The sequence below is a fragment of the Rhinatrema bivittatum genome, chromosome 1 (genome assembly GCF_901001135.1).
Source record: "Rhinatrema bivittatum chromosome 1, aRhiBiv1.1, whole genome shotgun sequence".
Taxonomy (NCBI): Eukaryota; Metazoa; Chordata; class Amphibia; order Gymnophiona; family Rhinatrematidae; genus Rhinatrema; species Rhinatrema bivittatum.
In genome coordinates this window covers 517,999,307-518,287,664 of record NC_042615.1, presented here as the reverse complement: position 1 = coordinate 518,287,664, position 288,358 = coordinate 517,999,307, and the positions used below count along the sequence as shown (strand labels likewise).

General features: G+C 45.4%; 1 protein-coding gene across 6 annotated transcripts; it reads right to left on the bottom strand.

The window, feature by feature from the left end:
* Positions 1 to 54,585: 54,585 nt before the first annotated feature.
* On the bottom strand, positions 54,586 to 272,240 carry CEMIP2 (cell migration inducing hyaluronidase 2). Of its 6 annotated transcripts, none has more exons than XM_029612545.1 (24): positions 272,221 to 272,240; positions 251,757 to 252,090; positions 221,511 to 221,651; positions 220,102 to 220,663; positions 213,752 to 213,921; positions 211,750 to 211,938; positions 185,443 to 185,612; positions 181,166 to 181,375; positions 163,363 to 163,568; positions 161,669 to 161,738; positions 159,694 to 159,822; positions 155,789 to 155,877; positions 149,425 to 149,556; positions 116,315 to 116,350; positions 112,657 to 112,812; positions 108,196 to 108,373; positions 97,539 to 97,754; positions 91,703 to 91,911; positions 88,705 to 88,887; positions 77,748 to 77,967; positions 74,013 to 74,114; positions 72,400 to 72,548; positions 69,319 to 69,425; positions 54,990 to 55,186 (listed from the first exon to the last, which is right to left on the bottom strand). In XM_029612545.1, exons 2-24 carry the CDS (start codon positions 252,085 to 252,087, stop codon positions 54,990 to 54,992), a joined length of 4,152 nt encoding a protein of 1,383 aa, XP_029468405.1. In that variant the 5' UTR covers positions 252,088 to 252,090; positions 272,221 to 272,240. The 6 variants fall into 6 exon arrangements, with proteins under 6 accessions (XP_029468414.1, XP_029468405.1, XP_029468397.1 ...); XM_029612537.1 differs by lacking the exon at positions 272,221 to 272,240 and adding an exon at positions 271,055 to 271,469; XM_029612554.1 differs by lacking the exon at positions 272,221 to 272,240 and having other exon boundaries at positions 54,586 to 55,186; positions 251,757 to 252,087.
* Positions 272,241 to 288,358: the final 16,118 nt, after the last annotated feature.

The following is a 288,358-nucleotide window of genomic DNA, read 5'->3' as shown; positions in this document are numbered from 1 at the left end:
TATACAACGCTTGCAATGAGGGCATAGCTTGGCACATCGGGGAGGTACAGTCAAAAATGTTCATGGAGAAGTGGGGGATTGCTTGGGAATCAGTATAGTGAGGGAAGCTGTCTTAGTGTGGGGGCAAAAGTCAGAGTGATAGTAATCATTGGATGTTATCAGAGAGTGGGTAAAGTTGAGTCAGTCAGGAATATGCTTGTTTGAAAAGCCAGGTTTTGAGGTTTTGTTTGAATTTCTTGGGGCATGGTTCCTGGCGTAGATTAGGTGGCATGTTGTTCCATAGGATTGTTCCTGCAATGATAAGCGAGCGTTCTCTGGTGGATACATGTTTAGTTAGTTTGGGTGATGGTGTCTGTAGTTTTGCCTGGTGTTGCGTTCTGGTTGATCTGTTTGGTTTACGGAAGATGAGTTGCTCAGAGAACCATTGCATATTTTGGTTGTGTATGGACTTGTGTATGAGTGTGAGGGATTTATATATTATCCTGGAGGCGACTGGTAGCCAGTTTAGGAAACGGAGGACAGGTATAATGTGATTGTGACGGTGTGTGTTGGTGAATATGCGGGCAGCAGTGTTTTGCAGCATCTGCAAGGGTTGTATTGATTTTTTTGGTAGGCCTAAGAGGATGGTGTTGCAGTAATCGAGCTTGGAAAGGATAGTGGCTTGTAGTACTGTGTGGAAGTCGTAGGGGTGTAGGAGGGGCTTGATTCTTTTTAGTGTGTGAAGTTTGAAGAAGCCATTTTTTATGGTGGAGTTGATGAATTTTTTTAGATTAAGGTGGTTATCAATCATTACACTGAGGCTGCGGACATGTTGAGATGTGGTGGAAGGATGGGATTGTGTGAGTGGTAATGATATGTGGGTGAGTTTGTTGTGGGGTGATATGATGAGGAGCTCAGTTTTGCTGGTGTTAAGAGCCAAGAAGTTGTCTGAGAGGAGCTTGTTTATGTCGGTGAGGACTGAGTTCCAAATTTTTAAGGCATTTGGAAGTGAATCAGTTATGGGAATGAGGATCTGCACATCATCCGCATAGATGAAGTGGGAGACCAAGTTTGGAGAGGAGTTGACAGAGTGGGAGGAGGTAAATGTTGAATAGTGTGGATGAAAGTGAGGAGCCTTGTGTTTCTCCTTGTGACAGTTTGATCGGTTTTGATTCGCTGTGTCCGATTTTTACACTGTAGTGCCTATCTTTAAGGTATGATTGGAACCAGAGTAGGGGGGGTACCAGAGATGCCAATTTCTTTAAGGCGCATTAGGAGTGTGTTGTGATTGACTGTGTCAAATGCGGATGAAATGTCTAGTAGAGCAAGTATATAGGATTGCCCTTTGTCCAGAGCTTTAAGTATGTATTCAGACAGGGAAATGAGAAGGGTTTCAGTGCTGTGATGTCTGCGAAATCCATATTGAGAGGGGAAGAGGATGTGATGTTCATCGGGGTATTCAGTAAGCTGCTGGTAGATGATTTTTTCTAGGATTTTGGAGAGGAAGGGGAGGTTCGAGACCGGGCAATAGTTGGCAGGCTCAGAGGGATCAAGGTCGGGTTTTTTGAGGGTGGGTTTTATGATGGCATGTTTAAGTTGCATTGGAACCAAGCCAAGGGAAATGGATTTGTTGAGAATGTTTGCTATGGCTTTTGCTATTAAAATGGGGATAGTGAGAAGTGTCTTAGTTGGAATAGTGTCTGAGGGATGCATTGCAGGTTTGATTTTTTTGAGTGTAGCTTCTATTTCTAATGTGGATGTATTCTCGAAGGTAGAAAGTGTGGCTGTGGTGTTTGCAGTTTGCAGTTTGGGCAGGTGTGAATTGTGTGTGGCATTAGCGTAGGGGGTGTTGTTGGGTGTGAGTTGGTTGGTGGTAACGGGTGGAAAAGTGAAGCGTGCCGTAAGGGTTTCGATTTTATTGTGGAAGAATAAGGCCAGTTTTTCACATTTGGATTCATCATCATTGTCGGGAATTGTGTTAGGGGGGGAATTGTGTTAGGGGGAGAGGTAATAAGATTGGAGACGTATTGAAATAGGGCTCATGTGTTGAATTGGAACTGGTGAATTCTTAAAGCATAAAAATCTTTTTTGGCTTTGTCAGTGGCTTTTCAGTAGTTGTGGAGTAAGGATTGGAACTTTGCTTGTATGGCAGGGAGTTGTTTTCTACGCCAACTTTTTTCAAGTTTTCGGAGCTCAGTTTTCATGGTTCTAAGTTCTGGAGTGTACCATGGTTTCTTTTTGATATTATCAGGATTAATTTCTTTAATTTGTGTGGTGCATATTTTGTCTGCCACAGTGCTGGTGAGTTGGAACCAGGATGATGTTGCAGTGTTGGCATCTGTAAGGTCTAATTTAGGGAGTTCTTCTGAGAGCACATCTATAAGGTCTTCAGTCTTGCATTGTTTTCGGAAATTCATGGTTTTCTTGGTGGGCGTGGTGTGAGGGGTGCTTTTTATTGTGCAGCTGGTATCAATGTGGAAGTGGTCGGACCAGGGGAAGGAAGTGCAGTGAGGTGGGTCGGGTTGGATGAGGGAGTTGGTGAAGATAAGGTCAAGCGTGTGCCCTGCCTTATGTGTGGGACTAGTGATAATCTGATTGAAGCCAAGAGCATTCAGGGAGGCCAGGATGGCTTCGCAGGAGGGGGAGGGGGGCTGCGGTTGATGTAGAGGTTCAAATCTCCAAGAATGATGGCTGGGGTGGAGATGTTTAGATGTTTGGAAAAGTATTCAGTAAGGGGGGAGGGGTTATTTTCCAGAATGCCTGGAGGTGCAAAAATTAAGCAGATTTAGAGGGAGGGTGATTTAAAGAGACTTATTTCCAGTTTATGGGGGGAAGTAATTGATTGTAGCGTAAGATTGAATTTCTTTTTGGCCACGAGGAGGATTCCGCCTCCTTTTTTTTTATGTCTTGGAGTAGAGAAAATGTTGTATGAGTCAGAGGGGAGTTGGTTAACTAATACTGTGTCTGTGTCCTTTAGCCATGACTCTGTAATGGCGCATATGTCAGGGCTTTCATCAGTGAGGATGTTGTATAGTAGAATGGCCTTTTTTAATATAGATTGTGCGTTTAGTAGGAAGATAGTAAAGGTCACAAGTCCAATAAGTTGTGTGAGGTGTTGCGGTCTCGGTCGCCACGCTGGCGCCCGAGGCCTTACCTTCCTCCCGAGTCCCGGGGAGCTGCCGCGTTCCGCGGCCTCAGGACCCCGGCCACTGCTTTCCGGGGAGCTGCCGCGTTCCGCGGGCCTGCAGGGCCTTCGGGCGCCATGCGCCGGCTCTCACGCTGCCGCTGGCGTGCCCTCACGGCCAGTCCCGCCCCCAGGCGCGCGCGACTGTCCTCCACTTTTGAAGGGACCAGCGCGGGAAAACCCGGCTCCTCCCTTCTATGACGTCAGACGCTGCAGGGCTATTTAAGCCCTGCAGTCCCTTCCCTTCTTTGCCTTGCAACGAGGTTCACTACTTCCTGTAGTTCTCAGTTGCGTTCCTGGATTGCCTGTTACCTGCCTGACTCCGCTTTGCCTGACTCCGCTTTGCCTGTTACCTGCCTTGACCTCGGATTGCCTGACTTCGCCTGCCTGCTGCCTGACTTGACTACGGTTTGCCTGACTCCGCTTGCCTGCTGCCTGCCTTGACCACGGATTGCCTGACTCCGCCTGCCTGCTACCTGCCTTGACTCCGGTTCGTTAGGTTCGACCTGCTTGTCTTCAGCCTGCCTTGACCTCGGTCCGTGTTCCCGTCCTCTGCTTGCTCGCTGCCTGCCCAGACTCCAGACCGGACTCCACTCCTGGGTTTCTTCGTTCTCACCTAAGTCCCAGCGGTCCGGGTCCCTACGGGCTTCTCCTGGGGGGACCTCGGACTTCCAGGGCGAAGTCTCCTAAGTCCTAGCAACCCGGGCTCCCACAGCTCCTCTGGAGGAGTCTCGGGTTTCCAGGTGAAGATCCTCTTGCCCAGTGGGAGTTCTGCCTACCGACTGTTCCCTCGGTCCGGTCGGCCCAAGGATCCACATCCGGGTTTTCGCCAGCACAACAGTTTGCAAGGCCATGGATCCGGCAGACCTCGCCGGGCTACAGGCCATTCCGGGTTTGGCCCAGCGGTTGGTGCAGCAACAACAAGTCCTGGATTCCCTGGCTGCTACAGTAGAGCGGCTAGCGTCTCGCATGGATACCGAGCCGCCCGCGCCCGTTCCAGTACCGGCACCTGTTCCTGCACCACTGGTAACCCTTCAGACCCCTACACAGCTCCCAGCGCCCTCTCGCTATGCCGGGGATGCCAAAGCGTGTCGAGGGTTTTTAAATCAATGTTATGTGCGCTTTGCACTACTGCCTAACCAGTTTCCTACTGATGGTACCAAGGTGGCGTACATTTTTTGCCCTTCTGGACGGACGGGCCCTGAATTGGGCTTCCCCCATGTGGGAGAATAATGATCCTGCACTGGGGGACTTGAATCGCTTTGTGGAAGAGTTCAAAGCGGCCTTCGATGAGCCAGCACGACAGGCTTCTGCTACCTCAGAGTTACTTCAGCTCCGGCAAGGGTCACGGACTTTGGCAGACTACGCATTGGAGTTTCGCACCCTTGCCCACGAGGTAGGCTGGCAGGATGAGGCTCTCCGGGGTGTGTTCCTGGAAGGCTTAGCCGGTCGTATTAAGGACGAACTAGCGGCTCGGGACCTGCCGGAGACCCTGAGTTCCCTGATTGACTTAGCGGGTCGTATTGATCGGCGTTTGCAGCAGAGGGCGAAAGAGGGGCGCCCTTTCCGACGTTCGACGTCCGTGATTCCCAGGTCCTCGAATTCGGGTTCGAGTTCGGGGTCACGAGGAACTACTTCTTCACCTGCAACTGCCGCCGACGAGCCCATGCAAGTGGGTCGTTCGTCTTTATCTCCCGAAGAAAGGCAGCGACGCCGGGACTTGAGACTGTGCCTGTACTGTGGAGGAAAGGGCCATTACCTTGCCCAGTGTAAAGAACGGGCGGAAAACTCCCGCGCCTAGGTGTAAAGGAGGAGTGTCCCCTAGGCTGCCTTAGTCCTGCTCCTCAATGTACTATGCCAGTAACCTTGGATTATCCAGGTGGTTCTTTCCTCACGCAAGCCCTTGTTGACTCAGGGGCTGGAGGCAACTTCATTACTAAAGACTTGGTGCAACAGTTGAATCTCCCTACGCGACCTAGGACTCCTGCCTTGCGGATAACCTCTATTCAGGGTACTCCTTTATCAGGGTGCATCTCCACTGAGACCGTCCCGTTAATTTTGCAGACGGGCTTGTTACACACAGAAGAGATTTCCTTGCTAGTGTTGGAGAGAGCAGTACATCCGGTGGTTCTCGGGTTACCCTGGCTTCAGAAACACTCTCCTGTGATTCGCTGGAAAGATTTTCAGATTACCCAGTGAAGTTCGGAGTGTTTCCAATCCTGCCTCCAAGTGAAAAGATTCCAACGGATTCCGCTGGCCCACACCGTACCGGTACTACCGGCTCCGTATGCTGACTTTCAGGATGTTTTTTCCAAGGAAAAAGCGGAATTGTTACCGCAACACCGACCTTTTGACTGTGCAATAGAGTTGCTTCCGGGTACTACTCCCCCACGGGGACGAGTTTATCCCTTGTCTCAGCCAGAGACCCGGGCCATGTCCGAATATATCACTGAGAATCTGGCTAAAGGCTTCATACGCCCTTCCAAGTCCCCCGCCGGAGCAGGTTTCTTTTTTGTTGCCAAAAAAAGACGGAGGCTTGCGGCCTTGCATTGATTACCGTGGGCTCAATGCTATCACCAAGAAGAACCGGTACCCCGCTTCCCCTCATTCCGGAGTTGTTGGACAGACTCCAAGGAGCACAAGTCTTCACGAAATTGGATCTCCGCGGCGCTTATAATCTGGTTCGAATCCGTCCCGGGGACGAATGGAAGACGGCGTTCAACACCCGGGACGGCCATTATGAATATCTAGTAATGCCGTTTGGACTGTGCAACGCTCCCGCTGTTTTTCAGCACTTAATGAATGAGATTCTGCGTGACTTATTGCATTCCTGCGTGATCGTCTATTTGGACGACGTTCTCATACACTCCCCGGATCTTGCCTCCCATCGGCAACATGTGAGACAAGTACTCCAGATCTTACGAGACCACCATTTGTATGCCAAGTTCGAAAAATGTCTCTTTGAACAAGAGTCGTTACCCTTCCTCGGGTTTATAGTGTCTTCTACAGGTTTCCGGATGGACCCCAGCAAGGTAACCGCCATCAGGAAGTGGCCCCGACCTGAGGGGTTTGAAAGCATTACAACGCTTTTTGGGGTTTGCTAACTTCTATAGACACTTTATTCCTCAGTACTCCCGCTTGGTGGCTCCTTTAAACCGCACTAACTCGGAAAGGGGCAAACACTCGCCTCTGGCCTGAGGGAGCTTGTGAGGCTTTCAAACTATTAAAGGAGGCGTTCCTCCAGGATACCTGTTTACGCCACCCAGATCCAACACGGCCCTTCTTTGTTGAGGTCGATGCCTCTAACATTGCTGTGGGAGCGGTCCTCTCACAGGTCTCTAACTCCGGACATCTCCTACCCTGCTCCTATTTTTCTAAGAAGTTCTCCTCTGCCGAGTGCAATTACGGCATTGGGGATAAGGAGTTGCTGGCGGTCAAACTTGCGCTGGAGGAATGGAGACAGTGGTTGGAAGGCTCCCTCCATCCGGTTACAATTTATACAGATCACAAGAACCTGGAGTTCCTTAACCAGGCCCAACGTCTTAATCCTCGACAAGCACGATGGTCCCTTTTCTTTAACCGTTTTAATTTCATTCTGAAGTACCGACCCGCGTTGAAGAATGTACGGGCTGACGCACTCTCCCGTTATGAGCTTCAGGAGGAGAAGGAAGACCTCCCACAACACATCATAGATCCCGCTAAAATCCAGTTAGCTAGCACCACAGTTTCCACTCTTGGACGAGTGGTGGTTTCCCACAAAGACCGCAGAAGGGTGTTAGCTTGGGCCCATGACTCGCTTTCAGGGGGTCACGTCGGCAGGGAGAGGACGCTCGACCTGCTTAGCCGCTATTATTGGTGGCCTCGAATGCGACAAGACGTCCGAGTATATGTTGACTCATGCCCAGTATGTGCCCGGCAAAAACCGCCCAGTGGTCGGCCCTGGGGCCTCCTGCAGCCGCTGCCTATTCCCGTGGAACCATGGTCCCACATAGCCACGGACTTTGTAGTGGATCTGCCCTCCTCGGAAGGCAATACGGTGATTTGGGTAACTGTAGACCGTTTTTCTAAGATGATTCGCCTGGTACCCTTGCCTAAGCTGCCCTCTGCACCTGAACTCGCACTCCTGTTCACTACCCACATCTTCCGGGCTCACGGTCTACCACAGAGTATCGGATCGGATCGAGGGCCACAATTCACGGCTCGTTTTTGGCGTGCCCTTTGCAGAAAATTTGGGGTCCAATTAAACTTATCCACGGCCTTTCACCCCCAGACTAATGGTCAGACAGAGCGCACGAACCGCACTCTTAAAGCCTTCCTTCGCAGTTTTATCTCCGAAAAAGGGAATAACTGGACTTCTCTCCTGCCTTGGGCAGAGTTCGCCTACAACAACCATACCCATGCTGCCACTGGACAAACCCCTTTCCAGATTGTGTATGGACGTCACCCAAGGCCTCCTTTGCCGCTTCCGATTTCCATTCCATCACCTGCTGCCTTAGCCACAGCACGGCAAGTACATCATCTCTGGAAGAGGATTCAACTCAAACTGACCACCGCAGCAAAAAGGTCCCAGCAGTATACCAACCGTCATCGACGACCAGCGCCAGTTTTTCTGCCAGGTACCAAGGTGTGGTTAAGCACTCGGAACCTCCAACTACCTAACCGCTCTTGTAAGTTGGTCCCTCGATACTGCGGGCCTTTTCAGGTTGCGGAGCGTATTGGTACCGTTTCCTACAGACTTCGCCTTCCGTCTTCACTTCGCATCCACAACGTGTTCCATGTATCCTTGCTGAAACCAGTAGTTCTGTCCCGGTACCATCATCCTTCCACAGATGCGCTATCCTCCTCTACATCTTCGGAGACTACGTATCAGGTACGAGAAGTCCTGGACGTTCGCTTCCATGCCCGTCGCTGGGAATACCTACTGGCATGGGAGGGGTGTGGCTCCGAGGAGGACTCTTGGGAGCCAGCTCGAAACATCCTGGACAAATCATTGCTCACTCAATTTCATTTGGACCATCCCGGGAAACCTGGTCCTCGGTGGAGGGGGCGTAAGAAGGGGGGTACTGTTGCGGTCTCGGTCGCCATGCTGGCGCCCGAGGCCTTACCTTCCTCCCGAGTCCCGGGGAGCTGCCGCGTTCCGCGGCCTCAGGACCCCGGCCGCTGCTTTCCGGGGAGCTGCCGCGTTCCGCGGGCCTGCAGGGCCTTCGGGCGCCATGCGCCGGCTCTCACGCTGCCGCTGGCGTGCCCTCACGGCCAGTCCCGCCCCCAGGCGCGCGCGACTGTCCTCCACTTTTGAAGGGACCAGCGCGGGAAAACCCGGCTCCTCCCTTCTATGACGTCAGACGCTGCAGGGCTATTTAAGCCCTGCAGTCCCTTCCCTTCTTTGCCTTGCAACGAGGTTCACTACTTCCTGTAGTTCTCAGTTGCGTTCCTGGATTGCCTGTTACCTGCCTGACTCCGCTTTGCCTGACTCCGCTTTGCCTGTTACCTGCCTTGACCTCGGATTGCCTGACTTCGCCTGCCTGCTGCCTGACTTGACTACGGTTTGCCTGACTCCGCTTGCCTGCTGCCTGCCTTGACCACGGATTGCCTGACTCCGCGTGCCTGCTACCTGCCTTGACTCCGGTTCGTTAGGTTCGACCTGCTTGTCTTCAGCCTGCCTTGACCTCGGTCCGTGTTCCCGTCCTCTGCTTGCTCGCTGCCTGCCCAGACTCCAGACCGGACTCCACTCCTGGGTTTTCTTCGTTCTCACCTAAGTCCCAGCGGTCCGGGTCCCTACGGGCTTCTCCTGGGGGGACCTCGGACTTCCAGGGCGAAGTCTCCTAAGTCCTAGCAACCCGGGCTCCCACAGCTCCTCTGGAGGAGTCTCGGGTTTCCAGGTGAAGATCCTCTTGCCCAGTGGGAGTTCTGCCTACCGACTGTTCCCTCGGTCCGGTCGGCCCAAGGATCCACATCCGGGTTTTCGCCAGCACAACATGAGGGGCGATGCCATGATGGGGATTAGTGATCTGTAGTGTTGGCTGTGTTGGAAATGTCGTGTTATTTTGTATGTGGTGTTGATATGTTTGAGGATGGGGATGGGGTGGGGGATCATACTGTAAATAACAGGTGCGATCCCTGTCTGTAAGCTTCGTGGATGTGGTGAGCGTGGGTCACTGATAGAAGTAGGATGTTCCTGCGGGATGTGTTTAGGGACAGTGGGATGAGGGGAGGAAAATGGTCAGTAGGTGCTCCAGTAGGACTTGCAGGTAACAGGAATAGGGAGGTCAGGGGGTAAATAATCTTTTGGAGTGTGAGGAGTGTGGTAGCAAATCTTTTGGATCCAAGGATTCTGCTGTGTGTAGTTGTCAGGATTTGATGGGCTTGGACGAGTTGCCGTGTGCAGATCTGTCTCAGGTCTGGGTGGGACTCCCGTGCCAATTGCAGTGAGTCAGGTGTGAGTTGTCAATGCGGAGTGGAGCAGAGTTGAGGTAGTTGATCCGTCTTAGTAGGATGCTGTTAGAGTTTTAAAGCTTGAGCCACTTGTAGTTCACATGTGCAAGTCGCAGTTGGGTCTATTTGGTGCTTGTTTTGCCCGTGATGCAAGGAAGGATCGCACGAAGGGGCGCACTAAGGGGCATGCCCCTTAGGTAGCGCTCCTTAGTATGCGCGATGCCCGGCGCACGGTGCTGCAGGTAAGCACCAAAACTGTCCCAGAATGATGCCGTCGGTCGGTGGCTGGGCTCCTATTGGTCGCGCTGGTTGTGGGGGTGCAGTCAGGGCTGGGCCACACGGCTTGGGGCCTAGCAGATGCTGATGTCACATACCAAGTTCGCAAAGTCTTGGATATCTGAAAGCATGGACGGAGATGGGAATACCTCCTGTCATGGAAGGGGTTTGGTCCTAAGGAGAACAGCTGGGAACCCATGGCTAACATCCTTGACGAGGGTCTTCCGGCAGTACCATGCCAACCATCCTCACAACCCCCCGGGGAGGGGTCTTAAGAGGGGGGTACTGTTATGCCTGTCGGTCGCAGATGGCTGCGACCGCAAGTACTCATAACTTGTTCTACTTTAATACCCTCCCCGGGTCTCCTCACTGCACGGGCCTCTTTCCATCGCCATGTTCCATGGGCCTCCTCGCAGAGGCATGGACGCCATTACTTCCGGCTCCGATGTCGGGTCCTCCTAGGTGCGCGCGCGTGCGTCACAAGTCCTGCCTTTGAAGCCACTTCGGCGGGAACCTCAGGGATGTCCCCTGTTGATGATGTAATCGGACTCTGGTATTTAAGCTCCTGCTTCACCCCCAGCAAGCCGACTTGGCAACAAGTTCCGTACGAGTCCTACGCCTGCCTTGTTCCTGAGACGCCGCTCCTGCCTGTATCGTGGACCCTGTTTGGCACCCGCTCCTCGGGGTTCAGTGTGCGCTCTACGGGGACCTGTTCCCTGGCCTACCCTGCCCCTCGGGCTGGCCCCGCGCCTCTTGGGTTCCATCTGGCTTCCTGCTCTACTCGGCTCTCCTTGGGAACTACTGCAGCGACTTGTGAGTTCTCAGCAAGCCTTTCCCGCTCCTCGGGGTTGCTCTGTATCCTTCAAAGACTGTTCTCGCCTTCCGGCTCCTCAGGCCGCGCTCACCTACTCCAAGACCACCCTGAGCTTCCCCGCTCCTCGGGGCTTACTCCTTGTGATTCTACAATTGACAGCTGTCACGCTCCATGGGCCTGTTTCTCCATTTCTCAGCCAGCTACCCTCCAATCTCCATGTACCATTCTACGTGAGCTACTGGACTTGGGCTCGGGCTCTCCACCCCAGGGGATTTGCGTACACTCTCCCTCTATGCCCACTGCGCTGTGGCTGCGCCCCTCGGGCTGTACCATTGGAGAATATCCTGCTTGGCTGTTCAGGCACCCATCATCCCGTGATCTGCCTAGTGCCCTCTCTCTTCAGTTTCTCCAAGTGTCATCTACAGATTGCTAACCTACGGGGGTCATCTCCTGGTTTCTGGGGTTCACCTCCTCGACTGTGTACAGAGCTTCCCTACACTCCAACACCTCGCCTCCTGACGGTGCAGACCTGTGGGGCTCCTCCCCACAGGCTGCATCAACTTGCACCTCGGGCCAATGGTCCCCAGGCCCATACACACTAATCATAACACTTCTTCAGCCCACTGGGATTGAGAACCCCAGCAGGTACGTTATCACAGCTGCACCGCCGTGATTTACTTCTTTAGCCTGCGTGGGTTGGGAACCCTGAGGGCTCGTCATTGAAGCTGTGCAGGGTTCTACTGACATTGGGCTTTAATACAGGATGAGAAGGCCACACAGGAGCGATTTTAGAGGGACATTGTTTGCAAACTCAAAATTTTGAAGCTTGAGGCAGCTGCCTCGGTCCTGTTCAATATCTTTGTGAGCGACATTGCGGACGGGATAGAAGGTAAGGTTTGTCTTTTTGCGGATGACACTAAGTTCTGCAACAGAGTGGACACGCCGGAAGGAGTGGAGAGAATGAGACGGGATCTAAGGAAACTGGAAGAGTGGTCGAAGATATGGCAGCTGAGATTCAATGCCAAGAAGTGCAAAGTCATGCATATGGGGAGTGGAAATCCGAATGAACTGTATTCGATGGGGGGGGGAAAGGCTGATGTGCACGGAGCAGGAGAGGGACCTTGGGGTGATAGTGTCTAATGATGTAAAGACAGCGAAACAATGCGACAAGGCGATAGCAAAAGCCAGAAGAATGCTGGGCTGCATAGAGAGAGGAATATTGAGTAAGAAAAGGGAAGTGATTATTCCCTTGTACAGGTCCTTGGTGAGGCCTCACCTGGAGTACTGTGTTCAGTTCTGGAGACCGTATCTACAAAAAGACAAAGACAAGATGGAAGCGGTACAGAGAAGGGCGACCAGGAAGGTGGAGGATTTTCATCGGTTGACGTATGAGGAGAGATTGAAGAATCTAAATATGTACACCCTGGAGGAAAGGAGGAGCAGAGGTGATATGATACAGACTTTCAGATACTTGAAAGGTTTTAATGATCCAAAAACAACGACAAACCTTTTCCGTAGGAAAAAAATCAGCAGAACCAGGGGTCACGATTTGAGGCTCCAGGGAGGAAGATTCAGAACCAATGTCAGGAAGTATTTCTTCACGGAGAGGGTGATGGATGCCTGGAATGCCCTTCCGGAGGAAGTGGTGAAGACCAGAACTGTGAAAGACTTCAAAGGGGCGTGGGATAAACACTGTGGATCCATAAAGTCAAGAGGCCGCCAATGAAGAGTGGGTGACTCGCCAGAATGATGGCTACTGCCTGGACACAATACCCTTATTCAATAAACATACACATGCTTACTGTGACTCCAACATCGCTCTAAGCTTCAACAGCAAGAGGAAATGGAAAAAAGGATTTGCACTCACAAAGAGGGGAGTAGCTGGCTTGTTACAGCGGTTACTACCCCAAACCAAATATGCCTGATACTTCACTTTCAATGCATATACAGCATAGCTCTCTGCTTCAACGACAGGGGAGAAGAATAACTGATACTTCACACATCCAGCAGAGCTCTCTGCTTCAACGGCAAGGGAGAAGAAAAAGGGTTCGCACTCACAAAGCGGGGAGTAGCTGGCTTGTTACGGCGGTTACTACCCCAAACCAAATGTGCCTGATACTTCACTTTCCATGCATATCCAGCATGGCTCTCTGCTTCAACGGCATGGGAGAAAGACTGATACATCACGCATTTCCAGCATAGCTCTCTGCTTCAACAGCAGGGGAAAAAAAAAAAACCAACTGATGCTTCACGCATATCATGCATAGCTTCAACGACAGGGGTGAAGAAAAAAAGGATTCGCAATCACAAAGCGAGGAGTAGCTGGCTTGTTACGGCGGTTACTACCCCAAACCAAATGTGCCTGATACTTCACTTTCAATGCATATCCAGCATGGCTCTCTGCTTCAACGGCAGGGGAGAAAAAAAACTGATACTTCACGCATATCCAGCATAGCTCCCTGCTTCTACGGCAGGGGAGAAGAAAAAACAACCAACAAGGGCTGTACAACATAGTCTAGGTAAAACAAATAAGCATGGGTGTAGCTTGCTTATCGCGGCGATTACTACCCCTACTACCCCTAACTAATCAAGCTAGATATTTCACTTGGATGCAGCTCCATCACTGCTCTCTACATTAATGGTGGGGGTGGAAGGGGAATAGAACAAAGAGCTAAGAGAAACAGATAAGTATGAGAGAAAAAATGTGTGAAACTTGCTGGGCAGACTGGATGGGCCATTCGGTCTTCTTCTGCCGTCATTTCTATGTTTCTATGTAAACCACCCCTGGCCATATCTCAGAAAGGACATAAAGAGATTAGAGACGTTCTAGAGAAAGGCAACCAAAATGGTGCTGGGCTCTGCACCAAAAAAGCCTTATGAGATGAAACTGAAGGATCTTGCTATGTGTATCCTGGAGGAGAGGAGAGGCAGGAGATCTGTGATACAGACATTTAAATACATGAAAGGTATTAATGATGCACAAGAAACAAAACCTCTTCAAGGGGAAGAACATAAGAACATAAGATATGCCATACTGGGTCAGACCAAGGGTCCATCAAGCCCAGTATCCTGTTTCCTACAGTGTCCAATCCAAATCACAAGTACCTGCCAAGTAACCAAACATTAGACAGATCACAAGCTACTATTGCTTATTAATTAATTAAAGGTTACATTGTTATGGTTTTACTTTATTTTATTCTTCATACATCGTTTTGTTTTAATGTTTTATTGTATCGCCCATCTGAGTTCTTTGTAAACCGGCATGATGTGCTGCACGAATGTCGGTAAATAAAAGTTAATAAATAAATAAATAAATAAATAAATAATTACTGTCATAGCAATTTATGGATTTATCCTCTAGGAACTTATCCAAACCTTTTTTAAACCCAGGTACAATAACTGCTGTAACCACATCCTCTGGCAATGAATTCCAGAGCTTAACTATGCCTGAGTGAAAAATAATTTTCTTTGATTTGTTTTAAATGAGCTACTTGCTAACTTCATGGAGTGCCCCCTAGTCCTTCTATTATATGAGAGAGTAAATAACTGATTTACATTAACTTGTTCAAGTCTTTTCCTGATTTTGTATACTGCTATCATATCCCACCTCAGTCATCTCTTCTCCAAACTGAACAGCCTTAACTTCTTTAGCCTTTTCTCCTAGGGCAGCCATCCATGCCCCTTATCATTTTGGTCATTTCTCTGCACTTTCTCCAGTGCAACTATATCTTTTTTTAGATGCAGCGACCAGAATTGCACACAGTATTCAAGGCGCGGGCTTACCATGGAGCAATACAGAGGCATTATGACATCCTCCATTTTATTTTCCAATCCCTTCTTAATAATTCCTAATATTGTTTGCTTTTTTGATCACCACATCACACTGGGGGGGGGGGGGGGGCGGGGAGTCATGCAATGTGAAGCTCCAAGGGAAAAAATTCTGAAACAATGTCAGGAAGTACTTTTTTAACCGAGAGGGAGGCGGATGCCTGGGATATTCTTCCAGAGGAGGTGGTGGAGACGAAAATGGTAACGGAATTCAAAAAACAGAGGGATAAACACAGAGGATCCCTGGAGACAGAGGAGGGTAATGAAGCACTGAGTATGAGCAACCTGCATATGGAGCAGCAGTTCAGTCCCTAACAGCAGTGGTGTGACTGCTTCGTGCCTCCAGGAATGTAGTGAGACCACCCACATGGAGCAGGGATTACAACCCTAAACACTGAGTACCCTGGATGGAACATTTTAGTCTTTATCTGCCAACATTTACTCTAGCAGGCAGTCTACCTGCTTGCAAATATTTTTCCCTATATAAAACTCTCATCTACTTAAACTAAAAGCACACATGAATGCCCAGGACTATCTGGATCTAAAAGAAATATATAGCAGTAATATAGAGGTTTATATTCAGACACAGTCTGGATAGCAAAGTTAAGAGCCTGATTCATCAAGGTATTTTCCCATAGACACAGAATGGGAGAAAAGTCTTAGTGAATCAGGCCCTTAGCCAGATAAAGTTACCTGGCTAACATTGGAGGCATATTCAACAGTGCAGCCATACTATTAAATATAGCCGGCTATCTTAATTAGTTGGCCAGCTAACTGTAGCTAGCTAACTTTAGGACAGCTCTTTGACTCAACCAGACTTAGCCGGCTAACTCAACTCCTCCCAGTTACACCCCTGGACCATCCCTAACTTATCCGGCTAAATTCTAGCCACCTAACTTATTAGCCAGCTAAAATTTAGCTGGATAAAGGCTGAATATAGCCCGGTAAGCCATTTAGTCGAATAACTATTACATTATCCGTCTAAATGGCTTTTGAATATAAACCTCATAGTATTTAAGTACATTAGCACGCAGGACACATCCATACTGAGTACTTATAGCACTAGATAGCACCATTACATGTTATCAGTCCTCTTTCACAAAAGTTAATGTACACATTTAACATATCTTTATCACACAATATCTCCTCTCATACTATATTACTCCTCTTGCAGGAGCAGCATGTTATGTGGGTGGCCGGACTCTCCAGTCCGCCACTAAATATCCCTAGTTCCATTTCCTTTTCCTAAACAACTTTAGAGCTATCCATCCCCCTCGGTCTCTTCCCATTGGGGAGAGCAGGGATTGGTTACTCATGCCCTGTATAGCCAGCCATTTTGTGGTTAATGGGTGGCTAGTTTCATTTTAGAGGAGAAACCAGAGAAGCAGGATGTAGAATTTTTTGCTTCCCTGCTGAGGCCTCCCGCCTTAACAGGCTTCTTTTTTTGCCTTATTAGCACTGATTTCTGTGTACAACCTGCCAGAGGATCCCTAATTATTTAGTTCAGTAAGATAGACATTTGTTGGATTTCCCTTTGGGGCAAAAAAGGGCTCTTAATCCAGAGGACTGAAGACCCATGAGCACCCCTCTACTCCCTAGGTGGGCAAGACCAGTGACAGATCTTTCTGAGTGAGATTTTTGATGACTGAAATGTGTCCTCTTTTTTCCAGAAGGAAAATACACTTTTTTTTTGTTGTGAAGATTTTTTAAGCCACCCCCCCTTCAGTGGAAGCTTGGTTGCATCAGCAGGTTCCCACCAAAAGACTTTTCAACCCGAGGAGTCACCCCTTTCAAATCCGCTTAATAGAGTCAAGGAAGAGCGAGGTAACCCCATCTGGATTCTCCACTAATTTGGGACCAGGACACAGGGCTGGGTGTTCAGGAAGATGCTGTGACCGAAAGGTAGGATTTTTGTTATGTTAGCAGGGGACCCCTGACCTAGGAATCCTGGATAAGCTGCCGGGAGAGCTTTGAGTGCACCATTTATACCACCATGGGAAGCTCAAACAGTGTGCTGAAAGGAAAGGACACCTGCCCCCAATGAAACACTCTATCTGTAAAGACATCATCTGTAATTGCACAAGTATTTAAAGATGGACTTTTATGTGAATTAAACCAATCAGTAAATTATTATTTAACACCCAGCACCTGGTCCTGTTATTTTATTTACAGCATCTCCCTCCAGAGAGGATGCCACAGCTACAAATACACACAAGGGAGACACTAAAGTTTCTTTCATTGTCTGGGCCATAGGCGAGAGTCTGCCCCCCGTAGAAAGAATCCCCCCCTTTTCAAGAGTGAAGCTGGGAAGAAGTCAGCTACCCAGAGCAGCCCTAATAAGATTATGTGCCCCTTGGGACTGAACACCCTGGGAAAGGGTACATGTTAATTCTATTTAGAGAATGTTGATGGACCTATTAGTCATTCCCGCGCGATTCAGTAAGTAAAATGTGCAGCCAAGCTGCACATTTTACTTTCAGAAATTAGCACCTACCCAAAGGTAGGCGTTAATTTCTGCCGGCACCGGGAAAATGCACAGAAAAGCACTAAAAACTGCTTTTCTGTGCAGCCTCTGACTTAATATCATGGCGATATTAAGTCGGAGGTCCCAAAAGTTAAAAATAATTAAAAATTAAAAAAATGTAAAATCGGCCTGTGGCTCGCGGGTTGAAACCCGGGTGCTCAATTTTGCCGGCGTCCGGTTTCCGAACCCGTGGCTGTCAGCGGGTTTGAGAACCGACGCCGGCAAAATTGAGCGTCGGCTGTCAAACTCGCTGACAGCCGCCGCTCCTGTCAAAAAAGAGGCGCTAGGGACGCGCTAGTGTCCCTAGCGCCTCTTTTTACCGGGGGCCCTCATTTGCATGCGGGCCGATACTAAATCGCGCGCACAGGAGAGTGGCCTGTGCGCGCGCCGGGAGAGCGGGCGCACAGGCCACATGTTTTCCTCTTTTCTCTCATGTGCGCACAGGCGCACATGAGAGAAAAGAGGAAAACATGTTTCTAAGTCTGAAATGGAAGCCTTATTAGCACTGATTTCTAGGAAGGTTATGGCCCAGGTCTACCTAGCAACAACTAGAAAATGCTCCACTTGCCATTCATTCATTTTGCCCACGGTTCCATGAGGAAACATTCTTATATGATAAGAAGTACATGTCACAAGACAGAGAAACAGATGATACAGTTCCTGTTCTGTAAAATCGGCAACCTCTTTAACATTCCAGTAAACATGCTAGAGGAGGCAGTGCTTGCAAATCTACCTCATGCATAAGCACTGTGGATATCCTGAAAACCTGGCCTGTTTGTGGCAATAAAGGACAGGAGTAGGGCCACCCCTGAAATATGCTCTCACAACTTCAGCAATAAAGTAAACAGATTATATGCGTGTTTACTAGAAAACTGATTTTTTTTTTTTCAGTGAAACACATACTGTCAGTGTCAGTTACCTCGGCTCACTATCTCTCTCCCCCCTTCTTTGGGGAATAAGTACAATAAATGCATAAAGTGTTCTCCTAGTTTTTGTAATTACACAAAGTGCAGCAACATTTCTGATTGCCAGCCACGCTGGCTTCTAAGGTGCGAGTAGGAATCTCAGGCACCGGAGGTTCAGTCTGCGATTGCCAGGGGCTTGCAGCGGGGATCCTGAGGAACTGAATTCTCTTGGGTCAGAGGAGGTCAGAGATCTGGAACGTCTTCTATTTAAGTGAGAATAATTTGTCATTCCCATCTCTCTTATGCTCCTCTTCTTTGTGTCCATAGCAACAGTATGTTAGCATTTCTTTTATGGCCAAGCCTAGCAAACGTCCACCGTTAATTCAGTTCAACCAACAAAGGTTATTCTAATTCCCCGTCATCTAGTTTTAATTTAGATGCTCGCCTTAGCTCAGTAATTAAAGCGACCTCTTCCATTACAACAGTTTCATCTTAATTAGTTAATGTTATGGGGTCTGCCTCTTTTTGTTTCCATGTTTCATCTTCGGAGGAGTTCCTGTAATAGACAGTAACTTGTGCTGACAGGGGATTTCAGCTAAAGCTTCAAAGTGTTCCTGAGATTGCAGCTTAGGCAGCTGGTAAACTGCCTTTTGTTGCGGCATCAGCCTCCATGCGGATCCCCGGCCTCTCCCAGACAGTTGTTAATTAAATGTGGCTGCCCCTGCCTCAGGACCTCCATTGTGCGTGTTCTGTATGGCTTCCAGAATACTTTGGTTGACCAGGATCTCTGTCAGGTCACTAAAATGCTACAGCTAATCTATACCACCTCAAAAGCTTCCTGCGCTGACACAAAGCGCATTTTAACATAAAAGTGGCTGGTAGCTATTTCTTCTAAAGCACCCAAATCAAATATCAGCAATTAGAAGCAATCACACAATCATATATAAAAGTAAGTAAATCAAATTCTTTGAGATCCAGACATGGAAGTAACTTTTAAGGAGAAACGAAGTGATAAGTAAGCAGCTTCAAGAATCAGTGACATTTGCAACTAGGGATGTAGATTCCTTTCCTATGTATGTGCCATCCAAATCAAATGAGGCACTTTGTTTTGTTTCATTAAATGCAAAATGAATTGACAATGCCTCCAAAAAACCTACACATTTTTTTATTTTTCATTTCGGCAGAAGCACACACTAATTACCTGAATTGGTTTGGTTTTTTTTTTTAAAAACAAAAGGATACACTTTAGTAAGTGTAATGTATGTATTATGTAACAGCCCTGTTACCTGAAAAGGGGGGAAAGTCTCAGGAGATGACATGCAGGGCAGCAGAAGCAGGCAGGACAGTAACAGCGGCAGAACACAGGTCAGGAGGAGCAGGCTGGGGCAGCAGAAGGAAGACCGGCACCTGGCAGCAACACAGCAAGGCACTAATGGCAAAACCTGTGAGCATTGGTTCGCTGTCGCTGTGTACTCTCCTCCTGCCACTCGCGTGGAAATTCAGGGAAACTCAGAAGAGGATATTTTAAGGAAGGCCAACGTTTCCCCCCCCCCCCCCCCCCCCCCGGCCACCTCTGATGCCAGCTGTGAATGATGTGTACTCACAATGTCCCCCTGCTATTGAGAATACCCAATCACTAGGCGTGAAGGACTTCAAAGGGGCGTGGGATAAACACTGTGGATCCATAAAGTCAAGAGGCCGCCAATGAAGAGTGGGTGACTCGCCAGAATGATGGCTAATGCCTGGAGACAATACCCTTATTCAATAAACGTACACATGCTTACTGTGACTCCAACATCATTCTAGCTTCAACAGCAAGAGGAAATGTGGAATAAAGGATCTGCACTCACAAAGGGGGGAGTAGCTGGCTTGTTACGGCGGTTACTACCCCAAACCAAATAAGCCTGTTACTTCAATTTCTATGCAAATACAGCATAGTTCTCTGCTTCAACGGCAGGGGAGAAGAAAAAACTGATACTACACACATCCAGCAGAGCTCTCTGCTTCAACGGCAGGGGAGAAGAAAAAAGGGTTCGCACTCACAAAGTGGGGAGTAGCTGGCTTGTTACGGCGGTTACTACCCCAAACCAAATGTGCCTGATACTTCACTTTCGATGCATATCCAGCATGGCTCTCTGCTTCAACAGCATGGGAGAAGAATAAACTGATACTTCAAGCATATCCAGCATAGCTCCCTGCTTCAACAGCAGGGGAGAAGAAAAACAACCAATAAGGGCTGTATAACATAGTCTGGGTAAAACAAATAAGCATGGGTGTAGCTTGCTTATTGCGGCGGTTACTACCCCTACTACCCCTAACTTATCAGCTAGATATTCACTTGGATGCAGCTCCATCACTGCTTTCTACATTAATGGTGGGGGTGGAAGGGAAATAGAACCAAGAGCTAAGAGAAACAGATAAGTATGAGAGAAAAAAGCGTGTGAAGCTTGCTGGGCAGACTGGATGGGCCATTTGGTCTTCTTCTGCCGTCATTTCTATGTTTCTATGTTTCTATGTACTGTTTGGTGAACAGGAAAGGAAATACTGGGCTACCCTTGGCCGAGTCTGGCCAAACTGCTGCCTTGTGTGCCCAGTATGACAACGGGTCTGTAGCCATGTCCTTGATGAGGCTCTGTCAGATAGCACATGACAGAAACTTGTACGGGGGGGGAAGTATTAGTCTCTGCTGCCAAACACTGTAGCTAGCTATAGCCTGTGTCAGGAAAGCTGTAAATCAGCACCTCAATCAAGTAGGGGAACATTATTATACTTAGAAACTTTGATTCAGCTTTCACCTAACCACAGGCCCTGACACACGCAGAAATATTAACAGAGTGCTTACTAACATGTGGACCAGGTTGGATGTTCTTATTTTGATGGTCAGAGGATGACCAGTTTACTTTGTAATGTATTAACATAGTGGATAATGAAAGGGAAAGGCGGAACAGCCCATCCAGTCTATCCAGTTACCCTGTCCACACACTACTAAGGATGCATCTCAGCTGCAAGCCACACAATGTGACTGCCTGCAAGACATCTCTTCTTATCCAAGACAGTCGTTTTTGACTTTTTTCTTTGTACTTCACCATTTTGAGTAGAAAAGCATACAAGATGCTCACTTAATTCCCCACCCACCCACTTTTCCCATGCTTAACTGCAAGACTCTGTAATAATTCAGATAACCAGCACTACTAGCATGGCCATTGCCTGAACATCCAGCCTTTTACTTCCTCTGTGTAGCCTGCCAGACAAACTCAGCTACATGAGTGCCTGTGTTTCCATTCGGTTTTCTGGTTTCTTTTGCAGATTTAACAATACTTGCCAGACAGACTCAGTTTCCAGTTTGATTCTATCATCCCAGCCTGATGTAAATAGTTACCAATACTAGTGAGCCCTCCGGGTCCCCTGCGTAGCCTATCTGAAAGATCTGGCTATGAGAGCACCTGCGTTTCCACTATGCTGTCCAGCTATTACAGTAATTACAGCCTTCCAGACATATCCAGCTGCTAGTCTATTCTACCACTGCAGCCTGCTAGACAGGCTTGGTTGCCTGTGTTTGCCCTAGATCTGCTAAACTTTCATATCAACCACTTTGCCACTCAATCTGACATCCCCAAGAAATTCATTGTTTAATCAGGTGAGTATGAACCCAAGCACATGCCTCTAGGTCACACTTTCTGTTCTCTCCCCTTTTAGCAACTAAGAATCCCCTGCGCTAATTCCATGCCCTCTTAACCTCTGTTCCTGTTTTAGCCTCCACCACCCATCCCGGGAAGGCGTTCCGTGCTTCCACCACCCTTTCCTTGAAAATAATATTTCCTGATATATAATCTAAGAGGACAATAAAGAAGACAGAAGCTTGAAATCAGTGACAGACAAAGGGGATGAAATATAAATAGCAAAACACTGACACTTCAGCTGACATCCCGCTGCAGGCTTCTCGCTTATTTCCATTAATTATCTTTATCTTTAACTTTATTTATATTTATAAACTGCCTAAAGCAGAAACTAGATGATGTACAAGTAATGCAATCATAAATTAATTTACACAAACACCTCGCAAAAAACACATATATGACACTGGGTCAGTTACAGCTAACACATACGAATTGCTCGGTTAAAATTCTCAGATCAGATCGTATGCTTGCCTAAATAGCCATGTTTTCAGCATGGATTTGAAGGTTTTTAGACTATCATCTAGACGTAAGGCCTCGGGCAATGAGTTCTATAAAATTGGAGCCACCACAGAGAATGCACTCTCTCTGGTGCAGCATAATCTTGCTTGGCGTTCTGAAGGCACATCCAAGAGGCCCTTCTGAGAGGAGCATAGTTGATGTGTGGGGCAGTACATATGTAAAAGTACATTGCCCCAGGGTGATATATTGGGAGAGATCAGCTTAAAGGTGATAGTAGCAATTTTATATTTAATCTGTTCCTCCATAGGAAGCCATTGGAGATTTGCTAGCACGGCGGAAATGTGGTCTTGTCTTATGTGCCTGGAAATGAGATGGGCGGCGGCATTTAGCAATAGCTGAAGATGTTTGATCATCATGGCTGATAGGCCAAGGAGAATAGAGTTACACTAGTCTACTCGTAATAGAATTGAAGCTTGAGCAACCATTTTGAGATCTGTCCTTTCCAAAAAATGTTTCAGACCGCACATCATCCAAAGCAGATTTTGACAGGCTTCTTATATGGGGCAAAAAGACAGACCGGGATCAAAGACAACTCCTAGACTCCGAATACAGGAATCTAGACAGAAGACAGTATCTTCAGTCACAATTGACATTTGTTGGATTTAAGTTGGAGAATGCTGAATCAGAATACATTGTGTTTTCTTGAGGTTCAAAGATAATTTATTAAAGAAGAGCCATTTCTTAATAGTGGCAACACATAGATTCTCAATGTCTACTGTCTCTGACCTGATGGACATACGCAGATAAAAAAAATTGGATGTCAGCATATAATTTATATCCCTAACAGAGGCCTGCCAAGACCTTACACAATTTAATAACATGGCAGTCAGGGCTGAGCCATGTGGTAGAAGGTCATGACAGGTGACCATTGTGAGGTCTTATTGTTGTATTCTATACGCTGAGACCGCTGTGACAAAAAGGATCTAAACCATTGATGGACAGAGCCAGAAAAGCCATATTCCTGTAACCGAAATAACAAGATGGAATGATCAATCATATCAAATGCTGTGGTGATGTCCAGAGAAATTAGCACAGTTTAGCTGTTTCCAGTGTCAAGGTCCCTTCTAAGTGTGTCTAGAAGTGACAATATTAATAGTTCAGCACTCATTGATTTTCTAAAACTATATTGATGTAGGTCGAGTATTTGCTTCTCCTCCATATAGTCAATAAGCTGTTTCAAGACAATACTTTCTATCAGCTTAGCTAAGAATGGTAAAGAGGAAATCGGTCTATAGTTGTTCAAATCTAATGAATCAAGATTTGATTTTTTTAGGAGGGTGTCTAACAAAGGCTTTTTTCAGCTGCTCAGGGAAGACACCTTCATTTAGTGAACGATTAACAATTACCTTCACCACTAGTGCTATTGCATCTTTAATTCCCTTCAGGATTTCTGGATCGCATGGGTTTAGAGCACATCGTGAAGGATTCATGCAAGAAATGAACTGTTTGATTTCAACAATGGATGTCTCTTTAAACTCATTCCAAGAACAGGTAAGCACATTGTCTAAAGGTAGCAACCACTTTGGAACCGAGGAGAAGGAAGAGACCAGTTTTTCGATCTTACCATTAAAATGGTCTAAAAAATCGTCACAATGCAGAAGACAAGGCAGATTATTTATGCGAGCCATGCTATCTGAGGGATGATTGTTAACTGCTTAGCTATCTTAAAAAGCACCTTGGGATTATAGCCAATCTCATAAACACATCTTGAGAAGTAAGCACGCTTGGCTTCATTAACCAAAGAACGATAGTCCTTTAAGATGGAAGGATAAAGCGTTAAAGCCTCATCGGTATGCAGCCTCTGCCATTTCCAATCATTTCTGCATAGTTGTCGTTTACAGTGTCTATTAGTGGGGGACATCCAGGGGAGATGTTTTGTTCTAGTTTTGTGCTTTGGCCGAAGATGGGCAACACTGTCAATAGAATCAGCGATGATAGAGTTTCAGCCATTGATTCCATCTTTGGTGTCATTAGGATAGAAAGAGCTGAGATTAGAAGTAACAAGATCAATTAATTTGTGGAGATCGATGTACACGCTCCGATAAATTATTTAATCATGACTATTCTTAAAATTTCTCAAAGCCGAAGGAGCAGGAACGTTGAAGCTAATGAAAAAATGGTCCAACCAGGGAACAGCTGTAATTGATATTGAGTTTATACATCAATTTTTTAAGGAGTTATTCACAAAGACAAGATCTAAAGTTAACCATTAGGCTACTCCTCCATTCCAGATTGGAGTTTTATTTCTGGACTTTCAGTTGAATCGCAGGCATGGGGCTAAATGATGGAATGAAGCTCAAACCTCCCCCACAAATTCTGCTTTAGAAGATAAGGGGGAAAAACCAACAGTATCGCTCATGTTATTATCTGGGTTTAGAGCTGTTATCTCTGCTATGCTAGGAAAGATATAACTGTGTGTTAAAGCCACATCATGTCTTGATCCTATTCCTTCTTATACTATAAAAGAGGCAGGTCAGGTGTTGCTATCTTACTGCTACTATCATTTTAGCTAACGGCCTAATAGCTCCATGTTTAAAGGAAGTAGTAATTAAGAAAATGTTGAAAAAAACGGATTTGGATGCTATGCTGGTTGAAAATTATTGCCCAGTTTCCAATCTGCCGTTTATGGCGAAATTGGTAGATAGGGTGGTCCTAAAGCAAATTTTGGAATTTTAGTGAAAACACAATTTGTATTTCAGCGCAGCTTCCACAAGGGCCACAGGACTGAGATTCTCTTTTTCTTTTTTTTTAATTTAAAAAAATTAATCACTTTAAAGATTTTAAAAGTGATATATAAACTTAAAAATCAAATGACAAGGTCTTGTTGGTCCTTGTGATGGCATATGGATATGCGCCGATAGTAGTCAAGATTCCCTCTTGATCTTTTTGGATTTATTGGAAGCAATTGATTCAAACAATCATATCTTACTCTTAGATCTTCAGATCATTGGTGTGAGAAGCTTAACTGGGAAATAGCTTTGCTCCTTTCAATCATATACGTAGAACCCAATTATTTCTATAAGGTAATTTCCTTTCTGGATTGTGGCATGCCATGGAGTTTTGTCCTCTCTCCTGTTCTTTTAAATATTTTACTTACAGCCTCTTGCAGATGGCATCGAGAGCTTTGGGGTTGGTTGTCACATTTTTGAAGATGATATTCAGCTGTGCATAACAGTAGGTGAGGACCAATCACTAGATTAAACCCAAGTCTAGTGGCAGTGGCTAGAATCCCATAAATTGAAATTGAATTCCTCAGAATCAGAGATATGGGTATCTAGGGTGGCTATACCATTAGTGATGAAACCTGCTTTAGAGATGGATTTACTAGTATATATTTTAGGAGTCCTGCCAGCCTCCTTGCTTCAGTACGTAGTTGTTATGGTTGTGGACCCTTAGGCCAGGACGGGGATTAGCACTATCACAGAGGGATGGCCCCCAGTGGTTCCTGTCGCTGGTAGGTGGTGAAGGTGAGGTCAACTCAGCTGGAGCTTCACCTATACCAGCCCTCGTTCCCCGCAGGTTGAGCCCTTGGGTAACAGGGCCGGCAGGTCTTAGGTGCGGGTTGCCTCGGTGAAGCAGGAGAGGCAAGACGAAGACGAGGTCAGGAATCCAGATCAGGGCTGGCAGCAAAGATGCAGAATGAGAGTCCAATCCAAGGGTCCAGGGCAGGCAGCAGGCAAGCAGAGACAAAGAAACCGGGCCAGGGGTCGAGACAGGCAGCAGTCAAGCGAAGACGAGGAGCAAGCCAAAGGTCAGAACCAGGAGATCAAGTCAAGGAAGAACACAGGAACTGGAGTACAAAGGAAGGAGCAAGGACAGGAGCTGGATCAAGATCAGGATCAGGCACAGGAACTTCAGGCAGGAACCAGGAGGCGACAGGATACAACAACTAGCACTCCGAGGAGACCTGTTGCTAAGGCAAGAAACTGAAGACTGAGGCTGGGTTTAAATAGCCCTCAGTCTTGATGTCATCAGAAAGGGCTGGACTGAAGTTTCCCACCATGGGCCCTTTAAGAGGAAGAGCCTCCCGTGCGCGCCTAGGGAGAGCTCCGCAGGAAGTAGGGCTGCGGCTTTTAGAGCCGCGTGGGAGGCCACGGTCGGCCGGCCCCAGTGCAGGGAATGCCGCGCCGGCCGGGAGAAGTGCCAGCTTGTAGTGGAAAAGGTAGGGGGGACCGGCCGTGGTCCATCACGGCCAGAAACCACAACAGTAGTTTGCTATTCATTTATGTGACTGCAGCAATTATGCCAACTGTGCCCATGTTTGGATAAAGTTGATTTGGAAATGATCATTCACTCTTCCATTGCAATGTGAATAGACTACTGTAACTCTCTGCATCTAGGTATACTCCTAAGGACAATCACATGGTTACAATTACCGCAGCTTACTGTGGCAAGACTATTAAAGCCAGTAATCACATCACTCCAATCCTAAAAGAGTTGCACTGGCTCTCTGCTTAAAACAGGATAAAGTTTAAAATTCTTACACTGTCTTTAAATGTTTAAACTCAACAAGGTCAGTTTATGTAAGTACTTTACTGCATCAGTATGAACCGACTAGGCTACTTAGGTCTTCCCTGCATGCATCACTTGCTATTCCTGCAGTTTCAGTAGTTAGGTTAGTTGCTACTCAATGAAGGGATTTTTCACCCCAAAACAATGGAATGTTATTCCTTTGGAGGCAGGGCTGGAACTAAATTAAGTCTCTTTTTGAAGAATGATTAAAGACTGGATATTTAAACTGTTGTTCCAGTAACAGGCTGCTAGAGGAGCCAGTCACGTTTACAGGTTTGGGGCGCAATAAAGCAATGCTGCTAAGTAAGCTTTTATTTTTATACTATTTGTGTTGTGTTACACTGTATTGTTAGTATAGTTATGATTGTTAATGTCATATTATTTGTAGGGAGATTTTTACATTACAGTAACCCATTTTGGGCTTATCTGTAAAAATGGGATATTAAGTCCCATGAACTAAATAGATAACAGCCACCTCTCCCACTCTAGCTGGGTTCTGTTCCCTCCCAAGTATTTGAAAAACACACATGCAGGTCATGGAGTCATAAAATGTGCTCTTTTAAGTTCTAGACTTCTTTTTTTTTTTTTTTTTTTTTTAATGGAAGTGTCCATCTTCAGTCCTCAAGGACCACAAACCAGTCTGATTTTTAGGATAATCAGATTATGCAAGTCAGCTTCTCTCTTAGACCTAATGCGTAATGCATGCAAATATATCTCCTGAATATTCATTGTAGACGTCCTGAAAACCAGTTTGCAGCCATTGAGGACCAGATTTGCTCACCCTTGCTTTAGAGAATTTTCGTTGCAGCATGAATATGTGATATGCCTGAAGAAAATCCCTTCCCTAGTGCTGTCATTTAGCTGTTTTTGTTCTCTAAGCTGAGATATTTTTTGAAAATTATGCACATATTAGAGCAAAAACATCTTATTTTTCTCTGAAGCAGAGGACTTTTGGTTTTAAAGTGCCCTAATGGTACCTCTGTGGTTCTGCCACAAATTATGCTGTGCCATGACAACGGAAGGAAATCAGTTTCGCTATAATTGTACTAGGACTCTCTGTAAATCTCCATCATGTTCTTATAAACTTCAACATTCAGCCCTTATTAAAAGTCAAGACTTTTCCTGTGCAATGAGCCAATTCCTGTCTCAAACATATCATTTAACTTGTTGGTATCTCAGAAAATTAAATAATGAAGAATCTTGCTTTATGCCATTGTACTCTGTGTACTGTTACAAATATTTACTTCCAAGATCACTATTTTTTTTTTATTTGTACAGTCCAATTAGTGAACACAGCATCAAAAAATGGTCATTGCATCTCTGCCTCACAAAGCTGACAACATAAGGGGCATATATACTAAAAACGTTCTTCCTATTTTTATTTCTTTATTTAAAATCATTTACATATCCCCTCTCCCCCCCCCCACACCGAAATTACTATTCACAGCAATGAACAAAAGTGCCTTCTAGCTTTCACCACAATATTGCCTAATAAAAACAAAGACACAGGTGAGGCCACAGAGTAAAATCTAAAGTAGCATCAAAATACTGTCTATATTACACCATTGCAATGCCCTAACCACTAGCCCAAGGACACAGACCCCCAACGTTACACGACAACTCCTAAATGGCTTGCTCATAGATCCCAGGGAGAAAACACATCAATTTTAAGACAGGCTTATTAAGAGACTATGGGCCTCATTTTCTAAAGTACCGCAGGCCTTCGGTACTTTAGAAAACTACGGTAATGAGGGGCGGGGGCCGAAACGGGAGGGCTGTCCTGCACTAGCCGGCAGCGATCGCACCTCCGCGATGCGATCGCTGCCAGCATCGCACCCAATAACTACACCATAGAAGGTGTAATTATTGGGCGCGAAATAGGCAGCGAAAAGGCCCTTACCTTTTCGCTGTCCGCGCCGTCCTCGCAGAGTCGGCCCCGGTGACGCCCCGACTCCTCCTCTTCCGGGGCCAACTCCGCCCCGATGTAGGTAGTGCAGGCATGCGCTACCTTCGCTAGCTAGCCTGCAATAGCCTTGGAAAATAAGGTCCTATGTTGGCTAATTAAAGCCCATTCTGCCTCTACCCATCAGAAGCTGAAAGCCACCACAGGGTTCACATTCCCTCCTTCAGATTTTTAAGACTCCAGAGAGACAAAAATGATCAAATAAATTCAGACCAGTGAGACTCCTGAAAGAAAATATCAACTAATTATAAAAGAGACAAAAGAAGACAGGACAAGAACAGGAGAGGAAGAGCAATATATTTCAACCATTGTTCCATCACCCTGAAAGCATCCAGATCTTTAACTTCTTCCTAAAGTAAGAAGGGTTACCTCCATCCTGATATGTAATTATTTTTAGCTCATGACTTTTCATTGGTTGCTCAAGGCTAGTTACATTGAAGTACTGTAGGTATTTATCTGTGGCCAGAGAACTTGCAAGCTAACTGGTCGATTTTAAAAGCCCTGTGCGCACCAAAGCCAGGAGATGTGCACATGACTCGGCATGGCGTGCGCTGCATGGATTTTAAAACCTGCACATATCTCCCGATACACACACAAACATAATTTTTCCAAAAAGTGGTAGGGTATGGTCTGGGTGGGCCTGGGCTGAGGCATGATTTCTGCACGTACCTATTTAAGCGCACAAGCGAGCAATGGGGTCCCCTACCGCGTATCTTTATTACTGCTATGGACGGCGTGTAAGTCAAACAAATAAAAAAAATAGCTTACTAAGCAAGGTTTAGGGGGTCGAGCCTAAAAGGTAAAAGGTAAGCAAAGTAATAGGGGGGGTTAGGAAGGCCGATTGGTTAACTAGGTGAACTGGGACTGAACCGGGAAAATGGGTTCTAGCGTTGGCGCATGTTACTTGTAAAATCCCCCCCACTTACACGAGCAAGGCGGCATTTGCACACTTGCCTGCAACAATATGAAATCAGGCGCACGTGTACGCGCAAATACCCAGTTTTAAAAGATGCGCAACATGTTTTAAAATCGACATGTCCATGTGCGCCCGCATACCTCTAAGTGTATTTTATTTATTTTTGATATTCCGCCTTTTACCAAAAATAGCTCAAGGTGGATTACAATTACTTTAAATCCTCAATTGCGACTGAAATTTACCAAGGTGATGGAGATCACAGCAGGGAAAATAACTTTCTTCAAGTCTTTGGTCATATCCATGAGAGTTAGATCAGGAGGAATGGGGACTCTGTAGGGAAGATCTGACTGAAAAGCCATGCCGGAACTTTTTTTCTGAATGTAAGGTAGCAAGATTCAAATCTTAGGCTTAGTAGTACCTTGTTCCAGATTTTTGGTGCATAACACAAAGTCGAGTGCAAGACAATCTGGCAGTGGTCAGAAGAGGAGACAAAAGAAATGCCTTTTGGGAGGACCAGAGATCTCTTGTGGATGTGTAGGAGGAGAGAAGTTGGGAGAGGAACTTGGGTGCCTGCTTGCTCACGCACTTGTAAGTAAAGCAGAGAGTTTTGAATATTAGCCTGCTTTCGACTAGGAGCCAGTGCCGTTGACGGAATATTGGTTTTATGTGGTCAATTGCTTTGGCATCAACCAAAATTCTAGCAGCAGTACTTTGAAGGAACTGGAGATGTTTTATATTGTATTGCATGATTGCATTAAAAAGTGTGTTGCAGTAGTCAGTTCAAATGGTGACTGCTGCATGGATTACAGTGGTGAGGTTATGTTTGTCTAGATAGTTGAGTAACTGACGAATCTGGTGCAGGTACATAAAGGAAGTCCTTATCACCTTTGTGATGTGTAATTCCATGGTGAGGTTTTGGTTGATCTGAACCCCCTAGGCCTCCAACTGACTCTTTGGGCTGTATCAGGGTACCCAACAGGGAAGGTAAAGAGATCAGGGGTTGACTCTGATGGCTGAGCCAGAGGGGTGCTAATTTAGAAGGGTTTAGCTTGAGTTTGTGGTCATTAAACATTGATCTACTGCTAGGACATCCCAGGATATGTTGTTTTAAATTGAATGAACATCCACTGAGAAAGCCTGGGCCTTCCAACCTGCCAAATGCATTTCCATGCTTGGGGGAACTTTCCAGTTTTGGTCACCCTAAGATTGTTGTTGATTAGCAGGTGTGGTGGGGGAGGCACGGGGAGGAATGCTTATCAGATTTCTCTCTTCCATTCCTCCCCACCCCTACTAATCTACTTCTAATATTACTTTTCACTTCTATAGCGCTATTCAACATATGCAGCACTGGACAAAAACATATGAGACAGTCCCTGCTTAGTAGCTGTTGTGCTTCCCGGCCGTGCTGGTGCCACGACCGGGCCTGCTCACATGGCGCAACCGTCTACCAGCTCCTCTCTCAATCCCGGCTCTGCTCGACCACAACATCCACGAGAGTCCCCAGGCCCATCGGGGCCTTCCACCTTGCAACGCTCCTTGCACCGGGGCTCGGCGGCGTCCTCAACGTTGGCCCTGCCCCCTAGCGCATGCATGCGGAACTCTGGCGAACTTAAAGGGCCAAGCGCGGGAAACCCTCGGGCAGCGCCCAACTCTGACGTCATCTGAGCCCTGTATAAATGCAGGGCTCAGACACTAGCTCATTGCCTTGGCAATCAAGTTGTACACTGCGGTATTCTCTAGTTTGCCTGTTCCAGCCTCTCCTGTTCCAGCGTCTCCTGTGTCTCCTGTTCCAGCGTCTCCTGTTCCTTCATCTCTCCATTCCTGGTAGTACTCTTCAGACTGATCTCACGGTACTGACCTTTGCTTGCTCCTGACCTCATCTGACTGCTGCCTGGAACCGACCTCTGCTTGTCCACTGACCTCATCTGACCGCCACCTGGAACTGACCTCTGCCTGTCTCCTGACCTCGTCTGCCCACTGCCTGGAACTTGACCTTTGCCTGACCTGACTACTCCCGGATTGACTACAGGTACTGACCCCTGCTTTGGCTGACCATTCTGGACTGATACCCTGACCCTGATCCTCGCTATCCTCTCGGACACTCTTCTGGCCTCCTGCGACCTCTGGATATTCTTGCTTGGACATTGACTGCACACTCTTGTTCGTGGTGGGCACTCCCCTGTGCTTCCTCTCTAGGAGACCCTGTGAAGCCCACCTAAGACCAGACACCCCGGTTAACCAAGGGCTTAACCTGAGGGAACCCCGGGTTGCGATTGGCGAAGCTCCAGCTAGCCTCTGTCTCCTCCTGTGCTCCGCCTCCTAGTGGCAGGCGCTCTCTGGGTCTGACCAGAGGGCCACACCAATCCTGCACCAGGCCAAGGGTCCACCTCCAGTGGCCAAGCGTCCCCACCACCGTTACCTCTCTCACCAAGTCCTGTGCTCCACTGAGAATTAGATCTAAAATTGCTCCCTCTCTCGTCGGTTCCTGAACCAATTGCTCCATAAAGCTATCATTTATTCCATCCAGGAACGTTATCTCTCTAGCGTGTCCTGATGATACATTTACCCAGTCAATATTGGGGTAATTGAAGTCTCCCATTATTACTGCACTACCAATTTGGTTAGCTTCCCTAATTTCTCTTAGCATTTCACTGTCTGTCTTACCATCTTGACCAGGTGGACGGTAGTATACTCCTATCACTATAGTGTTCCCCGACACACAAGGGATTTCTACCCATAAAGATACAATTTTGTATTTAGTCTCATGCAAGATGTTTATCCTGTTGGACTCTATGCCATCCCGGACATAAAGCGCCACACCTCCTCCCGAGTGCTCCTCTCTGTCATTACGATATAATTTGTACCCCGGTATAGCACTGTCCCATTAGTTATCCTCTTTCCACCATTTTTCGCCTTCATGGCCTACCAAGACACACTGTCTCAGACCGAGGATCTCGATTCACGGCAAGATTCTGGAGGGCCTTGTGCAAGTTATTCGACATCTCTCTAGACCACACTTCAGCCTATCATCCACAATCAAATGGCCAAACAGAACGGATGAATAGAACCTTAAAACAGTTCATTCGAGCCTAAGGGAGTTGCCGTCAGAATAACTGGGCTGAACTGTTACCTTGGGCTGAATTCACCATCAACTCTCATCCAGCAACATCAACTGGATCAACACCTTTTGAAGTGGTATATGGACGCTCTCCAACACCGCCACTTCCACTGAAGCTCTCAGTGACGTCCCCAGCAGCTCAATCCACTGCTGATGAAATCCATAACCTGTGGACTCAGATGAAAGACATGCTAGTTAAAGCAAGTGACCGCGCCAGGAAGTTCTATGACGCTCACCATTCTCAAGCGCCTGTCTTCAAACCTGGTGACAAAGTCTGGTTATCTACCAAACATCTCAGACTGAAATTACCCTCCACTCGGTTCGCTCCTCAGACCATTTCCAATCCCCCGACATCTTGGCAACATCACCTACAGTCTGAGTTACCACCCGGACTGAACATCCACAATGCTTTTCAAGTTTCACTCTTGAAACTTCTTATACTCAGTGAATTCTCTTCCAAGACTCAGGAACCACCTGCCATCAACGCAGAAGATGACCTAGAATTCAAGGTTGAAGAGATTCTTGATGTCCGAAGATGAAGCAAAACACTTGAATACCTCCTTTCTTGGGAGGGTTTCAGCCCCGAAGAAAACTCTTGGGAGCCTCAGGCTAACATCCTTGATAAAGAGATGCTCCATCAATTTCATCTCGCGCATCCTTCTAAACCTAAACCTGGTACCCGCAGAGGAGACCGCCCTTTGTTATGACTGTCGCTGCCCGATGTCTCCACTCCGCCCTCGGAGAAAGTTCTTTTTTACTCAACGCACAATTAAACTCTGGAATTTGTTGCCAGAGAATGTGGTTCGTGCAGTTAGTATAGCTGGGTTTAAAAAAGGATTGGATAAGTTCTTGGAGGAGAAGTCCATTACCTGCTATTAAGTTCACTTAGAGAATAGCCACTGCCATTAGCAATGGTTACATGGAATAGACTTAGTTTTTGGGTACTTGCCAGGTTCTTATGGCCTGGATTGGCCACTGTTGGAAACAGGATGCTGGGCTTGATGGACCCTTGGTCTGACCCAGTATGGCATTTTCTTATGTTCTTATGTTCTCCTTATCTCTGTGGCGACTCCTCCCGCGGTTGACGGATGTTTGGCTGCTGTGGCGTCTGCCTGCCATCCTCTCCGGCATCCCCAGTCCGGCTTGGGCGCTGCCTCCCGCCATGCTGTCCAGCTGCCTTAGAGGGCGCGCACGCCCCGCGGCCCTGCTTCAAATACTTTCTTTGGCGCGAACCTCAGGGGCGTCCCCCTGTGATGACGTCACACATCCCGGATACAAAAAGCCTACACTACTGCTAGCTAATCGAGTTAGCAACAGGTATTCGTACTGGTGAACGCTTTACGGATGGGATTTGCTCTCCATACCTAGCTACTCTGCCTCTCCATTATTGGATTTACTCTATTTGGGGTACCCGCTCCTCGGGGGCCTCTCTCTTCTCTTTCAAGTCACTGTCTGGAACTGGTACTCGCTCGAGGGCCCATGCTCCTGGACTCACTGCCTGGACTTCACTTCTGCCTGGAAGATACCGTTGCCTACACCATCAATGAGTTACCATCTACTTCTCTCAGAGCTGTTCCCTGGAAACAGGTACTCGCTCCTCGAGGGCCCAGCTTTACTTCAGCTCCTGTGTTCCCTACCGAGAGAAACCGCTGTGTGCGTACTCAACCAACGAGTCTCTATTCCAGAACCCTGCATATACTTCATTGTACTCACTATCTCAGTTTCTCTTCACTACAGGACAGCCATTGTGGGATCGCTATTCCAGAGCCCTGAGGGACTATAAGCCCAGCTGGGCTTCATTTCTGCTCACTACTGCCACCTCTGGTGGCTCCTCAATACTGTTAATAAAAGATCTATCTGTGTTGTGTGTCCTAAGCTGAGCCTGACCTGTGTCCCCTCACGGGACTTCCCCCCGTGGGTGTGGTCAGCAGCCACAGTGTCCAAGGGTCCACCCAAAACCTTGCAAACAATAATAGATACTAAGAGAGAAATGGATCCTTTACTGAGGTCTAATGAGTTTCACTCCTTTTAAGAATACAGAAACATCCGGATATAATGACAAAAGCCTCCACAGCATGTGACTAGTATAACATACAATAGCTAACTTGTACCTTCAAGGAATTATTTGATAATCCCTTAACCAAAGCATTGTCCAGAAACTCCAGTATGTCTGGAACTGATGCAGTCCTGGGATCTGCACCACTGCACCACTGTTGCGACTGTTGCTGCCCGACGTCTCCACCCTGCCCACCTTACCTCTGTGGCGACTCCCTCTTTGCTTGTTGGATGTTTGACTGCCGTGGCATCATCTTGCCACCCTCCTCCGGCGTCCCTGGACCGGCAAGATGCTGCACTCCACCATGTTTCCCAGAAGCCTAAGGCGCTCGCACGGCACAGCCCCGACTCAAGTACCAGCAGTGGAGCGAACCTCAGGGGCGTCCCCCTGAGATGACGTCATCCGCACCGGATATTTAAGGTCTCTGAATTTGCTAACTAATCGAGTTAGCAAGGAAAGGAAACGTTTTCTTACGCTCCTAGCTACTCTGCCTCCTCGGACTTACCAGGGGTACCCACTCCTCGGGGGCCTCATTTCTCTTTTGCCTTTCAGGTCGCAGTCTGGAACTGGTACTCGCTCCTCGAGGGCCCACGTTCTCGGATCTGCTTCTGAATACCACTTCTGCCAGGAAGTCATCGCTGCCTACAACACCAGTGAGTTACCATCCTTTTCTCAGAGCTTTCCCTGGAACCAGCTCTGCCATCCTGGGATCGCTGTTCCAGTATCTGAGGGACTACACCCCAATAGGGCGCTTCCAGCTCACTACTGCCACCTCTGATGGTTCAATATACTGTTTAATAAAATAATTAGTGTGTGTCTATCTCCAAACTCTGAGCCTGACCGGTGGTCCCTCTCGAGATCTTCCCCCAGGGGCATGGTCATCTGCCACCGGCCCAAGGATCCACCCACAACTATCCCAAACAATAACAACCACTGCCTGAATACTCTCCAAAATTGTACATATGCTAAGAAAGTAGAAATCTTCCTTGCCTTCAGAAGAGTGTTCATCAACTCTTGATAGTAGCCTTCCTTTGTCAAATGAGCCCTCTCAAGGGCCAAGACATAAGACAAAATTGATCCGGACCTTCATGGAGAATAGGACCCTGCGAGAAGAGATCCCTGTCCTAGGGAATCCATAATGGAGAGTGGTATAATAGTCTGACTAGTTCCGTGTACCAAGGGCACTTCCGCAGTTTGGAACTACCAGAATTACCAAAGCTTGATGACTGAAAATTCTTTGCAGAAATTTTCCTATCAGCACAGAGGAAAAAACATAGTGGCCGGTCTCTGTCAGCCATTCCTACATTAAGGCATCCAGCCCTGATAATACTCTTTCTTTCCTTCGACTGAAAAACCTTTGCAACTTCGTATTCCTGGAAATAGCTATCAAATCCATCAGTGGGATTTCTCACCTGTCTACTATCTGGTCAAATGCCACTTGAGATCGTAGCCATTCTCCAGGATTGACCACAATGTGACTGAGAAATTTTGCCTGAATATTTTCTATTCCTGCTATGTGTGAGGCAGAAAGAGCTTTCAGAATCTCAACTGCCCATAGAGCTATCTCTTCCAATACATGAAGACTCTTTTTGCCTTCATGATGATTTACATATGCCACTGCAGTCGCATTGTCTAACATCACTCTGACCACTAGTCCCCTGAGAAGAGATGCAAAATGCAAAAGCAACAACCAACTCGCTCTGGTCTTCAGACAATTAACATAAGAACATGTCATACTGGGTCAAACCAAGGGTCCATCAAGCCCAGCATCCTGTCTCCAACAGTTGCCAATCCAAGCCATAAGAACTTGGCAAGTTACCCAAAAACTAAGTCTATCCCATGTTACTGTTGTTAGTTATAGCAGTGGCTATTTTCTAAGTCAACTTAATTAATAGCAGGTAATGGACTTCTCCAAGAACTTATACAATCCTTTTTTAAACCCAGCTACACTAACTGCACTAACCACATCCCCTGGCAACAAATTCCAGAGTTTAATTGTGTGTTAAGTGAAAAAGAACGTTCTCCGATAAGTTTAAATGTGCCACATGCTAATTTCATGGTGTGCCACCTAGTCCTTCTATTATCCAAAAGAATAAATAACTGATTCACATTTACCCGTTCTAGACCTCTTATGATTTCAAACACCTCTATCATATCCCCCCTCAGCCATCTCTTCTCCAAGCTGAACAGTCCTAACCTCTTTAGTCTTTCCTCATTGGGGAGCTGTTCCATCTCCTTTATCATTTTGGTTGCCCTTCTCTGTACCTTCTCCATTGCAACTATGTCTTTTTTGAGATGCGGCGACCAGAATTGTACACAGTATTCAAGGTGCGCTCTTCACCATGGAGCGATACAGAGGCATTATGACCTTTTCCATTTTATTCACCATTCCCTTTCTAATAATTCCCAACATTCTCTTTGTTTTTTGACTGCCATAGCACACTGAACTGACGATTTCAAGGTGTTATCCACTATGACACCTAGATCTCTTTCTTGGGTGGTAGCTCCTAATATGGAACCTAACATTGTGTAACTATAGCATGGGTTATTTTTCCCTATATGCATCAGCTTGCACTTATCCACATTAAATTTCATCTGCCATTTGGATGCCCAATTTTCCAGTCTCACAAGGTCTTCCTGCAATTTATCACAATCTGCTTGTGATTTAACTACTCTGAACAATTTAGTGTCATCTGCAAATTTGATTACCTCGCTCGTCGTATTCCTTTCCAGATCATTTATAAATATATTGAAAAGCACGGGTCCCAATACAGATGGCTGAGGCACTCCACTGCCCACTCCCTTCCACTGAGAAAATTGTCCATTTAATTCTACTCTCTGTTTCCTGTCTTTTAGCCAGTTTGTAATCCACGAAAGGACATCGCCACCTATCCCATGACTTTTTACTTTTCCAAGAAGCCTCTCATGAGGAACTTTATCAAACGCCTTCTGAAAATCAAAATACACTACATCTACCAGTTCGCCTTTATCTACATGTTTATTTACTCCTTCAAAAAAGTGAAGCAGATTTGTGAGGTAAGACTTGCCTTGGGTAAAGCCATGCTGACATGGTTCCATTAAACCATGTCTTTCTATATGTTCTGTGATTTTGATATTTAGAACACTTTTTACTAGTTTTCCTGGCTAACTGGTCTGTAGTTTCCTGGATTGCCCCTAGAGCCCTTTTTAAATATTGGGGTTACATTAGCCACCCTCCAGTCTTCAGGTACAATGGATGATTTTAATGATAGGTTACAAATTTTTACCAATAGATCTGAAATTTCATTTTTTAGTTCCTTCAGAACCCTGGGGTGTATTCCATCCAGTCCAGGTGATTTACTGCTCTTCAGTTTGTCAATCAGGTCTACCACATCTTCTAGGTTCACCGTGATTTGGTTCAGTCCATCTGAATCATTACCCATGAAAACCTTCTCCAGAACGGGTATCTCCCCAACATCCTCTTCAGTAAACACCAAAGCAAAGAAATTGTTTAATCTTTCCGCAATGGCCTTATCTTCTCTAAGTGCCCCTTTAACCCCTCGATCATCTAATGGTCCAACTGGCTCCCTTAAAGGCTTTCTGCTTCGGATATATTTTAAAAAGTTTTTACTGTGAGTTTTTGCATAATGATGGACCATACTTCCTCTTCCGCTGAGCACAGACCCTGAGCAATCTGACCTAAACAGTGAGCTCCCCAGCTCCATCTTGGGGATCTCCAGATCCACTCCTCTCTCCAAGTTTTCAGACTCAAGCCACCAAATTAGACTCTCCTTGACATGACTCAATACCGGAAGACTCAAAAAGTAATTTTGAGACTTAGGTTCCCCACCTGGAAAGCAAAGCTTTCTGGAGCGGCTGCATGTTTATTTTTTTTAATTTATTAATTGCTTTCCAGTTTTTACAATAAAATCTTTCAAAGCAATGTACATAATCACAATATGAAATTAAAAACAACAATAAGAACAAGTTACTACTTACCTGATAATTTCCTTTTCCTTAGTACAGACAGGTGAATCCAAAACCAGTGGGTTATGCACCTCTACCAATAGATGGAAACGTAGCAAAGCTGACATCACAGTTTATATATTCCTACAGAGACATCAACCTGGCAGTATTCTCTGCAAAAGCCAACTGTGGACAAACTAGCAAAACAGATTATTAACAGATAACCATTCTAGCACTCAGCAAACAGAAAAACACTTAGTTCAGATAGGGAGTGTAAGAACACTAATCTAGGGACTAGATTGACACTTACCAGTACTCCCTGGAACACACACCCACGTAGAAGGACCATAGCATAACCATTTGACAGCCAAGGGTGGGAAGTTAGATTCACTTGTCTGGACTAAGGAAAAGGAAATTATCAGATTAGTAATTTCTCCTTTCTTAGCATACAGACTGGTGAATCCAAAACCAGAGGGATGTACCAAAGATACTCCTGAACAGGGTTGGAGGCTGCCCGTGGTCCAGTCAAAACTGCATGTGCAAAGGATGCATCCTCCCAGACCTGCACATCCAAGCAATAATGACTGGAAAAGGTGTGTAAGGAGGACCACGTTGCGGCTCGGAAAATGTCGACGGGAGACAACAATCTAACTTCTGTCCATGGCATTGCCTGAGCCCTAGTGGAATGAGCCTTAACCTGACTAGGCAATGGCTGCTGAGTTTCCACATATGCGGCCGTGTCTACCTCCTTAATCCAGCAGGCTATTGTAGCCTGCGACGCTGGCTCACCCTGCTTACTCCCACCATAGAAAATAAACAGCCTTTCTGAGAGGTTCAGAAACCTCTAAATACCTCAAGATATGCCTTTTGACATCCAAGGGCCATAACAGGTGATATTCCTGTTATGAATTAGAATGTGGACCCTTGTTCTGAGGTAGAGTCAGCGCTACCAAAAAGGAGGTCAACCCTCTTTGGTCTCTACCGTCGGATGACAAGGCCTGCTGATGAAGATGTTTGGAGGAAGACTTCACCCTGTAAGCTCATGATCCCCCCAGGAGGGGCCCGTAGGGACACGGCCGCTGGGACTTAGGAGACTCCCTGAAGATTGAAGATAGTCTGGATGCAGGCGCCTCCTGCAGGTCATGGTTCCAGACGGCTGGTGCCTCCAGCTGGTCGTGAGTAGTCCAGGAGTATACATCGAAGAATAGTCCCAAGCCAGTCCACGGGTCGAAGCCCAGAGAGAGGTTGAGAGCCGGTCCAGGAGCAGACGAGAGAATGGTCCAAAGCCAGACCAGGTCAATACCAGAGAATCACCACCACCGATACGGAGATCAGGAGCCAAAGAGTCAATCCAACAGGGAGAAGAGACAGAGTGGGACGGAGATCGGATCCAGGAACATGGAACACGGGAGCAGAGCACAGAGCCTCGATACCTAGGCAAGGTCTGAGTGTCAGACCTTGCCTTAAGTACAGGAACCAGGAGGCGGAGTCCCAGGGGAAGCCATGACAATTTCCGGTCATAGCTCCTTTAAATATCTTCTTCAGCCGCGTGCGCGGCTCTTAGCTGAAACAGAGGGGGGGCAGCCAGCCTGGCTGAGAGGAACCATGCGGCCGGGCTAGGCAGCGGCAGCAGTCCAGAGAAAAGCAGAAGAGGCTGCCTGCCACAGCAGGAGCCTCTGGCAAGGCCCAACGCTCTGGGTGAGCAACTATTGCCGTGGCTGTCGGCCCGACCCGGGTCGCGACCTGCCGTGGCTGGCGGTCCTAACAGTACCCCCTCCTTTAGGCCTCCCCCTAGAAGGCTTGGGTTTTCCAGGGTGTGCAGCGTGAAAGTTCATGAGAAGAGACTTGTCCAGTATATTCTTAGCAGGCTCCCAAGAATTCTCCTCAGGTCCAAATCCTTCCCACGCTAGAAGGTATTCCCAGTTTTTCCCTTGTTTCCGGACATCCAGAACCTCCTGTACCTGGTATATAGTCTCCTCCTCCACCCTAGGTTGTGGAACTTCGGGAGTTTTCTGGGAGGGCCAAGTGAGAACCAATGGCTTCAGGAGGGACACATGGAAAGAATTATGAATTCGTAATGTCGCCGGCAGCCGAAGTTGATAGGTCACAGACCCTAGTTGTCGAAGCACCGGAAAGGGCCCAATATAGCGAGGAGCTAATCGCATGGATGGAACTCTCAGGTGAATGTGCCGGGTGCTCAGCCACACTTTTTCACTGGGGATCTGGTTGACGCTGTCTATCAGCAAAGTTTTTTGCAGAGAGAGCTGCTTTACGAAGCATCTGCTGAGTACGGACTCATAGCCATCTTAAATGTGCAACAGTGAGCTGCACTGCTGGGGATGGACCCGGTAATGACAAAGGCAAAGGAGGTCTTGGTTGTCATCCAAATATGATCTGAAAAGGCGAAGCCCCCGTAGAAGTACAAGCATGAGAATTATGGGAAAATTCAGCCTAAGACAGAAGAGTGGCCCAGTCATCTTGGCGAGAATTGACGTATATTCGCAAAAATTGTTTTAATGTACGATTCGTACGTTCAGCCTGTCCATTGGCTTGCGGGTGAAATGCAGTAGTAAAGTCCAAAGCAATGTGAATTTTTTTACAGAGATTGTGCCAGTAAAGTGCTGTGAACTGAGGACCTCGATCAGAAACAATGTGCTGCAGCAGACCATGAAGTCTGAAGATATGGTGCATAAACAGTTGAGCCAAACAAGGAGCTAACGGGAGAGAGGGTAGTGGGATAAAGTGGGCCATTTTTGAAAACCGGTCCACTACTACCCATATAACAGTGTTGCCCTCCGAGGGCGGAAGGTCCACAATGAAATCTGTGGAGATGTGTGTCCAAGGTTTTGATGGTGCCGGTAATGGTTGTAACAGTCCTTTTGTTTTCCCAGTAGGAATCTTATGTTGAGCACAGATTGGACAGGAGACCACATAAGCTTTTATGTCCTTGCACATTCCAGGCCACCAATAGTACTGTGGTAGAAGAGTCTGAGTCTGGGCTCGTCCAGGGTGTCCTGCTAGCTGAGAATCATGTCCCCAGGCTAACACTTTATTACGTAGTCTCTTGGGTACCACTGTTTTACCAAGTGAGACCATGAAGGTCGCAGCTAGGGTGATACAGGCTGGATCTATAATATTTTTATTTATTTATTTATTTATTTATTTATTTATTTAAGGTTTTTATATACCGGCAATCATGAGGACATATCTTGCTGGTTTACATGAAACGGGATGCATTAAATACATCAAACTAAAACTGTGGTGATCGAAGGAAACAGTTACAATTAACAAGGGTCACAGAACTTGGAGAAGAAGGAAGAGATAGGAAAGAATAACTGGTTAGACAAAATACAAATTAAATTAATTAAATACTATGTACAAATGGTATTGTTAATGGTTGAATGTTTTGGGGAGTTGGATAGGCTCTTCAATATCCTCTGCAGAGAAGGATCGCGATAGGGCATCTGCCTTAATATTTTTATTAGCAGGTCGATAACGCAATTCAAAATTAAAGCGTGTGAAAAACAGCGCCCACCGAGCTTGATGCGGGTTCAAATGTTGGGCTTGTTGGAGGTATACCAGGTTCTTATGGTCCGTGTAGACTGTAATATGGTGCTGGGATCCCTCCAACCATTGCCGCCACTCTTCAAATGCCAGTTTAATGGCAAGAAGCTCTTTGTCGCCGATGGAGTAATTTCGTTCAGCCAACAAAAATTTCCTAGAGCAATATGAGCAAGGATGAGACGTTCCTGTGGTGTCATTCTGGTTTAGGACAGCTCCTACCCCTTCAGCTGATGCATCCACCTCTACTACAAACGGACGTCTAGGATCAGGATGCAGAAGGCAAGGTTTCTTGAAGAACGAGTTCTTGAGTGCCCGGAACACTTTTTCAGCCTCTAACGGCCAAACCTTAACATTAGCCCCTTTGCGAGTAAGAGCCCTGAGAGGTGCCGCTAATTTGGAGAAATTCAGAATAAAACTATGATAGTAGTTAGCAAAACCAAGGAAGCGCTGGAGCGCACGTAACCCGTTAGGTCGAGGCCATTCTTGGATACATTTTAATTTGGATGGGTCTATCTGAAAGCCTTGTTTAGAAATAATATAGCCCAAAAATGGTAGGCATTCTTGCTTGAAAATGCACTTTTCAATCTTAGCATAGAGATGATTTTCTCTTAGACGTTGTAATACCAGAAAGACATGTTGTCGATGCATCTATAAATTAGGGGAAAAAAATCAAAATGTCATCTAGATAGACTACAACACAGATATAGAGCAGGTCTCGGAATATCTCATTAATGAAATGCTGAAATACTGCTGGAGCGTTAGTTAATCCAAACGGCATGACAAGATATTCATAATGTCCATCCCTGGTGTTGAAAGCCATCTTCCACTCATCACCCTCTTGAATCTTGATGAGATTATATGCTCCTTGAAGATCCAATTTCAAGAACACCTTGGCCCCCTGTAGACGATGGAAAAGTTCAGCTATAAGTGGTAATGGATACCGGTCCTAGATAGTAATGGCATTAAGTCCACGGAAGTCAATACATGGATGTAGGTTCCCATCTTTTTTCCCAACAAAGAAAAAGCCGGCCCCGGCTGGGGATTTAGAGCACCTAATGAATCCTTTCTGCAAGTTGTCCACATGCCCGACATGGTCACCATTCCCACTATAGCCCTCACCACACCGTTAGAAAAACCTGACCGGTCTGCTCTGTAAGCACGGTCTCCCCTCCCCAGACGGCCAAAAACACCATTACATTGCTTTCCACATTGCTCCATGCACTGCCTGCACAACTGCTCCGCTTCCCCTCCCTGAGGCTTGCCACTGGCTACATGTACAGTACAGCATGGTCTTCTTCCCATGCTCTGCCGAGGAGGCCATGTTATCTACAGCACAAATAGGATTCACCTCCATGGCTGAACAAGGTTACACAAAAAAACCCAGAGCACTCACCGATCAACCCTGATCCATTATGTAGGCCTCTCTCCAGTATGCCTTATAATCCCTCCTCCTGAATCAACCTTTTACATTTTTTTTTTCTTGGTACACTTTATTTATTTATTTAGAACATTTTATATACCGGCATTCGTTGTGGACATCATGCCGGTTTACAATCAACAAGTTAAGTTTGGAAAATTACATTATAACAGGGAAGTTCGAACTGGGAGGGGGGTAACGATAGGCAGCTAAGAAAAGACATGGTAAACAAAACAAGGATCCTCGCGGTGAGGAGAAGGGAATATAACAAAAAACATAGTTCCTCAATATGAGGAAAGGGAGTAGACGTATTGTGGTCTACATTGGTACTGGTTGATGACTTTTTATTCTGGGTAAGCTTGGTTGAACAACCATGTTTTCAATTTCTTTTTGAAGTTGTTCATGCAGGGTTCAAGGCGTATGTCAGGCGGTAGTGTGTTCCAGTGGGTGGGACCTGCAATCGAGAGAGCACGGTCGCGTGTGGAGGAGAGATGGGCTGATTTCAAGGAGGGCACAAGTAGGGTGCCAGCTTTTGCCGTTCTGATGGGTCGACTGGAATTAGGAGTTGTAAAAGGGAGGTCTAACCAGTTGGAGTTGTGCGCGTGGATTGCTTTGTGGATTATGGTGTTTTGTAGATGATGCGTGATGTAATGGGGAGCCAGTGTAAGTCTCTGAGGATGGGTGTGATGTGATCATATTTGCGGGAGTTCGCGATGAGTCTCGCTGCAGCATTCACAGAACAGCGCCTTAACTAAAGCCACTTTTCTTCTTTTTTTTTTTTTTTAAACAAGGAGCCTGAGAGGGTGGGAGAAGGAGGGAGGGCAAATTGGAGATAAAGATCAGCCCCCAAGACATTCCCAGCAGAAAACTGGAAGCCATCCTGCTCCAGGCACCTCTCAATTGCAAGAGGGAGCATCAGGCTTTCAACTGAAGGAGCTACCTTATAACAATTTAGATCTAAGGACCTTGAGCTAAGCTCAAGCAAGGGAGAATTAGACTTTCACCTCAGGAGCAGGCCCTGAACGATATCTCTCATTCAGCCTAACCAGGCCCACTCCACAGCATAAGATGCTCGCCTTCCATCTGCTGGAGACAGAGAATGCTGGCAGGCTGAGGTCAGTACAGATGTCTAAGGGTGATATTAGTGAACCTGTTTGTATGTCTCCACTGGTTGGTGAGCATAACCCACTCGTTTGGACTCGTATGACTAGATGAAGCGGAAATACAATTTTATGAGCAGGAATATTTATGTTCATAAAGTAATGAAATAAAACAAATTCACATCACTAATTTAAACCTAAATTCAAGTCTCTAGTAAAGTTTTCACTGGCTGTTGAAAATCCATAGACTTTGTGTAAAGTTTGCTAATCAAGAATCAGCTGATTTTTAGCTTTGCTCTTCCCCCCAAAAAAGGATCATTCTCATACCTGGGAACTTTTGATTTCCTGTCACCCTGAGATTGTTGTTGGGGGGGGGGGGGGGGGGGGCAGGGTGGTAGAGGCATTCTCTCTCACACAATAGTAAACTCACTTTTACTCACACACATGCATGCTCATTCTCACATACTCACTTTTCTCCCATGTCCACACATGCACTCACTTCTCTCCTTTTACACACATTTTCCATACATATATGCACACTCACTTCTCTTTCACACACATACATGCACTCACTCCTTTGTTTTCCACACATACACACTCACTTCTCTCCTGCTTCCATACATATACATGCACACTCACTCCTCTCCATTTTCCACACATACCCATACATGCATACACACACATATACACTCATTCACTTCACTGCCTTTTCCATACACATATGCACTCTCATTCTCACCTCAATTCTCATTAGCCACAGGAGCCTCCTATTTCCCCAGGCCCGTGGGACATGCACTCCACTTCCTCCTCCTCCTGCAGCATCAGGCCCACTCTGCCCTTGTTTTATATTTGGCGCAGCCCAACACTGCTGCACTTCCTCCGTCAGCAGTTTCTTGTTTCCTGCGGGGGTCAGCGATGCTCCTGCTACTCTCATTCTTGTCAAGCAGCACCGGGCTTCACATTGTCTTCCGGGTGCACGGGTGCTGACGCTCCTCCTTCAAGCTGCTCCAGGCCCTTTTTCTTCCAGTCTTCTGCAGCAGGGCACCTGGAGTTGTCAGGTGTTGGCCCAGAGACCTGGCAATTTGTTCAGAATTCTGGAGTCTCCGGGTCAAATCTGGAGAGTTCCCAGGTCATTCTACCATTTTGATTTATAAAGTGTCAATATCATCAAAATTTCTTGGAAGAATTCAGTTTTTTTTTCTCACAAAATGGAATATTTTTATCACCTAAATTTCAGGGGTTGGTCCCTCTGGAAAGCTGAAGGTTTATAAATCTCAAGAGACATTGGTAGATCTCATGCCAAATCTCCCTGCAGAGTTCCCTTTGAAAATTCAGGACCAGTGGGGATCGTGGGCCCCAGGGATTTTGTACCAGTAAGAACACTTAATAAAGTATGCGCAAAGATTTGAAAATGAAATCCCAGCATGTACTTTGCCTACTCCACCTCTGTTCCACTTTCCAGCAGCAGAATGTGCACGTGCTGGCAACCAGCATGAGTCTTTTTGGCTACTGAAGGGAGGGCAATTTTGAGCCTGGGGAATTTACCTGGGTAACTGTTTAGTTATCTAGGAAAATTCCTTTGAAGGTTGTCCTCTTACCATCTTTAAGAATGGCAATTTATCTACTTGTAAATGCACTAAGTAGTGTTCCCTCTTTTGTTAAATTCCCATATTTTTTATTTCTCATCACTTCTACTATACACATCAGCATTTTTAACCAAACACAAAGGTGGATGCCCATTCTACCTACTTAATGTGCTTTTAGTTTAGTTTGAGCATGTTTCTTTCCATTTAAATATGTTGGAATGTGTGGAAATATCCTCAACATTCTACTGAACTAACATAATCCTGTTTCAGCTTCAAATCTGCCAAATTGGTTTATGGGGATAAAAGGCAGTTATTTGGCCCAGCTCACTGAAATCGGCAACCTCAAGATCATCTTTCTGAAATGGTGTGAATTAGATTTTTGGCTGACTATGCACCTGGATTTTCTTGGTCCTGAGTCACTATTTTCTTTTTGTTGTAGAAATAAAAGTCAAAAAGCAAGTTCTAGGTGGTATTTTTTTTTTTTATTGTAATACACTGGCTTTCGAGAACTATGCTGCCTTCATTAACTCAATGTGGAATGAGCCAGGGATGTCCATCTCTAGCTCATTCTGCACTGACTTAATGAAGTAAACATTAGGGATGTGAATCGTGTGATAGATCGTCTTAACAATCGATTTTGGCTGGGGGGGGGAGGGAAATCTAATCGTCATGTTTGTTTGTTTTTTTTAAATCGTAAAAATCGTAAATCGGGGGAGGGCGGGAAAACCGGCACACCAAAACAACCCTAAAACCCACCCCAACTCTTTAAAACAATCCCCCACCCTCCCGAACCCCCCCCCCCCAAATGTTTTAAATTACCTGGGGTCCAGTGGGGGGGTCCCGGCGCGATCTCCCGCTCTCAGGCCACGACTGCGTTAATAGAAATGGCGCCGGTGGCCCTTTGCCCTTACCATATGACAGGGCAAAGGTAGCGCCGGCGCCATTTTGGTTCCTGTCACCCGACGTCACGAGTGCAGGAGATCGCTCCCGGACCCCCGCTAGATCCCCAGGGACTTTTGGCCAGCTTGGGGGGGGGCCTCCTGACCCCCACAAGACTTGCCAAAAGTCCAGCGGGGGTCCGGGAGCGACCTCCTGCACTCGCGCCGTATTGCCAATATTCAAAATGGCACCGGCGCTACTTTTGCCCTCACTATGTCATACGACATATGGTCGTATGACATAGTGAGGTCGTATGTTTTGGTGTGCCGGTTTTCCCGGCCTCCCCCCCCCCCCCCCCCTGATTTATGATTTTTTGACGATAAATCGGGGGAAATGTTATTGTATCGCGGCTCTAACGATTTTTGACGATTTAAAATATATCTGACGATTGTTTTAAATCGTCAAAAAATGATTCACATCCCTAGTAAACATAGCTCTTAAAAGAAAGTCACACATGTTTTATTGTTAATTCAATAAAAAATAACTAGAATTTCTTTGAGCTAAAATATTTGAGTCTCTCCTGGATTAGATGTCAGATTTTAGGAAAAATGCTGTCTCAGCTAGGTTTTTTTTTTGTTTTGTTGAGTCATTCACATCACACTATTCTTAGTCATATCTGATTAGCTTTTTTAAATAATTTAATTCTGCTCAGAATCTTTAGCTATAATCATTACTTCAGCTTAGGCTAGTTTTGCCTAATTTTTTTTTTCTTAACAGTCAAACTCAAGGAAAAATTATTTAAAATATTTGGTTTACAAAACTCCAGACTGGATCTGGCCAGAGCACGTTTTGTTTGTTTTTTTTTTTTTTTTAATATCTTTTTATTGAATTTAAAACACCAACATTTGCATGTACATGTTCATAATTAAACAAGTGAAGACATAAACAAACATAAGTTAGCCTTAATACTATAAATTCCAATCTGGGAATGCGTTGGCTAACTATCAGCATACCATATCCATGAATACAAGACCATAACATATACCTTATTAGACAAAGTTTTGAAACCAATCAGTGATTGGTTGGTCTATTCTACAAAAGGTCAAAAGCAAGTACTTAGTATGGGAGGTTCTTGCTGTCTTGGTATTTATACCTCCCTCCAATCCCTCCCTCCCTCCCTTTCCCCACCCCCCCCCCCCCCCCGGACAACCCCTCTACCGAGGTAGGGACCTATATACCCTTTATCAGGGCAACTTTGGAGTGAACTCATATTCTGTCCAATAGCAAACTGAACCAGATATAAAGATAAGAAGATAATTCACGTATAAGGAGATACCATGCACAAAAAAGCCGTCAGGAACTCCAAGCCAGTATAGCGGTGGGCCAGGACAATACATACATCAGACAGAAATTGGTTATAACAGCAATACATAGGGCAAAACCTACTATTGAGCATTGGAGAATTGCCCATTAACAATGATGGTGGGTTTCAAATAAGCGAAAAAGGCTTCCCATATTTGTTGGATTGTGCAAAGTTTCTTAAATGATGTACTTTTAGCTGTGGCATATTCAAGGCTACTCAATGCTATCATTCTAGTAAACCAAGCATCCACATTTGGAGGGTTCTCTGTCAGCCAATGCAGCAGAAGCAATTTCTTTCCTAGTAAACCCGCTCTATGTATAAAGAGTACTGTGTGTGGCATGGGATCCCAAGGTAGATGTGCCATATAACCAAATAACCATAAATTTGGATCTACAGGCAAGGAATGACCCAGGATTTGGGAGCATAACTGAGCAACGCCTTCTCAAAAAAGAGTGATACTTTGACATTCCCAAAAGCAATGGACATAGGTGCCTAACTGCGTTTTACATTTTGGGCAACGATCTGTGGCTCCTAAGCTGATCTTGAATGCTTTAGCCGGAGTAATAAAGAATCTCCAGAGGAATTTATAAAAAGTTTCCTGTAATAGGACATTATCCGTTATATATCGTGTTACCTCAAATAGCTGTTTAAAATCCTCATAAGACAGTTTAAACTCCGGCCAATCCGCCCACTTCTTATAAAGTCATTGGATAGGTTCCTGTGAGCCCCGCTTGGAAAGGATCGTGTAATACCACGTAATGTTCAATTTCTGTTTTGGATACTCAGGAAATAATTCCATAAGTTTGTTAAAGGCAGGAGTTGGAGTAAGAATGTTCCGTTGGCTAGCTAAATAATGTTGAATTTGTAGGAAGGCATATAAGTCTTGTGGTGGCAACTCGTATCTGCTTTGTAGAGATGAGAACGTCTGTGGTTGTGCAGTATTACTATCATATAGTTGGTACACATATCTTAAACCTTGGTTGTACCATTTATGAAAAATGGAGTTATGGTTCCCTGGTGGGAACTCGGGGTTATGTACCATAGTAATAAATGGGGTTAATCGGGGACAGATATCAAAAAATTTTAAGAGTTGCTTCCACGTCCTACGGCAGGAGATCAATAGTATGTGAGATTTTAGGTGATGTGGAACACGACTGGTATCAAGCTGTAAGAGGGGATTTAATCCCAATACTTTATACCAAGCCGTTAAAATTGGGTAAGGTACAAAGGCCTGCGTAGCCAGAAGCCAGTCTCGTACCAAGCGTAGGTTACATGCCATATTGTACCAGAGAAGACTAGGGCAGCCCAATCCCCCCTCTCCAACCGGTCTGCATAATACCGCCATAGATATCCTTGGCTTTCTCTGTCTCCATAAAAAGGTATGGAGTGATTTGTTAAAACATTGCATATCTTGTTTAGTCACCCACAAGGGAACCATTTGGAGTATATACAACCACTTGGGGAGTATGATCATCTTAAATAGTTGTATGCGGCCTCTTAGGGAAAGTGGTAAGTTCTGCCAAGTCTCTAGTGTGCGCAAGGTATGTTGTAATAACGGTTTGATGTTAGCCGTATATAGCTCGTCTATGTCAATGGGGATTCGTATACCTAAGTATTTTAACTCTGAATCAACCCATCGTAGTGGGAATGGGCCCGTCCACTGATCCCGCACCATCCCCGTGACATCCACAGCTTCAAGATTTTTCCTAGTTGATCTTTAAACCAGCGAAAGTGCCAAAGATTTGTTGAAGCCTTAAAACTTCTGGTAGAGAGATGTCGGGGTTTAGCACAAAGATCAGAACATCATCCGCGAATGCTGCAACTGTAAATGGTTGTGCAGGGCCCCCAAACCCTGTTATCTTAGGATTCGCAGCAATTTTCCGCAGCAGCGGATCTATAGCCAGTATGTACAGTAGGGGTGATAGGGGGCATCCTTGGCGTACTCCCCTGCATATGGGTACATTCCCTGAGACATATCCATTAACAACGATTCTAGATATTGGGGATCGATAGAGTAGAGAGATGTAGTTTAAGAATGGCCCTTCCAGAGCACATTTTTATCCAAAATCCTCTTGGAATGTGTTGAAGATTATAATGTTCACTTAACTGGAATTCTTTTTGAATTGTATATTATTTCCTTTCTAACCACACCAACTCTTTACGCAGATCCTTTTGATTTACTTCTAAATTTCTCAGTAAAATAAATTTAAAGCTAATCCCCCTCAGCATTCACATCCTTGAAGTTAAATGCTTGCACTCTCTCAGAAGTACGGCCAGCAGATAATTCCGTATCATTAGGCAAAGTTTAACAAGCCCATATGCTCTACTAGGAATACCACATGATAGCGCTGACTATGTATTGCTAGTATAATTCGTCTGACTAAAGGTATGCTTGGTGATCTCCATAAACTTAGATTTCCTTTCCCTCCTCGCAGGTGTTTGTTTTCATTGCTAACTCGTGTCCTCCTCAGTACATTTTCACACTGGCATTTCAGCTTCACAGACTCAAAATAGAAAAGTGGAAATGATGCTCACAGCTGTGCAGTAAATAACCTTTGAACTCACCATTTATTTATTTATTTCTATTCCACAGAATCCAAAGTTCTGTGGGTTTAGGGCTCAGGCATCCGACTGCCCACTGTCTTCCCTGAAGCCTTTACAGGAGCCACTGTGAGAGCATGTGGGTTTTCCAGTACACTAACTTGTGGCTTTGAAGTACAAAGGAGCAAGGAACAAGTCTGCTTTCGACACACATGAATTATGGAAATCGCAGAGAAGATACAATTTTAATTTTAATGCGATTTTCTCTGTTTTGAGGGCATACAACACAAAAGGTATTGAATGATGGGCTCTGCAATGAGCTCTCCCCATCTCATGGCAATTTAAATTTTAATTCCTTTACTGAAGGCTTGCAAAAGAAGGTCTCTGACAAAAACTGTTCCAGGAGCTTGCTCTGTTCCAGACACAAGTGCCTTTTGCTCTAATCGAGGGCCCTGCCTGTGATTTTCTTTCTAATACATTCTCAACTACAATTTGTCAGATTCTGACTTGGATGCTAGCTCTGTCCTGGGATCCTCAGCGGATGCAGCTTTTTGCAAGGGGGTGTTATTTTTAGATCCAGCCCCTTTTAGAAGGTAATTTGCAAACAGCCCACAGAGGCTACAGGTTCTTTTTACCTGCAGAATTTAGCCAACATTTTCAAAGCAGAGGTATGCTCATAAATCTGCTTTGATAATTTGCAGGGGTGTGGAACCCGCCGAGACATACACGCACCTGCTGAAGAGCATATGATTTACACACACACACACACACACTTTCAAAGAGAAGGATGCGTGTAAAGTCTTTTCCCATCCAAAAGCAGCCCGTTGAAACAACTACTTTACATGTACTTTTACACACATATCCCCAAATTGATTTTCAAACAGGCATTTATGTGCAGAGTCCGGGAGGGTGATGAAAAAACAAATCAAAATTATATTGCCTGCATTTCCTTTAAAAATGTATTTCTGTACAAGTTTGTTTTCCAAATAGATATAAACATTGGAGAAAAAAATAAAAATAATCAAAAAACAGGGCCTCCCTCGGCCCCCCATAGATGATTCCTGGGGCGTTAACAGGGAATCCTCAGACTTCTCCAACTCCCACGTCCCCACCAAGAGCTGGGGCTCAGACCTACCTGGCTGGGTTGAGCCCAGCTGGGGTCTCCCCAAGCCCCTCCACCCCCATCCCACCCCAGACAAAGCAACTGGGGCCAGGGACCTCCCCAGCCCCCAATAACACTTTCCATGGGGGTCGTCTGGATAGAAAAAAAGAGGTAGGAGTGATCCCCAGTCACTCCTGCCCCTGCCACCGCTGTGAGACTGGCACCAAAGTGACTTCACTTTGGTGCCTCTCTTAGAGCTGGTGCCATTCCCTTGTATGGCCATATGTTTGTACAGCCGTACAAGAAAATGGCACTGGCTGGCCCAGAGATCAGCACCAAAATGGCGTCACTTTGGCGATGGCCTCAAAACCCAGTGCCATTTTTAAACAGTAGTGGTAGGGGCAGGAGTGATTGGTGATCATACCCACCCCTTTCTTGTACACATGGAAGACACCAGAAGAGGTAAGTGGGACTAGGAAGATCCCTGGCTACTTCATCTGGGATGGGGGAGTTGGAGGGTCAAAGAGAGGACCCAGCTAGACTTGATTAAGTCCTGCCATGTAGGCCTGGGTTCAAGATTTGATGGGATATCAGAGGGGCCTTAGGAGGCACTGGCTGGGTTTGGCTCAGCCCAGCCAGGTAGGCCTGGGTTTGTGGCAGGGCACGTCTTTTATTTTTGGCAAATAGTATGTGCTATTTGTTAATAAAACCTGAACCTTTTTGGCATTTTTGTTAAGTGGGTGCATTCTGAACCAAACCAAAAATGGGCCATTTTGGTTTGGATTAGTCATTCATTTAAAACAAAGGCACCTCTCTAGCAATCAGGGTTTCTGCATGTAAAACCTTTTGAAAATGACCCCCTCACTATATGCTTCCTATATTAAGTCCAGATGATGAACTCACAGGTGGGACACTAAAAGCCATATGATAAGTAACTAGCCTTTACATGTGAGGTCTATCAGGACCTTACAGGTGATATGTTCTAAAACGTGTTGGAGGTGGAGTTCATTACCATGGTCTATCCCCACTGGGAATGATCTTATTTAGTAATATTAAAGTGCTCACTCAGAATCACTAGAGGGAAGGTGCTGGAGTCACAGTTGAGTCGTGTGGCAGGAATGGCAGCATTGTGCTGGTTCCCTTCCCAAGGGGAGGAAAGAGATTGCCTTTCCTCTTCAGGAGGAGAATAGGAGAAAGGTCTTCTTGCCCCATGACAAAGGAGTTGGTGGTTTGGTTTGATGAGAGACCTGCATCTGCATCCAGAGGATATCCATCCAAGGTCAGAGGACAGAGCGCCAGTCCAAAGAGCTACAGCGTGCAGATACTCAAGGCACAGTTTGTAAAAGGAAAAAAAGAAAAAGGTCCCTGAACTGCTTTTAAAGGCGCCTTTGGATACAAGGAAGGTCATCAGGACTTAAGATCCAAAAGCTGGTATTCTTGTTTTTTTGAGTAACTAAATCCTGATTTCTATTGTTTATTGAAAGTAGAATTTTTACCTGCCATTTTTGTAACCCATAAACAGTTTTATTCTATGGGCACAACACTCCTTGGTATGAAGACTTATTTTGAACATCTGTGCCATAGATCCCTTGGGCCTATGAGCAGATTGCTGCCACCCCATCCAAGACTGGGGTGAAGTTGGAAGGACTCAACAGTGCCCCTTCCCCTAAGAGGGAAAACCCTGACAAAGAGAGTACATACAGAAGGGGAAGCCAATTCTATTTGTAAACTTTATTAGGACTTCCACCAGTACTAAAACTACTAGTGAAACAGTAATCTGAATAGTAAATGGAAATGCTGGTGAAAAAAAAAAAAAGATTACTTTCCAAAGTTTGTGTTATTTTCAGGTCAGGTCTATGCAATTTGGTGGCTAAAGTTTACTTGTTTTCTACCTTCAATTACTGTGTAGTTAAACGTACAAAAAAACCTTCTCTGGATTGTTTATAGTGCTCACATGATTAGACAATACCATCCTACTGTCTGAGGAGGTCAGCTCCCAAAAGAACTCTCTCAAGGTTTGCAATCAATTGCTTCAAGAGACTGTACAATTTAACTCTGGATACACACCCAGTTATATGATAGCAATCTAGAGATGAAACCAACGTAATGATCCTGCAAATTTCAAATACAAAAGGGCATCTACAGTCACACTGAAATAACTTTGCCCAAATCAATGCAATCAGACTTTTTTTTTTGTTTTATCTAGGAAGCAATGGTTCTGTATTGCAACTAAATGCGGCTTTTTTTTTTTTTTTTTTTTTTAATGAAAGGAACTTGTCAAAAAGCCAAATAAAAATCTAGATTTGCCTTTTCATTTGACAAGCAACCCCCCCCCTCCCCCCAACATGGATATGTAGGGCCAAGAATAAAAAAAGAACCACCATAGCAAGCCATAGCACAAGTTTTAATGTTAAACAGATTTCAAGTAATTAAAAGGTGCAATCCAACATTTGCTTATGTAGCTCTTCCAGGCTGATCCATATATAAAACATCATATATTCCCATTAATACAAAAGTATAAAACAAAGAAAAATGTTTTCAGGAAATACAAACCAGAAAAAAAAAATAACCTCTGAGGAACACAGCTTTACAAACAGTAATAAATTCTTTCAGATTTTATACAACTAGAAGGTGCACTGGCATTATGGCTCTAACCATTCTGGGTCTCTTTCTGTATCAAACAGCAAAATGAGCTACTTGGGATATAACAGTGTAATTAAAATGCCATAAATTAAATAAGTTAGTTCACATTCATTTTAGCACTTAAATTCAATGGTATCCATCTTTCTCTAGTATGTCTTTAAGGCTTTCTTTAAAAGCTCCACATCTCGGGTCTTCATAGTGTTGACTCTTCGGCAGCCATACTCTTCCAATTGCAAAGGTATGTATTTTTCAAGTAGACCTAAGCCCTGCTCAGCAGGACTGGCAAACAGCTTAGTCCATGATGGTCTGAAATTTCCTTTGAATCCCAAAAATGCTAGGCTCCCTGCCAAAAATACATGAGAGAGAGAGAGAGAGATCAAATTGAGAGGCTATGACAATTTCCAATACCAGAATTGAAAATGAGAGGGCACTGGTCAAAAGCCAATCCTAATGTCTATGCAAAGCATCAGGGTCAACTGGGAACCAGTAAAGGGCCTCTCTGCTGTGCAACAGGCCAAGACTTGGAGCTACCTAATGCACGAGAGTATTGAGCAGATGATAGAGAGGGATTTTATGTTTATCTTTGCTTCATCTCTTCAGTGGAATGCCCTCATTCAGAAGCAGGCAAATGGAACTTGAATGTGAAAAGCCCAGGAAATGTAAATGCAAGGAGAATTATCCTGATCAGGCACAAGATTTTTCTTGTTCCTTATGCTGGAAGCAGGAATTTTATAGCTAGGTTGAATATATAGCTAAACCAGCCCTGATTTTATCCTATTGTATACATGAAGATATAGCTCTATTTCACTATTGAGTTTCTTACGATATAAAATTATATGGTTGCCCTATTTACAGTGGAGTCAAAATTTGACAGCACTCACTGGATCTGTTAATTATCAGGCTTGATACAGCCTGGTAGGAAATTATTGGTGAAATTACTTACCTGATAATTTTGTTTTCCTTAATGTAGACAGATGGACTCAGGACCAATGGGATATACAAAAGCTACTCCCGATTGGGTGGGAGGCTGCCCGTAGTTTTGCATAGGCTGCGTTCTCTCGAGACTGAATATCCAGGCTTGGGAAGGTGTGCAAGGAGGACCATGTCGCCGCTCGACAGATGTCGATGGAAAACAGCAGTCTAGCTTCTGCCCATGAAACTACCTGAGCCCTAATGGAATGAGCTTTAACCTGAAAATGTAATGGCTTTCTTGCCTCCACATAGGCTCCTGTGACAACCTCCTTAATCCAGCGAGCTATGGTAGCCTGCGAAGCTAGTTTGCCCTGCTTCCCTCCACCGTGAAAGACAAACAGGCAGTCCGTCTTTTGGACCGGTTCTGAAACTTCCAGACACCACACCAAAAGCCTACTGACATTCAAATGACAGAGGAGGTGATATTCTTCCACGTCCTTGTGCTTATCTAGGGATGGTAATGAAATGGACTGATTCAAATAAAGTCCGAAACTACCTTGGGCAAGAAGGATGGAACGGTACAAAGCTGTAGCACTCCTGGAGTCATCCAGAGGAATGGTTCCCGACATGACAAGACCAATAGTTCAGCAATGTGACGTGCCAAACATATAGTCACCAGCAACACCATTTTCAAGGTTAATAAATGGAAGGAAAGACTGTGCAGTGGCCAAAAGGCGGGCCCTGTCAAAAACTCCAATACTAGATTAAGATTCCACAAGGGAACTGGCTACCGAAGGGGATGGCCGGAGGTGCTTCACCCTTTTCAGAAAATGGGCCATGTCCGGATGAGCCAACAGGCGGGTTCCATGCACCTCACCCTTAAAACAGGAGCGAGCTGCTACCTGGACCTTCAAGGAGTTAAGGGTCAAAACTTTATTCAAGCTGTCCTGCAAAAATTCCAGAATTAGTGGGATTTTGACCGAGGGGAAACACTGCGTTCCCTGCACCAGGCCTCAAATACTCTCCAGATAGCAAATGTTGCTTACCTGTAACAGGTGTTCTCACAGGACAGCAGGATGTTAGTCCTCACATATGGGTGACATCATCAGGATGGAGCCCAATCACGGAAAACGTCTGTCAAAGTTTCCAGAACTTTGACTGGCCCCTACTGGGCATGACCAGCATGACACTAACCCTGCAGCCAACAGGGGTCCCCCTTCAGTCTTATTTAAAAGCTACAGGCAGTGCTGAAAAATAAAACAACAAAACATTACGAACCCAACACCGCGGGGCGACGGGCGGGTTTCGTGAGGACTAACATCCTGCTGTCCTGTGAGAACACCTGTTACAGGTAAGCAACATTTGCTCTCTCACAGGACAAGCAGGATGGTAGTCCTCACGTATGAGTGAGTACCGAGCTGAGGATGTCCGAAAATGCACCAAATGTACCCAACGGCGTGCAACAGGCACAACAACTGGGGTGGAATTTGGTAGAGGGGATCCTGAACTCCACCGAGTAGGTGGAAGGGTGTTGGTACATCACGTTGGAAACAGGTTACGCAGGACAGATTGGCCGAAGATGGAATCTTGTCTTCCGGCTTTGTCCAAGCAATAGTGGGCTGCGAAAGTATGGAGAGAACTCCAGGTGGCAGCCCTGCAAATGTCAGGAAGCGGCACCGATCATAAGTATGCTACTGAAGTCGCCCTGGCCCTCACAGAGTGCGCTTTAACACGGTCTTGAAAAGGAATGCCCGCTTGCTGATAGCAAAAAGATATGCAGTCCGCCAACCAGGAGGAGAGATTCTGCTTACCCACAGGTTGCCCTAATTTGTTAGGGTGGAAAGAGACGAATAACTGAGTGCTCTTCTTGTGGGCAACTGTACGGTCTAGATAAAAAGCAGAGCCCGTTTATAGTCAAGGGTATGCAGAGCCTGTTCTCCTAGATTGGAATGGGGCCTGGGAAAAAAAGGTAGGTAGTATGATGGATTGGTTGAGATGAAAATCCAAAACTACCTTAGATAAAAATTTAGGGTGAGTGCGGAGTACTTCCCGGTCTTGCAGGAGTTTAGTGTAAGGCAGATAGGTAACTAGGGCCTGTAATTCACTAACTCTGCGAGCCAAAGTGATTGCCAGAAGGAAAATCACTTTCCACGTGAGATATTTTAGATCACAAGACTGAAGAGGCTCGAATGGTGGTTTCATGAGCTGACCAAGAACCAGATTAAGGTCCCAAGAAGGGGCCGGAGGACGTAATGGAGGCTTGATGTGGAGCAAGCCTTTTAAAAAGCGTGTTACAAGGGGTTGTACTGATAAAGGAACATCCTCGATACCTTTATGGAAGGCGGCCACCGCACATGCATTCTGATGGAAGATGTCTTTAGACCTGACTCTGACAGATGCCAGATATAGTCCAGAAACTTCGGGATTGGACAGGAAAAGGGATCAAGGGACTGAGAAGAGCACCATGATGTGAACCTTTTCCATTTATAAGAGTAAGATTTTCTCGTGGAAGGCTTCCGTGAAGCAATCAAGACACAGGAAACTGAATCAGAAAGGTTAAGTGGCTGAAGGATTAACCTTTCAACATCCATGCCGTCAGGGGCAAGGCTTGAAGACTGGGATGGCATAGGCACCCGTTGTTTTGAGTGATCAGAAGCGGGTCCTTTCCCAAGGGAATGTGCCTGCGGATGGAGAGATCCTGAAGAATGGGAAACCACACTTGGCGTGGCCAGTGAGGTGCTATCAGGATCATTGTGCCCTTGTCCTGACGTAACTTCAAGAGAGTCTTCGAGAGAAGAGGAAGTGGAGGGAATGCATAAAGCAGACCGGTTGCCCATGAGAAGGAGAATGCGTCTCTGGGCTGAGAATGTTCGCTGCGAATGAGAGAGCAGTAGTTGTCCACTTTGCCGTTCTGAGGGGACGCAAAGAGGGCTATCTGAGGAAATCCCCACTGTTGGAAGATGGAGTTCACTATAGAGGGGTTGAGTGACCACTCGTGCGGTTGAAAGACGCGACTCAGCTTGTCTGCTAGCACATTGTTCACGCCTGGCAAGTAGGTGGCCCTGAGGTACATCGAATGGGAGAGGGCTTCCGCCCATATCTGCGCAGCTTCCTGACACAGAAGGAAGGAGCCTGTGCCTCCCTGCTTGTTGATGTACCACATGGCCACCTGGTTGTCTGTCTGAATTAGGATGACCTGATTTGATAGGCAATCCTAAAAAACCCTGAGAGCATATCTTATTGCTTGAAGTTCCAGGAAATTTATTTGATGTTTGGCTTCCTCTGGAGACCAAGAGCCTTGGGTCTGTAGATCGGCTACGAGGGCTTCCCACCCGAGGTTGGAAGCGTCGGTGGTGAGAATGACTTGAGGATTCAGTCTGAAAAGGCAATCCCTGGAGGAGATTGGTCTGATTTTTCCACCAGGCAAGAGACAGACATAGTGAGTCGGTGATGTGGACAATGGCCAACAGAGGCTGAATCGCTTGAATCCATTGAGACCTCAGAGTCCAATGCATGAGTCTCATGGCTAAGCGGGCCATTGGTGTGACATGGACTGAGGATGCCATGTGTCCCAGAAGGAAGAGAAATTGGTGAGCGGTCGCAGCATGCTGAGACTGTAACTGGTGAGCGAGAGACACGAGAGTTAGTGCTCGTTGTCGAGGCAGGAAAGCCTTTGCCTGCAAGGTGTCCAAGTCTGCCCCAATGAATGACAAGGTTTGAGATGGGACTAAATAGGATTTTTCATAATTGACAAGAAATCCTAACGAAACTAGAGTGTGTAGGGTTAGACAGAGCAGCTTGCTGAGTCAGAGCCCTGATTAACCAGTCATCCAGATTGGGGTAGACGTGAACACCTTGTTTGCTGAGGAAAGCCGCGACAACTACGAGGCATTTTGTAAAGACTTGTGGTGCAGATGCTAGGCTGAACGGAAGCACTCGGTATTGATAGTGCTTGGGGCCTAGTAAAAACCTCAGGTATTTGCGATGAGCTGGATTTATCGCAATATGTGTGTATGCGTCCTGGAGGTCGAGAGAGCAGAGCCAGTCTCCTCTTTGTAGAAGAGGTAGAAGCGATCCCAAGGTTACCATCTTGAACGTTTCCCGCTGGAGGTACTTGTTGAGAGCACGTAGGTCCAGAATTGGACGAACACCCCCTGATTTTTTGGGGATTATAAAGTACTGGGAGTAGAACCCTGAGAGCGTGGAACGGGTTCTACTGCACTTGACTGGAGAAAGAGGGAGACCTCTTGATCCAGAAGAATGGAGTGATCGGATGTTTTCCACGTCTGTAGAGGTGGGTAGTCTGGTGGTAGAGCAAGAAAATTCAGATGGTAACCCTGAGCAATGATTGCCAATACCCATTGGTTGGTTGTGACTGAATGCCACATGTTGTGAAAGTGGCACAGTCGACCTCCCACTGGATGTGCGACAGAGGAATCTGGCTGCTGCTCTCTAAGCGGGAGTCAAAAACCTGAAGCAGGCCCTGGCTGGGGAGCTGCTTGTGGTTTTTGTTTTCGGGTTTGGCGAGACTGAGGTTTTTGATAAGGTCTCGTAGCACGGGATCTGGCTGGTGGCGGGTAAGAATTCCTTGGACGGTCGAACGACTTCTTAGAGTCCTTTCTAAAGGGCTGCTTTGAGGAGAAGTCGGAAGGCATCAAAGAGAGCTGTTTTAGGGTCTCATGATGGTCTTTTAATTCAGCCACCGTGCGTTGGATCTGTTCACCGAACAGATTATCTCCTACACATGGTAGGTTGGACAACCGGTCTTGCACTTCTGGGCGAAGATCAGAAGACTTGAGCCAAGCCCACCATCTCGCCGAAATAGCCGCTGCAGACACTCTGGTAGAGGTGTCAAAAATGTCATAAGATGCTCTGATCTCATGCTTGCCTGTTTCAAACCCTTTGCTTACAAGGGTTTGTAGTTGGTCTTGGAATTGCTGAGGCAGGGAATCTGAGAAGTCCTGTATCTGCTTAAAGATGACCCTGTTATATTGGGTCATATAAAGCTGATAGGCAGCAATTCTGGAGATGAGCATGGCTCCTTGGAATACTCGTCGACCAATGTTGTCTAGGAATTTCTGTTCCTTACCAGGAAGGGTAGACGAGTGAGATTTTGACCTTTTGCCCTCTTTTGTGCAGACTCTACCACAATCGAGTGGTGATCAAGCTGTGATTTTTTTAAAGCCTGGGGATGACTGAACTAAATAAGTGGTGTCAGCCTTTCTGTGTACTGGAGCAATTGATCCAGGATTTTCCCAGTTCTTTTTGAGGAGATCAAGAAGGACCTGATGGATGGGAATAGAAGTGATCACCTTGGGGGCATCCATGAATTGGAGTAACTCCATCATCTGTTGCCTATCATCTTGTTCCATCTGTAGTTGAAAAGGATCCAATTCAGACATTTCTTTCACAAAATTTATAAATGAGAGGTCCTCTGGAGGAGAATGCTTTCTACTCTCAGTGGGTGAAGGTGGTGAAGGTAACTCATCGGTGTCTGATGATGTATCATCATCCCAAGTATCATATGGATCAGCAGACTTCCCTCTAGGAAGTAGAGGAGGTTGGATACCTGAGGGTCCCGGTCTAGGCTCTGAGAGAATCAGAGGAATTACCGGAGTCACCGATGAAGACATCGAAGGCACCGGTGCAGGCATCGAGGGTATCAATGGGTGACTCAGTGGCGCCGACAGACATATCGGCACCGATGGATGAATTGGTGGCGAGGGACGTATTGGCATCGATGGCTGAGGCAAAACTCCCGATGGAGAGATGCGGAACGGTGTTTCTCCTCCCGATGATGCTGTCAACGGGGAGGGCACCGGAGCCATCGGAGACCCGGGATACATCGGTGGAAAGGCGGCCATTAACGCCTTCATCCTGGATAGCAGCGGTGCCAGCGCTGCTGGAATCGGGTCGATGGTGGGTTCCACAGTCGATGCCGGTGTCAGAGGAACCTGAAGACGTTGCATCGCTTTGTCGATGGCCTCCTTGACCAGCTGGTCCAGTTCTTCTTGGAGACCTAGAGCAAGGAGCCCCGGCTCCGGAACAGAAGAAGGAGGCAGAGGCACAGCCGAAGGGACCACCGTTACAAGTGGAGTCGTGGCTCCCGAACCCTGATCGGGTGTGGGTTGCCTCGGTGACCCGGTCGCAGGAATGGATGATGCCTTTCCTGGATGGGGCTTCTTTGACAGCGGCTCGGACGATGGCGAAGTCGATGATTTCGCTCCCTCGATGGTCAGAGTCTTACGGTGTCGATGGCGATGTTTTTCCCTGCGATCCCCTCGATCCTAAGGGGAAGTAGAGGGTGTCAATGGCCGTGAAGTCGTTGATGGCGGTCGGTCATCGGTCGGTGGATGATGCTGGTGTGAAGTCGACAGTGACGGTTCCGACGACATCGATGCAATGGACGGAGTCGGGGTTTGAGCACGAAAGAGAAGTTCCATCTTCTCCATTCTGGCCTTGCGACCTTTTGGTGTCATTAGGGCACATTTGGTGCAAGTCAGGACATCATGCTCACAGCCTAGACACATTACACAGACTTTATGGGGGTCTGTGATAGTCATGGTGCGAGTACAGTCCAGGCACCGATGCAACCCCGACGCCATGGCCATTGAAAAAAAATCGAGCCGCGGTACGGTCGATGGCCAGTAGGCTGCAAGGGCCAAACTCGACGGTAATCAACAGAAAAACGGGTAAAAACTTACCGAAGTACCGCGGTCAGAGAAAGTTAGAGGAGGGACCCCTTTGGGGCAATTTTAACTTTAATAATTCCGTGAGGAAAATTCCTGTCAGGAATCTCTTCAGAGCTCCTTTACCGCGAGGCTACTGCTGTGCGGAAAAAAGAAGACTGAAGGGGGACCCCTGCTGGCTGCAGGGTTAGTGCCATGCTGGGCATGCCCAGTAGGGGCCAGTCAAAGTTCTGGAAACTCTGACAGAAGTTTTCCGTGATTGGACTCCATCCTGATGATGTCACCCATATGTGAGGACTACCATCCTGCTTGTCCTGTGAGAACCGCAAATATGCTAGACACATAGAGAACTTCCACGCGTGGAGTAAGGTGGCAATTACTTTCGCCGAATATCCTCACTTCATCAGGTGAGCACTCTCAAGGGCCAGACCATAAGACAGATTCGAGTCAGATTTTTGTGAAGGAATGGTCCCTGCTGTAGCAGGTCCCTGTGTGGTGGGAAGCTCAAGGGGGGGGGGGGGGGGGGGTTCTCCACCAGGACTTTCCGCATGTCCGCATACCACGGATGCCTAGGCCAATCTGGAGCTACTAGTAGGACGAATCCCTTGTGGTGCTTGATTCTGTGAATGACCCTGCCCAGCAGGGGCCATGGAGGGAAGGCTTAAAGCAGCTTCTCTTCTGGCCAGGTCTGAATGAGAGCGGCGATCACCAGGGGCCACTGATCTCTTCTGCAACTGAAGAATTGGGGACCTTCACATTCTGAGATGTGGTCAGCAGGTCGATGGACGAGAGACCCCAGTTATCTACTACCAGCTGATAGGCTTTGGCTGACAATGCCCATTCTTTTGGATCCAGACTCTCCCTGCTTAGAAAGTCTGCTCTGATGTTGTCTTTTCCTGCGATGTGGGGAGGCTGAGATCATCTGTAGATGTATTTCAGCCCATTCCATAAGGAGTTCTATCTCCTGTGACACTTGCTGGATTTTGGTTCCAAGCTGGTGGTTGATGTAGGCTACCGTCAATGCATTGTCCAACGTTACGCGTACTGCTTGACCCTGGAGTATGTGGCTGAATTGTAGACACGTCAATCTGAGTCCATGGGCTTCCAGGTGGTTTAATGTTCCAGAGGGCCTCTTCCTTGGTCCAACATCCCTGGACCATCAGTTCCTGACAGTGAGCTCCCCAGCCCTAGAGGCTCATATCTGTCATAAGGACCAGCCAGTTCGGAGAAGACAGGGGTACACCCCTACCTAGATAAGCTTCCAGCAGCCACCACTGGAGCCAAGAGCATACTTCCATCGGTAAGTGGAGGCAAATCAAATAGTCTTGAGACTGCGGGTTTCAACATGACAGCAGGGAGTGTTGAAGTGGTCGCATGTGTGCCCTTGCCCATGGCACTACTTCCAGGGTTGCTGCCATCAAACAGAGAACTTGAAGATAGCTCCACACCGTCGTGCGTATTGTGCTCAACAACTGATGCACTTGGGACATCAACTTCCTTAACCGTGCAGTTGGAAGGAAGACCTTGCCCTGCTTGGTATTGAATCAGACTACCAAATATTCCAAGGACTAGGAGTATTTGAGACTGCTTTTGTCCAAGTCTATGAACCAACCGAATTCCTGAAGCAAGGAGGTCACCCTGTTAGCCACCCAGAGACTTTCTTCTATGGACTTTGCCTGGATCAACCAGTCATCCAAGTATGGGTGCACCAGGATTCCCACTTTTCTCAACGCTGCTGATAAGACCACCATAATCTTGGAAAATGTTTTGGGGGCGGTGGCCAGGACAAAGGGCAGCACCCGAAATTGATAATTGTGACCCAGTACTGCGAAGCGTAAGAAACGATGATGTTCTTGATGGATTGGAATATGTAGATAGGCCTCGGATAGGTCCAGGGATTTTAAGAACTCTCCCAATTGTACGGCCATTATCATAGAGCATAGGGTTTTCATGCAGAAATGAATCACTCGCAGATGTCGGTTGTTGCTCTTAAGATCCAGGATGGGGCAAAAGGAACCTTCCTTCTTGGGTACAATGAAATAGATGTAATAATGCCCCGTATTTTCCTGGAGCGTAGGTACTGGGATTATAGCCCTCATCCTGAGGATCCTTAACAGGGTAGTCTCCATTGCCTGTTTATTGTGCTGGGAGTTGCAAGGAGATATCAGGAATATGTCCCAAGGAGTGCAGTGAAATTCCAGCGCATATCTTTCTTGTATGACCTCCAGTACCCATTTGCCCATAGTGATCTCAACCCACCACTGGTATAAGAGGGACAGTCGACTCCCTATTTCCTCGTTCTGAGGGTGGGTCGGCAAAATTTCATTAGGGGATTCCTGATGAATCTGAACCCAAGCTTGCCCCTCTCTTGGGCTGTCGGCTCCAAAAGGACTGAGACGTCCCAAAGGATAAAGACCTCTGAAATGTCTTGTTTCTGTAGGGGCGAAAGCCCTTGGATCAACCCCTCATAGGTGAGGGCTTTCTTTTATCTTCTGGTAGCTGGGGAACTGGAGATTTGCCCCATTTACTGGCCAGCTTTTCCAATTTGCTTCTGAAGAGAAGTGATCCTTTAAAGGGCATCTTTGTGAAATTTTCCTTAGGAGGTGCATCTCCTGACCAATTCCGCAGCCATAACTGTCTTCTTACCGCCACCACTGAGGCCACTCCTCTGGCTGAGGTATGGAGTAGGTCCGAGCCTGCATCAGCTAAAAAGGTGGCAGCAGGTTCCATAAGTACTCTGGAATTCACCCCTGAGTCATCCACCTCCCAAGAGAGGAGCAGACACAAACGAGCTACCAGGGCACAAGAAGAAGCAATCTGTAAGGTCATTGCTATTGCGTCAAAGGCCTGTTTAAGGATGGACTCTGTCCGTCTATCATGTGCATCCTTTAAGGCCATTCCTCCCTCCACTGGGATAGTTGTTCGCTTAGAGACAGAACAGAACAGCACATCCACTTTAGAAAAACACAAACATTCTCTGGCTGCAGGATCCAGTGGGTATAGAGCTTATATCTCTCCTCCACCTTTAAAACTTGCTTCTGGGGTGTCCCATTCCAGGTAAATCAACCCCTGGATGGCTTCCAGTACTAGAAATTAGCAAGAGGCTTTCCGTAGAGAAATCAGATTGGGATTCTTTTTTGGTTCCATCAGAGTCCGCCCCAGGAACTCCCAGCATCTTAAGGGTCTGGGAAACCAGAGCCGTCTCTATGGAAAAACCATAACATGGTCTGATATGGTTCTAAATCAGGGGAAATTTCCCCATCTTCCGAGGAATCTGTATTCTCCTCTTCATCCATCCGGGTCCCTGCCAGGGTCACTCTTTGTAAGGCGAGGCATGCCTTGAGTCCTGCCGATAGACTGGGAGAGGGAGAGCTTACCGGCTGAAGATCCATCCAGACAGGGGCAAATGAGGTAGCAGACTATGCCTGTACAAAGGCTTAAAGGCCTTGAAAAAATTCCACCCAACAGAAAGCAACCAGATCTAAGCCTATCCCAGGAGGTACTGGGTTAGGTGCTGAAAAATTTCCCTCTCCCATGGATGACTCAGTCCCGGGGGTACTCAGGTCCGGGGTACTTCTAAGTTAAGGCTGTGGCTGACCCATCCTTTGAATGGGAGGAGCCGGGCTTAGCAAAGTCCGAGGAGGCCAACTCTCCCTGGGCTTCCTCACAGTGCTGACATAAGCAGGAATCCAGGTCAGACTGTGCAGCCCTAATATGACAAGTAGTGCAAAGAAAAAGGCACTTATGTTTCTTTGCTGGCGGAGCTACTGGAAACGGTAACTGCATGTTTGGTCGATTCGTGCTTAAAATTTTATGTGTACAGATTTCGGGCACCTATGCAGGCAGCAGCAAGGCACACATACAGCCTGTGCGCCTGGCTTTACTTGATTTCTGCGTCTAGTAAGTTGTGCGCGTATGTATGCGTGTGACGTTATGCACACATTGCGAGCACAGAGCCGACATGTACTGTGCATATCGACACTCTATGGTAGGCAATACAGCATGCACAAAGATGCCCAGAAGATGGTGCCACCGCAGCCTACCACGCGGTGTGCAGACCAAGCCTAAAGTGGGGGCTTGCCCACCGGGAGGCTGCTCAACACGCTCGGAAACCCACTTCACTTTACCCAAAAGGATCGGGAATGACGTTGGTACAGCGCGCCAAGCAAGGAAACCGGAAGTCTTACCAAAACCCCTCCAAAACGTCTCTGAATCTTTCTTTTTTTTTTCCGGCTGCGGTGGGAGAGATCTATGGCCGTCACTGCTCTGCTCGGCTTCCTGAATCCGCTGCCTTTCAGCTGCTTAAGCAGCAAAGTCCACGCCAGGAACCGGATACCAGACCAAGGCACATCTCTGAGGGATCTCAGAAATCACCTTAGGAATTCTGAACTGGGGGAGGTACCTTTAGGTATCACTGTAGGAGAGCGGGGCTCAATCTTTTCTCCAATTTAATAGTACAATTTTTTTCTTCCAAAAAGTACAGCAATCCCTATAGGGAAAGCATGTCTGTATCTGTTGGAGATGGAGAAATACTGAAGGGCTGAGGTCTGTGCAGGGGTGTATGTAGGGTGACATCAGCTTTGAAATCTGACTCCATCTCCATTTGCTGGCAGGGAAGCATAACCCATTGGTCCTGAATCCATCTGGCTACATGCTAGGAAATTCTCCCTTTTTTCTTTTCTTTCTTTCTTTTTTTTTTTTTTTACTGCTAATCATTTCTAAGGAGTTACTAGATATATGTAGCCCCTCCCAGCCATGATGGAACTCCCAGTGCTTAGCAACAGGTTAAAAAAATTAGTAAATAACTACAGGGGGATATTCGAAATGGAGAAATTACTTACCTGATAATTTCGCTTTCCTTAGTGTAGACAGATGCACTCAGGACCAATGGATATAGTGTACTCCTGATAGCAGTTGGAGATGGATCAGATTTCAATCCGACTCAATCCTAGTACATATACCCCAGTAGGAAATGCTGCTCTTCAGTATTCTCCTCGAAAAGCAATTGTGGATATATGTGTGACTGAATAACTTGGATAACTTAGATAACTTGATTAACTTTATAACTTGCTTAACTTGATTAACTTGAACTGGTTGAATTGGTTATAGCTGGAGACCGCCAGTGCCCTCAACCAAGAAATGTCGACACCCGGTAGGATGGATGTCCTAATTGGAGGGAAAGCTTGGCTTACTCGTGAATAACTCGCTCTTGGGGATGTCGCCCGAGAATTCCATGAATGATGGAAACTGTGGGTGGGATGCTGAGTCCATCTGTCTACTCTAAGGAAAACAAAACTATCAGGTAAGTAATTTCTCCATTTCCTAGCGTCTAGCAGATGGACTCCGGACCAATGGGATGTATAAAAGCTACTCCCGAACTGGGTGGGAGGCTGCCCGAGTCCCACTTAGTACTGCCCTTGCAAATGCTGTGTCCTCTCGAGCCTGAACATCCAGGCGGTAGAACCTGGAGAAAGTGTAGATGGAGGACCATGTCGCCGCCCGACAAATCTCGGCAGGAGACAGCATCTTGGTTTCCGCCTAGGACACTGCCTGGGCTCTAGTGGATTGGGCCTTGACTTGCAAAAGCAGCGGCTTGCCTGCATCTATGTAGGCCGCCTTGATAACTTCTTTGATTCAGCGGGCTATGGTTGCTCGCAAGGCCACTTCCCCTTGCTTCTTCCCGCTGTGAAGGATGAATAGATGGTCCGTCTTTCGTATGGATTCCGACCTTTCCAAGTATCAGACTAGGAGTCTGCAGACGTTGAGGTGGCGCAGGCAACGAGATTCTTCCGAATCCTTATGCTCATCTGGCGATGGTAGCGAGATGGTTTGGTTGAAATAGAAGTGAAAAACCACTTTGGGGAGGAAGGACGGGACCGTGCGTAACTGGATGGTTCCTGGGGTGAGTCTGAGGAACGGCTCTTGACATGACAGTGCTTGTAGCTCGGAGATACGATGGGCCGAACAGACTGCCACCAGGAAAGCTGTTTTCAATGTTAATAGTCGGAAGGACAGGCCGCGGAGAGGTCTGAAGGAGGTTCCTGCTAAGAAGTCTAGGACCAGGTTGAGGTTCCATAGAGGCACCGGCCACTTTAGGGGTGGTCAGATCTGCTTGACTCCCTTCAGGAAGGGAGAGAGGCTAGGTTACCGTCCTCACTCTTGGTTCCATAGCATGACAATGCTAGGAAAGCTATTTTAATATCAGCTATTGGCAAAAGGGTCAAAATAAGGGTGTACAGATATGTGGGGCCACAGCCAACAAAAGATTTTGTTTACAAATATTCCTGGATCAGCAACTAGCTTGCAGATGTACTCCAAACATCAAGGTTAGTCAAGAAAATCTGGGTTCTATGCAACAGCTAAAACTAAAAAAAAAAATTTACGCCATTGTGACCACAAATATTTTAATGTTTTCTTTCTTTCATTTTGAGGCATAATCACTTACATCTGTGGCTATCAGCTGATTATTAGCATTAAGGAGTACTCATGAAAGCCAGATTTTTTACAGCATAAAATATAGTGGAGAAAGCAATTCTACTTATTGTACTTCCTAAAAATATCATAAAAATCTCATATTTTATTTTACCCCTATCACTTCCCCCAAATTTTCTAAAACTAAAAGTCAGCCGATTACTCATGTGCTACCTATATAACACTAACTCGCCTCATTCAAGATACATATCCAAGAGTTATTTTTTCTTCATAGATTTTTTTTCTCTTGGCTTCCTGTTATCTTTTCATTCTTATTTGGGATTATGTTTATTATTATTTTTTTTTTTTAATTGTACTCATTAAAGCGCAACTCATGTAACAGCTATATTGTTAAGAATGAGAGACGAGAACAGATTAATATATAAAATTGAAAGTCACTCACCCTTGTTTCCAAGATGTGCTGGTTTGGCAGTTCCAAGCGAAACCAATGCTTCTGGGATACCATCAAGACTTCCCACATTACCACGTGTACCTAACAAAACTATAGACCTGCAAAAGAATATCGAAACATAGTGCGCCCTTCAGAAGAAAAGCTCTGCAGTAAAATGATCTATGCTATTTCATGAAGTATTCCTAGAAGCATGATAGCACCTTGTGCAAGAAGCAATTTGATACTCGGGGATGAAAATTTTGTGCAGGTTAACCCTGGGTAGTCAGTGGAGGCGTTCCGGGAGCAGGGCTAAGTGTTAGCCGATGAGCACACATATCGAGCACTCTCCAACTATTTATTACAAGATTTATAGTCCATCATATTACCAGATCTGTTCATGACGGATTACAATTAAACAACATTTCAACAAAGAAACACAATGATTAAAATGATCCTTCACAACTAAAGTTCCATGCACGTCTGGTAGTCGTAACTTTATCAGAGTACATTCAGTAGAAGATCTGTGAACACAAGTCCCGCTAAACGGCTAAAAAAAAGTTACCCGTGTAACTTTCCTGGATAAATTAGATGCTTGCTGGCTTACTGAATACTGACCTCAGCCTCCTTGTCAAGTTATTCAAAGCAGCACAAGTGATGCCTGGAAGCATTTGTCCAGCTAAGAGGAAGATTTATTAAGCCGGACCTTGCTCCTATCACATGATAAGGGCAAGGCCTGGTCGGTGCCATTTTGAAAAATAGCATCGACCGAGCCAGGGGCTAGGGAGCACCCCTGGCCCTCAGCTGACTACTGAAGATTAAAATTCAAGGTTTAGGCAGTAGGAGTGGGAATCTAGCTCACCTCCCCGACCACCAGAGTTCATTTTCTTGGGGTTGGCAGAAACCCTAGACACCTGGGATTTAATTATCTTTGTAAGGGTGGTAGGATGGGCCAGGTGGGTTCTCTGCCAAAGGGGTCATTTTTGGCATTTAAGGGGAGAGGGTAGGGAAGGGAGCAGGCTGAATCTCGTGTTTGACCTTGGAGGGGGGTTTCTTACTACTAGGGGGCCAGTGTCACCTTGCTTTGTGGTGGGGTTCTCCATTGACCCCCGAGGTGATTTTTCCTTATTTAGTGAAGGGCTATTTTTCAGGTCACTGGCACTTTTATTTTCCCATGGAAGCACCCGGGACTCGCATTAGCATCCCGATGCTCTCTCCAGAAAATTTCTACTGCTCCCTCAAACGCGATAAAATAACAGGGCTGACTTTTTTCTAAGTCACCCACATTATTTATTTACTTAAAATATTTATATATCATATATCAACATTACTAGGTGGTTCACAGTTATTTTATTTACTTAGGTTTGCCTAGGCATAAGCTGCTTTGCAAGCATTAGACAATTTTATGCAGGCAAACACATGCAAGGCAGCTAATTTTATAGGGGGAGGACATCTTTTGTTATATAGTGCCCTCAATATGGCGATATTGCACAATAAACATTTAAGCCCAAATTTTCAAAACCCTGCGTACGCCGAAACCGGGAGGGATACGCGTGTGGCCCGGCCGAGCGTGAGCTGAGTGCATTTTCAAAACGGACCGACCACGCACGTATCTCCCGGTACACGCGGAAATGCCGGGGTTTTGAAAAAAGGGCGGGCCGGGGCAGGAGCCAGCCAGGACAGCAGCCATTAGGCCCTGTCCCAGGGAAGCATGCGCCGGCAGCTGGCCGGCACGTGGAACTTACTACTGCTCAGAGGAGCAGGTAAGTTCATCAACAAGAAAAATGAGGGTAGAGAGGGTTGGTTTAGGGGTTGGGAAGAAGAGGGGAAAAGGGAGGAAGGGTAGGTAGGGGTATAGAAAAGTTCCTTCCCAGTCTGCTCCTTAACTGGAGCCAGCTGGGAGGGAACTGGGCAAAGGCCTGATCACGTCGCTGCGCATACTTAAAAAAATCCCCCCCCCCCACTCTGTGCACGCGAGTTGCGACCCACCCCCACATGCACGTGCCATATTAAAATCAGGTGCACATGTACGCGCGGGTATCATATTTTATAACGTACGTATGGCGAGGCGCACGTTATAAAATCGGCGCATCCATGTGCACGCGCCAGGAACTGCATGCACATGGACACGCGCATGTTTTAAAATCTACCCCTTAATGCGCATTTCATGCTGCTTAACTTGCGATATCACCTTATCGCAGTTTAGTAAATCTAGGCCTAAGTTTGGCACTTAGCCGGCCAAATATGCTGGAATCTGAAAATCCCGCTTGTCTGACAGTCCCTGACATAGCCAGAGAAGTTTATAGCGGGCTGAAAACATATCCAGCTGTGTCAGGGGCGGTACAGGGGCATAGTGGCATTATACAGCCAAGTTAGCCAGTTAATGCCGATTTTCAGCGTTATCCTCCTAACATAGCTGGATAACTTTAGGTAAGCCAAACAGCAGTCTAAAGCTAGTCAGGTATATTGACTGGAGCTAAATATGCCAGTTAACTTTCTTACCCGGCCAGCAGCTGAAAATGGTCCTCATAGCTTTTTAATAATCTTTTGAATCTGTACATGATTGAGATTTTTAAAAACGTATTACAAACCGAGGTGAGCTATTTGTTTTGATTACGGTGGAAAGAAAGCAATCAGGTGGGAGGAAGAATAGAGACAATACAGGATACAAGCAAATGTAAGGGGTAGCTATTTCATTTTAGAATTTGACCATTTCCAAATCATTGAAGATTTGTGATTGATATCATCAAGCTGTTAAACTATTTATGTGCAATTGACTCTAAACTATGGGGGAAGTGTGTGCTTGAATTACAGTACTTGGCTTTGATGGGTTTTGGTGCACAATGGCATATGTAGCTGTAACACTGTACTGCCATAATGTACCTTCGATATAACTTCTTACTTAATGACAGGTTCATGGAAACCACACAAAAGCTACCACCACCACCGCTAAAAACAGCAGATGTTACCGTTGCACTGGGTGGCATCCCTCTCTGCAAGGAGGCAAAGCACCAAGGCTGAAGTTTCTAGGCTGCAGCCCAAGCCACCTCTTGTATGCTGTGCTCAAATGGCCAAGCTTAAGGAAATGTACTTTACCTCTGCAGAACTTTCGTTTTTAAATATGTCACCAGGCGTCCAGCATCTCCTCGAGAAAAAAACGTGTGCTCTCTCACTGCACCAGTGCAAGCATCCACCACCACGAGGTATAAACCCTCTTTCTTAAAGGAAAACTTACTGCCCCCGACCTGAAAATACACAAAAGACATCACAAAGTGGAAACCCACGGAAGTGCTGCATAGATCGAGCGGACACTGGCCATGATGGTCATTTGTATGTTCGCTGCCAGACTGCATATGAATCTCAGAAAGGGCAGCGCTTAAAGTATAAGAAATCCAAGAGTTTGCAAATAATCCACATTACCATGTGCCCAATACATGCACACGTACTTTCCAAATAATCAGTGAAACAGATCAATAAAATGCGTTTTGCTGCTGCTGCTGCCTCTGAAGAGGAGGCCTGCAAATCTCATGTACCACACCGTCTTTTTCAGACATTCCATTAAATGGTACCACACCTTACTAAGATTCCCCATTTTCTTCAGGCAAGGGGCCCGGTGGTCAGTTTAACCAAAGGCAAGCATTAGTGCTCCAACGCTCCAGTGGGGGGGAGTTAACCACACCTTTGTAGGTGCAGTTCGTTTTCTACTCAATAACGTAGTTTGCAAGGCTTAACGCCAAGTTGCGTTATTCGATTTACATAGTAATGAGCTGCTTTGGAAGTCTTTTCATGCAAAGCAGCTCATTTTCATACTTGCGTTGCATCAGGTTTGCGGCCCACGAAATACTGCATAGAAATTGCAAATCCCAAGTGTTATTTCCATTTTGGTTGTGCCAATGATTTTTTTTTTTCTTTACACACATTAACACCATGAACGCAACTTAGCAAATGACCCCCACTGAGTAGGAAGGATCGCACAACAAGGTGTGCATTAGAGGCCTTCGATGGAGATTTTGTGCGTGCTCCGGTGAGGTGAGGGCCAAGGGACTGGGGGCCTTCAGACGATGAGAGGAACACCAACTTCTTTACTGCACTGTCAGGAGCGTGTTATGACAAATGAGGTGGAACTGGATCACATGGCCTCTCACGAGCTGCTGACTTTCAGAGGAATGACATTTTTGAAGCTAAGCAGCAATTCAAATCCAAACAGCCCCTTTATGCTTCTGAAGCATCACAAGCAGATTATTAAGCTCTCAGAAGATTTCTGCATATCTGTTTCACCTCAAAATAAAAAGGCACTGCCTCTCTACTGACAAAATTACAAAGACTTCAACATTTAGCCAATTCAGCCATTTAATAGGCTAGACACCATGCCTTGCTTTATACTGGAACTTTAACTACTGTTACTATTAAACATGTCTATAACACTACTAGAAGCACACAGCACTGTTCAAACACATAGGAAAGACAGTTCCTGCTCTGTGGAGCTTGCAATCTGGCCAAGACATAAAAACAAGTATTTTTAACCAGCTGAAAAGCTGAAATATCCTACAGTATAAACCGGTGTCATTTCCAGGAAAGGAAAATACCCCCCACTGCGAAAAGCAGCCCCACTGCTAGCACTCTGTATCTGTGAAAGATTATAGCCACTAACATTTCTACTGCAGGTGGCTGAGATACCCCTATTGTACATCACCCAATTGTAATCTTACCGAGATAAATGACTCCAGATCTCCTTGCTGCAATTCTGCCTTACTGAGTGACTGAAGCTGTACAACGAGGTAGGTTTTCTGAGGGTCACTGGTGAACACAGCCTAAAAATGAAAATTAAATTCAATTACATGCATTCTGCCTTTTCAGGTATTCCATATCCCACAAGCAGCTCATGTAATTTTAGTCCTGGGGGAATTCTGTGCTACTGCAGGGCACAGAATTTCGGCAGAATTCCCTTCTTGCGCAGAATTTTAAGCTGCCCAGCAGGCTGTGAGCAAAGCCCATCCCGTTCACGGCCAACATGGAAGGAGGTCTGGTGGGCCACGAGCGGAGCTCATCCCATTAGCAGCTGAAGTTGACGAAGGCCCCGGTGGGCCACGAGTGGAACTCATCCCCCTCGCGACCAAAGTGGAAGGAGGCCTGGTGGGCCCACCCTGCTAGCGGCTGAAGACAAGGGGGATGCAAGTGAATTGTGGCTGAGTAGCATCAATGTGGCCTGTGAGTGCTAGTGTGTATGTGTGCATGCAGAATGACAGGCATAGGAGGGTGTGTGTGAGATTTGGAGCCTTTGTGTCTGAGTGAGGGTGTGTGTGTGTAAGTGAGGGATTTTGTGAGGGTGTTTGTGTGTGAGAGGGAGTCAATGTGAAGGGGGGTGTGTGAGTGAGAGACAGAGAGCCTATGTGCAGGGGTGTATGAGTGTGCAAGAGAGAGAAGGAACCTGTGTGAGTGCATGTTTGCCAGCGAGAGAGGGAGCCTGTGTGAGGGTATCTGTATGTGAGAGGACAGAGGGATCCTGTGTGAGTGGATGTGTGTATGCGAGAAAGAAAGGGAGTCTGTTTAAGGGTGTGTGTGTGCAAGAGAGAAGGATTCTGTGTGAGGGTGTGGGTTTGAGTGAAGGACAGAGGGAACCTGTATGCAAAAGAGAGAGCCTTATTTATTTATTTATTTATTTAACATTTTTATATACCGATAGCCGTTTACACATCGTACCGGTTTACATGGAACAAAATGGAAAGCCACAAAAAGGGCGTATCCTTTACATAAAACATAGAACAGTGATTAACAAAATAAATAGTGATAAACAGAATAAACAGAAAAATATTAAAAGAGGGTGTGTGTGTTTGTGTGTGACAGAGGGAGCCTGTGTGAAAGGATGTGTGAGAGAGAGGTAAAATTCTAGGCATGGAGGGCGGAGATAGTGGCAAGGGTTCAGCCTGGAGGTGTAAGGGAGATATAATGCACAAGTTAGAGCCTGAGAGGGCAGAGTGAAAGAGGTCTGGCCAGGGGAGAAGGGAGAGAGGGTGGAAAGGACATGCCTACAGTGTACTTCTAGGGGAATTCTGCTCAAAATATTTTAAACTCTGCATCTTTGAATATTCTTTTTTCTGTATTACATTTTAAGTTAATTACTCAAAGATTGTGCTGTATATTGTGTTATTTTGACCAATATAAAGTTTGCAGAATGTTACAATTTTGTGCGCAGAATTCCCCCAGGAATATGTAATTAAGGATTTCCTATGTTAAAGGACTAATTGATGAGGCTACTTAAAATTGACTAAAATAAGTTAGAAAAGGTTTTCTTAAATATGAAAATATGAGTGGTATACAAAAAAAAATTAATAAAAGTAAATAATAAATATTTAAAATGTGTGATAAGATATTACAAATGTAATATCAATAAAAGCATATTTACTATAAAATCAAAACATAAAATTAGCACAATGATGGATCCAATACACCCGACATGACTATGTTTCAACAAGATGTCTGCTTCAGGGGTGATTATATATTTGATCGTCCTTATTCTCTCCTAGCTAAGAGAAGAAGAGGCTGGCCACTGGACCATAATGAGCTTAAAAGTCACAGACCTACAAACAGCTGCCTAAGAGGCACCAGAAATGGCAATTTGAAAATTCTTCCTTACTTATTTGGAAAACAGAAATCACAGCTCACAGTGGACAGTCTGCAGCATTTTACCATAGACTGAATCAATACTGACATCTTGTCAGAACATGGCCATGTCGGGTATATTGGATCCATCATTGTGCTAATTTTATGTTTGATTTTATTATAAATATGCCTTTACTGATATTAAATTTGTAATATCTTATCACACAATTTAAATATTTATTTAATTTTATTAATTTATTTTTTTTGTGTACCACTCTTGTTTTTTGTATTTATTTGTGTGGTTCACCTACTTCTCTGTTTGTTCTTTTCTCTCTTAAATATGAACCCAGTTTCCCCAAATAACACTAGTGTAAGGGCCTTCATTAAAATATATAATAAGAGACAACAGGGTGTCTCATATTCTCTGAAAAATACGAATGCCTGCTTTTTTCCCCACCACTATACAAAGCAACAATATCAAAATTATCTGGATACAATGGCAGTTTATGTCAAAATATTGGTGGGCCATTCTCCCACCCTCCTGGGCCACCTCTTACCACTCCTTCATTGGCCCTGGTCTCTCTCATTCCACCTTTTCTCCTCCCTACTCCTGGTCTGGACTACGGCAGAGGTTGTGAAGAAGCATAATCTGGGGACTGAGCTAATGCACACGCCCAGGCCCTGCAGTGATCCTGCCCTCTTATGGCTGCCATACAAGAGGCGGGGTTCTAGGAGCATGAGTTAGCTGAGTCCCCAACCTCTACTCCCTTCCTTATTTATTAGAGTCTTCTATGCCGATATTCATAGAGACATCATATCGGTTTACAGCGGAACAACAGAATGGAAATTACAATAAACAGGGAGTGGGGAGGGGATACATTACACCAAGAAAAGCAAAGAAGGAGCGAGAACAATCGCAATGGGCAACTAGGTTCATGCAAGGCAGAGCAAGTGCAAATGCAATAAAAATAATAATAATGATAATAATAATAATAACAACAATCCATCACCTAAGCAGTTGGGACCACATGACTTGGCAGCATTCGGCACGCTTATTTGTGGAATTAGGGTAAGCATCAGCTCAGGGGGTGATGTATTTGCCTCCCTCATAGAAAGGATTTCAACATATTCTCCTGCTGCTGAAGACGCATTCTCTTTGCCTTGTGCACCTCACAGCACATCCAAGGATGTATTCTGCTGTTTTTCTTAAGCCAGCAATGCTTAACAGAGGCAAATCCAGAAAAGCAGCTAAAATATTTTGGCACTCCCAGAAGTTTCCTTTCATTCCTGTCTGTTGAATTGTTTTAATTTTGAGCGTGTTTCTTTTCCTGCCCAATCCCATTGAAGTACAGAACCACTAATCTTTCTTTCTTAATACACTGCCAAAAGTAATCTGCCTAGACCTCCCAGCTCATCCTTGCTTTTAAACAAATAAGAATTCACACTCCATCACACAGAAGAAAAACTTATGCAGTGGCGGGGAGAGGGATGTGGAGGGAGAACTCTGGCAGGTCACAAAGTTACACCGGAGAAACTTGGGCATGAAGGGACTGGTTAGATTACATGGGCAGAAGGGTTCAAGATCCCCCTATGATTAACTGAATTGAGCTAAAATCAAGCCTGTAGAAGGCAGTTCTACTCCAAGTCAATAGTCACCCGCACAGAGTTACATACCTGATGAATCACAATGCCTGAGCTTTCAAAACTATTTTAGAAGCAGTGATGCTTAGTGGAAGATTTTCCTTGCAGAAGACCCTACTACATCTCATTCTGAAAAGTCTCAATCAAAAAAGCACAAGCACAGACTGGATTCAAGGGCAAACATACGTTTCCTGCTTTCTTACCTGAGTTGCCCCACAGTTCTTACAGGGCACGGCAGTCTTGCTTGGCATTGGCTTGATAACGGTTGGTGCCTGTGAATACTTTGGATAAGTTTTTGCCCTGCAATCGCTGACATTTTTGGACCGAACCGTAGCCTGAATCTTCACTCTCTCACATCCCTGAGACGAGCAATAACTGAAGCCATCTCTGGTGTGCTGGGCTTGAAGCAGCAAGAACAGTAACCTAGCATGGTGTTAGAATAAGAAGAATTAAAACCACCCTCTACTCTGCATCTCTGAAGGCATAAAAACCAAGGAAACGTGTGATGCAACAGAACGTGAAAGACAGAAAACTATGACCCTGGCTTTGCTTTCCCCAGATTTCTGCAGGCTTGAATGGAGCAAGTTTTCTCCACTTCATGCAGATTCCTCGGTGCAGTGAAGCATCAAAGTAAATGCCGAGATTTCACCAGGAGCCTCAATAGGATTCCACTGGGCAAGAGTTTATTTGTATTGTGCCATGACAGGGCTTGCTAAAGCAAATTACATACAAATAATAATTCAAAACTCAGAAGGAAACACCCCCCCCCCCCAAAAACATAAGTTGGTTTGCAACTTGTCAGAGAACGGTTTTCACTGCAGACCACAGAAAAATTCTAGATTTTTTTGTAAATCTGCAAGGTGTGAGATTTCCCGCAGAACCCCAGAAGTTATCTTCCTTTTACAGAAATGCCCTGCACTATCTGTAGTAGGCACCGCCATCTTGTGGGCTCTACTTGCCGAACAACTCCCCCTTATTCTCTACCATTAGCCTTCGGCTTGGGACACAAACTCCGGTCAAAAGCAGTTTCCTGGCAGCCAGCAGGGCCCTCAGCAACAAGGACTAGGGTTTGTTTGTTTTTTTTTTAATTACATTTTCACATTGCAAAAACCTTCATTTGCTTTTAAGGCACAGGAGTGTGTGTGAAGCACATCCATGGTCCCACTCTCAGCCAATGGAAGGAGTAGAAAAATACTTAGAAATGTTTTAGTAATCAGATAATTTTTCTCATATAATTGTGTTTTTTAATTTTATCTATTTATTTTGGCAAGGGAGAGGGGATTTTTGTTAAGATTGTAGTCCATAAATGTGGAAGGTGATTGGTGACCCCCATACTGGCTTCGCTCATGTACATTTGATTCTTCCTTATCTTCTGATTCTTCAGGTGATGAGATTGAACTAGTTTCTAAAAGAGGTCATTCTGGCACGAGATGAGGCCGTCATGTACATTTTTTACAGGACACGAGAGAAGCCAGTATGGAGACACAGAACAGACAGCAGGGAGATCTCCCCTATCAATGGCTTCGTCCAGTTATCCCTTCTCAGTTTCTGCAGAATCCTTTGTCATCTCGCCCCTTAACATCAGACCAGATCTCTATTTTAGAAAAGGGATTGTCATTTGTGCCTATGGTATATTTTGATTTTTTTGAAGGGGAATTCAGTTACAAAAATGTATTCGGACCTTGCAGTTAAAGTTGTATTTTGTCAATTCAGAGAACTCACTTTCTGATAGCTCTATTGTGACCCCTTGTTCAAAGTAGAGTCCTTCTGGACCGGTTGATGCTATAATACACACCTTTCATGAACTGGTGTTACAGATTAGGAATATCCCTTCCAGGACTGAAAGAAACGCATACAATTATTAGTCTCTGGGAGAGAAGAGATCTCGTAAGGAATTACAATGGGACACCACAATAATAGCAAAACCGGTTGATAAAGTTGGTGCCTCTGTTGTTCTTGACAGAGATCAATAACAAAGGGAAGTATGTCGACAATTATCAGATACTTTTATTTATCTTCAGAAAAGATCCTACTCCGCGACTGAAACAGCAGATAGGTTTTAATGCTCCGTCAGCAGATTATCAAAGTGGCTGACATCTAGGGAACACCTTTCTATGTGTATCACATCCAGTTACCCTTACTGGTGCATGTACTGCCCAAGATCCATAAATCTTTGGTCAATCCACCTAGAAGCCCCTTCATTTCTGCACGGGGCGGGGGTCATTACTTAAACAGTTTTCAATATTCATTGATACATTTTTGGCTCCTCTAGTTCCACTGCTTCCCTCTTATGTACGGGATTCTTCTAATATGATTACCAGAATTATTTGGGTCCAGTTCACAATGTATTGTTAGCTCCTATTGACGTGATCTCATTATACACCAACAGCCTTAGACCAACGTGGAGCAGATTAACATATTCCAGTATCGTTTATATTGGAATTAGCTACCATAACTTTGAATAATGATTTCTTTATGTTTAGTAAAAGAAATTTAAGCAGATCAAGTGAGTGGCTATGGGGCTTCCATGATGCCCAATGTGGCTAATTTATATGTTGGAAAATTTGAAGAGGTTTGGCTTCCAAACCTGTGCTCTTTTCATCAGCATCCGGCACTGTGGAAATGCTATATTGATGATATTTTTCTGAGCGATGAAGCAGTTTTTTTCTAATTTTATGTTGTGGCTAAACAACTGTGGCATCAATTTACAGTTTACATATACCATCAGTAGACAATGTGCATATTTTTTGGACATTTTGATTCAGCTGATTGGCAACAGATTTGAATTTTTCATACATAAAATATCCACAGATAGGAATACATTACTGCGCTACAATAGCTGCCATCCAAAAAAGCTGCATGACAATCTGCCAGAGGGTTAATTCTTGCATCTTAGATGCTTATACTCTACAACTGAGGAATACAAAACCAGAGAAAGAAAGATGTGCTAGCAATTTTAAAAGAGAAGGTTTACTGATGGTGTCATCCATCAAGCATATAAACACGCATGCTGGGCTAGCAGGGACTTGTTACAACCTAAAAGAAAATTGACAAATACTTGTCCAGTATGTGTGCTTCCACCCTCGCCACAGATTTATTGGGTCCAATGTGCAATTTGTAGACATAGTCAGTATTACAACTGCATTCTGTGTTTGAAGAATTGCCTCTAATCGTGTTGAGCCGTGGATGCATCATTAGAGACATTGTGGTACATTTCAACTTTGACTACAGTTTGGATGAGAATATTGATGACATACAATGTGGTCATTTTCCCTGTGGGAAGTGTTCTGTGTATTCTCGGTCTTTTGCAGAATGAGTTGCCTTTGCATAAGCTGCGCTGGTTCTCTTTCCGTTTTCATTCTACATGTTGTTCGACTGGAGTAGTGTATATTGTTTGGTGTCCATGTGAGCTGATTTGTGTGGGGAAAACAAAGTGTATGCTCAAAACACAGAATACTATGTTACCATGGGTCATAGTTTTTCGGATCTACATTTTGCTGTCGTTGAATTTAATGCATAAGAGAAACCAGGGTGGGGATTTTGATTTATTGTTGAAACTTGAACAAAAGTGGATCTTCAAACTTCAATTTGCCCAGCCTGGTGGTTTAAACAAGGAAATTGTGTGATCAGTGTTTATATAATGGGACATCGGCTCGTTCAGAATAAGGGACTGGAATTACAGACCCTCACTGGTTGATCTAAGCTTTATTGTGATTGGGGTTATCCCTGCTGACGTTAGATACTGGGTTTTAAGGAAGCTAAAGGAGGGATTATAAGTGTGGAAGGTGATGTGTGGATTCAAGCGTTTTGTAACTGGATTGTGAGTTTCTGTTGGTGACACTTGATGCGCTGCCATTTTATATTGAACCTGTGCACCAGGTCGTGAGTTAGGTTAGTGGCTTGTGTGGGTTTAAATGATTGGACATTATGAACATTGTAGAATTTTGCTAAAATTATGTTCCTTTTGTCTTCATTGTTATAGAAATGTATGAATTTGGACGCTTGAAGAAGAACATAAGCACATACGAAAATGCCATACTGGGTCAGACCAAGGGTCCATCAAGCACAGCATCCTGTTTCCAACAGTGGCCAATCCAGGCCATAAGAATCTGGCAAGTACCCAGAAACTAAGTCTATTCCATGTTACCATTGCTAATGGCAGTGGCTGTTCTCTAAGTGAACTTAATAGCAGGTAATAGACTTCTCCTCCAAGAACTTATCCAATCCTTTTTTAAACACAGCTATACTAACTGCACTAACCACATCCTCTGGCAACAAATTCCAGAGTTTAATTGTGCATTGAGTAAAAAAGAACTTTCTCTGATTAGTTTTAAATGTGCCACATGCTAACTTCATGGAGTGCCCCCTAGTCTTTCTACTATCCGAAAGAGTAAATAATCGATTCACATCTACCCGTTCTAGACCTCTCAAGATTTTAAACACCTCTATCATATCCCCCCTCAGCCGTCTCTTCTCCAAGCTGAAAAGTCCTAACCTCTTTAGTCTTTCCTCATAGGGGAGCTGTTCCATTCCCCTTATTTTGGTAGCCCTTCTCTGTACCTTCTCCATCGCAATTATATCTTTTTTGAGATGCGGCGACCAGAATTGTACACAGTATTCAAGGTGCGGTCTCACCATGGAGCGATACAGAGGCATTATGACATTTTCCGTTTTATTCACCATTCCCTTTCTAATAATTCCCAACATTCTGTTTGCTTTTTTGACTGCCGCAGCACACTGAACCGACGATTTCAATGTGTTATCCACTATGACGCCTAGATCTCTTTCTTGGGTTGTAGCACCTAATATGGAACCCAACATTGTGTAATTATAGCATGGGTTATATTGCCCTATATGCATCACCTTGCACTTATCCACATTAAATTTCATCTGCCATTTGGATGCCCAATTTTCCAGTCTCACAAGGTCTTCCTGCAATTTATCACAATCTGCTTGTGATTTATCTACTCTGAAGGCAGGAAGACCACCAAAACATTGGCCGTTGCTGGGCATTATGAGTGGACAGCACTGCTTTTTTATTCTTGTGCGAGAGATAAGTAGTTACTTGTTATCGACTTGCATGTGGGGAGGATCATTTCTTTTCAACTATGGGAAGCACTATGGCTATTGCCAAGGAATATTAAATATTATGTTTTTTTGTATTAAAAGTGAATACATTCGCAGGTAGCGGATTTTATAACATGCGCCGGGAACCACATGCACATGGGCGCCCACGTGCAGGTCTTAAAATTTACCTTCATATGAGCACCAACTGATTCTAAGTACTTTATTTAGTGTGTACATAGTCATAGAGCCAAGTAACATCCTTATCAGTCCCAAAATGAATTTGGAATTTTAATTTTATTGCTAAAAGATCATGGCCAACAAACATGATATCTATCTAACCAGACCTGAATGGTTTGCATAGTCCTGGTAGATAAGAAAATTATTTCCTTACCTGCTAATTTTCATTCCTGTAGTACCATGGATCAGTCCAGACTGTGGGTTATGTCCCCCTTCCAGCAGATGGAGTCAGAGCAAAAACTGAGAGGGCGGTTCCTCATGACTGGTGCGCCCTCTGTAAACCTTCAGTATTAAGAATATCCAAGCAACAAAGAAAAACCCCTTGGATGGATCAATACAAAAATGAATATCAACTAAACTGAACATCAAACTGTAAATCTGAATAGGCAAACTTGCAATGTGAACTCTCAGTCAGTCCCAAAACAGGTCCTGAAATGATTACACAGTCGAGCTGAAGGATTATCCCAAAGAAAAACCCCCAAAATCCTTAGGGTGGGGGTCTGGACTGATCCATGGTACTACAGGAACGAAAATTAGCAGGTAAGGAAATAATTTTCTTTTCCCTGTACGTACCAGGATCAGTCCAGACTGTGGGATGTACCAAAGCTTCCCTTAAATAGGGTGGGCCACTGATATCCCAGCTCAAATGACCCGAGCCCCAAAAGAACCCGAGGTCGTTGACTGCAAATTCAAACGATAGTGATGCGCAAAAGTATGCAAAGACTTCCAAGTCGCCGCTTGGCAAAATTCCTGCGGAGAGACCGCTCAGCTTTCTGCCCAGGAAGCTGCTTGAGCTCGGAGAGAATGAGCTTTAATACTGTCTGGGAGCTAACGCCCCATGCCAATGTACGTGGTAGAGATTGCATCCTTCATCTATCGGGCAATGGTGGTCTTTAAAGACTAGTGCCCCTTCTTGGGACCACTCCAGAAGACAAAAAGATGATCTGATAAGCGGAAGTCGTTAGTATCCTCCAGATATAGAAGGAGGACTCACTTGACATCTAGGCGCTGGAGCTCCTTGGAATCCTCAGCCTGGAATGATGGCAGTTCCACCAACTGATTCAGATGAAAAGACGAGACCACTTTTTGAAGGAAAGATGGTATGATACCAGAGGATACTCCGGGATCCGTAGAGCGTAGAAAAAGCTCTCTTCATGACAAGGCCTGCAGCTCCGAGATTCTGCGAGCGGAACAGATGGCAACCAAGGAAACTGTCTTAAGAGGCAGGCCCTTGAGGGTAGCGCTCTACAGCGGTTCAAAGGGCGACCCACCAAGAATACGAAGGATCAAAATCAAAAACTCCCTGAGGGGCATAAATTGCGAATCAGTGTTTCACATGCTTTACTCCCTTCAAGAACCGGACCACGTCCGGGTGTGTCGCAAGAGGAGGGCCATCCCGATGAGGAACTAGAGCACCTGGGTTTGCCACCGGAACTCGGAGAAAATTGTAGGCTAACCCCCTCTCCAGCCCTCGCTGTAGATCTGGGCTATGGTCGCACACCGTGGAGAGAGACGTTAGGACTGGCAGCAAGCCTCAAACACTTTCCAAGCTCGGACATAGGACATGGAGGTGGAAGGCTTCCTAGCCGTGAGAAGAGTGGAGATAACCGCCGCTGAATACCCTCCTCAGCCGGTGCCGTTCCAAAAGCCAGGCTGCTAGACAGAAGCTGGTCCCTGCCGTAGGAGGTTTGACAGATGCCCCAGGCGCAGCGGGCTGTCCACCACTAGGTTGACTAAGTCTGCAAACCATAGCCAATGAGGCCACTCCGGAACCATGATGATCAAGGGCCCCTGATGACCCTCTATTCTTCGGAGCATCTTCCCACCAGGGGCCAAGGCGGGAACACGGAACTTAGGATGTACCTCAGCCACGGGAGGGCTAGGGCATCGACGCCTGCTGCTCCGTGCTCCCTTCTGTGGCTGAAAAAGCACGGAGCCTTTGCGTTCCTTTGCGTGGCCGTCAGATCCAGAAGGGGAGTCCCCATCGCATGAAGAATAGTGCCACTGCCTCCTGGGACAATTCCCATTCTCCGAGATGTAAGCGCTGGCGACTTAAAAAAAAATCCACCTGAACATTGTCCACCCCTGCAATGTGAGATGCCGCCAGATGAGACAGGTGCAGTTCCACCCACGGCATCAGCTTGTTCATCTCCCGAGTCACATGGAGACTTCTTGTTCCTCCCTGACGAATAACGTAGGCTACAGTCGTGGCGTTGTCGGAGAGGACCGCAAGACGGACCGCTCTTGTTTCTAGACGGTGGATTGGCTAAATTGCCTGTTCTGGTGTCCACTGACCCTGCGTAGAGTGCCAACAGCACACTAGCCCCAGCCGGTAAGGTTGGCGTCTGTTGTAACGAGCACCCATTGTGGAACCTTGAGCTCTACTCCTCGAAGCAAATGATCCAGGTCGAGCCACCAGGTCAGGCTGTCCTTGGGTAGGGGTGGTATCAGCAGAGGAGCTGAAATTCCTGAGATACCGGCTTCCAACAGGAGAGTAATGCTCTTTGTAAGGGACGCATGTGGGCAAAGGCCCAAGGCACATCTGTCATGGAGGCCATGGAACCTAGCAACTGGAGATAGTCCCAGGTCGGAGGTCCCGAAAACGCTGAACCTGAGCAAGGAGCGATTGGGCCCGCTCCAGACGAAGAGAGCCTGTGCCTACTTTGATGTCGAAATGAGCTCCCAGAAACTCAAGGGACCAGGATCCCTTCCTTCCTCAGGGCCACCGCCACCACTACCATCACCTTAGTAAAGGTGCAAGGAGTGGTTGCCAAGCCGAATGGCAGGGTCTGGAACTGGAAGTGCTGCCCCAAAATCTTGAAGCGAAGGAAGCACTGATGCTCCTTCAGGATGGGGATATGAAGATAAGCCTCTGTCAAGTCCAAGGAAGCCAGGAACCCTCCCCGGTGCACCGCAACAATCCCTGAGCGGAGTTCCCATCCTGAAGTGTGGTATCTTGAGATCCAGGATCGGCCAGAAGGAGCCTTCTTGCTTGGGGGCTACGAAGTAGATGGAATAATGGCAGAGTCCTTGGTCCAGTAGTGGCACCGGAAGAATTGCTCCCAGATCCAGGAGGCGGTCTAGTGTTTGATGTACTGCGCCCTGTTTCCTTAGTCCGCACTGAGAAAAGACAAACCTGTCTCTGTAGAATATCCAGGACGCCCTGGTCTGAGGTGACTGTGACCTACTCTCGTAGAAGAGTGACAGGCGTCCTCCTATCTGGGGAATCGAAGAGCGGGCCGGCAATGTTTCATTTTGAAGATGTAGTGGCAGTCCCTTGGGTGAAGTTGTCTCGGGCTGATCTTCATCCCCGAAATGAATGAGACCAGGACTGCGATCTAGACGAGGGAGGCCTGTGGGGCACTGGCCGCACCTGGCAGAAGCGCTGACGTCCTCTGAAACGGTTCCGCGCGGAGCTGTACATTCTGTATCTCAGAGGATGATCTTCCGGTAACCTAAGTACCTTAAGCTCCCCTAGCGACTTAAGTTGCTCCAGCTCCTCTCCAAACAACAACTTACCCTTGAAGGGAAGGGAGCAGAGTTGAGACTAGGAGGAGGAATCCGCAGAGCAGGTCCTGAGCCAGAGGAGGTGCCGAGCTGAGACTACGGAAACCATAAATCTGGCCAGCACCCAGAGAAGATCATACAGCGTGTCCGTGCCTTACGATATGACAGCTTCTAGTCTTTCCACCTGTTGTGCCTCCCCTGGAGGCAGGTCCTGAGTCATGCACGTTGCATCCGGGAGCTACAAATAGCAGCCCGAACTCCCAAGGCGGACACCTCAAACACTCTCTTCAAATACACCTCAAGTTTGCGGTCCTGCAAATCCCTGAGAGCTGCTCCTCCAGTCACAGGAATAGGTGTCCTAGCCGTGACTGCTGATACCGACGCACCCACCTTCGGTACCTTAGGTAGTTCCAGGGACTCCTCGGGGAGTGGATACAGTTTGTCCATCACTCTGCCAACCCGCAGAGAGGCCTCTGGAGTCTCCCACCCCCTGGACAGCAATTGGAGGAGCATAGGATGAAAAGGAAAGTCTTTGAAGGTAGCTTGAGCCCTGGTAGGATGGGATCCCCTCTCTTCGGTGCAGTGCTGGTGGCAGGAGCCTCCTGGGAGGCCTCAATATCTAATCCATCCAGAACATGTGAGATAAGCGGAACCATCTCATCGCTCTGGAAAAGGCGTAGAACCCGAGGAACGTCCCCTTCGACTTGCGCCGAGGGCGTTAGGTCATCTAGATCAGGGTCCACTGCAGGGTCCGTCGTGGGTGGAGGGTCAGGGCCAGTTGGATGGGCAACTGGCTGAACCCTAGAGGATCCTGAAGGGGCCACTGGAATGGCAGGGCCAGAAATACTGGTGCTGTACCGGGCTGTGACGGTACCGATCCAAGAGGCCCCCCCTGCCATGTCCAGGAGTTCCTCCAGACTGACCACTTTAGGAGGAGGGGGAGCCAAAACCACATCCTGGTGCTGGCTGAGCCTTGCCAAATAAGCCCCATGCATCAGCAGAATAAATTCTGTGGAAAAAGGATCCGGGGGAGGGATGGCCGGATGGGGAGCCGGAGGGTCCTCTGAGGGCGGCTCTGCATCGGGGAGGTGCGCCAGAAAGAGAACCGGAGGAGAATGAGGTCTGTCCGAGTCTGAATCCCCGGGAGGCAGCACTAGAGCAGCAAGTAGTGGATCCAAGATGGCCACCATTCCCATGTTGGACAGGAACAGGGCCGACCTCCTCAGAGCCTGGCGCGCATTTGCGCGTGAACCAGACCGCCCTCTAGGGCTCGAGGTGCCCTCCCCACCGGGGAGGCACCAAGCACACGGACCATCCCGGGAGAGCCAGGATCCAGGCTCCCCGAAGGCGCTGCATCGCATCAGCCGCGGCATGGAGGCAAGTAAAGAAGAGCTTGAACCCAGACCTCCGGAAACCTTCGATAGCAGGAAAGAAATCAAAGTCCTGCGCTGCCTAACTTTAACGAGCCATTCCGGTTTTTTTTTTTTTCAAGCCAGAGGGATGTCGCGTCTCTGAAGCTTAGGGGCTGCCCTGAGGAAACGACATCTCCGGGCAGCGGGTCGATATCGAGAGGGAGAGGTTGGACCACCAACTTCACCCCTAAAGGCAGCAAATGACAGCCCTATAAAAGGAAAGTTAACAAACTTACCCCCAAAACGATACAGCAATAAATAAAAAAGATGACAGTCTGCCACTGAATGAAAGCTCTGCCTGCAAGCCTGCAGCAGGACAGCCCATAGAAAGTATAGCAAAGCTACAATGAAAAGCCTTTGCCTTTTTTTTTTTTTTTTAAATAAGATCCATGCAAGTAAAAAGTGTTAACAAGAAAACAGAAGAATAAATCAACAAAGATTATTCTCATAGAAAGAAAATGGGAGAACTGAAGGTGCAACCCAAATCTGCTGGAGTCAGAGAAATACTGAAGGTTTACAGAGGGCGCACCAGTCATGAGGGACCGCCCTCTCAGTTTTTGCTCTGACTCCATCTGCTGGAAGGGGGACATAACTCATGGTGTGGACTGATCCTGGTACGTACAGGGAACTATGTATTTATATCGATGAGAAAGTAATATGCAAATTATTTAAAAAATTACTCCATTTAGATTTTCAGAGCACACAGACGTGGCATTTAAAGACTGAATGTAAAAAAAAGACATTTTCTCTGATGTTATTTACTAAATTCCAAACATATTACAATTGGATTAGTATTAATACCAATTCCCTCCCTCTCTTCAAGTCATTTTAGGTTTTTTTTCAGGGCCTTGATTTATAAGAAACGGATAGTTACTGCACTACTGCTCTTCTGATATCCAGTTATTCTTCATTCCCATGCCGAGACATGTAACATTACCCGGTGCTGCTGTCAAAGTAGAACGTCCTTCCTTGTCGTGTCTTTTGCAGTTCCTCCATGGAGGAGACCGGCGTATATTCCTCCACACTATAAAAAGCAGAGGTTTGCCTCTGAAAGATGTCAGATGTTACTTGGAAAGTGGTGTCTGGTGGATAACAAAGGCCAACCCGGATCCAGTCATTTCTGCAAACACAGTAAAACTGATTCAGTTCACATCTAAGGTCCTGGTGGTAATACAGAGTTCTAACTGGCTGCTCTAGATAACATTTTGGCTTTTAAAACTACAGAAATATATTGCCTGTAAATACTCTATATAGTTAAGATTATACATCCTCATTCAAACCATATTTCAATAATAAAGATTTGGTATGGGACAAGGGGGCTCGCCACAAAACTAACTGGTAGCAGATTTAAAATAAATATAAGAAAGTATATATATATATTTTTAGTCACACACAATTAAAATGTTGAATTTGCTGCCAGAGAATGTGGCCAAGACCAGTAGTATAGCTGGATTTTAAAGGTCAACTAATACTTTTTTTTGAAGGGCATGACCAGTTCTTTTGATCAGAAATGAGCAACAAGGCATGGATCTTCCAGGTGACCCAGATTGACCACTGTCAGAGGCAGGGATGTGGGGTTCAATGGACCATTGGTTTGAGCCAGCCTGGCATTTCTTGTGTTTTTATTGAATGCAAAAATTCCCTTTCCCCATCTTGTATAATTTAGACACTTAAAAGATGAATTTTAAAAGCCCGATGCGGCCCAAAACTGGGAGATACGTGAATATTTTATTTATTTATTTATCGAGTTTTATATACCATCATTCGGTTTCGCCATCATAATGGTTTACAAGATTCGAAGTAATATAGTATGTTAATGAGTCAGCATGATCATAATTACAGTTATAGCAAAATTAATGTTAGTTATACATTTTCATGTGATTGTAGGAGGTGGTATAGGGGAAGTTCCCAAGGTTCATATAGATGGGAGGGATAGGTTGATAGGTTCACATACGGTGAGAGAGATGGACATAGAAATGGTTGGTATTGTGGTATATAGTAGGGGGGATGTGTGGTAGTCAGTGAGTGTTTTGGTAGGCTTTGGTGAATATGTCAGGCTGATATGCACCAAGTAGATTTTAAAAGCTGCCCAGATACACGCATATCTTCCGCTGCACGCACAAAATTTTTTTTTTACAAAAAAGGAGTGGGGTGTGGGCATCGTCTGGACATTCCTGGATTTCACATTGAAACCAGCACGTAAATACCTACACAATCCGATACGCGTCGGGATCCCCTGCCACATAATAACTTTACTTCTGCTATGGATGACGTGTAAGTCATAAAACAAAAAAACACCAGGCAGATCAGTGGGATTTTAAAGATTGGGAATCAAAATCAAAATAAAAAAAAAAATCAAATAGAGGGGAAAGGTGGCTATTAAACTTGGGTGGGCGAACTGGGAAAATGGCCAATGGCGTCACCACGTGCGGCTTTTAAAATCCCCCCACTTACGCGGTAGAAGCAGTATTTGCACACATAGGCCCACTTAAAATTGTGCGCACGCTCAGCCTATTTTACATCATGCGCACGTATGCACGCACATGTTATAAAATAGCAGTGTTCCTGGGTGCGAGAAGGCAAAAGCGCACACATGTGCCTGTTTAAAAGTTTCCGTCCCTGAGCCCAATATTCAAATGTTACTTTGCTGGATAAATCTGACTTATCCAGCTAAGTTGTGGCCGTTGAATATCCGGCTATGTTCAGCCGCCGCCACTTAGCTTATACTTCATACTTATCTGATTAAGTTAACTGGATGTTAGACCTGCCATAGAGCAGATATATCTTATCCGATTAAGCAGCAATTTATACATGGATATTCAGCAGTATAGCTGTGCTGCTAAATATCCATGTAAGTTAACCAGATAAGTCTTATCCGGCTAACTTACATACCGGAATATCTTTTGAATATTGAGCATATAGCAGTCAATAATTAAAAGGTTTGTACAGGTAAACTTTTAAAGTTGCCCAGACAAACCCTGAGATTTTAATTTCTTGCCTCTCTCACCGGTGAAATTTTAGCTGGGTAAAATTTAATCAGATAAAAAGAGGCGGGCTGGAGGCATTCCAGAGTAATAGCTAAAATGTATCCGGCCAATGCTGATATTCAGCACAATCTGGGTAAACTCAGTCGGATTAAGTCTGGTCAGAAAAATCACCCGGGTACATTCAGCGGAACACTTACCCGGGTATGTGCTGCAGAATATCCAAGTAGTTACCCAGGTAACTTTCCCACTCCCCAGCCTACTCAGAATGGACCTCTTAACATTTCCTGTTTTCTTTATGACAACAATTTTGGGAGGAGGATTTGAACAACATTACTCAAATATGCTTACAAGGTAAAATGCTAATATTGTATTGAAACGCAACTATAGTCCAAAGGATGAAGAAACAAAATAACTCCCAATATTAACTTCGAGACAAATAACTCTGCTGTGGAGTTGCTATACAGATGAACAAATGATGCCGAGAGCACAACATGTCATCAAGAAGGACTAGTAATGGCACTATTTTAATTTTGGCCAGTTCCCCTGAAGCAGGAAGCTCGACTTCCAAAACGTGGACCGGGTTTTAGCGACAGAGCCTTCATCTATAACAAGTGCAGAGTGCATATTTACAAGAGCAGTGTAGTTACAGAGTATTCATAAAGACAAGAATATTTGTTTTTCTTGCAGATTGAAGAATCATTAAAAAAAAAAAGGTGAATCACAAGCAGACCAATGATTACATTACGTCAGACTAACAACAATAGTTGGCAGTGAGCAAAGTGCGATGCATTAAGCCCATTAGTATGAAGGTCTTGCTTTAAGAGTAATTTATTCATTTATTCATTCATTTGTATAGCAACTCCACGGCAGAGTTATTGGTCTCAGAAAAGTTAATATTTCAACAAAAAATGTTTATATTAACATCTGTATATGAAAGAAGTTTCTTACTTGTCAAAGTTAATGAGGTAAAGAAAGGTGGTTTGTGGAGCCTGTCCATTCCAATGGATTGTGTAGCCTTTCTGTAACATCACCACGGGCTGATACTGCTGAAAGAGTGCCCGTTGATTGATGCCTCGCAACGTCATGTGCTTCGATGGGTACTCATCCCTCGCAATAGTCATGGTGAGGTTCTGAGGGTTCCAAGTCTGCACGTATAGCTTTGGAGAAAAAGATTCCGAAATAATGGATAAAGGAGCTCTGATGACAAAATTATTTAGAAAAGAAAACGACTCCAGGACATGCATGACCTAACTGCTCCATCCCCCTGACATATGCAATTTTTTTCTTAAATCAAAACCCAGATAACAAGCTTAAGCAACAAATATTCTGAAACCCCTTTCTTGGAAAGCCTTGAAGGGCTGCGGGTACATTAAAGGTTATCTATTTTAGCCATCTTCTCTAGCACACTCCAAGAAAAGTAAGAGGCAATTACACAGGTGCATGGGACACTTAAGGAGCACAGCAGTTTGTCTCAGGGAGAACTACTTGATAGCAAGTTATTATTTCAAAATTAAAATATTTCATCTGTTACAGAAATACACTGTGCGAGGTTTTTGTGAGTAAGAAGAAGCCAAAGAATACCTAAGGAGAGAGAATGCATATAAAAAAATAAAGTGAAAGCATACATCTAGCTGAATTTCAGCCATAGCTGAGAATGAGCACAGGACAGAAGCCAACAGGATTTACATATTTTTAGATAGAAAAATGCATTTGTATAAATGGTAACAGATTCAAAGGGGGTTGAATTACTACAAGTTTGAAACTTGTGAGCAATAGCAACAACCATCAAGGCTTCAAACTTGACATATTTTTACAGGTACTGTAAATGATATGATGATTGTATATCAAGGGTAAAGTGACAGACTACCTCCTTAGAACTAACCTGAAATAACACTCTTGACCTTCACTCATTTCTGGAAGCATGAAATACATAGGGCCTGATATTCAGCACCACTTACGGCCTGATTCACTGATTCATAGACATCAGCTTGCCAGATTTCTCTTCAAAAGCAACTGTGGACAGGCTAGCAAAAATCTTGATTAAAAACAGATATCCATTTCAATACTCAACCAACAGGCAACACTGAGCTCAGACAAGAATGTAATAACGCTAGTTTAGGGAACGGACTAACACCAGTAATTCCTAGAACATGTAGCCGCACAGGAGAACTATAATAAAATCATTTGGCAGCCAAGGGAGGGAAGCTGGATTCATTTGACTGTTCTAAAGAAAAGGAAATTATCAGGTAAGTAGTAATTTCTCATTTCTTAGCGTCCAGTCAGATGGATCCACAATAAGTGGAATGTACCCAAGCTACTCCCTCATAGGGCAGGAGTAGTTTGGGTACATGCCGCGTCTTCCTGGGCCTGCACATCCAGATGATAATACCTGGAAAAGGTGTGTAAGAAGGACCATGTCACAGCTCAGCAAATGTCGAAGGGGGACAACAATCTAACTTCTGTCCATGACACTGCCTGAGTCCTAGTGGAACGAGCCCTAATCTGACTAGGCAATGGCTTCCCGGCATCCACATATGCAGCCGTGAATACCTCCTTACTCCAGCGGGCTATTGTAGCCACAAGACTGGCTCTTCCTTTCTAGTACTGCTGTGAAGAACAAATAGATGGTCTGACTTCTGCAAGGGTTCAGTAACCTTGAGATATCTGACAATATGCCTCCTGACATCCAAGGGTCAGAACAAACAATACTCCTCTACATCTCGCGCTCTGTCAAAAGACAGCAGGGAGATGGATTGATTCAAGTGAAACACAGTAACCACCTTTGGTAAAAAGTAAGGAACAGTACACAGCTGTACTGCCCCTGGAGTCACTTGGAGAAATGGTTCCCGGCAAGACAGGGCCTGCAGTTCCGAAACCCTGTGTGTAGAACAATTGCCACCAAAAATACTGTCTTCAAGGTCAACAACTGCAAGAAGAGAGTATGTAGCAGTCTAAACGCAGGGCCTGCCAAGAAGTCCAATATCAAATTAAGACTCCACAAGGGCACCAGAAACTGCAAGGGAGGCCGAAGATGTTTCACGCCTCTCAGAAAACAGGCCACATCAAGATGAGCCAACAAGGATCCACTATTTACATGACCCCTAAAACAAGAGCACATCGCTACCTGTACCTTCAAGGAATTGAGAACCAAGCCTTTATGCAAGTCATCCTGCAAAAATTCCAAAACAAGTGGAATCTTGACCAAGGAAGGAAGAGTACCTCGATCCTCACACCAGACCTCACACACTCTCCAAATCCACACATAGGCCAAGGAAATGGAGAACTTTCTTGCTCTTAGTAAGGCAGAAATCACTGCCACAGAATAGCCATGTTTCAACAAACAAGCTCCCGGGAATTCCAGGACCTGGGAGGGCACAAGGTTGCTCTTGGAGTAATTGAGAATCCACCCGAAGGAGGTGAGGACCAACACTACACGACTGACTGCTGCCACACAGAGCTGCTCTGACTTTGCCCGGATGAGCCAGTCGTCCAGGTAGGGATGGACTAATATTCCTTCCCGCCGAAGGAAGGCTGCGACCACCACCATCACCTTGGTGAATGTACGAAGAGTGGTGGCGAGACCGAACGGGAGAGCCTGAAACTGGAAGTGCCTACCCAGAATGTGGAAGCGAAGAAATTTCTGGTGTTCCTTGCAAATCAGAATGTGTAGGTAAGCCTCCGTGAGGTCGAGGGAGGCCAGGAACTCCCCGGAGCGAACCGCTGCTATGACCGCCCTCAGTGTCTCCTCTCTTGAGGTCCAGGATTTGATGGAAGGCGCAGTCCTTTTTGGGAACGACGAAGTAGATGGAATACTGGCCAGATCCCTGTTCTTTTCTGGGAACAGGGACTATGGCTCTGAGCACCAGGAGCTTGTCGAGAGTCTGACAATCGCTGGTCGCTTTCGACTGCCGCATGGTGAGATCAGGTGTCGGTCGGGAAGCTCCCGAGCAAATTCTAACACGTAACCTTTTTCGATCACATCGAGGACCCACTGATCCGTAGTGATTTTGGCCCATTCCTCGAGAAAAAGGGACAGACGTCCACCTAAGGCGCGAAAAGAGGAAGGGGCCGGCCGCATCTCATTGCGAGGACTTTGTGGCGGGTCCGGGAGGGTTGCCATCTCTGAAAGGCAGACACCCCCGAAAGGAATGAGACCATGCCTGCGACCTGGTGGAGGAATTCCACTGAAAAGACCCTCGGGGTTTATTGTACCTGCGCTGACCCCTGAAACTGAACCGTGAAGGAAAAAAGGATTTTGACTGTTTAGTACAGTCCTCAGGCAGCTTATGAACCTTGTTGTCTCCCAAGGACTTAATAAGCTGTTCCAGGTCCTCCCCAAAAAGCAACTTGCCCTTAAAAGGAAGAGTGCCCAATTGTGACTTAGAGGAGGAGTCCGCCGCCCAGGTACACAGCCAAAGGAGACGCCTGGCGGAAACCGTGGAGACCATAGCCCTGGCCTGCACTCGGAGGAGATCATAAAGGGCATCAGCTCCATACACAATCGCGCCTTTGAGTAGCTCTGCTTGTTTGGCCTCAGCAGCCGGAGGTCCTGGGTGCTGAGCAATTGTTGAACCCACCTGAGGCTTGCCCGCTGCATGAGGCTGCTACAGGCCGTCGCCTCGAAGACCCTTTAGAGATGAAGTTCCAACTTACGATCTTGAAGATCCTTTAAGGCCGTCGCCCCCACCACCGGGATAATGGTGCGCATGGTGACAGCGGACACAGAAGCATCAACCTTGAGGACCTTTAACATATCTAGGGCCTGATTCAGCAGGGGATATAGTTTATCCATTGCCCTGCCCACATGGAGGCCAGACTTGGGGGATTCCCATTCCCAGAGCAGGAGCTGCATAAGCATAGGATTAAAAGGAAAAGTATAAGGAGGAGCTCGAAGGCCAGCTAAGACCGGGTCCACGGTTCGAGAAGTAGAGGTACTGGCAGGGTTCTCTGAGGGAACCTCAATCTCAAGTTCATCCAGAACAAAAGGAATGAGTGGATCAAGTTCTTCCCGGTTAAACAATCTTAGGACCCGCGGGTCATTTCCCTCCACAGGCAGATTACCTAGCGACAGATCCGGGTCGTCATCCTGATCTGGCAGTGGAGCGGGCTGAGGAGGATCAAGTGGGTCCGGACCACCAGGCACAGTCCTAACCCTGGTCGCACCCGGCGAGTCTGGAGCGCCAGAGCCCTGGCCACCAATCAAACGAGGGATTTTTGCTGAGGGGGGGGGGGGGGCCTGGGGAGGGAACCCCCTGTTTCTCCAAGCTGGCCAAAAAAGATCTGTGCAACAGGAGCACAAACTCAGGGGAAAACCCAGGGAGTGCTCTGCCAGGCAAGGGGGGGGGAGGGGCCCCTGGGGGGGGGGGGGGTCAGAAACAGGAGCAGGAGGGTCCATAGGACTTAAATTAGGTGGAGAATGGGTAAAATCCGGCTCCCCTTTCCCCTGAGGATCCAAGTCTGCAGCAAGGTTCGGGCACATAATGGCCGCCGTTCCCGCGGATTTTATTTTGAAGAGGACGGCCCGGACACTCGCTTGCCAACCCGACTTCGGGTCGTCGATTTAAAAGGTGCCACGGAGGGTCCCTCCCCTCCGGGCAAGCAGACTGAGCAAAGGCCGTCGCGGGAGAGCCGCAAAGCAGGCTCCCCGCAGGCCAGGCAAAGCGCTGATCTCGGCATCGGGATCGTGAGAAAAAAAAAACAGCTGGTGTTGCCTGCACAGAAGCGTGAGAGCCAGCGAAGGCTGTGAGCTGCTTCTTTCCCTGCAGGTCGGCAAAGTGCCGTAAAGAATAGCCTTTTCCACTGCACAATTAAACTTGAACTGAATCAGTCGTTTTACTTTTTTTTTTTTTTCCAAGAAATAACTTAGCAGGCTTTATTGAGCCCTGACACAGCAGAGGAATGTCAAACTTCTCTGCAATGGGACCCGAGGCAGGCACATCTCAGGGGTCACCACAGGAAAAGGAGAGGGAGTGACTGGACCACCAGTATCACCCCTAGGCAGGGAAGGCCACTGGGAAAAAGAAGCCCTAGGCTGAAGTAATCAAGGTGAAAAATCCTCCCTAGGGCTCCAACAAGAGCTAGGAGACAAAAACGGTCTCCTGTGAGAAAAGATACACTGTTTAACTTTTTCTTTTTTCTTGTAGAAAATACTTGCTTGGCCCAGGAAATGTTGAAGAAAATAAACCTTTAAAGAGAAGAAATAGAAGATTCACTAAGGAGAGGGAACCGCAGGTTCGTCTGACCACATCTGCTGGAACCAGAGAAATACTGAGGGGCGCAGGGTGCGCACAACTCCTTATCTGCTGGACAGGAGGCTCAACCAACTGTCTGGACTTATCCGGGAACGTACAGGGAAAATGTCTTACTGATGGCTATTTATGTAAAGCATTGGTCCATAGTTTTATGCTGAAAACTTAAAATATCTTTAAAACTGAACTTTAAAAATTATGTCAATTACCAATGGGCCTTCTCCCATTGACTTCAATGTAAAACAAAAAAACATGGACCAAATAAATGAAATTTTTTTTTTGCTTCAAAACTAATGAAACAGATTGAGGTACTCACAAAATGAAGCAACAAACCGAAACAAAATTTTCGAGGCTGCACATCCCTAGTGGAAACTACTAAAGTTTTCTGCAGACAATATGCAGATGTCCATAGGAAACACCACTGCTTTACATGAATCTGCTGCAGATTGTGCACAGAAATCTTCGAACCTTGTCTGATTCTCACACAGGTAATGCTTTAAATATGTAATAGACTTCCATTTACAAACCGCTCTAACCTGTGCATAGGCGCCACTGCATATCACGCCATTCCACTTAGTGACATTAATGCAGTTAGGATGCCTGATCAGATAATTGTCAATTCTAGCAACGTAAGTATCCTTGTACTCTGTTACAGATCCATCCACATCATGGAATATGGAGTTTTTATCACCATCCAGTTCACTTTCTTCAAACCAGGGACCAGGTCTACCAAAGAAAACCTTCAGAGAAATCTATGGGAAAAAAAGAAATCAGTATTGTTCACAGAGGCACTTTAGAAAATATGCTGAAATTAATAAAAACAATTATATATGGAATATACACACATACATACACTATTCATTGTGTCCTAAAGTACATGAATCTAGGGAGCACCAAGTTTGACTACACTAAATCCTTCCAACAGGCATAAAGATTACTGTATTTTACATCGAACATATTCCCCTTACAAAAACACATTGAGGAAGTGTATGCTCTTAGCATGACACAAAATAGTTGCATTTCTTAGTCTTCCAGTTTTTGTGAACATACTGATGTGGTGAGGAAAGGGATATTTCTGAATGGCCCTATTCTTCTACCACAAGTCCTTAGGGCTCCCCTCCGCGCACTGGATTTGGCAGGAATGTTCCCATTTCAGGAAGAGATTCTGCTCCCAAGCTTTAACCAAATCCATCCATGGTGCGGGCCTGTGATTCTCTGTATTAATGACTTCTGGCAAGTCTTTTTGTATCTGCGGCTAAATAAGGGATCTGTACTAGTAGACAGCGTACATTTACCTGCTATGCTCCCACCCTCTGGAATTCAGTTCCTTTAGAGCAGAGCTTTCCAAAGTGTGTGTCGCGACACTTTAGTGTGTCGCCTGAGGTGTGCCGGTGTGTCGCGCAAGCCCGGTGCACGTGACACACCGGCAAGTGGGAGCCAATGCGGCCGCCGGTGGACCTCATCCCACTGGCGGCTGAACTGTGAAGTTTCGCTGGGCTGGGCTGTGTGCCGGAGACACACAGCAGGAAGATCGGCAGGGCCGTGGTGGAGCTTACGTCACCACGGCTCGAAGAAAAAGGTCACGCGGGTGCTCCTCCTCCTTCCTGCCCATGCGGCCCCGGAAGAAAAATGTTGTCGGAGCCGCACGGGCAGGAAGGAGGAGGAGGAGTGTCAGCCAAGTGCAGAAGAGGAGCAGCAGGCTGAGAGGAGGAGGAGGCCCGGTAGCAGGGTCCCCACCTCGGATCGGCCCGTGAAGAAGAGGGACGCGGATCGGCCCGCGAAGATCAGGGACGCCGCTGCCGCGGATCAGCCCGCAAAGAACAGGGCCGCTGCAGAGCCCATCCTGCAGCGACCCGTGAAGAGGAGCCCAGAGATAAGAGAGAGGCTGAGGGCCCGTAGAATGCGTGTATGAGATGAGTTGAGAGATTGTGTGCGTGTATGAGATGAGTTGAGAGATTGTGTGCGGGAGTGAGGACCTGAATGTTTGCAGAGACAGCATGTGAGAGCCTGTGTGTGTGTGAGAGAGATGGCATGTGCCAGTGAGAGCCTGTACTTCAGCAAGACAGCATGTGACAGTGAGAGAGAGCCTGGGTGTGTGAGAGTCAGACAGCATGTGCAAGAGAGAAACTGTGTATGAATGATTGTATGAGAGAGAGCATGTGACAGTGAGAGCCTGTGTGTGTGTGTGAGAGAGAGAGAAAGCATGTGAGAATGAGAACCTGACTGTATGTTTGAGGGAAGAAGATAGATGGAGAGAAAAGAAATAGAAAAAAAAAGACAATATGAAAGGAATTGGCAAAAAAATAAGAAAGGGGAGGTGGAACAAATAAGCCTGTGACCAACCGATTAGAAAACTAAGATCAGGCAGCAAAGGTAAAAAAAAAAAAAAAAAATTACTTTTTACTGATTGGCACAAGTCATCTTTGGTAATGTGCAAGAGTAGCACTTTCTCTATGCGGATCTCACAATGTACGAGATCAACATGGAGGAAGTGGAAACCCACGGGGCCTGCACAGAGGAGGCAGCAGAATGGGCTTCAGTGCCAATAGCAGCAATCAGCGCCTCCCAAATAGCCATGCGGCATCAGTGACAGTGGCAGCAGAGGAATGAGAGAGGCTCCGAGGTTGCTGGCAAAAGAAAGAGAGGGGGTCTGCCTTTAGTGTGCATGTGTATGAATGGGAGTCAGCCTGGGGGTGTATGTGTGTGAATGCATGGGTGCCTGCCTGAGGGTGTGTCTGTGTATGAGAATGTATGGGTGTCTTCCTGGGGTTGTATGTGTGAGAATAGGTTCCTGCCTGTGTGTGGTGTATGTATGTGTGTGTGGGAATGAATTGGTGCCTGCCTGGGGGTCTGTGTGTGTGAGAATGAATTGGTGCCTGCCTGGGGGTCTGTTTGTGTGAGAATGAATGTGTGCATGCCTGGGGGATGGTGAGGGAGTGGTGTGAAAATGAATGGGAGCCTGCCTGGGGGTCAGTTTCAGTGTGTGAGAATGACTGGGAGCTTGCCTGGGTGTGTGTGTGTGTTTGTGTGTGTATGTGAGGGAGCCAGAGAGAGTGAGAGCAGGAGTGTGTATGAGAAAATCCAGGGGAGTAAGAGTTTGTGTGGAGGGTGTGTGTGGAGGGGGAGAGTGTGTCTTAGAGCCTGAGAGTGTCTGTGAGAGCGAGAAGTTATGGTGGGTATAAGAGCATGAATATGTATGTATGTGACAGTGTATATGTGAGAGAGAGGATAACCTCCTAATCCTTGACAATATCAGGGTGATTGGAAATCAAGAGCTCCCATGTATGGACAGCAGGTGCCTCTTAAAATCCTTATTAGTTTTAATTATTGGGTGTTATTTGATATATGTGCTGTTTTGAAATATTTTATTGGTATTTGGGAAATTGTAAAAAATGTATATGATTTTAATTAATAGAAATTCTATTTATCAGTAGTTTTAAAATATTATTTTATTAGTATGGTTTTACTATTATAACTGATGCTTTATGTTTCTTGATTTTATTTGTTTTATGAGGAATGGTGGTTCTGTTTTTCCATTGTTAATACACAGAGTCTGGCTTCCTGGGGTTTCCATTTTAGTTTTTGTCTAATTTGTGCTCCTTTATTTTGTATTCTATATTTGGTGAGGGTCTGTCTCTGCTCTGTGTGTGTGACCATGATGAGAGATTCTGCTAGCATAGGGATCTATAGCAATCTGGTTTGTTTTGTTTCCTCAGTAGGTGGTGTATTGGTATTCTAGGACCCAGTGTAATATTTACCCTTGCTTTTTCACAGGTAGGGTTATTGTTGTTTGAGTCCTTGGTGTTATTACTGTTATGTTACGATGGGATTGCAGTATAGATTTTGAGTGTCTTTTTTGTGGGGTTTTGTATTAATTCACAATGTGCCTGGCAGTGGAAGGTGTTTGTGCTGCTGTTACTGTGAGGTGACACCAGAATTTGAAAATATCTTTTAGTATGATGAGCTGTAAGGGAAACATCCAAGCTCCATTGTTTGGGGGAATTTCAGTGGATGCAGAGAGTTACAGAACTGGAGGTGCAGGATTTATATAGACATTCTGTCCCTTCCTATAAATTCCAGACTTCACTCTCATAGCCACATAAAATTAGTTGAATGAGGCTATCAAATAATTTTATAGTGTGAAACTGGCCAGCTTTTTAAAATTACGCAGAAGACCCTTTGAACTTTCTTATTAACACCAAATATTCAAAATCTGTGTTCATCCCATCAAGCTCATATATCTCATTAAAGAGGTAAATTGAATAACACAATAACTTTGTTTTATTATTGTTATTAATAAATTAGAACAATAACATTAATCTTGGAATATTATATATTTTTAATATAAATGAGAGGTTTTCACAAGATATGTTGTGTCGTGAAACATTTTATTATGTATATATTTAAGGAAACATACATAAATTGTCGAAATACATTTCGTTCGTTTAACCTTTAACCTCTGGTTTGCTAGTAGACATAATTTGCTAGTAGGCATAATTACGAAATTATGTTTGTCTAAAAAGTGTGTCACCAACATGAAAAGTTTGGAAAGCTCTGCTTTACAGATTTGGTTGGAATCTTGTCATCTGGCTTTTTGGGAACAAAAAGTCAAAGCCTGGCTTTTCCAGCAGGCTTTTGATGATCTTTCTTGAAAACTGCAGCTTGCTTTTACATGGCTAGATATTACATTTTCATGTTTAATAGCAGGTGACGACAGAGGGTATGTGATTGGGGGATGGGAGGTTGTATATTTTGTCTATTTTGTTTTCAGGGTGGAGGTTGGGTCTCAACTTTTATAATTACGGATTTATATTTATATGTAAATTATTTTGTAATTCTTTGGTTTTATCTATCTGTAAATTACCCTCAGTTACTTGTAATTGATAGAGTGGAATATCAAATTTAATAAATGAAAAATGCACTTAACTACCATCATCACTAGGAACACTACCTGGAACCATTGTCAGCAGTCTCGGCAGAGAGGCCTAGGACTGAACAAGCATGAAAAATGAATTACCCTCTTGCTCTCCTCTGCACAGAGCTGAGGAACACTATGCAGGGCAGTGTGAAGCTCACACTGTTGCCACCCGTATTGTACGGGTTATATTTATTTATTTAAAAATCTGCATCACGTCCCGCACCATCCAAGACTCTGAGAGGGTGACAATGCATGCATTCACAATAAGCATAAACCATATGGACAAGAATATGAATATATTGGAGAACTTTGGCTTCTAGTGCTGTTAACTCAGCATCTTTACCAAAGCAATACTCTTTAGAAAAAGGAAAGAAAAAAATCAGATGCATTATCTTGCTGCTGGCAGGGATATTTTAAAGAAGGCTTTGTGGTGCTGTGCGAAGTGGTTTCACTAAGAGACATACTAGGGAGGCCTCAAACACACTTCTCTCATCTTTTTTTCATTTTAATTCTAAATTGCTGTTTCAAGTTTTGAGCTATGTCACAGGGGCTACTGGTGCCATTGTTCGGCCCCTGTGACACAGTGAGGGCAAAGGCTATCGGTGCCATTTTGAATACTGGCAGCCGACGGCCCGAGTGCAATAGGTCGCTCCCAGAAGTCCGACCAATGACACCGGTAGCCCCTGTGACATAGTAAGGTCAAAGGCTATCGGCACCATTTTGAATATCGGCAGCCAATGGCGTGCGTGCAGGAGATGGCTCCCGGACTCCCCGCTGGACCACCAGGGAGTTTTGGTAAGTCTTGGGGGGGTCAGGAGGGTGGGGGGTTGTAGTTAATTCAATTTTAGCCGGGAAACGAATAAGAATGAACGCATGAATGTATCGGGGGGCCCCCCTTGCCGAATGCAACGTATCTGCCCCCCGACGAATACGAATACCGAATGCAACGTATGCTGTCCCTCTGCACATCCCTAGCAGCCCAGCCCTCCTCAGCATAAGGAGCCATGCAGCGCACCGGGAAAGGGAAACCTGGCAATTGATCACGAGACGTCTTGAGCCTGTTCCCAGCTTCCCACAGCAGCGCTGGCAAATTTTTACATTGTTAAATCTCTAAATGATAAGGCTTTATTTACCATTTAATTGTTTAATATTTGGCATGCCTATTTAGAACCGGTTTTGGATGCGCCGTACAGAAAGTTACATGGTAACTAAAAATCTAAGGCACTCGGCATACCTGGATGGAACTAATGAGTGACGAGGGGTAAGGGGTGAGGACGAGAAAGACAACGCAAAAGCTTCTATCAAGTCTTCCTGCCAGCAGCGCAGCCTCACGCCAACTCAAGCTTTTCTTGCAGTCTCCACTACCCACCATGCTTAGCTGCATCTCTCAGAGCTAATGCGACGTCCATGACAGCCAGTCTTGGAAGTTCAATTAATGGAAGCAGATATACCTTACTAAGCCTCTCCATTTTATTGCTCTACTGCATTTTTTTTTTTGGTTGAAAGCTTCTATGAAAACATATGTCTTTGACACACTTTGCTGTCTATCATATGGATGTTCAAGAACCAGCAGAGTTTGCCAAATAAAAAAAAAAAAGAAAAAAAACGGCAGCTGCACAAAGAGGTATCCCAAAGTAAGCTGCATACTCCGATATTTAAAAGTCAATCAAAAGTGAGCAGACAACATCAGTCAGGGGCAGTTCAGGTCTGCTAATTAGTTAGAGGAGTTAACAGATTTGGAACACCTCTGTTAAAGCAAATATCTTGATTGGAATTTTTTTTTTTTTTTATATATAGCAAAAGTCAGTAACACCCAATAATTGAAAAAAATGAAAAGCCGTGTTTAAATCTTCAGGACTACATGGTGAAAAGGTTACAACCAGTGTTTTGTAAAAGTAATAACCGTGCCCCTCAAAATACCCACCTTTCATTTTGCTCATTTTTTTTCCCATAGTTTTATTCCTTTCTTTACATTCATAGCTTTTTTATATCTTTTTCTTATCTGACTGAGGTCAATATTGCAAGGGTTCGTCCTGATAACTTTTTGGAACTACCCGGACAAAGTCTAAGATTTGAATATTCCTCCTTCCCCCTTTCCGTTTAAATTTTGTCCGGGCAACTCGTTACCCAGACAAAATGTACCCAAGTACAGAGAGGCAGCGCTGGGGGTATTCCTAGTGCATGGTTACTACTTTATCTGGGCAGCACCGATACGGAGCGCTACCTGCACACAAAGGCCGCAGGCTAAATCTGGCTGAAGAAATAAAAAAAAATCACTCTCCTAACTTTATCCGGGCATATTCCACAGAACATGCGAGTGAAGTTATCCAGGCAAACTTACCGCTCACCGGATCACTCAACGCGAACCTCATTTTATATTTTGGAGGGAAATACAAAACATATCGCTCTTACAGCAGAACACACTTTCTACATCTCTCCCACCCCGAGTCAAGATAATAGCTTTCCATGCCCAGACATGACGGCAGGTAAGGATCAATAGGGCCATCCAATCTGACCAGTTTCATTCCTGCTGATCCAGGGCTTTCTCCTCACATCTTTGCAACTAGGGATCCTCTGTGCTTATCTCAGGCTTTCTGGAATTATGTTACCATTTTTTTTGTCTCCCTCACCCTTTCTAACCCCTCTTAGAGCTTCCTGCTGTGACGGCATTCTCTCTTTTGAAAAAGGTTTTTTTACTTCTTGTGCTTGATTTATACCTTAGCGTAGGGGTGAGCAAACTGGGGGGACAGATTCCCATGAGCAATCCTGAAGTGGGGAAACCACCGGAAGCCCAATCAAGGAAGAAAAAAAAATGGCTACACTGTCGAGTCTCTGTGCCATGAAAAGCACTGGAAGCTCAGAAGGGATCAACCTGCCAGAGCGTAGTGACCTCACTGTAAGCATGCCAAGGTTTAGCCAGGCATCTTTCGGTGGGCCAGGGAGAGGAGCTAATTCTGCTGTGGCGGGCCCAGGCGAGCCGCTTACTCTGCGGCAGAACTGGACATTGTAGCAGTATTCCACAATCAAGGAAGGTCTGCCACGCTCAGGCCTCAGACCAGGAGGAGTTCCTGCTGCTGCCGGGTTCCTCCCCAGGACGAAAGATCACATTTGTTGCCCGCTGGGGGAAAAGAAGTAGCGAGGTGGGGAGGGGAATGGGCAAAGAAGCCAAAGAGAATGCGGAGGAAAAGGAGAATAAAGACAAAAAAGTGTGCAAAAAGTTAAATAAGCAAATCAAAATATAAGAAAAAAAAAAAAGATGAGCAAACTAAGAAAAATACATGGAAAAAATAGTGAAAACAGCAAAAAAAAAACCCCAAAACAACAAAACCCAACCATACCAGCAAACAAAAAAAGTTGGGCAGGGTGGGATAGAGTTCTCTCAGCTTCTGAAAAATTATGGCTGGCACTTAAAGCTGGAAAATGTTTCAAAACGTTATCATTGTGGTGTCAGGTGTGTTTTGGTCTCTGTGTATAATCTGCGTCTCTGTAAGTGACGTGGTCTGTCTGCCTTTGTCTGTGTCTATTCAGGCAAATGTTTGTGTCTATTCAGGCAAATTTTTAATTGGTTACGTGCATGGCTGGGCCTTGCATGCGCCGCATGCAAGGCCCAGCCATATTTTCAAAGGGGCCCAGCCAAGCGCGTAACCCCCGTTTCATGCCGAAGTTGCGGGCCCAGAGAAAGGGGCAGTCCGGGGGTGGGGAGGGGCAGGGGCTGGAGGTGGCCAGTACAGCAGCCATTTGCCACTGTGCTGGGGAAGCGAGTACTGGCAAACTGCCTCTGCTCCAACGGAGCAGTAAGCAACAAAATAAAAAGGAGAAAGGGTTTAGGGGGTGGGGAGGAGAGGAGAGGAGAGGGGAAGAGGGAGGGAGTATGGTATGGGGGGTAGGGAACTCGGGGAGGCCCGATTGCGTCACCGCAAATAACCTTATAAAATAGGGCCCCCCGCCCTGTGCGCTCCGCCTGAACATGCATGCACGGATTATGAAATCCTGCACGCATGTGCGCGCAGCCATGGGATTTTATAACATGCACGCGCATGTTATAAAATCGGTGCATCCATGTGTGCGCACCGGGAAACGTGCACACCTTTTAAAATCTACCCCAGTGTGTCTGCTTATGTTAGGGTGTACTGTGTCTATGCCTGTGTGTGTGTCTGTCTTCCGTCTGGAAGTGCAGGTGTCTGTGTTTTTCTAACTAGGTGTGATATGTCTGTCTCTCAGTGCCTGTCTGGGTGACGGGTTTCTGTCTCTCTGTGGGGTGTCTGGGTGACGGGGTATATGTCTCTCTGTCTATCTTGGTATGGAGTAACTATGTCCATGGGGACTCTGCTTCACTCTCTGTCAGCCTGGGTAGGTGGTGTCTGGAGCTCTCTGCTCAGGTGTGTGTATATGTGTGAGCTTATTCCTTTCAACAACTTGACGAGAAACAAAATGGGTGATTTGAGCCACCCCTGCCTGTATAATCCTTTTGAAAGAAAGGCTCAGGGGGCTGAGAAAATATTTTAACAACTTAGATGAGGGTAGCCGGGTGGGCTAATATCTTCAGAGGTGAACTTAATTTACGGCTCGATCCAGTAAGGCCGCGGTAAAAACAGTGCGGTAGTGTCAGGCGCACCCTTCCTCCCCGCACGCACAGTTCTCTTCACTAACTCCCCGATACTCTCCTCTAATCGCATGCAAATGCATGCCGCGGCTTTAAAGCGGTAGGGAAGGGTTATGGCCGCGTAACCCATTTTACTGTATAGGCGCTTAATACAGCGCCTATACAGTAACCAGGGTGCGCTGGTACCTGTCATTTCAAATGACATTTGAAATGACAGGTACCAGGAAGTGTAAAAATCAAAATTTTTAAATACCTGTCGGAGGGCCGCGTGGGTCCAGGCGGCCGGCGGGATCCAGGGGGCCGGTGGTCGCGTGTTAAATCTAGGCCGCGGGCGGGTGGGCGCCTGTTCCGGGCGGCAGGGGGTGGACGCGCGTTAGTTTCAGACGGCCGCGTGGGTCCAGGCGGCCGGCGGCGGCGGGAGCCGGGTGGTCGCGTGTTAAATCTAGGCCGCGGGCGGGTGGGCGCCTGTTCCGGGCGGCGGCAGCGGCGGCGGGGGGACACGCGTTAGTTCGAGACGGCCAGCGGGTGGTCGCGTGTTAAATCTAGGCCGGGTCCGCACAGGCGCGCATTCACTGCCGGTGGGGGCTGCCGGGAGAGGCAGCCCCCACCGGCAGTGAATGAATGCGCGCCTGTGCGACCCCTGCGATTCGGCGCTCAAGGCAGTCACATGCCGTGACGTCACGCCTTGAGCGCCCAATCGCAGGGGTCGCACAGGCGCGCATTCACTGCCGGTGGGGGCTGCCGGGAGAGGCAGCCCCCACCGGCAGTGAATGCGCGCCTGTGCGGACCCGGCCTAGATTTAACACGCGACCGCCCGCCGGCCGTCTCGAACTAACTCGTGCCCCCCCGCCGCTGCTGCCGCCGCCGCCCAGAACAGGCGCCCACCCGCCCGCGGCCTAGATTTAACACGCGACCACCCGGCTCCCGCCGCCTGGACCCACGCCGGCCGCCTGGACCCACGCGGCCCTCCGACAGGTATTTAAAAATTTTTATTTTTTTCTTCTGACAGGTTTTATGTGTCCCACATCATTACATTTTCTCGATCATCTCTGTATCGCTTTTTTTTAAATTGTGTTTTATTGTTTTTGAGTATCTTAAGCGGTGTCGATGGATTTATTACTAGACTCACAGTCCTAACTCCTACTAGGGGGAGGCGGTAAACTAACACGTTACGGCCGCGGCAAAACAGTGCGTTACTAATGAGAGAACCTGAGCGCGCGTTACGGTATCGGAGGGGAATAGCTAATTCCTTCATTATACAGCTAATTCGTTCATTTACATGCCGGGTGCGGGAAGGGTTACGCGTCTGTTTTACGAAGCACTACGGATGCGCAAAATTGGAGACTGTATCGCTGGTTTGCCTTACGCGTCCGAATTGTGCGCAGCGAGCTCGTTACAGACGAGAAATCTTCAACTGAACTTTACTGGATCGACCTGTTAATTAGCTATATAATAATAGGGGCAGTCAATCAGAAGGCGCCTTTAGAAACTTTACTTATTTTTGCTTCGAGAACGCAAAGATAATCATGAAGTGGCAGGGTAATCGATGCAATTATTTTTTCTGATTGGCATCTCAATTATTCAGAATATTTTTGGTACCATCTATAGTTTTATTAGGCCTTAGCATGATGCTCAGAACTCTACCCATTGTTTCTCGCTTACTGAAACTTACATTTGTCCCAAACTTGACAGAAGAGAGGTTGTTCTTAGGCGTTATTTGCCAGGGGTTCTTCATCAGAAACCCAATGGCACTGGTGAACCTGTCAGGAGTCGGCACATAGTTTTTGAAGGTACTCTTGGTGAGACGGATGGGTCCATCATAAATCTGAAATCCTCTGATTGGAAATGTCCTGATAAAGAAAATAACAAAAATAAATAAATAAACAACATGACACAAACCCCCATGAAAATGCAAAGTGCATTACCAATGTATGCTCAGTGCCGCTGAGGTACATGTAGAAGAGCTTAAGTCCCCAGACAGCTACACAGGATACCATGCCACTTGTTTCAGGAAAGTAAACTCATGAAAAATCAAAGTGCCCACTTGGGATATTTCTGTCAACACATTTGTCCTGCAGATACAATGTTTCCAGCCATGCAATAATACCAATATAATAACTAATGATGGCATAAATCAGTGTTTCTTAATTAGCGACATTTCATTGGTTTTGGAGGAGGGCCTGGGTTTGATTCCTAGGCCAGGTCTTCTACTCCAGAAGCAGTTCTCACAGTCCCTGGGGGCGGAGGGAGTCCCTATTATCATGTGACTGTGACACCTACTGGCCAGGCCTTAGGGCCCACAGCTGCAGGGTTTCAAGGACTGTCACTGCAATGAGAATTGGGGGCTGGAGAGATAAAAAAGGGCAAAATAGCCTGGGTAGCTGTGAATAAAGGCTCACGGTGCCATAGCCAATAGAGGCTGTTTCCAACTCAACTAGAGGATTAATGAAGTTGGAGAAAAAATTTGCTGGGGGGAAAAAAAAAAATCCAGTTAGTATTAAAGTGGTGTACAGTGCTAGAAATATGTAAATGAAATTTGTATCCCAGACAAACCTTAATATTTCTGTTCACATGCTCACACTTAAAACATTATGTATGGCGGGGACAATCCAAAACAGCAGTGAGAGAAGACATGCTCGCGAGCAGGGCAATTTTTCAAAGCCATTTCCAAGTGTAAAAACAGTGATTTTGTGCGGAAATGGGGGTCTTTCACAAGCGCCACTCTCTTATCTGCACATAAGGTTCTGCAAGTAGTGCCGCAACGCACCCTAACTTCACGTACGCACAGATAGGAGAGGCTTTGCCCCAGGACGGGGTGCGGATAGCACTCCACATGCACATTTGTGAAGTTTCCAGCATGTGTGTGCAGCTTATTCCAAGCCATTTCTCTAACAGGAAAATTGGCCCTCTGCAAATTAACGAAAAGCTGGCAAGTAAAGAGCACCCACAGACTTATATTTCTGGTGCAGTCTGAACGCTGCCTCCGCAATAAGCCGTTTATGAGCAACCTTTGCTGTCATCAAACACTCGTGGCTAGCAGCCAAACAGTTCATGTATAATCACCGCAGGTCTGCTTCTGAGATGTGTGAATTTGTTTTACAGGCGATAATGTGTTAAAAAAAAAAAAGTGGAACCATTTTTGCATTTTTAAATTTGATCACTTTTTCACCTGTAAAACAAATTCACTCATCTCAAAAGCAGACATGCAGGGATTAGATATACGAAGCAATATTCAAAAGGGCTTGTCCATCTAAGACTTAGCCAGACAAACCCTGTGTTTTGAAAATTCCTCTAAGCTGAAATGTTACATTTTAGCCGTGTAAGCCATTTAAACATGGCTAAAACTTAGCTGGATAAAAAAGGGGCAAGACAAGGATGTTCCGAGGCCTGGTTTACCTTTATCTGGATGACTCTGAATATAGCGCTAGCCGGCTAAAGTTCTCCGGCTAACTTTGGTTGGCAAAAAACAGCAGTCCTAAAGTTAGCCAGAGAAGTGAATTCCTGCAAAAATTAAAAAAAACAAAACAAAACCCACACACACACAAACAGCTGTGCCGCCGCAGCCTGCCTTGCTCCCTCCCGATCTCCGTCATAAAACTGTATGTAGCATGCGAACAGGCCCGATCCTTTCCCTCCCCAATGCCACATGCATCGGTCCTCGCTCCCCCACTCCCCAACCCGCAAAAGCAGCCAGTGAAGCCAGCAGGAGAAGGAAAGGTTTTGTCCATCTACCATTGGCTTCAGTATTAAATGCCGGTATGGCAGAGAGCTGTACCGGCATTTAATGAACCATTTAAGAACATAAGAACAAACGAACATAAGAAAATGCCATACTGGGTCAGACCAAGGGTCCATCAAGCCATCTTCCTGTTTCCAACAGTGGCCAATCCAGGCCATAAGAACCTGGCAAGTACCCAAAAACTAAGTCTATTCCATGTTACCGTTGCTAATGGCAGTGGCTATTCTCTAAGTGAACTTAATAGCAGGTAATGGACTTCTCCTCCAAGAACTTATCCAATCCTTTTTTAAACACAGCTATACTAACTGCACTGACCACATCCCTGGCAACAAATTCCAGAGTTTAATTGTGCGTTGAGTGAAAAAGAACTTTCTCCGATTAGTTTTAAATGTGCCCCATGCTAATTATTTGTGAAAAAGTCATTCAGTCACCAAACATTCGTGGCCAATAGTTGAACATCTCAAGGTCAGTATTCAGTAAGCCGGCCAGATGTAAATTTACCCGGATAATTTATGCCAATTATTCTAGCGGGGCAAATCTCTCACTGATACAAGTCTAAAGTTACCCGGATAAAGTAATCTGGATAACTTAGCTGGCTTACTAAATATTGCTTTTTAAATGTAGCCCACGAGCAGGCCCAATCCTTTCCCTCCCCAATTCCACATACATACATACAAATTCGATCTCCTTGTTATATGTAACTTTTTCACCTCCTCTGATTATTTTACTGTTAAATGATTGATAAGAATGTTTTTTCCCCCTTGTTACATGTAAACCGATTTGATATGACACCTGTCATGAAGGTCGGTATATAAAAGAATTAAATAAATAAATAAATAAATAAATAAATAAATAAATAAATAAATCTATTCTGGTCCTCCCTCCCCAACCCACAAACGCGTACAGTGAAGCCAGCGGGAGAAGGAAGGGTTTTATCCATCTACCACTGGCTTCAATATTAAATGCCGGTATGGCAGAGAGCTGGATCTAGGACCAAGCAGAAAGCCAGTGGAAGTGAATAAGTGCAAATTCTTTGAGCACATCCTCTGGATAAATAATCTCACCATTGTTTTGGATTTTCATTCCATCCATTCTGCTTTAGATATGGAGAAATGAACAGCTGTGTTTAAATTAAGTCTGGTATACAAGTTTTGGTCCAACGTAAATAACGTGTGGCAAACAATGTTCACCGGTCAATACATATTAACAAATATTTATTGTGAATGCAGTCACATCAGTGGGACGTGTTCAAAAGCAACAATAGTGATAGGTAGTATAAGAACAAGGTCCTTGTCGCACATCTGCGCACATGCTATAAAGCCGCCTGACCGCACGCACATGTGCGACAACTTTAAGTGGAAGCGCGCAAATGTCGCTTCTACCGTGTAAGTGGGGGGGGGGATTTTAAAAGACACGTGCGCCGACGCCATTACCAGTTTTCCCAGTTCATTCCCAGTTCACCCAGGTAAGGAAAAAGACATCCAAAACCCCCTAGTTTAATAGCCTCCCTTCTCCCCCCCCCGTTTGCCCCTGACTTTTAAAACCTCACTGATCTGCCAATATTTTTGTGTTTTATAACTTACACGCAATCCATATCAGAAGTAAAGTTACGTGGCAGGGGACCCTCGTGCGTGCTAGTGCGTGTTCCGAGTTTAGATCCGGGAATGCCCTCGCCCCGCCCCCACCCCCTTTTGGAAACATTTTATTTGTGCGTGCAGTGGCGTCTACGCACGCATCCAGGAGGCTTTTAAAATCCACTCTGTGCATGCTGGCATGACATATTCTCGCATCCCCTAATTTCGCCTTGCATCGGGCTTTTAAAATTCAGCTTTTAGGGTCAAGGACTTAATATACCTTCTCTCAAAAGCCCACTGACACAGGTAAAATGCATTTACATATGTAAAACCCAGTTTTATGTGTGTGCAAATGCGTTTGAAAATCAGGCCCTTTACGTGTAATTAATCTGTCAGCTATAGTTCAAATAGGGCTTATAGGTAAGGTGAGAGATTTAGACATTCCAGCTTTAACTTGTTTGGTTAGCCACACTTGTGGGATTCTGACGGGAATTTTTTCACTTTATCTTCTATAGGCTAAACCATTACACTAGTTTCTTTTACTTCAGTATTATACTACCACTATATATGCCATTGAATTGTTGATAGGTTTCACCCGCATAGCATTTAACGCATAGAAATGGCTTTTGAAGATTGCTACGATAGTATGTTACATTTGCACGTGTGATTCCTTTGCAAATTCACCTTTTATAAATTAGCTTTGCCGCACCAGTTCTGGACACTGTTGACAAGTTTAAAGCAAATAATTCATGCCTGTGTGCTTCCTGTCTGGCACAGTGTGCACAGGCAGAGTTTCACATTTTACTTGACGTATTTGTACCTGTTTCTAGGCAAAGTGCGTGTTTTGTTGTCTATCCCTCCTGTGCCCCAGTATTTATTCTGGCCGCCCTGAAATCCGTAATTACTGCTTTCTCCAATGAACAAGGACTCCGAAACTTCCTGACTGGAGCCTTCATCCTTTGGGAAGCTTCCATCACTTACCAAAAAAAAAAACAAAAGAAAGTTAAGGATCATTTCTGTAAACATGCGGTATTGCATGTAAAATATAAATTCTAAAACAGTGAACTTTACCCTTTAGAATGTTTTAACCAGCAGGCATCGTAATCTCTACAGAGAACAATTTTGAAAGGGAAAAACATTTTTCTCTGCATTACCTGAAAACTGACTCCTCTCAATACAGATAAAGGTTTGCACGGAGTTGACACCACCTTCTACCTGAGGGCCGTGCTGAGAGGAGCTGGTTCTGAGAGTGGGGATTTAGTTTGGGGAAGGCCCACAGATTGCACGTGCAACTCATCAAGCAAACGTCTCCATTAAAAAAAAGCAACCACAAAACAAAGGCAGTGCAAATCCCCACCCTCTGCAAGCTTCAAAATGAAAAGCATAAACTCTACTATGAAAACTAGTGCAAAGTTTCTAGGTAAAAAATACTAGATTTTGGCCCAATACAGACAGTTTTAAAATTGCCCCTATAATTTGGTAAGTATGTGTATATATATATATATATATATATAATTTTTGTTTCTTTTTTAAAGAAAAATAATAAAATAAAGGGAGTGTCCTGGCCGAGCTCCTGGCCTGACAATAAAAGTCTTGCTAACCAGTCAGCTTTTGAACCAATTACCAAAACCAGGCAATCACACTGCCAGCCAGAGGCTCAAAGCCTCAGTTCGGGTTGATGAATGGAGCCTCCCCCATGTGCTCTGTAAAAATCAGCAGATAATGCTACTGTATATATCTGTATCATAGGCACTCGCATCCCCCCAACTCAGTGACCCCACTATAAAAAACAATAGCCACACAAAATACAAAGTGGAACATTAGGGCCACGGACTTATTAAACATGGAGGTCCATATACAAAAGCATTTAGCCGGCTAACTCAGAACTTAGCTGACTAGATGAATATTAGGGCACTTATCCAGCTAAACTCTAGCTGGCTAATAAAATAGCCAGCTAGAATTTAGCTGGCTAAGTTAGGGGCGTTCTGACGGTATAACAGAGGAGTTGAGTCAGCCGGCTGTTATCCAGCTAACTCTGATATTCAGTTAGCCAGATTCCTTAGCCAGCTAAGGCCTAGATTCACTAATACCGCCGGGCTCTTTGAATCACACGGTACAGGGGGGCGAAGCGGGGGCGGGCCTGCGAAAGCACCTCTGTGGCGCGATCGTTGCCGGCTTTCGCACCCAATAGCGCCATCAAAAAAGGTGGTGCTATTGGGCGCGAAATAGGCAGCAAAAAGGATTCTTAGCTTTTCGCTGACCGCGATGTCTTCGTGGCGTCCGCCCCGACTCCTCCTGTTCCCGTCTTGACGCCGCCCCTATTTAGTGATCGCGTGCGAAAAGTCCCTTTTCGCGTGCGATCGCTTTGGAAAATAACCCCCCAAGTCTGGTCAGGCCAAAGCCCTATCATAAAGTTAGCCAGCTAACTTAAATAGCTGGCTATACTATTAAATATACCCCCAAAGTCAGCCAGATAAGTTTATCCAGCTAACTTTGCTATCTGGACTGTGTCTGAATATGGACCTCATGATAACAATCACCACAACCGATCTGAAAGTTAAACTATCTAGAACATAAATCAGACAATATCTCTCTCTCCATCTCTTTAGATCGGTCAAAGTGTCTTATTTACTTATATCAATATATGGCTACTAGCTGACAACCATGTTCCTTCTAGGGCTACTAGCCCAATGAAGGGCCACTGCTGAGCTTGGCCACTCAACTAGGCGGTAATAGTCTAGCCATGATGTGCCCTGTGGATCACTTTTGACAATACCCTGTAACCTGTGGTGTCACTACACTGAACAAGTACACAAATCATTTCTGAATTCCCCCCCAAAAATCCAATTACTCCATGGCAGTATCACTCGTAGAAGTCTAAGCAACCCTGGAACCAGCTCTAAAATATAAGGGACATAGACTGGAATGCTTAAATCCCGCTGTAGTTGTGACTAAGCAAAATCACCCCAGCTTAATCCCCTCACCAAAGTAAGAAACAAAAATCCAATTACACAAAGAAACCCAAATTGGGAGGGAGGGAAAACTGACAGCAGCCACACTGGTGAGGTTTTAAGTGGGCATCTACCCCCACGGAATCCACAGACGTCACCCATCCTCATGGCCACCCTATGACTGATCAGCAGCTCCTTACTTTATTCAGGCTGCCCTCAGCTATCATCAGGAACACAATCACAGCCCAGCACATCAAGAGCAAAAGAGAGAAGCAGACTTTTACTTAAAGAATAAGAGCTCAGTCATGTTATAATCTCTGCAGCTGAACTAAGGGCTCCCTTTACATATGTAGATACACATATTTGCACACATGCATGCATTGCATTGTTAAATTCAGTTTAATAATTTCATTACATATTTCAAACAAAAATCACTAAAGAAAAATTAAATCCTTCTTGAACCAGCCTATGAAGTTCTAACCAGAAAGACTTTTCATTATACCGTAGAAAAATCTTTAGGTTCCTGTTTATCAAAATGTGGATCTCTGCAGGTCTTGGCACTTTCCTCTCTTGGGCTTGTTTAAGAAGCAGGAATGTAGTGTTTGAACTTGGATTCAACTATCATAGGTGGCGCCAAAACAATGACAAAAGACAGGGTTATTGTCTCGTACTGCCAAACCCAGAACCAGACAACGAACCCTTGCTTAACAGATGAGTCCAAGAGCAGAAAACATGAAGACCTTCAAGGACCCAGATTTTGGCACTACTGAATTCTAGATGTTAGCTGTATCGGGCGATAGTTTTCAATTTTTATTTTATTTTTCCTGGGAATTTCAAAACAAAACAAAACAAAAAAAATCAGTAACTTTTAGAACACACAGGAGAAATAAAAATAATAATTGGTGGAAAGGCCATTTTCCATTTTTATGACAACATTGAAATTCTCAGGAAAAATAAAATAAAAACTGAAAACGAAGGTCAGAGACCATAAACTGGGCGCTGGGTTCTGCAGAGAGAATCCAAAGCAGCTAAATGTTTTGGTCACTGTCAAACTGTTTATGAGCACAGTGCTTAATTTCTCCCGCAGGCACACAGCAGAAGGAATGCCATTCCTGAACAGGACACTCTGTACACGAATGCCGATGAAATCTAGTGTTGCAACCAGCAGCACATCGCAGCCCTGTTCATACGGATGCATGGCTCAGAGGAACTGTTAGATTCCTGGTTTGCTTTGGGATAATGAACAATACTTTTAATAAAAGGATGCTAGTATCTTTCTAAGTAATAAAAAAAAAGAATTCTGCTGGTCTCTGTTAAAGAAATAACACTGCCCACTCAACTTTCTGATCTTTATAACCATACTTAAAATGTCTATTTCTTTTTTTTTTTTTGGAGAGTTTACATTTTTAAACTGCCACAGAATGATGTGGAACAGCTGGGACGGATCCAAAATATATACACATTCACAACACTTCAACACATCTACAGGGCAAAGGTAATGGTAAAAGATAACAAACATTAACCAACCTGGCAAACGTTAAACCTATCCCGTTGTCAGCAAACCTAAAAACAAAAACAGAAATCATAAAAATGGCTTTCACCCCCCCCCTGCAAGTACAAATACACGAACAGAATATAGTGAGGCGAAGCTTCTGGCAGAGAAAAACTTCTTCTGCTAGCACCCAAAATCATTTTTCAGTCATTACTGAATACATACAAACAGCAGCTTTCCTGTAATATTATGCTGTAGCAAGCAGCTCAATCACAAACTTTATATAATCCCTTCAGGGACAAGTTTCCCACTACACCCAGTAACATTTCATCTCAGGCTGAGGTGGAGAATTGAAGCAAACAAAATTAAATTAAAAAGCCATTAAACAAGAAAGTTACCAAACAAAAATTAAAAACAAACAGGAGCACTTTCAAGGCGTCAATGTTTTAAACACTTTATGTTATGTATATATAATTTTATACTACTCATAGTACAGCCGACATATATATAATTTTATACTACTCATAGTACAGCCGACATTTCTCAGCTTTTCTGATTTTAGTATTTACCTTTTAGAAATATTTATTGTATATTTTTGTTTAATGTTTTCTTAAATTGACCATGTAACTGACTGTCTGTCTTTTAACTGTGTTATATATTTATTACATTGTAAACAGATATGATGTTCCCTACGAACTTCGGTAGATAAAAGCAAATAAATAAATAAAATAAACACTAAACATCATTTTATTTCAAAGCGATGATCTTTTAAATCACAAGTTAGGTGCAAACTGGCTTACTGGTTTAAGACCAGCTTCCTCCACAGCAACGGTGCCTGGGTAACTTTGAAGCCTAACCTGCTATCACTGAATATCACTGGCTAGGTTTCAAAGTTTTAAGCAGCGCAAGGGGCAAATAATTTCAGCTGATCGGGCGCACCCTAAGCTAAAGCAAGGCCTGCCCAGCCAGCTGATCCTCCCTCTCCCCACCCCCCACCCCCCCATCTCCCAAAATGCATCGTTTTGGGCCTATAGCCCTATAAAGCCTTTTCCCTCCTCCCCTGCCAAAAGTCAATAAATAAGTTTGGCCAAAGTCCCCATCAGAAGGGGTACCCTCTCCAGTCACTCCCTCCCCCCCAGTCCCTTAACATAACCATGAGCTTAGAAGATGCACTGGCTTTCTATGCATCCAGCGCTAATGTCAGAGTATTGCTTTGTATGTATTTTCAAGCCTTTTGTTCAAATGTAAACCGGTATGATGTCCCCACTAATACCGGTATATAAAAGTTTCTAAATAAATAAAAATAAATAATTGGCTGCTAGAAAACGGCCTGGGCTCAATGTGTGTAAAAGAGCGCACATACTTTTATGTAAACTGAAGAGAGGCGTTTCCGGAAGGCAGAGTTGGAACTTATTCACATACAATTTGATTTTAAAAAGCATGGGCCTGATTTTCAAAATCATTTACATTCTTAAAACTGCATTTTACATGTGTAAATGTACATTAGCTGCATAAGTGGGCTTTTGAAAATTGCTACACCATACACCATTGAATTGTTCATAGGTTTTAAGTGCACTTAACACAGGTAAATGGGCTTTTGAAAATTACTACAATAGTATGTTACATCTTATATGCATAACTCCTTTGAAAATTCACCTAACAACGCCTAAGTGTACCCGCATTACTTCCGCCCGCTGAAGAGGAGGTATAACATTATGCAAGTGATTTTGTGCACATAGGCCAATTACTTGTGAATTTTCAGATGGAACTTGCATGCATAATTTCGCTTAGAAAATTTGGGGTAAATTCTGTGTGTAAAAGGAACATGCAGACTTTATCTGACCAAACAGTTCTAAAATTCCCCTCACAGAGGGAAGTTTTATAACAGCTCTTATAGTGCTGAGGTTTGCACATAGAAAGTACAGGCAGACCTCAACCCAAATTTTCAAAGCAGGATTTATGCACGTTAAGTCTGCTTTGAAAATTTGGGGGTGTACAAGGAAGTCTGCGCAGCATCCACACACACACATTTACACTTGCATACACACGTTTACGCATACACTTCTGGGCACACTTTTGAAAATCTAAAGCATGCACGCCAATGGTTTCCTCACTCCAACTCTGCCCCTGAGAGCGCAGCTTTCAACTATGTGTAAAAGTACACATTAAATCATTTCCGCATGTACTTTTATGTGCAACATTCCAAGGGTAATTTTCAAAAATCCCTTTTACATGCGTAAATGCTTTTGAAAATTAGGCCCTAAGAGAGCAATTTTCAGAGGCATTTTTGCAGGTAAAACAGCATTTTACCCACAGAAATGGTCTTTTATAAAACTGCACACCCAATATGTGGATAAACTGACGTGTGTACTGACTGTTCATGCGCTGTTTACCTGGACTGAATGGAGGCATTCTTGGTGGCAGAGTTCAAGTATCCTTTTCTTTTGGATTTTCAAAGATATGTGTGTAAATTTTCCATGCACATAAATAGCAGGTGGAGGAAAACATGATGGGACAATTTTCAAAGTAGACTTAAGTATGTAACTCCATTTTGCAAATTGGTATAACTTATGTGCATTTTTGCTGCCTAATTACCCCCTATAAAATGTAGATTTGGAGATAATGCAAAACTACATAAAATTGCAAAAATTAATGCAAATTCCCTGCATATCTTAAAATCTACTAAAAATAATTCAACCAAAATCATAGTAGATTCAAAATTAATGGAAAAAAAAATAAGAGTATATCTTAATGTACATTGGGGGAGGAGATCCAAGATGGCGACGGCATGGATGCACTGAACGCCGTGGAGACATTACTTCAGAAGGACCTTCCTGAATTTAATCTTTGCAAATGCCCCATTCGGCCAGGAAAAGGCGAGCGAGGGAGAAAGCTTACCCTGGGGCCGCTCCAGAGACACCTTTAACCGGCCCAATGGATGCCTACGTCTTTCGAGGGGTTTTAACATCGGGAGTGGAGTCGCAAAGGCAGGGAACCATGGAAGAGGAGCAGAGTTCCCTACTGGACTCAGATATATCTTTGTCCCCGATGGTGAGAGAGGTGCCGGTGAACCCTGCTACACTCAGAGACCCGGATGTGAACCTGGGGGAGTTGCCTGCCGAAGCTGCAGATGGACGGAAGCACCAGGCAGGGAGTCTATCCCCGGAAGGAGAGAGTGGACACCATGCCACTGCGGCACGATGTGCTGACCAGCAGCCCAGCCATGGGAGAGCTTAGCCTGAAAACATTTGGTGGTTCTTCAACACCTTCAGAGCCAAGTCTAAGATTTTCCCTTGCAAACCAGAGTCAGGTAACACTTGAATCGCTTTGGGAGGCAATCGAGGGCTTGGGAAATATGATTATTAACCAATTTAATCCTTTAACAGAAAGGATCGAGGATCAAGAAAATTGTATAAAAAGTTTGGAAAACACCGTTAAAGTACCCAGTCAATAGATTACTGAGATTAAGACTGTTGTGAGTTCCAGCAAAGTTTTGCAGGACTCTCTTGCTAAAGATAATGCAATTTTGTTAAATAAAATGGAAAATATTGAGAACACCCTGAAAGCAAGGAATCTCCGCTTTGTGAACTTTCCAAGATAAATACACATCTCCCCCAAAGTTATGTTTAAGAAATATCTAACGGAGATACTGAAAGAAGAAATTATACCACCATTGGTACGGGCGTTCTATATACCTGCTGGAAAATAGCTACAAACAGAAAAAGAGTAATATTCCGGAATTTGCAGAAGATACTGGGGGAGTAACAGCTAGGGGTGTGCATTTGGTCCCTACGATTTGGCAATCCGCAACCGATGTGGCCATATTTGTTGTATTCGTGGGGAAGCGAAACGTATCGCGATTCCCACGAATACAACAAATCTTCGCCAAATTATTTGGCTGCCTAAAGAAGCCAATTTAAACAAACCCCCCACCCTCCTGACCCCCCCCAAGACTTACCAAAACTCCCTGGTGGTCCAGCAGGGGGTCCGGGAGCCATCCCCTGCACTCACACCCTGGGCTGCCGGTTTCAAAATGGCGCTGATAGCCTTTGACCTACCATGTCACAGGGGCTACTGGTGCCATTGGTCAGCCCCTGTCACATGGATTCTTTTTTGAAAAGAGGTTTGTAATTTCTGTGTCACTTCTTACAAAATTTCTGCATTCAAGATGGTTCTCGATATGTAAATTTAAAAATGAATAAATTAAAAAATAAAAAAAATATCTTAATGTACATTTAAGGAGGTAATCTTGAGACTTCTAGCATTGGTACAAAGTCTATCAGCACTTTTTACTCCCCAGTCTTTACGTCAATTTTCCAAAGGGAAAGCACGTGTATAGCAGTTATTTCCTTTGAAAATTATCCCACCCAAACTGCCTGCATGCATTTATGCCCGTTAACGTGCAGACACAGATTTTCAAGAGAAAAATAACCTATCCGCCCGCTATAGAAAATGCAGAAAGTTCGCAGATCAATCCAAACCTCACCCCAATCATGCTTACACAGACTACGAGGTGAGCAAAGGTCCGTGCCTCTGGGCAGCCTGGTGGAAGCAGAGGAGGTATATATAAACCAGAGAAGAACCATGGCAGCTGAGAACGAAGGCCAGGCTGTGGCCCAAAGTCTTGAGTTGAAACTGGAAGCCCAGAAATGAGCAGCACCGTTTATCTGAAAATCCATTAACCAGAAATATATTATCTGAGGGGAGGGGGGCAAACAGTCATTGTCCTCAGACCCTGGTCTAGAATAACATTTATCACCACAAACTGTATTGGCGTCACATGATCCGTTCCTTCATCAGAAAACTCTCAGCAGCCTTAATGTCCATTCTGGGAGCAATTTTCCCCCAACAATGCCCTTGGGCACTTTTTACCAATGGGCTTTGCTCCGAGTTTCAAAGCAAAAGCAGACACGAGCTTTCGCGTTGGGACTTGCTACAGGTACAAAGTAGCCACGGCCGTTTGCATCGTCTTTATCTGCGGGAACTTTTTTCCATGGAAAATAATGCTCATAAGAGTTGAAAATGCAATCTATACGTGAGTCGCCACTGGGAACTCCTCCTCTTAAGGCTAAAAAAAAAGCACATGTGTTGTGGAACAATGCACATGCTGTCAGCTGCACTGAGCACGGGAACTTTCTGGATGGCCGATTTACATGTAAAATGCTTTCTGGCTGTGTAAACAGTTTAGAAAATTGCCCTTTCCCCGAAAAAATCTGTCCTCTGGACAGGCCTTGGTCCCAACCATTCCAAATAAACCGTGCTCGAGGAGGGCAAAGTTCAACAGCCACTCACACGGTTAAAATGGCTCTAAGGGCTTTCTGACAATTGCCTGGCCTGCATGCAGCTGTACTTTTAACCTGCGTTCTGCTGGAGACGCTCCCAAGAGCAGGGTTAGGCTGGAGGCGGTGGCAACAATGTGCATAGCTTTGCTTTTTTTTGAAACCAAAATGGGTTGTTTCTGCCAGGAAAAAAAAAGTTATCTGCAGAAAAGGCAGATGCAAATGTTTGCAGAAACTTTTCCCTTGGGCCTTTTTCAAAGAGAAAGCACACGTGTGCTTGCAAAATCCGCCAACAGAACTACCCACAGACCTCGCCTCTGCCTGTGCAGTTTTGAAATTTGTCCCCGTTATAAATATGCAATTTATTTCTGGTATTCATTGAGAGCTTTACAAAGAACAGCACGTGAATGAAGCAAACTAGGCAGTTACATAGCAGCCTGAGCCAAAGAAGGGGCAAAAATGCCAATTTAAAGAGAGAGGTCTTTAAAAAGGATTGGCAACTCCTGAATGTCAGGGAGGAGTTCACTCAGTGAGAAGGGAGGTAGAAGGGAGAAAGCACAAACATTATCCCTGAGGCCACCAAACTGAATGTGTCTGGGGAGGGGGGGGGGGGAAGTTAACATGAGAGAAGGGAGGAGAGGCAAAGGGGGTGGGTCAGCCGTGAAGACAAGTTGACAAGAAAAGAGAACAAGAAAATATTTCAAATTTGATATCACAGAAATGTCAATAATTTTCTTTTTCTCTTTATCCCTGTTGAATCCCCACTGGCGGTTTCTGCCATCCGACCAGTAAAATGGCATGCCTGGCCATCCCATGGGCTGGAGGGACTCGTTTTCAATTATTTAAAATCAAAAGGAAAGATTCTACTAAAACAATGTTTAAAAACCCGATTCCAGAAAAGGGAGAACATGAACTATTTAATTCAAGCCTTAAGAAGCAATGTAATCAACTGGAATCCGGGGCCTCAAAACTTATCAATTCCCCCCAACCCTTTCATTCCTAAGCTGCTTATTATGACTTGTCTTAATAAAAAAAAACCAAAAAAACCCACAACTTTGCTTGGAATCATTTTCTTCACTGCATTAATATGCTCCTCTATCTATGAGCTTAATGGTCTTGCAATGCATCCCAGCACCTGGGATGCAAATAAGCCAGTCTTACAATTTATAAAATAATTCATTGTGCAAAGCTTACTTTTAGTAACAAGAAAAAAGTCCACAATTGTTACTACTATTAAGAAATAATAAATAAAAGTAAATCTTTGTGGCCAACTTTGCTTTCCTTTCTTATTATTAGCTCAAGCTAAAATATCCCTTCAGTTTGCAAATCTTTGGCAGAGAGCTGAAGCTAAAGTTGCCCTCGGGACTGCACCTTCAAAGACTTATTTTTCCCTCAATGTAGATCCAACTTTATTTACTATTTGGCCAACAAAATCCACCTGCAAAAAGAAACTCATTTCTGCTTTGACTTAACTTTCTTTTTTATTTATCATCCCTCTAATAAATTTTCTTGTATTGCAAAATCAACCCTTTATTGTGCAATTACTCCAGACAAACATGACCGGGTTTAAAATGCATTCAAGGGTCAAAAGTGACACAGCAACCACATGGCTTTCTTCAAAATGCCTTCAAAGAAAGAGAAAAGCTAGTGCTAATTAGACTAAAGCCACAGTACAGTAGAAGCCGGGCAGCTGCAAACCAACTGCAAGCTTCTGCAAATTCAGCCGTGCCAAACTCCTGTCCCTGAAGAATTCAAACAGGTTTCCCGGAGAACCAACGTATGTTAACCAACCGCAAACAAAAGCCAGGGCACGCAAAGAAGTTCGTGCGAATATTCCCCATCGATCTTCTGAAAAACGAGCACGCCTCCAGGGATTCTGACACCCCTGTTCTAGCTGCTACGTAAAATACCTTGCACCGACACATGCAGGTTAGGGCAAGAGCCAGGAAGAAGGCCAGGTGCTGGAGGCCAGGCTGCATTTGGAATCGGACTACCCCACTTGCGACCCATTTATAATTGGGGGGGGGGGGAGGGGGGAAGGCACCATGCATGGTTCTTCAGGACTACCAGGGTATTTTTCTTATTTTTAATCCTTCTCTCCCTCTTCCTTTCTAGGCCAGCCGTTGCAGCTGCAGCACTCTGACCGAGGTGGATGGATGGACGGCCACCCCCCCTCCCCTAGAAGCCAGCACAAGTGCATTCCTGAGTCACCAAGCAAGTGGCGATGGTGTGCAACAGTTGGGATTCCCTCCTAGAGGTCGCGAGCCCTGCCTCCGCAGCATTCCCAGAGCCTGGCAGGCTGAGCAGCAGGAGTCGAGTCTAAGGCTCCAACCTCAAATTTGCTGCATGACAGGGCGCCTGGGTCATGGGGCCGGCTCTAAGAAAAGCACATCTTAAAACCAAAACCAAACGGGAGAAGGCTGCTCCTGCCAGGAGCTCATTCATCTTCCCCGAATTACATTGCGAGACACCTCCCAGCGCTGGCTGCAAACCACTGCTTAATCTGCTAACTCAGGGGGGCACTTTTCAAAACTGTTTGGGTAGGGTGCAAAGTCCATGGGTGCTTTTCCCTACGGACTGTGCACCGATTCCTAAAGAGAAAGGTGAGCGCGACTTTGAAAACCACCCCAGGAAAAAGGTTCCTGCAGAGATCTGTGCCTGGATGTTTCCTGTGCAGTGCACACTTTCCCCTGAAAAACAACATACTTCATTTATAAAATGTAAAACTAGATCTGCCTTTGCCTCCCCTGATCTAATCCCTCCTCTGAGCCCACCTACTTTCCCTGTGGGTGAACGTACACGCGTTGCTGATGCCCCCATATAGAGTGGGCAAATTTCAGGCGGCCGATTTTATCTGCTTGTTTGTATCTGTTACACCCTGATTGTCAAAGCACTTTAAGAACCAAACTTTCAAACCTATCCGCAGTACGACATCTGCACTCGTTAAGTGGACATGTGGAAATTAATGCTAGCAAATTGTGTAAGCAGGAGCTGACCAGTTTGCAGAATATTCAGTATTTCTGCTTCAAAAGTATGTGCATATGATTCAGTACGAGAAAATATTTCCAACGTGAGAAAACGCATACTTTCTCTACCCAGTTTATAAACGTGTGTGTATATTTTGCTCACAAAATACATTTTGATACTGTGCAAGTAAACACGCATGATTACATGTGGAAGCAGGTATTTTATAAAGCATACAGTAGATTTTAAGACCCAAGTGCAGGCATGATTTTATATCTGGACGCGATTGCCATCTCGCGCACTTAAGGGGGGGGAGGGGGGAATTTAGTAGATACGCATGGCAACAGAATAGGCATTTTCCCCAGTTCCCTTCCAGTCCGCTCCAATAAAAGAGTAGACTGGGAGGAAACTTCCAATACCTCCTACCTAACCTGCCTCCCTTTTCCCCTACTAACCCCGAACCCTAATACCCCGCTGACTACCCTAGACCTTTTTGTTTTTATACCTACCAGCGGTCCACAGCAACAGCAACTTCCCCGGGTCCGTTGTTCCCGGCGCGCGCTTCAGTAGGACAGTGCCTTAATTAATGGCACTTTCCCGGCCCACTCATGCCCTGCCCAGACCCCACCTCTGGCCCCCCCCCCCCCCCCCCCCCTTTTTCAGAAACCCTTTCTTCTGCACGTACTGGGAGATACATGCATGTCGCTGGCGTATGAAAATCCGCGCAGCGCGCACGCGTCACAGCCCCATTTGTATCTCCCAGCATAGGCGCGCGTAGGCCTTTGAAAATTCGGCTTTATGTGTGTATATGCTCTTTTGAAAATACTTGCACAGGTCTGTGGAATTACCAGTTTATCTAGACCTTCTTCAGTTCACCTAGACCCTCTAGCACTTCACCCTCAACCCAAAAACTGTAGACAACAGACAAGTCCAAGGTCACTTGCATTAAGGCAATTTACAGGTGTAAAAGTGTAAGAATAAGTTTGGTTATGTATACACACATATCTCTTATAAAATATCCATCACCACGTGTGTTTAGGAACTCCGCCCCCTGGAATGTTCCTTCCTCCCCCCCACATTAAAATGTACATGCAAAGCCAAACACACACACAGACACACTTCAAGGTTTAAAAACTTGCATATACACATGTACATGCTGCTTACGCACGTATATGCTATTTTCACGTGTGGATCCTGCTTGAAAATGCACATTTAAGTATGGTGCAACTCAAGAGATTTCCCTGAAATGGAGTTACATTTACCCAGGTAAACAGCTTTGGAAAACCACCCTTTTAATGGTACCCTGATGGATTAATCCATGGTCAGGCACCACAGGGTTGAGAAAGTTTTTAAGAAGTGCTTTGACATTAATTGAATTTCTTGTCCTCTATGCGTTAAAATGAGAACATTTTGTCCTTCCCTCCCCCGCCCCCCCACTTGCATTTTAAATTTTACAGCCTGAAACAAGTCTAAACCACTGCAAAAATGAGAAAAATGTACCTTCTTGATTCTCAATTCTGTTTGTTTTGCAGGATCCTGCTTCCCTTCTAATTTTGCTCGTAATTAGAAGCGAGTCAATTCCAGGAAAAGAAGGGCTGTCATCACGTTTATTTTTATTCATTTGGGTTTTTTGTTTTTTTTTGCATAGCTGTTCTGACTGCCTTAATGCACAGAGGCCCGTCACGTCATGCCACAATGGTGGGGGGAGATGGGGAATCATTAGAGCCTGATCTTCGTGAACAGGCGATCTCCGGGTAGAGACAGCCCTGTATGCAGCGCTGGGGACGTGCCAGTTCAAGTCCCGTTCAAATAGTTATTTACAGTTTTGCCTTCGCTCAGCTGGTGCAGAGAAGAGGTGTGGTCTTGTGGTTAGAGAAAACGAACCTTGAGCCACAAAAGCTCCCGAGAAACTGTGGCTTCCCCGCCTGCGCCAAGCAGTTGTTTTGTGTAGCACATGTGACATTTAATGAATAACCAGAGTATGGGGGTGCAGGCATGGCAGCAGCGCGCAGTGAACGACAGTGATGTAAGGCAGCACCTCAAACGTGCAGGGGAATATTATTACATTTAGAAACTCTCTCTTAACCACAGTCCCTACCATGCAGGAAAACTAACGTATTTCAATTTAGGCTGGAGCACATTATGCCAATAATGGTGCACTTTGACCAGACTGGCCTTATAAAAGGCTGTTCATCAATTAAAAGTACTAGAAGACTTTTTTAGTATTATACATCTGGCTAAGAAATGCGGGCTACCAGGTCTCATCTTCTCTTTAATGCGGACAAGGCATTTGAATGGACTTTAATATGTTTGCTGTGCTCCGATGGATAGGCTTTCCACATTGATTTCAGGTCTGGATTAAGGCACTGAATCTAAATCCTAAGGCATGTGTCAGAGCTAATGGCTGGATGTCTGATTCTTTTGTGATTGCTAGATAATCAAGGCAGGGTTGCACTTAAGAACATAAGAACATGCCATACTGGGTCAGACCAAGGGTCCATCAAGCCCAGCATCCTGTTTCCAACAGTGGCCAAACCAGGCCACTTCTTTTTGACTTGGACTTTGGCACCTCTGGCTCCAGGGAGGACTCACAATTTGCTAAGGCTCATGATAAGATCACTCTCTATGCTTTCAATGTCCTTCTGTTTCTTAGATAGGTTATGTACATATTTTTTGTATGCTTTTATTATATGTATGCTTTTAATCAAAATGTCTATTGTAATTTGCAATGATTAAAGGAGAATTGCAGAAAATAAGTAAAATAAGTAATTACAGAGTAGGAATCTGTACAGGGAAAATTTTTGGTTGATTTGATTTTGGTTGAAACAAAGAAATTCATATTCGTACTGAAATACTCATTCACTCCATTTGTTTTTGAAAGTTTATGCAAGTAAACCCATTTAATACGTACAAAAATGAATTTTGTGCCTGTAAATTGTGCTTATGCACAAGGAAGATAATATAATGATCTGTGTAAGTCAGCGCGTGTATAGGTACAGCAGCATTTTACAGACCGAGGTGGGGAGCCGCACAGCTTATAAAAATACTGCTCAACTCTGCTGCAAATGTACATGCACATTTTCCAGTATGCGTGTATCTTTGTAATGCAGGAAAAAGCAAAATTGCTTACCTTGTAATAGGTGTTATCCCAGGACAGCAGGATGTTGTCCTCACATATGGGTGACGGTCACTGACGGAGCCCTATCGCGGGAAAAACTTCTGTCAAAGTTTCCAGAAACTTTTGACTGGCACTGTGAGGCCACTGAGATGCCCAGCATGCCATGATATTCTCTGTCACAGGGGTCTCACTCTAGTCTCGTATATAGCAATAAGCGTTAGCAAAAATAAAATAATAAAAAGTATGAGACCCAACTCCGCGGGGTGGCGGGTGGGTTCTGTGAGGACTACATCCTGCTGTCCTGGGATAACACCTATTACAAGGTAAGCAATTTTACTTTATCCCAGGACAAGCAGGATGCTAGTCCTCACATATGGGTGATTAGCAAGCTAGAGGCTGAGTCATTTTGTAGTGAAGTAACACTGAAGTATTGTTGTTGAAAATGAGTCAGCCGAAAATCACAGCAGATTGGATGTAGAAGGAGTTGGGCTTAAACTGGAAACAAGTTCTGTAAGACAGATTGTCCATAGGTTGAATCCTGTTGTCCTTGTTTGTCCAAACAGTAATGAGCTGCAAAGGTGTGAAGAGAACTCCATGTTGCCGCTTTACATATGTCAAGGATTGGCACTGAACGATAGTGTACTACTGAAGTTGACATCGCTCTTACTGAATGTGCCTTTACTCGCCCTTGGAGAGGAAGGCCTGCTTTTTCATAGCAAAACTGTATACAATCTGCCAGCCAATTGGATAGAGTATGTTTACCCACTGCTTTACCCGTTTTGTTTGGATCATAGGAAACAAAAAGTTGATTGGATTTTCTGTGGACTGCCGTGCGGTTTAAGTAAAACGACAGTGCACGTTTACAGTCCAAGGTGTGTAAAGCCCGTTCTCCTTGGTGAGAATGAGGCCTTGGGAAGAATGTGGGTAAAACTATGGATTGGTTTAAGTGGAATTCCGTCACTACTTTGGGAAAGAATTTAGGACAAGTGCTTGTAACTCACTAACCCTTCTAGCTGATGTAATGGCTATGAGGAAGATAGTCTTCCATGTGAGAATCAATGGGTTCGAAAGGAGAACGCATGAGTCTTGTTAACACCAGATTCAGGTCCCATTCTGTGACTGGAGGCCGAATTGGTGGTTTGAGTTGAGTTAACCCTCTCATAAACCTGCTGACAAGAGGTTGTGTGGAGACTGGTGCATCTCCTATTTTGTTATGGTAAGCAGAGATTGCACTTAAATGGACTCTGACAGAAGACGTTTGGAGACCAGATTCTGAAAGATGATATAAGTAGTCTAATAGAGAAGTAGTGGGGCAAGTGAAAGGATCAATGTTGTTTTGTGTGCACCACAAGGTGAATCGCTTCCATTTGGAAGAATAATTCTTTCGTGTGGAAGGTTTACGTAAAGCTATAAGCACTTGAGAGATATTGGTTGAAAGATTAAGTGGCTGTAAAAATCAAGCTTTCAACATCCATGCTGTCAGGGATAGGGATTGAAGGTTGGGATGGCGCAACCGACCCTGATCCTGAGTTATGAGAGTGGGAGCTACTCCCAGGCGAATGGGATCCCTGACTGAGAGGTCTAGAACTTGTCGACGCCAATACGGGGCTATGAGTATCATAGAACCCTTGTCCTGTTGTAGCTTCACTAGAGTTTTGGTTATGAGTGGCATCGGAGGATACGCGTATAATAGGCCTGAGTTCCAAGGGTGAGCAAAAGCGTCCTTGGTTGGCTGGTTCTTCTGTTTGTGGAGAGAACAGAATTTGTCCACTTTGTGATTCAGATGTGACGCAAAGAGGTCTATTGTTGGTTGTCCCCAACGTTGAAAAATCCTGGTCAATACTGAGGGATCCAGGGACCATTCGTGTGGTTGGAACTGACGACTGAGTCGATCCGCCACTACATTGTGAATGCCTGCCAGATAAGTAGACCGGAGAAACATTGAGTGGTTCAGGGCCCATTCCCAAATCTGTGCAGCTTCTTGACAAAGGAGATACGAGCCCGTACCTCCCTGTTTGTTGATGTACCACTTGGCTACTGTGTTGTCCGTTTGGATGAGAACAGTCTTGTGTGAAAGGCAGTCTTTGAATGCATGCAGTGCATAACGTATAGCTCGAAGTTCTAGAAAATTGATTTGAAAAGTAGCTTCGAGTTTTGTCCAAGTACCCTGGGTTTGGAGATTGTCTATGTGGGCTCCCCAACCCAAGGTGGATGCATCTGTAGTCAAAGTTATTTGTGGGACTGGTTGTTGGAAAGGTAGGTCCTTGCGCAAATTGTCCTTGTTCGCCCACCAAAGAAGAGAGGAACGTAGCTGGTGGGTTACTTGAATTGAATAGTGAAGCGGCTGAATGGCTTGGATCCATTGTGATTTTAAAGTCCATTGAGTAACCCTCATGGCAAGCCGTGCCATAGGAGTGACATGAACTGTGGAGGCCATGTGGCCTAGTAAAGTTAGAAACTGATGAGCTGTTGCTTGTTTCCTTGAGTAAATCGAGTTTGCCAAGAAGGACAGAGTCTCTGCTCGATCCTCGGGTAGAAAGGCCTTTGCAAGGACGGTGTGCAGTTCTGCTCCTATGAATTGGAGCAGGTGAGATGGAGTAAGATGGGACTTTTGGTAATTGATGAGAAAGCCCATGGAGTGAAGTACCGTAATTGTGTGACTGAGAGAAGACAGAGCTCCTTCTTGAGATTGACTTCTGATTAGCCAGTCGTCTAGATATGGGAAGACATGGACACCTTGCTTGTGCAAGTGTGCTGCTATTACTGCCAGTCATTTGGTGAATACTCTGGGAGCAGAGGCGAGTCCGAATGGCAGCACTCTGTACTGGAAATGTTGATGACCCACCATGAAGCGCAGATACTTGCAATGAGGAGGGAATATTGGAATGTGAGCGTAAGCGTCTTGAAGATCCAGAGAACAAAGCCAATCTCCTTTTTGAAGAAGTGAAAGCATGGTGCCTAAAGAAACCATCCTGAACTTTTCTTTCTTTAGAAATCTGTTGAGATTTCTGAGGTCTAGGATGGGACGAAGGCCTCCGGTTTTCTTTGGAATGAGGAAATAACGGGACTAGAATCCTCTGCCCTGCTGAGACCGGGGCACTGGCTCTACAGCTCTGGCTTTCAGAAGGGTGGATAATTCTACCTGTAACTGAAGCATGTGATTTTCATTGAGATGAAATCGAGTCGGTGGAAAATCTGTGGGGGTTTAGAGGAAATTGAGTTGGTATCCTCGAGATATTATGGATAGAACCCATTGGTATCCAATTGTTGTAAAATTTGGATAACCTCCCCCCTACCGGGAGGATTTGAGGAACGGCTGAGTTCCCTGGATGTATTCTCAAAAGCCCGCAGCAAGACCTGTTTGTGGAACAGGTTGGGGCCTAGCTGCTCTCTGTTGACGTGGTTGCGGTCTTTGCTAGGTTCTGGAAGACCTGGGTCTAGACGTAGGAGGGTAATATCTCCTCTGACGATAGAAAGGCCATCTTGTGTCTTTCCGTGGAGGCCTACGGGTAGCATGCGTAGGGGGTTCCTGTAGGAGGGAGGACAGTTGTCTCAATGTTTCTGTGTGTTCTTTTAATTGAGACACAGCTTCCTGCAGTTTGGTTCCGAATAAATTGTCTCCTGTGCAGGGGAGGTCAACTAACTTATCTTGGACCTCTGGCCTAAGGTCTGAGGCCTTAAGGCAAGCCCACCTTCTGGCACTGATGCCTGACGCTGCCACTCTTGAAGCAGCCTCAAAACCATCGTAGGCTGCCCTGACTTCATGTTTTCCGGCTTCTAAGCCTTTATTGATGATGGTCTGTGCGGCCTCCTTATACTCGTTGGGAAGAGATGGAACAAATTCTTCAATTTGCTTCCATAAGTTTCTTTGGTATTGGGTCATGTAGAGGTGATAGGATGAGATTCTAGAATTCAACATTGCACCCTGAAAAACTTTACGACCCAGGGAATCCAAAAACCTATGGTCCTTTCCTGGAGGAGTTGAGGAGTGGACGCTTGTTCTTTTAGACCTTTTTTGTGCTGATTCAACTACCACTGAGTGGTGGGGTAATTGTGATTTTTGATATCCAGGGGTGGATTGCACCAAGTAGGTGGTATCCATTCTCCTATTTACTGCAGCAACAGAGAAGGGATGTTCCCAAAGGTGATGCTGCAGCTGTAGGAGCACATCGTGAATTGGAATTGCCACCACTTGCTCTGGAGGGTCAACGAATTGTAGTACCTCCAAGGTCTGTTGTCTAGTATCCTGCTCTGACTCCAATTTAAAGGGGATGGAGTCCGCCATCTCCTGCACAAATGTGGTAAAAGTAAGATCTTCTGGAGGAGATTGTTTCCTGGGACGTGGTGGTGAGGGATCAGACATAAAGGCTTCTGATGAAGTGTCTGAAGCAGTATCACTCCATGTATCATATTCTAGAGTTTTTGGTTGTGGTACTGAAGATTTAGGTGGAGGAAGAAGTCCAGAAGGTCCTGGCAAAGGGTCTTCAAAAGAAGTCTTCTTCCTGTGGATTAGCTGGCAAAGAGTCATGCAAATCTTGATACCTTTTTTATAACAGAGAGTTTAGTGCTGCTTCTGAGGAACGTGGAGCTCCAGGAAGAAGTGGCACCGTTGATGAAGGCATTGGAATCGAGGATATCTGTCTCTTCGATGTTTGTTTAGTGGGTATCAATGATATTCCACTTTTCTTCTGTGATGGCGCAAAGGTGACAATAGGCATCGAGATGGAAACCGATGACATCATATGTATCGATGTAGACTCCGAAAAAAGAGGAGGCATCGACATCGGCATTGATGGTGCAGTTGTGAATGGCATCGATGGTAGCGGCATCGGGGTTTCCCCCGGCATCGGGAATAATCCCACATCGGCATTGTCGCCGGTACTGATACAGTCATCGCCATCGGTTGTACCAGCATCGGTGACGTCACAGGCATAGAAGACGTCACCGGCATCGGCGATATTGCCGGCATCGTCGCTGGTAAATGCTGCTTTATGGCCTACATTACCGCTTCTTTGATGAATGCAGTCAAATCCTGCGATACTGGCGGAATGCTCGACACCGGTGTAGGCGGAGACAGTATCACTTGCGATGGTGTAGGTTCCCTCGAGGGAGGCCTAGGTGACGGCGAGGTCTCTGTTTTTTGGCCGCTTCCCACTCGGTTCCTCCTGGGAGGGAACTGATGGAGATGTGGAGGCATGACGATGCCGATGTTTATGTTTAGGCCTTACCTCAGTCTCCGATCGCACCGATACCGTCGATGGTGTTGGCGATATTTTATCCCCAGAACCGTCCGGTCGACGTTTTTTCAACAGGATTTTCTTGGTGACTCCTGCCGGTGAAGATTTTGTTGAAGTAGACGGTGAAGGAATCAATTGCAGGTGAAAAAGTTGTTCTATTTTTTCCTGCCGAAGTTTCCTTCCTTTCGGTATCATTTCCTGACATTGCTGACAGGAGGAAATATCATGGTTTTTACCTAAACAGACTACGCATTCGAGGTGCGGGTCTGTGACCGACATGGTCCGATTACAGGCCGGGCATTTTTTGAAACCCGAGGCCATGGTGTTATCGACAGCCGTAGATGCAATGAGAGAAAAATTATTAGCGTTTTGAAGGAGGAAACGCTATAAATATCTCACCAGTCGGTGATATATAGAGAGAGTGAGATCCCGTGAGGGAGAAAAATATTTTAAAGAATGACTTTTCAGTCAGAACTGAGTATAAAACTCAGAGGGCTCCTATCTCCGCGATGCTTACAGCAGCGCGGAAAAACGAAGACTAAAGTCAGACCCCTGTGGCAGAGAATATCATGGCATGCTGGGCATGCTCAGTGGCCTCACAGTGCCAGTCAAAAGTTTCTGGAAACTTTGACAGAAGTTTTTCCCGCGATAGGGCTCAGTCAGTGACGTCACCCATATGTGAGGACTAGCATCCTGCTTGTCCTGGGATAACATACATTTTCTCTACTCATTTTACAAAAGCATGCGCAGATATTTTACACATGCAATGACTGTTAACATGCATGCATAATAACCCTGAACTATAGGCAGAAGTATGTATTTTATAAAGACTATGCATACTTCACTAAGGACAATACTTGTGGCACATACTTTTCTGATGGACCCTACGGTTACGTCATCATTAAGACCTGGGTGAAGCTTTAGTTTAGTCAGTAAGAGTGCAGGTTAGTGTGAGGGGAAGGTTACCATTCAAATGCTGCCCCTCCCTCTGAGGGGTCTGGAATGGCCATCCCCCTGAGAGTCTATATAGTAACTCTCTACAGAGAACTCAGGAAGCAGTCCCTTTAGGTTTGTTGAGAGTTAGGAAGTCAGAGGAGTTTTGCTCGAGCTATTTTTCAGGCCCAGTCAGAGGAGGCAGGCAAACCCTACCTGCTGGTCCTGACCAGGGGGTCAGGAGGGCTTTCCTTATCCAGGCTACTCACTGGCTGGCTAGGATTTTCCCTCTGGGTCTATCTTTTGGGTTTAAGATTTGAAGTGATAGGAGCCTTGTGAGAGCCTGTACACCACCAGGGCTCAGGGCACGGGGAACCCTGTGCCTGAGTAGGTTAGGGAAGACCTGCCCCTCTATATCCTCCATGAGGAAGGAGGTGTCCGTGACCTGCAGCAAGGAGGAACTCCCGTGTTAAATTCTTTTGGGGAAACAGACTTTGATTTCAAGATCCTGGAGGAAGTTTTGGCTGCCCTTCCTTCCTGTTTGAAGCAAAGAGAGCTGCTTGCTTCAAAGGGGATTCCTCTTATCAGGGATCCAGAAAGAAGAAATAAAGAGACTGTGTAATAACCAAGGAGATCTGAAGATCTGCTAACCTGGAGAGAGAGAGAGAGATTTACTCTCTGTGCCATAGTCATTTAGCATTTTTATCAGATTAGGTGGGTTTTTTTTTTTTACCAGTTTAAAGAGACCCTGTCCCACCTGGGAGCTCCACTTTACCAAGCCCTGGAGAGTGGATGTTTCCCTGGCCCTGATATGAGTCCTGCAAAGATAGAGGGGACGAGTCTATAAGAAAACAAAAGAATTCTGTGGTGCTGCAGTTTGCGTTATTGTACCAATCATCACCATTGTTTGAACAGTAAAGACTTTAATATTGGACACTAACACAGTGACTCCAAAGTATTTATTTCACACTCACTGCTTCCACCAGGAGGATAAGTACTCTCTCCCAAGGGAACTCATAGGAAAAGGAAATGTGTACAAAGGACACCCCTGTCACACTGAGCCCTGGAAGTAAATCTCCCCCCCCCCCCCCCCCCCCCCCCCCCCCCCCCCCCCCCCCCCCCCCCCCCTATAATGTATCCAAGCCCTAGAAATAAGAGAAATTGTGAAAGAGCTAGTTGGTGAGTGGTTCCAGCCCCAAAAAGAAAAGGAAAATGTGTTCTTACCTGCTAATTTTTGTTCTTGGAACACTACAGATCAGTCGACAAGTGGGTTTTGCATCCCTACCAGCTGATGGAAGCAGAGAATAAAAACCTTTCAGGCATTGCTACATAACAAGGAGTGCCACCTGCAGTCCCTCAGTATTGACTTGTACCCAAGCCAACGTAGAGAAACACATTCTCCATCTTAATCAAGCTTTTCCTTCTAGGGCAAACAGAGAACCCAGGGTTGTATCTCCCTGAACTGGAGCCCTTTCATCCAACAAAGGAACTAAAAACTGCTTAACTCCATCGGTTCAGCATACTTACATGAAAAAGGCTCTGAATTAGACCCTAATCGCAGCTATATCAGTCTTTTGGAACCAAGGGGATGGGCCTCTGGACTGATCTGGGGTATTCCAGGAATGAAAATTAGTAGGTAAGAACCAATTTTCCTTTCCTGTTCATAACCCAGATCAGTCCAGACAAGTGGGATGTACCCAAGCTCCCCTACACTGAATGAGAACCTTAAGGACCCGCTCACAAAACACTCAAACATCACGTTTTCCTGTGCCCAAACATCCAATCGGTAGTGTCTGGTGAAGGTGAGAAGTGATGACCATGCTGCAGCCCTTCATATCTCCTGAGGCGAAACCAACTGATACTTTACCCAGGAGGCCACTCGTGCCCTAGTAGAATTGCCTCACAACCCTTCTGTGGTCGCTCGACCCTTACAGAGATAGGCTGAGAAAATAGTCTCCTTTAGCCAACGAGAAATCGTGGCTTTAGTTGCCTTACATCTTCTCTTTCCTCCACTGAACAAAACAAAAAGATGATCCGATTGATGAAAACTGTTAGTAATCTTAAGATATTGCAACAGAATCCAACAAACATCCAAAAAGTGACGTTCCCTTGCATGTGGCACCTTCCGTGACAAATTTGGAAAAGCTGGAAGCTCCACTGTCTGGTTCACATGAAAAGAGAAGACGACCTTTGGTTAAAAGGAGGGAACCGTACATAGCGTCACACCATCATCCACAGTCTGCAGGAAAGGATCCCTACAGGACAAAGCCTGAAGCTCTTAAATCTGCCTGGCCGAACAAATGGCCACCAGAAAAATTATCTTTAAGGTAAGATCCTTCACCAACGCTCCCCCACAACGGCTCAAACGGAGGTCCTCACAGTAACTGCAGAACCAAGTTAAGGTTTCACACTAGGCACAACTCACGCACAGGAGGATGTAAGTGTTTAACTACCTTCAGAAAATAAACTACATCCAGATGGGAGGCCAATGACCTCCTCTGAACCTTGCCTCTAAGGCATCCCAAGGCTGCCACTTGCTCACAAAGCGAGTTATAGGCCAGTCCCTTTGAAGAACCCTGTTGCAAAAAGGCCAAAATGTGAGGGATGTCCACACATAATGGATCCAAATCCTCCTCCAAACACCAGGACTCAAACACTCTCCACACTCTGCCATATGCCAAAAGAAGTGGAAGGCCTCGTAGCCTGGAGCAAGGTAGCAATAACTGGCTCAGAATACCCTTTCAGACGCAAGCACTGCCTCTCTAAAGCCAAGCCGCGAGACAAAAGTGATCTGGCCAATCCAAAAAGATGGGTCCTTACTGAAGGAACCCCTGTAGATGAGCTAACCTGAGAGGCCCATCTACCACAAGATATACCAGCTCCGCAACCACAGACAACACGGCCACTCTGGAACTACCAGAGCCACCTTCTCTGGGTGGCCTTCTATGCACCGCAATACACAGCCTACAAAACGCCAAGGAGGAAACACATAAGCAGGGTCCTTTTCGGCCATGGAAGAACCAGAGCATCTATCCCCCTGGACCCAACCTCCCGTCTGCGACTGAAGAACCGGGCCACTTGGCATTGTCACGTGCCACAATCAGGTCCAACTGGGGTCTGCCCCACCTGAAGCAAATGAGCTCCCAGGCTTCCAAGGACAACTTCCATTTCTCTGGGTCTAGCTGCTGTCTGCTGAGGAAATCTGCCTGCATGTCGTCCACTCCTGCAATATGCAATGCTGCTATTCCCTCAAGATGCTGTTCTGCCCAGACAAACAGCTCCTGGGCCTCCAGAGCCACTCTGCATCCCTCCCTGATGATTGATGTATGCTACCATCCACGCATTATCTGAGAAGATTCTCACCATCCTTCCTCAGACCAGAGGAAGGAACAACAGTGCCCTGTGAACCACCCTCGTTTTCAGCCAAGTGATGGACAAGGATGCTTACACTGGAGACCAACAACCTTGAGCCGTCTGCCCCTGACAGACTGCCCCCCAACCCTTGAGGCTGGCATGTGTACACTACCACCCAGTCCAGAACTTCCAGATCCACTCCCTTTCCCAAACTGCAACATGACAGCCACCACGAAAGACTAGATCTGGAGTCCACTTGCAGTGGCAAAGGCCGATGATACTCCTCTGACAATGGATCCCAACAGGACAAAAGCACTCCCTGTAGGGGATGCATATGGGCAAACACCCATGGCATCAAGTCCAGTGAGGAAGCCATAGACCCCAGCTCCTTAAGTGATCCCAAGACCCTGGGCACAGAGGCACAAAAGGAAAATCACTTGAGAATGAAACTTCACCACTCTCTCTGAAGTCAAGAACACTCTGCCAAGCTGGGTATCGAAACATGCTCCCAGGTACTCCAATGACCAGGCCAGATCTAGATGACTCTTTGTCAGATTTATCAGCCCAGCCCAGCAATCGCAATCTCTCCATGACCCACCAAATCAACTAATCGCATTCTTCCTCCAACTTTGCTTGGATGAACAGTCATACAGATATGAGTGAACTAAAATCCCCTTCCTTCTCAGGACTGCCGCCACCACTACCATCACCTTCATGAAAGTTTGCAATGTTGTCGCTAGACTGAAAGGAAGAGCCCAAAACTGGAAGTGCTGCCTTAATACCATGAACCTCAGAAATTTCTGATCCTCTGCACAAATGGGAATATGTAAATAGGCCTCTGTCAAGTCCAATGATGCCAGAAACTCCCCTTTGCAGACCACTGCTATCATTGTTCACAATGTTTCCATGTGAGAACGCGGGATCCGTAATGCCAGAATGGGCCGAAAAGTGCAATCCTTTTTGGGGACCAAGAAAAAGTGAGTACCTCCCCTGTTCCTGCTCAGCTGGTGGTACAGGAGCAATCTCGTCTAGTCTTTGGAACTGAAGCAGTGTATCTTGTACTGCCTCTCGTTTGCTTCAGGATGAGCATTGAGACTTCATGAAGATATCTCTAATTGGGTGTGAAAATTCTAAGGCATAATCATCTCTTATGTCCAGGACCCATTGGTCCAACATGAACTTGATCTACTCCTCGTAAAAATGGACTAATCTTCCCCCATGGATCATCCTGACTGCATTGCACGGACTTTCCTTTCCGGTCCCGATTGGAAGAATCCCTGGAGGGTCTGCGGGCACCTCTTAAGAACTGCTGTCTTCCAGAGTTTGCTTCTGACCCGAGCCTGAAGAACTCTTGCCGGAACAATACCTCATCATATCCCTAAAACGGGGATGGGACAGAAAGCTCTTCTTGCCACTCTTTTTATCCTCTGGCAATCTATTCTCCTTTGACTTAAGATGTTTCATCAGCTGATCCAAATCCTCCCCGAACAGAAGCTTCCCCTTAAATGGAAGATTACAGAGCTGGGACTTGGACCACATATCCACTGACCAGTTTCGCAACCACAAGAACCTACGAGTCACAACTGCCAAAACCATACTTCTGGCAGACATGCAAATCAAATCATACAATGCATCTGCCATGTAGGCTACCCCAGACTCCAGCCAGGCAACCTGCATGGAATTGGCTGTTCAGAAGCAATCATTTTCCTGAGCTTGCTGCACTCAGCATAAACAGGCACTCTGCATTAGACTACCACATATTGCAGCACGAAGACTCAAGGTAGAAATCTCAAACATTCTCTTTAACTGAATCTCCAGTTTACGATCCTGCACATCCCTCAGCATGGCCGACTCCACCACTGGGATGGTCGTCTTTTTGATCACCGCTGATACTGCAGCATCTACTTTAGGAAGCCCCAACAGTATCAAGGTCTCTTCCATCAAAGGCTCTCTCCTTCTGCCACCAGTATTTCCTTGCCTGCATCCGGATCCATAGCTGGATCACCATCTGGTTTGCCATCCACAGGATTCATATTCACCAGATCCCCCTGCAGGTCATCAGAGTTGGCAAAATTACTAGAATCACCTTCACTCTGTACTGAAGACCATCCAAGGCCCAGGTGCCTAAGCAAACTCCCAGACCCCCCCCCCCCCCCCAGGTCAGGCCACCTTTGCCCTCTTGGAAGGATGGTGCAGCTGCTGGTCCAGGGGCCGCTTCCCCCCCTGCTCCCTCCTAGTCAAATAGACCTTGTGCAAGAGCAGGATAAAATCTGCTGAAAAATCTCCCAGATCCGCCGATTCCTCAGCCTGCACGCTCCCATCAGACTCCCCTCCCTACCCTGGTATTCCAATGTTGTTTGCACCATGGTAGAAAGTGGAGGAGGAGAGTTCCTGGGCTCCCTAGAAACAGCCTGTTTCCTACCTCGTGCCTCAGAGCCATGCACCGCATTCCGACTTTCCTTAGGGACCTTTTCCCGCGGGCCCTGCCAATTTAGTGACTCGTTTCCTGCTGACCGCCTCCGTGGAAGTTCCTTCTCCCCCAGATGCACAGTCCTTGCAGAGCGCAGCCAAATTAAGCGCACCACACGCCCTGCAGGATCCCCCACACCGAGCAGTTGGTGCCATTAGCTACGCGCACGTGGCCCACGTGCAGCGTGGTTAGGCAGGCTTGCAGGGGGAGGGCGACCCGTGCCGGTGGCACGGGTTGCCCTCCCCAAAATGCCCTGGAGCCCCAGTACTGAGGAGGACCTATTACTCACTCTCCCCAAAGCGCTATCAGCTCCCACTGAACACACACCAACCGTCCACCCCTTCAGGCCGCTGCCTCCTTCCGGTTTTTTTTTTGTTTTGTTTTGGGTTTTTTTTTTTAACTTAAAGGTACAGCACTTCTGAGACAAGCCAACCCTCAGAAAAGTAATACTTCCCTGAATCTGGACGGCGTTGGAGAAGAGACCTCGAAAGGAGAGAGGGAGCCGGTCCCTGGCTATCAGTACCTACGGATGTCACAGGCAGAGACCAGACAGGGCTCACCACCTCCGCTCGCCCAGCTCTACCTGAGGGATGGCCCTCGAAGGTGCCCAACACCTCAGGGAGCATCTCTTCTTCTAAATTCTGTCTTCTTTCCTAACTCTAGCTTTAAATTTCTAATGGACTGCAGGTTTGCACCTCTACATCTGCTGGAAACAGAGAAATACTGAGGGAATGCAAGTGGCACTCTCGGTTAAAATAGCCTGAAAGGTTTTTATTCTCTGCCTCCATCCGCTGGTAAGGATGTAAAACCCACTTGTCTGGACTGATCTGGGGTATGAACAGGACTACTTTCTTTTAAGGCCCCGCCCGTGCAGGACAGGCACATCGGGATGGGGTTACACTTACAACTGCCAATTCGCCGATACCTCCACCACTTAAACCAGACCCTCAGCCAAGAACAGCAGACAAGACAAGAGCAATTTCACTCCCGCAACTTCATTAGCCGGTGTAAAAGCATATGGACAAGATCGGCAATGTGTGCGGAAATGCCGCTTACATAAGAGCAACTCCTGCATGATCTTTCACATCCCTCCCCAGAACACCCCTAAACCCTGCCTTTATTTTTCTTTCACATTTACTTGCAACACTGCTAGTAAGTACATACTTCAGGGCACTTGCAAAAATACTGCTGACTTATGTGCATGCTACTTAAAATGCCTAACTTCCAATTTTATGCACATAAACGTTTTAAAAATTTAATCCATAGATGGGTAATTTTCAGCAGTCTACGGAGGGCTAATGTCTGCCCAAATTTTTAGAAAGCATTTCTATATGTAAATCTGCTTTGAAAATTAGCGGGCACGTGCGCACATAGATACACCTGCTCATTAGCTTGTCAGCAGGTTTAAAAGAGTGCAAGTACATTTGCATGATACTTTCAAATAGCGAAAGCATGCGAGTCAATGCTATCCCATTCCCACCCCACTTCTCCCCCAAGATTTGCCTCTTTCCTGTGCACATAAAGGTGCAAGCACAACCTAGCGGGCTATTTTGAAAAGCTCATTTACGAGCATAAAACTGCATGTAAATGCTTTTGCGAATCAGACCCATACAATCCAATTTTATGCGTGTGAAAAATGTACACACACAAACCCCTGAAAACAAAGGTGATGAATGTTCATCCCTATTATAGAGTTATCTAGGTCTTAGGCTGCCTGCATGTGCCATTACAGCTCAGAATACAGACTTGGAGGGTAAAGGAGGAAGAGCCTTGACAGAGGTGATGAGAATGTAAAACTTTGCAGTTGAAAGGGCCTAGATCAATGGGTGAGAAAGCCAATGTCCTTATTAAGTCCTTTGCTGTTTGTTTCCAAGGGTTTCAGCACCTTAATTTCAAAGAGGTACCTTTTTTACCCACTAGGTAGTTGGTAAAGTTAACCACTGAATATAAGTTTATCCAGCTACCTTCAGGACTGCTCTTTGGTTGTCCTAAAGTTATCTAGCTATCAGGTCGATCCAGTAAAGTTCAGTTGAAGATTTCTCGTCTGTAACGAGCTCGCTGCGCACAATTCGGACGCGTAAGGCAAACCAGCGATACAGTCTCCAGTTTTGCGCGTCCGTAGCGCTTCTTAAAACAGACGCGTAACCCTTCCCGCACCCGGCATGTAAATGAACGAATTAGCTGTATAATGAAGGAATTAGCTATTCCCCTCCGATACCGTAACGGGCACTCAGGTTCTCTCATTAGTAACGCACTGTTTTGCCGCGGCCGTAACGTGTTACGGCCGCGGCATCGACACCGCTTAAGATACTCAAAAACAATAAAACACAATTTAAAAAAAAAGTGATACAGAGATGATCGAGAAAATGTAATGATGTGGGACACATAAAACCTGTCAGAAGAAAAAATAAAAATTTTTAAATACCTGTCGGAGGGCTGCGTGGTTCCAGGCGGCCGGCGGCGGCGGGAGCCGGGTGGTCGCGTGTTAAATCTAGGCCGCGGGCGGGTGGGCGCCTGTTCCAGGCAGCGGCGGCGGGGGGACACGCGTTAGTTCGAGACGGCCGGCGGGCGGCGGGTGGTCGCGTGTTAAATCTAGGCCGGGTCCGCACAGGCGCGCATTCATTCACTGCCGGTGGGGGCAGTGAATGAATGCGCGCCTGTGCGACCCCTGCGATTCGGCGCTCACGGCGTGACGTCACGGCATGTGACTGCCTTGAGCGCCGAATCGCAGGGGTCGCACAGGCGCACATTCATTCATTCATCCAGGCGGAGGAGCCGGCTGCTTTCGCCACCGGCTCCTCCGCCTGGATGAATGAATGCGCGCCTGTGCGGACCCGGCCTAGATTTAACACGCGACCACCCGCCGGCCGTCTCGAACTAACGCGTGTCCCCCCGCCGCCGCTGCCTGGAACAGGCGCCCACCCGCCCGCGGCCTAGATTTAACACGCGACCACCCGGCTCCCGCCGCCGCCGGCCGCCTGTACCCACGCAGCCATCTGAAACTAACGCGCGTCCACCCGCCCCCCCCCCCCCTCCGCCGCCCGGAACAGGCGCCCACCCGCCCGCGGCCTAGATTTAACACTCGACCACCGGCCCCCCGGATCCCGCCGGCCGCCTGGACCCACGCGGCCCTCCGACAGGTATTTAAAAATTTTGATTTTTACACTTCCTGGTGCCTGTCATTTCAAATGTCATTTGAAATGACAGGTACCAGCGCACCCAGGTTAATGTATAGGCGCTGTATTAAGCGCCTATACAGTAAAATGGGTTACGCGGGCATAACCCTTCCCTACCGCTTTAAAGCCGCGGCATGCATTTGCATGCGATTAGAGGAGAGTATCAGGGAGTTAGTGAAGAGAACTGTGCGTGCGGGGAGGAAGGGTGCGCCTGACACTACCTGACACTACCGCACTGTTTCTACCGCGACCTTACTGGATCGACCTGTATGTTAGCTGGATAATGCTGACAATCAATATTATCCAATTAAATTAGATCCCTATTTACTAAGCTTCTTTCCCATAGACACAAAGGACCTAATATTTAAAGATATCCGGTTATCTAACTTATCTGGATATAATGTATGGCTATGCTGAATATAACCTAAGTTGTAATTATCCCCATAAGCTATATCTGGATAACATCGGCCATCACTTAAAGCAAATAAGTTCCTATTTATCCAGCTAAGTAGCTTTTCAATATTGGCCTCAAAATGGGAGAAGACCTGTAGTAAATAGGCCTATTAGCCGGATAAGGCCACTCTGCGCTAGAATGCCTTTAGACCACCCTTTACCAGCTAAACATTTATCTGGCTACACTAGGGGCGGTAAAAAAATACAGGATTTTCAAATCCTGGCATTTATCCAGCTAGGTGCCCTTACTGTGAAATTAAAAAAGCAATCTTCCATTGAGAAGTGTTCACCTACTAATCTGTCATTCTATTTTTCTCTGTAATATTTTATATTATGTCTTTCTGAGTAAGTGTAGGGTTCTGGAATATAGGCTGGCACAACTTGTATTGTGTACCTTATGGAGGTAATTTTAAAAGAAGTTATGCAAGTAACTACTATAGTAGCAATTTTAAAAAGCTATTTACGTGCCTAAAGTGCACTTACACATGTACATCCTATGGACAGTTCAATGGTATATATTGAAGCAATTTTCAAAAGCCCACTTACATGGGTAAAGTGCATTTACACATGTACATCCTATGGACAGTTCAATGGTATATATTGAAGCAATTTTCAAAAGCCCACTTACATGGGTAAAGTGCATTTACACATGGAAAGCCCAATTTTAATTGTGTAAATGCTTTTGAAAATCAAGCCCTAAACGTACAAAAGAAAAGCAGAGTTGCCCTAGGTTGGGAGAGTTGGGTTTTACATTTCAAACAGGTTCTGGAGGACAGACTGGCCGAACCTACTATCACGTCAGCCATCCCTATCCAGACAGTAATGGGATGTGAATGTGTGGAGAGAACTCCACATCGCAGCCTTGCCGATCTCCTTCACGGGAATTGCTCGCAAGTGGGCCACAGATGCTGCCATGATTCTGAAAGAATGAGCTTTGACATGACCCCCAAGATGCAGTCCCGCCTGGGCATAACAGAAGGAGATGCAATCTACTAGCCAACTGGATAGTGTCTGTTTGGCAATGGCAATGCCCAACCTATCTTCACATCTTCTGATAGATCAAACAGCTGCAGAATTAACCTCTCAACATCCAAGCTGTGAGCGAGAGGGCCTGGAAGTTGGGGTGCCGCAGCCTGCACTAATTTTGCGTGATGAGATCTGGGGAATTCCCCAGACTGATTGATTTCCAGATGGACAACTCCCGCAGGAGTGGAAACCAGACCTGTCTCGGCCAATGAGGATGACAAACATAGTCCCTCTGTCTTCACGAAGCTTCAAAAGAGTCTTTGCCACTAAGGGAATCGGAGAATATGTGTACAGAAGACCCTAGCCCCAATGATGGACCAGGAAATCTGAGGCTTGTTTGCCATCTGATCTGGGTAGGGAGCAGAACCGAGGTATCTTCCTGTTGCAGGGGGATACAAACAGATCTACAACCAGGCTCCCCCAGAGGTGGAATATCCGATTTGCTACCCCCCTGGTCCTGGGACCACTTGTAGAATCTGAAGGCTCGACTCAGCCTGTCTGCTACCTCGTTCCCTGTCCCGGCCAGATACATGGCCCTGAGCACCATTCCATGAGGCTGGGCCCATGACCTGATCTGGACCGCTTCCTGACACAAGAGATACGATCCTGTGGCTCCCTGCTTGTTGACATACCACATGACTAATTGGTTGTCAGTCTGGATCAGGACAACTTTGTTGGACAGCCAATCTCTGAAAGCCCATAGCATGTACCTGATCGCCCGGAGCTCTAGGAAGTTGATTTGACAAGAACGTTACTGAGCGGACCACAGACCATGTGTGCTGAGCCCATCCACATGAGCTCCCCATCCCAGGGTGGACACATCCATGGTTAGTACAATTTGAATAGGGAGACTCTGAAAGGAAATCCCCTGTTCCAGATTGGAAAGTACCTGCCACCAGGACAAGGAATCCCTGAGAGATAGGATGACGAATGAAATCCTGTTGGCTCTGAGTGGCTTGGTGCCACTGTGACCTCAAAGTCCACTGGGCTCTGCGCATGTGTAAATGTGCCAAGGGACTGACATGGGCAGTGGCAACTTTGTGGCCTAACCAACTCAACATGTGCCAGGCTGATACCTGCTAGCTCTGTTGAACTTCTGCTGCAATGGATGCCAAAGCGATGGCCCTCTGACACGGCAGAAAGGCCTTGACTTGAGACATGTCTAACAGGGCTCCAATGAAGTCCAGTTGAGGTGATTTGGGTAGTTGAAAACTAATCCTAGTGATTCTAACACCCGAATGGTCAAGTGCATGGACCTGGAGGCCCCTACCTAAGATGTGCTCTTGACCAGTCAATTGTCCAGACAGGAGAAAACATGCACTCCCAGTCTGTGGAGGTGTGCTACCACCACAGCCAGACATTGCATGAAGACCCGTGAAGCGGACACAAGCCCGAACAGCAATACCTGGTAGTGGAAGTGTTGTTTTCTCACCACAAATCTGATCTTTCTATGACTGGGGAAGATCTCGATATGGGTGTATGCGTCCTTAGGTCGAGGGAGCATAGCCAGTCCCCTTTTTGCAAAAGGGGAATCAAAGTGCCCAGAGAAACCATCTTGAACTTTGCTCTTTTTTTTTTTTTTTTTTTTTTTAAACAAACGTGTTCAAGGCCTTCAGGTTTAGGATGGGACAGAGTTCTCCTGCTCTCTTTGAAATCAGGAAATACCTGGAGTAAAATCCCCACCCTCTTTGCCCTGGTGGTACATGCCCGACCACTCTGGCTGCTAAGAGGGAGAAGAGCTCCATTTGTAGTACCTCCTGATGTGCTACTGGCCCCCAAAATGGGCATGAAGTTTAATTTGGGGGGAGGACACCCAATAGATTTAATTGGTACCCTTGGTGGACGATGGACAAAACCCACTGGTCCAAGGTTACACTGGGCCACTGGTTTGCAAAGAACCGCAGCCTGCCCCCAATCAGAGGGTACATTGTTCCAGGTACAGGAAACTGGCTTACACTCCCTATGGCCCAGTCAAAACCCCATCCACAGCATTAAGTGAGGAGCTGGCTGGGGCTTGGGAGCTTTCTGCTGCATGGGACAGCCGTGGGAGCTCAGATGGTGTTGACGGGATCAAGGAGGTAGAGGATAGTACTTTCTTTGGTGAAAGACTTCCTTGTCTCCAGCCTTGACACAGCCTCCTGGAGCAGGAGGAGGATGGGCATGGAGTACTGGCAGAGAGTTTTTGGAGGGTTTCATAGTGGTCCCAAAGTTGGGCCACAGCATCCTTCACCCTATCTCTGAAGAGATTCTTTCCAGTACATAGCACATCAGCAAGGTGTTGCTGTCCCTCTGGTCGGGGATCCGAGAACCGTAGACATATCATTATGCAGGTGCCGATTCCCGCTGCAGAGACCCTCAATGCCATCTCAAAATCATAGGTCACATGGACCTTTTGTTTCTCACATTCCAGATCCTTGTGCACCAGCGACATGAGGGTGTCTTCCTGCTATTGAGGTAGTTTCTCAGCCACCTCCTGCACTTGCTTCCAGATGTACTGCTAGTATTGGCTCATGTAAGGCTGGTAGGCAGCGATGTGGGCAATAAGCATGGTGCCCCGGAACACCTCCTCCCAAGAGCATCCATCGCTTTATGGTCCTTCCCCGGGAAAGTCAAAGAATGGGTCAGAGAGTGCTTTGCCCTCTTGAGGGTGACCACCTACTTGTGAGGAGCTGATGCTTATCAAATCCAGCAGCCTTCTGGATGAGGTAAACCCCGTCCGCTTCCTTATTGATGGGAGCCACTGTAAGGATGTGTTCCCAAATCCTCAACAGCATCTCCTTAAGGATTTCGTGTACCAGGACTGCCACTATCTCCTTAGCAGGCTCTACAAATTGGAGGATCTCAAGCATTTTGTGCCTGGCATCCTCCTCCATCAAAAGCTGGAATGGGATGGCCTCCACCACTACCCTCACAAAACCTGCGAAGGTCAAGTCCTCAGATGGAGACTTCCTTCGCTCATCCGGAGGAGAAAGGTCTGACTGAAGACCATTCCAATCCTCAAAGGAGGACTCTGTCTGATCATCCCCCCTGGAGTCATAGAGACTCTCATCCTCACTGTATGCCATAGAGGATGGGGTCCTAGGTGCTCGACCTATGTCCAGAGGTGCAGACACCAATGGAACTGGATGGGGGACTCTAGGCCTCAGTGTCTCCACCAGCCTCGGTGGAGTTTCCTCCTCAGAGAAACCGGTGATGACCATCATATCTGTTGGGGGAGGCCTCAGTGCCCCACCACACATCGGTGCTATACTGGGAACAGACACCAGCTGGGTTGGTAACGCACCGATAAGCACATTGAGCTTCTCCAGAAATGGTATGAAGATGAGCGATACCGGCTCCAGTGCCATCAGTGCCACAGGACCGCTTTGCAGCACCCGCTCCACCGCCAGCTAGTCTCGATGTTCCAGCTCCTCCTTGAACATTGCCGATGCCAACACCAACTGGGAGGAAGGAGGGGTGGCCAGATTTTCCTCGGACTCATGAGGGGGATCAGCGACTGACACCAGGACTGGTGGAGACCGTAGTGGATCCCGGGCATTGATGGAGGATGGGCGCTCCTTGCCACGGGGTCGCTTCGGGGACATAGCAGCAAAGGCCGATGCAACCCTATGCCCGGTACAATGCATCAACGGAGACCAGTGCCGATGCTTCTTAGGCTTCCCTCAATACTCAGCCCGGTCCTTCCCCGGTGCCAAGGTCAAGGACGACGAACCCAGCATCCTCAGACCAGAGGAAATCGACAACTGTCGGTCTCCAGAGCCCATATCCACTGGCAAACTCAACGGAACCAATGGTCCCGCCAATGCAGATGGTTCAGACTTCTTCGACCTGAAGAGCTGATCCATCTTGTTGAGATGAAACAGAAGTCCCTTCAGGGTCATCTGCGTGCACAAGCGGCAACCCCAGACGTCATGCGATGCCTCCAGGCAGAGGATGCAGATTTCATGAGGATCAGTGATCGATATGGTCCTCGGGCACTGGGGGCATCGACAATGTGGACATGATGGGCAAAACAAAAGGATAGAAGGGTGGAATGATGGTAGCAGGCATCGATGGCCGACGGGCACCAAGACATCACCATCATGAGGGGAACCAACCGCGAAAAGAGCTTACTCGAAAAGCCAAAAACCCTGACTGGTGACACTACGGGGAGGCACTGAGGGGGGCCCAGTGACAAACCAAAGAAAAGGATCATGAAAAACAACAAAAAAAACCCCCAAAGTTTTCCAGAAAGCAAAAAAACAAGTTTTTAGAGCTCAATCAAACCGTAAGGCTCACAGCTCCACGGAAAAAAAAGAGACTGAAGAGGGACCCCACATGGATGCGTGGTATAGGGCATGCCTAGTTAGTTTCTAGAAACTTTGACATATTTTCCATATCGAGCTCCATCTGACGATGTCACCCATGTGTGAGGACTACCATCCTGCTCATCCTCGGAGAATAAGGAATACTGGTCTCCTGTAGCCAGATTAAATAATTCTCCTGGATACAAGCATGGACACGTGAGAACAAAGACCATACGGCCCATCTAGTTTGCCCAGCCACACTAGCTGCTCAGTTCTACAATCCCTACCAATTTGTCAGATGTCCCCTGTGCTTATCCCATGGATACTGTCTTCATCTCCACCACCTCCATTCGGAGGCTGTTCTATGAATCTACTACCCTTTCTTTAAAAATATATTTCCTTAAATTACTCCCAAGTCTACCCACTTTCACTGTCATCCCATGACCCCTAGTTTCAGTTCCTCCTTGCCATTGATATCTTGCATGTATTCCTTGGCGGTATTTAAATGCCTCTATGTTTCCCATCCAATCTTGCCTCTAGGTTATACATGTTTAGATCTTTAGGTCTGCCCCCATATGCTTTATAATGAAGGCCATTAACCATTTTTGTCGCCACCCTCTGGACTGACTTCATCTTGTTTATATCCTTTTGAAAGAATAGTATACACAGTATTCCAAATGAGGTCTCACCAGGAACCTATATAGAGGCAATATCACTTCCTCCTTTCTGCTGACCATTCTTCTCCCTATGCACTCAAGTATCCTTTTGGCTTTTGTCATTACCATGCATCATTTCCATCTGTTGGTTCTTGTGTCTTTGTTCAACCTAACCTCTCTGTGTAAGACTTACCCTGAGTTCATTATCATGATGTCTCCTCCTCGGACCCAGGCCCCATGGTCATTGTTTTTAAAGGAGATCAGTCTATCGATTCGAGCAGCCACTCGAGGCTTCTCTGGGTCGGCATCCTGGTGTGGTCGAAATCTTGATAGAAAAAAAAAAACAAGCCTCAACTAAGAATGAAAGCAGCAGAGCTCCCTGCTCCTTCAACTCCCAGGTCAAGTTTGACCTTGCACACATCTTAATAGTTCAGTCAAATCTCCAGCATTTCTTGGAATTAATGGGAAATAAACCAAAGTTTAAAAATAATTTTTGAGGATCCAATTTAAATATGATTGCCAGTGCAAGTTTTCAGATTCTGTGTTGTGGCAGGCAAGTAGCACAAGTCCAAACAGAAAGGATGAGGTCTAGAGACAGAAACAAAAGAAAAATAGAACCCCCAAACACTAATGGGATTAACCCAATATATAGAAATACTCTACATTAAAAGAAATCAAAGAAATGATCAACATAATTTCTTCTCGCGATTGAAAAAATATATATAATAATTGCTCTCTCTCTCTCTAGAAGATACTGATAAAATATTTCCTGAATTTACTACTGTCAGGATCTCAGTCACATGTGAGCACATCACCAGTGTGAAAAAATGGAAGCAAAGTATTACAGGAACCACTGGTCTAGTCAAAATCACATGAACATTATTTTTAAACTTAATTTAGTTTTTTGTTTAATAGTTGAGTGTTTTCTGATTATTATTTTACATATGTAGGATAGGGTAATATTGCTTTCCAATTTTCATTACAAGAATACATGCAAATTTACCATCCAAAGGTCATCAATGATGGCCATGGCTGTTGTAATTAGTTCAAGTTAAATTGCATTAAAGCCAATTACTGTCTTACAGTTTTGCAGTGTCATAAGAACATAAGAAAATGCCATACTGGGTCAGACCAAGGGTCCATCAAGCCCAGCATCCTGTTTCCAACAGTGGCCAATCCAGGCCAAAAGAACCTGGCAAGTACCCAAAAACTAAGTCTATTCCATGTTACCATTGCTAATGGCAGTGGCTATTCTCTAAGTGAACTTAATAGCAGGTAATGGACTTCTCCTCCAAGAACATATCCAATCCTTTTTTAAACATAGCTATACTAACTGCACTAACCACATCCTCTGGCAATAAATTCCAGAGTTTAATTGTGCGTTGAGTAAAAAAGAACTTTCTCCGATTAGTTTTAAATGTGCCCCATGCTAACTTCATGGAGTGCCCCCTAGTCTTTCTACTATCCGAAAGAGTAAATAACCGATTCACATCTACCCGTTCTAGTCCTCTCATGATTTTAAACACCTCTATCATATCCCCCCTCAGTTGTCTCTTCTCCAAGCTGAAAAGTCCTAACCTCTTTAGTCTTTCCTCATAGGGGAGTTGTTCCATTCCCCTTATCATTTTGGTAGCCCTTCTCTGTACCTTCTCCATCGCAATTATATCTTTTTTGAGATGCGGCGACCAGAATTGTACACAGTATTCAAGGTGCGGTCTCACCATGGAGCGATACAGAGGCATTATGACATTTTCCGTTTTATTCACCATTCCCTTTCTAATAATTCCCAACATTCTGTTTGTTTTTTTGACTGCGGCAGCACACTGAACCGACGACTTCAATGTGTTATCCACTATGACACCTAGATCTCTTTCTTGGGATGTAGCACCTAATATGGAACCCAACATTGTGTAATTATAGCATGGGTTATTTTTTCCTATATGCATCACCTTGCACTTATCCACATTAAATTTCATCTGCCATTTGGATGCCCAATTTTCCAGTCTCACAAGGTCTTCCTGCAATTTATCACAATCTGCTTGTGATTTAACTACTCTGAACAATTTTGTGTCATCTACAAATTTGATTATCTCACTCGTCGTATTTCTTTCCAGATCATTTATAAATATATTGAAAAGTAAGGGTCCCAATACAGATCCCTGAGGCACTCCACTGTCCACTCCCTTCCACTGAGAAAGTTGTCCATTTAATCCTACTCTCTGTTTCCTGTCTTTTAGCCAGTTTGCAATCCATGAAAGGACAACGCCACCTATCCCATGACTTTTTACTTTTCCTAGAAGCCTCTCATGAGGAACTTTGTAAAACGCCTTCTGAAAATCCAAGTATACTATATCTACCAGTTCACCTTTATCCACATGTTTATTAACTCCTTCAAAAAAGTGAAGCAGATTTGTGAGGCAAGACTTGCCCTGGGTAAAGCCATGCTGACTTTGTTCCATTAAACTATGTCTTTCTATATGTTCTGTGATTTTGATGTTTAGAACACTTTCCACTATTTTTCCTGGCACTGAAGTCAGGCTAACCGGTCTGTAGTTTGCAGGGCATGGACGCTCTGGTCAATAGTTTGCTTCTAGGACTGTTAGGGTGGCAATGGCTCACAAGTCTCACGCTGGAGTTTATTAATGGAATTGCTGCAGGGCTGGACTGAGTGGCAGAGGTGAGGGGGATGCCAGGAGAGGGGACAATGGGTGAAAAGCCTCCTCAATTCTCCAATAACTTCTGGGGGGAGGAGAACCCACAACCCATCTTCCAATTACTGAAGGGAACACTCCCTCCACTTATGGGCACTCCTCCCACTTATGAGAACCTGGATTTTAAATCTAGCCCTGCCTGCAGCCAGCTATTGACAGAGAAATACTGCAAGAGAAATGCAGAGAGGGGTAACATTGCAAAATAGAAAAAAAGAGAGTGAGAGCAAGGGAAGGAGAGAGAAAGAGCAGACAGTGCGAAACACACATACACCTAACATTTGGAGATGAGGTGAAAAGGCAGACAGGGAGCAAAGTAGAGAGAAGTGGACAGAAGAATCCAGGAGTTCTAAACCATTGCTGGGGCTCCTCACTGAGCAGAGAGGATGAGAAGCATAAGCAGACCAGAGGAAAATAGGAGAAATTACAGAGGGGAGGAATGGGGAGATGGTGGTGAAGATGAAGCGAAAGGACAGAAGGAAAAAATCTAGGCAATAAAGAAAGCAGGGAATTACACAGCATTTTCCAGTGTACAAGTGCTAGAATTCAACTTATGTATGTGCCACCAACAAAGCTGGTCTCTTCCTCTTTTCTTTATCTTATCTTGCTGGAGGCTGTACAAAAGGCTCATCAGCACCTACATGGCAATTTCTGGCACTATCGGAAAACCAAACTGGATTGCTCTCTCTTCCTCGCTAATCTCACGATGAGAAAGTCAGGTGAATTTATATCTTTTGCTTCAAGGGTTCTCATAGATTCCATTAGCTGTCAATCACAGGTAAACACTAAATAACTCCCTCTAGCCAAATTCCCAATAGCTTCTTTATTTCTTAGCACGCATTTGTAGTTCAAAATTATTTCATTTTTAAATATTTCTAGTCATCTTGTTATAGTTTCAAAGTTGGTACAGAACAGAAAATCTTGGGGACCATTAGAATTAAAACCAGCTGATATCTGGCTGAAACAAAGTCCTGTATCTTCTGAAGTAACAGGAAACTATGAGGGCATTTTATACACTTGTGCTTGAGAGTATATCAATAGCAGTGTTCTAGCTGAAGCAAGCAGAAAATACTTTTAATACCAAAAGGAGACAAAGCTTTAACATTAATGTTTTATTTTAGTTTAGATTTTATATTCCCCTTTTCGGCACTTCAAACATGTACCACTCATTGGGGTATGTTGTACACTAGTGAATTATCGCAAGTACCAAGCTCGTTTTTTTTTTGGTTTTTTTTTGGGGGGGGGGGGGGCAGGTTTAGTTTCCTGGATCCTCACTAGCAACATTCGAAGAAAGAACCTATGCAGTTCTCATGAACGTTCATTGAGAACTTTGTGCAATTGCAAATTTGGTCCAATATGAAGTATCAAGGACAAATACGAAGAAAAGGGACTTTGAACAATATTAAAAGGAAATGGGATAGGAAAATTGGTTCTTACCTGCTAATTTTCTTTCCTGTAGTACCCCAGTTCAGTCCAGACTCCTGGGTTTTGCCTCCCCTCCAGCAGATGGAGACAGAGAAAGTTTTACTGACACTTAACACAAGGTGCCATCTGCAGTCCCTCAGTATTGATCTGTACCCAAGCCAAAATAGAAAAAAATACCAATGCAATAACCAACTAACATCCCCTGAACAAGCAGTGGGAAGTGGAAACCTGGAAGATAACTGTATAACTGTGCCCACACAAAACCTTGTGTAGGACTAACAAAACCTGTGTCATTCTTCAGAGTAATTACAAAAACAGATCAAGCGGATTCTCCAAATCTCCCTTTCTTCCAGTAGGCGGGACTCTAGACTGATCTGTGGTACCACAGGAACGAAAATTAGCAGGTAAGAACCAAATTTTCCTTTCCCTGTACGTATCCAGATCAGTCCATTTTTAAAGATGGCGCCGACCGTCCATTACTCCTACCATGTGACAGGGGCCGGCCAATGGCATGGATACCCTGTCACATGGTAAGGGCAAAGGGCCATTGGCGCCATTTTGATTAGTGGCAGCCGATGGCCCGAGAGCGGGAGATTGCCGTCCCATGGCAACCCGTTTCTTTTCTTTTTTTTTTTTTCCAAAACAAAATTTTAAACAGGCAATTGAAGAAAATAACACTTTCCTTGAAAGAAGACCGGCAGCAGGCTCTGTTCTTCCTTCAGGGTGAGGGAACTGGAACCTCCAGCTTCCTACCCTGTTCGCGGCAAAGCTGGAAGGTCCCCGGGTGCCACGAACGGAGCATGCTCCGCTCGCAGCGAAGACGAAGGCCCCGGTGAGAGTGAATGAGTTTGTGAGAGAGGAGAGGGGAGGGGAAGGGGTGTGAGAGAGGAGAGGGGAGGGTGAGAGAGAGCATTGGAGGTGAGAGAGCGGGGGGGGGGATGCTTGAGTGTGGGTGCCAGAGAGAGGGAGCCTATATGAGGAGATTGTGAAGGAGTTTGTTATGTGTGTGAGAGGTTGGGAGCTCGTGTGTATGAAAAAGGGATCGTGTGTATGTGAGGGTGCTAGCCTGTGTGAAGAGATTGTGAATGTGTGAGACAGAGCCTGTGTGAAAGGGTACATGAGAGAGACACATAGGTAGGCTGTGTGAGGATGTATATTTGAGAGAAAAAGGGAGCTTGTGTGGGTGTGTATGCAAGAGAGAGGGACCCTGTATGAGCGGATGTGTGTGGTGCAAGAGAGCGAGGGAGGCCTATAGGAGGGCAGGTGTGTGTCTGTAACAGAGAGAGGGAGCATGTGTGTGAGAGAGGGAGTGACAGAGGGAGCCTGTGTAAGGGGCAGTACTGAGAACGAGGTCAAGCTCTGGGACTGGCAATAGAGTAGAAGGGGTTGATCCTAGAGGTGGAGGGGAGAGATACTGGCAGGTGGAGTAGTTGGGGCCTGAGAGGTCAAAGTGGCCAGGGTAGTAGGGAGAGCGAGTGGAAGGGTCACTCTTACAGTAAATTTCTAGGGAAATTCTGCTCAAAATATTTAAAATTCTGCATCTCTAAGTAATAACTTTTTTCTGTATTAATTTAAAATGTAATTACTTAAAAACTGTCATGTAAATTGTGTTATTTTGACCAATATAAAGTTTGCAGAATTTTAAGGTTTTTTTTGCATAGAATTCCCCCAGGAGTAAACTTTCTCTATCTCTATCTGCTGGATGGGCCAGGAGTCTGGACTGATCTGGGTACATACAGGGAAGGTTATTTTATTGACATTTGGTTATTTTATTTCACCTAATGGTGAAAGCTGTCAGTGTAGCTGTGTTTAAAAACACAGTTCCTGGAGGAAAAGTCCATTAACCATTATTAAGGTAGAGTTGCAGAAATCCACTGCTTATTTTTGGGATAAGCAGCTTGGAATTTATCTACCCCTTGGGATCCTGCCAGGTACTTGTATCCTGTCTTGGCCACTGTTGGAAACAGGATACTGGATTTGATGGGCCCTTGGTCTCACCCAGTATGGCAAGTCTTATCTACTTTCCTTTTATTATTGTTCATAGTCCTTTTTCTTCATATTTGTCTTTGAACTGTGCCACTCCTATCTTTTTGTTGTATTTTGTGGTCAAAGGCCTTTTTTTTTTTGCTCCAATATAAAGTGAAGTATCACCAAATGAAAAGCATGCATCTTTCTCTAGGCACTCTTCATCTTGCCTATGCTTTGAAACCAAAACAAAGAAACTACAGCCACCTTATAGTATAAACCTCCAAGCATAAGCATGCTTCACATTTCTAAAAGTGGACACAGCTTTGACATAAACATAACTCTTTAATTCTAATTTTAATAACTGTACAGCACTAACACCTAATAATTAGCCTCCAACATTTCCCTTTGCTCTGTTAGAAAATGCAGTATACATTTTAGTAAAGCACGTCAACCAACCTTGCATTGTTGTCCAAACACAAGTATTCTCTTGGATCCTCAGCGCTGGCATGGGAGGTTTTTACACCCTTGTCGATGAAGAGACCAGCCTGAAACAACAATGACCGCTACCTGTGACACCACATTATCAGTTTGTTTGTTTATTTATTTATTTATTTAAAGGCTTTTATATACCGATGTTCATGTACTAGTACATATCACGTCGGTTTACATAGAACCAAAGTTGGAAATTACATCAAACAGGTGGGTGCAGATAACAGGACTAACTTCGTAAGAACTTATCAATAAGCAGCGAATGACTGAATTAAAAATTAAATTATTATAAATATAATATAATAATAATAAATATAAATATAATAATTATTATAAATATAAATGAAAATAAAATAAAATAAAAATATAAATATAAATAACAGTCAACAACTTGGATTTACAGCAGACTTGATAAGCATGAGTGCATTATAGCATACATCAAATGGGGAAATAATGAGATTAACTTATCAGATTAAATGGTAACGGCGTCGGACATCTCGCATATTGGATTATTAAATGTTTACACAGTAAGTCATTCAAAACAGGTTGTGTGCTTCTCTCAATATATTATGCTTTTCTCTCACATCTGTTCCTTGCTTTTTTTTTTTTTAAATCCATAACTTTGTATTTTATTAAAATAAGAAAAAAAAAACCCCAAGTATTCTTCAGGCAGCAAGAGCTAAAAGACAAAAAGCAAAGGAATTGTTTTCCACCATTCTAAGTGGTGTCTGGTGCATTCGTGCTGTTCACAGAAGGTATTTGTTTGGAAACAATTATTATGGTTGGGAACACACTGTCACTTATAATCAGGACAGCTCACTAGCCGAGGAGATCAGACACACACTTTGGAAATGGACATGGATGAGATTCAAAAGCAGAAGGCTTGAGAGCTAATCCAGCTGCTGACCTTAACATCTCCAATAAAAATAAACACACAGGACATATTATACTGGAAACAGAGAAACAGACTGTGATGACAGGTATCGACTGCAAGGCCCATCAAGCCTGCTAATTTCCTTTTTAGACTGCACTATCACAGACCGTGCTATGCTGGCTCTCAATCTGGGGGGAGGGGACAGGGACGGAGGCCCCTAGCAGAGGGCGTGGACACCTCACCATGGCCAGTAAGTAGTGCAGGAAGCAGCCTGCCATCTGCCTCCTTTACTGTACCCAGCTGACAAAGGCGACAGAGATGGGGCCGGAATGAACAGGACCCATCTGACTCTCCTTCCCCTCCCCCTCGCGGCTGCAGCAGAGGGAGAGGACGGAAAAAATCTGAGGCTGTCTGCTTCCATTCCCAGGTATCTGCCAACCAGCTCCTCCCTTCTACCCAAACAGAGAGAGAGAGAGAAATCGATCCAGTCGGGCTTTCAACTTCCATACTCCTGCCCAAGGAAAGAGAAATAAGATATGCAATGGGGTTTCTGTCTCTCTCTACCTCCCCCTGGCCCATGAAGGAGAGAGGAGCTTTGAAGTTCCTTTGAAACTTGCCACAAGTGCAAAGTACTGGCAGATATCTGTACCTGCTTTCTGTGTGGGGGGACGACACTTATCCTGCAAAACAATGCGCCTGGATTTGAAAATGCAATCTGCGTATGTTATCTTCCTCCCCCCCCTCCAAGCTAAGCACGCCCCCCCCCCCCCCCCCGAGAACGCCTGTGCCCAATTGTAGCTAATAACATGCTAATCCTGGGGGAAACTCTGCATTTGCCCCACAGAATTACTTACAGGAGGACCAGGAAGCAGCAGCCGCAGTGGTCTGGCCTGTGCAGACCTGAAGAGAGTTTGGAGAGCCGGCATTGGCCACACAGGCTGGAAGAGATGAGCCTTCAGGTGTCAGCCTTGATCTGTGTGACCCAGACAAAAGGAGGGATCGGGAGGGAGGGGGGAGGCCAGTGGAGCCAGAACGAGAGACGGAGACAGCAAGCTTGGGGGGATGGTAGGAGAGAGCAGGAGGTCTTGCTGAAGAGGGGATATCAGACAGACAGAAATCCAGGGGGTCTTGCGAAAGTGTATATGGGGGAGACAGACAGAGAAAGGTCTTGAGATTTTGTTTGGGTGAGGGGAGAGAACTGGGGAAGGAGGAGCTTTGTCTGCCCATGAGGTGTCAAGCCTGGGGGGAGGGCAGCCAGGGAGAAAGCTGGGTGGGGGTCTTGCTGAGATGAGGGGAGAGAACTGGGAGGTGCAGAAAAGGATCTGGGGAGGAGGTCAAACCTTGGGAAGGGGGCAGAGAGAGGATGCAGAGAGTCTTGCCTGGGTGGCGGAGCAGAAAGAGAGCTGGGGAAGAGGGTTTAAGCCTGGGAAAGAAAGCCAGGAGTCTTACTGGGGCTGGGGAGAAAGAAAACTGGGGGTAAGTGGTCAAATCTGAGAGCTGAGGGTCTTCCTGGGTGGTGGGGGAAGAGAGAAAACAGGAGGTCAGGTTCAGTCTGCTGAGGCAGAGAGAAAATTGGTGGAGGGGAAAGGGATGGGAGAGGGGAGCAAACAGGGGGATTGACCCAAGGGGTAGGAGAGATGAAGCATGGGGAAGGGGTTCAAGCTATAAAGGGGAAGAGAGCAATCTGGAGGGCCATGGCTTACGATGAGAAAATTCTGAACAATTTAAAAATCTGCATCTTTAAGTAATAACTTTTTTATGCAATGAATTATAAGTTATTACTCAAAGTCAGTAAATATATTGTGCTGTCTGAAAAAATAAAGTCTGCAGAATTTTAAAATATTGCGTGCAGAATTTTTTTTTGCATAGATTTCCCCCGGAAAGTACAGGCAGAACACTGCCTGTACTTTTAGCTGTGTTGGGAGAAAGCCATTTCCAGACGTCCGATTTGCGCAAATAAAACGCCATTTTACCCACGAAAATGGCTTTTGAAAATTGCCCTCAGGGATGGTAACTTTGAAACAGCCCTGCAGGCACATGTCTGCACATATGCAGGCTTGCTCAAATGAACAGGGCCATTTTATAACATACGTGTGTATATGCACACGCTATATAATCAGCTGCATGCGCGAACATGTGAGTGCAATTTCATATGGATGTGTGCAAATGCCACCTCTACCGCGTAACTGGAGGGATTTTGCTAGACACGCGCTGACACAAATACCCATTTCCCCAGTTCACGCCGGTAAAGGATAGGACTTCCTAACTCCCCTAACTATACAGCCTCCCTTTTACCCTATTAGCATTGACCCTTCAACTCCGCCAAGTAGCCCAGATTTTTTTTTTTTATTTTAAAACTTACAGGGCCATCCATAGCAGAAGAAATGTTATAAGGAGTGTGCAAATAATTACGCACACTCTTCAAGTTACAGACCCGGAACACCAATGTCCCACTCATGCCCTGCCCAGACTGTGCCCATGCCCCTCCCCCTTTTTTTTTTTACTTCCCAATTTGCGCACGTACCAGGAGATAGACGCGTACTCTGGCACCTCTTAAAATCCGTGCGGTACGTGCCATCTCGAGGCACGCGCGTATCTCCCGGCTTTGGCACACGTAAGGCTTTTTAAAATCGACTTCTAAATGTTGGAAATTCTCTGAAAGCTGTACATCTACCAATACTGGTCTGGGAATGCTATGAAAGGGTACAATAAATAAACATATTCTGCTAACACTTCTTCTCATTATATGCATGCAAGCCGCCTTGATGGGAAACAAGAGAAAAATCAGTTTCCTGATCTCAAATGAAGGAGCTTTGTCCATCTATCATAAGAAGGGATGGTATTGATTCCTACGCATGCACCGAAGACTTGTGTTTCATCAGTCGTTAACACGATCTCACTAACGTGAACACACTGCCCCTCATGACCCTAGCAATAGCAGGCTGTGCACGGCTTCAGATGATGTCAATCCTGGCGCAGATAAAAAGCGTTACTGTACCTTAAAGTTGGAATGAACTCTGTTGTTGTAGAAGATCCCCAAAGGCGTCAGCTCTGCTTTGGTTTCCGGGAACCGGCCGTGAGATTCTCCCGTAGACATCTTGTGGAATACGAACCAAATTCCAGCATCCTGCAAACCGGTGGAAGAGGAGATCATGCTGATTATGGGCAGCCATGACACCACCACATCAGAATCGGTGCTCACCCCCACAAATACCCATTTCCCCAGTTCGTTCCCAGTTTGCTCCGGTAAAGGATAGGACTTCCTATCTCCCCTAGCTATATGGCCTCCCTTTTATCCTATCAGCACCGACCCTTCAAACCCCGCCGCGTAGCCCTGATTTATTATATTTTAAAACTTAGCAACCCCGGGCGCGGAGCAACAAAAATGCACTAGGCGGGAGGATCGGAATTTCAAAGTAGACGCCCATTTTCACATCCGCAGACACACGGATCATTTGATGGAAGATATGACTGCCACGTACAACCAACCTGCCCACATTTAGCCAAAATGTTTTGTACTGATGGCCCAGAGGAAGTTGGAGAAGAACACTGTGAAACCACAGCCCATTCTGTTCCATGTTTTAAAAAAAAAATAAAAATAAAACAATTAAACTAGTTTCCAACTCAATAAATGCAAGTGGCCTGGAAAAGGAGAACAGCCCCTACCAAGCAGAATCTCAGTGGGTTAAAACTTAAGATTAAAAAACAAAACAAATCACTCACACCCATAGCCCTGCACTTTAACAGCTAAACTATATTTTGCTCGAAAACATGTGGAGACGCTCTCTTAAAAATTCAAGCACTTCACCAATTCTGGATCATGTTTAGGGTGATATACAACAGCTAGGTATCAGAATCTGCTTTAAATCTGCTAAGTAGCTCAATATATTTCCACAACTAGTTTACATTAACACAACAATGCCTTCTGCTTGTGACAAAACAAGCACTTCCTGCAAGAAGGAAGAGGACAAATTTAAGTTTTACTATGGGAAAGAGCTATTTCTTCTTCAGCATCCCTGCTTAAATGTAAGCTAACCATCTCTGGTCCTCTTTCTCTCTCTCCTTTCCCCATCCTCTGTCCTCCTCCCTTCTCCTATCACCATACCTGAAATCTTCTCCTTGTGTTGATATTTCAGATCCCTTTCCTTCCACCCACCCCCACCCCCCCCAAAAAAAAAAGCCAAAATAAATTATGCAGTCAAGCAAACAAGGCTGGAAAACAGTTTTTATAATGTAATGTAAGATTATGCAATGTGCAAAAAGATGCACATTTTTGTTCTTTTCTTTAATATCTTTCTGAAAATTGCTCAGTGGCCACTGCGAGTACAAAAATTACTGCAGCATGGCCCCTCTCGTGAAAAAGTCCAATAAGTCTGACCTAGAGGATTTGCTCCTACCCTCGTCAACAGGAAGGTAAGAAATTAAGGGGCCGGCACCATATTCCAAAATCTGTTAGGTCCAATAAGTCAAAAACAGGGCCATAATATGGAGAGAAGACCATTGAGGTTTCAGAACATTCCCAAGCACAAATGAAAATCTCAGCTGCTTGGGACCGGAGCAGCCACCGGAGAGATGGCTACTGCTTGTGAGAGGGGAGGTCCGTGCAGCCTGCCTGCAGGATGCACAAGTGAAAATATGTAGCAACTGGAAATTTCTCACAAGACCGCTTATTTCTAAATCAGTCGTTGTGACACACATCTCCAAACCACAAAGGAAAGCATTCCTAAAAAAACAAAAAAAAAAAACCCTAAGAAAAAACGGGCTTCTCCTGACAGAAGGACAGAACCAAGGAGGGAGGGGGTTACTGTACACACTGAACTCAGCAAAGGGCAATATCAAGCATCATCTTGTGAGAATTAAAAAAAAAAAAAAAAAAGTAAAAAATGTGACCTGGCAAAAGAGAACAAGTGGTGCGCCTCTCTTTCCCTTAAACTGCTTTCTATCCAGAAGAACGCAGACGTGGCGCGCCTCACCTGTGAGCCTGCTGCTGCGTTACTGATCAGGTGATTGTTGGGATTGGCAATCCAGAAGGTGGAAACGGCCCTGGAACACAATGCAGCGGCAATAATGAAAAAACACACTTTCACAATCTGGCAGCCGGCTCGGTAATGAGCAAGCCGCACGCAGATCTAGCCAGTTCCAAACCACAGCCTGGACTGGAGCGTGACTGCTCTCTCACAAAGCTGCAGTGGGTTGCTGTAAACCCTCATTTCTTCAGCAGTAGTTACATATGATTTTTATAAAGCACCCTGCTCCAGTGCACCTTACAGATGTTTTTTAATTAGCTACTACTATAAAACCACATGTTAAGTATTGAAAGGAATGCATGCACAGTATATAGAAAAGTTTCCTCACTTCAAACATTTTACTTTCTCTCTTTGGTAATAATATTAATACTGCAAGAGGAGTGAAAAAAGGGAGGGATTTAAGCAAGCTTGAGGCCTGGGGGTAAGACTGCTGTCTGTTCCATTACCTCTTGGCTGCCACACAGTCATGCGTTTGGAAGAGCAAACAGAAGTATTCATAACCAACACATAACAGAGAGATTTGGGGTGATAGTTAGCGATGACCTAAAGTCTGACAAGGCAAAGGAGAAACCATAGAGTAAGGGTGGAGGCACCAGGAAAAATACGGTGGTAATATTTTTTTAGATATCATTGGCGAGACCTTCTCTGCAGTACCAAGCACAATCATGAAAGCTACACCTCTCGCAACAAGGGACTCTTCAGAAGAGCACTATCAAAAAAGTGCAGTCTCTGCACTACACCTCCCATAAGCTGAAACTTAAAAACTTAAATACGTAAACTTTGGAGGAGTGGAAACAGTGGGCAGATATAACGGACATTTAAATAACTCAAGGGTAAAAATAAATGTTACATCGGGTAAGCCCTGTTCTATGGAAAAGAGGTTCAACAATAAGGAGATTGCAACTGGAGGCTGGAAGATGAAGGGAAATTCATAGTAGAGGATGCATGGAAATACAGAAGCAGAAGTCAAAAATGGCGTGGGACAGGCACAGAGGATCTTCGGCAGTAGGAGAGCTAGGTTAAAGCTAGAGATCAGGCAGAATGTATGGTATGGAAGGAGGCTGGGAAAATAAACTGGATGGGCTCCATGGCCTTTTTCAGTCTTCTTTCTCTGTTTCTATTCTGGTCTTAATCAATCTTCAGAGAGCGAGTTACAGACCCTACACTGTGGATTAATATTCCAAATATTTAAATTCCAACATGAGAACAAGAAACAAGACAATGTTTAGTGTGGTGCTTTCAAATGCTCCAGTTAAAACCAGCTTAGATGTACATGGAAATGGATTAGCCACAGTGAGCTGGAAGTCTTCATGGGCGTGACATCTTTTATGGGAACAACAAAGATGTAGTGTGGGAACTTTGGAGATCTTACAAATCACACCTGAAGAAAGAACCTATGGGGATGTTAAAAGACATCCTTTTTGTTGGTTCAATAAAAGGTTATCGTCACAACTTACCGAGTCCCCAGTTTTCCAATATGGCTGCACCACAAATAGAGAATATGAATTTAATATTTTTCAGAATGGGTATAGTACTCTGAGCTGCTAGCCTGGAGTGAAAGCCTTTCTTGCAAGCAATCGCCCCTACCATCAGCTGCTGCAGCCAGCTAGCTAGCTCGCTTTGGCTTGGTGCATACTCACATGCAGTCTGTGGCAGGCACTGGTATGTAGCTCCCGTGCACTTTGTCCCTGATAGCAGTGCACATGGTGCTGTTTCGGTCCGTGGGAAGAAGAGTGCCTGGCTTGGTGACCAGCCCCAGGTTGTGGAACAGCGTGTTCCTCTGCTCAATGCCATCCTCCAAGAAAAAACAGTGGCCAAGCGTGTCATAGCCAACGTTGTCCTTGACCTGCAGTACATAGGAACATAAGAACATAAGAAATCGCCATGCTGGTCAGACCTAGGCATCCTGTTTCCAACAGAGACCAACCCAGGTCACAAGAACATGGCAATTACCCAAAACACCAAGAAGATCCCATGCTACTGATGCAATTAATAGCAGTGGCTATTCCCTAAGTAAACTTGATTAATAGCAGTTAATGGACTTCTCTCCAAGAACTTATCCAAACCTTTTTTGAACCCAGCTACACTAACTGTACTAACCACATCCTCTGGCAACAAATTCCAGAGCTTAATTGTGCGTTGAGTGAAAAAGAATTTTCTCCGATTAATCTTAAATGTGCTACTTGCTAACTTCATGGAATGTCCCCTAGTCCTCCTATTATCTGAAAGTGTAAATAACCGATTCACATCTATTCGTTCAAGACCTCTCATGATCTAAAGACCTCTATCATATCCCCCACTCAGCCGTCTCTTCTCCAAGCTGAACAGCCCTAACCTCTTCAGCCTTTCCTCATAGGGGAGCTGTTCCATCCCCTTTATCATTTTGGTTCCCCATCTCTGTACCTTCTCCATCGCAACTATATCTTTTTTGAGATGCGACCAGAATTGTACAAAGTATTCAAGGTGTGGTCTCACCATGGAGCGATACAGAGGCATTATGACTTATCCAAACCTTTTTTTAAACCCAGTTACACTAACTGCTGTAACCACATCCTCTGGCAATGAATTCCAGAGCTTAACCATGCGCTGAATGAAACAGAATTTTCTTCAATTCGTTTTAAATGAGCTACTTGCTAACTTCATAGAGTGTCCCCTGGTCCTTCTATTATCTGAAAAAGTAAATAACCGATTTATATTAACCTGTTCAAGTCCTTTCATGATTTTGTAGACCTCTTACCATATCCCCCCTCAGTCGTCTCTTCTTCAAACTGAACAGCCCTAACTTCCTTAGCCTTACCTCACAGGGCAGCCGTTCCATGCCACTTATTTTGGTCACCCTTCTCTGCACTTAGTCCGGTGCAACTATATCTTTTTTGAGATGCGGCGACCAGAACTGCACACACTATTCAAGATGCAGTCTCACCACAGGGTGATACAGAGGCATGATGACATCCTCCGTTTTATTTGCCATTTCATTCTTAATGATTCCTAATATTCTGTTTGCTTTTTGATCACCAAAGCACACTGAGCCAACAATTTCAATGTATTATCCTCTATGATGCCTAGATCTCTTTCCTGGGTGGTAGCTCCTGAGACAGAACCTAACATTGCGTAACTACAGCAAGGGTTATTTTTCTCTATATGCATCACTTTGCACTTGTCCACGTTTAATTTTATCTGCCATTTGGAAACCCAATCTTCCAGTCTCACAAGGTCCTCCTGCAATTTATCACAATCTGCTTGAGATTTAACTACTCTGCATAATTTTGTGTCATCTGCAAATTTGATCACCTCACTCGTTGTACCCCTTTCTAGATCATCACTGATAACTATATTAAAAAGCATCCGTCCAAATATAGATCCCTGAGGCACTCCACTGTGAAAACAGACCATTTAATCCTACTCTGTTTCCTCTCTTCTAACCAGTTTGCAATCCACAAAAGGAAATAGCTTCCTATCCCATGACTTTTTAGTTTTTTTTAGAAGCCTCTCATTCCAGACTTTATCGAACGCCTTCTGAAAATCCAAATACACCATATCTACCAGTTTACTTTTGTCCACATGTTTTTTCACCCCTGCAAAAAAAAAAAAAAAAAGTAGATTTGTGAGGCAGGAATTCCCTTGGATAAATCCATGCTGGCTGTGTCCCATTAAGCCATGTCTATGTGCATTCGTTTTTCCCGAATTAAGGAAAAATATGCAAGTATATGCAAATATCTGGGCCGCTTGTGAGCAATGCGCATTTTAAAAGCAGGAAATTATGCACATATATACATGTACGTAAGAAAAAAAAAGGATGAAAAGGGGAGGAGTTGGGGATGGGACGTGGGCATTTCAGGGTGGGGGTCAACAGTTATGCACATAAATCTGTATTTTAAATCTGGCAACCACAGCATGTGGCAGACTGTTAGCAGAGTATGTTTACTACTGCTTCTGATGAGGTGAAACTCTGCAGAAGTCACTGTTTAGGCTTCACCTGCTAGGGTATGGGGTCAGGGGTCAACTGGGGGAGAACAGGATGAAGAAGCAGAGGTATCTGGATGACACCGATGTAGGCTGGGCAAACTGGTGGACCAATTGGTAAAACTGGGAATGGCCTTTTTAAGTCCACTTCCCTGCGCACGTTAAACCGGACAAAGTCCTAAGAAAGATATGCAAAGTATGTTTGCTCGAGTAACTGCTAAAAATTAGGAGCATGCTTATGAGTCGTAAGCATATTTTAAATCATACGTGCGTGAATGCATGCATGATTTACAATTTCCCGCGTTCAGAGCAGCCATCCAAAATACCCGGAGCTCAATTGACAGCACCACTAACGTCGAAGTCCACAGAAACTTACACAGCCGCCTTAGCAAATTTCCACAGTGTCCTTGCAGTCTCTCTTGAGGCGGCACAAGACTGACAACCCGAGCAAGCACAAGATAAGTGGCAGCTAAGGCCAAGCGTCATAACATTCAAAGTTATAAAAATCATTTTGAAGAGTACGCAAACCTGTGGACATTAACACAAATTAACAACCAACATTGAGGTACCTAATGATTTAGAAGCCAGCACAAGGCTCACAGACACGATAGCAGAACCCACAAAGTTCGCATCGTATGAAGGTACACTCAATTCACATCCAAATATAACAGGTCTTTATTTAATGCATTCAGTTACATGTTATAAGATATTGGGTCTAGTATTACAGTGATTTACAATTTCAGCATATGTTTGCTTCCATGCACCCATTTTAAAGTTACCATACCTATGCGTAAATTAACATATAACAATACTTTCCCAATTTCTACACCTGCCCAGATCAAAGACTTGTTTAACATTGCCCCTTTTTGGAAGGAAGATGGTTTGCATTCTCAATTTACCACTTTACAGAATTTATCATTAACTTTAAATAGAGATAATGAGATTTTGGAAAATATTGAAAACTACTCAAGGAGGTTAAATCTACACTTTTTGAATTTTCCAAAAATCTTTGTTAATCTCAGTTATGCTACATTAAGGAAGTTTTATATTGATTTATTTATTGCTTCTGATGCTATTCTGCCTATCACAAAAGCTTATCTATCTTCCAATTAGGGGACATGTGAAACCAGCTGCAAGTTCTTCTGTTAGATCTGAGCTATTGTCTGATCCCATGGGTTTACCTGCTTTTTTACAAAAATCTCAGGAAGAAATTTCTTTAAGAGCAACATTGCTAGTAACCTATGCTTTAGAGCCTGACAGGAATTGGACTATTACAATTCTGTTCTTTAGACTTAAATAAAAGCTTTTCTTGGTTATATGTTAGCTACGTTTTCTGATGTAGGAAAAGCAGCTCAGCAAGTGGAAAGTCTTTTCTTGAGAAAAAGCAGAATTGTGATTGCACTGGGAGCCAGTTTTCTTTATCCATGCAAATGTCATGTCAAATTAAGGAATGCAAAATACATTTTTATGACCGAAAGCCACTTGAGGATTTTCTCCAGAACAGGATTACTAACCCATAGGGTGGCTGTGGTATGATGCCCTGATTTAGTTAGGTTGGATTTCTTTTTCTTTTATCTCCCCTATTTTGTGGACTACAGACTGACAATCATATGGATATTTTATATCTTTAGTTTTTTCCTTCCTATGTTACAAGTGTTATAAATATGATCTTCTAGTTTGGTTCTAATGTCAATGATTCTTGATTTATATATTTGTTAAAATTTTTAAAAATACATTTATTTTCTGAGCGAGGCTGAAACTTTTGATCCAGCAGCATAGAGCCAGAGCTAAGCACAAAACAAGTTAATTCAAAGCAAAAAGCCCTGCAAATGCTGGAACGCTATAGTTTCCAGCCAGGGAGGAGCATACTGTTGGTTACCTCATTATTTTTGCAAAACTAAAACAATTAGCTAAATGCCCTAAATTGGAAGTTAACGTGGTCCCGGTTCTCAGACTGACGCGAACACTTTCCTGTGCTCCCATGGGGAGGAGCACGCTGAGCAGAGACCGCCCCCCCTTCACGCACTGACAAACAAACAAAAAAACAGAACAAACTTGTTTACCTGCATTCTTGCATACAATGTACTCTCTCTTTAGCGTGCATTTACTCCTCACACAAACCTCCAGTAGCCTGCACGACAGCTTATTTCTACAAGGGAACACTCAGGCTAGCTTGTGCATTAAAAGACTTCATGCACCTGGCCCGTGCCGAGATGCAAGGCACGAGCCGGGACCCTTCAACCGCGCGCCCTGCTAACGTTAACTGATTTAGAACAGGAATTCACTGAAGAGAATGACAAGCGGTTGCAGTAGAATTACCAAGCCTAACGTACAAAATGCCTGAACGTTATGGGAGAGGGGGGGGGGGGGGGGGCGCGCTTCTCCCGCCCAGCTGCAAAGTACAGGGCCGTGATAGTTCCCAGCCACATTCCCTTTGAAAATTGCCCACAAGGGCCGCGGGTGTCAAAAGCACCCACAGACCTTGCACCCGTTTTCCATGCAGGTAAAACTTCCAGGCAGAAAGTCGACGATAAATCTGAAACTCCCATCTAGGTGTGGCCTTCCCTTACCCTGCCCTCTCCTCATCCCCCCCCCCCCCCAAAAAAAAAAGAACGCCTCTCTTTTGAACCAGGCTAAAGTGAATTTAATCTAGGTAGACGCCTTTGAAAATCGCCCTTCACATGAGGTTGGGGCTTGGTGGGGGGCGAGAAGGAATTGTAGAACAAATGGCATAGGGTTAAGGGTGCCCTTGCTGGGGTACATCCTAGCCTGTGCTTTGCGCCTCTGACAAGACCTGGCAGATCCCACCCCAAGAAAAGTGCAAATTTTCAGGCCTGCAACTTCTGCAGAACAGCTGTTCTCCCTAAAGATGTTTAGGGAAACAGCTGCTGCTTTCTTGAAGCTGAATGGCCTAAGGTGACAGGGCAGTAGGTCTCAGTCCTTAAGGCCTAATTTTCAAAGAGCCAGGCGCGAAATACTGGCAGTTACACACGTGGCCGGGCCCTGCGTGCGCTGCGCGCATTTTATAAAGGGTCCGGCCAGGAGGGATTAGAGCGAACTGGGAACAAACCGGAGACTACTGCTGCTCCAGAGGAGCAGTAAATAATAAAATAAAGCATTTTGGGAAAGGTAGGTTAGGTTTAGGGGGTGGGGAGGAGAGGGGAAGAGGGAGGAAGTTTAGGTAGGGGGTAGGGACGTTCCCTCCCAGCGCGCATGTTATAAAATTGGTGCGTCCATGCGCCAGGAACTGCGCACACATGGACGGCTGCACGCTCCTTTTAAAATCAACCCCTTAGGGTCTCAAGAGCATGAAGTGCAGTATGTTTGAGCAGCAATAACTTCAAATTAAGTTTATATATTAACAAAAAAAAAAAGTGTTTTATTCAAGAAAGGGCATGGCATAAATGTAAGATATCACTACTGATTTATTCCTTAATTTGAGCCTAATGTTTTTATTGCCAATGATGCCTAATCAGTCCTAGCACAATGCATTGTAAGCCCCCCACATAACCAAAGCATGAAAACATTTCAACTGTTAATATCAAGAAGAGGAAAAATATAAAACTTGTGCCACCAGCCACAAATTTTCATGAACCAGGGAAATATATTTTTTCTTGATCTTTTGCTTTTTTTTTTTTATTCTTGGGTTATTTTAATTGGGGGGTTTTTGCGGGGGGGGGGGGGGATGCTCTTATGTTGTCCGTTTTATATTTGTTTTTTATTTTTTGGTTTTATTGGGGAGGAGGTTCTTTTGCTTCTTTCTTTTTTTTGCTCTCACCCTTCTCCTTCCAGGCACTATACAGGTCCCTTCTAGCTTCTTATCCACCCCTCTGAGTAGTTCTTCCTTCCTCCAAGTTTTCAGATACTCTCCAATCCTCTCAGTTCCCTCCATCCACGTACTCCATGCACCTCCCAGTTTCTTCCCCTCCTTCCAGGCACTCTCCCACCCATCCCCCACCGCCCTCCCAGCTTCTTAGCAATCTCCCCTCCCTTCTTCTCTAGGTGGCCCAGGACTAGGGGGAAGCCTCAGGCCACAACATCTCTGTGCCCTGCCGGTGGCAGCAGCAGTTGAGTCTCTGCTCAAGCCCTGGCAGCAGCTGCTATTTCTCTTCTTGCTGGAGCCCTGCTGGCATCTGCCTTTCTCCCCAGGCTCCCCTGGTGGCAGCTGCAGCTTTTCCTGGACCCTGGTGATGCTGTTTTATAGGCAGCTCTGCAGCCAGCATTTTTCCAGCCTAGAAAAAAATAGGTTTTCATCCCTAGGTGCCAGTAGCTATCTGGAGAAATGTTTGCTAGAGGCATAAGATTAAAAGCTTATTATCAACTAGATTCTTTCATGTGCAGAGACATGGATGATATATTTGTTCAAAATTTGGCAGTTCTGCAAATTGTAGTTCCATATCGTTCTATCACAAAACATCATACACAGGGTTCTGCAATTCTCTATTTCCTCTTTTACTGCTCTATTGCATTGCACCTCATATTATCATGCAGCTCAAGCCCAACCCTCCTTATGTGGCACTGGAATAGTTGACAGTCCATGTGGCAGACAGCAGAAGTGAGTAGCAGAAGCATGACAGCATAAAATGAACATACGGCCTATCTAGTCTGTCCATCCACCCAACTCATTTAGCTTTATTATCCCTCAACGCCCTCAGAGATCCTCTATTAGTTTTGGGGGGGTTGGACGCGCGTTTTCCATGCGCTATTATTACCCCTTATACGGTAAGGGCTAATGGTGCGCTCGGCCTCAGCGCACCGTACTGAATCGGCCTGTATGGGATTAATAATAGCACATAGTGATGGATTAAGAAACTGTCTATCATAAACTGTTATATAGTCATACTAAATGTACGCAGCACCCACACTTGACAACTAGGTCTTCACACTAGATTACAGACAATAGGCTCTTTGATCGGGCACGAGGTTCTGTATACCATGGCCACAAAAACAAAAGATGCCCCCCTTACTGTGTCTGACAGCCACAGTGGTTCAGCTGGTGAGGGACAGGTGGTGGTAGTGATGGCAGCAGGGCAGAGCTGCCACAGGAGTGTCATAATTCTCCCATGAAAACTTAAGCCAGTTCCTCCTTTGTCCAAGAAAATTCTCAAAAACAGGAATTCTTACATAATTTAAGCAGATGCTGAATAAATCTTACAAGTTTAGGTAGGATCTTCAAGTGTGTTTTACAATCGCCAACAACTAAGGTGTGCAATCCAAGACATTATACAAGTATTCTATGATGTATCTGGAGGTTTAGTCTAGGTATTTAGCAGTATATTTCAATAAGTTGTATTAAAAATAACATTGCCATTCAACAGAGTGTGAATGGGCAAAAGTTAGCATGTGGCACAACAATTATATTGGAGGGGCTACTCTCATCAGGAGTTAAAAGGGGTGCATCTATGGAGAGTAATTTTATAATTATGTGCAGTGGGGTAAGGTCTGAACATAACCTTTACGCGAAAACTACCCCAAATAAGTTTGCTTTGAAAATTCATGCATAAGTGGCTGAATATGGCCACAAACTAACCCACACAATTTTACATTTACTTTTCAGAGAGCGCGTGCCAAAGCCATGACATAACGCGCAGAAGTCGGGCTGGCACCCATATCTCCTAGTACGCGCACAAATGGTTTTTTTTACCAAAAAAGGGGCATGGACATGATCTGAGCGGGGCAAGCCATTCCTGGATTTATGAAGGAAACCAGCATGAAAATACTTATGCACATAACTGCGCACCTGGGTCCCCTACCACGTAACTTCAAACAATTTGTTAAATGACCCATTCTAGATTGGATGATTCCTGTCTAAGTTGTTAATAATGAATAAATTAAAAATTAAAAAAAAAAAGGCAGTCTAGGGGTATTCCTGGACAGGGCCAACATTTTCGCCCAGAAGTTGCTATTTTAAGAGACACCTATGCACGTACATTTGCCAACTTACTAACGTACTTTTATAGCTAATAGGGAGTATAACTTTCAAAGAACCTTGTGAAATGGCATACATGCGTGTATATGGCCATGCATAAGTTTTACCATAGTTTTTTATAATCCATGCGTACCACATGTGCATGTTATAAAATACAAGTATTTTTACCCCACAACATACACGCGTATCTATATTTATGTACGAATATATGCAAAGCATTGAATACATGTACTTTTTCTACCTATTTAAAAAATATACATGCATACAACTTATGTGCAAAAGTAAAGTAGGACTTGTGCATGTAAATCAGTCAAATTTAAAACATGTGCATGTAAATTCAATTAACCAGTTTACCAATTAGTCCAATTCACCCAGTCCTTCTCCCAGCCTTGTAGATCACCCTGGCTCTACAGCCTGAACTCACCCCAGTTCACCCAGACCTCCCACACAGTCAGTACTAAACAATAATTAGCAGGTGTAAAAATTCACGAGTACGTTGGCAAGTGTACGCATACAACTGTCTTTTAAAATAGCAACTTGTGTATGCAAGTGATGGTGCCGTTCCAAAACCACCCCTTTTTTCCACGTGTATATGCAAATTTTTATGCACAAAGTTATTGAAAAATCACCCTTATCTAGCATAAGTGATATTAAACAGATTTATTGTATAGCATTGACTGGGTGGGAGACTGAAGAAGCAGGAAGGTCTTGATGGAGAAGGAGTGGGCGAACTGGTGGACTAATTGGAAAACTGGTTAATTTCATTTGCACATGCATGTTTTAAAATTGGTCAACTTGCGCAAGTAAGTCCTACTTTGCTTTCGTGCGTAAAATGTATGCACATATATTTTTTAAATTGGTAGGAAATATATGCGCGTTCAATACATTGATATATTGGTTTCAATGCACTGCATGTATTCAAACATAAGCCTACATATGTGCGTATATTGCAGGGAAGTGATACACCAATTTTTATAAAACACACATATTTTTCCTGCGTATTATAAAATACTTGTGTAGATCTGCCCGTGGCCACATGTGTATATATAAGCCGCTGCACACATTTATCTGAAAGTTATGTTCTCACAGGACAGCAGGATGTTAGTCCTCACATATGGGTGACATCATCAGGATGGAGCCCAATCATGGAACACTTTTGTCAAAGTTTCTAGAACTTTGACTGACACCTACTGGACATGCCAAGCATGGCACTAAACTTGCATCCAGCAGGGGTCCCCCTTCAGTCTCTTTTTTTCCGCGCAGCAGTAGCCATGCGGGTTAAGGAGCTCTCTAGAGATTCCTTACAGGAATTTTCCTCATGGAACTTTTCAAAAATTTCTACCCCATAGGGGTCCCCCTATCAATAACAGTACTCCGCGGTCAAAAGGTAAGGTTTTACCCTTGTTGCGGTCAATTCCCGTTCAGTTTTCCCTTCGGGGCCTACCAGCCATCGACCGCACCGCAGATAAATTTTTGTTGACGCCATGGTGTCAGGTTTTCTTCGGTACCCCGATTGTCCTCGGACAATGTCCATCAGAGACCTACATAGGGTTTGTGTATTGTGTTTGGGGTCCGACCATGACATGCTAACTTGCAACAAATGTGCCCAAATGACACCGAAGGGCTGAAAGGCCCGCTCAGAAAAAATGGAGTTTCTTTTTCAGTCAAAACCCCCCGACTCCATTGACCACTTCAACTTCATCTGAGCCGGTGCCATCGACCTCTCGCCAGTAGCGGGACACTGGTGCTGTCCGACCGGCATCGACTATTCCAAAGGTGTTGACCTCTTCCTCATCGCCTCAGGAGAAGGACTGAGGAGAACATCGTGAAAAGTGTCGACACCATCATCGGAAGGCTCAGTCCGCTGATCCAGGCAAGCCCTCCGCATCGATAGAGCCACCGATAAAGAAACCCCGTCCTGAGAAGGCCCCATCCTCCTCTGCGGCTGGATCACAGAGGCGTTCCCACCTTCATTGGTGCCGGGAACCACAATTTCACTTTCACCGGTGGACCCTCCGGCTACTCCAGTGTTGCCTCCTACTCTGGAGCCGGGGTTCTACTCCCCAGGCTTCCACGAGGAATTGGATCAGATGATCCAAGAGGCCATTGGTAAGGCACTGCAGGGCTTTCAACCTCCATCGGTACTGATACCGATGCCAGCCCTAGTCACCGACCCGATTCCCACGGCACTCGCACCGCTGCTCGGCAGGCTGGATACGTTGATCGGTGCTCTTCCGCCGCTGGAACAGAGGACACCGGTATGTCCACAGCCTTCCACGCCAATAACTATCATCGGAGGACAAAGAAACACCAATATCCATACCGCCTTCTGGGATCTTGCCACCGACTCATCCATTGATGTCGCCAGTTCTATCAGTACCTGTGCCTCCATCGGTGCCGCCATCAATGCTTTCGGTGCCTTCATCGATGCCTAGGCCTGGTCCATTGGGAATAGCACCATTACTCCCCTCTGGAGATCCTATCGGAGCTGGTGATCAACCTTACGATCCTTGGACCGATGATTCTTCCCAGGATACTGATTACTTACCTTCAGAGCCATCTCCACCTGAGAAGAGAAGATGTTCTCCTCCAGAGGACCTGTCCTTTTATTAATTTTATTAAAGAAATGTCTGAGACAATTCCATTTCAGCTCCGGACGGAAGAGGATTCAAGGCATGAGATGCAGGAAGTATTCCAGTTTCTTGATGCCCCAAAGGAAATCATGTCTATTCCTATTCATGAAATCCTAATTGATCTGCTGAAAAGGAATTGGGCGCACCCAGGCTCGGTACCACCTGTCAACTGAAAGACAGATGCCACCTATCTTGTCCAGACAGCCCCTGGGTTTCAAAGAACACAGTTGGATCACCATTCTGTGGTTGTAAAGTCAGCCCAGAAGAAGGCACGATGCTCTAAACCTCATTCCTCCATACCCCCAGGGAAGGAAAAGAGGTTCCTGGATGCTTTTGGCAGGCGTGTCTTCCATGGCTCAATGCTTATTTCTCTCATTGCTTCCTACCAGTTATACATGACCCAGTATAACAGAGACCTGTTCAAGAAGATCCTAGATTTCTCTGAATCTTTACCAGAACAATTCCAGGATCCACTTAACGCTCTGGCTCAGAAAGGCCTAGATGCTGGCAAGCATGAGGTCCGCGCTGCCTATGATATTTTTGACACTCCCTCCAGAGTGTCTGCAGTGGGGATTAGTGCAAGAAGGTGGGCCTGGCTGAAGTCCTCAGACCAGAGGTGCAGGACCGGTTAGCAGACCTACCCTGTGCTGGAGATAATCTCTTCGGAGATAAAATCCAGGAAACAGTGGCACAGCTAAAGTACCACCATGAAACACTGCGCCAGCTTTCCTCAGTACCTTATGATTTCCCGTCCACTTCTAAGAGGACATTCTGAAGGGACTCTAAGCGACAGTCTTTCAAGCCATGGAGATATTATCCTTCTGCCACTCGAGGTCGTCCTTCCAGGCCCTACCAGAAGGGTCAGCCCAGGCAAGCCCGACCCCAGAAGACCCAGCCCGCCCCTCAGCCGAGCCCAGCTGCTGGATTTTGACTCCTCGCTGGAGAGCATAAGCCAACCTCCTCTACCATCCATACCAGTCGGCGGTCGACTGTGCCATTTTACCAACATATGGCACACAATCACTTCAGACCAGTGGGTACTTGCTGTATTGACCCAGGGCTACCACCTTAACTTCCTATCGGTACCAGCAGACTCCCCACCTCGGCTGACGTAGGCTTTATCCAACCACTCCTCTCTTCTGGAAGAGGAGGTATCAACCCTCCTGAAATCCCAGGCAATAGAACCAGTGCCCCTTTCTCAGCAGGGGTTCTATTCCAGGTATTTCCTCATTCCAAAAAAGTTAGGCGGCATTCGTCCAATACTGGACCTGCATGCCTTAAACAAATATCTTCAGAGGGAAAAGTTCAGGATGGTAACCTTGGGTTCTCTACTGCCTCTTCTACAAAGAGGAGATTGTCTTTGCTCTCTAGATCTACAAGATGTGTATACACACATCTCGATCACTCCGTCCCATTGCAAATTCCTTCGTTTTCTGGTCAGCCCCCAGCATTTACAGTACCAGGTACTGCTGTTCAGCCTATCATCCACTCCTCGAGTCTTTACCAAGTGCCTCATAGTGGTTACGGCCTACCTGAGATGTCAGGGCGGCCATGTCTACCCTTATCTCGACGACTGGCTGATAAGGGCCCCGACTCAGAGGGATGCATTAGCCTCCTTACGTCTAACAATCCATACGTTGCTGTCTCTCGGGTTTCTGATCAACTACCCCAAGTCCAGCCTAGTTCTATCTTACTATCCTTCATAGAGCCGACCTGGACACCATGCAGGCAAAAGCATTCCTCCCACAGGATCGAGTTCGTACCCTAATACCCCTCGCACAATGCCTCCAGAATTGGCATTATTCAACAGCTCTTCATTTTCTCATTTTGCTGGGTCACATGGCGTCCGCTGTGCATGTCACTCCAATAACATGCCTCGCCATGAGATTCATGCAGTGGATTCTAAAGTCCCAGTGGACTCAGGCTTACCAGCCAATGTCCAGCATTGTCCACGTTACCAAGCAGCTCCGCCTATCGCTGGCCTGGTAGGTTCAGCTCTCCAACCTCCTTCAAGGCCTTCCCTTACAGGTCCCAGAGCCTCAAATTGTCCTAACAGATGCCTCCAATCTAGGTTGTGTTGCTCATGTCAATGACCTACAGACTCAGGGTCCCTGGTCTCCAGAGGAAGCCAAACATCAGGTAAATTTCTTGGAAGTTCAAGCGATCAGATATGTCCTCAAAGTCTTTCAGGATTGCCTCTCAAACAAGACCATCCTGATTCAAACTGACAACCAGGTATGATGTGGTACATCAACAAGCAAGGGGGAACGGGCTCCTATCTTCTGTGTCAGGAAGCTGCACAGATATGGGCGTGGGCTCTTTCCCACTCGATGTACCTGAGAGCGACCTACTTGGCGGGCGTAGATAATGTTCTGGCGGACAGCTTGAGCCGGACCTTCCATCCACACAAATGGTCTCTCAACCCTGCGGTAGCGGACACAATCTTCCAACGTTGGGGGTATCCACATATAGACCTCTTTGCGTCCTTCCACAACCACAAAGTAGACAACTTCGGCTCACTCACTCACAGCCACCACTCACAGCAGAGGGACGCTTTCGCCCTCTCGTGGTCCAGTGGTCTCCTCTATGCGTATCCCCCACTTCCACTCATATCAAAGACTCTCGTGAAGTTACAAAGAGACAAGGGCTTAATGATTCTGATGGCCCCTCACTGGCCACGCCAAGTCTGGTTCCCAATCCTCAAGGATCTATCAGTTCGCCGGCACATCGCTCTAGGGAAGGACACGCTTCTGATAACTCAGAACAATGGGTGTCTACGCCACCCCAACCTCCAGGCCCTGTCGCTGACAGCCTGGATGTTGAAAGGTTAATACTTCAACCCCTTAACCTTTCAGAGTCGGTATCCCGAGTCCCGGTAGCTTCACAAAATCCTTCCACGAGACGCTCTTATCATTCCAAGTGGAAAAGGTTTACGGTCTGGTGCACGTCCGTGTCCATAGACATCTTCACCTGTTCCACTGCAAAGTTTCTGGACTATCTCTGGCATCTGTCAGAATCAGGCCTGAAATCTTCCTCTATAAGAGTGCATGTCAGTGCGGTAGCCGCCTTCCACAATGGAGTAGGAGATGCTCTATTTCGACACAGCCCTTAGTCACACGCTTCATGAGAGGGTTGCTCCACCTGAAATGTCCATTGCACCCTCTGGCTCCCGCTTGGGACCTTAACGTGGTCTTAGCCTCTCCACTCCTGTGATCTCCGCTATCTCACTTGGAAAGTAATTTTTCTTCTCGCTATAACATCTGCTCGTAGAGTTAGTGAATTACAGGCATTATTTATTTATTTATTTAGCACTTTTATATACCGATATTCCGGTAACAGAGTTACCAATCAAGTCGGTTTACATTACAACAATAACCATGACATGAGAATGTCTTACAATAAACAGGATGTGTTTATTGCATTAGTCACCTACCCGCCTTACACTAAGTTTCTACAAGATACAGTGGTTTTCCGTACACACCCTCAGTTTTTACCAAAGGTAGTGTTGGCATTTCATCTTAATGAATCCATCATCTTACCTACTTTCTTCCCAAGGCCCCATTCAAACTGAGGAGAAAAGGCTCTACATTCCCTGGACTGCAAACGTGCCCTAGCTTTTTATCTGGAGCGCACATCAGCCCACAGAAAGTCCACTCAATTATTTGTTTCTTTCGATAACATCAAATTGGGAAATCCAGTGGGAAAACAGACCCTTTCTTCCTGGTTGGCGGACTGTATCTCCTTTTGCTACCAGCAAGCAGGCATTCCGCTACAAGACCATGTGAAAACACACTCTGTTAGGGCCATGGCAACCTCTGTGGCACACCTTCGTTCGGTGCCACTTGTTGATATTTGTAAGGCTGCGACCTGGAACACTCTCCATTACCTTCGCAGCCCATTGTTGCTTACATAAGGTTGGCAGGCAAGATTCCATCTTTGGCCAGTCTGTTCTACGCAACTTATTCTCAGCTTAACTACCCAACATCCTACCAACGACCCATTCAGGGTTTTCAGGATGCCCTCCTACCCAAATCCACCCCTGTTGTGCCTGTTGCACGTCTTTGGGTGCATTTGGTGCACTGCTCGGGCATCCTCAGTTCGCTACTCACCCACATGTGAGGACTACCATCCTGCTTGTCCTGTGAGAAAGCAGAGTTGCTTACCTGTAACAGGTGTTCTCACAGGACAGCAGGATGTTAGTCCTCACGAAACCCGCCTGCCACACCACGGAGTTGGGTTCGCTTGCAATTTGTTATTTTATTTTTTCACACGTACTTCTTACTATACACGAGACTGAAGGGGGACCCCTGCTGGATGCAGGGTTAGTGCCATGCTGGGCATGCCCAGTAGGTGCCAGTCAAAGTTCTAGAAACTTTGACAAGTGTTCCGTGATTGGGCTCCATCCTGATGATGTCATCCATATGTGAGGACTAACATCCTGCTGGCTTGTGAGAACACCTGTTACAGGTAAGCAACTCTGCTTTCCCTATGCTTAAGTTGGAACTTGCCTCAATTCCGCCTGCAGAATGTCTCTTCCCAGTTTGTGCAAAAGTACACATGCAATTGGGTTACACGATTATTCTTATGCAAACTGAACCTCAACAATTCAGTCCTAAATGTACTGAGATTTTCTCTCTCTTTTAGGAATATCTGAAAAGTCTCAAACTTTATTTTTCCCTTTTACAATCTGAATCAACCCAAAGTATAAAACAGAGTCCAGTTGCCAATGGCTCAGATTCATCCAGTGCAGCCTGTCATCATGGCTTATCCTAAAAAAAGCACTGGCTCTCCGGCTCCAAACAGGGTTTGGCATTAACTGAACCTGCCTGTCCACCTGTACATATAAGCACAAGTAAAATGAAAAGAACTCTCATTCCAAATGTATTCAGGGCTGGTGCTAGCTTTTTGGCTGCCCTATGCGAACAATTACTGTTCAGCCCCCTTTTTTAAGACTTAATTTGTATTCTTTTTTCCAATCAGAGCCAGTGCAAGGGGATTAGGCAACCTAAGTGAACCTTACAGCTTTGTGCCCAGCCCTCCCCCCACCATGACCCTCTCCACACAAAATTTAAAATTAAACATTTATAATAAAATATTTTGCATGAAAAAGGAAGCTCAAAAGCACAGCATTTTGAAGTAAAAATATCACAACATATATATTTACATGCACTGCTGTGATGCCACTCAGAAAACCCTGCAAAAAAAAAAAAAAAAGACACTTGGAACCCATATGGTATTAGGCCTATTGTAAAACATGTTTGGGTGCAGGCTTGGCCCTCAAAAAGCAATGCGTAAACTGAAGTACATTTACAATATAATAAACTTCCTATATCAAAACAGTACTAACTGCCATCATTCAAACAGTTACAACCCTACCTATGAAAAGGCCACCCTGCAAACATTACACGAAGATCTAAAACACCAGTATACTTCCTATTACGAAATCAGAACAAAGCAAGCTGCTACAGATCCCTACAAAGAAACAACACGTTAGCAGAATACTTCACCTCAGTCATACATGCAGAACACAGACAGATCCTCGCCAAATACAGAATAAAGTGACCATTAAGTATAAATAGAAAAGTGCAGTCAAAAACTGAACTGGAAACCACAAGAAGCCGGACTCTCTATGTAATGCAACTATAGAAAAACAGAATCATCAGCATTCCTCAGAAAACATCAAACAACAAAATCAAGAAATATAAAGCATCACTCATAATAGTAAAAATAATAAATATTTCAAAACAGTTGATGAAAATAACATCCAATAATTGAAAACTCAATTTATTTTTTAAATTTCCCAAACACCAATAAAATATTTCAAAACAGCATACTCATCAAATAACACCAGATTAATTAAAACCAATAAGGATTTTAAAAATTGCTTACTCTCAATACCTAGGAACTTTTGACTTCCAGTCACTCTGAGATTGTCATGAATTAGTGGGAGGGGAAGGGAGATGCACAAACTTTCTCCTCTCTCACACACACACACACGTTCATCCTCAAATTTACACATGCTATCATTCTCACACTTACACACACTCACACAGAGACACACACAATCGTTCCCTCTTTCAAACTCACATGTTCACAGACACATATATACACATACAAAATGCCGGCTCTCTCACAGGCACACACACACATACACACTTGCTCCCTCTCTCTCAGATGCGCACACACATGCTGGATCCCTCTCTATCTTTTTTTCTCAGGCACACACACACACACACACACAAAATACTGGCTCCCTCTTTTTCTCGGGCACACACACACATGCTGGCTCCCTCTCAGGCACACACACTCCTTCTCTCTCTCAGACTCTCACACACACATATGCTGGCTCCCTCTTTCTCAGGCATACCTGCTTGTGTGCACACGCACACACACTGGCTCTCTCTTTCTCAGGCACACACACAGATATGCTGGCTCCCTCTCTCTTGGGCACACATGCTTTTACACACACACACACACACACACTCTCTCTCTCTCTCACATGATGGTTTAGGCAAATACACACACACATGGCGCTCCCTCTCTAGTAGAACATGGGCCACTGGATGGAAAAGGATCCCTCAGCAGCCATGGGACCTCCTCTTTAGCTGGGCTGCCAGGCAAGATGGGATCTCCCAGTGGCCAAGTATTCTCGCTTCGGCTGATTCACTTCAATCTCCAGCATGATGGGCTTGGGCACTGGTTCCCAGGCCACAGCTCTCTCAGGGCCACCACCCTGTGTAAGTGCAGGGCTTACACAGTGGGTCTCACCAGGCCTGAATGCATTAGCATCACATCAGCTCATCCCTTCATGAAATGTTAAGTTCTAAGCATGATGAGGCAACAAATAAGATGAAAGAAAGAGGGAAAGAGGAAGAGAAGGGGGTAAGCATGGTGCAAGTCAAAGTTTATTCCACTTACCAACAAGCCATTTGTGGCGTGAACAGTGACACATCTGGAGAAACTGTGATGAATGGCAAGGCCCTCCACATAGGTCCCAGCACTGTAGCCCCCTGTTTCATCCACATCCCCACAGAGGTGAAAGTGCACAGGATAGCTCCCCACTAGCTGCTGGCCCATATGCTTCAGCTCCACATTAGAAAGGTGGACAGATGTAAAGTTTGTCAAAATCTAGAATTTAAAAAAAGGAAAAAAAGTCTGCTTTCTTGATTAGTTCTCTACAAATTAAAACACATGCAAAAATATATATAAAATCAAAAACTGAAAGTCCACTATTTGCCAGAGGTAGACTGGCTTTTTAGAGGGCTTGACATTTATTTTTTCCAGATGCTTGGCAGTAACATGATTGCAAATAGCTCAAATTCCTGTAATTTATTGATATCTCTATACTTACTGAGAAAAGCAAGCCTGCAGCGCCATACAGAGGTTGTTAGACTAATAGACTGCAGATAAGATAACTGCACTGCTCTTCTAAGTAAAAGGATGACAGAAGGAACAAAATCGCCTTGCAAGGAATAAAGCAATGGAAAATAATCCTGTTCCCTTTCGGACACTCTGTTACTGACAGAGGGGCCGATGCAATACAGTGCGCTTGGCCGAGCACACTGTTAACCTGCAGTTGGTCAGGCGCTAATCAATCCCCTAATGCAATAAAGGGATTAGCACATATTCAATGCGCATCCAACGCGAAGTGAATCTTATATCACTCATTACATGCAAATGCATGTGAATGAGGCTATTAGGCATTCACTCCCAGTGCAAAAAAAAAAATGTGCATCTCGGACGCTCATTTAACTGTCATCTATTAACGCCTTACTACAGCAGGCGTTAATAGCTGAGTGCATCAAAAAAAGTACAAAAAAGCAGAAAAAAACTGCTTTTCTCTACTGCCTCCTACTTAATATCATTTAAATTAGGGGGTCGCGTTAGCAAGAAGGTGTTAGGGTCAACCCTAGCGCATCCTTGCTAACGCGAATCCAATCGGTTTTCATGACTGCCGTCCGCTGGTCATGAAAACAAACGCGGAGATATCGGCGTCTGTTTTCCTTACCGGCGGACAGCCACGAAAACAGACGCTGATAAACCTTGTGTCAATTTTCGTGACAGCCGTCTGCCGGCAAGGAAAACAAACGCCGAGTGTATCCTAACCGGCGGACGGCAGTCACGAAAATTGTCGCCGGGTTTATCGTCATCTGTTTTCGTGACTCGGCTGTCGGCCGGTAGAAACCCATCGCCGATAAACTCTGTGTCGGTTTTCGTGATGGGTCAGACTGTCTATTTTTTTTTTTTTACTTTGTTTCTTTTATTTTTCATCCTACTTAATATATTATCGGCATTGGTTTTCTACCAAGTAGGATGAAAAATAAAAGAAACACGCGGCATCTGTTTTCCTTACCGACGGACAGCTGTCACGAAAATTGACGCAGGGTTTATCAGTGTCTGTTTTGGTGGCTGTCCGCCGGTCAGGAAAACAGATGCCGATAAACGCCGCGTCTGTTTTCGTGACCCCCCTAATTTAAATGATATTAAGTAGGAGGCAGTACAGAAAAGCAGTTTTTTCTGCTTTTTTGCACTTAATATATTAAGTATATATTAAGTAGGATGACAAATAAAAGAAACAAAAGTAAAAAAAAAAAAAAAGATAGTCTGACCCATCACGAAAACCCGCTTCTACTTGACTTTATTGCATCGGCCCCCCATAATGAGATGTGACATGACCCCCAACCTGTCATGGAGGGCATAGTTTTTTTACCTATATCCTCTCTATTCTCCTTTTCATGCCAAGTCCAAAACTTCAGCTCACTTAAAAATAAGACAGTTTATGCTTCTAAAAACATAAGTTGAATGGATGTCTAAAATCACTGCTTTTTCTTTAAAAAAAAAAAAAAAAAAATTCAGCTCACTCACTAGGAAATCCCTGGCAGGTGGTTAGAAGGCTGTAGGTGCAATTCAGGTCGCCATTTTCTAAGTATGTTTTAATGCAGCTTTTTCTCTCTGAACCAAAATAGATGGAAGAAAGGACAGCAAAGCACTAGGGACATTCTGTGCGATGGTTTAAGACTGAGAAATGTAGATGTTGCAAAAGCAACCTAAGTTATAAAACTCTGGGCCTGATTTACTCCCATTCTGTGTCTATGGGAAAAATGCTTAGTAACTGAGGCCCTTTATTTGGCAGTGTCGCCAGACTGTCTACCTTTGGCATTGCTTGAAACAAAGAGTTTACACTCTGGTTGGATACTGCCCGTCTGTAAACATTCAAGACATGCAGACATCTCTAGGCAAATATTGAACTCTTCATTCTTATAAAAAAAATAATAATAATTTGTGCAATCAAATGGTCTCAGACCATCATCATTATGCACTATGCCAATTTAGCTACTAGATAAGCCAGGGCAAACAAAGCAACCCACCCATCACGGAGAGCAGCTTGCCACTACCAGCAGCCACTGGCAACCTGAAGACAAGGAACAACATTGTTGACATTTCTACACAGAGGCCGATGCCTCCCTGCCCGATTCTTTGTGGCCAGCCTACAGACACCAACTCGGAAATTCCTGTCCTTGAGCCATGAAACTCCTGACCAGCTGAGGATACTTTGACAACATAGAGAGAAAAGCTGCACAGCACTTTAGTCGCTGGTGAAAGAAACAGATATTTTAAGAAGGTCAGAAGGTTGATGCTAAGTAATCAGGGATTAGTTAGCCTGTAATATTTGTGAAATAAATCTGTACAGACTTTTAGTCAATGATCTGTTGTGCCAATTTAGAAACTATGAAAAAGTACCTATCTTGAATCACTAAAGCAATTGCTATAAACTATATATGTGTAATACCTAATCAATTATGTGCAATTACTTCAAATCCTAATAAATATGTTAAATCAAAGAAATTATCTAAATATATGGCCTTGTTATATTAAAAGCAGTTCACAATACACTGTTGCTATTCCTTGGTTTCTAGATCCAGGTCTTTAGTTTATATTCCCTAGGCAACCGCACTAAAGTGGATTTTGTAATAAAGTTACTGAAAAACGGTAATAGTTCTGCTCTGTGATCTTATATAGTTATATAAGTGTTGTGGTTACATTTGGTTACAGAAAATAAAGAATGATTTCTTTAAAGGAATTAAAAGCCCAACTGTTTTATACTCACAGAAAGGAATTTGTTCTAGCGTGGTGGCTGGCACTCAGATGTTCTGATACTATTTGGTTTCAATATTCAAAGCCTTGTTGGATCCCCTTTACCTTCATCTACAGCACTAAAATAAATCTGTTCTTGTACAAAGCAATGCTACACAGCAAAGGATTCCTCAGGTAAGGCTGAAGCAATAAACATGTGAAATGTATTCTATTCTTCCTACAAACACAGCCACTCTGGTCCAGAGGCAAGACTCTTGCTCACAGGATCACTGAGTCAGCAGCACTGCAACGCGTAGAGAGATGCATAAGTTTGCCCTTGCACGGAGAGATGCCTGAACACATGACTTCCATCCTCCCCAAATCCAGGCTCACAAGCTAAAATAGCAAAAGGCTCTCAATCTGATTATCCACACTTTAAACCTCAAACTAATCTTCACAGCTCTGGTAAACCAACTCCTTATCAGGCTGGAGGACAAGGGAACTGGATTGAATTTGGCAGGTTCTTTAAGCAGCTCAACATGTATTCCTTTTTCCTCCCACTCAATCAGTCAGCATGTCAGAGCAAATATTACTAAGATTTATCATTTTCTTTGCAATGTTTTACTTTTTCTTTTTATGAGCAAATGAGTACCTGAAGTCCAGGAAGACTTATACTAGTTAGCAATGTCCATGATAGTAGACCTTGGTAAATCAAGACATCACTGTATGAATCGCTGCCAGAAATTCAGGCTAGCACCCTGCCACTACTTCTAAATTACAAATGTGAGCATAAAACCAGCTGAACAGCAACCCCTCAAGGAAAGAGTCATGAAAATAAGGCAGGAGGGGATAGGGCCATCATACAAGAGATATGCACCTCTTTTATTCCAAACAAGCATATAGCTAACAAATAAATCATCTTTGGACAAAAGGAGACTAAAAAGGTGGAACAAAACCAGAAAGCTAAAAATCAGACAAGCAGGCATTCTAAAAAACACAGGTAGTACTTCTGCTTTAAGTTCATCTCGGCACATTCCAATCACCAATAATTTTCCTCTGCTTGCAGAGGGAACCTTTCGGTGAAAGGATGGCAATTCAGTTTGATTGAAATCTTCTCACACCTTGATGTGTCCTCCGAATGTGTCATAGTTGAAAAATTGGCACAGGTTGTCCCCGTAGCAGGATGTCTCCATCTCGCCTTGGATCAAGATGTTCCTGGTGAGATCTGCTACTTCGGCTCTCATGTCGATCCCGTCTATGATCTCGCCCATATGAAGGAACTGAGGCTTTTCTGTTCCAGGGGTCAAATAAAAGAACTATTAAACACCTTGTTAAAAAAAAAAAAAAAAGGACTTACAATTATGAACATTGAAAAGTATCTATTCAACATGGAATAACAGCACAAAATCAAAAAACAGCAGTGATTATATATGTATATATATATATATAGAGAGAGAGAGAGAGAGAGAGAGAGATAAAATGTATCTATATCTATAAATAGATATATACAGATATACAAACATATATATGACACACACACATACATATATGGGTGGCAGCTCAGAGTGGAGGAGTGGCATGGCTTGTAGTGACTGAAAAGCCCTCTGGGTCATCAGAACTCCTCAACCTGCCTGCAACTGAAGGGACGAGATCCCAGGGCTGCTAGCGAACTTCATCGCCCCCAAGGCCTAAGAAGAAAGTGAGAGGCTAAACCTGAGTGAGAGGGAAGAGAATGAACATGTGTGTGTTATAGAGAGTGTTTGTGAAGGTGGACCCTTGACGCTGCCTGCAGGGAGGAGTCCTCCAGGTCCTTGTCGTCGCTAGGCGGAACTGGTCGAAGTGGAGACCCAAGGCTGCCGAGATGGATCCACAACTTCTGGCAAATGACAAACAATGTGAATATTTCCCAAGGGTCGAGGCAAGCGGCAATCAGATAAAGTCCAGAAGTCGTACCGGAGTCGAGGCAGGCGGCGATCAGGCGACATCCAGAAGCCGTACCGGGGTCGGGGCAGGAAGCAATCCAAGGGGATGGCAAGACAAAGGAGCGGAGACAGAGTCAGGAACACGAGTCAGGAACATGCAACCAGCTACTCCAAGGAGCTCGACCTGTTGCTGAGGTGTCTAATGCAGGACACGCCGGGCCTTAAGTAGTAAGGCCTAGGTGATATCATCATCGGGTGCCACAGGAGGTTTCCCGCTGCAGGCCCTTTAGATAGCAGTGAGATGCACGAGCATCTAGGGACGCTTACACAGTGGAGCGGCGTTTCCGGTGCGGTGTGTCCCCTGCCGCACTTGGAGCCTGAAGGTCGTTGCTGCGGCGGTGGTTTCCTTGCCGCCTGGTGAGAGCGGCTGGCCGTAACCCTACTCCACGGTCAACAGAGTGCAACAGTACGCCCTCCTTTAAGCCCCTTCCCCAGGGGCCAGGGCTTCTTGGGGTGGGTTGCATGAAATGTCTTAAGATCCTTATTCAGGATTCTTATTCAGAATTCTCCTGTGGACCGGACCCTTCCTAGGAGATTAGGTACTCCCACCTCCAGACATCCAAGACCTCCCTTACTTGGTACAGCTGATCTTCCTCTGTGGCTACCTCTGGGGGTTCCGGAATCTTCCAGGTAGGCCAGGATGGGACCAGGGGCTTGAGCAGAGAAACATGAAATATGTTGTGGAATTTCATGGAAGTTGGAAAATGTAGTTGATAGGTGACGGGTCCAACTTGGCAGATAATGGAGAAAGGCCCAATGTAGCATGGTGCTAGTCTCATAGAGGGTACTCTGAGCCAAATACAGTGGGTGTTTAGCCAAACTTTATTCCCAACCTTGAACTGGGGGGGGGGGGGGGGGGGTCGTCGATGGTTGTCCACTATCATTTTTGCTTTCAGGGTAGCCTTCTGGATCATTGCCTCTGTATGGATCCACAATTCTTGAAGTTCCTGCACCATTAATTGGGCTGCCGGAGATGCGACTGATAGCGGAATTGGTAGTGAAAGAGCTGGCTGTCTCCCATATACTATCTGAAATGGGGAAGATCCAGTGGCCATATTCATAAGGGAATTGTGTGAAAATTCTGCCCATTGAAGAAGAGTGGCCTAGTTGTCTTGTTCATTCATGAAAGATCTGAGGAAGATTTTTAGAGTGCAGTTGGTCCATTCTGCCTGGCCGTTGGCTTGAGGGTACTCAGCCATGGTAAATACCAGCGTAATGTTAAATTTACAACATAAGGAACGCAATACTTGGCCATAAATTGAGTTCCTCAAACTGAGGCAATATGCTGCGGTAATCCATGCAGGTGGAAGACGTGGGTGATAAACAATCTTGCCAATTCAGTTGTGGATGGTAGGCCAGGAAAGGCAATGAAGTGGGCCACTTTAGAAAATTGGTCGATCACAACCCAGATAATATAGCAGCCATTAGAAAGGGGAAGGTCCACCACAAAGTCAGTGTACAAATGGATCCACGGTTCCTTGGGGGCTGGCAACAGTGGTCTCATGCGACAACAGTTTCATTGTAAACCGATGTGATCTGTAGCTTTTACACGAACGTCAGTATATAAAAGTCCAAAATAAATAAATAAATAAAAATAACAGTCCTCCAAGGTCATCCCACCATAGTTTTTGTTGGGCGCAGGTTGGGCAAGAATCTACATAAGCCTTGACAGCCTTTTGCATTTGGGGCCACCAATAACAACGCTGGAGAAGTGCGAGAGTCCTGGCCCGACCAGGGTGTGATATAATCGTGTGAACCTTCCAAAACCTTTTGACAGAGACATAGTGGAACGACCGTTTTTCCTAGCAGAACGGACATAGTGGTAGCGAGGATGATGTGACCAGGTGGATCGGGTGTATTTTCCACCTCGGAGGACTGTGATAACATGTCCTCCCGGGAATTCCTAGTTCCCGGCCGACATCTCATCTCGAAGTCGAAGCGGACGAAAAACAGGGACACCGGGCTTGGCGGGCATTCAAATGTTGGGCAAAGTGGAAATGTTCTAGGTTTTTATGATCGGTATAGAACATGATGCAGTGTTGCGCTCCCTCCAGCCACTGTCACCATTCTTCGAGTGCCATTTTTATGGCTAATAATTCCTTATCCCCAATACTATAATTTTCTTCTGCAGGGGAAAATTTTCGAGAAAAAAAATGCACGGAGGGAGGACCCTGTATCTGACTGCTGTCTTAGTACGGCTCCTGCTCCCACAGAGGAAGCATCCACCTCAAGGATAAATGGGCATGTACGATCAGGATAGCGGAGGCAGGGTTCACGAAGAAAGGCTTGCTTTAACTTAAGGAAGGTGCTAACTGTACCCAGAGGCCAGTCCTTGGGAATAGTGCCTTTTTTGGTGAGAGCCATGAGAGGAGCAACGATCTGGGAGTAATTGGGAATAAAATGTCATTAGAAGTTCGAAAGCCCCAGAAATCTTTGCAGTGGACGAAGGCTGGAGGGCCTTGGCCAGTTCAGAATACATCTTACCTTCTCAGGGTCCATGCGAAAACCACTGCTGGAGATGATATATTCCAAGAAGGGTAAACTTTCTTTTTCAAAAATGCACGTTTCGAGTTTAGCAAACAGCTTGTTGTTCAGTTCGGAGTTAACAGTCTGCTTGGGATTAGCAATCTGTTGTTATTTAGGAGAGGTGTGGGTGGATCCTTGGACCAGTGGCAGATGACCATGCCCCGGGGAAAGATCCCGAGAGGGGACCACCGGTCAGGCTCAGAGTTTGGAGATAGACACACACTAGTTCTTTTATTAGACAGTATACTGAACCACCAGAGGTGGCAGTAGTGGGCTGGAATGCCCAGCTGGGCTGTAGTTCCTCAGATACTGGAATAGCGAACCCTGGAGGCTGAGCTGTAGAGAAACTGAAATATAGTGAGTAGGCAGGGTATGCAGAGTTCATGTACTGAACCAGATGGTAACACTCACACAATGTCTCATAGAAGTCCAGGAGCTGGAATGTATAGGCCCTCGAGGAGTGAGCACCTGGTTCCAGGGAAAGCTCTGAGAGAGCTATGGTAACTCACTGATGTAGTTGGCAGTGATGACTTCCAGGCAGAAGAGAGTACCGAGTAAGTCTGGGAACAAGGGCCCTCGAGGAGCAAGTACCGGTTCCAGACTGTCACCTGAAAAACAAAGGAGAGAGTGAGGCCCCCGAGGAGCGGGTACCCCTGGTTAGTCCGAGGAGGCAGAGTAGCTTGGAAAGTCAAAGCGAGTCCGTAGTCATTCCTTGCTAACTCAATGTGCTAGCAAATTCTAAGACCTTATATATCCGTCGCGGGTGACGTCATCTTAGGGGGACGCCCCCGAGGTTCGCGCCATCGCCGGTACTTCAGTCGGGGCCGCGCCGCGCCGCACGTGCACCCCTAGGCCTCCAGGAAACATGGCGGGTTGCAGTATCTAGCCGGGCCAGGGACGCCGGAGGACCTCGGCAGAAGGACGCCACGGCAGCCAATCTTCCCGCGGACGAAGAGGGAGGTGCCAAAGAAGTAAGGAGGGCGGAGAGAGGGTGTCGGGAACCGACTGACACAACACTTGTTTGAGTGTAGGCATTGGAAAGCCTGCCAAACGTCCCAACGATGAGAAGGAAGATCTTTGGAGAAAATGAGGATGTCATCCAGGTAGACTACAACACAGACATACAAGAGATCCCTGAAAGTCTCATTCATCATATTTTGAAATACCGCGGGAGCATTGCACAAACCAAAGGGCATAACCAGGTATTCATAGTGGCCATCTCGCTTGTTAAAAGCGTCTTCCATTCGTCACCCACCTTAATGCGAATAAGATTGTATGCCCCCCCGGAAATCAAGTTTGGTAAATATTCTGGCTCCTTGAAGATGATCAAGAAGTTTGGAAATAAGAGGCAAAAGGTAGCGGGCCTTCTTTGTGATCATGGTAGTCTATACATGGCTATAGTGTTCCATCTTTTTTGGACACTAAGAAGAATCCTCCCCCGGCTGGGGACGTAGATGGTCAAATAAACCCTCTCTCGAGATTCTCCTAGGTGTACTGAGACATAGCCTTGGTTTCAGGTAGGGACAGGGGATATACTCTTCCCAGAGACTGATGCATGACACAATCGAATGACTGATGTTCCAGCAAGATCTCTGCCTTCTTTTTAGAAAATACATCCAAATAATCAGCATACTGCGGTCATGGCAAGGAGGACCAGAAAGAGGAGCCAAACTGGACAGAGGCAAGAGGCATGACAGCGAGGACCCCACTTAGTTAGCTGCAGAGTTTCCCAACCGAAACTGGGAGAATGGAGCTGCATCCAGGGCAATCCTAACACGAACGGGTGTATAGCTTTCTCAAGAATGAACAAGGTTATCTCCTCCACATGTAGGATACCGGTGCGGAGCGGAGTAGTCATCATAGTGATCTGGCCCGGAAGGGGCTCCCCATAGATGGAGGAGATAATTAACAGCAAATCCCTGGTAACTGTTGGTAGTTTCAGATGGTCTGCCAGGGCCTTCATGATGAAGTACCCCCCTGCACCAGAGTCCACTAGTGCGAGGGTGGAGAATATGCAGTCTTTCAAGGTGATTTCTACAGGAAGAGTGCATTGGGGGAGTAGGCACAGTATAGCCTAGGGACATCTCCTTGCTGACTCCTAGGCTCGGTAGTTTCCCTGTTTCACGGGGCATTGTGCCAGCAGGTTCCCCTTCCCTGCACAGTAAAACAGAGGCCCTGGATATGGCGACGATTCTTCTCCTCCAAGGTGATGTGACTTCGAGCTGCATGGGCTCCTCCAAGTGGGTTGAAGCAGGTGTCATCAATGGAGCTGGTGTATGGGGATGCGAGAATGATGGATCCAATGGTACCTGCCTGCATGGTGCTCGCAGCTTGCAGGCTCCATTGTTGAAGACGCAGATCAATCTTTCCAGCAAGATCAATAAGGGAGTCTAGGGGGTTGGGCAGTTCTCTAGCAGCAAGCTCATCTTTAATTCGGGAAGACAATCCTTCAAAAAAAAAAAATACTTCAAAGACTGTCCTCTCGCCAATTTAGTTCCATGGCCATAGTGCAAAACTCAATGGCATAATCCATCAGAGGTCTAGGGCCTTGCCACAGGTGCAGCAGTTCCAATCCAACAGTATTCAGTCAACCTGGTTCATCAAACATCTGCTTACAGTTCTTGACAAACAGCTGTAGGTCCTGCAGTAATGCCCAGAGAGGGGAAGCCTCAGCTAAGGCTTTCCCGTCAAGAAGAGAGAGAATAAAGGTGGTTTTAATAGAGTTGGAAAATTGTTCAGGCTACAGAGAAAAGTGCATAAAGCACTGATTTAAGTATCTAAGGTCTGTTTAGGGTTCCCCACATATCTAGTAGGTAACGGGAGATGTACAGCGGGAGAGGCCACCATGGTTACGGGTGTAACTGGAAGTCCTGTTCCTGTTGATGCAGTGGGGGCATCAAGATGGATGCTTAGACGTTCCATCGAGCTTGCACTGCCACCAGGAATTATTGCTGCTGCTGGATCTTCTGAGCCAGACCTGGGATGGCTTGGAGGCCAGAGAGATCTGCCGGGTCCATTGCCTCAGAAAACTGTTGTGAAGGTGGACCCTTGAACCGAGACAAGGTTGATGCTCTCTGCAGGGAGGAGCCCTGCAGGTCCTTGTCATTGGTAGGTGGAACTGGTCGAAGCAGAGACCCAACGGGACCTTCACCAAATCAGCCCTCATTCCCCACAGGTTGAGCCCTTGGGTGCCAGGGCCAGCTGGACTTAAGTGCGGGTCTCTGATAGAGAAGACTCCCATGAAGGAAGAGACTAAGCTACCGAGATGGATCCACAACGTCCGGCAAGCATCAAACAGTGTGAAGGTTTCCCAAGGGTCGAGGCAGGCGGCAATCGGGGAAGTCCAGGAGTCGTATCGGGGTTGAGGCAGGCAGTGATCAGGCGAAGTCGAGGAGTTGTATCGGAGTCGAGGCAGGAAGCAATCTGAAGGGATGACAAGACAAGGAAGCAGAGACGGAGTCGGGAACTTGGAGTCAGGAATACTAACCAGCTACTCCAAGGAGCTCTAACTGTTGCTGAGGCATCCAATGCAGGTCAGGCCAGGCCTTAAGTAGTAAGGCCTAGGTGATGTCATCATTGGGCACCACAGGAGGTTTCCCGCCATAGGCCCTTTAAATAGCAGAAAGATGAGCGCACATGCACGTCTAGGGACACTTTCACAGTGGAGTGGCATTCCCAGCGCAGCGTGTCCCATCGTGCATGGTGGCATGCCGCACCTGAAGCCCAAAGGTCGTTGCTGCAGCAGTTGTTTCCCTGCCGCCCGAAGCCCTTGGTAAGAGTGGCCAGCTGCGGCCCTACTCCATGGTCGGCCAAACGCAACAGTGTGTGTATAGGAAAGAGGGAGTGTGGAGAGGGTTTATGCACTCTCTCTCCCCTAATCCACAATAATCTCAGGTGACTGTAAATCACCTCTGGTATTGTTAATCAAGGGATTTTTTCTATCCTTAGTTTTTATTAGGTATTATTTGATGTTTATTTTCAAACTTTTTTTGGTGTTTGGGAAATTAAAAAAAATTGTATATGAGTTTTTAATTATTGGATGTTATTCATCAGCTATTTTGAAATATTTATTCTTTTTATGAGTATGCTTTTACAGTTATGATTGATGTTTTATATTTCTTGTTTTTATTGTTTGATGTTTTATGATGACTGCTGATGTTTCTGTTTTTGTATTGTTGCAAGGCACAGAGTCTGGCTTGTTGCAGTTTCAAGTTCAGTTTTTGTGTGCATACTTTCATTTATACTTTATGAATTTTTTATTCAGTATTTGGTGAGGGTCTTATGTCTGTTCAGCATGTGTTATCCAGGTCAGGTGAGGTATTCTGCTAGTATGTAGTTTTTTTGTAGGGATCTAGAGACGCCTAATAAGAGTTTATTAGTGTTTTAGGGCCTGGTGTAATATTTTTAGGGTTGTTACTGTTTGCTTGCTGATAGTTAGTGCTGTTTTGGTATAAGAGGTTTACTATATTGTAATTGTAAATTGGTTTATTCATGGCTAGCTGAGAGTCAAGGCCATACCCAACACACATTTCAATAGGCGTAACATCATATGGGTTCCAAGTGTCTATTTTGCTAGATTTTCTGGTTTACCTCAGAAGTCTATACTTTCAGTGTCCTTTTCATGTTAAATTTGTAATTGTGTGTGATGGGGACAGGGGATGGGGAGAGCCAAGGCTGTAATGTTCACCTAAGGCATCTAATACCCATACACTGGCCCTGCTGCAAAATATCCTGGAACCCAGTTCAAAGTCTCTGACTGGGACTATATTCCATACACAATATACACTAGGGATTTTTTTTGTCATTTATTCTTGATTTTTTTTAAAGAATTTACATGTTGATGAAAGTTGTATTTTGTTGGCTAATTTGAATTTTTCGGGTGCATAATTAGTTTTCATATCCACTAGCCCAAAGGCTTTGTATTGGGGTTGAGATAGTTACCATAGTTGTTTCAAAATTCAAAGAATATGCTTTTAGATATATTTTTTGAGAATAAATTACTACAGTTTTCCATAGGGACAGTCTACTAGATAACCAACACTACTCACAAATGAATTACTTGCCCACTATTGGCATTATGGTAGAGAAGTGTCCCAAATTTTCCTACCAGAAATCTGGTTGTCTTACTGTATCCTAACTGCACCTGTAAATGCTGTTCGAACACAAAAAGTTATTGTTAGGAAAGAAAAAAAAAAGAAAAGCCCATGAATGGCTCCATTATAATCCAGAGGAGTATGGGGGCAGAGGGAGACTGCAAAGCAATTGTTTGCACAGTGCAGCAAAACAGGTAACACCAGTTTGTGTGTGTGTGTGTGTGTGTATAGAGATAGATATATATGTATAGATATAAATATAGATATTCATAATATGAACATTACCCATGAAAATTGCTCTTCTCATTGGCATCTCAAACTACTTGATTTATTTGCAAAAGTCCCGACTGACAAGTGGCAAAATGAAGCAGAGCTGTAATTTAGCAGGGCTGGGCTACATTTGTGGTTACAGTAACTGCAGGGGGGCGTGGGGTCTGTCCATGGAAAACTAAATGAAGGTTTCGTAAAATAAAAATGAAAATAAAAAACTTGCATGGGGCTATAGTCTGATCTCATGGGATTAGCTGGAGCTGCACCACAGCAATGTGATGCCATATTTAAACCATTTGCAGCTGGCTATTCTGCGAGAAAAATGTTAATAACTTTTGAAAATGTGGCACAGTAGTTGAGAAAACAAAAGGAGAAGTATTATATAAATATATTTCCTGCTTACCCACATGTACACCCCCCCTTTTCAACACTGTGTGACTTTGGAACCGTGAGCCAGACAGACTCAACTATTTTCAAACAAGCACAAACTTCGTTAGTACCTTTGACGCCTATGTTTGCAAACTTACATTTTCTGACAAAGTACATAGGTCTGTTTACTAAGCCACTTTAATTTTCCTCAGCAGTAAAATACCACAAGTCAAGTCAATCCCAGAAAAGGACGCGTGATGGCAGCCCCACAACTTAGGACCTCCATCTTTTAAAGGGGCTGATGCGGCTCCTGTTACTCCCCCCTCCCCCCCCGGTGAGGAGTAAAAACAAATCTGTAGGGGTCTATTGAGACCCTCTTCTCTCAATCCCTAGCCACCCCGTGGGGGCCAATGGTAAAAACAAAAAAAAAAAAGAAAGAAAGGTAAGCCCCCTTTGACTCAAAACCCCTCCCACTGTAAAAAATAAAAATACAGGCCCCCATCCCCTCCCATTAATTAACAGTAAGTTCTGATGGTCTAGTGGTAGTTAGCGGAGCACCACTCTATGCTCCAGGCCCGAAACATAAACAAAATGACGCTAGCCTGCCTCTAATACACAGGGGCAAAGAAATGCTGGAGAAGGCCGGCATTCATTTTGATTGTGGGATTGGGTTTGGAGTTCGAGCTGTGGCCATCCGCAGTGTGAAGATAACAATCAACAAGATTGGGGTTGGGGCCGTGGCAAAGTCCGTAGTGTGGAGGTAAATTTTCAACAAAATTTATGGCCATAAATGGGTTTTCGAAAATTGCTACTTTTACACGCATAACTCCTTTGAAAATTGACTCCAAAGGGCTGAATTGTCAAAAGGTTTTACGCACACAGTTGCACTTTTGAAAATTGCCATGACATATGCTACTTTTGTGTGTGTAACTCTTTTTGAAAGTCGCCTCCTGTGGGCTTTGCACCAACTTTGAAAGGGAAGATACACGAGGAATTTCTCTTTGAAAATTGCCATGGGACCAGAGCACGTGCAGATATTTGCACCTGCTTTGTGTGTGGGCAGGGTGAAAATATCTGCACAGAGGGCGCCTCCAGCCTCCAACTCCAGACTAAGAGGGCTTTTACTGTAAGTTAACCAGGGCACCAGAGAGGGGAACAGGGGTGGAAGTAAGGGTTGGGAGGACCTATATCTTTTTATTTTCTTTATAAGGGGAGGAGTTTTGAGGCGGGGGGCGGGATTACCAAATGGTATTTTCTTAAATTTTTTATTTTTTATTTTTTTAACCTGACTGCCTCATGCGGTGGGCAGGGAGTTGGGAGAGGTTGAAGTCTTAATAGACGCCCCCTCCCCACTGATCTTACATGTTGCTGAGTGGAAGGAGGGGGGGAGGAAAGAGCAACAGGAGTCACATTGGTCCCTTTAAGGCCTCTGTCCCTGAGCACTGATACGTGCGTTAATATTACACTTCTCACAGAGAAATTTAGCTACACCTCTTCAATCAGCGCAGCTTGTAAATTATGAGGCAAGCCCTGCTATATGACTTGCTTGCATTTGCATGCCAATGAACTCATTCTAATATCTATGTAGTGCCAGGTTTTGAGTGTGGGAGAGAGCATGCGATATTTCAAATACCACGTGGTATTTCTGCATTAAGGCATTTAAGGGCGAATTTTAAAAGCCCTACTCATAGCCAATCCGGGAGGTACACGCATGACTGAGACGCATGCAGGCCACGTGGATTTTAAGACTTCCGGTACGCGAATACTGAAGGTTTCACGAAAAGGGGGCAGGGTGGGGTCTGGACTAGTCATGGCGGGGAACGGGTGGGCCAGGGCAGCGCAAGCAAGTCAGCGTCATGCAGAAGTGCACGCCGAGATTGGACGACTGTGTAACCTCGGCTACGGACCTCAGGTAAGTATTTAAAAAATCTAGGGTAGTCAGTGGGGTTTTAGGGGTTGGGGCTGGTAGGGTAAAAGGAAAGCAGGTTACGTAGTGCATTTAGGAAGTTCGCTCCTTTACAGGGTTGAACTGGGAGGGAACAGGGAAATGGGGCTATCATGTTGCCACGAAAACTTACTAAAATCCCCACCCCTTACATAACCGAGACGGGATTCAATCACACATGCATGCACTGCTGTAAAATCATGCACGCATGTGTGTGCAGGCAGCTGATTTTTATAACATGCGTGCATGTTATAAGATCGGCACGTCCATGTGCGCACGCCGGCAAACGCACATGACTTTTAAAATGTACCTTATACTGTGCAGAAAACTGTTTACCATGCAGTAAAGCCCTAACACAGTCCAGTAAATTACCCCCTCAGACAGTTAATTACTCTGCAAAGTGATAATTTACAAGTAACTGGTTACAGAACAGCACTGTCCACAATAGCAGACTGCATATGCTACCCACAATCCATTTGCCAAAACAGGATGAGCCCTAAACTGCAAAATCAACACAGAACATGTACAGCATCTTACTAAAATTACATTGAAACTCAGGAGATTTTCGACATTCAGAAATCTGTTTAATGTATGTATGGTGACTATACTTGGACACCTAACTGTTTTCACTAAGCACACAAACTGTACACATGAACGTATGAAATCACTCACATAGATACTGTGTAGAGCAACCTATTGAAGTTTTATATATTCATAAGACCATTCACAATCAGCACTCACTCGACCTACGTCTGCACACTTCTATAAGACCTATAAGAGAGGCCTATAAAGGAACCCTCCACGCCCCCACCTCCAAATCCACCCTTCGTATATCCACCAGGGAACAGGCCTTCTCCACAGTGGGGGCCTTCCATCTGGAATACCATGCCTCCAGACCTCAGACAGGAACCCTGCCTGTTGGCCTTTAGGAAAAAACTCAAGACCTCGCTGTTCCATCAAGCCTTCTCATAACCTGATCCGCTCTCTCATAATCCCCCCTCCCCCCCTCCTAATTCCTTGTGACTGGAAAGTCACAACCCTATCCATTTGTTAATCCTCCTCCAGTACTGCCACGGCACTGCACTGTAGCCACCCTTATTTTCTTGTATGTAAGTTCTATATTATGTATTATTTTATAGAGTGCTCTGTATGTGATCCATGGCACTTCCAGTACTTTACTTGTTAAGCTTATAGTGTTAAACCTCTGTCATCTGCTCTCTCAGTTTCCCAAGTTCCCATAACACCTTGTTTTTTGTAACTTTTTCTTCTTCGTTATTGTTAATGTTATAATATCCCTGTTCCATGTAAACCGATATGATATATGTTATGTTTCATGAATGTCGGCATATAAAAGAGATAGATAGATAGATAAATAAATAAATAAATAAATAAATATAGTCCATGTGAGCAATGCCTATGGTTGAAAAAACACAGCAAAACCCACAGAAAGAGACCAAAGCTATGGGACATCTGACTAAGCTGGCTGGATAAAGTTATTTGGCTAATTTATACCAGATATTCAGTGGCACAAGCCAACTAAGTCAAAGTTAGCTGGGTAACCCTGAAAATCACCATTTATCTGGCTAATTTGGCTGGACAGCCAATTCCATCCTGGACCCGCCCACCGCAGACTTATCCAGCTAACCTTTTAGCTAGCTAAAAAGTTAGCAGGCTAAGTGTCGAGTGGTGAGTAGAGCCAAATGTTGAACCGGCACCGATCTGTCTGGCTAAGTCCAAAGTCAGCTAGACAAATGGTACAGAATCTGGACCTCTGTTAATTTAAGTGCAAGCCACAGCATTTTTATCAGTCCATTCTTTGCGGAAATGTTAACGCATTCCAAAAGATATCAGTTAAAAATTAAGTTGTATTTTAACTGTTTGAGGGTCATTTTCAAAGCAATGTACCCAGGTAAAAAGCATTTTCCCCCCATGTTAATTGGCTGCCAGAACATGGGTCCCCTCTCAGTGTGGCTGAGAGGCTAAGCAGCGGTGGACAGGTACGCACTGAGCTGCACTGAAAGGAGGTGTTCTCAAGGCAAGAAGAGTGCACATGCAACTAGGTTTTCAAATCTTTGCACATTCCTGTCCAGCAAAATCCTGCAAGTATCCGCACATACTCTGGTCCCATGGCAATTTTCAAAGAGAAATTCATTGTGTACCTTCCCTTTCAAAATTCGTGGAAAGCCCACAGGAGGCAACTTTCAAAAGGAGTTGCACGAATAAAAGCAGCATATATCATGGTAATTTTCAAAAGTGCATCTACGTGCGTAAAACCTTTTGACAATTCAGCCCTATGAAGTGAATTTTCAAAGGAGTTATGTGCATAAAAGTAGCAATTTTCAAAAAACTCATTTACGAGCATAAATCTGGTTGAAAATTACCTTCACAGTTCGGACTAGTCTAAATATCAAAAGCAGCCTGTGAATTTGGGATAGGAGAAGTAGAAAAAGGTCTGCAGCACCTCTGGATCAGATTAAAGGTCCACTTTGCATTTCTGAACTTGAAAAAACTATAATGTGTGTGTGTGTGTGTGTGTATATATATATATATATATATATATATATATATATATATATACATACACATACACACACACACACACATTCACACACCCAACATGAAAAGTCATTTCATTAAACTGAAAGAGGTTGACAGCATAAACAAAATTACCATCAACCTATTATGAAGCCTTTGTTAGATTACAGTCACTCCAACCTGCCCCAGTACTGCTCCAAGACTGCCCAATCATCCACAATGCACTCCTGATACCTCCCCTCCTTCCCTGTTCCAAGCCACACCCCGATACAGGGCAGGAGGAAAGCTTCCATGCAGAGGACCCGGGTTTGTTTCTGCTTCAGGGGCTGACCGGAGCTGGGGATGCTGCGGAGGCAGTGCTTATAGTGTCCCCTCTCCCCACCCGCAGGGGAATAGGTCTCTGCCACCCCTGGCTGCACGGGAACCAGGATCTGAAAGGAGCCGCCATCTGTTCTATTGCCCCCACTCAAGGCCTCTCGCTGAAATTCTGAACTACATGAAAGGCTACAAAATAAAAGGGGAAAACTGCAAGGACTTGAATATGCAGGCTCATGGTGCCGTAGCCAAACAGAGACGGATTCTGACTGAGCTGGCAGCCAAAAGGATAAGGAAACCTCCAGGCCAGCAAAAAGAAAAAAAAAGGATGAAATAAAAATACCATCAGACAGCCAGCACCTCGGCACTGCAGAATAGAACTGTTCAGGAAATATCAGCTCCTGCATGTCATAAAGAAGCCGAAGCTGCATTCCTTTAGCAAGAAACCCGATCACAGCATGGCGTGGAGCCCAGCGTGATAAGTCCTGGGCGGATCTGCTTTCTGAAGTGTCAAAGCAGGCCGAAAGGCAGCAAATGTACTCACTTCACTATCGGAGGAGGAGGAGGAGTACATGGTGGAAGCAAATTTAGAAGAAGCGGTGGGAACGAGAGAGGTGAGGTATGGGAAGAGGAAGAAGAAGAAGGGAGGCAATGTGACATGGAGGAGAGACACATGGGATTTCAGAAGCAATGAGAAGATGGTGCTTAAGTCTGTCCTCACTTGTCAGTGCAACTGCCCCATCAGTGGGAGGACCGTTCATTCATTCATTCATTTATCGCTTACGCCTTAGCTCTAAGCGATGTACGGAACATATATACATAGCTAACATACATAGTAACAATTAACCACATGCCCTCAAATAAATAAGCAGAGCATAATGCCTTAAATCAAAATATGTACGTCAGCCAAAATAAACCATGCCAGCAGAATCTCTATAAGCACACAGACAAAGGGCTGCTGAAAAAGGAATGGTTTCAACATTGTGTACGAGTTTCCCCCTCCTTCACAGCTGACGGAGGCAGAGGGCACACCTCAATGCAGCTGTGCCGAGACCCACACACATACCTGAATCGGATGCTCGGAGAAGTTTTGAAGTTCAATTTTACATTGACCCTTCTCATAATATAGCTTGCTTTATTTCCTACTGAGAGTTTCTGCATGATTTATATTTTGCTTGGCTTGAAATCTTTTTCCTGGCTATACAGAAGTAAAAGAATCTTTTGCTAATCTTTAATCTGGTTCTTTAAGGAGGTGGCTGAAAAAATAAAGGCAAAAAGAACAGCGTTCAAGAAGTATAAAGGATCCCAAAAATAAGGAATGCGGGGAAGAATATCTGTTAAAAATGAGGGAAACGAAGAAAGAAATCAGGAAAGCAAAAGGTCAAGTGGAAGAAAGGATGGCGAAAAAGTTTAGTAAAGCGAGGAGTCAAAACATTTTTCAGATATTATCAGTGAAAGAAGGGAGGTCAGAAATAAATTGAAAGGTGACAAGGAGCAATGTGTAGAGAGTGACAAAAATGTCAGAAATATTAAACAAATCTTTCAGTTTGGTATTCATTACAGAAGACCCTGGAGGAGGACTGTTGCTGGTTAACAAGACTATAGATGGGGATGGAGTAGACAAAACTCTGTTTACAGAAGGGAATGTATGGGAGGAGCTAGACAAACTGAAAGTGGACAAGGCCATGGGTGAGATACACCACAGGATACTGAGGGAGCTCAGAGATGTGCTGGTGGGTCCACTGAAGGACCTGTTCAATAGATCCCTGGAAACGGGAGTGAAGTTGTGGGACCGGAGAAGAGCGCTTCACAAGAGTGGTAGCAGAGAGGAGGCCGGAAATTACAGACCAGTTAGCCTCACCTCGGTGGTGGCAAAATTAATGGAGACTCTGCTGAACTATACAATCTGGTGGGCTGCTGGATTCACCAGGGGAAAGATCCTGTCAGACAAATCTGATTGATTTTTTTGATTGGGTGACAAGAGATTTGGATTGAGAAGAGCGCTCAATGTGATCAACTTGGATTTCAGTAAAGCTTTTGATATGGTCCCGCATAGGAGGCTTGTGAATAAAGTGAGAAGTTTGGAAGTGAGTGCCAAGGTGGTGGTGTGGATTACAAATAGGAGACAGTGTGTAATGGTAAATGGAATCTATTCTGAAGAGAAAACAGTGTTAAGTGGAATGCCACAGGGTTCTATTCAATATCTTTGTGAGTGACATTGCGGAAGGGGTAGAAGGTAAAATTGCCTATTTGTGGATAATACTAACATCTGTGATAGAGTGGACACGCCTGAATGTGTAGAGAGAGAGAGTGAAAAGGGATTTAAGAAAACTGGAAGAGTGGTCAAAGACCTGACAGCTTGGATTCAATGCCAAGAAGGGCAAAGCCATGCATCTGGGGTGCGGTAATCCAAAAGAGCTGTATGTGATGGGTGTTGAATAAAATTGATGTGCACAGACCAAGAGAGGTATTTTGGGGTAATAATGTCTGGAGATCTGAAGATGGCAAAGCAATGTGACAAGGCGATAGCTAAAGCCAGAAGAATGCTGGGCTGCATAGAGAGAGGAATAACTAGTAAGTAAAAGAAGGTGATAGCGTTCTTGTACAGGTCCTTGATGAGGCCTCACTTGGAGTACTGTAGTCAATTCTGGAGTCCATATCTCAAAACGGACAAAGTCAGGAGTGAGGTGTCCAGAGGAGAGCGATCAAAATGTTGTGGGGTTTGCATGAGAAGACCTATGAAGAGAGGCTGAAGGATCTGAATATGTATACCCTGGAAGAGAGAAGGTGCAGGGGAGATATGATACAGACCTTCAGATACCTGAAAGGTTTTAATTATGCACATCTAAGAAATCTTTTCCATTGGAAAGAAATCAGTAGAACTAGGGGTCATGAAATGAAACTCCAGGGAGGATGTCAGGAAATATTTCTTCATGGAGAAGGTGGTGGATGCCTGGAATGCCCTTCTGGAGGAGATGGTGGAGATGAAAACAATGAAAGAATTCAAAGGGGCATGGGATAAACATGGCGCAGAGGATGGAAATGAAGAAAAGAATGCATGGGGGTAACTTACTGGTGTGGCTTTAACCAAAAAAGCATCATACTCTTGATATAACTCCATCATCGCTCTCTGCTTCAATGGCAGGGGAAAAGGGAAATTGGATTTGAACAGCAACCAATGAGGACCCCGATTTTATGGTCTTGGGAAATAGATAAGTACGGAGGTAACTTGTTGATGTGGTGGTTACTACCCTTAACCAATAAGCCTGATACTTTGATTCAACTCCAACATTGCTCTCTGCTTCAACACAAGGCATAACAAGGAATTAGATTCAAACAGCAACCAATGAGGGCCTTACTTTTACAGTCTGGGAAACTGATAAGCATGGGGTAACCTACATGGCCCAGAAGATACAACCATAAGCTTGCAGGGAAGACTGGATGGACCATTTGGTCCTTTTCTGCTATCATTTCTATGTAATTTTAAATTCCTGTGTTTACTAAAAGGAGAATTCAGGTTTGACCTAGCAGACGAGAAGATTCAGGTCAATAAAAATGTATGTGGTTGCTCCATACCTTGAGTATAAATTCTCTATTGACATTTGCTTGTTGATGTACACACAATTTTTTAAAGTTGTAAATGGGACCTAGTAGCAGTTTTATTAACATTAAAAATGTTACTCAAAAATTTTACTGTTATTGCTAAGTTACCATTGTGGCACAGAACAATAACATGACTTGCTCAGAGATCCAAACACAGTCAGTGGTAGAAAACATTTCAGGACCTCTCCAGACTTGTTTAAAGGTGGGAGGGGGGAAGGTTAAGGGGAGGCAGAAATGGCAGAGACTGAGTGTGTCAGAAAACTCTCAGTACAGTAATCAACCCCCATGCCCACTACTTGCAAGCACGCAAACTGTGAGTAGGATCCTTGAAATACAAAGCGGGCATGGTGCAATGCAATGCTGCTCTGCTGATCAGAGCTGGCAAGAAGGTTGCACCAAGCATGCAACAGTGAGCTGCTGCAGGTTCATAGTCCTTGTGGCAGCCCTGCCCCCTCCTTCTGCAGCAAAAAGGAGGAAGAGGGGTAGCTGCTGCCAGTCCTGAGTGCACCTCAGTTCACGGTCCTGGTCTTCATACAAAGTCCCTGTCAGCTCTGATCAGCAGAGCGGCAGACACTTCTGCTGAATGGGGGGGGGGGGGGGAAGGAGCAATGGCAGTGAATGCCAGATAATGGGTAGTGATGGGGACAGTAGACATATGGTGTGTACGAATCAGGGTTGCTTATAAAATTCTTAAGGGTTGAAACTGATGGAACTGCTCTTGCTACTCCTCATGTGAAGGAACATGTCCTTCCCATGCTGAATATTTAAAGAGTGCCAGCACATCGCTGGTCACAGTTCAATTTGTAGAGTACCATCTACTATCACGTAATCAGCAGAGGCAAAATAGGAAGCAGCAAAAGGAAGTCTTGGCCATTGGAGAGGCAATCCCCTACTGTAATACCTGAGAAAGAGGAGGTACAAAGGGACATGGGAAAGGAACCCTGCATCTACCAGGCAGTTGAAGAAGGCTGATCATAGATAATAGCAAAAAAAGAACCAACAGGTCCATCCCAACTGCCCAGTTATTCTTGTCAGCATTGCTAAGCACACATCCCAGCTGCCAGTCACAGAAGTTTTAACTGTTTGTATTATATTGTGCTGGCTCAAAACGAGTCCCAGAGGCCAGTTGTTGCGTTGGGTTTGGCTGGGTTTTTTTTAGAAGGACAAGGTCACCTTCTTGGATGTTGGGTTTGTTGGATTGCCACCTGCTTCGATACTGGAGAGTAGACAAGTACTCTTTCTTCCAACAATTCCAAAAGGCGTTGGCAAGCTGTTGGACTTGTTTCCATCGATGCCAGTAAAGCTCCCCGCGGTCAAGGTATCCATGCGGCATGGGAATGTCAATATTCTTTTGCGTTAAAAGCATGACAGATGCAATGTTCGACTCTTTACAGGTTCCTACGAAGTCTGTTCCACAGTCGGAGTGGGTCTGAGTGGCTGAACCCCAGAGTTGAGCATATACATGGAACCTTCTTGTCTGGTTGTAGATGTAGCTCAATACTACTTTGCTGTCCATGTGAAGATGGATGGCATCAATTCGAATGTCCATTTCGGCTGTCGTTAACTCCACTGTTTCCACTGCTAGCACCGCTCAACATAATTCCAGACGCGGTATGGTGTGGTTAGGCGGTGGTGTTATCTTGGCTTTGCCGAAGGTGAAGCCTCCACGCACTGTTCCTTCTGCGTCTGTCGCTCTTAAAAAAGCGCGTCCGAGAAGATGTATATCTCTTTGCGGCTGGCTGTATTGAGTGGTACTGTAACATGGGTGTGTGGTACATGGAACTGTTCAAGCACTTTTAGGGAGCTCTTCCACTTTTCCCATTCTGGCTTCATTGCTTGAGGTAGTGGGGTGTCCCACTTGGTAGCACTTGATGAAAGTTCTCTTAACAAGGCTCTTCCTTGTATCGTGGCTGGAGTCACAAACCCCAGTGGATCGTACAGGCTATTGACTGTGGACAGGACACCTCGGTGAGTGTACGGTTTACCTTGGGTCGAGACTTGGAACATGAAGACGTCTCTCTTTGGATCCCAATTTAACCCAAGGCTTCGTTGGAGAGGAGGTGTGTCCACTCTCAGGTCCAAGTTCTTTAAATCTTTAGCATGATCATCTGAAGAAAATGTTTTCATTACTTCAGGACTATTGGAGGCTATTTTGTGGAGCCTTAGATTTGCGCTTCCCAGCATTGCTTCCTCTGCAGTAGGTAAGGACTTTAACCCATCATCTACATAGAAGTCCTTTTCCACAAGGCGTCTGGCATCCATGCCATACTCTTTTTCTCCTTCTTGGGTTGTCCTTCTGTGCCCGTATGTGGCCACTGCAGGTGATGGACTATTATTATCTACCGGGAGGGTAGGTCTGCAGTCATCCTTGGAGACTTGAGACACTGAGTCCCCTAGATGTTCTTCTACATCTGATGGGGGCGGGGGGGGGGGGGGGTGATCCGACTGGTAGCTGAATTGAGATTCAGTTCTTCGCAGCTTAGGATCTCCTTGGTGCTTAGGTGGTTAGGACATGGTTCAAATGGGGTAGGATGTCCATTGTCTAAGACACTTGTAGCGTAATCCTGAACGTTTGGTCTCCTTGTCAGATTCAAGCAGACATCGCTGACTACCACCCATCCTAGTGCGAGTCGGTAAGCGTAGGGAGCGGCTGGTGGGGCATCATGCATCTCCAGGATCTTGGTCAGTGTTGGTGCGTCTCTGCCCAATAGCAGCAGGATTTCTGCTTCCGGATCTAGTGGGTGGGAGCTGATGCAATTTAGACTTCAAATGAGAATGGTGCCAAGCGGCTTCTGGCGTAGGAATCTTGTCTCTGTTGTAAGGCATCTGGTTGCACTCGATGAGTGTGGGCAAATTTGACTTGTTGCTGCCATCTATTACCTCTATTACATATCCGCTTGCTCTCCTCCCTGTCCCTCAGGTGACCCCTGAGCAGGTTTTGAGGTTGTACGGAGAGTAGTGGTGATGGATATCAAACAAGTCAAAGAATTCTGGCCTTGCCAGGGATCTGTTGCTCTGCTCATCTATGATGTCATACATCTTGACTGCCTTCTCAGGTAGCTCTTCGGGATACACTCTAGCCAAGCATATTTTTGTGCAGGATTTCCCGTTGCTATTTCTCCCATACATTTGTGTGCATTTGGGGATCACTTCAGGTTCTGGTGTTTGTTCTGCCCTTTCCTCCCCGCCGAGTTTGAACTAGGGTGGGAGGCTCCCGAAGGATGAAGCTTTGTTCCGTCAGGGTGTATCATGTTGGTCACTCCCGCACTCTGAACACTTGATGGCTATTTCACAGTCTTTAGCCATGTGGTTAAATGAAGAACAGCTCGGTCACAGCATCTGCCACAGGAACTCCAAGCATTTTCAAGGTCTGGGAAATCAGAGCTGGCAGTTCATCTTTATGAAAGAACTGTAGCTTAGTTCTATACAGTTCTAATCCTGGAGGAATTTCGCCATCTTCAAGGGAGTCAGGATCAGCGTCATTATACGTGTCCACCGGACCTCCATCAGGAAGTTCTGCTGCCACTCTAGCAATACTCTGGCGCTTATCAGTAGGTCCCGGAAAGGTTCCAGTCCGGAAACTTTGCTCTAGGAGATTTAGAGAAGGCTGAAGATTATGCCTGAAGAAAGGATTGCAATCCCTGGAAAAACTACCCATGAAAAAGTAGAAGCAACCAATCCAGGAGGTACTTGAGGTGTACTCACTGAGCACTCACTACCCTGCTAAGGAACCAGTTAGGGGAGTTCCAAAATCAGGCACCCCCACCTGAGCTGTCTGCACCCAGGCCTATATCTGGCTAGGAAGAACCAGGTTTAGGGAAATCAGAGGAAGGTAATTCACCCTGAGCCTCCAAACAGCGCTGACACAAGTTAGCGGGCACTCCTGGCTGAGATACCAGAATATGACAGGCAGTGCAAAGAGAAAGGTGCTTAGGTTTCTCAGGCATAGGCGCCATTATGGCCAAAAGTGTGCTTGAGCGGTGACTGGAGATGTGCGTCTAGCTTTCTTTTTTTTTTTGTATGTTCAAAAATACTAGGCGTCCAACCTAGGCATGCAAAAATTAGGCAGCCCAATGTCTAGGCATCCAAAACAGGCGTCCCAAAGATAAGCACCATAAAACAATTTAAGCACACAATACAACTTATGTGCACAGGTAAGCGTGCAGCCACTTAAGGCGCCGCTTAATTTAGACACACATAATATAAGGCCTGACTAAGCGTCCAAAAACTGGATGCACAACCTGGACACACCTCTAGATGCACATACCGAACAGACAATCCTGCAGAGGACAGCCTTAGAAAACGCATGAAATGCCATTGCAGCCTATCACACGGCACACAGCAAAAAAGCCTCAGAGCGGGGCCTAGTCTACAGAGATTGCTCAACCCGCCAGGCTGCTCATGTCCCTCGACCTCCCACAGAGTGGGATGAACTTCGGAACGGTGCACAGAGCATGGAGATCGGGGAAAAAAGGAGGATGCCTTACACTACAAAAGCCTCCTTTTACGTCTCTGTAAAAGGCTTTATATTTCGTTTTTATTAATGTCAGCAATGATAAAAACATCCCTCAAAAACAATATCGCCAGATATAAACAGCATTCGTGAGAAAATACACCTAACACATGAGAGATGTAAAAATGCTAACAGGTTTTGACACTGAAATCCCCACCACCCTCTCCCCAGGCTGAGCAATACATAAAATACATCCAAAGAAGATAAGCTAGATAGGCACATACTCCAAGTGACTAAGTAACAGAACTATACCCTAAAAGAGACAAACAGATAAAGAAAAAGAAAATAAAAATAAACAAATATGACAGCACTGCAAGAAAAGGACAACATAAGCCACCACAATTGGAGCTGCTAATACCATCGAAGAAAAGGCTCCCAAATCTGCACATGAGAAGCCACTATGTCCCTCCTAACAGCCATTATGTCCATCCAATTAATTTATGGCACTGTTCTAATTGCTGAATAGACAATAATAAATCTGATTTCTCTTTTTGTGTTCACTTCTTTGCTGCCACAGCTCTAGAAATCAATTTACATTGAAGAACAGCCTTAAAACAATCCCAGAGTTTGAATCATGACCTCCCCTGAATTATTAAACCGAAAATATTCTTTAATATCCTCCTGAATTTCCTCACAGAGCTATTTATCAAATAGAGAATCGTTAAACCTCCAGTATTTTTGTCCTTTTTCTTCCTGCTGCAAACGGAAAGAGCCAAAAACAGCTGCATGGTCCCAACCATGTAAGCGCTCCTATACCTGCAGGACTACACTCCTGAACCCATAATTTACTTCCTAAAAGCATATCTATCCTAGAGTAAGAACCATGTACTCTTGAATAAAAAGAATAATCTTTCACTGGGGTGTTCATCACCCACCAAATATCTTGCAGACCCCTCAATTCTTTGAAAAACTTTCATTTCTATGTGGTTTTAACCCATCCTTAGGTAAGAGATGATTATCTATATTGAGATTAAAGGAAAGATTAAAATCCCCTCCCACCAATACATGGCCTTGTACCATAATCGCTCAAATTATGTTCAAGGCCCACAAAAAATTCCCCCTGGTTAACTTTAGGTGCATATATGTTTATTAAAGTCACTAATACAGTATCTAGCTTAACTTTTACAGCTATGTATCGGCCCTCCCTATCCTTCCTGGAGTGCAGGTCTCTTGGATGAAAAAAAATGGACACCAGCCTGAATTGTGCCTCCTCAAATAAAAGTCGTCTCTTCTGAGGAATATTAAGACCTTTCACATTTAGAGTTACAATCGTAACATCAACAATTAGGGAATAAAAAGGACCATAATAGCCAATGAACCCAACCCACCTCCCCAGAGAAGGTATACCAGAAACACTCAAAGCCCACCCATCCCCTCCTCCCCCAGCTCCCCTACCAACAAGAGCCCCCCTTCCTTAAACAAGGAACCATGTGACAGGGAATCCATCACACTACCCAAGAGGAATGACACCCCCCTTAAATTGCATAATGTATCACAACCGCAAACAGTGGCTTTGCTAACAAATCTTCAGATTACAAAGCGAAAAAAGAAAGAGTAAGATCAGGTATATACACACTGCCAGAGTCGAGATCCAAATAGGAATTAGAACAGTAACCCAACAGCCAATCTTCTGCTAAACATATACACTAACCGGAAAGAAGAATATGGCAACCAAACAGCCTGGGAAGGCATACAGCTCTAGTCAAGTTCCGGAATCCTGTACTGGAATATCGCCATTGGAATTCCTCCTCAGCCGTTTGCCTCCTTTGCCAATCCTCTGCCATCAGTCACTTCCTGCCTAGATCCAGGCTGGTCATCTACCTTAGCATCTTTGATCTCAATGCCTTTCTGCCGCAAGAGACTCTCCACAGACCCCGGCATACGAGCGATCAAGAATTGGCCATGTGGTAAATGAAATTCCAAAAGGGTAAAACCATTTGTATCTAGTGTTACCCGCCCTCAAGGAATCAGTAATGTGCTTCATATTCCTGCGTCATCATAAAGTAACGGCAGAGATATCATTAAATATCTGAAGCTTCATCCCTTTCCAGGATATATTTCCCAGACCTCTCGCTTTTTGCATGATTATATCTTTCACAAAGAAGTCATGTAGGCAGGCTATAATATCTCTGGGTTTATTATTGATCGCCCTTCCCAAGGACCAATGGGCCCAATCAACCTTCACTAACATATCAACAGAGTCAAATCTCAAGATAGCCTTACATTTATCCTGGACAAGCATATTATAATCTGTGAAGCCCTCTACTTCAGATACCTCGAATCTGCATGTTGTTCCTGCAAGATCTGTTCTCCAAATCTTCTAGTTTGTCAGTAAGCTCCTCAGATAATTGCTTCAACTGTTGGAAATCTTTTGAGTATTGCGTCAAGTCTGCAGCGTGCACCTCCAACTTCTGCTTGAGATCAAGCACTCTCTGACCCAAATCATCTACATCCCGCTGCAGTTCTCCCACGGCCTCGTGAACTTCTTGTTTAACTGCGGCGATGTCACATTTCAAATCTTCTAAGAATTCTGCCCTGGTTAGGCCCGCCAAGCTGCCGGCTGCCTCCGAACTCACAGCAGGTGCCTCCATATCCAGCTCGCTCCTGTTGGCCTCACCATTGTCGGCCTCTTTCAGTTGCGCCACGGTCCCGGGGTAAGAAAATGTCATTAAATCCATCATCTTCTGATGGCTCGCTATGTTCCCGGGAACAATATCGCCGCTAGTATAGAACATAGAGTGTGTTCAGGTTGGTAAAAAGGCCACTTTTATCATCAAGTCATGCAGAGCCCAGGCTTCAAGCAGCCATTTGCGACAGCTGACATCACTTCCTCTCTATTTTTTTTTTAAACTTACCTGAGCTCAGCCTTACCTGGCTGAGTACAGAGATGCTCTTCAGCTGCAGGAAGAGAGGGCATATGCCGTCACCACCGCACTCAGCTTCCTGCACCCATTGCCTTTCAGTCGCTTAGGCAGCTAAGTCCATGCTGGCTGAAAAACCAGCTACCAGACCAAGGTACTCATTGGAAGGACCAGAGAAATCATCTCAGGAATTCTCAACTGTGGGAGGGACCTTTTGGTATCACTGCAAGAGAGGAGCGCAAATGTAATATCCTTAATTCTCCTTTTTCAAAATGAAGCAATCCCCAGTAGGGAGATGCACGTCCACCATCTGCTGGAGACAAAGAAAGTCAATTTCACTGCAGGGGTATATGTACTGTGACATCAGGGGTTTACGTTCTGTGATGTCAGTTTGCTCAGTGTCCATCTGCTGGTACAGGTGCATAATCCATTTGTTCTGGATTCATCTGACTGGACGCTAAAAAATAGTCAATAGTATAAACTCTGAGAAGAGTTTCAGACTGGCTTGACGAAGCTTAGAGATGGGGTATCTCAGACTTTAATATCCAGCTGAAGTTTCAAGTCCTTTTACTTAAGAAAGAGTCACTGAGGGGCAGATGACTGCACACGCCAAGCACGGAAGAGGTGAGGAAGACATGGCATCTGGAGCTGGAAAAGAGACAAATCCAGCCTGGACAATAAATATTTAGAGGCAAGTTAAAATTCCTGAGATGACTGGTGAGGGGAAATAAATGCCACACAGTAGAGTCCTGGAGATCTACACAGACAAAGGCAAAAACTGGTAAGAGCCAAGATGACTGGTAACCAGAAGAAGCCAGCACAAAAGATGGGGAGCTTTGAACTGAGAATCAGTTGCAGAAGGTATGTGTGAGCATGGCAGGCTAGCAAGCACTACATGCTGGTAACAGGGTCTTTTTAGAAATAAAGAATGAATGAGAAAACAGAGAGAACAGACAGAGATTGCTGTTGGCAGCAGGCTTCCTGTCCCTATCACCAGCACCCCACCCCTCGTGCCAGGCTCTGTATCGCCCTTGCAAGTCTCTTAGTGTACACCAGAAACAGTAGACACAAGGGGGAATGTGGGAGTCCTGATCACTGGTGATTCGTTGTTTTGACCCTGACACCATAATTTGGACAGAGGGCAGTAACTTATATAATATAAGCTACAAAGTCACTCACATTTTCTCTTTCTGCCATCCAGTTTGTGGAGGAAGAGGCAAAGCTGTTCATCTACCCCCTAGTGTAGGCACAGTCAAAACTGACAAAAGCAAGGCAGAAGAGGTTAACATGAGATCACCGCCTGGCATCACCACTCCCTTATGTAACAGATTCACACTGTTAGGAAATGACCACAAAAGCAGTACATCAGCTTTTGACTTATTTCTCACGCACATCATGCTGGTGACACCATCCTACCTCGTATTTTGATCTGAAACTTGCTGCAGTCAGGACAGGGAAGGAGCGTGAACTCTTCGGCTTGGAACATGGAGTAGTCTGTACTGGCAACCACGATCTGATCGCCCGCGTTCCAGCTGCTGACATCATCCAGCACATCCAACACCACGCCATCTATCGCTTCCACCTGGAAAACCGAGTGCGGGACACCTAGCCGAAGGATGCACCAAGAGGAAGCAAAACAAAACAAAAATGTTGCTTATTGCAAAGCAAAGTATGCAAAAACAAACACACCACTAACATGCCCCATGCCCCTGCCATTTGGACAAAAGCAAGACCTCCCTTGAGGCCACGCTGCAATTCCCAGCTCTCATCCACTCAATGTTCTTGTAGCCATCGCTCTTCCGCAGATTCCACAACCAAACACATGGCTCAGGTGCTCTCTGACACAGGCAGGCATCAAAAACAGGAAAGTTGAAGGCTCATGGTTTCAGCCACTGAAAACACACATCTCCAGTTTCACATTCTGTTTCCACTTTGCAGAAACCCAAATGTTTGCAACAAAAGCAATTTTAACTTGGAAGCTGCACTAATGACAGCCAGAAGTTATCGAAACGTGATATATATATATATATATATATATATATATATATATATATATATAAATAAATAAATATGGTTAACAGTACAGCCCCATATGTTAAGGCAGTGGTTCCCGACCCAGTCCTAGGAGGAACACGTAACCAGTCTGGTTTTCAGAATAACCATAATGAATATGCATGAGATATGTGCATACACTGGAGTCACAGTGTATGCAAACCTCTCTCATGCATATTCATCTTGGCTATTCAGAAAACAGAACTGGTTAGGTGTGCCTCCAGTACTGGGTTTGGGAACAACTTTGTTAGGGGACTAACACTCAATAAGGATTGCAAAGAAAGATTTTTATAGCCGAGCATACATGTGCCAAATGTGGCACCAACAGAGGAGCTTCAGTTTACCAGATCCACTGCACACATCTGTAGCCGTGCAGGGAGGAGACCTGAACAGCAGCCATAGGTGATGCAGGATCGGGCCAGGAATTATTTCTAGATTTATTGCAAAGCTTCAGACCCCCACATTGTCCACAGGGTTTCTGGCAGCAAGGTGGGGATAGGAACGTGGGACTCAGGCCCATGAGTGCCTAGGAACATCCCATGCCGGGAAAGGAACCATACCACACAGGCACAGTACCCACTATACATGCTTGATACTGAAAATGCACAACGCTGCATGCTTTTGCTGGCACATTCTCTGCCTGGCTGGGAAAAGGATCACCCAGGCACGCCAGCACATTCAGAAGTGTTTTAAAAAAAAAAAAAAAAAAGCCATGCACAAAACTGGCTAAAGTTGCTGTACTGCTACGACAGTGTTTGTTAACATCATCTGGCACGGGGCTCCCAATTTTGCCAGTAAACAGTTCTAAATGAAAAGCAAAAAGCTTAGTACAAGTCACACTTATCACCTCACCCCAATGACTTTTGTTTTCACGTCTATACAACTTTGTATAAAACCATTATACATATCAATTTATTGCTTGAATCCCTTGTACATATCTTATCCCCATGTGTCTGTTTTCACCCTCCCCCCCCCCCCCCCCTTTGTCATGACTACCCCTACCCCTCCCTCCCTAAGTTATTTAGTTTCTTTCTCTGTTACTGCATTAGTTTCTTGCTCTGTTACTGCATTTATGTTACATACTGTTATTTGTAAAGGCTTCTGCCTATATATCTTATGGTTGTAAGTTACTTGTAAACCGGCACGATGTGCAAACGGCTGTCGGTATATAAAATTAAATAAATAAATAAAAATAAATAAATAAATAAAAATAAATAAAAAAGCTCATCATGCAGAATGGCAAAGCCAAGAAGAAAAACTTTACATGCAACATCAAACCCTAGAAAACAATCCCCTTAAATAATCATTATCTGTCTTTAAAACAATTCTGGTTAATTAAGGTTAATGTTATTTATCATTGTCCTACCATTATTCCATTCGCTATAAGCTCTCACAATAAACTTTTCACCGTCCACTGTGTAGAAGTCTTTTTCAGCAATCGCCTTTCCGCCAGTGCTGTGATTTTCATAGTCTCTAACCGATTCACTAGACGAGGAATTTCCACCACCGATAACACCAACAAAAGCCCAGGACTGTCTAAAGAAGGAAAAAGGGGAACCCATTATCAAGCTGAGCTATACAACAGGAAACACTCGCCAACAGGACACGCAGGCGTCCTTCGTTGTCTCAACATTGTGCCTTCTGATCCTCTTCGGTGATCCCTCCCAAATTATAACAAAACATTTTAAAGCAAGAAGCAGCTCCCACAATAAACTGAAAAATTCAATAATTAAAAATGCTAAGGAAACCGTCCCCCTTCTTGTTAGCTGAATGGATTTTAAAACAGAGTAGATCCATCAGCCATTCAGACGGCTCAGTTTCCAAGGCTGAGAGCCTCTGACGAGCTAAGAGGGATTCGTATGTTAAATGAAATGTTGTAGCAGAAAGAGGAGGGAGGAACGGCGAGGGAAAGGAAATGAACCACTTGCTGTCTTCTCCTTCTGAGGTCAGAAGTGTGAGCGAGGCCCCCGGTCTTATGAAACCTGCCAGCCCGGCACGATTCAGACTGCAGAGGAGGCGGCGGCAGCAGGTAAGAAGTGCTGCTTGCTGACCTCCGGCCTGCTAGAGATGATCAGGTGAAAGGGAGAAGGGGGTGATGAAGCCGACGATGCTACAGTGAGTGGGGAATGAAGGAAATGGATGTGTGGTGCCAGGAGTGTGTGGGAAATGAAGGTGATTATGCTGGGGTGGTCACATGTTTGTGGGGGTTTAAAAATGGTGGGGAGGGGGGGCCAATGCACTTGCTTGCCTAATGCCCACCAAAGGGTTTTAATCTCGCCCTGATGAATGAACCCGTAACAGGCACTCGATTTCAGACGACTTGTTTCCCCCTTCATTTTTAGGGTGCCAAAAGGGCTCAATTTTGTTTGGCAATTTTCTAAGAATACAAAAGACACTCTACTCTTAGAATAAGAATCCCTCTCACTGCTCCTTTAACAGGCTCCCAAGGTTCATATTTTCCCTCTTACAAACAATGGGAAACCTAAACTACGAAACAAAGGGAAAAGCAAGGAGAAAAAGCAATAAAAAACAAACACCTGACAAACCTTTTATACTGTCATGTGCTACTCAGGCATCGGAACTCATTCAATGGGGGAAAACTTGAATCAGCCAACCACGCCCATCATGTGGCTATGGGAAATGCTCAGGTCAAGCGGAGAACTCATCCCCCCTCTTCGCCAAAGTATATCTTACCCAGAGAGCAGCAGAGTGATGTTGGCGAGCACTGCAGAATGTCAAGTTTAGCGCAGACACAGGCGTTTCATTTGCCATACCCACTTACAACCTCCGGAAACACACCTAAGCTTAGGTGTGTTTCCGGAGGTTGTAAGTGGGTATGGCAAATGAAACGCCTGTGTCTGCGCTACACTTGACATTCTGCAGTGCTGAACTAGTGCTGAACAGCGTCACGATGTCAGTGAAAACTAAGCACAATACACCAAACACATCTGTCTATTCCAAATACCATACTGCCTCAACTGTGCACTCTCTGAAACACATTTTCCCCAGTACAAAGGAATAAATGGGGAAAACCGCAGCACTCACACATATGGAAAAATACAAATAGATTATAGGCTCTCTGGGGATAGAGAAATACCTGCAGTAGCTGAATGTAATCTACTTTGAAGTGCTGAAAGGTGTAATATAAATAAATTAAATAAATACATAAAAATTACTAAGGGCAAACATTACCATTGATGGTTTAGGAAGCTCCTAAGTACCATGTGTTGCAGTCCACACAAGCAAATGTATGTAAACCCCATCTCTACCATCACTATATTTATCAACAGTTGCCCTGACCATTAAGGGATAGCATGCCCTATTCAAATGGTTCAACACACACTTTCGATGAATTCTAAGAAGCACCTCTTCACTTTTCCAATGCTAAGATGTCCTGACAGCTCAAGTACTTTTAAACCTGGGCAGACTCTAACCCACAGAGCAACACCAAAACATTCCTAACATCTAGAAATCTCATCAGCTATGTCATAACAACATTTGCACATCACACGCCTAAATGAAAGCCCTTAGCTGAAATATTCGAGAGACTATGAGGTCCCCATGATTACTGCACCTGCAGCTGCCATGTCTCAATCCTCAGCTTCCTCCTTTGTGCCCATCTTTTCTGCCTCCACAACTACCTCCTCTTGCCAGGAATGACGCTGATGAATACAAACATAGCGTAACATGCAAAACACAATGCACACCTTGCTGACTTTGACTAACTTAAGTGTAGCCTACTGAGCAAAACTGGCTTTTTAATAACTCAAAGGTGCACTCAGTTAAGGGGATGGAGGAGTGAAGAGCACAGTTGTACTACTCTTTAGAGGTAAAGAGGCAGGAAGTGAGTAAAAAGCCTGCCCAACAGGGGATAACCATTATCTCCTTTAAATCCGAAACAGAAGCTGTGCAACATGAAATGCAAGCAGCTGGGAAGACATCACTTGCCTCACTGAGGACAACAGTTCCAGCACTTATACAGTAGAACTCCAACTCCTGGACCCAAGCACATCATCGTTATCAGGATACACAATCATAGCAATGGATCTACCCTACTATACAGGCTTTCTGGTAGGAACTAGTAAGCAATGGTCACAGCAGACCTAGATGTTTGTATGATGTAATGCCTTCGATTTAAGTCTGGTAGATGGCTTCCTTGGACAAAGCAAACCCACATGAGTGCAATCAATAACAATGGCGACACCAGGGACTCGGGTTAAGTCAAAGATACCCTTTTGTACCTCCTCTCCTGTCCTGCACGGTACAGGGATACTTAATAAAGTCAGGCAGGGAGGCAAGCTTGCCCTCTGGAAAGGAGTTGATACATCTGGGGGACAGATGCCAGTTGTGTCTCATGTCACTTTCTGAAAGGAGCCAGTAAACAGCTAACGCAGAAATGGGCATCGCTTTCTCGTAAACAAACAAAACCATGCAACTTCTCACAGAGTTGGGAGATGGCCGTTCTAGGTTGAGACTGACCAGCTGGGCATTTTCTCTCAGTCAGATCCTCTAAACGTGCACTGGGCTGAAGCATTCTGCTGCAGAGGCTCAGCGTTTCATGCAATGGGTGAAAAAGAGTAGGTACACTCTTTGATCACCAAGGTGGACCTTAAGTGCATTTTCATTGTAGACCAAGTAGAAAGGGAAAGCAGCACCCTCCTTGTGCCCTTTTTATACAGACTGCTGTTAATTGTATCAAATGAGCTTGGGGAGGCCAATATTCAGGAGGCCGTCTGGTGGGCAAGATATCCGGCTAGCGTTAGCTGGATGACTTGTCCCGTATATTCAGAGAGCTAAATGTCCTGCTGAATATACTTGTTTAAAGTTATCTGACTATATCCGGCTAACTTTAAAACCTAACCGGCTATGTCTGAATATAGCTGGTTAGGTTTTATCCGGACTTGTGTGGCCAGAAAATGCCCTACTTACCCCCATACCTTTAAAAGATATAGGGGTAAGTAGCTCTGACAACGAATATTGGGGTAAGCAGTGCTGTCTGCGAATAAAAATAAACAAACAGGGCCAGCAGCTCTACTCTTCACCTCCTGATCCCCAAATTTTAGATATGGGACTCTTGGGCCATGTACTCCCTAATCCCAAACCTCCCCCCCCCCCATTGCACACACATTCCAGGTATCATACATCAGATGGCGGTGCCCTTCCCTTCCCCAATCCCTCTCACCCAACTACAGTATGAACAGTCCTGCCCACACCCCCCATCTCACCCCATACAAAAAAAAAAAAATCTGCCAAGAGCGAGGTCTCAACTCACCTGCTCCTGGCACTCCATCGCTGTTTCTCTCTTCTAGTGCTGGAAGCATAACTACCCAGAGTGTACACTTCCTGTGCTAAGAGTAAGCTTACTTTTCTAGCACTCAGGCCTATACAGTACAGTGCGCTCCAACGGAGCGCACTGTTAGCCTGCTCTTGGACGCACGTTTTCCCTTACCCCTTATTCAGGAAGGGGAGGAAAACGCACATCCAACCCGCGGCACCTAACAGCGCCCTCAACATGCAAATGCATGTTGATGGCCCTATTAGGTATGCGCGCAGGATACAGAAAGTAAAATGTGCAGCCAAGCCACACATTTTACTTTCAGAAATTAGCCTCGACCCAAAGGTCGGCGCTAATTTCTTCCGGCACCGGGAAAATGCACAGAAAAGCAGTAAAAACAGCTTTTCTGTGCACCCTCCAACTTAATATCATGGCGATATTGTCAGAGGTCCCGAAGAGTAAAAAAAGTAAAAGAAAAAAAAAATTTGAATTCGGCCCGCGGCTGTCGGGCCGAAAACCAGATGCTCAATTTTGCCGGCGTCCAGTTTCCGAGCCCGTGGCTGTCAGCGGGTTTGAGAACAGACGCCAGCAAAATTGAGCGTCGGCTGTCAAACCCGCTGACAGGCACCACTCCTGTCAAAAAGGAGGCGCTAGGGACGCGCTAGTGTCCCTAGCGCCTCCTTTTGCCCGTTTTTACCGCCGGGCCTAATTTAAATACTGAATCGCGTTCACCCGCTCTCCCGCGGACTTTACTGCATCGCCCTGACTGGAAGCATACACTATGGGTAGTTTACACTTCCAGTGCTAGAAGACAGAAGCCACGCTGCACCGCCGGGAGCAGGTAAAGCAAGACCTCGCTCTTGGCGGTGTTTTTATTTTGTATGGGGGTGACATGGGGGGGGGGGTCTGGGCAGGATCACTCGTTCTGTGAGTGGGTGGGAAGGGATTGTAGGATGGAAGTGCACCATTATCTGATGTATGAAACTGGGAATGTGGGTGGGGGTGGGGGAGAGTGCCCCGTAACCTGTATAAAGAGAGGTTTGGGATTACAGGGTTCACAGCCCAAGAGGCCCATATCTAAAATTTGGGCATCAGGAGTGGAAGAGTAAAGCTGCTGGCCCTGTTAAAGATATCCAGGTAGGGAGGGGGTTATCCGGCCACACAAGGACATAACTTTAGACCTGCTTAGAAGGTCTAAAGTTATCTAAATGGCCTTTGAATATGGACCTTGGAGTCACCACAACTTTCTTTCAGCTGGTCCTCCCAGATTAATACTGACAAAAGCGCTGTGGCCATCAAATTACTTTCTCTTCAAAAAGTATTAAGAAAAGGTTGCAAAACAGGACTTTTACCCCATTTGTTTCCTGAGAATTTTTTTTTTCAGATTCCATTCCAATGGAGTTGGATAGAGTGAAAGGAAATAAAGAGAGGCACAGTTTGGCTCCCATAATTTCCCACAGGAGGAAAAGAAAACAAAATATATAAATTTTCCTCACGTAGGAAAGAAAGGGGAAATACGTAGGCAAAAGGGAGGGCACGTGTATTTTTTCCTGCTCTACGCAGGAGTAAATATATTTGGGGTAAAGGCCTTGAGGCAAATAAAAGCCGTGGATTAGCTGGTTGACTAACAATTTGGGGCAGTGCCTGAACTTCACCTCCTGTATTCTGAACAAAATTTCGAGAGCTTCAAAACTACACAAAGGGCTGCCAAATATTGCCTCTTCTAACAGCGGGCGCTAAAAAAAAACAAAACACAATATTCAACTGGTCTTTGTTTAGTAAAAGCCAAAACCTCCAAGGGTAAAGAAAGCCCACTATCTGTAGCTATCAAGAAGCAGGTGCTGTCAAATTTTAAAGTCAACCACCTTCAACTCCATCCGGAAATCTGTGAAATCAATTTGTTTGGCAGAAAAAAAAGAAAATATTACTAGGGATATACCAACACGGGATAAGGGAACAGCGACAAGTAATAGGCATTTGAATACGTGTGAGGAAAATATCTAAGCTACAGGAAGGAAACTGAGTGAAATTGCAAATTGTTTCCCTTTTAAAAATAAGTAATAACACCAGGAGTTTAGCTTTTCACTTTCCATTTGACAACCGCTTCTTAATTTAAAGATGCTGACCATATTTATTTCGGGAAGCCGTAAGAAGATCCTGGTTGTGATTAGATTTACACATCTGACTGCAAACTATATTTTTCAAGAGCTGACTTTGGGTAGCTTTAAGCAAGAACCTCCTTCGGAAGGCAAAAAGCCCAGTATTACATTCTGTCAAATTACTCAACATATTTTAGCATTGAACAGAGAATGCACTTTCACCAAAAAGTTATTTTTCAGGGGTTTTAAGCATAATTACACATCAGCTCCTACTTGCACAGATTTTTTTTTTTTTTAATTATTTTTGAAGGGGAAGACTTTTTTTTTTGGCAGCTGAGTTACCTGTAACTTAATCCTCTGACAAGTTTACTGCCCAAAAGGTTCTGGATAATCCGCTTGGTTTCATCAAAAAGGCTCTTGGAGGCAGAGTCTCCTACTGCAATAGCCACAATGCGACCAGGGTCCTGAGCTTTTAGGAATTCCTGGAGTCTCTGGTTTTCATTTGGATATTCGTGGGTATCAAATCGATCCGCCTCCAGTACCCGTGCTGTGTCTTGGTCAATCACTCTAACGTTTAGCCCTCTGGAGAAATTCCTTTGAAACGCATACGAACCAGAGGAGAGCCCTGAGGAATGCAGGGTCCTCGCCAGCAAAGTCCATGAGGTCTTCTGCGCTCCGTGCAATTCCAGTGTCCCGCCAGCAGCCACACCGACGAACTTTCTGCCAAACGTTGGCACGCCGTCACCCTGGTCTGATCTGCCATAGAGAGTGATCGTCGCTTTGGATTTGTAGCGGCATCTTTCTGCTCCAATATGAAGCGCTCCACCATCCTTTACCAGGATATAACGAGTTCTCAGAGTAATATTTCTAGATCCCTTTGCATCATCTGCAAAAACAAGCAGCCCTACAGCAAAGAGAAAGAGAGAGAGAGAGAGTAAAACTCTTGCTTTCAAAGGCCATGGTATCAGTTTACGAAAGCTTTGTTCCCCTTAGGCTCCAATTAACTTCTCAGAAGTTGGCTTTGACAAGGTCTAGTGAGCCCTTGGTGAGCTGGACTCCATGGTACACCAAGGGCTTCAGGAGATGGTGGCGTTGGCTCAGAAGTTGGGCGCTGCCCTGCTGAGCAACTATTTGACTAAAACGGTGTACAGCTTTAAGAGCTCTAGCTCTACTGAAGGTGCTGATCTTTGGATGCAGTGTTACAAGGATTATCCCACACCACTATGGACCTTATGGATCCCTAGATCCCTGTCCAAATAATACCGATGTTAACCATGGTTGCATGGCCCAATTCCACACTTGGTTGATTCAAACATACCTTCCCTACAGAAAAAAAAAACAGGGATTTTTTTCCAGTTCTTTAAGAGGGGATGTTTCAGTGGAAAACCATCCCATACAGCATGGACGTGAACTCAAGTGTGCCATGATCCCATCTGTGCCAAAGCATCGGATCACAGTGCACATTTAAAAAAAAAAAAAAAAAAAAAAAGGAAACCGCTAGCAATAAACCAACAGATAGCGCCGATGTGCCAGAATCGCTACCTTCTTTTCCAAGGCTGACTATGACTTGACCTTTTTGACCTAGTCATCTCAAAATCCATGGCAGGGCCTTTCTTTTTTTTTTTTTTAAACGACTTTTATTCTTTGATTTTTATTGCAGATTTTGTATACAAAGAAACACACGTCTGATTAATTAGTACTGAAAAAAAGCATGCTACAGCCTGGTAGCAATTTTACAAAAGCAAGCATACCTCCATCCTGAATAACTATAGAATGCACAGTGGCATCTGACTTCAGAAGAAACTTATCCCCCTTCTTGATAATAATTCTCTTCTCAGCATCATGTCCCGGGTTCCAGCTAGTAAGAAAATAGTTTTGATCTGGACAGTTTTCTGAAAAACAGCAGAAAATCCAATGCCATGAGTCAAACATTCTGTTCGCAGCTCGTCACACGATGTCTATAATAATATAACAATAATAATTTTGTATTTCTAGACCACGTTTCCAAATTGAGCTCAAGGCGGTTTACATTTTCTTTTTTAGGTACAATCTGTCCCTGCCCCATAGAGCTTACAATCTAAAAGATGATTTTAAAAGCCTGGCGCGCACATCAACAAAGGGACGCACGACTATATAAGGCTGGTGCACGCCGAACACATTTTAAAACCCGCCCGGATTCGCACATATCTCCTGCTGGGCACACAAACATTTTTTTTTTTCAAAAAAGGTACGGGGCATGGGCGTTCCTGGATTTTGCATTGAAATTAGTGCATAAATATTTACACAATCCAGTGTGCACAGAGGCCCCAGGCCCCCTGCTGCATAACTTTACTCCTGCTATGGATGATGTGTAAGTAGTAAAATAAAAATAAACAGATCAGCGTGGTTTTAAGGGTCGGATCTAATGGGGAGAAGGAAGGACGGCTATTAAACTAGGAGGCTTTGAAAGTCCTATCCCTTAACTGGACGAACTGGTAAAACAGGCAATGATGTCAGCTCGTACCCCTTTTAAAATCCTATTCACGCGGCAGAAACAGAATTTGCGCACACGTGCCCGCACGCACTCACTTGCGTGCGGCAAGGCTATTTTATAACGTGTGCACACGTATGTGCGAAAGTTATAAAGTAGCTCTGTTTCCGGGCGCGAGCCGGCAAACATGCGCACATGTGAAAGGTACTGTCCCTGTGGGTACCTGAGGCTTCAGGGGATAAAGTGACTTGCCCAAGATTATAAGATTAAAAGCTTTGATCACAGTTAATCTAGCAGGACTAACAATATGGATTTTTGAAAGAAAGGTTTTTAAATTGCAACTTAAAATTCCTCAAAAAAAAAAAGGTTTTCGGGCTGATCCACACATGATTGAGCTGTCCGGGTGGCTCATGCAATGCAGGGCACACTGGCTTGCTGATGCGGTATTCATTTACAGATTATTATAGACGCAAGACAACGTTAGAGACAGCTTGTTTAGTGTTGAGAGTTTCCCTATATTATTTGGTTACAAAAAATCTAAGCCATACTGACAAATCAGGAAGAACAAGAATACAGATTAGTACTAAAACGGTCAGCAATTATGATTTCAGGGATCTCTGTTACGAGTACTTCAAATAAACTAAGCTGAAATGGTCCGCAACAATAAAATATAGTGCCTTTATACCAATTCCTCCCCCCAAGGAGGAAAGGATAAAAGACTTTTAAAGATTATTTTCTCCATGAGGAGGCAGACATGCATGAAGGGGAATTTGTTCCTTCTCCTGTTTCAAAACTCTTGCTGAGGTGTCAAGGAATGGCAGGATGCCTCAGAGAGACTTGCCAGATATCATCAGATATTAATAGCTTCGGGTAAACCCCAATGGGTTCAGTTTATGCCTTATATTTATGTCTTCCAGAAAGACACCTGCCCTCCTCCCCCCATATATTTAAGGAGAACCTGTTCATTAGGGAATCATATAAACCACCCTTGGTTCATGTTTGCCAGGTGAGATCTGTGCAGGTCCAGGATCATCGCCCAGAGCCGGCCCTCCAATCGCAGCCCACCCTTTCCTTCCTCAGAGGCGGCCCTCCCATCTTCATATCTATCTTATTGTACAAGCATAGTCAGTACCTGAGGTTGCAGGAACCTTTACCTCCTATAAAAGACCAGGATTTTATTTGTGAAGACAGTGGTATTGCATTACAAATGAACTAAAGTAGGATATGATTTCTCCAATTATTCTATGTAAATACAGATCAGTCGACTGTGTGCACAAAGAGGGTGTGGTATCACAGAAGGCAGATGAATTTGGATATTCAGGACAAAGCTCATGGCTTGAGGGGAAAATTAGCTTCCTATTAAAATGTTATTTGCTCCTTCTGAGGGTCTACAGCACTATATTCTAGTGTGCCACACTTGCAGGGAGCTCTTCAACTTTTTGAGCCAGCTAAGCTGTAGTGCCTCTTGTATGTCCTGTATAAAATCTGGTTAAAACTTCTCTATTATCTGGCAGCTAAATAAAAAATAAAAAAAAAAAGTTTTAAACAAATTTTATACAGGACATATGCATAAGGAGAAGCTCAGATCTTAAGCTGAGGGGGAAAAATAGTCAATAAGCACTTCAAGAGAGAAACCAAACCGTAAACCAGGGGTGGCCAACCTGTGACTCGGGGAACCACATGCGGCTCCTGCCCTCCTGGCAACAGAACTGCAGAGGACTGGAGGAGAGAGGCTGAAGCAGGAAACACACACACAATAGAACAAAGCAGAGAAGATCCATTCTGCTCCCTACTCCAGTCCCTCCCCCCTCCTGACCTCAGTGCCGCTGGCTGCTGCAAAGTCAGAAGCAAGGGCCAGAGGCTTTTCACTGCTCATTCCAGCTCTACATTGCCCCTCTGTCTGCCACCACTGACTATGAAGGACAGGAAGGGGGGAGGTGTGATGCTAGAGCTCACAGGAAAGCAAAGCAGAGCCAGTCAGCTCCTTGCTCCAGCCATCTCCATCCTTTCCAACCCCCCACCCCCACCCCACCTGCTCTTCTCTGATCTGCTGTCTGGAAGAGAGGGGCTGCCCCAGGCCCAGCATCTCTCTCTGTGCTCCCAAGACTTGGGATTCAGCTAACGGCAGAGGGGAGAAAGGAGTCACACCCAGAGCTCTAGTCAGGCCAGAATAATTTGTGGCAAGGGAAAGGAGGCGAATGAAGTTGTGAAATGGGGAGCAAGAAGTGAATTTTGGGGGGAGGGGAGAAGTGTGCATGCTTGAAGGAGCAGTGATGCAAGAGGAGGTGAATGCTCCTAGGGTCAGTGATGTGAAAAGGGGTGAATGCTATGATTGTTGGGGGGGGGGGGGGAACAGCTCAAGGAGGAGCTTATGTTGTAGCAGAGATGGGGAGGGGTGAATATTGTTTCTCCCCCAATCTCCCTGAAGTCAGCAATGCAAATTGGACTGTCCGCATCTTATTTCTCGCCTCGGACCATGCTGTTACCTTTCTGTACCGGGTGTGAGGGGAGCCTAGGGCATAGGTAGGGGAAATGAAGGGAGAGGGAGCTGGGATAGAGTAATGGTAAGAGCCATGTGGGTGCAGTGGAAGGGGCATAAGAGATCCAGGGATGGAGGCAGAAGGGATTCAAAAGGAGGGGAAAAGCCAGGGAGAGGGTACGTGTTCAAGAAAGTCAGTGGTGGTGATTGAGTGGGGGGGGGGGGGGGGGGGGAGTGAAAAATGGTGTCAGGATGCGGTAGAATTGGTGCTGAGGGGGTTGTGAGAGAAAGATACAGAGGGGGCCGAAAGAGGAGGGAGAATGAGGATGGGTAACAGCCATAGATAGTGAAGGTGGGATGGTGAGTGAGGCCCAAAAGCTGGAAGTAGGAGTGGGAAGTGTTTGGGAGAGGCCCACAGAGGGGCAGTTCAAGAGGGGGGTGAACTCCCCAACCAAGGAGGCTTGCATCTGTTGTCAGACCAGTGGCGCTAGGGAAACTCCTTTCCTTAGATGATCCACCTGCAGTTGGGAGGAGACTTCCATCAGCAGGAAGAGCCAAATCGAACAGTCCTGAGACTGAGGAACCATTTAGGGGAGTTCTAAAATCAGGCGCCCCTCCTGAGCAGTATGTACCCAGGCCTATATCCGGCCGAGAAGCACCAGGCTTGGTGAAATCAGAAGGAGGCAATTCTCCCTGAGCCTCCAAATAGCGCTAGCACAAGTTAGCAGGCACTCCTGGCTGAGATGCCCGAATATGAAAGGCAGTGGAAAAAGAAAGGTGCTTAGATTTCTTAGGCATAGGCGCCATTATGGTCAAAACAGAGTGCTTAAGCGGCGGCTGGAGGCATGCGTCTAGCTGGGTTTTTTTTGTTTTTTTTTTGGGGGGGGGGGTTTACATCCAAAAACACTAATCGTCCAACAATTAGGCATCTCACTCCTAGGCGTCCCAATGCCTAAGCATCCAAAACTTAGGCATCCCAAAACTAAGCACCGGTAAAACAATTTAAGCGCACAATGTAATTTGGATGCACAGGTAAGTGTGCGGCCACTTAAGGTGCCACTTAACAGATGCATGGATACAAGGCCCGCATAAGCATCCAAAAACTGGACGCTCAACCTGGACTCACAGCTAGACGTACACACGGAATTGACAATCCTGTAGAGGGCAGCCTAAGAAAAGCGTGCAAAATGCCGTTGCGACCTACCACGTGGCACGTAGCAAAAAAGCCTCAGAGCAGGGCCTACAGAGGCTGCTCAACTCACCAGGCTGCCCATGTCCCTCGACCTCCCACGGAGAGGAACGAACATCGGAATGGCACGCAGAGCACAGAGACCGGGAAAAAAAAGAGGAAGCCCTACGCTACAAAAGCCTCCTATTTATGTCTCTGTAAATATATTTTATTTTTATTTAATTTTTTTTTTTTTTTTTTTAAACTTCCTGAGCTCAACCTTACCTGGCTGAGTACAGAGACTGTCTCCAGCTGCAGGGGGAGAGGGCATATGCCATCACCACTGCGCTTGGCTTCTTGCACAGCTGCCTTTCAGCCGCTTAAGCAGCTAAGTCCACAGCGGCTAAAAAACCAGCTATCGGACCAAGGCACTCATCTGAGGGACCACGGAAATCACTTCAGGAATTCTCAACTGGGGGAGGGACCTTTTGGTATCACTGCAGGAGAGCGGACGAATGTAATATCTTTAATTCTTTTACAAAATGAAGCAATCCCCTATAGGAGAATCCCCTGGAGACGGAGAATACTGGCAGGCTTATGTCACTGCAGGGGTATGTATACTGTGATGTCAGTTTGATCTGTCTCCATCTGCTGGTAGAGGTGCATAACCTACTTGTTCTGGATTCATCTGACTGGATGCTAAGACAGGACAGGATGGGGGACAGAGAGAGACTGATGGGGACAAGAGGGAGAGAGACATTTGGGCAGAGCATGTGAGGAGAGAGTGAGAGATACTGGTCAGACAGATGGGGACAGGGTGTGAGGATTGAGACATTGATTGGATTTGATGAGAGGATTGAGAGAATCTGGTGGGTACAGCATGAGGGAATTGAGAGATTGGTGGTAACAGAGTGAGAGGACTGAAAGAGACCTGGGGAAACAGGGTGTTGGGACTGGGAGAGTGCCTGGTGGGAACAGGATGGGGCTGAGAGAGAAACTGATGGGGAGAGGGTGGACAGATTAAACAATAGATACTGTTGGAAAGGGGGACTCCCCATCCCCTTCACACACACCTCATCTTTTGAAAATCTGAGGCTTTTTAGTACTGTGCATTCTGATTCCTTGGCTCTTGGCGCGTGAAACACTAGCTACCCGTGCCATAAACCATTCCCCCTCCCAATCCTTCCGGCCCCATCCCTTGAACACATAACATTTGCACTTAAGACAAAAAATAAACCTTATTTTCACAGTAAATATTATCTCTTGCAAATCCATGTTATTCTCTTCTATAAAAATCAAGATTCTTTACTGATGTCCTGACAGAGGCCAGAGAAAATGAACTTCATTATTTTTTCAGCTTAGCTCCTAGGTCTCCACAGATTTTTTTTTTTGTTTGTTTTTTTAAATCATCCAATATTCTGTGTTTTACACAGTTCTGGAATAAGACTCCTCTTATTATGGCTATCCCCCCACCCCCAACTTCAGCTTCAGCTTCCATGTTTATACACAAATGTGTGAGGTCTACCTGAAGTTTTCCTAAAGTGCCCAAGATTAATTCCATTCATCATGCTTGTCAAAAAAATAAATCCTCTTTAAAAATTATAATCTCCCCTCAATGGATTTTTGTTTTAAAAAAATCACAACACAAAATCTTAACAAATGACCTGTCGAAAACATTGTGGCTAGCCCTGCTGTTTTATATGTATTATCTCTCTGAAAAAAAGTGCATTTCCTATTTTTATTCCATCTTTCCAACTAGGATTCCCAGTGAAGTAAAATACAACAAATAAATAATATATAAACTCAACACCACGGAGTTAAAAATCATCTCATCATACTCAATACACAACTAACAGAAAACATTATGGGGCGTAATCCCGAAAACCTGTCCCGGGGCTTTGAGAAAGGGGCAGGAAGGGGGCGGGGCGCTGGTCCAGGGGAGGGACCGACACGCCGCTGGCTGGCCGGCGCCCGCAAATTACGCCTGCCCACAGGCAGGCGTAAATTCGAAAGCAAGGGTAGGGGGGATTTAGGTAGGGCTGGGAGGCGGGGGGGAGCGGAAGGAAAGTTCCCTCTGAGGCCGCTCCGATTTCCAAGCGGCCTCGGAGGGAACGGGGAAAGCCTTCGGGGCTCCCCTAGGGCTCGACACGCGCAAGGTGCACAAGTGTGCACCCCCTTGCACGCGCCGACCCCGGATTTTATAACATGCACGCGGCTGCGCGCGCATGTTATAAAATCGGGCGTAGATTTGAATCTCTGGCCCTGTATCATTTTATACAGGTAAGTCATAAAATAACAAAAATCCTATAATTTCAGTTCTGTAAAGCTCCATGCATGGGGTCAAGAAGTGGAAAAGGCAAATGTGCAAAACAGCTCCGTTACATATATGATCACCAGCAAGCAGAAAGTGCTCATTGCTATAAATCCAATTCCACATGCTGTCCTACCTCCCAGGCTCCGCCAGCCAAAGAAAGCAGTGAAGCCGGCAGCCATATCTGCAGGGCTAGCAGGGTTTCCCACAACCCACCAGCTGAAGAAAAGTGAGATAGTATGAACATACTTTACCCTTTGAAAAACTGGCTTGGGTAAAGTAACAGCAGACATCTGCACCTGCCTTTTCTGTGGGAGCTTTTTGCGAGGATAATAAAAAGCATAGTTTTGAAAATGCGAAAGCTAGGCACTTTGTTGCCTCCCCTGATCTAACCCCATCCCTGGGAATGCCTCTATATGGTGCAGATAGAGGTATGCATGCTGTAGAACATGCATCATTTTACCCACATTAAGGGTGGGTAACTTTCAACCAGCCAGCTTACTCGGTTGAAAATGTCCCTCCCCATTTATGTCTGTGATAATCCAGATATTCAAATATACTTCTGTTACACAGACCTGGAGGTGAGGTTGGGGGTTAGTCTCACAACAAATATTTTGTTGACTTCAAGAGCATACTCACTATGACAATTTTTCCCTAAAATACTCAGTTAACTTTACTGGACGCCTTCATTCACGGTGGCTGCAAATCCTCTCCCCACCCACCCCCCAAAACACCACATCATTGGTTGCTCCTATAGACTGTAAACCCCAAAAGAGGCTTTGGGATGCTGCACTGGCACTGTTTTCTTCTTTGTAATAGCTTTCTCCTCTTTGTCTAGTCAGCAAACAAATAAAACTCCAAACATAGATAACATTCATCCTCTCATACAGTATACCCAACAGGAAAACTGAGATAAAGTGGATTTATATTTCAATTTCCAAATCCAGCCAGTTTGGTCCAGATTTTATTTATTTATTTATTTATTTTATTTTATTTTATTTTATTTACAGATTTTAACAGATCTGGATCTGCTTTATATCTATCAGGGTAATTTTCCAGCTCGTTTATCTTGTAACCTGACCTACTTGAAATTTGCCCTCCTTCTCCCCAGTCCAAAAATACGTGTCAGGCTCCCACAGTGCATGCACATTTTTGCTGAATTAAAGAGAAGTATTGCTGTGGATGGTGTTTCGACATGAAGACCACAGGGCTTCGATATTTGCATTTTTGAATGTACGCATGCCATTTTTCCCCCAATCAGCTACCCGCACATAAGTGCAAAGCGTGCATGCCATTTGTGCGCATGGAATTCACACAAGCTAAAAAAGGTACACACGTACGTACAGGAACGTACACACCCCTTGCAACTAGACAAGCGAGTGAAAATCGCCATCTCAGCGATCATGCACACACTGGGACATTCTTATAGTTTTAAGAATATTTAAATACATATTTCCTAACAAGCAAAAAAAAAAAGCATCAAAAAAGGAAGTACTTTTTTTTTCCCTAGTGAATTCGGCACTCAGGAGCAAAGAAAATATTAGATTGCAGGACTGCAATTTGTAGTGCTACCATTCACACTGGAACAGGTACAGCCCAAACAGCAGCAGGGTAAGCTTACCACCCTGCCCTGCCCGGGTGCCTCCATCCTGGCTCGGTAAAGAGCAAGAGGGTAAATTCATTCTTCACTCCTGTGCAATTTCTGGCCTCTTTTCTGAGACTACAGATAATGGAACCAATTCCTGATAATGATTAAGTGATGTGAAGAACTGTCAACTAGAAGCTGGCCTGAGAGATTTATAAAATGATGTGTAGCGTGGGACAGCTTAACAGGGAACCATTTATTTACTCTTTCAGATAGTACTCCTATGAGGGGATGCGCCATGAAACTAACTGTAGCACATTTAAAACAAATTTAAGAAAGTTTTTTTTTTCCCCAGACAACCCACAATTAAAGCTGCAGAATTTATTGCCAGAGGATGTGGTCAAGGCTGCTGGTAGAGCCAGGTTTTAAAAAGGTTTGGACAAATTTCTGCAGAACAGGTCCATAAGCTATTAGCCAGATAAACTTGAAAATTGCCAATTCTGGTAACAAGCAATATGGAATAGATTGCCCCGTTAGGATCTTCCAAGTGACTCAGACTGGCCAATGTCGGAAACACAAAGCTAAGCTCAACTGACCACTGATCTGACTCACCTTGGCACGTCTTAACGTTGTTATGGGATCACCAACTTATTTTACATATGCTGCCAAATGGAATTCACATGGTACTAACTTTCAGTCATCTGAATCAGATACTGCCTGGTGACCTAGATGTGAATGGTTCCAGAACCCCGTGTCATCCAATTCTTCTCACCCCATTGCCTCACCAGAAATATGTTTTATAATACATGAAGGCCTGCCAGTCTAACCACAAATTAAAATACAATTTTTTCTTCCACACCAATACATCTCTCTGGTTCTCATTTTTTTCTTTTCTAATTATACTCCTGCTTTCCTCCCTATTTCTTCTCTCCCTTACATTTCTAATACTTTGACCCAACTGAATTGTAAGCTACACATGCTTCAGTCTGCTGATCCAAAACTTTGGTGTATATGAATCACATTGGCCTCCGACTCCACTGTTTTATGTTGCACTCTGCCAGAAAGTCTTGGAAAATGACTTGCAGAAGCACTTAGATTTGAACCTTCCTAAAATAAAAGTTTTTCCTCTGCACGGTCAACTGCATCCACAAACTAGCATCAACCAAAGATATGACTTACCAATTTATAAGGATTTTGTGCCCTTAAAGTAAAGCAGAGTTGCTTACCTGTAACAGGTGTTCTCCTAGGACAGCAGGATGTTAGTCTTCATTCATGGGTGACATCATCGGATGGAGCCCGGCACGGAAAACTTATGTCAAAGTTTCTGGAACTTTGACTACACACTGAGCATGCCTAGCATGCTCCATACCAAGCGTTCACGCAGGGTCCCTCTTCAGTCTTATAACATAGAATTATAATAAATGAAAAAATATAAGGAGAAACCCAACTCTACAGGGTAGCGGGAGGGTTTCATGAGGACAAATATCCTGCTGACCTGGGAGAACACCTGTTACAGGTGAGCAACTCTGCTTTCTCCTAGGACAAGTAGGATGACAGTCCTCACATATGGGTGAATCCCTAGCTACAGGCTGCTCCCCAACACAAAATGGGACCAAAAGGCACCAACTAGGTGCCAATGGGCAAAACAACCACAGACAACCTGAACCCAAACAATGGGCCCTAGGCAGGGAGAGTTGGATTCTACACCTCAAAGAGATTTCTGAGGACAGACTGGCCAAATCTACTGTCACATCAGCCATCCTTATCCAGACTGTAATGGGATGTGAATGTGTGGAGAGAACTTCACGTCGCAGCCTTGCAGATCTCCTTCATGGGAACTGCTCGAAAGTAGGCCACAGACGTTGCCATGATTCAGACAGAAAAAGCTTTGACATGACCCCCAAGATGCAGTCCCGCCTGGGCATAGCAGAAGGAGATGCAATCTGCTAGCCAATTGGATAGTGTCCGCTTGGCAACGGCAATTCCCAACCTATTCCTATAAAAAGAAATAAAAAGTTGGGTGTCTATGGGCTTCTATCCACTCCACGGTAGAAGGCTAAGGCTCTCTTTGCAGTCCAAACTGTGCAGTGCTCATTCGCATTAGTGCAAATGGGGCTGGGAAAGAATATTGGCAGGATGATTGACTGGTTAAGATGGAAATCAGTCACCACCTTAGGCAGGAACTTAGGGTGCTGATGCATAAGAACATAAGAAATTGCCATACTGGGTCAGGCCAAGGGTCCATCAAGCCCAGCAACCTGTTTCCAACAGTGGCCAATCCAGGCTACAAATACCTGGCAAGTACTCAAAAACTAAGTAAATCCCATGCTACTGATGCTAGTAATATAAGAGGCTATTTCTAAGTCAACTTGATTAATAGCAGGTAATGGACTTCTCCAAGAACTTATCCAAACCTTTTATAAACCCAGCTACACTAACTGTACTAACCACATCCTCTGGCAACAAATTCCAGAGTTTAATTGTGCATTGAGTGAAAAAGAACTTTCTACGATTAGTTTTAAAATGTGCTACATGCTAACTTCATGGAGTGCTCCCTAGTCCTTCTATTATCCGAAAGAGTAAATAACCGATTCACATTTACCCATTCTAGACCTCTTCTAGACCTCATATACCCCCCTCAGCTGTCTCTTCTCCAAGCTGAACAGCCCTAATCTCTTCAGCCTTTCCTCATAGGGGAGCTGTTCCATCCCCTTTATCATTTTGGTCACCCCTCTCTGTACCTTCTCCATTGCAACTATACCTTTTTTGAGATGCGGCCACCAGAATTGTACACAGTATTCAAGGTGCGGTCTCACCATGGAGTGATACAGAGGCATTATGACATTTTCCATTTTATTCACCATTCCCTTCATAATTCCTAACATTCTGTTTGCTTTTTTGACTGCTCCAGCACACTGAGCCAAAGATTAAGTTAAGTGCTCTTGGCTTTTTCCTTAGAAAACTGCCTCTGGAAAACATTTGCCGGTTAATTTTGTTTTTTTCGCATTTCCATCTACGCTGAGCCCCTCTCGATTCCTCCCTTTAGGCTCCTTGGTTAGGGTTTTCGGCATTTTCGGTAAGTTTGTTTTCACTTCTGTTCCTCCCGTGGCAACGGTGCCCACCAGCTTAGACCACCCACCATCACCACTTTCGTTTTTTCCCTTCCTTTTGTTCATCATGGCCTTGTCTGGTTTTCATCGATGCCCCCAGTGCCAGAGGACTATGTCCATCATGGACCCTCACAAGGTATGTGCCCTCTGCCTGTGGGCACTGCATGTCTGGGGTTGCCGCTTGTGCACCCAGATGACCCCCAAGGGACATCGAGCTTGACTCGCTAAGATGGAGAAACTCTTCGGGTTGAGAAAGTCCGAATCATCATCAGCATAGGTGGCATCTACACTGATAGACCTTGAAGCCGCACTGAAGGACACAACGCCATCGACATTGGCAGGGCCTTCAGTTCCGTCGATGCTGCCAGCAGATAAGGGCAACGGAGACCAGCCCCTGTCAGTTTCTTCCAGGTCAAGGTCGTCGGATTCGTCATCGACCTTGGCACCGGGAAAAGACAGGGACTAGCACTGAGGGAAGCCGAGGATCCATCAGCACCTGTCACCTTCGATGTACAGTGCCAGGCTCAGGGAGGCACCAGCTCATGCCGTGATGCCCCTGAAATGACCCCGCAGTGAGGAGGGCCAATCCTCTCTCGATATCAGAGGTCCGTGACTGTCTCCATCAGTCCTGGTGCCAATCGCCAATTCACCTTGGGCATCCAAGGAAGATTTGGCAACCCTTCCTGCCTCCCAGTTGGTGTTGCCATCGGCAACTTTCGAGGAGGAGCTGAAGCGGGGAGTCCAGCTGGTGGTAGAACGAGTGCTGCAGGGCATCGGGCCTGTGGCACTGATAGAGCAGATGCCCGCGCGCTCTGTTCTGGAACAACTACTGGAATGGCTCCATATGCTCATCGGTATGCTACCAACCCAGCTGGCATTGGTTCCCGGTAGGCCACTGATGCCCCGTGGGGCACAGATACTTCCCCCAACCAATGCGGTGCTCGTTGCTGGTTCCTCTGAAAAAGAAGCTCCATCGAGGCTGGCAGGGACACTGAGGCCTGCAGCCTCCCATCCAGCTTTGCTAAGGCCAGCACCGGTTGGTATCCATGCCTCTGGACAAAGGCTGAGCACCTAGAGCCTCATCCCCTGTGGACTACAGTGAGGATGAGGCTCCATATGATCCCTGGGGGGATGATACTGCAGATTCCTCCTCTGAGGACTTGGAGTATCTCCCCTCAGAACCTTCTCCTCCAGAGGAATGAAGGAAGTCTCCAGAGGACTTAACCTTCGCAGGTTTTGTACAGGCGATGGCTGAGACCATCCCTTTTCTGTTGTTGATGGAGGAGAATGCCAGGCACAAGATGCTGGATATCTTTCAGTTCATGGAGGCTCCTAAGGAGACTGTGGCAGTTCCGATGCATGAGATCCTTAAGGAGTTGCTGTTGAGGATCTAGGAACACTACCCTCAAAGTACCTCCCATGAACAGGAAGGCGGATGGGGTTTACCTCATCCAGAAGGCTACTGGATTTGAGCAGCGTCAGTTGTCACACCAATCGGTGGTGGTTGAAATCTGCCTTCAAGAGGGCCAAGCACTCTCGGACCCATGCTTTGGTGCCCCCAGGGAAGGATCATAGGGTGACGGACACTCTTGGGAGGAAAAGCATTCCAGGGAGCCATATTAATTGCCCACACTGCCTCCTACCAGCTCTACATAAGCAAAAAACTCGCAGAACCTCTGGAAAGCAAGAGCAGAAGGTGGCCAAGCAGCTGCCTCAACAGCAGCAAGACACCTTCATGTCGTTAGATGGAAAAGGGCCTGGAGTGCAGAAAACACGAGTTTCGTACAACCTACGATATCTTCGAAACAGCATCAAGAATCTCTGCAGCGGGAATCAGTGCCCGCTTAATGGCACGGCTGCAGGTCTCAGATCTCCAACCGGAGGTACAGGAAAGACTCGCTGACTTGCCGTGTACGGAAAAGAATCTCTTTGGAGATAACGTGAGGGATGTGGTAGCCCACCATAGGCTCACCATGAGACCCTCCAACAACTCTCTGCCAGCACTTCAGACTCGCCCTTCTCAGCAAGGAGGTTGATGACACAGGATCAGAAGACGTCTTTCTACCACCAGAGGAAATACAATTCTCCAGCCCCTCGCTCCTGTTCACAGCAGTCCCAGGCAACAGAAAGCTCCCAAGCCACAGCCGCGCCCCACTCAAATCCCTGGATGGGTATTTGACTGGATCATAGAGAGCATAAGCCAGCCACCTGTACCAGAGATACTAGATCCTCTGGTTGGGGGCAGGCTACGGTTCTTCACCAATCAGTGGCCCAGTGGGTTCTGTCCATCATCCATCAAGGGTACCAATTAAACCTACCAGGCTTCCTGCCAAATTGTCCTCCGTGCCCATTTTGGGAGCCAATGGAGCATCAGGAGGTACTGATAAGGAAGCTCTCTGCCCTCTTAACGGCCAGAGCAGTCGAGCCTGTCTCAGCAAGGCAAAGAGGGTAAGGATTCTATTTCTGGTACTTCCTGATTCCAAAGAGAACAGGGAGACTCCATCCCATCCTAGACCCGAGGGCCTTGACCAAGTTTCGAAAAAGAGAAAAGTTCAAGATGGTTTCCCTGGGCACCTTGATCCCCTTCTTGCAAAAAGGGGAATGGCTATGCTCCCTCAATTTGAAAGGCACGTACACTTCACATAGAGATCTTCCCAAGTCACAGGAAGTATCTCAGATTTGTGGTGGGAAAACAGCACTTCTAGAACAGTGTTGCCATTCGGGCTAGCTTCGGCCTCACATGTCTTCACAAAATGCCTGGCCATGGTGGGGGCGCACCTCCACTGGCTGGGAGTGCATGTTTTCCCTTACCTGGACGATTGGTTGGTCAAGAGTACATTTCAGGCAGGAGCCAGTCGGTCCATGCACTTGACCATCCAGGTGTTGGAGTCACTAGAGTTGTTCATCAACTATATGAAGTCCTATCTCAGCCCATCATCTCAAGTGGACTTCATAGGAGCCCTGCTAGATACGGCTCAGGCAAAAGCCTCCCTGCCGTGGTCCAGTGCAGTTGCCTTGACGTCCATAGCGGTGGTGATTCAACAGAGCCAGCAAGTGTCAGCTTAGCATATACTGAGGCTGTTGGGCCACATGGCCACAACCGTCCATGTTACTTCCTTGGCATGTCTGCATATGCACAGAGCCCAATGGACCACAAGGTCACAGTGGCACCAGGACACACAGAGCCTCCAGGCCCACATCCGAATCACCCTGGAACTCTTTGTCCTGGAAGTGGGTGCTCTCCAATTTGGAGTTGGGAATATCCTTTGAAAGTCTCCCTAACTAGATTGTCCTAACCACGGATGCATCCACCCTGGGATGAGGAGCTCATGTAGAAGGACTCCTCACCCAGGGCCTCTGGTCCTCCCAAGAAGCAAGTCCTCCCAGGAAGCAAACTGTCAAATCAATTTCCTGGAGCTCTGGGCAATCAGGTATGCGCTGTGGGCTTTCAGAGATCGGCTGTCCAACAAAGTTGTGCTGATCCAAACAGACAACCAAGTGGCTATGTGGTATGCCAACAAGCAGGGAGGCACAGGAGAGTGTATTAAGTTAGTCCAATGAAAAGATAGCACCAACTTACTTGTGAACCTTTAATCATCTCTGAGAGTAACTGAGGATAATATGGCTTCATGTATAAGTCTTTTTGCCTTTTCAGGACTGTGAGACACTACAGTGTTAAGCAATCTAGATCTCTATAAAAAGGTTTGGGAGAACAAATACTAATGTTATGGGGAAGGGGGGTTTTTTTGTCTCCCATTACTTCCTGCCTAAACATATAAATGTATCTTTGGCTTGTTGCTTCCTTTCTTGAGCGCAGTCCATTCCTTACTGAGTCATAAATAAAGGCAACAGAAGTTCAAACTACAGTTTAGTGTTATTTCTATTAAACATCTAAACCTCAATGCCTACGAAAGGAATGCCCTAAGTACAAGAACATTAAGAAGAGCCGCTGGTCTGGCAACTGGTTTCAGAGTTTGGAACCTGAAGCCCCCTCTAGCACTTGTATAGTTCACAGACTAACGCAATGGTAGAGAGGCCTCTGAGACATTCTGCAGCATGCTTGGGAAGTTTGAGGCAAGTGCAGACATAACAGGATCGAGCATGCCTTTACCAAAAAAACTGAATCAATAATTCCTCCTAATTAATGTGGGTTAATATAATAAATTATATGAAGTCAAAATTCAAAGAGTTTGTCCAGGTAACATTTCTAATCACCGGAACAAACCCCACGTTTTAAAATTTCCCGCCTTGCTGAGCTGATACATTTTAGATCGTTAATGATTTACCTGGCTAAAGTGTAACTGGATAAAAAACAGGCAGGGGAGGGCTCATTCTCCAGGCACAGTTCAAATGTATCCAGCTAGTACAGATATGCAGCGCAAACCAGACAAACTTAGCTGGGTATGTCTGGTTGGAAAAAATGCTGTCCTAACAATACCCAGGTACATTCCACTGAATATCCAGGTAAACTTAGCACCAGTAGCTTTCCCACTCCCCAGCTCATTCAATATGGATCTCATGTATACAGAGGAGAGCACTGGGTACTGAAGATCATGTACTCGCCAATACATACAGCCAATGTACGAAAGGAGTTTCAGGCTAGGTGGCCAACAAGAGTACCTGAAAAGGAGGATGAGTATGCCAAACGGAGGACACTCACTTCCAAAAAGAGGGACAAAATGCAGTAGAACGAATTAATTAGCAGAAATGAATTTCAAAATGCAAATATGTTTATATAGATGTGACATCACCAATTACTATAATTAAAATCAGGGGCAGATTGCAGGAAAATATCGGTCTGGGGGATTTTTTTTTAAAACTGCTCCCATGGGACATCTGACGCCCTCATGCACTTTCCCTGCAGCACATGTGTCAACAGCTCCCAAAAGCACCCCAAGCCAACCCTGGAACCTAGTAGAATTGAGCCAAAATATCTCCAAAATAAGCGTCATCTTTCCTAAATAACTAAGAAGTTGAGGACATTCTACACCAAGGGTGAACAGAGCTGCAGCTCCTGTTCCCCATCCATGCAAATTGGTTGGGCCCCCTACACATCTGCTTATATCTCTTATAGAGACAGATCCTGGATTCTTGGTCTAGTTCTTGAACCATTTGCAAGTAATGACACTGCCAGCCAATGTCAGACACTCACACACTCAAACAGATTTTTAGATTGCAGAAAATTTACTGCAAGCTAAAAATCTGCCATAGTTCTGCCGGTTTTTCTTCAGGCCATAGCAGTCCCATTTCTTCTCTTTGGCCAGGAAGTTTAAAAAAAAAAAAATCACGTGAGAGGAGCCACCAGTCCACCGGAGGAAGTCCAATCCCCTGATAGGATAATCTGCCCCTGATTAAAATAGAAATATCTAAATCACCAAAAGAACTTACCATCCATGTGGGTTCCTTAGCCTCCCCCCCCCCCCCCAACAACCTTCTTACTATTTATAGAAGTACCCTGCTCCTACCTCCCTCTATCCCAATTCCCCTCCCTCTCTTCCCCATGCATTCAAATCCCTCTCTCCACCTCTCCCTTGCCTAGTACCAGGTCCCTCAAACCCTGCTCCTCTCCCCATGTACAGCAGCAGCAGATCCCTGAGCCCCTCCCCTCACAGGCCCCCCCTACCCCAGCATCAGGTCCTACTCTGCCACACGTCTCTCCCTCCTCTCCATCTCGCCTGCACAGCAGTCCCTCCCCCCTTCCCAGCACCAGGTGCTCTCTCTCTCTCTGACATACACTCTCTCTCTCTCTCCCCCCCCCCCCCCCCCACACACACACTTTTGCAGATGCTCATGGACTCAATCAGCAAGTGCTTCTACCTCCGCCCTCTCCTTGCAGACACACAGCAGCATCACTGAAAGTTCTTGTATGAACTAGCTAGCCCTTCTACAGCAGCCATTTCCCCCTTCTCCCCCCCCCCCCCCAACTCACTGGCATTGTCCACAGAGGGCCGGCTGTGCCTCTCCTCTGAGTTCAGACTGGCTGCAGACAGGTGAGCTGTCTTGCAGAAAATGACTTTCCTGTCCCCCTCTGTTATAGTCTATGAAATGAGATGTTTCTAGGACTCCCTCCCTCCCTTCCTGTGACTAAGCTTGCGTTCACCTTCACTGTCCACAGCACTTTCCCATTGGCTGCCAATATCCTACACGGCCCTATTGGCCCTCTAGATAGGATTTGGGGGGGGGGGGGGGAGGGAGGTTTCTTGCCAGATGGGGCAGGGGATGGGAGAGAAGGGAAACAGAGAAAGGAGGTCTGTCTAGCAGAGAGCAGGATGCCCAACCATCCTATTTCAGGGTTATGCCAAATTATTTTAATCCAGTGAATCCCAAACCCAAAACCTGAAGGCTCCATTCAGTGGCTGGTTTATGGTAACAATAATAATAAGTTAAAAATAAACCAAAAACAAAATCCTACATAAAATGAAAAGCACTGAAAAGGAAGGGCGACCTCTAAACTTCTTTCAGAAAGCTCAGGAGAGCAGTAAATAAATGTGTTACAGCCCTGCCCTACTGTCCCTTCCTTCTATCCTTACAAAAAAAAAATGTCAGAGGGCAGAAGCTACCAAAGGGAAAACCTCACGCTCTCAATATTTCACAAAACAAGGGACGCCTTCGGCTCAGCAAACTATTTCCCTGAGCCCTAAACTTGCAGGAATCCGGTAATGAATGGAGCCCTAAACATCACAGTAAATGATAATCCGAGAACAAGTGTCCATTCTGTCAAGCTCCACTGACCTTTTCCCTTCCCAATTAGTCCACCTATTACAGCTTCTGCTCTATTCTGGTTCTCAGATAAATTGGAATTCTTTCAGTCCTTCCTGTTAATTAAGAACTGCCGTGCTGGGTCAGACCAAAGGCCCTTCGAGCCCAGCATCCTGTCTCCAACCATGGCCAGTCCGGGTCACTGTTACCCATCAGATCCCTTAAAGAAGTTTGATTTCCGGTTACTCACACCCCAGGATAGTAATAGTACCAGGCTCATAATGTTATTATAGACGTTTCCTTCAGAAATTTGTCCAAACCTCTCTAAACTCTGCTATGCTAGCTGCCTTGGCCACATCCTCTGGTAACAGATTCCACAGCTTGGTTGTGCAGAGTGAAAAAGTACTTTCTACGATTTGTTTTAAATCTGCTGGTGGTTAGTTTCATGGAGTGTCCCCTTAAGTATTATTTGATAAGTTAAATAGCCTTTATTTATTAGTTCCGCCCCTCTCGTTATTTTATAAACTTCTATCAGCCGTCTCTTTTCCAAGCTGAAAAGCCCTAGACTGCGTAGCCTTCTCTCATCATGAGAGCTGACCTATGTCCTTTATAGTTTTTGTCAGCCTCCTCTGCATCTTTTCTAGTTCCCCTTTGAAATAAGGTGACAAGAACGGCACACAATAACCATGGCTCCCTACAAAGGTAATATGATATTTTCCATTTTATTCTCCATTCCTTTTTGGATCATTCCTAACCTTCAGTTTGCTTTTTTTGACTGTCACCACACACACTGAGCTGAGGATATCAATGTATTGTCCAAAAGGACTCCAAGGTCCTTTTCCTGGGTGGTGACTCCCAAATCAGAATCAGCATCATGTAACTGTAGCTGAAATTATTGCACCTTTTCCACATTAAATTTCATCTGCCATTCAGATGCCCCTTCTCCTAGTCTCACAAGGTGCTTCTGCAGTTCCTCACAATCAGCTGCTGCTGTTTTAACAACTCTGAATAATTTTGTCAGCTGCAAATTTGATTATCTCACTTGTTGCTCACATTTCCAGATTAATTATGAATGTGTTAAAACAGCACAAGTCCCAATACCGATCCCTGTGGTTTTCCACTAATAATCTTTCTCCATTTGGAAAACGGACCATTTAGTCCTACCCTCTGTTTCCTGTCTTTTAAACAATTGCCAGTCCACAGTAAGACATAGCCTCCTATCCCATGACTTTGCAATTTCCTGAGGAATCTCTCAAATGCGCTCGGAATGTAAATCCCTGGGTGTGGAATCTCTCCCACTAGAGGCCATCATGGTCATGACCGGTGGTAGGGCAGGGAGAATGAATGAGAGCTTGCGATGTTCACTCGAGGTTACCTATTAGGTCTGGAAACCCACCCAATAATAAGTCCCCCAAGGGCAGGGAGGGAGAGCAAGGTTAAAAAAAAAAAAAAAAAGGAAAGGGTAATTAGGAAGCAACTAAACTGCTATATAAAGAAAGAAAAAAGGATGCAACTACATTATTTAGTTAACAAGTCAATAAAGCTAATAATAATCAAAATGTTGTATCATGTACTTTCTCTGGGAACTCTTTTTCAGTGACCCCTAGAGTCTGAGCTTTTACTTGTCAGCTCTGGGAAGTTTAACTCTTTATACACCCAGCTGGAATATGTAGATAATTTTAAGTTGCTTCTTTTAATTTAAAACCTCTCTTTTATCCCAAGCAGCTGTTCACTTTGCTCCCTTTGGGGTGTTCCTACTCTGGGTGACTTACACTCAGAGTATTCCAAGCTGTTTGGAAACTTTGTTAGCACTAACCAAGCCCTTTTTAGTAAAACCTGGATCGGACTATAAAAAGAACTGTCCAGACTGGAGTCAGTTTTTACAATAATCTTATAATTTTCCAAATTATTCCTGTCACATCTTGTTAAACATTAAGTTTGCTGATACTACACGACTTCCCTGATCTTCTCATAGTCTATTTACCCCCTCTTATATAGTGAAATATGCTCCTTTCTTCTAATTCTCTTTTTAAATATTCTGTTCAGTTTTAGGTCTCTTAAAAAGGTTGACTCAGTGTCTCTTCTCCCTTGTGTTTTCCCTTTGTTTATTTATGTCATTTGTATATATTTGGGGTATTTCCTAAGGGGTTTTGGTACTTCACTATTTTAAGTTATTTTCAATTCCAAAAACTCTGTTTTGGGTTCACATTTTTTGTGAACCCGTCTGGTGTGCACAACACTTATCATATTTTATTTCCTTTCAATTTTACTGTTTGTATGCAAATTTATATCGAAGTCGCCAGGGTTCACCCGGATCTTCTAAACTTTCATGGTCGGCTTCTTTGATGTCCCTTACCTGGGATCAATAGCTTTTAACTTTTAATTCACTTTTATTTTCAATCTTTTATTTACCCCTTTTTCTGCCATGATCTTGGAAATGGCTTCACTTCCAGTTCGGGCCTGTTTCTGTTCGCAGCTCCAGAGGCTTCCCCAAGGCCCCCCCCGAAGACATGGATCAGCCAATTGCCCTCTAAATCGCTGGGTCCTGAAGCTCCTGCCGCTGCCCCTGTGGTCTGGGAAAGCATCAGTGGCATTGACGGCCGCATCGCTCTGCACCCCCCACCCCCCCCCCCCTCAGTTGATAGGTCACAAGCGAGCCCTGCCTGTGAGCACCGCCAGGACCACAGGAGGAAACACAAGCACCGCGGCTGGACTCCTACATAGCACAAGCAGCCTTCTGCCAGTCTCCAGCCCCAGCCAGCCTCACTCTCCTTCTTTAAAAAAAAAAAAAAAAATGAATAAAATAGACTGGGCCTACCTGCATTGTTTTTTCTCTACTCCCCCACCCAGTTACACCTTATAGACCAGAGCCAGGGTCAGTATCAGTGAGAATGGACACTTCTTTCTGCCAGGTAATTTTTAATGGGGTCAATATTCAAGTCCTGGCTGGCTAAGTTACAAGGATATTCAGCAGCACAGCTATGCGGCTGAATATCCGCATATATATTGCAACTTAGTCGGATAAGTTATATCCATCTAAGTTTAGACCTGCTATTGAACAGGCATAGCTTAGACTACTTATCCAGCTAAGTATCAGTCTCTCTACTCAGTCGGATAAGTTGTCCAGCTAAGTAGCGCCGCCCCAATCTGCCCACTGCCCGCCCACAAAGTTGCCTGCCTAGCAGACTGCTGGAAAAGTGGCTTATCTGGCTAACAGCCAGTGAACGTGAGCAGATATTCAGTGGCCGCTAGAGAGCCCGATAAGCCCTACTTATCCTGCTATCCACCATTTGAATATTAGGCCCATTATTTATTTTTTTCCCTGGGGTACTTTGCCGTATGAAAACCCAAATATGCTATATCAACCGGCTCTCCTTTATCTACATGTTTATTTTTACACTTTCAAATAGTCTAAAAGATCCACTCTCTTTTTAAGTACAACCAGTGCTTACTCTACAAAAATATCACACATTCTTCTCTATCGCTCTCTCTCTCTATATATATATATTAGTCTATCTCACATATATATACACAGACACACCCACACAGATATAAGAGAGAGAGAAAGATTTTACTCGGTATACCAATCCATCTTCAGGAAGGTAATCGCAGAAGCCACAGCAAAAATAGAAATAGAACAGATCTTAATCGAATAGCTGTGCTACAGAGAACAAAGTGAAAATACTTGAAGTTTCTCAGCTAAGCTCCAGGAAAAAGCATTGCTAGTCCCATGTTGTAAAAGTGCTCTCAAACCCAGAAGCCACCCCACACAGATGCACATCGCAGGATACTCACAATGAAGGCGCAGAAGGCAGCTGTGAACACGTGGGTTACTTTGCATAGTCAAGCTACCCAAAAAAACTAGAGTTGTTGGGGCTTTCTCGAGCACTGGATATATATGAAACACTACATTGTGCCATACTGTTATTACAAGTTAACAAGCTGTTTTAAAAAAAATAAAAGCCAACTACAAAGAACATGAAAAAGTGCTTGCAAACCAAAGCTCTATTTTGCCACCTGCTATTACAGCATTTCAATTAATATGGGGGGGAGAGAGAGAGAGAGAGAGACGTAGCATGGAGCTCATCCGCACACAGATCAGGGCCAAGTTCTGCAGCTCCGCAGGTTTCATGACTACTGTGGGCAACATACTCTTAAGCTCACAAGCTGTGCAAGCTAGAGACAAATGCTACTTCTGCGTCAAAGCACCACACAGTCCAAAGTGTTATTTTCTTTATCCGGCGTTTATCAGCGGAAAGAAGTAAAAGAATGACTCAGCTGAACAGTGCATTGTCTAGCCAGCCGCAGGGACCCGGCACTTTGCATAGGAAAAAAAATGCCCCATCTGAATCCCCACATACAGCTGCCAGGAGCCTGGCATGCAAAGGCACAGCATCAGCAGGCTTAGGAGAAATAGAAAAATAAGCAAATAAAAAAATGCACACACAGAGATCCCACCTCTCCCGATAACCTTAGGCAAGTCACTTTACCTCCCATTGCCTCAAGTACTCATTAAAGGTTGATTTTGAAAGTCTGACGCACACCAAAACTAGGAGATACGCGAATATGTTGGGCCAGAGCGTGCCGAGCAGGTGTCAAAAGCCGCCCGAGTACGCGCGCATCTCCCACTGCATGCACAAATGAAAAGCTCCAACAAAGGGGCGTGGCGTGGGATGGGCCTTCCTGGATTTCACGTTGAAGCTAGCACGTAAATACTTACGCACACAAGCATGCGCTGGGGTCTCCTTCCACGTAACTTGCAACACCCATCTAGAGTGTCCAGAGAGATTATTTTGGCAAGTAACCACCTTGTATGCTACAATTAATACTGAGTGCAACACCTGGAGGGGAGAGAGGGAGAGGAGAGAGAAAGAGAGGGAGAAAGAGAGATATGGAGGGCAATTTTCTAAATCCATGTAAAAGGGCTCTTGGCAGATTACCCACCTTGCATGCAGGTAAAAGTTAGTAGGCACGTGTTCCACAATGCACCTACTTCTATCCACGTTTTCATGGAGGTGCTTCCTGGGTAGGCTTAAGCAGCAATGGGCAGTTTTTTTGCATTTTCAAAATGATGCACCTTGTTTCAGCTGTAAAAAGGATCTGCAGCCAAAAGCAAGTGCGAACCTCAGCGGATACTTTTTCCTTGATCAATTTTGAAGGATAGGGACAAAATTGGTGAGGTAGAAATACCCATGGACTTTCCACCTGCCTCCAGCTTTGACAGGGATTCCCATGATATATATAGAGAGAGAGAATAAATATAATTTTCCCTGTACATTTACAGGGAAAATAAAGTAGGACGTTGGAAAGGTTACCACCATCAAACAGTCCCAAAATAATGAGCAGGAGACTGCAGCCATCTCCCCTACATTAAATGTCACCTATTCACAGAGTACAGAAAGTGTCCTGTCCCCTGAAATCACTTAAAAGCACGGCCAGGCTAGAGAGCCAAAAACACTATCCTTCCCCCTGCTCTTCATAGGATGTCGTTATCAGATAACTCCTCTACATCTTAACTTCTTGTGATATTTTCTCCTCTCTCATCTCATCTGGATTTGTCTCTTAACAATGGTGTATGTTCTGTAAACATGCTCTGTATTTGTTCTGCAATAGAGTGTCAAACTCCGAAGGAAGTAAATCAAACAAGGACAGAGCTAAGAGTGTTAGGCAATCAACATTCAGTGCAAACAAGTGCCAAGTCACGCTTTTGGGAAGAAGTCCAAGGGAGCAGCCAAGCACACTGTATAACCCCAATGCAAAAATAAAGGTGCGTCTCAGATGCACATTTTTGTGATCAGAAATTAACGCCTGCCTGGAGCAGGTATTAATTGCTGAGCGCTCCTAAAACTAGTACAGAAAAACAGAAAACTCTCGGCGTCGGTTTTCCTAACCGGTAAACGGCCGACGCTCTCGGGCTCCCGTTATGAAGGAGGCGCGCAAGCGACCCCAGCGCCTCCTTGATAACGTGATCCCCCCTAATTTAAATATTGCATGGCGCCCCCAGGAGGGGCGCCTGGGGGCACGTTAGGAAAGCGGGCGCTGACTGTTCAGCGCCCGCTTTCTACACACAAATATTGCATTGGCCCCGTTCGTGGCTCGAGGCAGAGGAATGCTAGGATGCAAACGGAGAGGCATAACCAGCAAGGGGGGGGGGGGGGGGGAATAGGAGCAATAAAGCTTCGGTATATGTCATTGATGAGATTTCACCTAAAGTACTGTGTCCAATTCTGGAGGATGGACCTCAAAAAGGATATAGGCAAGAATAGAGGCAGTCCAGAGAAAGGCACAAAATGGTGTTCCAAAAGCCCATGGCGATGAGACTCATATCTCTAAATATGTATACCCTAAAGGAGAGGAGGAAGATGTAAATAATGCAGGAGTGGTAAATAGCTTGCAGCAGAAAGGAATTGCTAGAATAAGAGGTCACAGGCTTTTGGTGCCATTTGCTAGCCTTTCTCTGGACCAGCTCTCCTTTGCAGAGCTGTAGCCAGGCAATTTGGCATCTAAGGACAAGTGAAAAAGTGCATCCTCACCCTGCATACAACTCACAACCCCATGAACTGGAACACTCTGTTAAATGTTTTGATTTTATTTTCATTTAAAGCTCTATCATCATTTATATTTTACAAATAGACACGTGTGACCCTGGTCCCAAAAGTGTGACTCTTAGATATGTATAGATGTGATCCTTAATCTCTACTCAAATGATTAATAATCTCCAACTTGTAAAAGTTAATAATTCACATACTGCTTTTAACAGGAAAAATGAACTCCATTGCCAGGCACATTGTGATAACCCCAGAAAACCCTGCTAAAAACACAGAAACTTTGTAGCAAACCTGCCCTACCATAATAACACCAGGGCCTCACACAGCCCTTTCAATACAAATTCTGAACTGCAAATAGAGTAATAGGCCCTAGAATACCAAGACACTTCCTACTGGGAAAAACAGAAAAACTGGACTGATACAGAGTCCTGTACAGAAATTAATTCCCCCTGTCCCAACCCCACACCTCCCCAACTTTCCCCTCTATTGTCACTAACGCTTTCCAACCCTCTCATTTTCCATTCTCCCTCATCTTCCAAAACCTCTCCTCTTCCTCACCTTGTCATTCCCTAATCCAGCGTTTTGCAGCCCTGAAACTGAAGAGCGGGAGGGGAGAAGAGGCTCTTTTTACAGCTGATAAATTTTACCCGATACACTGAAAAGTCAAAGAAATGTCAAAATAGTTACAAGTAAGAGCCAAAAGGGCAAACAAAAACGTCCATGTCATTACCTCAAGTCCACTCTGGAAGGGAGGGGGACTTTTAAACTCACGGAGCTGGATATTCAGAAGCCATTCAGATGCATAACTGAAAAGTCATCCATCTAAATGGTAAAGCGGGCGATACTAGAAGCCTAAGTCAGGAGCGTTCTGGGGGCGGGCAGGGAGCATTTCGGGGAAGAGCGCGCTGCTGAATATCCTCATTACGTCATCCGGATAGCTTAAGTAGCCGTTCTGCGGCTGAATATCGACCTCACTGTATTTTTTTTTTTTTTTTTTGCAAAATCATTTTTATTGTAAAGACAAGCATTTCCACTAGCACTGCAACATATTCAAAAACAATAGCAACAAGAGAACAAACAGTACAGTAGTGATGCTGGCCTCCTGTTTAGTAACAATACCCACCCCAATAAGCAACCAGAACCTCCACCATTCCCAACACATTCAAACTGCACAAACCAAACACACCACATACACCCCCATTCAGACAACCACCTCACCTTCCAACCACATTCACCCCACCCCCCCCTAACCCCTGCCCAAGAGCCCTAAAAACATTTAGGGAAAGAGAAACCCTGATCAAGAGAACTTAGTAGCAAGGCTACTCAGGAGTTACCCGCCCCAGGAGAGTTGGTGTACCAAGTTTCAATATATCCTGCTGTAAGCAATTGAGTCTGGAAATCCACGGTGAGAGAAGAGTAATAGCAAGCCCAGCAATCTGCATATCGCTTATCCCTAGGCTGAGGAGACTTGGGAAAATCCATGCGTTCCAGCAAAATCATGTCCATCATGCGATGGTGCCAGGCCACAAGCGAGGGTGTACTCGCAGGCTCAATCCACACTGTATTTTAATGAGATTTCTGCGCCCTCCCTCCCACCCCCTTCATGTCAGCCAGCCTTTCAGCCTCTTTCCCCAGGAAACAACTGCTTCTCTCCCTCCTGCCCAGGCCCCCCATGCTTAGGGACCTTCATGATCAGTTCCTTTTTTTTATTTTGCCTGGGAATTTCAATGTTAGAAGAAAAAGAAACCAGTGGAAAAATGACTTCTCCACTGGTTTTTCTACTGACTTTTTTTTTTTATTATTGTTCTAAGATTAAAAAGAAAACTAAGGTCTCTAACCATCTTCCACCTATTCACTGCTCCAGCTCCAAGTTGACTCAGTTGCAGTAGCCACTGCTTCTGGTGCTGCTCCTGGCAATCTCAAAACGGGGGGGGGGGGGTGCCCGTGCTGGCCTTGCACACACACACACACACTGCACCCCCAATCCCCCTCTCTCACACACACAGACAAATGCCTCCAGTCAATTCCCTTTTCTCACCACCCCCCCTCCAGCTAATTCCCTTCTCATCCCCCACCCACTATAAGAAATTAAGGACTTGCCATGCTGGGTCAGACCAAGGGTCCATCAAGCCCAGCATCCTGCTTCCAACAGAGGCCAATCCAGGCCACAAGAACCTGGCACACTATGATTCCCCTTTCATCTCCAGCCCATCCTCAGACAATAATCCCTCGATCAACCCCTCCCCCACCCCCCAACAATGATCAACAGCCAGATTTATTCCCCCTCCTAACTCTGGCCCCCCAGAGGAAGGGAATGCTCGCGTGTTCTACTCCTCTGCTGGCCCCGCACGGCCCTCAAAGGGTGCCCCTAACTCTCATGTCCTCCACAAAGTCTCACAAAGGTGCCAGCTGAGGAGCTGAATACTCAAGCCCATCAGCTGTTTTGTTCTGGCACCCGCAGGGACAAAATGAGGAGGAAGAGGAAAATCTCCGGATGGCCCATTAGAGAGAGAGAGAGAGAGAGAGAGTCTCAGCGGGGACCCCCATCTCTCAGCTAGAAAGCCGGAAGTGAGCCTGAGGAGAGGATCGGCACTACAGAGGAAGGTTGGGTTTTGGGGGGGTTTTTTTGTTGTTTTTTTTTTTTTAAAGGAAGTCACAGACAGCTCAGTTGGGGAAAATGCTACAACCTTAAAATTCACAGCATTTAAAAGCCGCCCCTGACAGCTCCCTTTGAGCAGTGGCGCCTGTGGCTGGGGCCGTGTTGGCCGCAGGGTTGCTATGGCTCTGCTTGCTTTGTCTGCATTCCTTCTGGAGGTACTCCAGATGAGGTCTCGTTTCCGATTTGCACACTGGTATCATCACCTTTTTTTTTTTTTTTTTTGGGGCATTCTAGTGCAAAGAATGAATGATAGGTTGTATTTTTCGGTCAATGACCCTGATCCAACAGCTAAACACGAGGAGATGCTTTGTCATCTTTTGGGCACTGCGGATTCGTTCCTGACGCGGTTTGAGTATCCTCTCATTCCAGGTTGGCAGCAGTCCCCATCGCTGGGGGAGGGGAGGGCTGAGCCAAACTTCCTCACTCCCCTCTCCCTTAACACAATAAAGGTTGAAACTAAATCCTCCCGCCCTGCCAGTGCCTTCGCAATTTACTCCTAACAATATGCAAGTGCAGGACTCTGACCTTTGGGTGACCCCTCTCTGTCTTTGCTATTATATTTAGCTCTTTAGCCAGGCCTTCCCTGCAGATGACCTATTCACGCTCTTCTAATTCCTCCTTCCCAGTAGGGCATGGACGTTATATGCTCTGCACTCCCAATGGCAAATTGAACACCGTTGTAAATTTATCTCCGTTTGCAATTTGTCTGTCCCTAAATTTGATTGTAATCCTTCCTGAGGCCATTCCTGGTAAAAAAAAAAAAAAAAAGACTGAATATCAATCGCCTATAAATAAAAAAATACATATTAAACCACACAGTCCGGTGATCGCTGGTACTCAGGCACTCACCTACTGTGACTCTGGTATTTCTATCTGCCGGTGACATCTGTAAGTACTAGAGATGTGCTTCGGGTAAATATTTTGTGTTGGGCTTCGTTTCAGGGGCCCCCCACGAGAATTTTGGTTTTCCCAATGTTCGGGGGGGGGGGGTGGTTTCCCTGAGGCCCCGATTTGTGGGTTAGTGCGCACTAACTCCCAATAGTGCGCACTAACCTGGCAGAGTTAGCACGCGCTAACTCAAAAATGAATTTTTTCCGAAATTTTGGAAAAAATTCAATCGTTTTTCGGTTCTCCTGAACCATTCCGAATTGGGAAATTTCATTGACTTTGCCTAATTCGGGGAAAAAGTTTGCACATCCCTAGTAAGTACTGGGTAATGGGTATAGACCTGCCTTTCTGTGTTCCTGCCAGTTGCCAGAGGAGTTTTCCCTTTAGGAAGTACAGGATCTCCCAGCTTCTCTGCACGTGGGATGCTCCAAGCAAATGTCTGACGGTTTAAGATCCGCCAACAGCAATATCTCCTCCTTCCTTGCAATCCACAGAGGCGTTTGGCTAAATCTACTCTACCTCCAATTCCACTGCCTGCGCTGGAGGTCACAACAGGGTAATTGTGAGTTCCAGGTCTCCTTTCTAAGCTGAGGTACAGCGCCCTCCTCGCTTCCCTATACCACCTGCATGGCAGTTGCTTTCATGTTTTACTTCACATAGAGTTCTACCCTCCCCCCTATTCTGCCTGCCCTGTCATTTTTTATTTTAAACTACTGTATATCAAGTGTACATTAAGAAGGTTGTTTTTTCTTTAATTACTAGTTGTAATAGGCACCTCGTGTCACTGCTCCACCCTGGATAGTTCAACCTCCTACACCAAAAGCCCATTGATGGGGGGGAGGGAAGCATGCGTGCTGCAACCCTCTCAGCCCCCGCACCTCCCTGACTCGGGAAGCCTGGACCCAGCAGGCCATGGAGCCTCCAGAAGCTGCAGCAGCCGCTCAGAGTTTTGACGCTTCACGCTCATGGGCACAATATGAAAGGCCTACCGAGCCCAAAGCCAAACTTTTTATTTACCCAGGGAGTACAGAAGCGTGAGGAAGAAGTTGGGCGACTTCCACCGAATTCTATTGTGGGTCAAGCTAATTCCGGTCAATTAAGGCTCTGGAAATGTTTTGTGAAGCTGCTGGCAAAACTTCTGCAGCACGGGTCTAACAAGCTGTTAAACAATAAATGTTACCTCACAGGCTGCTTCTTTTTTTTTTCTGTTTGAAAGTTAGAGAGTAGAAATCTAGAATCTGAGTATGTAGACATCCATTTCCCCCTAAGCAGGAAGCAAACCAACGACACGAGGAGGGCCATCCCTAACGCTGTACCTATAATCAGAAACCAGGGCTCGCAAAGTCAGTCAAAGAGAGAAAACGACCACAGGTAAGGAGTGCAAGGCCCCTCCAGCCTGCCCATTCTCCTGGTGCATTACTGCAGAGCCTACCCAGTCACAGGCTTTACCTTCACAGCCTTGTATCAAAGGATTATCCGGGCTTGACCCAGGGGTTTTTTGTTTTGTTTTTTTAATTCTGTTATAGTTTTTGCCTCCACCATCTCTCTTAAAGAGCTATTTTATGCATCGGCCATTCTGTGAAGAAATATTTTCTAATTTGCTCCCCAGTCGATTCCCTATCATGATCTCTTGTTCCAGAACTTTCTAAATTTTTACACATTTAAAGTACTTGAATGTTTCTATTATATCCATCTCCCCTCCTTTAGGATACAGTCCATGCCTTCTAAAAAGCTGCATGGAAAAACTTAACGGGTATTTCCAGATAGGACACGATCAGTCAAATCTTCCGACATAAAATTAATAACGCTAGCTTGGATTTCTACGCTGCCATGGATGCCACAAAGATTGCAATGTGCTCGACAAGTTCAGGTTTTTAGCATTTCAGAAAGCAGTCGCTTTCGGGGGCGGAAAGCTTGGCAACACATTTCAGGAGCCTCAACTGCGTTAAAGCGTCCCCCACAAGAGAGGAAAGAGGGAATGCATTCACTTACGGCTGGTGGGGGGGAAAGCCCCAGATAGTGGCCTTAATTCTCCTTTGCCCCCACCCCCAAGAACTTTTACTCATGCCAGACAACTTACCATCCGGAGCATATTTCGATGATATTCCTAAAACGATTGCGAGGACGATGAAAAACGAGAGGCTGGACATGGCAAAGCAAACCAGAGTGTTTTTGTGTCGTTTCCGCCTGCTGGTTTCTGCTTGCTGCCTCTGCTCCTCTGCGGGGACTGCAAACGTGGCATGGGCCTCCTGCCCTGCACAGGCAAATTTAGCCAGGGCCTGGCTCTTTGGCAACGGTGCTGGGCGCAGTGGAACAATTTTCCCTGGCACGTAGCCGGAGGACCGGTGGCTGTTTGTGCTCTGAGGCTGCAGGAAGAGGGGGGAGCCACCTCTGTGATGAGTCGCTTGCATGGTCTGCAGGGAAAAGGGAACAGGAGAAAAAAAAAAAAGGAGAAAGTGTTTGTGACGCGCTCACGATGCATCTAAGAACATAAGAACATAAGAAATTGCCTCTCTTGCGGGGCACAACTATTAACTGCGTTTGCCCAAACGAATCTGCGTTAATTCAGGAGGCAAACAAGCAATTTTCAAATCACAAATAAAGGACATGGCAGGAAATACTGTTTTTCTTTAAAAGCAATGCATGCCTGTAGAAGGAAAAAAAAAAAAAAGCAAAAAAAAGCATTAGTCAAAGATGATCATAATCAATGTGTTTGAAAAGCCCAGAAGATAACAAGAAGTTCCAACCAGAACTCATGAAGCCTGCTTGTTGGAGTAGTCACGCGCACTCATTCCGCAGTCTGGGCATGTGTGTGCGCATTTGGAAAAAAAAAACCCCACACCATTGCCAGAATCATCACGTGCCTCCTGACATGTCCTGAAAATTTCAGGTGGATAAGTTATTAGATGAAAACACGCAGGCAGACACATTTCATAGGCATCTTTCTCTTCAGAAGGCAGGCTTTCAAAAACAACAAAAAAAGCAGGCAACTCTATACTTCCAGTATCTCTGCACCGGGAAAGAATTGATAATTAAGTTTTCCTGACTGGAGTTTTAAAGCGCTGCAACCACAGGCGGCGGGCATCCAATTCACAGGAAGGGCTCGCACTTAAGTCACAACTTAAGTGCGAGCCCTTCCACAACTTAAGTTGAAATGACTTAAGTCAAAACCAATTTTCCCCATACGAAGCAATGTAATACAAAGGGGACTGGCTTAAAATCAAAACAGTGATGGCACTTTCATCTAAAAAAAAAGATACAATGTATTACTGTACATAAGTTAAAAGCATAAAATGTAATGTCGTAACTTGTCTACCCTGGTCTTGTGGTGGTTCATCTTCCCAGCCCTGGGGAGCAATGGGGTGTCTCACCCAGGGTGGGATAAACTCAGTCCTCGGGCATGGGCTGAGGGCAGGTTTCCCTGCAGGGCCAAACCGGCTGAAGACACTCCCCAAAGCAGTCCACTCTCCACTCCATCCTTGTGCTTCGAGCAATAAAATATTTATTGTCAAATTCAAGAGCAGTTAGTAGCAAAAACAGCAGGCTAGAATCACAGTTCATTTTTACCATCCACATCCTGGGCCCACGTGGTCATTTTAACCAGAATATCAGTCCCAAAATTTCCACTTCTCAGTTACAGTTCACTTAAAAGTGAATTTTAAAAAGCCTGACACACACATCAGTCAGTGGGTGCGGGAACAAGTCTGGCTCGTGCGCACCGAGCGGATTTTAAAAGCAGTCCGGATACGCACGCGTAAATGCCACAGCGCGCACATCTCGGAAGCCTTAAAAAAAAAAAGGGGCTTGAATCGTGATCTGGGGCAAACAGAGGATAGAGGTTAACTGGGGGAAGTTAAGACTATTAGATATGGGGGGGTTTGGAGGACCTCTCTCTCTCTCTTAACTGGCGAACTGGAGATGAACTGGTAAAACTGGGAACAGCGTCAGCGTGTGCCCCTTTTTAAAATTCCCTGATTTACGTGGCAGAAGCGGGATTTGCGCGCCCATGCACGTGCCCACTTAAAATTTGGCACACGTGAGCATGGCCGGGCTATTTTATAACATGCGCGCATACACGCGCACAAGTTATAAAACGGCCGCGTCCCTGGGCGCGGGCCGATGCACGCACACACACACACACGTGCACCCGCACACCGGTCTGAAAGTTTCCGTCCCAGGATACCCCCCCCAAGCCCAGTTGGCTCCGGTTCACATCTCCTACCGTATCCTTCTCCCTGCCTATTCCCAGAACCTGCATGGCCCCAGTTCATTTCCCTTCAGAAATTAAGTCACAGTTCTCCACAAGGCAGACTTTTTATAACCCTTGCCAAAACTCTTCCTTGCCATAGCTCTTGCCTGGATATCTCTTACAAAACCTTTCTTGCTCTCAAAATCCTTTCTGGGAACCAAGAGGAAGTTGCTGCTGTATTATTATTATTAATTTTTTTTTTTTAATATTCCACAGAAACTAGCAGCAGTTCTCACATTTCTGAAGTCATTCAGACTCAATCTTTCCATGCCAGAGCAGCTCCAGAGCCAGTACACTCCCTCAGTCCGTTGGAGCCAGTGTCAGTCTCGAGCCATGGGCTGAATTAACTGGCCAGTGCCTCTTCCTTAGGCCCAGCCAGCTCCCCCTCCCCCACACTCCAACATTGGTCCTTTGTAAAAATCCTGGATAATCCAAATACCCGCACACAGTATCCAACTGCCACCAACCTCTGTCATACTCCTCTCTTTTGAAAGCAGGTGGAAACTTTCTGATGCCGTTTCAGCCCTTCCTCAGCACCACGCTTGTGTTGACACAGTTTTCTCTCTCACACAACACTTGTAATCCAGAGAGTACACCTGGTCAGTTTCCCAAGCACCTGTTCCTCACACAATCCTCTCCAGCTGTACTCTAAAAGGGCACCACAAGATGTCAAAATTATTTCCCCGGCTCGGCTCCTCCTGGCTCTCTCAAACTCCCTTCATCAGACAACCAGCAGCCTTTCCATGTGCGCGTTCAGCTTTAGTCTGCATTTTATGTATTTTATCATTTTTGTCAACTTGATGATGGATTTGCTGCATGTTTTTGGTTTCTTTGTTTGTATTTTCTTGTAGAGATTATCTTTTTTAAGTTTATGGGATTGACTCTCTGCACATTCATCTCACCCACCCATTGCCTACTGTTCACACTTCCCACTCACCAAAACAATTACACTCTCATAAGGGCCATCCTGTCATCCTACTCCAGAAGATTTCCCTTGGTTAAAAATGCAATAAACCTTTGACCTTTCCCAGAAACAACTCCCAGAAGGCACAGGCTCTCTGGAGATCTGAAACAGCCCCTCTTCTGAAACCCAGACCATCCCTATTATAAAAACAGAGACTGAATTTTAACCTCTACCCCCATGTAAACCTATTGCAAGAATAGATCCCATATAGCTCTCTTGTTCCATACACCATTTAGTGGCATCTGTTCCACAGCAGCAAGATATTTTTTTGTACCTCTCATTGGGAGTGAATAGCTCATGGTGGCTACACACTGGTGGGGGGGTAGGGGAGGGGGCAGTGACTTTGGCACAATCTGCTGAAGCTGGCTAGTACAGGATGGGTTCTAGCCCTGCGACTAGAGCAGGGAATGGGAGAGAGGGCAAGGCCAGGGCCGACTCCACATTTTTATTTCTGCTGGGGCCCACGGCAGATTGCAGAGTCGGATGAGGTAAAGACAACAGTGGGTGGGAGCGCTGTAGGGCGGCTCCTGCTGTAGAAGAGGGATGCGGCAGGAGTGTCTGGGGGATGTGGGCAGCGGCAAGAGAGCCCACCCACCAACCCAAAAGCAAGTCAGGTGGCGGCAGACTCGAGCCAGCAGGAAAAGAGAGGCTAAGGGAGGCGGCAGGTGGTCCTCCTACACTGCCACACGCTTTCCTGGGGAGGCGGGGGTGAAAAACGTCCACGCCTCCTCCTCCTCCTCCTCCCTCAGGGGCGGGGAGTCAGTTTGGGATGTCGGCATGTGTGAGCGTGGGAAAGCAGGACACAGGTCCAGAGTGGGATGCAGATTCTCAAAAGCTGGAACGTCACCAAGCCGGGCGACATAAGGGTGAGGACCTGCTGTATGTGTTTAGATTTACATAAACCACCTTTCAAAAACGACAGGCCCAAAGCGGAGAGTCAATCCCATAACCTTAAAAAGATAATCTCTACAAGAAAATACAAACAAAGAAACCAAAAACATGCAGCAAATCCATCATCAAATTGACAAAAATGATAAAATACATAAAATGCAGACTAAAGGAAGCACAAAACACACTGTCACATAAAATAAAGAATAAAGCTTCTAGATTACTGTATGAGCCCACTGTATGAGTCCAACAATACTCCTAAACAGGCAAGACAATAAAGAAAGTATTCACAAGACGAGCGATATCCCTGCTTCATGCACAGTAATTCCAAGTCCAGTGCTCTGGACACTCTGGCTGCAAAAGCTAACAGAACTAAAAGCTAAAAGCTAACAGAACTGTGAAGGACTTCAAAGGGGCGTGGGATAAACACTGTGGATCCATAAAGTCAAGAGGCTGCCAATGAAGAGTGGGTGACTCGCCAGAATGATGGCTACTGCCTGGAGTCAATACCCTTATTAAATAAACATACACAGGCTTGACTCCAACATCGCTCTAAACTTCAACAGCAAGAGGAAATGTGGAAAAAAGGATTCACACTCACAAAGAGGGGAGTAGCTGGCTTGTTACGGCGGTTACTACCCCAAACCAAATGGGCCTGATACTTCACTTTCAATGCATATACAGCATAGTTCTCTGATTCAACGGCAGGGGAGAAGAAAAGAGGGTTCGCACTCACAAAGCGGGGAGTAGCTGGCTTGTTACGGCGGTTACTACCCCAAACCAAATGGGCCTGATACTTCACTTTCGATGCACATCCAGCATGGCTCTCTGCTTCAACGGCATGGGAGAAGACTTATACGTCACGCATATCCAGCATAGCTCCCTGCTTCAACGGCAGGGGAGAAGAAAAACAACCAATAAGGGCTAATAACATAGTCTGGGTAAAACAAATGGGCATGGGTGCAGCTTGCTTGTTGCGGCGGCTACTGCCCCAAACTAATCGGGCTGGATATTTCACTTGGATGCAGCTCCATCACTGCTCTCTACATTAAGGGTGGGGATGGAAGGGAAATAGAACCAAGAGCTAAGAGAAACAGATAAGTATGAGAGAAAGTGTGTGTGGGGCTTGCTGGGCAGACTGGATGGGCCATTTGGTCTTCTTCTGCCGTCATTTCTATGTTTCTATGTTTCTATATAAATCCTTCCCTCAAGCCCTGGTAAGCGAACACTTACCAGTGAGCATTCACACTAACAAGCAGGTGCCGAGATCAACCCTGCCTAGCTGGCGGCGCAATTTTAAAGGGACAAAAACAGAAGCATCTCCTCCGCACGTCAGGGTGAGGTGATGGCGCTGCCCTGTTCCGCCCGAGGGCTGGCTAACACCTTCAGCAGGGCATGCTGGGTCATAGGGCGCTTGAAATCTACTCGTTCAAAAATCACCCAAGGGCTGCAAAGGTTCGTTTCCGGCACTAAAGCTGAGGTCTCACAGAAGCCATCCAAGTATCAGTGTAATGTTTACCAGCAGCAGCCGAAACCCTACCAATCATGTGCAGGCATGCACGCAGCAAGCAGGTAACCTGGGCCACAAAAATGCTGTCCTCGCCCCTCCCTTCCGATCAAAACACATTTATAGATTGTGAAAATTTCTAAAGCCTTTTGAGGGGGACAAATAATCAACTGGCAGAAAAACTTCTGCTGACTAGCAACTGATTTTTTGACTTATGGACAATGCTGAGGCTTGGCAGCGTGCACCGGAAAACACTCTTACGAGTTCTTTTGTGGTTGTCAGTAGAGCATGCCCTAGGAAGTCCTCTGATAACGCAAGTGAATGGCTTTTGCAATCTTTCACAGCAGCAGAATTAAACTGTAAATACACTTTCTACTGACCAGCATGATACCAGCCACCAGATGCTGACACAGAAGCCGTATAGATTCAATATTTCAAATCATACACTGTGACTGTGACTTCAATGAGGCAAGACATTTCGTTCACTATATCCAGGGATGTTAGCCTTCAGTTTTAATTTTATTTTTCATTGAAATTTCAATAGCACAACAAAAAAAAAAAAATATTGCTGGAAAAATGAATTTCCGTTGATTTTTCTCCTGTTTTGTTATAACAGTCATTTTTTTCACTGATTTATGGTTTGCTATAACACTGAAATTCCCAGGGAAAAATAAAATAAAAACTGAAAACAAAAGGTCCCTAACTATATCTTGCACCGCTCAGGGCTGTATGCACACAACAATAAAGTGAATGTGCACTGCACTAACAAGGGAGCTGCCTCACCCTGGGCTTTTCGTAGGACAAAAAAATCAGACTTCACCTGTCATACCCAAGCTTCCATCAATCACCAACAAAACAAAACCCCCTTTCATTCCCCTGGGATGCATCTGCCGAAGATGAGCTACAAGTTGTGGAGCTGTAATAACCTCGCAGCAGGGCCTCACATTAGGAAAGGTGTGCCTAGAAAGGTTTCTGAAATAGGTCACCTGCTTCCTCCACTGCTTAACCTCCGGCTGTTTCTCCTCGCCAGAGTGCTGATTGATGTCCTAACACCACAGACTCTGGGAGTTGCATGACCTCTTTGCAGAGGACAGGGAGAAACTATGACCCTTACACCTATATCTAGACTTAACAGCACTTATCCCAGGAGAAAAACTAACTATCCACTGCCAAAGGTAGCTAGGCTACAGACAAAAACATAACGCACAAAAAAAAAAAAAGCATGAAAGCAATTTCTCATACGTTTGGTCCCCTTGATCAGTCAGTCTTCTTACTTCCCTGTGGTCAGTACCTGGAGGGTACCTCCTTACTCCTCTCCAACATCTTGATGATGTGGTCAGGTCAGGGTTCGAGTCCTGCTGTCGCTCCTTGTGACCTTGGGCAAGTCACTTTACCCTCCATTGCCTCAGGTACAAAAACTTAGATTGTAAGCCCTCTGGGATAGAGAAATACCTACAGTACCTGAATGTAAACCGGTGTGATACCTCAATTGAGATCAAATGTCGGTACATTAATCCACAAAAATATTCACCATCAGACCCCTCTTGATCTGCGATACCCCCTCAAACTGCACTCAACATCTAGACCTTTAAGGGATGCCTACAAGGGATCCCTACATGTACCTTCTATCAAAGCTATACAACACTCAAACATCAGAGACCGGACATTCTCCATCACAGGTCCCTCTATCTGGAACGCCATGCCTCCGGACCTCAGGCAGGAATCTTGTCTAATAACATTTAAAAAGAAATTAAAGACTTGGCTGTTCTGCCGAGCCTTCACCGACACCAGTCCAACAGCCTCACTTATAACTGTTCTAGCAACTATGTATATAAACAAGCGCTAAACCATGTATATAAATTATTAAGAGAATGTTTACAAATTATCATGAGGACTGCTCCTTGCCTCCCTCGCATACTCCAATGTATATTATAATCTTTATTCCCCCTTCTTATTTCCTACTCCAAGTTTACACATCCTTGTTATAATGTAACTTTATTCTCCTTCAAATCATCTCTACTGTTTGGTTGGTTATAGTTTCTACTTGTTCGATGTAAACTGAGTTGATTTGATTTGTATCAAGAAATTCGGTATATAAAAGCCTTTAATAAATAAATAAATAAATAAATATAAAAATAATAAATTAATAAAATCGGATGGGTGCCACCGTTTTCTGCACGCCTCATTTCTCCTTCTTCCCCAGGAATTCCCATCCACTGGGCATCTCGGTGAGAGACTCCAAACTCCTTCAGATGTTCCTACCCCGAGTCCCTGGATCCTAAGATTCCAAACTAAAACTCAAAAAGGGGAACCAGAAAGGAGGGAAACACTTTCTTCAGCTTAAATCAAAAGGCAAACTGGGACTTCTCACAAAAGGGAAAAAAGGCACCCTATCCTTGTTTCCATACCCAGGCTTCATTATCTGAAGCCCAAGGGTCCTTTCCCCATGAAAACAACAAAACTAGGAGCAGGCAAAAAGACATCCTGCCTCCTGAAAAGGCCAATTCAAAATCCACACCCTAAGATGGTGGCAGTTGTTTATATCTACTCTGAGGGCGCACCATCTCAGGCTCCCACGTGGGGGAGCCAAAATCCAACACCACTACTATTTCCGTTCCCCCTATAACAATGGAATAATCCTTTTGGTAGGAACCCATAGAGTGCTCTACAAACATGGCCAACAAGGGTGAGACGATAAATGAATGTTGGGATCCACATTGGATGAAAGGCATTGCATAGGTCCAAATCATTCCATTAAATACACCTGGGAAGGCGTCTTCTGAATGAACCACCACGTGGGAGATTACATGTCATGCTTTTGTGCCCACTGGCTCAGATGTGTCCCCATACCCTAACCAATTAAACCCCAAAATGTGAAGCAACAGAACTTTACCTGGCAGATTTCTCATCGTTTGCTTCCTTTGGGTTAAAAGAAACTGAAATACAAAGGGTGTAAACTGGGGAAAAAGAAAACCATATAGGGATGACCACAGATTGTGAAGCCTTGAGGCCATGGGAAGAGTTCCCAACTGAGAGCAACAGGAAGGGTTACACCAAGCCCTGTATAAAACTCATGATAAGTGCTGTGTACTGGCCAAAGTACTTCAGCGCCGGGGTTAACAAAGAGGGCTATGGTTTCAGTGGTTCACAAGAGATGTTCAGCGCCAAACAAGATACATTAGCGCACAGTGACGGGTTTCCTTCCAGGCAGCTCTCCCTCCTGCCCACGCCCACCCCCCTTCCCCAAAGTTCACCAGCAGCGAGGAGGAGGGGGTTCAGACCCCAGCAGCTGCTGCTGAGCAGTGGGGGCAGCAACTCTCACTGTTCCCCCCTGCTCTCCATCTGACTGCGGACCCACAGCCGCGCATGCGCAGCTGCACCCAGCAGCTTGCAGTCAGAGACCCTCAACAACAGGCGCTCAGACTTGTTGCAAAATGTGCTTATAAACAAACAAAACAAAAAAAAAAGTACATATGAGCACTGCTCTGGGAACGGCACACAAAACACCAGACAGAACAACAAGGCCTCCCATGTGCACAGAGAAAACAATAGCATCCAGCACTGCCCTCCGGACTACTCACTTACAGGACTGAAACCAGAAATTAAAGGGAAGACAAACCCAAGAGAGTCATTCAAGAGTGTAAACGGGACAAGATTTTTTTTCATTTTTTAAACTGACAGTTGAACACATGCCCATCCCCCACTGAAAGTTACTTGGGCAGAACCGAGCACAAAAGTGCCATTTTATGTTTTGATAGTGCATTTGGAAAGGTAGCAGTAGAAAAATCAATGCATGAATACAAAGTCGCACAGCAGGTACAACAAGAAAGGGAGCTCCCTTCCCCAGGGAACTTGTACCTAAGCACGAGGAAAGACGGACAAGGTAGCGCAGTAGTACAGAAGATCACTGAAGGCAGCTGAGTTTTATTCCGACTAATGAAATGTCTCTTGGCAGAGCCCTGCCTTCAGGTGAGATCTGAATGTGGACAAAAGGGGCAGTACAAGGGTGAGGAGGCCCCATGAGAGCAAAAAAGTCGGAAGTGATGGGAATCTAAGAGAACAAAGAAGGCCAAGAAGAGAACAGCTTGTGCCGGGCACAAGGCAAGAAAAGGTATTTGACAAGGGATATATGAGGCAATAAGCCCACTCAGTGACATCACCAAACTACAAAAAAAAAAAAAAAATCAAGCACAGTAAAATAAAACTGTACATAAACAGAACAAGTATAACCTAATTATAAGATGATAAGCAGACAGGGCAAGTATACAATTATAATAAAAAGATTAGAGCAAGCAAAATGCCAGAGTAAGGCCTTATGAAAACTTTAAAAACTGTACCCCGCTTAGGGTGCGCCTTGGTACAAATTAAGCGAGTTAGAAATTTCACAAACAAATAATAGGTACATTTCACCACTTGCCCGGGAAAGTTCTCTTCCTGCTTGTGAATATTTTCCCCCCCAAACGCTGGCATCCTGTAAGTGCCAGCTGGAAAGCTTTTCCGCAGCAACACTAGCCAACCCGAGAAAAAAAAAAAAAAAAATCTCATTCCAAGCTGGAGCATGAAAGAGGCACTGTGAAAAGATGCATGGCGGCCACGTCAGGATCCCCCTTGCCTGAGCATCAGCCTTTTAAACAGGATAGGCTGCGAGGTCCTGGCTTAACATCTTAGGAGAACCAAGGAAGCATCTCTCAGCTTTAATGTTGCTGGAATGTTCTGTAGCGGAAGGCTTGAAATTCCTCTTGCTTTTGTTTCTACTGTGGCTCGCACAGCAGCAAAAAAAAAAAAAAAGCCGTGGAAACCACCCCCTATCCCCCGCAGAGGGAAACCAAGACGTTTCAGGGTATTTTATACTGAAATGCTGCACGTTTTATTCTGCAAAAAAAACCTGCACCTGGGGCAGAGAGCCTGTTGTTTGATTCGGACAGGGGCGGTGTGAACACTCTGGCACATCTTAAATCACCATCAGAGAGCGAGGTGCTTTTCACGTGTTCTATTGATTCCTGGTTAGCTCAGTTCCACAGACAAAGAGACGAACCAGGAATGTTCCCTTTGGGATGCCTTTAATGAACTTGTTTGGATGAACCCCCATGCCCACCACATGAGCTCAAATTCCGCGAAAGCTGCGTCAAAGGCAGTGCCTCTCCCAGAAAGCCAGCATCAAAATCGACAATGAGCCACCCCTGCTTCCTGATGGCCAGCAGCAGGCATCCGGCAGAGTATTTACTCAGGGAATAGGGAAGCCAGAAAAGGGGAGGCCTGCTACAAAGGAGAAAACAAGTGTGCATGGCATGAACCCCCCAGCCACCCTCTCCCACTCCCCACCCCAAAGCTTTCTGAAAGTACAGAAGTGCCATGCATACGTGGCCTAACAATCCAAACAAACCATAATCTTATCTGCACATGCAGAATGCTTGAATACGTTTGTCTATACTGGACACAGTATATTTTATATGATATATGATATTATATATATATTTATACACACACACACACATTCATATTTTAGGGAAGACATGGTCAAACGCAGAATGCTGGCAATTAGCACAAGGGAGAAATCTGAGAGTGGCAACGCCATCAGTGAGGTTTTCAGTGGATGGTGCCGATTTATTAACCTACATCCCCATAAGCAGCCTCCACATACAGCTCACTAAATTTCATTTCCCGTACACCGTCTTCCCAGGAACCAGCCTGCCCAAGACAGTGAGCAACACAGAACATTAAAAAACCCAACCAAACAAATAGAACCCTATCCCATCCCACATCCCCACCATCACCCACCCTTCCCTCCAAACTCCCCAATAACCATCGTCACCCACCATCACAAATGCAAGCGTTAAGGCAGTGGGGAGCAGACCTTCTGGACCCCCAAACCTCCTCTTCCGTCCTCACAGGTGGTTGGGGCCCCTCCCCATTTAATCCAGAATGTGCTTGGTTTCAGCAATTGATCCAGGCTCCATGTGCCCAATACTATTTTTTTTTCTTGTTTTCCCCAATTTAAAACAAGGAAAAGCTGCTTGCACCTGCCCAATTCCTAATTTTCTTGCTAGTCAAAGCCCACAAAAGAACTGTGGTGAAACTGTGTCTCTTTATTGCTAGATTTTCACCGCACGCTCTCTCTTTCCTTTCTCTACTCCCAATCTCTCTCCCCTACCCCCCACCCGGCCTTGCTACTGCACAGCTGATCTCGTAGGCCACGCGGGCCGCCGCCACTGCTCGGGACCCTGGACAGGATGCTTCACTGGATGCACAGCACCGAGTTAAAGCACAGGGAGGGCGGTTCTGAAGGGAAGGTTCTTTGTTCCAAGGTGGATTCTTTACAGGGCCAGTTATCTTTTTACTGGCCCAGAAGCATATCAGTTTGTGACAACAGAGATCCCGGCTTCAAAGGAGCTTGAAGGGGAAAGTTAGGACTTTCACCAGGGAGCTGTCCTTCTGGAGGAAGGAGAGGAAAAGCTGAAAGGGGGGGGTGGGGGCTGACTAAACAACAAAGGTCAAAAATCCTGTTTCTTCCCAGAATTTCTACTTTGGCTGCAAGCCATTCTCGGAACTGCATCTTCATTTTCCTACCGGAACGCAATAACTCCACTCCCCCAAAAACGTAATGGTACCCTATTGAAGTGCCAGCATTATAGTATCTGAAACAGCAGAAGTTTTGGAGGGTTTTTTGTTTTTTTTTGCTGATTTGTAGGCCGTTAAGAGACTTTGTTAGTAGACAAGCTATTACACTCCTCTCAATGTAACCCTACAAATTCAACAGAAGTTCAAGTTAATTTAATAATATTACCTTGAATTCTTTAGAGGTGCAGCACTACTAAATGTTACACAAGTCCAACAGAGGTGTAGCCGTGGGATCGTTCCCCTGTCCGCATGCCTTTGTCATTGCATGTAGTTTTACTATGCAAGTTCTGGCACGTCAGTCAGCGTGCCCTGCACAGAAAAAGCAAAACCCATTTTCACGGTCGCGTTCTCAGCCTCCAGGCTAACACCTGGGGGGAAGGATGCTACACACCCATAGGGTGACCTCTATCTGTCCCGCGATCTGAAGAACTGGCTCACAAGCCAGAGGATGCCGGTCTTGGGCATACTCGGACGCACGGCATGTCGCGCAGTGCTTCCCACTTCCAGGCTTCGTGGCCCTCGAACGGATCTCTTCTGCTGACCATGTTGTACTTGTTCTATGAACGAAGGGGGGGTGGACATTGGACTCCAGTGCTTTCAAGCATCTCTCTCTCACACAGATATCAGAGTTTGCATTGCTTAGTGTAGAGTGTGGAATACCTTTATGCCAGCCCCAGGCTGGCGTAAAATTTTCCGGGTTGCAAGGGAGCATTGGCTGTGCGGAAAATGTATTGGATCCCAGGGATTAGCTAATAGCCTCATCTACATGAATTTACATACGACGAGCGCTATTAGCTATGCAGTGATTTGTACTAGCGTTTTGCACTTGCTAATCCCCGCAGTGGATCGGGGGCTATGGACGTGCATCCAAAACGCCCAGCCAATAGTGCGTTAAGCCGTGCGCAGCGGCTAGCGCCCGGTATTGCATAGGCCCTTTTGTGTGCCTGTGTGTGCGCGCATGTGAGAGAGAGAGAAAGAGAGAGAGAGAACACGTTTTCTGGGACATTGTTGCTATACAGTACACAGGATTTTTAGAATTTCACTCAGTTGGGTTGTGACCAGTGTAACTGAATTTATTGATTACTGCTGTTGGCTTATCCTTTGCAATCTGTTTTAAGACTGCCAGGTGGCCATTCAAGATGAGAGCGGTTCTGTTTAAATTCTGGCTATTGCACTGGTTTTACGGGTTTGAAGTTCTTCTACTACTACTACTTTTTATCATTTGTAAAATGTTACTAGACATATGCAATGCTGTATAGATACACATAAGAGACAGTCCTTGCCTCAAAGGACTAGTCAAGAAAAAACATACATGAAAACAAGAATCTGTAAGAAGGGTATTATAGAAATGTACATAGCATTTCAAAGCAGTTTCCAATAGGTGAGATTTTAGACTGGCTTTGAATAGGACCTCAGAGACCCAGTTTGGCCCCACAGCCCGCCCACCTCCTGCTCCTAATCATGACGTCAGAAGGGCAACCTTAAGTATCAGTATACCGCGGCAAACTACTCCGAACTGTAGCTTCTCGTGGCAGTGCTAGCCCTGCTACCACTGCATTAATTAACTGCTATGCACGGCATTACTGTGGCTGCTATCAGCCTTCTCTTTTTTTTTTTTTTAATTCTGTGTAGTGCCAAGGTCTTGCCCACAAAATAGGCCAGGGATGCCACTATTAGCTTCTCTCCTTTAACAGTTTTGCTCCCCCCTCAAAACGATACTGACCCCTTGAAGGCTACTATGAGTATTCTAATCTCTCTCTCCTCTCTCCCCTTCCCATCATGTCCCATAGTCTGGTTTGCTTTCAATTGTGGCAAAACACTGAATATCACATCCTCAACCAATATAATGCATTCGCCCCCCAGTCCCTTATGCCCTGCCTTTTCCCTTTGGTCCATCACCCTCTCCCATCTAGTGTGAAAGCCGAGAAAAAATATTCTGCTTTCTTCAAATCCTTCTTTCTATTATTTATTTATGTATGTATTTATTTTCTATACCGGTATTCTGGTACAATCATACTGGTTTACAATTTTAGTAAATCAAGGTACATAAGGAAATAATAAAAATACTAAAAACATCAAACTGTTAAAAGCAGTACATAAAATAAATCTAATCAAAACAATACATTAAAAATAAAACATAAAATCATCAATGGTGACCACAAAGCCTCAGCTGATCTTATTAATCTCCAAAAGCTAATTTAAACAAATGAGTTTAAATGTGCTCTCCCCTTATTAGCCAGACAAAAACCTGAGATGAAACAAATCACATACAGAAACATTTTCTAAAGACCACTGATCCTTTAGAATATGTTACACTACAACACATTGTGCACTATCATGTGGAAGGTCCCTGTTTCAATCAGATCCTCCACTCCCAAAATTGGCTGGAGCTGGGGATTCTGCAGAGGCGGTATTCAGGAGGGAATCATGGTCATTTACTCCTGGGGGAATTCTGCACAAAAAAAAACTTAAAATTCTGCAAACTTTATATTGGTCAAAATAACACAATTTACATCACAGTCTTTAAGTAATTACATTTTAAATTAATACAGAAAAAAGTTATTACTTAAAGATGCAGAATTTTAAATATTTTGAGCAGAATTTTCCTAGAAATTCACTGTAAGAGTGTCCCTTCCACTCACTCTCCCTACTCCCGTGGTCACTTTGCCCTCTCAGGCCCAAACTCCTCCACCTCTAAGCTCAACCCTATACACCCTCACACAGGCTATCCATGTCTCTCTCTCATGCACCCCCTTCACACAGGCTCTGTCTCACATATACACAATCCCTTTTTCATACACACGAGCTCCCAATCTCTCACACACATACACACTCCTTCACAATCTCCTCATATAGGCTCCCTCTCTCTGAAACCCACACTCAAGCATCCCCCCCCCCCCCCCCCCGCTCTCTTACCTCCCAAGCTCTCTCTCTCACACCGGGGCCTATATCTTCGCCGTGGGCAGAGCGCACTCCATTCATGGTACACAGGGGCTTTCTATCTTTGCCGCGAACGGCGCGCTGATCCTTCACCTTCGCTGCAAACAGAGCACGTCCTGCGGCACACGCAGGCCTTCGTCTTCACGTGCTCTATTCGCAGCATGCCGGAGTTTTCTCTGCTATTTTCTGCGCAGAATTTGGCAATTCTTCACGGGGAGGGGAGAATTCTGCGCAAATTCTGAACTCCACAGTAGCACAGGATTCCCCCAGGACTAGTCATTGCATAAGATAGTGAAGTGGCTCATTTCAGGGCCCATGATTGCAAGATTCTGGATGGAGGCCTGGTGCATGACCCCCGGCCTAGAATCATCACTGCAATAACTAGATTAGGTATCTTTTGGGTGGGGGAAGGGAGAGAAGGGATATAAAAGAAAAGAAAAATCCATGGTTGCAAATATTCTACATTTGTAGGGGAAAAAAATGTATTTTATTATTGTGGGGTTTTTTTTACCACAAATTTAGTTTTCTTTAATTTAATTTCTTTCTGTAGTTACAAAAACAAAACAAACATTAAAAAAAAGAAAGATTAAAAAAAAAAAAAAAAAAAAAAGGACTTCCTGAGGCTCCCCTGCAGCCTATCCCTTCTAGTCTTGAAGCCTCGGCCTTGCATAGTTCTAGCCCAGGGAGGATACCGGGAGCTTGGCCTACGCCCAGGCCCAATGCAGAGGCCCGGCTTGGAGGCCGGTTCCCAACATCTTGGCCTAGACCTAGGCCGAGGCCCAGAGACTAGGTCTCGACACCAGGGCCTGAGCCTGGACCCAGGCCAAAGGCCGGATCCCGACACCAGGTCTGGCATTGGGGCCTGCACATAGGCGTCGGTACACCCGGCCTCTGAGCCAGGCCTCAGTGTCGTGTATGGGCACTGGCCTAGGCTGAGGTCCTGGCACTGGGACCTCAGCCTCCGGGCCGGGCCCCAGGGTTGGGCCTGGGCAGGAAATTGGGCCTCGGCATCAGGACCTCAGCCTCCGGGCCAGGCCCCAGCGTCAACCCTAGAACTTGGCAGACCACATCTGTGGACCCTCGACAGCTGTGGTGAGTGAGGGCCAGCGAGTTTCCCAGCCCTGGCAAGTTTTGGAGGGTTGATTCCATGCCCAGGCCAGAGTCTCAGCAGAGTCCCCCAGCGTCAGGGCCGGGCCTAGGGCGAAACCCCGGCGTTGCAGCAGGGCATAGGCCACAGCCCCTGTATCAGGCCCTGTGCCTATGCCTAGGCCTCAGCTTTGTGCCCAGGCATAAGACTGTGGCCCCTGCTTCGGGCCTCAGCCCATGCCTAAGCAAGGTTTCTGCTTCTGGCCTAGGCCAAATGCCCAACATTTTTTTTCAAAACAAAACAAGAAAACCAATGGAATTTCATTTAATTTTCTATCATTTCCTTTTGAAAACGTAAAGAAACAGGATAGAAAATATCACTGAGATTTCCTAGATTTTTTCAAACCAGCGCACATCCCTTGCTGCGAATGAAAGCTCATGGCTCCAGATCTCAGCTCTGGATCTGATTGAGCTGGTAGAACAAAGAGGAAGGAGGAAACCACCAAAAAATCAAATACAACATATTTACAGGAGGAACACTAATCTGAAATATGCAGGCTTGATTAATTTTAATGGTTAGCTAAATGGATCTATTTTTAGAAATTCTGCTTGTGCTGCTAATGTATAAGACTACTAAGATTTTCAAAACTTTGTTTTCTAAGATGCTAAATTTGTCACTGACAATGCTGAATTAATTCAAATAGTTTAACGGCAGAATGGATATTTTGCAAGAGTATACCATGTGATAACAACAACAATGCTTAGTTAGCAAAGCCATACTAATGACTAGCCTCCTCTGTAAAGGCTTTCTTCCACTGAGCAGCATGCACAAAAATATCTGAGTCATAACCATGGGATCCTAAATAGGAACGTCCAATCATTCTACACCCATCTATCCACGGGGCTATCCTGTTGCAGATCTAAGTGCTGACCGAAAAGGCACACCTGCTTCAGTGCAAAGCAGCTGCTCACTACGCTGCAAAAGACAACACATGCCATCTGGCACATCAGAATCCAGGTGGCGAGACAGCAACTGCTATTCTAATCCCCTTTGTCTCCCTCTCTGACCCTCCATGTCCTCCTCAGTCAGCCTGCCCTGCACAGAAGATGCAAAATCCCATCTTTATGCATTCTCGGGCCCCAGACAACAAGCTGAGGAAAGGGTGCTACTGCAGCCACGTGGTGATCTCCCTTTCTGCAATCTGACAAATTGTCTCACAAGCCAGAGGATGCTTGTTGCACAGTACTTCCCAAATGCAAATCTCATGGCCCTCAAACAGCTCTTCTAACCATGCTGTACCTGGTCTGTGAATGAAGGAGGAGGGAGGAGACACTGTATTCTAGTGCTTTCAATCTGGCATCCTATATCTGGACACCAAATTCATTACACACACGTTTAAGAAAGACTTTTTAACTCACTCTGTTTTAGTTCAAAACAGAATGTGCTTTTATTAAATGTCTTTACACTGGGAGGCCAGCCCAGTGACCCAACAGTAGCACATAGGGAGTTGTAGGTTTGAGTCTTGGACCCAGTTCCTGCTTTCTGAGTTGATAAGTGTTGACGGCTCCCAGAAGTGAGGGAACACTAGCCATCATCCAACAGCAATACCTACTGACTGGTCAACAGCATGCGTGTGCAAGGCTGCGAATGGAGCCAGGGTCCGTGTCTCTTGGTCAGAGGTTGGTGGCTGCATTTACTAAGATGAGAGGCGAGGAGGACGTAAAAATGAGGAAAAGAAAAACCCCCAGGAAGCTGTAAATGAAGGTTCCTGGCACCTCAGCTCCAGCTAAGGCTGATTCTGACCCAACCAGCAAAACAAAAGGAGCAGGAAGAAGCTACTAGGCAAAAAAAAATACATATATAAAATCTTCCACTGTAACAACTCAAAGGATGAGAGCTCAGAATGATTTGCTTGTTTCTCCTATGGTAATATTGTGGAATGTTGTTGTAAATGGATTGAACTTAAAGCCAGACTGCTGGATTCACAATGCCATCCCCACAACTCACAAGCCACTGGAGGGCGAAACAACACTGAAGTACTGGCCCAGTCCTTCCCAACAGCAACACGGGAGCAGCTTATGTTTAAAACGGTTTCTGAGAACAAGAAAATGGGCTCTGATGGATATCAAGCCAAGCATGAGCATCTTTAAAAAAAAAAAACTCAGTAGCTTCTGGGTTTCAAGACTGTCCAGCAAGGTTGCTGACTCTCTCAAGACCAGGATGACGGGTATGCAGATCAAAGGCGTAGATACAGATCTATGGGGCTGGCAGAACGATTATATTATACTGGGCATAAATTCTCTGCATTACAAGAGAGCACTGCTCAAACCATATAAATCACAATCTGTCCTGAAACTAAACAAACATGACCAAGCAATGTACACTAAAATTTTCCTTTTTAAAAGTAAAAGGAGCACTTGCTTATTACCGCTTTAAAAATTATCATCTTCACCAATCACCCTCTTTCACAAAAACTGGTTTTGCAGGAAAAACAGTTATTAATGTCATGCATGGTGTTATCCTCTACTTCGCCCATTCATCTCCAGTTTCTCCTATCTGTTCGTATACGTAATGAAAGCCGGAGATGTACTCTGGAGAATAATCATTAAACGAAGAAAAAGGTAAAACAATAAAAACCTGTTTCAGCCTGTGGATTCATTATAATGGCTGTTTACAACTTCCTGTTCGTATACTCGTCCTTCGGGTAAAAGTAACTAAAAATAAAGGTTCCAAAGAAAACCAGTGTCTGTATCTTTCTCTCTAGAGCAGGAGGAGCTGAAACTACTGTACTGTCCCCCATGCACAAACACACACACACTGTCCTTTCCTTCAAAGGTGCCCGGTGTCTTTTTCACAAACTTTTGATATTCATCCTTCCGTTATACTCATCTGAGGTGGGGGTGGGGGGGGAGAGTTTACACTCAACAGACTGCCTCCTGCATGGAAAACAGATCGGCAGATGGTTTCCTGGAAGTCAGAAGTTAACCTCACAGGGACCCCGACGGGAAAGAAGGGGGGGGGGGGGGCTCCCGCAGGAATCCCGCTGACCTAGAGAAGGCGGCAGGGCTCCGAGATCGGGGGCAGCAGGGATCCGAGATCGGGGGCAGCGCGGCGCTCTCTCTTACCTTTGGCCGGGAGGTTCAGTCTAAACCGCGGTCTCCTGAGCAGCGCTTCTGGCCATGGCACACCCGTATGCGATGGAAACGATCCACCACCCCCTCCCAGTCCCTCTATGCCCGAGCCAGAAGTTGTTGTCCTCCCCCGAGCCCTCCGCCGTTTCGGCCGAAATAACTTTCCGGCTCCCCGCTGAGGATCTGCCGCAGTCTGTGCGTGCCAGCCCGGCGTCCGGCTCCAGGCGGCTGTGCTGCTGCTGCTCCCGCTGGGCTCCGGAGTCTAACGGAGATGGGAGGCGATTAGGGGGGAGCTGGCTGCAGCAGGAGGAGGAGGAGGGCTCTGGGACCGCTGCCGCCGGGACATGCCGCCTCTCCGCGCTGTGCCGGAGCTGGAATGTCACCCACCCGGCGGCGGGGGGTGAGAGAGCGAGAGGAAGTGAGGCGGAGGGGAGGAGGCACTCTTGGCAACTCCTACTTAAAAGAAAGGCACTAGATCCACTGTATATTTAAAAAAAAAAAAAAATCCAGATTGGGTAAAAAGTAGCTAAAAAAAAAGTTATCACACTGTGCGGTCAGCATAGCCGGCGAGCCTAAAATTTGAGCAGCTTAAAGGGGTGGTTCAAACATACACAGTAGCGTTCTCTCAGTCCCACACACACTTTCTTAGACAGCTCAGATGCTGATTCACACACTTTCTCAGACACACGCATACAAATGCTTCTACTGGTGATCATGTGCTCACTTAGTTTTCAAAGGAGTTATGCATATAAATGTAAAATACTATCATAGCCATTTTCAAAAGCCCATTTTATGCACTTAAAGTGCACCTACGCGTGTAAAACCTATGGACAATTCAGTGACATATAATGTAGCAATTTTCAAAAGCCCACTTGCAGGTAAAGTACATTTACACATTGAAATCCAGTTTTCAGCATGTGAATACTTTTGAAAATTAGCCCCTGTGTGAGTATCCCTTCCCTTGGACTGGTTAACCAAGAGCGCTACAATATCTCCATGTAAAGTTCCTGAGCTTGCTGCCAGCCTGCAGCAGACACCTTTACACTTTCTCCCCCCTCCCAGCAGTCCCTAGCTCCAATTGTTCTGTCAGCGGTTCACTGCACTGCCCTTCTCTTAGATCCCCACAGCCAGCAGAGCACAGAAAAAAAAAAAAAGATTACTCATGATGTAGCCTTCTCCTTGTCTTTTGTTCTTCTGCTGCTGTCAGTATGTCATTAAGTAAGAATAAAGTTGCAGCTCCTGCTTTTCTTTTTTTTTTTTTTTTTTTTGCTGGCTGTGATTTGTCCTTTCTTCTTTCAGCAGAGAGTTTGGCTGTGATGCCATCCAATTCCCCTGGGAGGGGAAGAGACTGAACCAGCCGATCCTGTTCTGTGGAGTGAGGAGCTGGGGCGAGGGGAGGATCAGCAAACACAGCACTCTCTAGCCAGAGGAGGTCTCGTTCTCTTACACTAAGTAAGGAACCCAATGGAAATTTTACAGCTGTGAGAAAGTTGCTAGATTTGTAGCTCAATTGTCCAAAAATAGCTACATTAGCTCCCTGTTACATTCACAGTTCTAAAATCTCCAATCAAGTTCAAAAAGTCACCACAGATCTAGTGACAAAATTGCTAAATTGGCAACACTAGGAGGACGGAATGAGTGGAACGGAGACTGCTGCAACCTCCAGCCCAGAGAAAGGCGAGTGCACAGCGCCCCCTAGCGCTGGCCCCCTCCTCATCCTGCCCAGAGCAAAATCTTCTTCCAAACATCGCCAGCTTGCACCATGTCACAACACCCCCTTCCCCTCTTCTGTGCTGCTGGCACCCTTCTCATGAAAAGGAGAAATTCAGCTATTCTTTTAGAAGTTTTTAGAAACAAAAAATAAAAAAGTGTGTGTCTAAATTTGGGACATATTCTGCCTTTGTATTTTTTTTCTAGTTTAGAAAGGGGAATATCAAAAATAGCCCTCAGAGGCATTGCTAGGTACCTACAATATTTATTTATTTGCAATAATGTATATTCCACACATTCCTAAAACTAGTCCAAGGCAGATTACAAAACCCTGCAAAGTAAATAAGTACAGTTTAACCAGACTAACAAATAAAATACATACAACATGTAAATCCATATAAGAAAAAAAGATCTGGGACACAGGCCCACAAGCCCTCATTTTCCCTCCCCTCGAGATTTTGATAATGCAGTCACAATCAGCAGCTTCCCCTTCCCCTCCCCGCCAAGAGCAATCCTATAAAAACCCATAATTGGATATCACACAAATGATCTCTGTTCTATGTTCCCATACAGCTGTCTCTAGATAAAAGAACATTCTAATAAAGAAACCCCTGGACAGTTTCAACCATCAGTAAAATTACCACTAAAATTATTCAAGAGCATCAATCAATAAAAATTCTATATGAGAGTGAAGTCTGATCTATTCAAGACAGAAGAGAATCCCAATATAAAACCTGTACTTCAAGTTCTACCCTGCATTCACAGTAACTCCCCCAACAAAGGGTACAGAGCCGAACAAGGACATTTCCCTTTATCAGTCACTGTAGAAAATAATATTCAAATTCTGGTATCACCTCAGTAATAACAGCACCACAAACTCCACCACTATCAGGAACATTTCATATTAGTACAAAATCCTGCAAAAAATGTACTCAGAACCTATAGGAAATTTGCCATACCATAACATCCCTAACTGCCAGACTAAAAACATTAAGAGAACCCTATCTATAAAAAGGCAACACTGCAAATTGTTATGATTTGTAGACTCGTGGTCCCTTAGGCCGAGAGATGGTACCACTCACGGGGAGAAGCCCCATCGGGAGGCAAGGTCTGGCCGCTGGGAATGCAACACTATAACAGAAAGAGAGAGAGGTTGGAAAGGTAAAGATAGCGACTCTGGGAAGGGAGCCGCCGGGGAGTCACACAGTAACAGTAGTGCCTCGGAGCTGTGGAGTGGTGTATACCCAGATAGCATTCTTCAGTAGAGGCGAGATGGTAGTGGTCCACAGAGCGGGGTACACCAATGAGGGTCCTCAGTAGAGATGGAAATGGTCCACAGCACAGGGTACACCGAAGAGGTCCTCAGTAGAAATGGTAATGGACCGCAGAGCGGAGTACTCATTAGAAGAGTAGCGATAGTTCCAGAGGTAGCCCTGAGGAATAGGGATGGTAGCAGTCTGAGGTGCAGGGCCCTCCGAGGAGCGGATAGCCAGAGACGAGGAAGAGGGCCCGAGGAGCGGGTACCCAAAGAAGTCTCACACCGATGAAGCAGGAACAGGAAGGAGGAGTCCGTAGCGACAGCAGCGGATTAAGCATAAGAGGGAACTCATTGCCAAGTCGATGAGTGGGGTGCAGGGAAGGAGTTAAATAGGCCCCAATAGTGATGTCATCAACGGGGCCGGACCAGGGTTCCCGCCCTGGGCCCTTTAAACAACCTCCTGGTGGCATGTGTGCGCGCCTATAGAGGCCCAGGGGCAGGGCGTAGCTTGGCAGCGGCATTCCTGCCGTGAATCGAGGGCTCCCGCCTGCGGGGCAGGCCGCAAAGGAAAGCGGCTACCGGTGCCATTGGTCAGCCCCTGTCACATGGTAGGAGCACAAGATGGCGTGGGCCATCCAGTGCTCCTACCATGTGACAGGGTCCGGCCAATGGCACGGATACCCTGTCACATGGTAAGGGCCATCGGCACCATTTTGATTAGTGGCAGCCGACGGCCCAGGAGCAGGAGATCGCTCCAGGGACCCCCACTGGACCACCAGATACCTGTAAAAGGTTTTTGGGGGGGTCGGGAGGGTGGGGGAAGCTAAGGTATTAGTTTTAAAAGGTCGGGGTGGGTTTTTTGTTTATCGGCTTGGGCGCAGCCGATAAACAAAACTGCGATCGGGCCCGATGAAAAAAAAAAACACATGTGAATCGGAACTGGAATCCAAACCGATTCCGGTTCCGATTCACATCTCTACTTCTTATTATCCATAAATCTACCTGGAATGTCAAAACACAATATCTTTATGGCTATTCATCCTTAGAGATGCTTTTTGCCACCACTAACCAGCTGACCATATGCTTAATATATGCCCCGCCAAAATTGCTATCTTCTGACCTTTCTCCTTTTTTTGAGCAATTACTATTATGCAAATTTGACTTAAATAAGATGACTGTTATGGGTGACTTTAATCTTTACATCATTACCTCAACCACCTCCACTCAGTGCTTGCTATTTCTTGACATACTCCAATCCTTAGGCTGGTTCCAACTGATTGAAGCTCCCACCCACAGGCTTGGACACACACTTGACCTGATTTTCGTTAATGCCACCATGCGGTCCTCCATCATGAAATCAATAGACATTTCCCCAGTTCCTTGGTCAGATCACTTTCTGATTAAATTTCAGTATCCTTCTGCTCCATAGACTGCTCAAGCCTCTCCTGATCACTCCAGCACTTTACGGCATGGCTCTATTGATGTCTCTGACTTCCTCTCAAAACTCTCTCCACTTCTCACCTCTCTTTCATTCCAGGATCTTTCTGAGGCTGTTTCTCAATGGGACTCCATTTTGAATGCAGTTATTAATGAAGTAGCTCCTATCAAAACATTTCATTTTAAATCCAAATCCCCCCCCCCCCCCGGTTGAGAACACAACCAATTAGCAATGCCAGAAAGAATCTCAGGAAAACAGAATGATGATGGAGGAATCATCCCTCTTCTGAATCTGCTAAATCCTTTCGGTCACAGCTTAATTCCTTTCAGACACTTGTTCAACAAGCGATGAAAGATAACTTTTCCCATAAAATTAGAGAAATAGGCTATAATCCTAAAGTTCTATTCGCCATTGCCAAAAGACTTACCAATCCTCCCCTCTCCTCCAATTCCCCTCCAGAAAACTTATCTGCTGAATCTTTCATGATTTCCTTCAATCTTAAGATTGAAAAACTCAATCTTTCCTTCTCCTCAGTCCCATGCTGGTACACAAATCCAACATCTTTTACTTTAGGCCCCTGGGATAAATTTGAACATGTTTCCTCATCTGAGGTTGAAACGCTAATTCTGAACCCCAACAATACCTTATGCCCCTCTAGTCAATGTCCTTCCTTCCTTTTCAAAGCCTCTAGAAATGTTCTTGCTCCTATTTTCTCTAGGCTGATCAACTTGTCTTTCAGTGAGGATGTTATTCCCCCCTCACTCAAGAAAGCCATGTTTCAGCCTCTCCTCAAGAAGAACCTTCTCGATCCATCTGACCCCAGCAATTATAGGCCCATTTCAAACCTTTCTTTTCTGTCGAAAATACTCAAATCTGCTGCCTTAAAACAATTGTATGAACATCTTGAAAAATTTGAGCTATTGGATCCCCAACAATACGGTTTCAGACACTTTCTTAATACTGAAATACTTCTCTTATCTCTCACGGAAACCTTGAGGTGAGGCATTGACTCCGGCCATCAGTTCCTTCTTTTCTCTTTAGACATATCTTCAGCTTTTGACACCAAAGATCACAACATCCTACTTTTCTGTCTTCAGGAATGTGGTCTCACAGACACAGTACTAATATGGTTCAAATCGTATCTCTCTGATCATTCTTAAACTATTAAATATCGGAACACCCTCTCCTCCCCCCTCTCCTCCCCCTCTCCCATAAAAACTGGGGTTCCACAAGGCTCTGCTCTCTCTGCCTGTCTTTTCAATATATATCTTGCACCGATCTTTAAAATTCTCTCCTCTTACAGATTGTTTCAAATTATACACTGATGACAGTTTGCGATTCGACTACACTCTTCATGGCAAGACAGTGTTGAGCATCTACAAATTTGTCTCTCTACCATTACCAGATGGTAAAGCATAACAAACTTTCTCTCAACATGACCAAAACAGAATTCATCATCATTCACAGTCCTTATACTACCATTCTTCAAAAGTCCATCCCTTTCAACGGTCAGCATTTTCCACTTCAATCCCAAATCAAAAGTTTAGGCATCTTACTTGATAAAACCCTCTCCTTCCGGCCACAGATTAAGTAAGTCATCTCAAAAGGTTTCTACAGATTATGAGTGTTTTCTGGTCTTAAAAAATTGCTACATCCTCCTGAGTTCCAGACAGTGCTTCAAGCGTCAATCTCTCCTATTCTTGACTATTGTAACAGCTTATACATAGGCTTGCCTAAGACCACCACTCACCCTCTTCAGATACTTCTGAACCTACTTTCTAGCAGGTCTGAGGCGCCAGGATCATGTCAATGCCACATTGATAGATTTTAACTGGCTCCCATCGAAGAGTGTATCAAATATAAACTAAGCACACTATTTTTCAAACTTCTCAATGACCACTCTTGTCACTGGGCAAACGCTATTCTGAAATTTTATCAACCCACTCGACTACTCATTCCTCTCAGCGTGGCCTTCTAGAAATTCCATCTCCAAAAACAGCCTGTCTCCACATCACTCATGAACGTGCATTTTCAATGGCAGGCCAAACCCTCTGGAACTCATTTCCAGTAAACATCAGGCGGTGCGATTCTCTTAAGACCTTTAGTAAACTAATTAAAACCTTTCTTTTCAAATTAGCTTTTTTAGTTAGTTCTTAATTTCTGGTCTGGTTTTATTTATTATTTATTGCTCCCAATACTGTTGTTACGCCCGTCGGTCACAGACGGCTGCGACCACTAATGCTCACCTCTTTTTTTGCTGCATTGTCATCCTTTGGAAGAATGGCGGCCTCCGCCAGTCACCGTCAACCAGCCTGACGTTCCTGGGACAGCGTGGGCGCTGCCAATCGGCATCTTGTTCCAAGAATTACTTAGGCGCGTGCACGCGTGCAGGGGCCACCTTTGTACACGTCATAGTGGGAAGCTCGGGGGCATCCCCTCCGGATGACATCACTCATCTCTTGTACTTAAACTGGCTGGCCCTTCACTTCTATGAGTTAACAAGGAGTTCCCTCGTTGCTGAATTACGCTCCATCCTTGGACTTCCGGTTCCAGATTCTATGTTTGGCATGAGACATTCTGGGTACCTGCTCCTTGGGGGCCCTACTTCGTCTCTGGCTATCCGCTCCTTGGAAGGCCTTTTCACTTTGGACTTCTATCGCTCCCGCTTCCCAGGACCTCTGCTGGAACGACCTCCTGTGAGTACTTAATTCTACAGGATCTCGACTATCAAGCCTCATTGTGGGATCCTCTTCAGTGTACCCCATGCCTCGGGCCACTACTGCTTCATCCCATAAGGAACCACCCCGATATACCCTGCCTGCAGGTCATTACTGCACCACCTCTACAGGAATCTCATCGGGGTCACTGCACCTCAGACTACCACCTCATCACCTCCTTTCTGGCGTACCCTGCTCCGCGGGCCACTATCAGATCTACACGTCTGAGGTATTTCTACACTACTGCAAGACTTCCTGGCGTACCCTGCTCCGCGGGCTACTACCAGATCTTCACATCTGAGGTATCACCCTTGGGTATACCCCTCTACTCAGAACTTTACTGCATCTCCCGCTCTGCGGGTTGTGCCTTTCTCTTCTTTTAATAAAGACTCTATTCCACAGCTGTGTCTGACATTGCTGAGACCGCGCCTACCGACTATGAGGCTCATAGGGCTCCTCCCTGTGGGTGGAGACACCTCTCACCTCGGCCCGGGGGTTCACACTTTTACAAAACAAAACAACTGTCTTTGTTTTATGAAGTTTTATCTGATTTTATTATGTTACGATTTATTTGCTATTTGCCTTTTACGATATGCTAGAATTGTTTCATTTATTATTTATTGCCCCTTATACTGTTTTTATTTTATGATGTTTAAATTTGATTTAATTATTATTTTATGATTTACTTGTCATCTGCCTTTTATGATATGTTAATCTTTCCAAATACGATCCTCACCAAATGGATGCAATATATTTAACACAAACAATCCCACCCGGTGTTTTTTATTTTTTATTTTTGTATGGTTAATTTTCTGTATGCCCGCTCAATATTTCCTCTTATTAACATCTATCATTGTCTTTTGTTTATTCAAAATTTGTTAGGAGAGCAGGGGATGATTTCATATATTAATAGGCTACCATCCAGGTGCCAAAATCGTTTTATTTGTAATCATTAACACACCCTCCCGCCTCCAATTTTTTATTCAAACTACTATTATTTAAAATCTATTGAGCTGGATTACAAAAAATAACCCCGTTTTTTATTTTTATTTTTCACATATCTTATTCAATAAAATCCTCTTTTTTGTGACTAGCACTTTTCTGTTTTTTATTTTTAAAGCCGTCAAAGGACAAGTTGCTTGTACTTAACTTTAAAGAATGTCTCTAATGCTCCCGACTTGCACAAGTTTCGACAGTTGCTGTCTTCCTCAGGGTCTGTTCATTCTTTAGTTGATCCTTTGTTGTTGTGATGTTATTTAAATTCTCCGGTGCTCCATCGAACCTCCGTATCAGTTCAATTCCTGACGGCGTTTTACTCCATGTTACTTCCTGTCTGTTTTTTAAACTCACTTCTTGGATACTGGCCCGACCTATCAACAGCCTTTAAATCAGAGAAAACCAATCTAATTGGTCATTGAGTCCTGTAGGTTGTTCAGTATGTAGTCTAAATATCCATGCCTGTTCCCGATGATTGAGAGCTGACTGGCCCCCCTGATTGTCCGCAATATTATCAATAATAGTCCATTGTAATTGCTCATATGAATGTTGACTCTCTAGGCAATGCTGAACAATGGGGGCTGTGATTGTGGCATTATTTATACAGGACCGATGTTCCGCTATTCTAAGTTTGACTGCCCTACTAGTACGTCCAACATACACCTTCGGGCATGTACATATAATTACATATATCACTGCCTTTGTTGTTCAGTCTGAGTTTGGTTTTCTATATATTTTATATCCAGTAACAGGGTCCGTCCATGTCTCTCCTTGATCAGGTGATTCATTCAAAATTACAAAGTACAGTAAAGAATGAAAAAGGTTATCATAGAAAATGTGGCAAATGTACAGTATGTGATACCACCATTGAAGACAGGAAGTAACATGGAGTAAAACGCCGTCAGGAACTGAACTGATATGGAGGTTCGATGGAGCACCGGAGAATTTAAATAACATCACAACAACAAAGGATCAACTAAAGAATGAACAGACCCTGAGGAAGACAGCAACTGTCGAAACTTGCGCAAGTCGGGAGCATTAGAGACATTCTTTAAAGTTAAGTACAAGCAACTTGTCCTTTGACGGCTTTAAAAATAAAAAACAGAAAAGTGCTAGCCACAAAAAAGAGGATTTTATTGAATAAGATATGTGAAAAATAAAAATTAAAAAAGGGGTTATTTTTTGTAGTCCAGCTCAATAGATTTTAAATAATAGTAGTTTGAATAAAAAATTGGAGGCGGGAGGGTGTGTTAATGATTACAAATAAAACAATTTTGGCACCTGGATGGTAGCCTATTAATATATGAAACCATCCCCTGCTCTCCTAACAAATTTTGAATAAACAAAAGACAATGATAGATGTTAATAAGAGGAAATATTGAGCGGGCATATGTAAATTAACCATACAAAAATAAAAAATAAAAAACACCGGGTGGGATTGTTTGTGTTAAATAATTTTATGATATGTTGGAATTGTTTTATGAATATCGTCTTGTACATCACCTAGGCCTTTTAGAGTTAGGCGATTCACAAATTCTGAATAAATATAAATGTAATGCCGCAGAGTATCCACGTTTCAGCAAGCAAGTCTTTTCAAGGGCATCATAAGACAAAATCGAGTCGGATGTTCGTGAAGAATAGGATGGGATCCTAGTGTTGTGGCAGGGTCCTTTCTCAATTCTGCCACAACTACCACCATTACCTTGGAAAAGGTACTGGGAGTGGTGGCCAGACCAAAAGGCAGTGCCCCAAACTGATAATAGCATCCCAGAACTGCGAACTGCAGAAAGTGTTGGTGCTCTAGTTGAATGGGAATGTGAAGATACACTTCGGACAGGTCTAAAGAGGTTAGAAATTCCCCCAACTGCACAGCCATTATCATCGAGTTTAAGGTCTCCATGCAAAAATGCAGATGACTGTTGACACCTTTGAGACCTAGGATGGGATGAAAGGATCCCTTTTTCTTGGGCACAACAAAATACATTGAATATCACCCCATATTTTCTTGAGATATGGGTACTGTAATCAGAGCCCTCAGACTGAGGAGCCTTGCCAATGTATCCTCCACTGCCTATTTCTTCTGCAGGGAGAGGCAGGGAGAGACCATGAACACGTTCTGAGGAATACTGCAAAACTTCAGCGCATATCCTTCTCGTATCACCTCCAGAACCCATTAATCCAATCTGATCTTGATCCACCTCTGATAGGAGAGAAGCATCCTCCTTTCTCCTATTTCCGAGAGTGGGTCGGCAAACTTTCATTGAGAGGCTCAAGAGGATCCACTACCCAAGCCTGTGCCCCTTTTGGGCTGTCTGGAACGAAAAGTCTGAGACCTACCAAAAGGTCAAGTCTACTGAAAGATCACTCCTCTATAGGGTCAAAAACCCTATAGAGGTCGTGCTTGGATCCCCTAGCACGACCTCTCATGCTAAAGGAGCGTGGTGACTGCTTCTTATCCTCCGATAATCGAGGAACCGGTGATTCACCCCACTTACTAGCCAGTTTCTCCAACTCGCTCCCAAACAAGAGCAAACTTTTAAAGGGCAATTTCGTGAGGTTAGCTTTAGAGGTCACATTGGCTGACCAATTTCTCAGCCATAACTGACGTCTGGCCTCTATTACCAAAGCCACCCCTACGGCTGAGGTGCGGACCAAACTGAAGCCTGCATCTGCCAAGAAGGCGGCGCTGGCTCCATAACTGCCCTGGAATTCACTCCAGTGTCATCAACCTCTTGAAAGAGAAGTAAACAAGAGTGAGCCACCAGGGAACAAAAAGAAGCTATTTGCATAGTCATTGCCACTGCTTCAAATGCCTTCTTAAAGATAGTTTCAATTGTCCTATCATGTACATCCTTCAAGGCCGCTCCTCCCTCTATGGAGATAATCGTCTGCTTAGAGACTGCACATACAAGTGCATCCACCTTCGTAAAACGAAAACGCTCTCTCACCACTGGATCCAGAGCATTCAGGCCTTCCAAAACCTGACCTCCTTTGAAATTAGCATCTGAGACACCCCACTTAAGACCAATCAATTCTTGAATGGCCTCCATTACAGAGAAAAAAACAAAAGGGTTTACAGAGAAAAACCAAAATGGGATTTTTCTTTGGTTCAGACATGGAATCTGTCCCAGGTACTCCCAGCATCTTCAAAGTCTGAGAAATCAGGGACGGCAGTTCATCTCTGTGGAAGAAATGTAGCATAGTCCTATACGGTTCTATTCCTGGAGGAATTTCACCATCCTCAATAGAGTCAGAATCAGCGTCATCATCCTTGCCATCCGGATCTCTATCGGGCAGTCCTGCTGCTGCTGCTCTAGGAGTATTCCGGTGCTTTTCAATAGGGTTTGTACCTGCGACTCTGCCCTGGGAGCATAGCATGAGGCTGAGGACTGCGCCTGAAGAAAGGATTGCAATCCCTGGAAAAATTCTACCCATGGAAATTTAGAAGTATCCAGACCAGGAGGTTCCTGAGGCGTACTCACTGAGCTGCCATTCCCTTCTGAAGGACCAGTTAGGGGAGAACCAACATCAAGCATCCCACCTGAAATGTCTTTACCCAGACCTACATCCAGCTGAGAAGAACCAGGCTTAGTGAAATCAGAGGAAGATAATTCTCCTTGAGCCTTCAATCAGCACTAGCACAAGTTAGCAGGCATTCCTGGTTGAGATGCCCGAAAACGGCAGGCAGTGCAAAGAGATATAGCCGCCATTAGACCCACAGCATGCTGATCGGCAGCCGGAGGCGAGCGTCTACCTTTTTTTTTTTTAAGTATCCAAAAAATTCTAGGCGTCCAACCAAGCATCCAAAAATTAGGCGTCCAACATCTAGGCATCTCACACCTAGGTGTCCCAATGCCTAGGAGTCCAAGACTTAGGCGTCCCTAGGATAGGCATCATAAAAAAAAATAAGTGCACAACATCACTCAACTTGTGTGCACAGGTAAGCGGATAGCCACTTAAGGTGCCACTTAACTTGGACACACTGACTACTAGGCCTGTCTAAGAGTCCAAAAACTGGACGTACAAGTTGACGCATAGTTAGACGGACATACCGAATGGATAATCCTGAAGAGGGCAGCCTAAAGAAAGCACACGAAACACCATTGAGGCCCACCATGTGGTGTGCAGTGAAAAAGCCTCAGAGCGGGGCCTAGCCTACAGAGGCTGCTCAACCCACCAGGCTGCCCACATCCCTCAACCTCCCACGGAGCAGGACGAACGTTGGAACGGCACACTGAGCACGGAGATCAGGGAAAGGAGAAAGCCCTACACACACAAAAAACCCCTCCTTCTGTCTCTGTATTTTTTTTTAACTTACCTGAGCTCAGCCTTACCTGGCTGAGTACAGAGACGGTCTCCAGCTGTGGAGGGAGCGGGCATATGCCATCACCACTGCGCTCAGCTTCCTACATCCGCTGCCTTTCAGCTGCTTAACAGCTAAGTCCAAGCCAGCTGAAAAACCAGCTATCAGACCAAGGCACTCATCTGAAGGACCACGGAAATCACCTTAGGAATTCTCAACTGGGGGAGGGACTTTTTGTTCTCACCACAGGAGAGCAGAGCAAATTTATTTTCCTTATTTCTCCTTTTTCAAATCGAAGCAATCCCCAGTAGGGAGATGCATGTCCACCATCTGCTGGAGACGGAGAATACTGGCAGGCTGATGTCACTACGGTGGTATATATATACTATGACATCAGTTTGCTCCATCTTAATCTGCTGGTAGAGGTGTATAACCCACTTGTTCTGGATTCTTCTGACTGGACGCTAAGAAATGTCAGATATAAAAAAATATATTTTTAATGCATTTTTTGGCTGAGTGCAGAGTTCTAATAGCTAAATGGGTGCTGGAAAACTGGGTATATTGCAGATTGTGACACCTTTCTTGGAACAACATAATTATACAAAGATGATGTTGTAGATGAGATTTTGAAGCTACATAGGTCCCTTTTTCAGTTGTCACATCCATCCTTTATTGGGGAAGCTGTTTAACACTTTTGTGGCTCTGTGATGTTGGTATCTGGTCCCTGTTTTCTCTAGGGGAAGACAAGAGGTATTCATGGGTTAAATTTTGCTCCGTAGTATCATCTGAGAGCAGCTGACCAGAATCTCCCATGTGAAATAATAACCAATTCCAGGAAAATTAGTTTTAAAATGAGGAACAGATACATGATTCAGTTAATGGTCAAAGGTTGGGGGTGGGGGAGGAAACCCCATGTAAGAAATGAAGAACATTTGTACGCTGTTTCTTATCACATCCTTCTGTATTATCATTGTTGTACACCTCAGATTTTGTTGTACTGCTTTTTTATTCACATTAATGCATCATTCTGCTACTTCCTCAGCACTAACACTCCTTTTAATGGAGGTAGGGGATGGCAGTTTTCCTCTTGCTCTTTTTGGGTTTCAGTTCAGTCAGAACCAGCCTCTTCTGGACAATGGTGCTGTGAGCCTTCATTTGCAACTATCTGGATATTTACCTCTATTTTATAACTCCCTACCTAGCCCGGCCATATCAGTGAGGGTCCTGAGCCAGGGACCACAGGCTGCAGCTCCCTCCAGACCCCAGAATATGTGCTATAAGCCCAGCCAGTCAGTGTCTCCCACCCAGGGGCTGTGAACACTACCTTCAAAGCATCCCCACTCCAGGCCGGTCCGGGGGGTCCGGTGCCGGGCCCAGGAACTGAATCAGCATCCTCCACAGGGGGGGGGGCAGCGCGCAACACTGCCACTAAAACATTGGGTTCGTGCTAACACTCAGGGTTGTCGACTGGCTCCATTTTATTTCAGGACAAGTTGATCCAAGGCTGATTTATCCCACTGCCCGCATGGACTTGTATTTCTGGCATCCCTGCTGATGGCCCTAAGAAAAGCAGGACCATAAGTTCATGCAAGCAGTAGAGTTAAAAAAAAAAAAAAAAAAAAACCAGGATTGAAAATAAACAGAGCCCGTTAGCAACCCTAGCTAACATTTCTACTACTGTCACATTATTTGTGCTATGGTCTCTTCCAGCCAGGACCTCAGCATCCCTTCCAGCAACTTAGTTTGCTCTGTGTCTTCCCCCCACCCCACTCCTACCCCGGTACTTTCCGTACTGCATCTCGTGTGTAAATGACTCCTAGGGCTGGAGCTAGAAAAAGAGTATCAGACCTTGTCCAATAGCGAGAGGTAAAACAGTAATCTCAAAAGAGGGAGGAGATCCCAAAAAAGACGGGATTTCAGTTCAAAAGGAGATGTAAAAGTTTTGCATCAAAGTATTTTCTGAGTAATAATATGCAGTTAGTCTTTGTTGTAGTTCGGGGTGGATTGAGCTGTGTCAGCTCTTTGTAGTGATTAACTCATGGAGCAAGTGACTGGCTCGGGCAGGAATTTCTTCAAAATAGAGGAATAGCTGGTTGTTTTGGGGGTTTTTTTTTTTTCTCAAAATCTGCTTCAGCCTTTATTTGAATTGCTGTAGCAAGCCTGTATCATAACTTTATTAAACCTGGTTCCGAAGGGAAGGAGGCGTAGGAGATCGCCATGTGTATGTATGTGGACAGACCCTCCCAGTCTGGCCACTAGATATTGCTGCGCATCCCAGCCGCCACCGGGCCTGCTCACCTCGCACTTCCGTCCACCAGCTCCGGCTCCCCGTCTCTAGCTGCCGCGGCCAGTTCCCATCGCCCGCAGCACTCCCAGGCGTCCCTAGGCCCGTTGGGGCCTTCCAGCTCTCAGCGCTCCTCACGCCGGGGCTCGACGTCCTCCATGGCATCGGCCCCGCCCCCTAGGCAAGCGCGCGCGGACCGCGGTTCCCTTTAAAGGGCCCAGCGCGGGAACCCGGTCCGCGGCGCCAGGAGATGACATCACATAACCCTGGTATATAAGGCGAGGCTTTTCCCCCAGAGCCTCGCCTTGCCAATCGGGTCGACACCTCGGTGTACTAGTTTGCCTATTCCTTGTTCCTGTGCCTGATCCTGCTTGTTCCAGTGTTTCCTGTTTTCCAGCATCTCCGTGTTCCTGTGTTCCCGTGGTCCTCTGTGTCTTCCAGCGTCTGTCTTGCTCCTGCTCCTTGTTCCCTGGTAGTACCCTTCGGACTGATTCTCGGTACTGACCTCTGCTTGCCTGACTACGACTGACCGCTGCCTGCCTACTGACCACATTGACCACTGCCTGGCACCGACTTCTGCCTGCCTGACCACGTTGACTGCCGCCTGGAACTGACCCTCGCTTGCCTTGACTATACTCGGGCTGACCTTGGAACTGACCCTTGCTTTGGCTGACTACTTCTGGACGGATACTCTGGCTTTGACTCTTGTGCTTCACTCGGACACTCTCTTCTTGCCTTCTGTGACCACCAGACCGACCTGCTTGGACTCTGCCCACGGCCTTCATCCGACCAGACCCACAGGCGCTGCCTTTTCCACCCAGAGAGCCTTCCTGAACTGCTACCTCCCTGAGGTCTCCGGAGTCTCCAGTTCAGGTCTGGACCATCCTCTCTGCTTCAGCCGCGCACCTTATTTTGGCACACCTCTCCGTTACCTCTCCGGGAGACCCTCTGAGGCCCACCTAAGTCCAGGCAGTCCGGGTACCCAAGGGCTCAACCTGCGGAAAACCCCGGACTGTTATTGGTGAAGCTCCAGCTAGCCTCTGTCTCCTCGTGTGCTCCGCCTCCTGGTGGCAGGCGCTCTCTGAGTCCGACCAGAGGGCCGTATCAATCCTGCACCAGGCCAAGGGTCCACTTCCAGCGCAACAGATATCACTGTCCCTGCCCTTGGAACACACAGCTTTGCCAGGTAATCATGAAAAAACAAACGCTATTTGCCGAAAAAAACAAGCCCAAAACACGTGATATTAAAACTACTTTTATTAGAATGTATTTATACTCAGAAAACGGATTGGCCACACATTTTACTTTCGGTATCCTGAGTGACTAAATAATAGCTTCATCAACATGCATTTGCATGGGATGAGCGCTGTTAGTTTTCAGGGGGTTTGGCCGCGTGTTTTTGATGCTCTAAACCCCTTACAGTATAAGGGGTAATGGACGCATGTCAAAAAAACACAACCAACCGCAGGTTAAACAGTGTGCACGGCCGGGTGCACTTTACAGAATCGGTCCGTAAGTAGGCAAGTACCAGTGATAGATCCTGCTGCGAGAGTCAGTGGGGGCAGAGAAGATAATCCAGTTTTACTATTAGAAGTATGCTGTGAACTTTAACAGTGTGAGGAGGATTTCAGCACAGGGGTAAGAGCCTAATCCCGCCGGCTTTTTCTTAAGAGAAGTCCCCCACAACTACATTAAAGGAAGGAAGAACAAGATCAGGAGATCCCATCCGGATTTCCATCCAAGGGCCCAGGACAGGCTGGGTGTCCGAGGAGAAGATGTCTAATGGTAGGATTTTTAAGTAAAGCTGAGGACACCTCCAATAGGATTCCCACACAGCCACTGGGAGAGTTGTGTGCATTTAAAATCACCGTGGGCTCTACCCAACTCACACTGCTGAATAATGGACTTTCATTTATTATTACTAATCAGTAAATTCTTATTTTACACCCAGACCTGAGCCTGTCTGAGTTATTACCGTCTCTCTTCCCATGGAAAGCACCAAATGACTACACACACACACTACTGGTGACCTTTTCTCATTGTCTGGGCAATAAACGAGAGCTTCCCCCCATAAAATGCTCCCCAGGGATTAAGAGTCAGTGTGGGATGGGAATGGTTAGCCGGAGCAGCTCAGAAGAATAAATTAGTTATGTGCCCTTAGGAGGCACAATCCTCCAAAAAGGAGTTACATGTATTTATGTGACTATGTGTGTATCCCCCTCCAATGTCTGTGTTTAATGCCCTACGCACATCAAATTTGCAGGACATGTCAGGGGGTCCAAAGGTATCCTGACAGTGGGAAGTTTTTTAATCCCGACATCTGCCCATGTGCATCCCAGAAAGTAGGCTCCATTCATTCTGCATGGAACTTCTTGTTAAATGTATTTTGGAGATTTCTTCTGTAAGACACTCCATGCGCTTTGCAAATTATCAGCTAAATTATTTAACATTCCAACTGGCCTGGAATTACTCATAGAGGAGATTTGGAAGCATTATCATATTTCCTGTATGTTTTGTCTCAAAAGACACATTATTTCTTAAACTTTAAGAAGTGTGGTGTTCATGACAGGCAATCAGTCCTGGGTCTGCACC

Excerpts from the sequence above, each read along its gene's own strand:
- CEMIP2 (XM_029612545.1), bottom strand. The coding sequence starts at position 252,087 with ATGCAAGCGACTCATCACAGAGGTGGCTCCCCCCTCTTCCTGCAGCCT. Across the intron at positions 163,569-181,165 it reads ACGCCACAAATGGCTTGTTG|GTCAAGGACAACGTTGGCTA; the intron begins GTAAGTGGAATA and ends TATGTACTGCAG. Across the intron at positions 159,823-161,668 it reads ACGCAGCAGCAGGCTCACAG|GATGCTGGAATTTGGTTCGT; the intron begins GTGAGGCGCGCC and ends ACCGGTTTGCAG.